General features: G+C 40.6%; 2 protein-coding genes and 1 pseudogene across 2 annotated transcripts in view; all 3 read right to left on the bottom strand.

The window, feature by feature from the left end:
* The window catches only part of LOC117656013 (prostatic acid phosphatase-like), a 38330-nt gene extending 27754 nt beyond the window's left edge, over positions 1-10576 (bottom strand). The window contains exons 1-3 of the mRNA XM_087892519.1: positions 10493-10576; positions 3269-3373; positions 1335-1467 (exon numbers count right to left, since the gene is read on the bottom strand). Of these exons, the coding sequence (XP_087748645.1) occupies positions 1335-1467; positions 3269-3373; positions 10493-10531 (277 nt within the window). The 5' untranslated portion in view covers positions 10532-10576. The remainder of the gene's footprint in view (positions 1-1334; positions 1468-3268; positions 3374-10492) is intronic.
* A 61918-nt stretch (positions 10577-72494) lies between these two features.
* LOC148114259 (uncharacterized) lies at positions 72495-73549 on the bottom strand (annotated as a pseudogene).
* Positions 73550-93051: 19502 nt separating this feature from the next.
* Positions 93052-211635, bottom strand: LOC117656005 (prostatic acid phosphatase-like). The gene is given in 12 exon segments (XM_087893678.1): positions 93052-93210; positions 101713-101823; positions 102769-102848; positions 113046-113060; positions 113063-113177; positions 124288-124392; positions 127860-127958; positions 167436-167588; positions 173258-173344; positions 202913-203008; positions 210695-210883; positions 211291-211635. Coding segments are annotated over 12 exon segments (1554 nt in total).
* Between the last annotated feature and the right edge of the window lie 15379 nt (positions 211636-227014).

Raw genomic sequence — 227014 nt, forward strand, 5'->3', positions numbered from 1 at the left:
GTTTCTGGCGTTCTTGTAGTCTTCGGAGTTTGTTGGTGTGTGTGTCTGTCTTGAGGGTGGTCTGTGTTTCGGCTCTCCAGATGGAAAGTTGTTTGGATTTGTCCCAAAGTGCGGGGTGGATCTTGTTGCTGAGTTTGAGGTGATATTGACTTTAAAAAGACCAGAACTATCGCCAAAACTGAACACTTGAACAACAGAATAATCAGAGAAGCCATCGAGATAAAAAACGCCCACACAGCATGAACAAACGAGACGATACCTCCCGCCTACCAGCCATTTGGAAACCCGCCCTTATTGACAAACGAGTCCCTAACATGACGAATGACACCAGACCCACACTCACGAGTGCCACACCTGATGTCACCATCACACATTCACGCAGAAAGCAGACTCAAACCCACACTGATAATGAGCCACGACCAAGGACCAGAAGCCAGACAGCAGCTGCATCATTAGCCACTTTAAACCCCTCCAATCCATACATGAAGCAGACTGACACCCACCATGAAGAGCTCGCATGGCCACAAACACGAAGCCAAACAACAACAACGCAGCTCACCAGCTCAAATCCCCCTGCAACTCAGACTAAGCTGAGCACAACCAAGCCCCCACCCAAACAGAACACACTCCCAGCCAATCAGAGCACAGCCAAGCCCCTAACCAATCAGAACACACCTCCACCCAATCAGAACACAGCCAAGTTCCCACCCAATCAGCTCACACCCCCACTAGCAGTTAAAAGGAAGAGACAGCTGCGATCTCACATTGCTCCTGGAAGCACGAAGCTGAGAACACCAGCCTGAAGATGACGAATGAGACTTCGTCGAAACGTCGCCAAGACACTTCCAATTTTACGTGGGAGAAGACCCGAATAACCAAAGACCTACACACACACACACACACACACACACACACACACACACACACACATATATATATATATATATATAAAGTTTGATTTATATATTCTCCAGAGACTCAGGACGGCTTACAATGCGTTAAGCAATAGCCTTCATACTTTTGTATATTTATACAAAGTCAGCTTATTGCCCCCCCCCCACATATATATATATATTTAAAAGGCAGCACAGAATAAGTTAATCATTAGTTTGTTGAGCCAAACATTAAGAGCTACATAGGGTCAATATTTACACAATATTTACAATAAGTGAAAGTTGATCTCTGAAATCTATTGACATTTGAAAAACAATTATGCACAATAATTTTTTGTATATGTTCATATGTCAAGGACTACTACTATGACATATATTTATATTTTCATAAATCTGAAAATCAGGCCAAATAAATAAATCTACAATTAAAAGAATACTTGCCTCCTTGTAGTTTTGATTTCTCATTTTTTAATGGTCCCCCAAAAGCTGCATTTATCAAATATTCTAGCAGTGATTTCACCTGTTGCATAGTCCTTTTATCAGCCCATTTTGGTAAAGAATGTTTGTGTATTTCCTACAGTAATAAGGAAAGACAAAAAACATCAAGCCATGCTTAGTAATAATCCTATGTCTTCTATTATTTTGCATACAGACAGACTTTCCTGAGTAGAAAAAGCCTCACTGCCATTATTAATATTACAGGCAGCAAAAGTGAACTAAAAATCTTTTAATAAGGCTTTTTGAACATACGTACATGTTTTCCCCTGAGTGAAATGAAAGAATCTGTTTGTTTTTCAGGAATAGAAATTTCCTGCCTGCATTTCGTTTTTGTGAAATAGAGATTTTATTTATTTTTTATTTTATTTTATTTCGAATTTATATACCGCACCTTCTCTCGAGGGACTCAGGGCGGTGTACAGCCAGATAAAAACATACAATACAAACATTAAAAAACAATTAAAAGGATATATATTAATTTGGCCCCAATTTAAGATAACAAACCAATTAAAAAATTAAAAATGTGTTAAAAAATATGTTAAGCCAGAGATGTGTTTCTAATGTATGGGAATAGCTTTACTTGTGTGTGTAAATAATTTAAGAAGTAGGAAGTAGTTTTCTTACCTTTATCCATTTTGTTAGATAAAAATGAGACTCTGAATCTACTGATCCATTCCCATATAATAGTCTCAACTTCTCACAAATTGCACAAAGATCCATTTCCCCCTAGTTTAAATAGCTAAAATTTCCAGGAATGAGGCAAGTAAGATCTGATGAGATTTTGTGACACTTGAAAAAAATATTGTGATGAGACTTCCAATACTTTCTAAGATTCAGCAATTATCTTTGGATAATTTTTGGAATATTTTCGCAAGAAAGTGGTAGGCATTTATGGGGTTCTGCAGGGATTACACAAAGTCAAATACCTTTTTTCTAATTAACAGTTTCATTGTGGGGACTACATAATTTGTTCTGTCTTAATAAGATAAAACTATGGCTTGGCTTAGAGAGTCAGATTCATGTGCCTGACTTAGTGACTACCTAGATTTCCAAAACAGACATTTTATGGGAACTTAGTTATCCAGGTATGCCAACAAAAAAGATAGGCAGGAAATCTTTGCCATACTATTTACTAACATAATCTGATATCTTTTGTATTCATTTTTTCAAAATAGATTGAATGTATAATGCAACTGAAATAATAAAGATTACAATGGGTAAACAAATTGAGATGAGAATGTTGTATTTTAAATATCCTGATTTCAGATGTGTTGAATGATTTTATATCTGGAAACAAATTGCGGTCAGTCAGAGATGACCAGAATTTGGCCAGATGGAATTCAATTATATTTAAGGAAACACACATTTGTTTTGCCTTTATTTCATTCACAGTGCAGTTAGCCAATTACTTGATCACTCAATTTCTTATTACAGATTGTATGGAGTTTTGAATCATGAATCACAGCCCACAGATGCTGGAGAAAGCACTGCTGTCAGGGTTCTGATGGATGCCCTAATTAAATTTTAAGCCTTGAGCCAAGCTTCAAAAGAAATCCAGTTATTTATTAGGAGCTTCATGTCGGCAGATACCCAAATGAAGCCAACTCTGACCCCAAATAATTTACAGCCCCAATCATGATCCTGTTTCCCCCCTCCCCCCAGGGTGTGTTATCAATCACATTCATCAATGGAGACCACTTCCCTCTGGCCACTGTCGGTAACCCTGGGAGACAGCCTTGAGAAAGATATGTCTGGAATGTGCTCCTGTCTGTGGCTGCCGTGTTGCTTCATCAGTTTCCCATCCCCCTTGCCTATGGCAACTTGAGAGCAGGCCAGGGATGCTTTGCGAGTTGACAACTACAATGTTTTAAAAGTACCTGAACTTTTAAAGTATCGTATGCTTTCCAGAGTAACAGATTTTGAAAATCCAGCAATTTTTGCTTGTCATATCCCAGGTTGTATGCAAGTCTTCGTATCAGTGCCTGAAAGATGAAACTACAATATTCAGTCATCTATACATATAACCATATACTCATGGGACAAGTTATCTTTGTAGCTTGGCTGATATTTATTTTGCTGTTTTTTAAAAAACTGGGATTGTACACAAGATCCTGTGAAGGGACTCTTGGAATCTAGGAAATAGAGTTGACCAAAATATGACAAATGAAGAATGGATGGACATATCATCCTAGTTTCTTAGGCAATGCCTCAGGCCTAAAAGGGAAGAAGGAATGGCCTAGAACAGGAGTGTCAAACTCACGTCATCACGGCAGTGTCATATGATGTATCAGGACTTTTTTCCCCTTCACTAAACTGGCTGTGGGCATGGCCAGCACGTGACACATCCAGCCCGTGGGCCAGGAGTTTGACAGCCCTGGCCTAGAAGTACAGGAGAAAGAACTACAAGACAATAGTCAGTTAAAAGAGAGCGGAGTTCAAGGCAAAAATGTAAGCTGAGAAAACATCTCAGAAAAAATCCTTCCTAATTCTCATGAAGATAAAGGGAGGAAGGAAGAAATGCATTCAGACTTGCAAGATTCTGTTAACTGTATCTTTGCAATAAAAGTAGCTTTGCCCTACATGACTTTGCTTTCCTAGGCTAACTGACCTTGAAGAGCTGAAGGTTTATAATCTGTGAGAAAAAAAGTTTACAAAGATCCCACCTGAAAATATTCCCTGTTAACTGAGGACTGCACCTTTCTTATTTAAATTTCTAATATTTTGTAATAAATTATCCTAGCATTATGGTTAAACCAGGGCTGTCAAACTTATGGCCCGTGGGCTGGATGCATCACACGCTGGCCATGCCCACGCCCAGTTTGGCAAAGGGGATAAAAGTCACAATACATCATGTGACGCTGCCATGACACCGCAAGTTTGACACCCCTGGCTTAAACCATGCCCTGTCACTATCATGCCAAAATGGGCCAGCAATAGTTTTCTGATCACAGAAACAATAAGATCATCTGTTTATAGTCATCAACTACTGATTGTAAAAAACCTCCAGGCACATTAAGTACATCACTTTCTTTTTCATAAAGTATTAACAGAAGAAAATATCTGTAGTTTGGTTTTGAACTGTAGTCCCCTCTGATGTTGATTGTTTCCTTATTCAACTAGGTAACATCATCAGTGCTAGTGAATGTGGGTTTTGTTCCCTCTTTATAGCAGTAGCTTGCCTTACCAATGTTGATGAAAATGTGGTTTTTCTCCTTGGTAGCTTCTTACTATCCAATAAATAAATGAATTCATCCACAAAAAATTAATTAAAAATGAATATATCATCCAACAACAAACAAGTAAATTATCCAACAAAATGGATATCTGCAACTTTATTAAAATGTGCTCGACCATTCCATCTATTATAGCAGGGTGTCAAACTGGCAATCTGCGGGCCAGATGTGTCACATGCAAGCCATGCCCACCCCAGTTCTGCGAATGGGAAAAACATAACAAAAAGTCATATGATGCCGCAAGTTTCACACCCATGTATTATAGTATAACTAACAGAAACTATGAAAAGAATAATATTGTCATATATCAGAAGCATCTCTGAAGCAACCAAAAATGTTTACAACCACATGGTATTGCCATAGCACATAAACCAATCAAAGCCCTCCAAAACATCCTGAAAAATCCAAAAGACCAATAGATATAGAAGAAAACAGAAAACATAGTGTAAGGATTGTAACAGTCACTAGATAGGCAGAAGATTCTTAAAGCATATTCAGGAACAACAACTAACAACCAGAAGGTACAATGAAAGCTCCTTAATCTCACAACTGATTAACAACTCAATAATAGTTTAAACCAGGGGTCCCCAACCTTTTGGACCTCAGGGACCACTAAGTTCATAATTTTAAATTTCGTGGACCACTAATACGAATCCAGCACACCGCTTGCTGAAGCACCTGGACTCCCAGTGACGGGATGGGGTCCTTCAGGCACTCTCCTTCCTCTCTCTCTCTCTCTCTCTCTCCCCACTCTTTCTCTCTCATTCTCTCTTTTTCTCTCTCCCCCCTCTCTCTTTCTCTCTCTCCCATTCTTTCTCTCTCATTCTCTCTTTCTCTCTCATTCCCCTTCTCTTTCTCTTTCTCTCTCTCTCCCACTCTTTCTCTCTCCCCCTCTTTCTCTCTCTCTCTCCGCCATTCTCTCTCTCATTCTCTCTTTCTCTCTCCCCCCTCTCTCATTCTCTCTCTCCCCGTCTCTCTTTCTCTTTCTCTCTCCCCCTCTCTCATTCTCTCTCTCTCCCACTCTTTCTCTCTCATTCTTTCACTCTCCCCCTCTTTCTCTCTCTCTCTCCCCCACTCTCATTCTCTCATTCTCTCTCCCCCACTTTCGGTCTCTCCCCCCACTTTCTCTCTCTTTCTCTCCCCCCTCTTTCTCTCTCTCTCTCCCTTCTGATTCTGATTCTCTCTCTGATTCTCTTTCATTTTGTCTCTCTCTCTCTCATTCTCTCTTTGATTCTCCCTCTTTCATTCTCTGTCTCTTTCTCTGTCTCTCTCTCTCTCTCTCTCACTCTCTCTCTGATTCTCTCTCTCTCTTTCTTTCTCTCTCTCTCTCGTTCTCCCTCTCATTCTCTCTCTTTCATTCTGTCTTTCTCTCTCTTTCATTCTTTGTCTCTTTCTCTCTCTGTCTCATTCTGATTCTCTCTCTCTCTCTCTCTCGTTCTCTCTTTGATTCCTTGTCTCTTTCTCTCTCTTTCTCATTCTGATTCTCTCTCTCTCTCTCTCTCTCTCTCTCTCATCTCATGAGCCAGCCAGTGTCTTGGGGCTGAGAGGAAGTCAAGCATCTCCCTGAGAGACCGAGGTGTGCAGAGCACCAACAAGGGCCAGAAGAAGTGTGGGAGCGAAGCGCTACTTGAACTTGCGTGGCATGAGCATTCGCCTTTGTATATTTGCACCAGCCGGTGGTGCAAGGCAGCCCTCATTTTCTGCCACTTGGGGCTCGGAGTGGTAAATGGTGACTGGTCCGGGGAGCAGCTGGATTTTGCTCTCCATTGCGGATGCCAGATCGGCCCCCTGCAAGCTCTCGTCTCTCGAGGAGTGCTCCCTGAAGCGGCGCTGGAAACTTTGGTCAGGCTCCTCGAGAGAAAAGAGCTTGCAGGGGGCCGATCTGGTGTCTGCAATGGAGAGCAAAATCCAGCTTCTTCTCTTACTGTAAGTGCGGCATCAGGATTCCACCTTGGTATATTTGCGGCGCAAGGCAGCCCTTGTTTCCTGCCGCATGGGACTTGGAACGGTAAACAGCGTCTGGTTCGGGGAGCAGCCGAACCAGCTCTAGTCTCTCGAGGAGCCTAACCAAAGTTTCCAGCACCGCTTCAGGGAGTGCTCCTTGAGAAACGAAAGCTTGCAGGGGGCCGATCTGGCATCCGCAATGGAGAGCAAAATCCGGCTCCTCCCCAGACCAGTCACCATTTACCACTCCGAGTCCCAAGCAGCAGGAAATGAGGGCTGCCTTGCGCGCAAATATACCAAGGCGGAATCCTGATGCCCACTTACAGTGGAAAGAAGAAGCCGGATTTTGCTCTCCATTGCAGATATCAGATCGGCCCCCTGCAAGCTCTCATCTCTCGAGGAGCCCGACCAAAGTTTCCAGCACCGCTTCAGGGAGCGCTCCTTGAGAGACGAGCCTTGTGCCACTGGCTGGTGCAAATATACCGAGGTGGAATACTGTTGCCATGCAAATGAAAGTAGTGCTTCATTCCCGCAGCTTCCAGCCATCACAAATGCCTCTTCTTCCTGCTTTTGCCGCCCCCTCCCCCACCACCATAACAGTACTATTCATTCTGGACGGCGAGGGCTGTGCTTCTTTTTCCATATTGCATCACCTGCAAAAATACAAAAATTTCTCTGTGGACCACCAAAATTTTCTCACGGACCACCAGTGGTCTATGGACCACCGGTTGGTGACCAGTGGTTTAAACTCAGAAACTGAGCATCCAAGAACAAACTAATCCAAAACTGCTAGAAAATTCCTGGAAGCTTGGCATTCAGACAAATCAGCCATCAATAGATACATAGAGATAAACCATCTTTATACATAATTTAAAAGATATCACAAAAAAGCTAAGAGAGAAACAAAAAGACCTGAACATATTTCCCCAGCAGCTAACACCCAGATAAGTAAAGTTTAACACCAGACAAGCAATCAACCAGAAAATAACACCAATCAAAGAATTCATGCAGATAAATAAATCAGCAAACAGAAAAAAAATATCCTATTTACAAGCTACTAGGAAGAAAACCACACTCCCATAAACACTGGTGTATAAACTAGGAGCTCATAACACACATTCATCACACTCACTAGCACTTATGATGTTACCTAGTCAGGTAATGAAATGTCTGCAGCAAATAACCAAGTTCAAAAAGCTATAAGAACTCTACTGTTTTACCCTTATGTTGCCTTGAGTGTTGCAATACATTTGAATAGAGCTCTTTATTTCCATACAGGCTAATTCCAGAAATTCATTGGTACTTCAAAGAGGAAAGATGCCCAGTGAGTCAATAGTGGGCCTGATCATTAATATCTTCTAGAGTGTTCTCATAATCACAGTGTTGGAATAGATCTATCTTATTTCAGTTAAGTTCAGGGGTGTGTACCATTTCATCATTTCTCCAGTTCAAGGAACCCTTGTACCTCATTTGAGTGGAGAAAAGATTAAATAGTACATGGCCAGTCTTTTTGTTTTGTAAAAAGAAAAAGTAATTGCAAAAAAATCTGCTGGGTTTACAAACAGCAACATCCCTTAATCTAGGCAAACTAATAGCCATTTTCCTAAATCAACCCTATGAAAGAAAGCAGGTGTAAAGTGGTGCAAGAGAGGAATTTTAATTTTAAAATTCTTGTCCTTCCATATATGTGCATTTTGAGCTTTTACTATGTCTATATACATTTAATTTAATTTAATTTTGGATATCTATATTTGTGTTTATGCATAATACACATACACACATATTTATAAAACTCTGCCTCATCCAGTAGGATCTGCATACAGAAAGAAAAACAATTGTCAATTTCATTCTGTACAGATAGGTGGGTGGATACAACAAAAGAGAACTGTCGAATTGGGAGGATGCAATAGACTGCATTTCAGGTTGAATTTTGCAGCTTCTAACAAAATGAAATTTAGTTTTTCATGAATTGGTTGAAGAATTAAATATTTGAAATACATAAAAAGAAGAAAAAAGTCCCTCAGCTTTCATACTTTTAGACAGCAAAGAAGTGAGGTAAAATCAGTGGCATTGTGAATGGAGATCTTAATTCTTCCAATTTTTTTCTTGTAAACAATTCAATATTTTAAAAGTTAAATGAAGGTGGTAAATAGTGAATAGACTTGTGAATAAAGAAAGTTGTTCTCTGAATAAACAAAGTTGTACTGGGAGCTTCTTTGAGCATAAAAAGAATCTAATGGAAATATGTTAATTATCTCCTTGCTTGAACTGCTGTATCCTCCTTTGACTCTGTCTTCCCTTCATGGAAACTTTACCACCCTATTACCAGTAAATGAAAGAGCAGTAATGGATTTATCTAGATAAAAATCAACAGAAAGTCCTTCAGGCAGGAAATGTTTTAGCCATTTCCCCAACTTTCAAAATAGTTCTTTTCCCACACAATTGATATTAGTTGATTTCATTTGCCAGGTGTGACATAAGTCTCGATTATATATATACAAGATCATATTTGTGTTTCCAGGCAAGCAAAAGAACTACATGGGTTAAATGGCAGCCATTTTGACTCTGTGCCCAAAGGCAGCCAATGGGGAGCTTGACTTTGCCCAGTTGAAACTACAATTTTGTTTTCCTTTTGTGTCACTCTATTTACTTATTTGGGGGGAGCTTATACTTCTAGGCCTAAAGGAAAAATCTTCAAACAACAATAGCAGTAACACAAATTTAAGTTTACATTTTTGACAATATAAATGCCTTTCAAGGTAACAGAAGAAACATGGTTATTTTTTTATTTATTTCTGTTTCTTACCATATATTTTTTCAACTTGTTCTTGGATTTTATTTCTTGTTTGAACTGTTGTAGTAATCCATTAAAACTTGGGCATTTAAAATTAGGATATATTAACAACTATAACAAAAAATGAAAAAAAAATCATGATTAAATAACTAGAATGGCCTCTTCATATAATCATTTACATGTTCATAGTCCATCTAGCTAACCTAACTGAAATTTGTACTATTAGTAAAGGCACAGGATCTGCTTTTCACATTATATATTATGTGGAGTTGTAAAGGTGTCTGCATTGTGTGTAATTCATACTGTTTCAGAGTTCTGCCAGAAGATATATTCTGACTCTTGGCATTAAAAAAAATAATAATCCAAATTTTAAAAAAATCAACTATTTTACTCCCATTTGTAGACCAGAATGTTTTAGAATTTACCTCCTCTTTGGGAATTATTGTATGAAATCACTGAACTCTTGGCTAAGTGTTTGAATTCCTGTTTTTTGGGGGGATTAGTTTTAATATCTGTGTTCAAGGCAGCTAAGTATTTACATGGATAAAATAGACTCACATGTTTTGTTAACTGAGAAATGCTTATGCTCTAGGGAATCTTGTTCAAGCATGTTCAGTACCTTATTTATTGGGGAGTCAGCTGGGCCTCTCGTAATATATTTATTTTAGACTTAGTAGTTAAGTTTAAAAGTAATCCTGTTGCCCTAAATTTTTGATCAGAATATTACTGCCTGCTGCAATGTATGCATATGTGTATGTGACTGCATGCATATACAGTCACATATCACATATAAATGATATGTGAACATAATGAATTGCTAGCTGGCAGACTTAATCTTAACCTTGGCAAAAACCAATTCAGCTATCTGAAGTCACTGAACTACTGCAAAATGAAATGCACACAATTTTTCTTAATGTGTTTATTATGCAAATGTATATAGTTGCCCATCTTGCAATCAAGTCTGGATGGTGAATGAGATAAAATTACATATAAAAATAAATATTTTTTAAAATGATAAAAACAATAGAGATACCAGAATAATAACTCTTTAATAAATGCAGACTAAATGCAGACTGAGCTCTGTTAACATCCCAAAACCAGAATAAGACAATTCACTGCAGCTAACTCACCCCATGGCTTGTCATGGCTGTCTTGTCACAACTCACCATGAAACAACTCACTGCAGGACAATTAAATAACTCAAGAGAGGGACAAGTGAATTGCATTCAGCCTCAAGGACTTCTAAATTGAGAAGGCTCAAATTTAAAGCAAGACAAAGCCCCTGAATTCACTTGTCCTTCTCTTGAGTTATCCCACATTGAGTTGTCTCATGACAAATAGTCCTGTAGCAAATTGGCTGTAGTGAGTTGTCCCATAGTGACAGCTGCAGCAAGATGTGTGGTGCGAGTCAGGTGAATTGTCCTCCAAACCCTTAGGAAAAAGACAGGTTTTAAAACCTTCCAAAAACTCAACAGGATTAAGGTAGTACAAATCTCCAGAGGAAGCTGTTCCATGAGCAATTCCATAATTGCCTCCTCTGGTAAGAGACAAAGCTACCTTTCCTTCCAGCATTCTAATTTTCTATATATAGGAATATTCAAGGATTTTTACCTTTCTTGCAATCTGAAATGGCATCAACTCACAGGTATTGGAACTCACATTTTCAGCCATCATATCCTACTCTGCATCACAGGGTACAAGGTACCAATAAAAATAGAGTGTTAAAATATAACATGCTTCCTTGCCTTTTCCTCTGAAAGGGGCACAGTATGAACTGGAATAGGTTGCCAGTGAATGTCTGGGTTCCACGCTTCTTTGGCTGTAGGAGGAAAGAGACCAGCCAGGACTCCTTCAGCAGTCATTATGGTTCGATCATAATCTGTACTTTGAACATAAATCTAGAAAAAAAAAAAATAGAGTTGCCTAACCTGATCTTCTTTGTAACTTCCACATCATGTGAACCTTGCTTTTAAAAATTATGTTTGCATTTGCTTATCTCCTTGTTTAATATGATTCATGGCCCGCCATCATATGTGGACATGTATATTGCTAGTGTGAATAATATCAATTCCAGTAAAAAGACTGTGTAATAAATTTTGAATGAAGAAATGTTTGCCTTTGCCTTTTTCCTCATCAAAAAAGGTAGGTGCAAACAATGGGAAATTTAGGGAAAAAGAGGAGAGTTCAAGATTTTAAAACACAAAAGAAAAAAAGCTCTATTTAACTAGGGAATTGTAATAATTGAGATACTATTAATTGTATATTTCTGAAAGCAGAAATGGTTAAGTTGTGGTTTGGAGGAATATATGGGGGAAATTATTTGGTTTATTATTATTGGTAAATATAATTAATTGATTTGTAAGAAATTGGATTGCATGGAAATAATTGGAATATTCATGTTCATATTGATTAATATACAAAAAAGGTAGTTATATAACTAATTGATTTATATTAAAATGTTGAATTTATATTAAACAACTAATATTACATAATTAACCAATGTGAGGATGGATATAAAAATAGATGACAATGGGAAGGGGTATAATATAGAATAGAAGGGAAAAATTGAATTTGATTAAGATTACAGATGAGGATGAAGGGTAATATTGGTTTTTTACAAAAATAGATGAGGAATAAATATGGCAAAAAGGAAATATAGAAATTGTAAATTTAATTGAAATGACTAAACACTGTTTAAATTTGTGAACCAGCCAAATACTCTGTTCAAAGAAAATACATTGTATGTTTGTATGTGTGTTTCTAATTATTGCTATTTATTCATATTTGTTCTCTTTTATTCTTTAAAGTTTAACAATTCATTCTTTATCTTAATATCTTTATATTTGTTTGGGGTTGGCTTTCTTCCCTTTCATCTTTTTTATTGTACAGCAATCTTTCTCCTCAAACCTACCACCTCTCTCTTTTCTTTCCTTCTTACTTTTTCTTCCTCCCCCTCTTCTTCTCCTCCCTACTTCCTCTTTCCTTTCTCCTTCTCCTTCTCCTCCTCTCTTCCTCCCTCCCTCCTACTCTAATTTCCCTTTCCTTCCTTCATCCCTCTCTATGCATATGGACTACTCAGAGGGCTGAAAAAGTTATTTCTGACTGGTCCTCACACTTTTGACCAGTCCTCGAACTTACGACTGTCCTCACATTTTATGTTTTTGCCCTATCTTGTCACCATGGTGAAGAGAAGCAGTTGTGAAATGAGTGACATGGTTGTTAAGAATGCTACAATGGGCATAAATGATGACCAGTCATAAGTGCGAAGACCGGTCAAAAGTGCGAGGACCTGTCAGAAATCACTTTTTTCAGCCCTCTGGGTAGTCCTTTTGTGCATATGGACTACTCAGAGGGCTGAAAAAGTTATTTTTGAGTGGTCCTCGCACTTTTGACTAGTTCTCGAATTTACGCCTGTCCTCACATTTTACGTTTTTGCCCTATCTTGTCACCATGGTGAAGAGAAGCAGTTGTGAAATGAGTGACATGGTTGTTAAGAAAGCTGCATGGGCATAAATGTGAGGATGGTCATAAGTGTGAGGACCGGTCAAAAGTGCGAGGCCCAGTCAGAAATGACTTTTTTCAGCCCTCTGAGTAGTCCCTATGCACATAGCCATGCCCACCCGGTCACATGACGAGCTAGCCACGCCTACACAGTCACGTGACCAGCTAGCCATGCCCATCCAGTCACATGATTGCCAAGCCACACCCCAACTAAGCCACGCCCACAGAACCTGTTGTTAAAAAAATTGAATCCCACCACTGCATGGTTGATAACCTCAAATGAAAGCTCAAACATCTGATTCCCATACATTCTTTGTTACAAACAATGAAAAAAAACAAGCAATTGGGAGAGTGATGAAAATGCATCTCCATCTCCATCTCTTTCTCTCTCTCTCCCTCCCTCTCTTTCTATGCCAGGAAATTTCAAGAAAATTTTCTAATGTTTCTTGAAATAAAATGGAGAGATGGGGAGAAAGATACAGAGCAAGGGTAAGAAAAGGAATGACTGTAGATGGTTCATTGAGCTTCTTTCTTCTTTTTTGTCATCAGAATAACTACCATTGGAATAGGAAAGGAGTGACAAGAAATAAGAAACAACCTCGTCACAGGAAAAATGTCTGCATCTCTTGGGAATTACAATTTCAGACATATATAGAACTGTTAGACTGATGTTGAACATTCCATCTATCAAATGCAGCCTATTTCAGCTTTGTATATGGTAAGCTAACTGACCTTCAGTTCATTCCAAATAAAGTGTTATTACTGGATATATAAGAAATAAAGAAGTTTATTTCCCAGTCTTACCTCTTTTGGATTGTATGAAGGACTTAAGAAGTTGTTATATCTATCTTTTAACCACTTCCCAAGGTTATATGCCTGTTGTATTCCAGTCTGTGTTAGGAATAATATAATATGCAGTTAAATATCTTGAAACAGTCAATAAACTTTTTGACCTGCCACTAAATTAAAACATCCATTAAATCCTAAAAAAGTTATGCTGTGCATTTTGGATGAGATATTTCTCTAAGTCAATAAATGTTGAATATTTGAGCATAGCCTTGGACAAAGGAAGCTATGGAAAATGAAATTAAAATATATAATACTGCACTTGGGTTAATGAATATGTTTTAAGAATATCTATCAAACCTTAGTCAGTTGTCCATATCCCCGTGGCCAGGCATCATCTTTGACTGTATTTTTGGGAAAATTTGAAAGAGGAGATCTGTCACCATGCCGATAAAGCTGGTAAAAGTGTTTGAAGACAATATTAATTGTTAGAGGAACTTGAATTTGATACAAAGTATGTTATTATAATTAAATACCAGATCTTGCAATGAAATTTCCGAATCAGGAAAGTAATATGGATGACACATTGAAAATGAATAACAAAATGGTTTCCTCCAGTTAGGTAAGATCAAATTTCAAAATCTCCTTTATTATTGTTTGATTAGATTTGGATAGTTACATTCATTTGCTTGATTCATTGTAATTCATTTGCATAAAATGTTATGGCAACCAACAAATTGGTGGTTCTCCAGCGCGCTGCCTGGAGAATCCAAATAATGGGTAGGTTCCTCAGCTTCATTGCTGGACTGGGTGACTGTTTCTTTAAGAAACATCCTTGGCCACTCCTCCTTTGCCTGGCTAAGCCCCAGTTCATTCACTCAGTCAAGTGAGAGCCTGGGTTTTTCCTTGGCTCTAGCAATTTGGCTGATGAACTATTTCAATATTTGGATTTTCCATCTATTATTATTCTGAGAAGTTCTTCTGAGCGGTGTGGAATTATTGTGACAGCTGACGGCCCTGTTGTTACTGCGGCGGGTGAGTTAGCCTGGGGCTCCATCCAGGGGACTCCTCTCCGCTCTTTTTCCTATGTAACAGATTCCTCGGAGCTCTACCTTAGGGCAACTCCGAGTGATTGGCCTGCCGCCGGGCGCTGCGTGGGGGTCTGGATAGCCGGATTCCCCCCCTTTGCCTCCCACACCGCTCCAACGCTTTCAGTGGCGGCCGGGGGTCCCTACATCGCTTCCGCAAACCCCCCTAATTGAATCCTTAAATTACAAACCGCTGGGAGTTTAAAATGAGCAAGCCGATCCTTTATTGTCTGTCGGCAACGCTAAAATGGCGGCTAAAGCGGAGCCGAGCGCGCCTTTGCCGTTTGATTGACAGCCTCCCTCTATGGCTTTTGCTCTCAACCATTATGGCATTGGCGGCAAAATTCAAGCCACGCGCCATTTTAAACTGCCTCAGTGAGCTCCTTAGGCTCCTGGCGATTTCGGCTGTTGGTAGTTTTGCAAGCTGCGCGCCCTTTTGTGAGTGACCTAGCAGCTTCCCTCAACGGCTTTCTTCGGCGTGTTTTGGAGCTGTGGCATTTGAGGGCTATGTTCAGCCTAGCGCCCGCTTTGCCCTTCCTGCAGTTTCCCGCCATTATTGTTGCTAGGTGGGATGGTTCTGCCTCAGAGGGTGTTAACAATGTTTGGTCTTGAAAGCTGAGGTCATAGCAACCAGTAGCCAATCCTGGCCACCCTGCGTTCATTTGGGTCTGAACTCCATGCTTCCTTTTTACGAGTGACAGCTTTGTTTCACCTAGGCAACCCTTGGCCCCTTTGTAGCCAATAGGCTTTTGGTGTTATGACACCTTATTGCCTTGATTAATGGTTTTCTGGAGTTTGGTTTTTTCCTTGTCATTTGATTATCATTCCTGGCTGTAAAAAAAAAAAAAAAAAAAAGAGAGAGAGAGAGAGGGGGGGGCAAATTAAATATTCTGTTAATGACAATGACAAAAAAAAAAGAAAGAAAAAAAGAAAAACAAATTAATTAATTTTTCGCGTTTCTGACTTGTTTTCAGCTACTTACCTTTTCTGTGTCTTCGTTATGGCGGATTCGGACATGTCTTCTGAAATTGAGCAGGCCTACAGTCCTCCTGAGCCCAGGAAGAAAGCTAAAACCTCCTCCAAGGGCCCTAAAAATCGTGAGGTCAGGGCTAGGTCTGCTAGTCCTCATCCTTCTAAACGCTCCTCCGCTACTGACAGAGCTGAGGAGAGGAAGCGTAAGGCCTTTGAAAGGCAATATCTTCTTGCCCAACAAAGGGCTCAACCTTCTCATCGCCAGCTTTCTCCAGACAGGTCACTCCCTGTGCCTCAAGCTCCATCTGGGTCGGCGCAAAGCTCTTCTGATGTTCAGCATTTGAGAGCTGCGGCTTTCCCGTCTGTGGTCCCAGGACCCAGTGCACCTGCCACCCAACCTCCGGGAAAGGCACCTTCAGAGGCTACTTATACGCCAACGGCAGCCAGTCTTCGTCCATCTGAAGGCTTCCAGCCTGCTCTTTCTCGGGACATCGAGGATCTCGTGTCTCAGACGGTATCTCACATCCTGTCTTCTGATCCTCACCAAGTGCCTCACGCCCCGGCTCTGGCGCATCCTCCCTTGGCTCATGTGTGTGATGATCCGCGACTTGCCTATTCTTATCGTCCGGAACCCCTCCTCATGGAGGACTCTCCTTGGGAGGAAGAGGAGCTCGAGGAAGGGGGATTATCTGAGGATGACGACCTAGTTCCGGAAAGGCCTGCTTTTACGGGACTTTTCCGACCTTCCATGTTCAAGTCCTTGCTCCACAAGGCCAAAGTTACAACTAACATGGGGATTGCTCCGTCTCAATCATCTCCGACCTCGGATGCTAATCCCCATGGTGACTTATTTCTCCTGCAGAAACCGGACCAGGATTTTATCCCATGTCCGGAATTATTCACTGATGTGGTTCAAAGGTCCTGGTCTCAGCCGGCCTATATCTCGGCTCCCACCGGTCTTGACAAGCGCTTGTATTGCTCTGATCCTTCCTTCCAGGACCTGATCCAATTACCTGCTGTGGACCCCCCTGTGGCCCACCTTACATCTTCCTCGGTGATATCTAACGACGTCCTTGATGGACTCAAGGCCGAGGACAGGAAGTCTGAGCTGTCTCTCCGCAAGACACACCAAGCCGCCGCTTGGGCCATCAGGTCTTCTACTGCGACTTCCTTTTTTGCCCGCGCATCACTAATCTGGATGCGCCAATTGCAGGAGCGGCTCCCACCTGAGGACAGCAGGCTGCACCACGACATTAATAAAATCATTGCAGCCACTGAGTACTGTGCGGACTCATCCTTAAATGCAGCAAAATTTTCGTCCCGGGCCCTTGTCTCCAATGTCACCACCCGGCGTCTTCTTTGGCTCCGCCACTGGAAGGCGGATCTCAAATCAAAGTGGAAGCTGGCATCTGCTCGCTACAAAGGTTCCCTCCTCTTTGGAGACGCTTTAGACCCTATACTTGTGGAGGATAAGGATAAGCGTAAAATCATGCCATCCTCCTATAGACGCCACGATAGGCGGTTTGCCCCTTATGGCCAGCGCCAGCCATTTCGGACTGATTCTGGGCCCAGGGGGTCCTACTTTTCCAGACAACAATACTCCTATGGAGGAGATCAGGCCTTTGATCGGCCTGCCTACCGTGATCGAGGCAGAGGCCAACCCTCCTCCAGACGCCAGTACCGCGGAGCATCTAACCGATCTTTCCGGAGGGGCAAGTGACTATTCCGCAGAGCTACCTATCGGAGGTCGTCTTCTCCATTTTTTGCCCCAATGGATCTCTTCCACAACGGACGCTTGGGTCCTTCAGACTGTGCGCTTCGGTCTCACCTTAGACTTCCTCTCCAGCCCTCCGAGCCGCTTCCTGCGGTGCCCTCTTCCGAGCAATCCGGCAAAGAGGGCGTTAATGGACGCAGAGGTTCAACACCTACTCGACATCTGTGCTATCGAACCAGTGCCGGTAGAACAACGGGGCTCCAGGTTCTACTCGCGCCTATTTCTCGTCCCCAAGTCCTCCGGGGACTGGAGAGGGATCTTGGACCTGAAGGCATTGAACAGGTTCGTCAAATACCACCATTTCAAGATGCACTCGCTCAAATCGATCCTGCAGGGCATCCGACGAGGCGACTTTATGACATCAATCGATCTCAAAGAGGCCTATTTGCATGTCCCGATCCGTCCTTGTCATCGACAATTTCTTCGTTTTGCCTACACCAACAAGCACTTCCAGTATCGAGCCATGCCGTTCGGCCTCTCGTCCGCCCCTCGGACCTTCATGAAGCTGCTGGCGACTTTAGCAGCTTCTCTGAGACAAGTCCCCATCAGGATTATGTGCTATCTGGACGACATCATCATCCTTTCTGCCTCTCGTTATCAGGCTGTCTTCGATCTGAGGGTCGTTTCTCGTGTCCTGCGACAGCACGGGTTCTCCCTGAACCTCAACAAAAGTCACCTCTCACCTACCACTCACATCCTCCACTTGGGTGCTCTCATAGACTCCATCAGCTGCTGGGTTTTCCTATCCCCCGACAGGATTCACAGCATTCAGTCATTAGTGACCAGGGTTCTTTCTCTCAGGTCCGTTCCCCTGATCGCCTTGTCCCAACTACTCGGCAAACTAATTTCATGCATCTCCATTGTCCCGTGGGCTCACCTTCACACTCACCCTCTCCAATGGTTCCTCCTGCCCTATCAGAGATCCCACCGGGCCTGTTCGAACATCACCGTTGTCCTACCAGCTACAGTACAGCTGTCTCTGAGGTGGTGGATCTCCCAGTCCATACGGAAGGGCTCCTTCTTCCTGGAATCCAGTCGCTTAACCCTGATGCGAGTCAATTTGGCTGGGATGCGGATGTGAGTCAATTTGGCTGGGGCGCCCATCTGCAGTCGTCAGTTGTCCAGGGCCGCTGGTCCTTTCGGGATTTATGGCACGACATAAATTGGCTGGAATTACGAGCAGTCCACCTCGCTCTCCGTCATTTCAGAACATCTGTGAGAGGGCATCATGTTCTAGTCCTAACGGACAATACCACAACGAAAGCCCACATCAACAGAGAGGGGGGAACTCATTCCAGACAGCTGATGGAGGAGGCGACGAGGATGCTCCTTTGGGCAGAGAAGAACGTCCTCTCCCTAACAGCCGAACACATATCCGGGGTCGAGAACATCACGGCAGATTGGCTCAGCCAGACTCCAATAGATCAGGCGGAGTGGCGTCTAGCTCCGGCTCTGTTCGGGGAGCTATCGAAGCGGTTCGGCCTTCCAACGGTCGACTTGTTTGCAACCCAGCTGAACACCCATCTTCCCCGATTCTTCTCCCGGTTCCCCTGTCCAGGAGCAGAAGGATGCAACGCTCTTCGGAGCAGGTGGCCACAAGGCCTTCTCTACGCATTTCCACCTCTGCCTCTCATCCCTCGAGTGATTCGCAAGCTGTTGGAGGAGAAAGCGGATCTCATCCTCGTCGCCCCCAATTGGCCGCGTCGCTCTTGGTACGCGGACCTTCGGAACCTCTCGGTGGAACGTCCTTGGCACATTCCCAACGACCGGATATCTCTCAGCCAGGGGGTCGTACTGCATCCAGATCCTCAATGGTTACAGTTGACCGTCTGGCATTTGAGAGGATCAGATTGAGGAAGGACAACATCCTGGCCAGCGTGATCCACACTATGCAGTCTGCCAGGCGTGCATCCACTAACCGTATATACGATGCCACCTGGCGTGCCTTTTGCACTTGGTGTTCCAAGTCTCATCAGGACCCTACTACTGCTTCTCCTTCTGACGTGCTTGTTTTTCTACAGGACGGTTTGGACCGTGGCCTTGCTCCTAACACCCTGAGGCGACAAGTGGCCGCCCTTAGCATGGTTCTGTCATCTGGGAACGATAGACCTTTGACCCAGAATTCCAGTATACGGACATTTTTACGGGGCGCATCCAATCTCCGTCCTCCTACTGTTCATAGATACCCAACTTGGGACTTGCCACTGGTTCTATCAACCCTCATGTCACCTCCATTTGAGCCTCTGGCTTCTATATCTCTACGATATCTAACTCTTAAGGTTGCTTTCTTAGTGGTGATTACTTCGGCGAGACGAGTTGGCGGCGCTTTTGGTACGGCCTGACCTTTGCGTGTTCCATCCCAACAAGGTGGTTCTTCGTACAGATCCTTCCTTCCTGCCAAAGATAAATTCTCTGTACCACCGTGCCCAGGAGTTAATTCTGCCTGACTTTTGTCCGGCTCCTAGCCATCATCTTGAACAACAATGGCATACCTTGGACGTTAAACGAGCTCTCCGCCGCTACATCAAGCGGACTGCGTCCTTCCGTAAATCCGAAGCCTTGTTCCTGTCCTTCAATCCTTCTACCTTAGGCATGAAGGTTTCCTCATCCACGATAGGCCGTTGGATCAAGGCCTGCATCGTCACGGCATATCGCACCAGATGGACTCCTCTGCCAGGGAGGATACTTCCACACTCTACACGTAGCGCAGCCACCTCAGCGGCTTGGGCTACCCAGGCTTCCATCCTTGACGTCTGTAGGGCTGCCACATGGACTACTTTGACTCCCTTTGTTAGACATTACAAAATTGACTCCTTTGCCTCGGCTGAAGCTTCTTTTGGACGTCGAGTACTGCAGTCTGTCCTGGCTGTTCCTTCCCGGGGTGACGCAGCCTCCCACCCTTCTTCTAACTAGCTTGGGTATATCCCATTATTTGGATTCTCCAGGCAGTGCGCTGGAGAACAAACGTTGTCTTACCTGAACGTTCCTTCTCTGCGCGCTGATGGAGAATCCAACCCATCCCATGGCTGCTTCCTGCCAGGACCGCCTTGTTTTCTGTCTCCTTTTGTTGTTTCAGGACTACCATCCTCTATTGACTTCGCGAATGAACTGGGGCTTAGCCAGGCAAAGGAGGAGTGGCCAAGGATGTTTCTTAAAGAAACAGTCACCCAGTCCAGCAATGAAGCTGAGGAACCTACCCATTATTTGGATTCTCCATCAGCGCGCAGAGAAGGAACGTTCAGGTAAGACAACGTTCGATCTCTATGTGACAGTAAAAAACACCAATATAATATTTTTAGCTCAAGGTTGAACTATTGGGTCCTTGGTGCAAGCCACTAGCATATAAAGTACTGATGGTGTTATCTAGTTGGGTAATGAAACAACCGTAAGAAAACAACCAAGCTCAGAGGGCACCAAGGACCCCATAGTCAAAAGCCCCCAACAATCACTGATCCACACAGTCATTTTTTTAAAATGAGAAGTCTTATATGGTTACTAAGATTTCAGGGAAGTCTTAGATTTGGTGGTAGCACAGCATTTTGCCCATGTTTTGAATGTAATTCCTCCTTCCCCCCAAAAAAATAACTTTAGGAACTGGCACTTGGTACAGCATCCATGCAGGCATTGGAAAAAATATTCAGATGCTGTGATGTGTCTATATCTTCAAAGAACAGAATAGTGCAAACAATAGTATTTTTTGTGATACACTATGTGAGCAAAAGTTCGAGTTTGAAGAAGGAGAATAAAAAGAATATTGATAACTTGAATTTTGGTATTTGAGATGACAAATAGTGTGAACATCCAAGAAAACACACAAATGGTTCATGAACAATTCAATCTGAGTTTTCCCTTGCGATATAAATGACCAGGATCGAGTTATTTTACTATGCAAAGACCTAAGTTTCTGCAAAATTTTCATTAATTTTGAGACATATGGAAAGAAAAAGAGAATGACTAGTATCAACACTGGACTCTGTTCAAGTGATGATGAGTTAGGGACATGCCATCATGGAAAAAAATTCTGTCTATGTAATCACTAAAAGTTAACTTAATTGCACAATCAATCGATTATCAATCAATCAAGATTTCCACAGGACTACAGTTCATGTGCCTGCCTACCTGCCATTGAAAATGTGCTTAGTTCCAAAAGGCTGTGACTGGCCTTATCTTCATATATTCAAATGATGGAAAGAAGATAATCTTCTTAACTAGCCTTTCCTGATCTTTAGATATGTTGGATAATATCTTTCAACATTCACAGCAATAGACAATCTTGGAAAAGATTGTTGGAGATATGGATGCTATTACTGTTGTCAATTTTATATATTGAAATCAGATCAAAATTCTAGAATTCAGTGATGTTCTTTAGATTGAGGGGCTAGGATATGAAATTCAGACTTCAGATTAAAAAAAATTGGTTTTCTTTTGTTTTTGGATATTTTTTCTCAGTCTCTGCAGCCTTTTTAAAAATATCATTTATCTGGCTATTGGTTCCTGAATTTGATATACATGAAACGTAACTGTCCAATATATCATTACAGGGCAATCAAAATTTAAATGTGGGATCTAGAAAGAAAAGCATAACTAAATTGCAAAGGACACACAGTCAGCAAGGAGAAGGAACCTTGTACTTACAATTACATTAAATTTCATTTGCCTTCCTGTTGCACAGTGGAAAAGCAGACCAAAGAAGAGGCTAAGGGAGAAGCCCAAACTATGGAAAATGAACACTAGATTCATCATGCATGTGTATGATAGTAGCACAAAAAAGCTTTTGGGAAAAACAGTTGATAAGGAAATCCTGTGCTTTTTAAAGAGCAAAAAAAGGGGTGGAGACTCAATGGATATTTCATCTTGAAAACCTTTTTTTCCCTTGTATTTTTCTTTTCTCATTAAGATGTAGAGATTTTCTTCTAAATCTGTGCATACAAGGAAAAGATGAAAAATACAATGAGATAGTGTGGCGTACTTCTGAAATACCTGTCATTGGGTGTCTAGATCTTTTAAATCTGTGCATTCAGTAGGAAACAGGCACAAATAGGGAGCTTCTTGCATTACCCTACCATATGTCTCACTAAATCATAGTGCACTGAAAAAATGGCTCAGTTCATATAAAGTCTACAATTAAATCAAACAGACCCATTATGGATTAGAGGAATATGAGAAATCTACAGGCATTTGATGGTAATCTCTTCCTCACATTTCAACTGCATGAATCCAACCCAATGTGCCATATAGCCAGATCAGTGCCTCTACCTCAGCCCAACAAGTATGACATTAAGTTTATTTTATAGGTTATATATATTAACCATAATTAATATTGGAAAACTTCATGCATGGCAGCAAAAAAAAAAAAAAAGGGGGGGGTCTTTTATAATTTTTATGATTTGGATATAGATTTTAAGAGGCCAGAAGCTTCTGGATTTACTCCAAATCATTCCCCCTACCAACCTATTGGCTCTCCAGGGAGCTTACCTCAATGTGAAATGAATTTACCTACAGAGTATAGAATCCCACTGTACATTTCATACTGAAATCTAATTTGGCAATAGTCTTCTGATTTCCCCCCCTCATTTAGCTATGTATGAAGAAAAGGCAAATCCAATATGGCAGAATGGCTTCATTTTTGAGGCTGCCTCTAATTTGTGACCATATTTTTCCTAGAACTTTTTACTCAGTAGGATAAATAATAAATTATTTATCATATTGTCGTATGCCTCACTTAAAAAAGGTGTACTCAGTAAACTTTCAATGGGATTAAATCTATGTGATTGCATAATGGCACATAATCAGTGCAAGGACTTCCATTTGGCTGGATTTATTTAGAACATTAAAGCAGTTGTGAGCCAGCCTATGCTCAGTATTTATTTTTTATTTTTTATTTTATTTAATTTATATACCGCCCTAATCCCGAAGGACTCAGGGCGGTGAACAGGCACAAGATAAAAGTACATCATACAAAAGTTAAAAACCATTTAAAAGTATATTAAATAATTTTGGCCCAAAAAACAAATTTAAAAACACCCAATTTGTATAAAACTTAAAAGCAAATTAAAAGGGAGAGTCAAGCCAGACCAGCCTGCTGGAATAAAAATGTTTTGAGGGCGCGGCGGAACGTGCGTAAATCTGGGATCCTCCGTATCTCCGGGGGGAGCTCATTCCAGATGGCAGGTGCCCCCACAGAGAAGGCTCTCCCCCTCGGGGCCGTCAGTCGACACTGTTTGGCCGACGGCACCCTGAGGAGCCCCTCTCTATGGGAGTGTACTGGTCGGTGAGAGGCTACTGGTGGCAGAAGGCGGTCTCGTAAGTACCCTGGTCCTAAGCCATGGAGCGCTCTAAAGGTGGTGACCAAAACCTTGAAGCGCACCTGGAAGACCACCGGGAGCCAGTGCAGCTCACGCAGGAGGGGGGTCACATGAGAGTGCCACGTCGCTCCCATAACCACCCGTACGGCTGCATTCTGGACCAGCTGGAGCCTCCGGCTGATCCAGTGCATGAGACTACCACTTTTTTACAGCAATAATCCATGGATCCTATCCAGTGACTTAAATGCACATGTGACTGGGCTCAGTTTCAACTCTACTTCTACCCCGCCTCCCAGATTGCACACATTTACAAGAGATAAGGTTGGAATCATCATAGCAGGCAACAAAAATGGTCTTCTAGGCACATCTTTGGCTTTTATGGAACAAAGTCTCTATTTCCCAGCCCCAATCTTCCTCCCTAAAAGAGTTGGAATTATGAACCTCCTTCAAGTGTAGCAGTATGGTTGGACATCCCATTAGTATCCCACAGTTAATACACAAGCTTCTGCATATTGCTGCCTGATGCTTCTAAACATAATAACACGCACTAGGTCAATCGGGGGATGAAAAATCATTCTTTCTCTATAGGTTACTTTATTTTATTATACTTTACTTAGCTGATTCTTAAATATTAACCATTGCTCATAATATACTATACTTTACACTGATAAAATCCAATCAGCTTTGTGTAGTTTACAGGAATGTGCATATTTATTTATAGCTTCATTTATAGTGAAGGGATTCCATGTGAGTCAGTGGAAGCAAAAAATGAGAGGAATTTGGAGCCCCTGAAAGACAAAATAATTTAATGATGATTTCAACGTTTAGTTTCATAGCTATGTCTACTTCATTAATAGGGTTCTGTAGGAGATAAAGACTGCAAACATTATTTTGGGAAGTGAGAATCCACAACATTCTTAATATAAATTTATAGGTATTCCTCAATTTATAACTGTTCATTTAACAGTGGCTCAAAGTTACAACAGCTTCAGGAAAAGTATTTATAAGATTTATATAGGCATCCATTTCACACAAGTGACTCTGGCTCACAAAATTAAAATAAACAATCCCAGCAAACATAAGAGATAAACTGTTAATTCCACCTACCATGAACAGTAGCCTAGTTCATATAATGCCCTGACTCAAATGCCTGGGAAACAACCAGATTGTCAGTATTTTGCAAAAGTCTCAGAGAGTTGGCAAGGCCATGTGGTCATGGGAACATCCCAATTTCCCTATTACCTCTAATATTAAGAAAGGTCTTACATAAGTATAATGTATCAAGAAAATATTGATGAATAAAGAGAATGTGCTATTTTTTAATACTGTTCTAAATCTGAACTTCTGTGAATGAAAAAATTATATTTGATTATAAAACTTATTATTCAGGCAAGCTTATATTTGAAAATTGTCCTAAATTAAAATGGACTCTTGGACACAATGATTCTATATTTTTACTTGTAAATTACAGGATTATAGGTAAATAAGTACTAAATTGCAACAGAGAATTATAAATAACATGAAGTTTAAGAATAGCAAGTAATGGTCCAGAATAACAATAAAAATAATTGACTTGCAACATGATCACTGAGAGAAAACAAGAAGACAAAATGTTCCATTATCTTAATAGAACAAATATGTTCTATGCATGGAAAATAAAACATTGTTGGGGAAATTAGTTGCATAGTACTGAAATAACAATCACAAAATCTAAATTACATATAATCTTATCTGAATACCAAACAGTCTGTTCACAAAGTTAATAAGAGATTGGATATGTTATTGTAAACGTTACAATATGTTCTCATTTGTGTGCACATAAACTCATAAGGAAACTGAGGAGAAAGATGGAAACTGACAAAGAATATGGATATAATGATTTGGAAGCCATGGTTTTATACTAATGGTTTGCTTAGGCCAGTTTTCTGGGCTGACAGCAAATTGAACTCTAAAGCAAATATGAAAATATTAAGGGTATATTAAGTGATCTTCTTTTGATGTAAGATTGGACAATTGTCAGGCATTTGGGGACATGTATCTGCATAGCCACCTACCCACTCTGTCCCACCATCTGTCTTTGCTTGCTCTCGGCTGTGATGGGGCAGGTAGTCACACGTTGCGCCCAGTGGGCCGGATTGCATGCCTTCCCCTGTGCTTCTGCCTCCACTGTTTCTGGTACCTCCGCCATGAGATGAGATGAGGCAGATAGCGGGGCAGGTGCTGCACCATGGTCCCTGTGCACTCGGGCCCCACCATCCAACTTCGTCTTCTAGCTCTGTCGCACATGCAGGACGAGCCTCCCACCTGCTGCCCCACCCACAACGGCCCCAATGAACGGGAAGAGCGGGGAGCCTCCATCCCCAAGAGGCAGCCAGGACTCCCCTCCCTGTTCCACCCCTCTAACTCCGCCTGCTGCTTGGAGGGCTGACCTGACAGTTGCAGCGCTGAGACAATCTGTGCTGCATGGGCTGCGCAGCCCTAAAATGTGCCAGCCAAGAGGCTGGCGGGCTGTGGCTATTGCCAGACACTGACCGCCCCCATGTCCTCGCACCTCCTGTGCTAGCTATTCCCCCCAAGGGTTGATGATCTTAACTGGGGCTTATTTTGGGGGGTAGGGCTTTATTATGAGCATCCTGAAAAAGCATGCTAGGGCTTATTTTCTGATTTGGACTTATTTTCGAGGAAACATAATAGGCTTAAACGAAGTACAGAAGGCAGGTTATATCAAAGTCATAAACAAATGTTAAACCATTTGTGTAAGGCCCTTAAAGCTCACCAAAATTAGGCCATCAAAGCCCATCAGGATTTTGTTTTTTATCCATAGAAATGAATGTCATCAATGATCATTTAGATGGAGTTTAAATGTATTTCTGTCATCCACCCATCCATCATCTATCCAATTTATAAGGCCATCCATCTCACAAAACTATAACTCTGGGAAGCGTGCAATACAGTAATAAATATATTTTTATTTTTTAAAAAATTACAATCCAGAAAAATTTAAAATTGTAATGGAAGGCTAAGAGAGGATAAACAGAGTCAACACAATGGAACCACCTCAATTCTTTATTCTTTCTTTACGTTCCCCCATGCCAATGACATAACCAGGTTTTGAGAGACATCCAGAATGTTCTTAATTGTTAGGGATTGGTTCTCTTCCCATTTCTTTGAATGTGCATATGACCTTTATAAGAAAGTCAAGAAATATGCAATAAGACTTGGATCTTCTGTGCAGATAAGATGGCTAATCTTTGAGAGATATTCAAAATTCTTCACTCTTTCTTACATACAATATTCTGTAGATACAATATTGATGCCTTATGCATTACCAGTCATTTGAAAAACAGGTAGTCTTTGTTCAATGACCAATCTACAATTCAAACTTACGATGGTACTGAATCGTGGGACTCACAATTAAAGTTATGGCTATTGTGGCTGTTGCAGCATCCCCACAGTTATGTAATCATGATTTGGCTACTTGGCAAATGGCTTGCAATTACAATGGTCAGAGTGTCTTGCAGTCACGTGATTGCTATTTGCAACCTTCATTGCCCTGCTTTTGACAAGCAAAGTCAGTGGGGAAGAGGGCAGGAGGTTACAAATGGTGATCAGGTGATAGCGGAATATTGTGACTGTAGGATTTGCCTAACAAACACAACTCAAACTGTCACAACTATCAACTCAACTCAAACATGCACTGCCATTGTAAGTCAGTGCAGTCACATGACATTGCACTTTATGACTTAGCAATGGAATTGCCAGTCCCAATTACCATCTTCAAGTGAGGACTATCTATAAAACATAATCTTTGCCTTTGTTATACTAGGTGATATTAATGTTGTGAGCATTTTACTTTCATTAAACTATCTAAAAACCAAAATCAAAACAAATAAAGAAATAACCCCAAGAAATAAGAACAGAAAGATAAAAATGTTTAAACTAAGCCTGGAAATTAAGAAATCAAAAATCTCTTTCTTTTTCTCTCTCCTCCTTTCTATTTAAAGGTGATAGCAACATAGATATTAGACTATTGAAATTAAATAATGTCTTCTATTTTTTGTATTATTCAGTTTCTAAAAATTAATTAAACCTAGATTATGAAGATTAAATGACTCTTCCAAGAGATTGTGAGTATAGTGACCACTTACAGAATGGCACGAAGTGGCCTCTGTAGGAAGCCTGCAGATTGCATTGACTGGGTATGTCTGTTTGGCAGCTGTTGAAAAATGATAACATAAAGGGGGCAGGAAGCAATCCCAAGGCCTATGGAACCTAGCAGGGCAGAAAGCAGGCCCAAGGACTCTGGGACCTGGCAGGGTGGGAAGCAGGTTCAAAGCCTCTGGGCCCAGATCAGTTTTGTACACATTGGTAGGCCAAGGTGCTGGCTGAGATAAGGAGAAAGATAGGCAGATCAGCACTGTTCAGCATCCCTGCAATGGATCGTGAGGGCAGATTGCCAATTGCTTGAATTTTCATCATGTGATTGTGGGGGTGCTGCAGCAACCATAACTTTGAGTACAGGTTGGATATCCCTTCATTTAGCACCATAATTTTGTATTGTCACTGAGCAAATGGTCATAATAGTCCATATAGCCATGATTTCTCTTCTTGATTGTACTCTAATCTAGTAACTTAAAAAGTGCTTCATCATCTTTTTCATCAGATACAGGACTCAAACTTTGGGCAGATGCAATTCAATTATATCTAAAGAAACACACCTTTGTTTTGCTTTTATTTCACTAATGGTGCAGTCAACCAATGACTTGGTCGCTCAAGTTCTTACTACAAGTTGTATGGGTTTTGAATCATGAGTCACAGCCCACAAATGCTGGACATAGCACTATAATGTCTTAAAAGTACCTGAACTTTTAAAGAATTATATACATTCCAGAGTAACAGATTTTTAAAGTCCAGCAGTTTTTGCAAGAAATATCCCAGGAAATCTGCAAGTTTTTGCAGTAGTGGCTGAAAGGTAAAACTATAATACTCAGTAATCTGTATATACAAATATATGCTGAGGGACAAGTCATCTTTGTGTCTTGGTTAACATTTATTTTGCCTTTTTAAAAACTGGTATTCTGCACAAGATTCTGTAAAGGGAGTTTTGGAATCTGGGAGAATTGACCAAAGGATGGCAAATGTGGAATATATTGACATTTCAACCTTATCTCTTATGCAAAGCCTCAGACCATTTAAAGATGAAGATGTTACCTAGTTTGGTAACTAAACATCAGGGAGCCAAGCAGCAAGCTTGGAGGACAAACCTCTGCCTAAAACAAAACTGCCTTTACATCAGTGGTCGGATTCTGCCGGTTCTAGGGGGTTCGGCCGAACCCTTTGTTAAATTGCTGGCTCACCCTGCCCCTTGCCCCGCCCCTCCGCACTACTATTTATTGCCAATAAAATGGGGCGAGCGAGCCAGCAATTTAACAAACAGTTCGGTGTTTTTTTGTAATTTATTGGCCCCGCAGCACACCGAACCGTTTGTTAAATTGCTGGCTCGCCTGCCCCTTGCCCTGCCCCGCCTCCCACCCGCGCGGCGCCAGCCTACCCTAGCCAGGGGTAGGCAATTGTGGCTCTTTTACAACCTGTGGACTTCAAGCTGTCTCAGGAATTCTGGAAGTTGAAGTCCACAGGTTGTAAAAGAGCCACAATTGCCCACCCCTTCCCTAGCCTGAGTTCCGCTGCCTGGGATCCACGTGGGCTGCCACGTGGTTCCCCACCGGCTCCGGACGCAAGAGAGCAGGATGGAGAAAGCAGCTTGCCGGAGAACACGTGAACGGCTCCATGTGGTCTGCAAGTCAGTGGCTGCTGCTTCTGTCTCCTGCTGCTGCTTGCCTGGGAGAGAAAAACTTCCAGAGCATTAAACAAAGGTAAAAGGGAAGCAGGGGGAGGGGGGGGGAGAGAAGGACAGAAAGAGGCTTTAATTTGCTTTGCATCGGAAGCTGGAGGCTTTTTGTTTTCATTCACTCCGTGTTCCTTCTTTATGCAAAAAAAAAAAAAAAGCCCGATCTGATCTGGAGCCGAATGTCATTAGAAGCAATGCTGTCAACTTGGAGCATTTCATTTCAATCTTCCAAATGGGCAATGAATTGAACCTCCTCCCCTAAAACAGATGCAATGTGGGTTGTTTGTTCGTTTGTTTTAGCAACGTGGATTGTTTTCCTAGGGCAGGGGTCTCCAACCTTGGCAACTTTAAGATTTGTGGACTTCAACTCCCAGAGTTCCTCAGCCAGCTTTGCTTTGCTTTGCTGGCTGAGGATTTCTGGGAGTTGAAGTCCACAAGTCTAAAAGTTGCCAAGATTGGGGATCTCTGCCCTAGACCATTTTAGGAGCAAAGTAGTGGGTTTTGCTGGCATTTAAGGAGGAAAGGAAAGGAGGGAGGAAGAGAGAGAGAGAAAAGAGAGAAAAAGAAAGGAAGGAAGGAAGGAGGGAAGAAAGGAAGGAAGGGAGAGAGAGAGAAAGAAAGAAGAGAAAGGCAGGAAGGAAGGACCACAAACCATGGCACTAGACGTGGTTTCAGAAGATGCTTTGAAACAGGATAGCAATCTAGGGCTGGAAGGGACCTTGGAGGCCATCTAGTCCAACCCCCTGCTCCAGCAGGAAACCTTATATCATCTAGATTGTTTTGGTGCCTCCAACAGAGAGGAAAATTGCCAGAAAGGAAAAGGAGTTTACTAGGACAAGGCTGCCATGCGGAGGAAGGCAGAGATAGTCCTTGACTTATGAACACAATTGAGCACAAAATTTTCGTTGCTAAACAAGAGCGTTGTTAAGTGAGTTTCACCACATTTTACTCAATCCATGACCTCTCCTGGCTCTAACAGTCATGTGCAAGCTAGATAGGGAAGAATATCTGAAGGTGTGTGTAATGTTCTAAATGTATAGAAGTTATAGTTAAATGTGTGGCAGAAAGTGGATTCTGGGTGTGTTTTTCCAAATGTAGTAAGTGAGGTTGAATGTGTATAGTTTTAAAAGAGCTCTCTGTGTATACATACACATACAGTATATATAGTAGGTAATGTATCCTTTTGTGTGCCTATATACACTCTCTACTGTAATATATATGTACACATATGGCATATGTACATAGGATTAAATAGTATATTTTGGATGTTCAGTAGTAGTAAATAAATAGACAGGGAAATTGTATCTCGTTGAGGCCTTTGAGGTGAGGAGAGGCCATGCACCCTAACCCTAACCCTTGACGTGAGTGATGTCAAGTTGGCCACGCCCACCCATGACCATCAAACCACGCCCACCAAACAAGCCACGCCCACAGAACCGGTAGTAAATGGACTACTAGAGGGCTGAAAAAGTTATTTTTGACCGGTCCTCGCACTTTTGACCAGTCCTTGAACTTACAATTGTCCTCACATTTTACGTTTTGCGCCCTATCTTGTCACCGTGGTGAAGAGAAGTAGTGGTGAAATGACTGACATGGTTGTTAAGAATGCTGCACGGGCATAAATGTGAGGATGGTCATAAGTGTGAGGACCGGTCAAAAGTGCGAGGACCAGTCAGAAATGACTTTTTTCAGCCCTCTGAGTAGTCCCTGTGCACATAGCCACGCCCACCCGGTCACATGACCAGCTAGCCACGCCTACACAGTCACATGACCAGCTAGCGATGCCTACACAGTCACATGACCAGCTAGCCATGCCCACCCAGTCACATGATTGCCAAGCCACACCCCCAACTAAGCCATGCCCACAGAACCTGTTGTTAAAAAAATTGAATCCCACCACTGCTTTACATATATGTATGTATGTGTTTACAGATGTCATACTTATATACATACATACATACATACATACATACATACAAACATACAAACATACAAACATACATACATACAACAGTGTAGAGCAGTGGTGAAATGTAAAATTTGTTACTACCGGTTTTGTGGGCGCGGCTTGGTGGTGGTGGGGGTAATGTGACTGGGTGGTGCGGCCAACTTTTTTTTTTTTTTACTTTTAAAAGCAATTTTTCTACAACCTCGGTTGTAAAAAAATGCTTTTAAAAGGCTCTGATGATCCCAGCTGAGCCGCGTGATCATCAGAGGCTTTTTTTTTTACTTTTAAAAGCATTTTTTCCACCAAAGAAAAAATGCTTTTAAAAGTTAAAAAAAAGCCTCTGATGATCATGTGGCTCAGCTGGGCATGAGGGGGGGCAGGGATTTTTGCTACTGGTTCTCCAAACCACCTGCCGCCATCGCTACCGGATTGGGTGACCCGGTCCGAACCGGGAGCATTTCACCCCTGGTGTAGGGTCTCTTGCTTGAACAGGGGATTGGACTAGAAAACCTCCAAGATCCCTTCCAACTCTCTTATTTTGTTATATTCTGTTTTGTGGCACAAGGCTTCAGGTTTTTAAAAAAATTTTGTGCTACACTGCTACTTTATTGTATTTAACCATAGTTTACATACCATAATGGTTAGCTATACATATTACACTAAGCCAAAACTATAAAGAACCATGCTAATGTCTTTTGGTCAAACCAAACACAGAACAGGACCATTAGATATGGTAGATATGGGCGCAACAGTTAAAGGCTAGCTGATTCCTTAACACTGATTCCTGGAAAGAATTGTTGAATTCATTCCTTGCTCATTTGACCATTGTGTGTCTAGGTTGCTGGAATACATAATTCTAGATTTTTTTTGCTTCAGCGGCACTATTCTAATATTTTAAAACAGTATTTTAGATATGCAAAGCTATGTAATCTATTATGGCCTATAGAACATTTCTGTTCTTCTTCCCACAAGCAACTATCCCTAAAAGAGTTTTAAAGCAGATGACAATTTTATTTTAATGAGAGAATGGAGCTAACAAGTTCAGGTATTGCTACTGAGGGGCAATACAGTAGCTATTGCATTTGGTGGAGCTTAATTTCTTGAATACAGGTATATTTGTGTACATATAGAAAAAAAATAGAAAAAGGAGAGGCAATTTTACTTTGTGTTTGATCACCAGAATTGTGAGTTTTTTATGCTGATCTTTAGAATTTTTGGCTTGGCTCCTTGGCTCTTTATTGAGACTTTTATGCAAGTATCTGGTGTAGGATCTTCTGCTTGGGCGGGTCGGGGCGGGGCGGGGTTGGGTTGGGTTGGGTTAGACTACTTGACCTACAAGGTCCCTTCCAACTTTGTTAATCTGTTAATCTTTCTAACTTTAATATTTGTCCATGGCATATGATGTTTTACACATACATCCAGACATATTGGAATAGATTACTGAAACATGCACATTTACTGTGCTTATTGTTTTATCTTTCTCCATTGTGGGTTGAGACAGCCGCCAGGATGGGTTGTACTCATCTGTTCAGATTGATAGACTGAGTCTGTCATAGCTGTTAAATCCCGCCCTTGTTGCTGGGGGCTTCCATTTTTGACTCAGTCTGTCAGTCTGGATAGGCCTGTGGGACTGTTTCTCTGGCTATTCTTGTCATCTTTCTCCAGTTTGACTTACTGGTTTTGACTTACTTGTTTTGACCTGGACTGTTCTTGGATATACGATCTCTGGATTTCTCTTGGTACAGTAAGGACTTTGGACCCTCAGTAGCAGGCTTTGGCTAGCTATCTGAGGGAATTTTCCCTCAGCCCCTATCAGGCCTCTCCTGACTAACCCAGTTGACTGATTGATCGTCCTGGTGTGTTGTGGAGCTTTGCGCTCCCATTCTAGGGTGCTCTCCCTTGCTAACAGTGGAGTTTCGCACTCCCGAAGGAATATTTACATGTGTGGAGCTTCGTGTTCCCCAGAAAGACTGTCCAGTGGCCATTTTGAATCGTGAACGGCCGTGCCCAGCTCTTGTCAACTTGCCTTTGCTCCAGCGACTCAGAGATTACTAATAGTTGCAGTGTTTCAGCCGGTGTTCTTCAAGGTTCCCCCTTGGCTTGCGGTGGTCAGGCTTCGACGCTTCGTGCCCAGCCTTGTCCTTTGGGTGGGGGCTGGGGCTTTAGCGGAGTTTCACACTCCCTCTGCCAGCGCGATTCGCACCAACAACTTTTGGCTGCCAAACCCCTTCTTCCGGACCGGCTCGCTAATTTCAGCCTGGGAGCCTCGTGTTCCACTTGATCGGCTCCAGTTTGCTCAGACGTTGTGTGGAGCTTCGCGCTCCCGTTTTCTGTCTCCTCGGAGCCGGCCGCCATTTTGTTACTGCCGTGCCACTCTCACACAGTGTGGGCTCCATTCCGGGCCTCCAGGCTTAGGTCTGTGCCTGTTTGCGGTCATAACTGGGGATATCCCTCGAAGGAGTTCTGTCTCCTGAGGCTTTGATTTCTGTGGTGACATTGTTCATCTGAATTGGCAAAGCAAAGCTGCTCTTGTCCCTTTCAGGGTCTCTAGACGGCCATTTTGTTGGCAGTAACTATGTTCTTTGACCACATTGCTTTATAATACCTTCCTTATTAGTCACCATGCCAAAGGCCTTGCATAAATCTAAGCATGGCCGGAAGGTCAGACTTTCTGAAAACCCCAGTTAAGGGGATTCTCCGTCCAGAACGGATCGGGATTCTGGTCCCTCAACCAGGCCCTCTGATGGCAAAGATTTGTGGCCGCACCATAAGTCCGCTAAACATTCTACTCCCTCCCGTGCTGAGATACGCTGGGACAAGGTGCTTAAAAAGATCTGGCATTCATCTTCAACTGCCAAGGACGCCGGTGGTTCGTCCTTGAGAGATTCCGTTATGGCTGCTTTTGCAGTGCACTCTGATCAGGTCTCCCTTCAGGATTGCTCTGTGACCATTCAACCTGACAATTTGTGGGGGACTGCCGCTGCACTGGGCCCTAGTGTATCTACGGAGATCTTTCCTGCACCCGCTCCACCACCTGCTCCCTCTGACACTACCGCAGTCTTGCCCCCTCCGGTACTTGGTCAAGGTGATGTCCAGTCTCCCAATTTTTTGTCTCCGGAACATATCCAACAGCTTATCGCTACAGCTGTTCAACAGTCATTGGCTGCTCAATTCCTGCCTCCTGGCAGGGTGACTTCCATGAGGTCTTGTGTTTCCGCCTCCCAGGCTGAGGCTGGTCAAGAGGACTCTCTCTCTATTGAGGCGCCTGACTCTCCGGTCTCCTCCACTGGGAGTCATGCATCCTCTCCTGCCAAGCTAGACACTAGGGAGTCTGATTTGTCAGAGGATGAGGACCTTCCCCTGGACCAACCCGTTTTCATGGGGCTATTTCCTCAGGCTTTGTTTAAGTCCTTGTTATTCAAGGCAGTCAATATGGCTCAGCTGGGCTCCACTACTTCTACTACGGCTCCTCCTTCTTCTTCTCAAGGAGTTCTAAATCTTCTCTTTGAAGAACCTCCCAAACCTGTCGACTCCATCTCTACACCGCCACTGTTTCTGGATGTGATAAGAAAGCAGTGGGCTTCGCCTGAGTCAGCCCCAACTCTGACGACAACGGACAGAAAATTTTTTAATGTGGCATCCGACCTCGCATTGGTTCTCCAGGTGCCTACCATGGATGCACCAGTGGCAGCTTTACTACCTAATGCAGCCATTCCCGGAGTTCTGGATGAAGGGCTGAGTCCTGAGGAACGTAGGTCAGACCAGGTCCTACAATGGGTGCACCAAGAGATGGCATGGGCTATCCACTTGGCCTCTACCGCTTTGTTTTTCAACCGAACAATGCTTTCATGGTTGCGCCAGTTGCAAGAGAACCTGGTTTCAGAGGACGTCAGAGTGAAACAGGATTTAAACAAGATCATCGTGGCCATCCAATTCTCGGCTGATGCTACGCTTAACGCCACCCATTTTACTGCCAAGTCCCTAGCTTCAACTGTCACGGCCCGTCATTTGGTCTGGCTTCGCCACTGGCAGGCAGATGCCAGGCAAAAGTGGCGTTTGGCGTTGGTTCCCCATCACTGGGGCTAAGTTGTTTGGAGAACTACTGGATTCTTTCCTCATAGAGACCAAAGATAAGAGGAAGGTCCTGTCTGTGGTTTATCGCAGAGGAAAATCCCAGTTCCTGCCTTATCCCTCTCATTCCCAATTCTGAGGTTATGATGGGGGTGGCACTTCCCTTTCTACTGCTAGGTTGCATGGGAGCTTCAATTCCAGGCAACGGGGTGCTCAGGACAGGGCTGCTAGAGGTAGACCATTTGTGAACAAACGACCCTTTCATGGGAGAGGGGGTCATTTGCTCCAATGCTGTCGCTAACTGCATTCTGGATCCTCCCATTGGTGGCAGATTGGCCCTCTTCGCCAACCTTTGGGAGAGAACCACTTCTGATAGATGGGTCCAGGCCACCATAAGATGGGGATTGGCCATTGAATTCCTTTCCCCTCCTCCAATGTTTTTTGTACGCTGTCCGCTCTCTCATAACACCGAGAGAAGAACCCTGATGGATTAGGCGGTTCAGCATCTTCTCTCGATCAGGGCTATCCAAAAGGTGCCCGACGATCAAAAGGGTAGCGGATTTTATTCCCATGTGTTTCTTGCACCAAAGTCATCGTGGGTGGGTGGGTGGAGACCGATTCTGGACCTTAAACGTTTGAACCGCTATGTGGTATATCGCAGGTTCAATATGCAGTCTTTGCATTCCATTCTCGACGGTGTTAGGAGGGGCGACTTCCTCTCTTCTATAGACCTCACTGAGGCCTATCTCCATATTCCCATCCTTCCCTCCCACAGAAGGTTCCTTAGGTTCTGCTATGGGGGGTCCCATTACCAGTATAGGGCTTTGCCCTTTGGCCTCTCCTCCGCCCCTCGGACCTTTACCAGGGTTTGGCAGCTTTAGCTGCATCCCTCAGGGCTAGATCCATTTGTCTCCAGTGTTATCTGGACGATATTTTGATTTTGTCCTCTACTCCCCAGCAAGCATCTACTGATGTCCAGTCTACCCTTCAGGTCCTTGCCTCCCATGGCTTTTCCATTAATATTGAGAAAAATCAGCTGGCTCCAACCACCCGTCTGCTCCATTTGGGAGCACTAATTGACACAGTGGCGGGAAGGGTCTATCTGTCGCAGGAGTGCCAGGATAGTTTGAGGGCTCTGGTTTCCAGAGTTGAGGGGAGTAGGATGGTGTTGCCCTTTTACTTTCACAACTCCTGGGGAAAATGATTTCTGCCATCTTGATTGTTCCCTGGGCACAATTACATTCTAGAGACCTACAATAGTTTCTTTTGCCATTGCAGAAGGCGGGCGGAGGCACATCATCTCTAAAGGTTCCTGTTCCCAAGGAGGTGCTTAGATTCCTCAGATGGTGGCGATCTTCGGCCATCACCAAAGGTTGCTTGTTTTTCAAACCCCAGAGAGTGGTTTGAAAGATGCCAGCCTTCATGGCCGGGGGGCTCATTGTCAGGGACAGACAGCACAGGGCAGGTGGAATGACAGCGAAACCCACCGGCCGATCAATTGGCTGGAGTTGCGAGCAGTTTTTCTGGCCCTCCGGTCCTTTCAATATCTCATTTCCGGCTCCCAGTTCTCGTCCTCATGGACAATGTTACGGTGAAGGCTCACATCAATCGCCTGAGGGGCATGAGGTCCAAGTCCCTGATGTCGGAGGCCAAGAGATTGGGTCTTTGGGTGGAACGTCATCTTGGCTTATTGAAGGCAGAGCAGATCTCCGTAGTGGCCAATGTGCAGGTGGATTGGTTAAGTTGCCAACACTTGGACCACGCAGAGTGGCACCTGCATCCACAGATTTTCAGGGAGCTGGCAGCTCGTTTTGGCACTCCGGAGGTTGACCTGTTTGCACCGCAACAGAACGCCCAACGTCCCCGTTTCTTCACATGGGTTCCATTGCCTCAAGCAGAGGCCACTGATGCTCTCCGATCCCCGTGGCCATCGGGACTACTTACGCGTTTCTGCCGATCTCCCTCCTATCGAGAGTGATACGCAAGTTGTTGCAGGAATGAGCGGAGATTGTTCTTCTGGCCCCTCATTGGCCGCGGAGGCCTTGGTTTGCGGACCTCGTTTCGCTGTCAGTGGCTCCAGCTTGGTAGATTCCCCAAGGGGTGGACACCCTGACTCCAGCTTGGTAGATTCCCCAAGGGGTGGACTCACCCTGACATCCGGACCTTCAGTGGCTCCATCTGACCGCTTGGCAGCTGAGCAGTGCACCCTGGGGTGGGGGGGCAACATTCCGGCTGACGTGATCTGAACCATTCAGGCTTCGTGGAGACCTTCTACGGACTGCATTTATTCAGTCACCTGGCCGGTCTTTTGTGCATGGTGTGATCCGAACGGGGTTCTGGCCCTTCAGGCTTCTATTGTACATGTCCTGGTTTTTCTCCAGGAGGGCCTCTCCAAGGGTCTTTCCCCCAACACACTGCGGAGGCAGGTTGCGGCGATCTCATCGATACTCACTTGTGGATCTTTGACATCTTTGGCTCAACACCCCTCTCTACATGGGGTTCCCCTTGAGGAGCACCCGGAGGCTCCAACTGGTGCAGAATGCGGCCACGCGGGGGATTATGAGAGCGATGGGACGCTCCCATGTGACACCCCTCCTGAGCGAGCTGCATTGGCTTCTGGTGGTCTTCCGGGTGCGCTTCAAGGTGTTGGTTACCACCTTTAAAGCGCTCCATGGCATTGAGCCTGGCTACTTACGGGACCGCCTTCTGCTGCTGATAGCCTCCCACAGGCCAGTTCGCTCCCACAGAGAGGGACTCCTCAGGGTGCCATCAGCCAGGCAATGTCGGCTGACAACCCCCAGGGGGAGGGCCTTCTCTGTGGCAGCACCTGCCCTTTGGAACGACTTGCCCCCGGAGATACGTAGGATACCAGATCTCTGTGCTTTTCGCCGTGCCCTCAAAACTTTTTTATTTCATCAAGCTGGGCTGGCGTAACCCCCCCCCCTTAGATATTTTTAATTGTAAATGGATTTTAGTTGGGAGGTTTTAAATTTTGGGCCAAAATTTGTTTAATTCTTTTAAAATTTTAAATTTTGTATTGGGATGTTTTTTATTCTTGGCTGTGCACCGCCCTGAGTCCAGTAGGAGAAGGGTGGTATAAAAATTTAATAAAATTAATAAAATTAAATAAATAAATTTGGTGGTTTCTGTGGGGCGCTACTAATTTAAGCCCTCCTGTATTGCATAGGTACCCAACTTGGGATCTCTCGATTGTTCTCAATTCCCTTACGGGACCTCTGTACAAGCCTTTGCAGACGATCAGCCTCCACCTGTTATCATGCAAGGTTGCCTTTCTGGTGGCCATTACTTCGGCTCACTGGATCTCTGAGATTGCTGCGCTTTCTACTCATAGTGACCTCTGCGTGTCCCATGCTGATCGAGTGATTCTCTGTCTGGATCCTACCTTTGTTCCCAACCTTTGTTCCACGACCTTCCACCGCATGCAGGAACTCGTCCTTCCTAACTTCTGTCCTCGTCCTGCTCATCCTCTGGAACGGCGGTGGCATACTTTGGACATCCGGAGGGCGCTCTGTGTGTATATTAAGAGGACTGCTGACTTCCGCAGGTCGTAATCTTTGTTTGTGTCATTTCTGCCGGTATCCTTGGGTTGCAAGTTGTTGTACCATTGGACGTTGGATCTGACAGACAATCGCTTCGGCGTATGAATTGCGTTCTTTGCCCAAACCTCCTTGCTTGACTGCTCATTCAACCCGCAGTGTGGCGCCGTTGGCAGTTTGGGCCACGCAAGCCTTTTGCTTGAAATTTGTAGGGCGGCAACGTGGACTTCACCGTCCTGCTTCATTCAGTACTACAAGCTGGACAAGTTCGCCTCGGCAGATGCTGCTTTTGGATGTAGGGTGTTGCAACGGGTTTTTCCTGGGGAGGGTTCTTCGGACCAGTCTGGTCCCCTCCATGTTTAGGGACAGAGAACTTAGGTATGTCCCATCCTGGCTGCTGTCTCCACCCACAATGGAAAAGGGGCGTTGGTCCTACCTGAGACGCACCTTCTCATTGGGTGGAGACAGCAGCCAGACCCTCCCTTTGCCAGTCTGGTCCTTTCTCACTAACTTTGTCTTGGTTTCTCAAACGCCAGGTCTGTTTCTTTGTCTTCGCCAAAAGCTGGAAGCCTCCAGCAACAAGGGCGGGACTTACCAGCTATGATAGACTCACTCCATCAATCTGAACAGATGAATACAACCCATCCTGGCTGCTGTTTCCACCCAACGAGAAGGTGCGTCTCAGGTAGGACCAACGCCCCTTCTATACATAAATCCATGCAAGCAAAACAATTAAAGAATGTTGGAGTACTTTATATTGATAGGCTGATCAATTTTAACATTTACAGATGCATGTACTTAATTAGAAATATTTGTTACAGGTGTTATGTCTACCTTATATGCAGCTTTACATTCCTCTAGTTTTCCTCCTTTATCATTCCTGTAGTTGTTTCCTATATCTCATTGCTACTGTAGAATTCAGCTCTATTGTTCCTGTGATGCATTTCCTATTCCTGTTGTATTTTACACTCTCTAACATGATGGCTTCTGCACAATAATGGCTTGTGTAGCATTTTTATTACTCCACATGAAACAATATTCTGCAGACTGCAGACACATGCAGACTGTGAAAATACTTTTGAAAACCCACAACATTCTTGAAATAATTCTATCACCCTTAAGACAATTTATAACAACCAAAATAAAATGGATATGTGAAATATTATAATCATGGTGATAACCTTGGGACTCAACTTACATTAAGACAAATCTTACATTAGGATCACATCTATAGGAAGTATTTAGAATACAATAATCATTCATTTAAAAGCACATTGATCTCTTAGAATACTATTCTGAATCTGGAGTGTCATTGTTGAAAACAAGCATTTCAGAAGACATCTGAACTTCCAAGCAAGTATATTTATATATATGAGAAAGCTGGTGTCTTGTAATGCTCTCCCTAGTCCTTCTCTCGCTAGATTAAACACATCCTGTTCCTGTAACCGTTCATATGTTTCATCCTCCAGAGTCCAGACCCCAAATCTTTGTTGCTCTTCTTTGCACTCTTTCCAGCCTCAACATTTTTTTTGTAATGTAATGTAATGTAATGTAATGTAATGTAATGTAATGTAATGTAATGTAATGTAATGTAACCCTAGAACTGGAACCCTAGTATTCCAAGTGTGGCCTCACCAAAGCAGTATATAAAAGTACTAAACTTGACATCATCTTGATACTATTGATACAGCCTAGGACTACATTGGTTTTTTGGGGCATGGAGTTGGATAAAAAAACCCTCCAAGGTTCCTTCCAACTCTGTTATTCTGTATTCCATAATGGGTAGTTGATACAAATATCTAACTTGGTACGTGTAAGATATATGCTTATAATAGGACTACAATATTTGGACTATAAAAACCAGGATAACCACTAGAGGCCAGCAAAAAAGATTTTAAAAAACAAAGTAGTCCACAGAAAAGTTAAGAATGTGCAAAGTAACTAATAGTTTAGAACACTTATAAACAATATTAATCTACAGCATAATCAGGATTAAAGGACAATAGTATATCTGTGCACCTTAAATCAGTATTGCCTGGAGATTGCCTAAACAAGTTCTGAAGTTTTCTTGGCAAGATTTTCAAATGTGGTTTGCCATTGCCTCCTTCCTAGGGCTGAGAGTGAATGACTGGTCTAAGGTTATTCAGTTGGTTTCATCTTTAAGGCAGAACTAAAATTCACAGTCACCTGATTTCTAGCCTGGTACTTTAACCATTATATTCTCTTGTAGAACAAAAATATTATTATCTTAATACATCTAGTAGACTAAATTTATTGAAAATTGAATATTCTGGCAATTACTTATACATTATTGCAACAACAGTTAGAAACATCATAAAATCAGTTACATAGAGTTTTTGCTGAATATTGAACAGTACCTTCATGAAGTTACTGTATGTTACCATTGGAATTACTATATCTTCTCAATTCTGTGCACATAAACTCATAAGGAAATTGTGGATAAAAAGGAAACTAGTTAATATGGAGTATATTATGTTACTTGACTTGAAAGATAAGGTTTCACATTAAGCAATAATTTGTTTAAGCTCCAGATCACTATGTTTACATTCACATTAAGCTTAACAGGGCAATGTTAATGGGCATAAGGCAATCATCAGTAGTTGAGATGTATACGATGAGCAGATTGGCTGCTCTTTGAAGTATGCACGTACAAGGTTATTGTAAAGAAAAACTCAGTTAGCTCAGACATATAGTCTAGTATCCTATTTCTCACCATGGTTAATGTTATAAGATTGCAAAACCAAAGTAGTGATATGTTCTATCCATTACTTGCCTGCTTCATGTACAACATTTCAACCTCATTGTAGAAGGCCAATTTTCATTCATTCCCAAATATAAGAATTTTTTTATAAAGTTTCATTTGGGGCTCTGCACCTAAAGGAAAAAGGTTGAGCTTGTATTCATAAATTCTGTAGGATCTATTTTCCAAGATAAATTGCTAAGTAAATTGCTAAGAGAAATTGTTATAAGCCTTATTGCAATCATGCTTCTTTTATAATCCTGCTTATCCCATTTAAACAAAAATAAAAGCCTGTAATTTTCCCTAACAGGAAAGAGTGAGCCACCATTTCCATTGCTTTTCATAATCTCATGTTAGTCAATAAATGAAATCTCAGTGTTCATCACTGCATTTGTACAACATCCTGAGCCCAAAGTAACAAACTACATTTTAGCCTACATGCTGTCAGCCAGTTCCTGATGTTAATTTATGCTTCTTTTATGTTTTGTATCACAGAAGCTTAGGGGGAAAAAAAGATTGAATAAACCATAATTAAGTAAAATTATGGATTAGTATATCTCAGTGGAATACCTTGAAGTTATGGTAACATAATTTTAACATAATTTTCTGTGCAGTTTCTGTCTCAGCGTTTCCAGGACTGGATGAGTAAGAATGGAATTCTTCATCAGACTTCGGCCCCTTACACACCGGCTCATAATGGGGTCGTAGAAAGAAGACAAGGGCTACTGCAAACCATGATGCGTTGTCTCCTAGAAGACGCCAACCTTGGTAAGTTATACTGGGGTGAAGCTATCAAGTATGCAAATTACATTGTCAACCGTACTTGGAGCAGTGTAATGAATCAGACTCCTTTCTTCATGTTGTATGGCTACAAGCCCGATCTTAAAAACATCCATATTTTTGGTTCATATGCTATGGTGAACATTCCCTTAGCTCAAAGAAGAAAAGGAAGTCCAGCAGCAAAGAGACTGAGATTTATGGGTATTGATGATAATTCAAAATGGAGCAAATTTATTGACTCTAAACATGTAATTGTGATTTCCCAATCTGCTAATTTTGAGGAAGATATTGACTGGTCCAGGATTCATTCCAATGATCCTGGAGTTTATTTTCCTAGAGATGATACTGCTGATGCCACGCAGATTGATGATCAAGATTCCACTGGTTCTTCTCAACCCGATGTTCCATCTTCGCAAGCCGCGGATGCTGATGCTAGCGACGAATGTGAGGACGAGGATGAAGCAGAAGAAGACTGGACAGTTGTCCCGAGACGTTCCAAGAGGGCCAGAAAAGGGATCCCTCCACAACGATATTCTTGGCAACTGACAAAAGCACCCTTGCCTTTGATTTGCAATGTTACACTTCCACCTGATAATTTCACACAAATCAAGCAGCTTCCTGATTCAGAGCAAGAAAAATGGTATGATGCAATGCAGGTTGAAATGGACAGTCTAAAGAAACTTAAAGTATTTACACCTGCAAAATCTCCAGCAAACAAAAAGGTCATTGGCACTCGATGGGTCTACAGAATCAAAAAGAAGCCAAAAGGTGAATCATTGTACAAGGCCAGACTTGTAGCTCAGGGTTTCGCTCAACGTTATCCTGAGGACCACACAAATACCTACTCACCGACAGTCCGAACTGAAAGTGTAAAAATTGCTTTAGCAACTGCAACTATCCTTGGTTTAGAAGTTTTCCAGTTCGATGTTGACACAGCTTATCTACATCTAGATGAAGAGATCTACGTGAAAAGTCCTCCAGGATTCCGACAGCAAGAAGGGGATACCTGGTTTCTAAACAAAAGTCTTTATGGTCTGAAACAATCTGGTTTAATGTGGTATTTATGTCTTACTGACAAACTAAATTCAATGGGCTTTATTAAGTCCGAAACTGATGAGTGCGTGTTCACAAAAAGATCTAACAATGCATATGAAATAGTTCTTGTTTATGTTGATGATATCGTTTATATTGGTCCAAATAAGCAAATGAGTGAAATTTTTGCCAAAGCTTTGCAGAGATACTTCACATTGAAATCATTGGGTCATATTAGCACTTATTTAGGTGTTCAGATTGAAAAAACACAAAAGGGGTTTAGTCTTTCACAAGAAGATAAAATTGAACAAGTTTTGCATCATTGCAACATGAAAGATGCTAACACAACAAAGACACCCATGCAAACAGATTTTCACAACTTGACACAAGAAGCAAGTCCTGAGTTCGAGGATCAAACACTTTATCGTTCAGTTATTGGGTCACTGTTATATATTAGTAGTTGGACCAGACCCGACATTGCACTTAGTGTTAATCTCTTATCTCGACACGTAGGTAAGGCAAAACAGTTTCATTGGACATGCATTAAGAAATTATTGAGATACTTAAAATACACTAAACACATGAAGTTATTGTTAGAACCAACACATGCTGATTATGCAGAATTATGTTGTTATGCAGATTCTGATTGGGCAAGTGATAAGAAATCACGTAAAAGTACGTGATGATGTTTTTAAATGGATGTCCTGTTTATTGGCAAGTACGTAAACAGAATTTTGTTTCTTGTTCATCTACTGAAGCTGAATATGCTTGTGTTTCAGATGCATGTAATTCTCTAACTTGGTTTGATGCTTTAGTCACAGATATCTGGACACACCCGATCCGACCGATCACAGTGATGGAAGACAATGAATCGGTGGTTTATATTTCTGAATCACATTTTACAGGTTCTAGGTCCAGACACATTGACATTCGTTATCAAAACATAAAACATTTAGTGAAAAAAGGTTTTGTTGAAATGCAATATGTATATACACATGATCAAATTGCTGATATGCTCAACAAACCACTTCCAGCAGCTCAACACGAGTATCTGCGTAAGAAGATGTGCCTTATTTGATGATGTACTGATATTCGCTCAACTGGCAAAAGAAGGGGAATGTCACTGCGTTCTTTTATTTACCAGCTGAGCTCATTATTTCTGGACTATCAGACTTTCCGTAGCTTGCCAAGAATTGTTATCAGTAAGCAAAACTGCGCATGTCCACCCCACATTCCTTCACACTCTTTTCTTTGTTCTCTTGCCAGAAAGGTCCGGCTGAGAAAATAGCCGGCACAAACTTTTGCAAAAATGTAACAATTACTTTTCTTAGTTAGTGAGATGTTTTATTTTCTTTATAACAAATAAATGAGTTTTCTTAGAAGATATTTTCTTCGGAGTTTGTTTTCTTAAAGTGTACTTGCAAAGAAAAAGGTCTCGATCCATCTCCTCTAATCAGGGTGATTACCAAGGCTGAGCCGGAGGGTTAAAAATCATACAGTGAGTGCCTTCTCTGCGAAGTAGCAATCCAATCTCACTGACCCAGGCCTTATAATTCTGTCCTGACATCTTTAATTTGGACTCACCAGCCAATGGAGCAACAGAAGATGCCTGTTGAGGAATGTGCATTTGAGGTGCTGGCTGTGGAAGTAAAGGCACTTGTTGCGCTGGAGGTGGACCAGGAGCTGGCCCTGGTTGTACAGCTGGAGGCATGTGTGCATGCATTTGTGGCTGCTGTGGCTGTTGCACTGGAATCTGCTGTGTTCCAGCTGCCATTTGTGCTTGAGCTGCAATATTGGCATGACCTGCTGGAGATGCAGTCATTTGCCTTTGCTGCATTAAGCTTTGTTGTGTTCTTTCTAAAAGGACACCAGCAGCACCAGGGGGTGCTTGAGTTTGGGCCTGTGGAGACACTTGTGGGATTGCAGCCTGAATCTCTGAGTGAGTTAGAGACAGGTTTGCCAGGGTCTGTTGTAATAATTCAAAATGCTCATGTAGACTACGTTGCCTTTCAGCTTTCTCTAGTAAATTACTTTCGCCAGCAGATGGTGCTGCACCTTTAGTTTCGGGCAGCTCTGCATATGTGGCATTGTATGTAATTTGATGAGAGAGAACACCATGTGACAAATGTGACGTGGGCACAGCTTTCTGTTCTGATTGGCCTGACACAAAATCCACCAGGGGGAGTGTCTTTGGCTCCGAAGAAGAAGGCAATAAGATATGCATAATTATTCATCTTTATAATGCTCCCTGAGTCATTGTTTCTCAACCATGACAACTTCAAAATTCCCCAACCAAGTTTCAAAAACATTGCAATAAAACCTTGAAAAATTTTAACTTTTTCCCATCACCTTTTTCTAAAGCAGGAAAAAAATTCATTTGTGAAATACAAACAAAACTCCTCAACCCCCACACCAATAAATAAATATCTTGGCCACTGGGAACAAAACTAACTTGGCAAGTTTGACAGGATGGAATTTAATGGCCAAATCTAACTCTAAACTTGTGCCTTATTTAAGCAAACTGGAACAGGAAGATGAATCAATCATGATTTATTAAGAATGTTCTGATAAAAAAGAATCCTCTTATTTAAAGAGGGAACCTAAGCATCAACTTGCATTTTCTTTTATAGTTAACACTTCAAAGGAAAATACAAAAGAAAAAAATTGATTGGATAAAATGAAAACTTCCTGCCTCTTTGTATAGAAAATCAGTTACATGAAATTAAACGTGTTACATATTTACACACCATAATATTAAGCATGTTCATTTAAATGGGCTTCCAGAGTCTTGTGGAGATAGATTTTAGGATGTTAATGAAAAAAAACCCCATAACTTACTTAGAATTCACAAAGAGACCATTCAGATGTTAGTTAACACTGAAAGGATTCAGGAGATGAGGTAAAGGCATCCTGTTATCCAAACACTCCTATTATCGCCTGGAGAGCATTTTGGGAATGTTGCAATATATTAAGCAATCTGCCTTAACCAATTACTGAGGTAGAAAGGTTTCTTTTTTTTTTTTTTTCTTTTTCTTTTTTTTATAAATTTTTATTATAGTCCAACATACACAGACAAACACAAACATTTAAACAAACTATACATAAACTAACTATACAATGAAATCAAGTCCTAAGACTTGAGCTTTGAAGTGGAGATACTTCGGTAATTATATATCAATATATCTGTACATATTATACTTCATCATATATCAATATTTATATAACGATATTTCATTTTGTTTCTGTATTTAGATATAATTGGATGGTATTTCCTTAATTCGTGTCCTTTTTTTCTAACCAGTTATACCATTTTTGCCAAATTAGGTAATAGTCTGAGTCTTCTTTTCCCTGAATTTCTTTGGTCAGTTTATCCATTTCCGCACATTCCATTGTTTTTTGTATTACTTTTTCCTCTGTTGGCGTATTTTCCAATTTCCACATCTGTGCAAAAGCGATTCTGGCAGCGGTTAGGATGTGTATAATTAGGTATTGTGTCTCTTTTTTATAATCTTTTGTGAGTATTCCTAATAAGTATGTTTCCGGTCTAAGGGGTACCTTTTGGGTGGTGATTTCTTCTAATTGACTTTGAATTGTTTTCCAAAATTTTTTAACTTTTGGACATGACCACCACATGTGGTAGTAAGTCCCCTTCTGTGTTTTACATTTCCAGCAATTTTGATTGGTGTTGGGGAACATCTTTGCCAGCCGTGCAGGGGGGAGATGCCATCTGTAAAACATCTTATATGTATTTTCCTTGTAGGGCACGGACATTGTCAGTTTAGTATTGACTTTCCACATTTTTTCCCATTTTTCTAGATTAATATTATATCCAAAATTTTTAGCCCAAATAATCATATTTTCCTTCACCACTTCTTCTTCTAGTTTGTATTTAAGCAAATAATTGTATATTTTAGTTATTAATTTGTCATCTGATTGCATTATAATTTTGTCTAATTCATTTCTTTCTTTTTGGATTCCAAATTTTTTCATATCACTTTTATATCTTGATTTTATCTGTAAATACGTCCACCAATCAATGTCCGTGCCCTGTTGTCTCAATTCCTCTGTTGTTTTTATATCTCCCTCTGTATTCAGCAATTCGTCGTAGGTCTTCATTTTATTCATATCCATTGTGTTCGGGTAGATTTGTGCTTCCATGGTTGATATCCATCTTGGAATTTTATCGTAATGTTTCCTTCTTATTTCAATCCAAATTTTTGCCAGTGCTCCTCTAATGTAGTGTCTCCTAAAGTGTTCATGCTGTCTGGGCTTTTCCTCCCATAGGAATGCGTGCCAACCTTTGAACAGATCGAATCCTTCTAGGGCTAATATTCGTTTATCTTTGAGTGTCATCCAATCCTTGATCCAGGTTAGGGCTGTTGCAATGTAATAGGTTTGCCAATCTGGTAATCCCAGGCCGCCTCTTTCTTTGGTATCTTGCAGGTGTTTCAATTTAATCCTGGCTCTCTTCCCCTGCCATATATATTTGGATATCATTTTATCGAGGTCTTTAAAATATGTTTTCCCCGGATTTATCGGTATTGTTCTGAATAAATATAACATTTTTGGTAGAATAGTCATTTTAATTGAAGCAATTTTGCCTAATAATGATAGTTTTAATTTACTCCATGCCTCTAAGTCCTTCTGTATCTGTTTAACCAATTTGATGTAGTTATCTTCTTTTAATGATGATACTTTATTGGTGAGCCAAATTCCTAAATATTTTATTTTAGTTGTTGTTTGTATTCCTAATGCCTCTTCCAGCTCTTCCTCCTGGGGCTTTGTCAAATTTTTAGTTAGTAATTTAGTTTTTTGTCTATTAATTTTCAAACCTGCTACATCACCATATTGTTCTATCTTCCTTAATAAATTCAGTCCTGATTGTTTCGGTTGCTCTAATATAAATACTACGTCATCCGCGAATGCTTGTAGTTTATATTCCTGGTTTTTTGTTCTTAATCCTTTTATTTCATTGTCATTCCTAATTTCGTTCAATAGGGGCTCCAGCGCTAGTATATATAGTATAGGAGAGAGGGGACATCCTTGTCTCACTCCTTTGGATATTTTAAATTGGTCTGTTGTCTCTCCATTTATCCATATTTTTGCAATTTGATCTGAGTATATTGTTTTAATCATATTAAGAAATTTCTCGCCAGTTCCCATTTTTTCTAGTTGCAATATTAAAAACCCCCAGTTAAGGTTGTCGAAGGCTTTCTGTGCGTCGAGGAAGAGTAAGGCCATCTTTTCATCTGATTTTTGCTCATAGTATTCCAGTATATTAATTATTGTTCTTGTGTTCTTGTTGATTTGCCTATTTGGAATAAAACCATTTTGGTCTGGATGGATATAATTCACAATAATTCTCTTCATTCTCTGAGCCATGATCGATGTAAATAATTTATAGTCTGCGTTTAGAAGTGATATGGGTCTGTAGTTTTTGGTTTGAGTTAGGTCTGAGTCTTCTTTAGGTATCAGTGTAATAATTGTCTCTACCCATGATTTGGGAATTTTAGCTTCTAAAATCGCTTCGTTCAGGACTTGTAATAGAATGTCATCCATTGACTGATTCTCGATTTTGTAGAATTCTGCCGGGATACCATCTGGGCCTGGTGTTTTATTGTTGTTCTGCTTCTTCTTCGCTTCAATTAATTCTAACATCGATATTGGTCTGTTCAAGAGTTCTCTTTGAGTTTCTTTTATTTCTTGGATATTGGCTTTGTTTATATATTCTTTTACTTTCTCCAATTGGATTTCTTCCTGCGTATATAGTTCCTGATAGAAATTTCTTACAATTCGCTTTTTTGCCTCATTCATATGCTGTAGTTGCCCTTGTTCGTCTTGTAGTTGGTGTATTAGTCTTTTCTCCTTTTCTTTCTTTAGTTTATATGCCAACCAACGTCCTGTTTTATTAGCGAATTCAAATTGGTTTTGCTTTGCTATTCTAATCTTCCTAGCTATTTCTGTTGTTGTTATTAAGTTTATTTCATGTTTGATATGGTTTATTTTTTCCTTAATCTCTTTCCCATCTGGTCTGTTCTGTAATTCTAGTTCTTGTTTTCCGAGCTCAGTCATTAGGTTATTCCTTCTTTGCTGTTTCTCTCTGTTTTTCTTCACCTTGAATGAAATTGTTAATCCTCTTATATATGCTTTTGTGGCATCCCATAGAATTTGTAATGATGTATGTTCCTTTTTGTTTATTTGAAAAAATATCTCCATCTCTTTCTTTATCATCTCTATGTATTCTTTATCTTTGGTAATTTCTCTATCCATCATCCATCTTCCTCTCTTTAGCCGGCCTTTCCAGACTATTGTTATAGGACTGTGGTCTGCCCATATGTTCGGTGTGATTTCAATTTCTTTTATGCTTTCTCTTAGTTCTGCCGTCATCCAGGCCATGTCTAGTCTGGACCAAGACTGATGGGGATTTGAATAATATGTATACTGTTTTTTGGTTTTATTCAATTCTCTCCAGGCATCTTTCAGTTGTAACTCTTGAGTCATGTCCTTAAAAGTGTCCGGTAGTGTCTTTTTCTTAGATTTGTTTTTTTTGTTACTTTGGTAGTCATAGTCCATATCTACAATTGCATTATAGTCCCCTATTATACATATGTGTTCGTAGTCTAATTCTTTAATTTTATCGTGTAGCCTTTTGAAGTATTCTTTTTGGTTCCCATTTGGAGCGTATATTGATACTAGTAGCATGTTTCGGGCCTCTGTCTTAATATTGACCATTAATATCCTACCATCTCCGTCTGTGTAAATTTGTTTTGCCTGAATATGATTTTTAATGTATATTGCAATGCCTCTTTTTTTTTGGTCTGATAGTGAGGTAAATAATGATCCAAGTTTTCTGTTTTCTAATAATTGTTTGTGTTGTTTTTTAATATGTACTTCTTGTAAAATGATAATGTCTGTATCTAATTTTTGAAGTTTTTTAAAGGTGTGTGTTCTTTTGGTTGGTAGATTAAGGCCATTTATGTTAATTGAAATTAATTTCAACTCTTGTCCCATTTCCTTTAGTTTTTCTTTGTTAGTTTGAGTTTACTTGTGTTTCTTGTTACCATTTGTGTTTTCCCCCTAGCCCCTTCTCTTTCAATCCTCTCTTTTTCCCTAGACTCCTTTTCTTCCTTTCCTTGTTTTGTTTCCCCCGTAGGGTGTTCCTGGTTTGTATTATCTGGGTCACACCTAGTTTCCTGTTCTTCTTCTATTATGAAATGCGTGTCAAAAAATTCTTGTGCCTTCTCTATCGTGTCGATTTTATATTTTTTGTCATCCCAGGATATTAGAATTCCCTCTGGCACCAGCCAGCGGAACATTATTTTATGTTGGTTCAATAGGGTTGTCAAGAAATTGTAGTTTTTCCTATATTCTCTTATTCTTCTTGGAACTTGTTTTAAAGTTATTATTTCTTTTCCTTTGTAGCATGGTTTCTCCTCTCTCATTAGTGTATAAATCTCTTCTTTTACAGTTTTACGTGCGAATCTGACATGTATTTCTCCAGGTAGTTTGTGCCTACGGGCATAATTCGTATGCACTCTATAAATTTCGTCAATTTCCCTACTAATATCGTTTTTTTCCTTTTGGGTAGCCTCAACTAATATATCTGTCATCAGGTCTCTTAGATCTTCTCCCTTTGTTTCTGCAATATTTTGAAACCGTAAAAAGAAAGATGCCTTTTCTAATTCTAAATGGGTAATTGATTCTTCAAGTTCTCTGTTTACCTCCATTTGATTTTGTTCGATGTTATCCATCTTCTTCTCCGATTGGACCATTTTGGCTTCCATATTTTGAATTCGTTCTTCGTTTTTAACTATGTTTTGTTGTATTCTTTCAATCTTATCATCCATTTTTTTTATATTGTCGTTTATTTGTCCTACTTCTAATTTCAATTCCTCATGATTCTTTTTTGTTTCTTCGTGGTTATTCGCTATTGTTTCTTGGGTCTTGTTCATCCCCTCCTGTATCATTGCCAATATAGACTGTATATTCTGTATGTTGTGTGTAGTAGCAGCTTTATCTTTGTCTGTAGTTAGCATCGTGTCTATGGTTTTTTGTTGTGCAGGTGAAGATTGTATGGGTGCTGGTTTTTTCCCTTGTTTAGTTATTGTTATTGAGGATGTTGCCATCGTTTTTTGTATTATTTTTTCCCAAATTTTCATACACTGATTGGGGGTATTTGAAATATCGTTATATAGAAGTCAAATTGATTAATTCAGTGGGGTTAAGGGGAAATACAGTGTTTTAGCAATTCATTTTCCTGTTCTTATTCCTAAACAGTATAATATAATCAATATTTAAATGCCAAGTTATATTAATACTAAATCACATTAATGATCATACTTATTCCAATACTTAAATTCACTTTGAGCCTAAACAATTCATATATACCTTTATGTAATAAACTTATATAGTCTAAGATTCCCTATAAATCATATAAGATATTCTATTAGGTTCTATATGTATTTAAGTTATATCACAGTTGCCAATATGTAGTACTTATATTAATTATCACAATTATTATTCCTTGTTATTCCTTAATATTATCTATAACAGTCTCTTTACAATGTCTATGTTAATATCTAAATTTCCAATCAATACACAATATAATTCCCTTAATCAATATATTACTATAGAATCTATTATCTTATTTCAATGAGGTGGGAAACCATAGGACAATAAAGAAGGGAAAAAGGAAAAAAAAAGAAAAAAAAATTAATCTTAAGTCAATTTGATATATATTATATTAACTTCAAAATTGGTATTAGTATTATTTAGGCAAAGTTAATTAAACTGTAGTTGGATTTTGTAATATAAATAAAATAACTATATTTGATAATTGGATGTTAAAAGTTCTCCATTAAATCACTTTCAAACCAATTGGAATTACTTCCTTCTCCTTCTTCCTTCGTTCTTCAGTTCGCCTTCAGTTCGCCCAGCTTTCACAGTTCTGTTGCAACAACTTCCGTTGAAACAGTAAAATATTTGTTCCGATTTGTAGCAAGTTATATCTCCTCCGCCGACCGCATCAATGTGTCCAATGTCTTATTACAAGTCCTTTATTTGTGGTTTGGATTTGTTATTACTGCTGGATACAAAGTAAAAACTCCTTCTCCAAGTCCTCGGTCCTCAGTCCACCTTTCACTCCGTTCAGCTGATTCCCTTTTGCCCGCAACAGTCTTAAAGAGTCTTAATTCTTAAGTTTCACTTTCTACTATCACTTTCTCAAATAATTTTTATTCTTTGTGAAATCAAAACACGTTATTTATAAAATTATAATCCACCGCTGCTTGTAATCCTTTCCTTCCGTCTCTCGTCCTTTCGCCAGTCAAATCTGCGCTGTCACTGTGAGTGTTAGTTTCCGCTCCGATCACTGTCTCTCGCCGCTTGCCTGGCGATCTTACCGCCGCTTTTAGGAGTCCTCTTTTCGCCGATGTTTTAAGTCCTTAAATCTTTATAAATATACCTTCACTTTTCAGATAGTTTAGTCCAATTACCGATGTTTCTCTCTGCGATCTTCGCTTCCACACTTATCGGTTGACAGCGCTCCGGCCAGCCAAAATGGCTGGTTTTTTCCCGGTTGGAATTAGGGGGTTTTTCTCTGAACCTTCGGGATGATTGCTGTCACTCCGAGGTCCTAGGGAATCCTCCTTTTTCTATCGACCTCTCCGTGGTCGATAGTGCCAAAAACGGCTTCCAATCAAGAAATTTGGAACTTCGGGGACGGAGCCTCGTTCCCCTCGTTCCTTACACGCTGACGTCACCGCCGGAAGTCTCGAGGTAGAAAGGTTTCTTTGTAAATCAAAGTTAAAAAGTTTTTAAGTTTTTAATCTTTGTGAGCTTCTTTCAGATTTAAGTTTATCTTTATCCTCTCAAGTTTATCCTTTATTTTTTTCAAGAAAATATAGTCACCATAAATACATATCTCCCCAATAAATATCAGAGTTACGAAGGATGGAATAGTGGTGTCTTTGGTATTTCTACCCTATTTATGCCCAGAATGGCCAAGTCCATCTCACCAAGGCCAGACTGCTGTGGGATAAAACTGCCATGCCCAACTCACCATAGACAATTCCATGTGGGATAACTCAACACAATAAATGTTACTGCCACTATTTCTTCAACATTATTTCCATTTTTGTCAATAGAAATAATGTCAAAGAAACAGTGGCAGATAACATTTATCATGTTGATAACATGATCGTGTTGAGTTGTCCCATGATGAGTTGGCCACAGTGAAATGGCCATGGTGAATTGGCTGTAGTGGGATGGTCATGATAAGATGGCCATGATGTGTTGGCTATGGCAAGTTGTCTTAGACCCATTTAATGCCTCATGATTTACACCATCTTTACTGCAAGGAGGGAAGCTTAAAAACAAAATAATGTTTTACAGCAGCCCCATTTTTCTAGATTTTTTTAGGCTATTCTCTCTTTGTTAGGGCACCAGAGACAATTAATGTTAGCCTATCATTAAACTATGGAAAACCCAGCAAGATAAGTTGTTCAACAACAATCCTGTATATCAGAGCTAATTGTGTTTTGGTCTTGGTCTGGAATTGACAAGTGTTTAGGATACAGATAAGAGTGACTATGTACCATCAAGTCGTTGTTGACTCTTAATGACCAAATACCTTTTCTCAATAAACACATACTAACCCTTAATTTTGACTTATCAAACATTTTTATTTCTTTAACCTCGTTTATAAACTACTGAATCAACAGAAGGCTATTGTTATTTCATCAGCAATACAATTAAAGTTTAATACTTGGCTTGTTGCTTGTTCTACTAATCATCCAAGAGGAAGCAAGTGATGAAATGCTAAGAGGCAAACTTTGTTTTTTATATACTTATGTGTGATGTTGCCATGCAAGTACAAAAGGACAGAGCTTGCATCATATCTACATATATTTCAGCATTTTGGCATTATTATATTTATAACATATGCCAATGCCAGTGCTTGTTTTTGTTTGAATATTCCTGCCAATTATTTTTCTCTGTAATCTTTTAATGACGTATAATGGGATATACTGCCAAAGTAATTATGTTGAGTTACTTTCTTATTTATAATTTTATTCATAATCATGAGATTGCAATGCATACAATCAGGAGTGAGCTGCTGGGGGTTCACAGGGGCTCAGGAGAACCTCTAACTAAGATTCTGCGCAGTTCGGAGAACCCTCAAATCCCACTTCTGGCTGGCCCCACCTACTCCATCCCTCCCAGGAGTCCCCACATGGACTGTTTTGGAAGCAGGTTAAGTGCAGGGCACCTGTGGAGACTCTGGGAGGGCAAAAAAAGGGCCTACCGGACGTTCGGGCCCATTTCCAGCCTCCAGAGGCCTCTAGAGGCTGGGGAGGCCATTTTCGCCCTCCCAGAGGCTCGAGGAAAGCCTCCAGAGCATAGGGAGGGCAAAAATGCCCCTCCCCACCATTGTGCAGGAGGCTGACTAGGCCACACCCGCCATGGCCATGCCCATCCAGCAACCAGGCAGAGAACTCATTGCTAAAATTTTTGAAGCCCCACCCCTGCATACAATGTATGGTAGCAAAAACTAAGACACATATCATTTTGAAGACTAACATATTTATTATAATAAATAAATCTTCATAGCTATACTCTGGGTGATTTGGGATGGAAACTAAATGTAGGAGATTTATATGGTAGATATTGGCTCTTCACAAAACTATTTACATACCAATACTTCAAGATGGCTCACAGAAGAGCTTTATAAAGCAGCAATATAGATAAGCGAAAGCTGCATTTATACAACACACTGAAATATTAATTGGTAACCATGAACATTAAAAAAATGTATTGAAGTATTTTAAGAAAACAAATCTGTTGAATTAATTGCAAAGTAAACCTTAAAACAATTACAGAAAATGCCTACAGTGCCATCACTACAGTGATGATTACAAGTAGAGCAAAACTGATTACATCAACCTTTTTGCATATTACCAAACAATTCTGTTCATTGATTTATATTACAAACTGCATCTATGTATATTAAACAATGCTTTTCAGCTAATTTTCCACAAGTATGCTTTAACTAAAGAAATGATGAGTTTGTTTTAATCTCTTGAGTTTATCTTAGGTACAGAACCGAACATTTCAAACATTTTTTTTTGCTGTTAAAGTTTTAAACACAAAATAGCATAACTACAACATGTTGCTTTTCTTTATTAACTGGCTTCCATCCAGACAGGCATTTCTGTGCTTTTTTGGCTTGTGTTCTTGGTACTGAAGAGGTGCCCTTGGAGTAAGATTGCAGCAGGTCTTAGATAATATGAAAACTTGAACTGTCATCAAAGCCTCCAGTTCTGCTTGCTTGACAACTTGGAAACTGTTATGTATTGATACTTTTCAGCGGGAGTTTCAAACCTGCCTAAGTTTCTGATTGGCTGACAGTCCCTCCAGGATTGTATATAAGGAGGGCTGCAGCCTCTGAGTTTTTGCTGAAGTCTCACTATATATTAAAGAGCTGTTGTCACTTGCTTGCTTGTGCCTCTCGTTATTCCCGAACCACTTCATTGGCGACGAGGGTGGGATAGAGGCCACAAGAAGCGAACCAGTGAGACCACGAGCTTCAGCTAGGCGACGAGGCGAACCACAGGAGGCATACCGAACATGGCTGCCTACGTTCTGCCCAAGCCTTTCGATCCGACCCGCGAAAAATGGGTCTCGTACCTAACAAGGTTCGAATGCTCGCTCGAAGCCAGCGACATGCAAGGGCTCTCCGCTAATTGGAAGAGGGCCCTCTTCCTAAGCCACTGCGGGCCGGATGTGTTCGAAATGGCGGAATCACTGTGTGAGCCAACGCCAGTCCAGACCGTTTCCTGGGACACCCTGATGGCAACTCTCCGGGCTCACTACGCTCCCGTGCCCTCCAAGTTCGTGCAACGATACCATCTTAGACAGCGCGTACAACGAGAGGGAGAACCGGTCAGCACTTACATGGCCAGCCTGCGTAAAACCGCAACAAGAGCCTTGGTACTACAGTGGTTTAAAGCACCCTGTTATTAACACAGCTGCCTGCAATTTACTGCTGGTTCGAATCTCTCCAAGGCTCAAGGTTTACTCAGCCTTCCATCCTTTCTAAGGTAGGTTAAATGAGGACCCAGTTTGTGGGGGCAATAAGCTGACTTTGTATAAATATACAAAAGGATGAAGGGTATTGCTTAACGCACTGTAAGCCGCCCTGAGTCTCCGGAGAAGGGCGGCATATAAATCAAATTAAAAATAAATAAATAAACACATTGCGACTATAGAGACTTGGACGATGCGCTGCTTGAGCAGCTAATCTGTGGCGTTCGAGATATTAGACTGCAAAGGCGACTACTCGCTAAGCCTGATCTAACGCTTGCAGGAGCCCTAGACGAGGCCAGGGCTCATGAAGCTTCTACAAAAGCCGCAGAAACGTTGCAGCGTCCACTGACCAGCAAAGACAGTCCCAAGTCCACACCAGTGCACAGGGAAGACGCCGGATCCAGCTCGGAGTCTGAGTCCGATGAGGACGTCTTCCAAACAGAGCACCACAGAAAAGATGCAGGCAGCCCTCGGCGCAACTGCCCCAGCTGTGAGGGGCATCATGATAGACTGTCCTGCAAATACAGAGAGGCTATTTGCAGGCGTTGCGAGAAAAAAGGGCACTTGGCGCGAGTCTGTAGAGCCATTCTGCCCAGAAAACACCAACCACGTGAGCGCCGCAGCCAACTAGAACCAACGCGCAAGAAGCATCCAATGAGAGAAGGCGGCGCGAAGAAGCGGCACGAATTTGAACCGCGAGATGGCCGCAGCATACACATCGACCAGGCCAGCACGGCGATCGAGGACAAAGTCAGCACGGTGGTCGAAATCAACGGCAAGCTATGCTCAATGGAGATTGACACTGGATCAGCTCTCTCCATAATGTCGTGGGCGACCCTGAAGACCCTCCTGCCGTCGTTCCGGAAGGACCAGCTATCCAAGCAAAGACTGCGCATCCTAGACTACTAGGTGAACCGGGTCCCCCTTGAAGGTGTGGGCACGTTCCGAGTCACCTACGGAGACTTCAAAAAAGACCTGCCGCTGACCATCGTCACCAAGCAGCTGCCTAGCCTTCTGGGTATGGGGTGGTTCCGAGCCCTTGGCATGGGCTTCACCGGCGTCCACCGAATGTCCGAGCCGTCACTGAAGGACAGCCTCCTGAACGAGTTCTAAGACGTCTTCAGGGACACGTTGGGCAAGTATGTGGGGACCCCTATTTCCCTAAACCTAGACCCCAACGTAGCCCAAATAAGACTTAAAGCCAGACGGGTGCCTTTCGCATTGAAACCAAAGATCGATGCGGAACTGGACAAATTAATCAAACAAGGGGTGCTGGTCCCCGTTGACCATGCGAAATGGGAGACCCCCATAGTGACCCCAGTTAAATCTGACAGCTCAATCAGAATTTGCGCCGACTACAAGTGCACGATCAACAAGGCTTTGCAGCCGAGCACCTATCCAGTGCCGATCGTGCATCATCTACTACACTCTCTGGGGCCCGGCAAAATTTTTGCCAAATTAGACCTAGCTCAGGCCTACCAACAATTACCAGTTGACGATGCCACGGCAGAGGCACAGACAATTGTAACTCATAGGGGTGCATTCAAATGCACCAGGCTCCAGTTTGGGGTGAGCGTCGCACCCGGCCTATTTCAAAGCACCATGGAGCACCTCTTGCAAGGGCTCCCGGGGGTGGTGCCCTATTTTGACAACGTTCTAATCAGCGCTCAGGATGAACGTCAACTGGGGGACAGAGTGAGGAACGTCCTTTCCAGATTTAGGGAAGCGGGACTTAAATTAAAGAAAAATAAGTGCATGATCGCTGTCCCCTCAGTTGAATTTTTGGGGTACAGGGTGGATGGCACAGGCATCCACCCCACAGAAAGCAAAGTGAGAGCTATCAAAAACGCACCAGCCCCCAAAACCAAAGCGGAGCTCCAAGCCTTCCTTGGACTGCTCAATTTCTATTCAATGTTTTTGAAGGATAAGGCAACAGTCGCAGATCCCCTACACAAACTCTTAGGAAAAAATGTACCTTGGGTTTGGGGAAAAGCACAAGCAGCCGCTTTTGAGGCTGTAAAGAGACTTCTATCCGAAGACAGTTTCCTAATCCAATACAACGCAGCGCTTCCGCTTGTATTGGTTTGTGATGCCTCCCCTGTAGGAGTTGGTGCCGTCCTAGGCCATAGACTACCAAACGGCCTAGAGGCGCCCATTGCGTTATACTCTCACACCCTGTCAAGCGCAGAGCAGAACTATAGTCAGTTGGACAGAGAGGCTCTGGCTGCAATTGCGGGGGTTAAAAAGTTCCATGAATACCTCTATGGCCATCAATTCGAACTTGTGACTGACCACCGGCCCCTGCTGGGACTTTTGGCCGGTGACAAACCCACCCCCGCTGCCCTGTCCTCACGGTTGACCAGGTGGGCCATTTTCCTATCGGCCTATTCATACCAGCTTGTCCATCGACCCGGACGGACCTTGGGCCACGCGGATGCCCTCAGCTGCTGCCCCCTCCCCGATTTGCTGGTCAACCCCACGCCGGAGACCCCCGTTCTGCTGATTGACGCTATGACTCTGGGACCTATTTCCTCTTGCGAGGTGGCAAAAGCCTCTGCTAGGGACCCTGTAATTCGTACTGTAATGGGTTGGGTGGCCGGTCAAGGCGGTCGGTGGGGAGTACCAGGGTTATGTTAACAAACGTAACGAATTGTTTATGCAAGGGGGTTGTTTGTTGTGGGGTGATAGGGTGGTAATACCAACAAAACTGAGAACGAGGGTTTTGGAGTTACTGCACGAGGGGCACCCAGGGATTGTCCGAATGAAAAGTTTAGCCCGCAGTTACGTTTGGTGGCCCAAAATGGACCAAGTCATATCCGAGTGGGTGGGGAAGTGCAGACCCTGTCAGGAGTCTCGGCCCGATCCCCCGATAGCGCCCATCCGAGAGTGGGAGAAACCAAAAGGGCCATGGGGGAGGATCCATATTGACTTTGCCGGCCCCTTCCACGGGCAAACATTTTTAATCGTAGTCGATGCCTTTTCGAAATGGCTCGAAATAATACTAATGCCCTCAACCACAGCCGAGGCAGTCATCAAAGTCCTTCGCAAACTATTTGCCACCCATGGCCTACCGGATACTCTGGTATCTGACAACGGGCCTCAATTCACAGCGACCCTGTTTGAGGGCTACCTGGCCGGACTGGGCATCCGCCATGCCCTATCGGCCCCGTTCCATCTGGCTTCTAATGGCTTGGCTGAACGTTTTGTAAGAACAGCCAAAGAAGCTTTGTCCAGGCTAGATAACGGGGACTGGCAGGCCAGGATAGACCAATTTCTAGCTGTCCAGCATGCCACACCATGTACGGCCACAGGAAGAAGCCCAGCCGAACTCCTCATGGGCAGGAAGCTTCGGTGCGTGTTAGACAGGCTTCACCCCAATTACACACATGAGAATTTCAAGGGAGAGACCACCGGACTAAGACAATTCCAGGTGGGGTCCCTGGTGTTCGCTCGCAATTATGCCAGCGGATCTCTATGGGTTGCAGGAACCATAGTGGGCATAACGGGCCCAAAATCATACATGGTAGACGTAGGGGTAGACAGGCTCTGGAAACGCCACATAGACCAACTTAGAAAAAGAATAGTCGGTGAAGCAAACATCAATTTAGACATCTCCGAACCTAACTACAACAACTTTCCCAAAACAGCTAACTCAAGCCCGGGTTCGAGAGAATACTTAGCTGACGAGCCCTGGTTCCAGCGCTGCCCCAGCGAGTCGCCACTCCCAACTGGGGATAACCATGCCCCGGACAAAATCCAGGAGGTTCCATTGGCGGAGCCGGGAGAGACAGAAAGTCCCTCTGACCAGCTCAATGCCCCACCAAACACTGAACTGCGCAGGTCAACTAGAACGAGAACTCGGCCAGGGCACCTGCGAGATTTTGTGTGTACGTATGTAAATATTTGAACGTTAGTGCCTTCTGGGAAGGGAGGGGTGTTATGTATTGATACTTTTCAGCGGGAGTTTCAAACCTGCCTAAGTTTCTGATTGGCTGACAGTCCCTCCAGGATTGTATATAAGGAGGGCTGCAGCCTCTGAGTTTTTGCTGAAGTCTCACTATATATTAAAGAGCTGTTGTCACTTGCTCGCTTGTGCCTCTCGTTATTCCCGAACCACTTCAGAAACTTTAACTGGAGACTTCAGCTTTCCTTACTCTCCCCAAAAGCTGATGCCATGTGTGCTTGCATTCTTGCATGGGTTTATCCTCTGTCCTATGCTCAGGGATTGCATTCTTTGGAAATTCAAGCCTCGTGGTCTTAACGGCAGCTTTTACATCTTGCATCTTCTCTGTTGACACCACTGGATTATTAGCAGGTTCGGGAAATTTTCCTATTGGAATAATTAAGAGTCAATTTAGAATATCAAAACAATTTATACATCCATTAATGGATTATATAATCTAAAAATTAACAAAATGTTGCTGAAAGTTATGTAACTTTGAAAGGATCTTGCAATTCTATAATGCAATGTATGGTATGTCCATTCATTATTCCCCAGTCAAGGAAAGCATAAAGTGGGCAGGCAGATGGGTAGGTGTGGGATAGCTCCAGATTTGATAAACTCTAAAATGCTATTCCAGACCTACTGTAAACTACAATAAAACCTATTTGCTTGGAAATAAATTGCATGAGCACACAAATTTGTCCTCCTGCTACCAAGAATCCATGAAAAAATAGTTGTCAGAGTTCTGACTGACAAACCCAACCAAGCAAGCACTTTTGAAATGATCCAATCTTTTTATGCACAACTTTATTTTTTTTTTAAAAAAAGTTTTTTTATTTTTTAGACAAACAAACATTTAATACATCAGTTTTCTCTTCCCTGTGACATCTCGGTGTTATCTTCCAAAGTTCTTTCTTCTTCTATATAGTTGTCATTACTTCTATCTTGATCCTTATCCAGTCCACAATATTAATTCATCACTAACATAATATTCAACTCATCACATATTTTTACATACTTATATAATTAATCATTTATATCTCTTCTCCAGCCAATAATAAAAATTATTCCATATTTTAAAATATTCTGAATCTTCTCTATCTTTAATCATCAAAGTTAATCTATTCATTTCTGCACAATCTAAGATTTTTTTTATTAAATAATAATAATAATAATAATATTTTCTTCTTCCAAAGGCATTTTCTCCACTTTCCAATTTTGTGCATAGACAATTGTTGTAGCTGTTATTACATATATTATCAAATAAACTTTTTCCTTGCTAATTTTTTCAGGTAGGATACCCAGTAGGAACAGCTCTGGTTTAAATTTGATATGTTGATGTATCATTTCCTCCAACCAAGTCTTAAATTTAATCCAATAGTTTTTAGCTTCTGGACCTGTCCACCACATATGATAATATGATCCTGGTAGTTGATGACACTTCCAACATTTAGCTGATTTTTCTTTAAACATTTTTGCTAATTTCTCAGGTGGCATATGCCATCTATAAAACATTTTATATTGATTTTCCTTATATGCAATGGACATCGTTAATTTATAATTCCTTTCCCATAGTTGTTGCCATTTTTCCAAATCAATTGAATGTCCAAAGTTTCTTCCCCAATCATTGTTTCCTTTACTTGCTCCTCCTCTAATTCAATACTATGCAAAAAAATATAATTTTTTAAATTGAATTATCATCTGTTCCCATGAGTATCCTTTTTTTTAAATTTTTTATTAAGTTACATAATGTTACAATTCAACTGATATCGGTTAAGCAGTGTTCATACATATATACAGATTACATACATGGTGTCTCTTAAATTACTTATTCCTTTTAGTAGTTGCACCCTCCCTTATTCCTTCTTTTATTTTATCTTCCATCCACTTATACCACCTTTCCCACACCGTATAGTACTCCGAATTTTCATCATCCTCTAACTCATATGTTAATTTACTCATCTCAGCGCATTCAAATACTTTTCTGATTATATGCTCTTCCGGAGGTAAGCCCTTTTCTTTCCAATATTGTGCCTATATTAATCTGGCAGCTGTAATAATATGTATAATTAGGTACCTCTTTTTTTCCCCCCATATGTCCTTTTTAGTATTCCCAGGAGAAATGTTTCAGGTGCTAAATCAATGTTTTCCTCAATTATTTCTTGTATCCATTTTTAATTTTTTTTCTAATATTTCATCGCTTCGGGGCATGTCCACCACATGTGGAAGAAGGTACCCTGATGGTGGCCACATTTCCAACAATTTGGATTTGTATTTGGGTAAATTTTTGCTAATCTTGTAGGGGCTAAGTGCCACCTGTATAACATTTTGTATTGATTTTCTTTGTATGCTACTGCTCTCGTCAATTTGTAGTTCGTGTTCCAAATTATTTCCCAATCATTCAAATTTATACTATGCCCGATGTTTTTTGCCCACACAATCATTTGATCTTTAATCACCTCCTCTGCCCTATCGTATTCTAATAAGTAATTATATAATTTGGCCAATTTTTTTTCTCCATTCCTATCAATATCTTATCAAATCCGTTTGATCCCATCTCTATACCGAATTCCTCCTTCTCTTTTTTTTTATCGGGACTTAATTTGTAGGTATGGCCACCAGTCAATATTAATGTATCATTGTATCTCAATGATCTCAATGTATCATTGGATTTAAGATTTCTGCCGCTATCTAGAATATCCTTATATCTAAACTTTTTTTCGATTCCTAGCTTTTTGGGGTATATCATGGCTTCCATTGTGGAAAGCCACTTCGGGACTTTCATATATTGCTTTTGCCTAATCTCTGTCCAAGTTTGTATTTATTTTATTTATTTTATTTTATCATATTTGTATACCGCCCTACTCCCGAAGGACTCAGGGCGGTGAACAGCCAAAATAAAATGCAAAGACATACAAAAGTTAAAAAACTATTAAAAACAGATTAAATAATTTAGGCTCAAAGAACAAATTAAGACATCCAATTTATCTAAAAAACATTTAAAACCCAATTTAAAAGCCAATTTAAAAGGGAGAGTTAGGCCAGACCAGCCTGTTGGAATAAAAACGTTTTTAGGGCGCGGCGGAAGATGCATAAGTCTTGGATCCTCCATATCTCCGGGGGGAGCTCGTTCCAGATGGCAGGTGCCCCCACAGAGAAGGCTCTCCCCCTGGGGGCCGCCAGTCGACATTGTTTGGCCGACGGCACCCTGAGGAGCCCCTCTCTATGGGAGCGAACTGGTCGGTGAGAGACTACTGGTGGCAGAAGGCGGTCTCGTAAGTACCCTGGTCCTAAACCATGGAGCGCTCTAAAGGTGGTAACCAGAACCTTGAAGCGCACCCGGAAGATCACTGGGAGCCAGTGCAGCTCGCACAGGAGGGGGGTCACATGGGAGCACCACATCGCTCCCGTCACCACCCGCGTGGCCGCATTCTGGACCAGTTGGAGCCTCCAGGTGCTCCTCAAGGGGAGCCCCATGTAGAGAGCATTACAATAATCCAGGTGTGAGGTGACAAGGGCGTGAGTGACCGTGCGTAATGAGTCCCGATCCAGAAAGGGACGCAACTGGCGAATCAGGCGAACCTGATAAAAAGTCCTCCTGGCCACGGCCGCCATATGCTCTTCTAAAGACAGCCGTGAGTCCAGGAGGACACCCAAGTTGCGAACCCCATCTGTGGGGGCCAACGACTCGCCCCCAATAGTCAGAGATGGCGCCAACTGACTATATCGGGACGTCGGAAACCACAGTCACTCGGTCTTGGATGGGTTGAGCCTGAGTCTGTTCCTCCCCATCCAGATCCGTACGGCCTCCAGGTACCGGGACATCACCTCGAGGGCATCATTGGGGTGGTCTGGGGTGGAGATGTACAGCTGGGTGTATTAATGTGTCCCTTATTTTGTGTCTATGAAAATATGTTTTTTCCCCCCTATCTTTATCCATAAATACGCGTGCCACTCTCTCTGCAGGTCGTGCCCTTCCAAAGTTAAAATCCTTTTGTTTTCTAGGGTGACCCATTCCCTTATCCATACTAAATTAGCTGCCTTATAATATATTTCCCAAGCTGGGAGTCCGAAACCCCCCCTACTCCTTTTATCCTGTAATGTTCTAAATGAAATCCTAGGTTTCCCCCCCCCAAACAAATTTCCTAATAGATTTATTCAATTCTGAGAAAAAAAATGTATCCAAATTAACCGGTGCAGTTTGAAACAAATATAGCAACTTGGGCAGGATATTCATCTTTATTGAAGCTATCCTGCCTAACAGTGACAATTGCAGTTTCCCCCATCTTTCCAAATCCTGTTTCATTTTTTTAATCAGGGGCACATAATTATCCTCTTTTAAAGCTGAGCATCTTGGTGTTATCCAGACTCCTAGGTATTTTATTTTTTTAACAATTTGCAAACCCAATGCTTTTTCTATTTCTTTCTTTTGCACTTCTGTCACATTTTTGGCCAACACTTTACTTTTGGTTTTATTTAATTTGAATCCAGACACTTCTCCGTATCTACCTAGTTCTTCCAGAATTTTTTGTCCTGTTTCTAGTGGTTCCTCCATAATCATGACTACATCGTCCGCAAATGCCTGTGTTTTATATACCTCTCTCCTAATCTTCTATCCCTTTATTTCATCATTATTCCTAATTCTTCTTAACAAAATTTCTAAAGCCAATATAAACAGTAATGGCGACAAAGGGCATCCTTGTCTTACCCCCTTCCTAATCTGAAATGTTTTGGTCATATCCCTATTTACTAATATATTCGCCCTTTGTTTGTCATAGATTGTTTTTATCATTCTCTCAAAATTTTCTCCGAATTCCATTTTCTTAATTTGTTTGACCATAAATTCCCAATTTAAATTGCAAACGCTTTCTGGGCATCTAAAAAGACTAGTGCCATCTGTTTATCCGAGTGCGCTTCGTAATATTCTAAGGTGTCAATCACTATTCTTATATTATTTCTTATTTGCCTTCCAGGGAGAAATCCATTTTGATCCGTATGTATCAAAGTATTTAATATTTTCTTTGTCCTTTCTGCCATTATGCTCATAAAAAATTTGTAATCTGAATTTAAAAGGGAAATTGGCCTATAATTTTGTATTTGTTTTGGATTGGTATCTTCTTTTGGCAGTAGTGTGATGTACGCTTCCCTCCACGAATCTGGAATTTTAGAGCCCATCAGCGCCTCATTACAAATTTCCAATAATTTCGGTAACAATATTTCCTCTAAAGTTTTATACAGTTCTCCTGGGAAACCATCCGGACCTGGTGATTTATTATTTTTAAGTTTTGACGTTGCTGTTTTTAATTCCTCTATTGTAACCTCTCTGTTCAACATTTCCCTCTCTTCCTCTCCTATCAATGGGAGTTCTTCGTTTGCCAGGTATTGTTCGATTTTCTCTCTTGGAACTTCTTCCTCTTTATATAGTACTGTGTAGTATTCCGTGCAATTTTGAGCTTATCCTCTTCTTTATTTAATACACTTCCCTTCGAGTCTTCCAATTGATAGATGATCCCTTTTTCATTCTCCTTCTTTAGTTTATAAGACAGCCATCTGCCCGGTTTATTAGCATTTCCAAAGTAGTATTGTTTTGATCGTTTTATTTTGTATGCCAATTCTTCCTGATCTAAAATATTCAGTTTGTGTTTAACATCATCCAGCTTTCTTTTGCCGTCTTGTCTGCCGAGTTTTGCTGCAATTTTCTTTCTGCCGCCCCTAGTTTCTCTAGATATTCCTTCTGTGCCTTCCTTTTTTCTTTGTTTTTATGTGCACTATATGATATTGCCAACCCTCTTAAATATGCCTTCATCGTGTCCCATATAGTTACTCGGGGTGTTTCTTGATTTTCATTTTCCTTAAAAAAATAATTTTAATTCTCCCTTGACTTTTTCTATATATTCTTTGTCCCTCAAAAGTTGCATATTTAGCCTTCATCTCTTCCGTTTCTTCCTCTGCGAATTTTTCCACCTTATTTCTAAAGGATTATGGTCCGCCCATGTATTTGGTGTTATTTCTGCAGATTCTATTTCCATTCCGAGATTTCTACTAACCCATATCATATCGATTCTTGACCACGATTTTTTGGGATTTGAATAAAAGGTATATTGTTTATTATTCGGGTGTAAAGTCCGCCAAATATCTACTAAATTCAATTCATCCATTAAATCAAAAAATGTTCTTGGTAGTTTGTCCCCCCCACCTTTTTTTTAATCTTTACCGCTCTTATGGTCCTTATCAGAATCTACTATCCCATTGAAATCTCCTATTATACAGATGTTACTGTATTCCATTCTACTTATTTGCTCATGGAGTTTTCTAAAATATTCTCCCTGCTTTTTGTTTGGGACGTATATAGCTACCAATAATGTTGGAGAGTTCCCTCTCTTTATCTCAATCATTAATGTTCTCTCCTTGGTATCATTATATTTTAACTCCATTACAATCCCCCCTTTTTTTTATTGAAAAGTTTTAGAGAATTTTACAAATATTTTCCTATCCCCCCTCCCCCCTCCCTCCCCAACCCTCCCCCCCCAACTTCCCAGAGCAAAATACAGGTTATAAAATTCAACAAACATATACTAACATAAGCTAACCATCTATAGACTCCTATCTTCTTTTTGTGTTTTAACTCCCCTTTTACTTGACTAAATATAAGTACTTTTCTAAAATCTCTATTTTCATTCATAAACTATTTGAAACTTTTAGTATTTGTTTTGAATACAGTCAATCCATCTTCTCCATTCCAAAATATATCTTTCATTTGAATGGTCCTTCAAATATGCTGAAATTTTGGCCATCTCTGCTAAGTTTATTACTTTTAGTGTCCATTCTTCAATCGTAGGTAAATCTTCCTTCTTCCAATACTGCGCCACCAAAAGTCTTGCTGCAGTTATTAAATTTAAAATCAAATTATTCTCTAACCGTACAATCTGTAATTATACCCAACAAAAACAGCTGTGGGGTAAACTTTATCTTCTTTTTACGAATGTTTTGCATAATCCACCATATTTTTATCCAAAATGCTTTGATTTTTTTACATGTCCACCATATATGATAATACGTGGCATCATCACACTCACATCTCCAACACTTAGATTGTAAACTTGGGTACATACGAGCTAACTTTAGGATCTAGATGCCATCTACATTTTATAAAAATTTTCTCTCAGATTTTGAGCTTGCGTAAATTTTACATTTCTAACCCATATTTTTTCCCACATTTCCATCATTATTGGTTCCTCAATATTTTGTGCCCATTTTATCATACAATCTTTAACTAACTCCATTTCTGAATCTTTTTCTATCAATGTATTGTACAACCTTTTTATATGTATTTGACTCTGGTCTCTGATTTGTTTTACCAAGTTTTTTATTGAAAAAGTTTTTCAAATACAATTTTTCCCCCCCTTTCCCCCCTCCCTAACCCCCCCTCCCCCTCCCCTCCCCCTGTGGCTTCTTCAAGGTACAACCCAAATTCATAACAGATTATATAATACCTTACCATCCCCTTGCTCCATCCCCCATATGCTGACCCTTTCTTTCTAATAATATTATTATATCCCCCTTATACTATACATTTCGAAATAACATTCTACTATAACATTATATAATAACTCCTAATTTAGCATAGTAATATTATTATATCCCCCAATTTAACAATTTCTACTCATGATCTAGTCTTTTACTCCTCCCCCATACATATATCTCTTAAATCGAATCTTTTTTTGTATATTAATATGACATTTCAAAGCAACCTTCCACTATAAAACTATATAATAAATCCTAATTTAACATTTATTCAACTCATAGTCTGCCCATTTCCTCCACCCCCATAGATATATCTCTTAACTCAAATCTTTTACATATATTCATATCTAAACATAATATCCCTTTTCTTCAACTAAACAATCAATAAGCTAACCTATCTCCACCCACTTTCCTACAGAAGTACCATACATAATAGTTCTTGATATCTTTATTCTTCTGCCCACACCACTAAGAAGTATTCCCTTATATAAATAAAATCCTCAAATGACTTTAAGCTTGTAATCCATATAATATCTTCTGTAGTGTCTTTCAGCTGGATTGTTAACTCCATCACCCATATTAGGGTAACATCACATCCTAATTCCAACAGTATGTTCGGTATCTTCAATTACCATCTGCCCCCATCAACAATAGATGTCTTGATATATAAAAAACAACCACCCGAGTGACTTTATATTTGTATTCCATATAGTGTCTATAGTAGTGTCTTTCATCTAAATTATTAATTCCAACCACCGTAATAGGGTAACAACCAGATCTTCTGCGTGCCCCAATCCCATAACTCTCTTGCCTTGTAGCTCAACATAAACGTAATACATTTATCAAAGAATCCAAAATAGATAATTCCAATCCATTCAGTTTAAGGCCCTTTTCATATCCCAAAAGTAGAGCACTGCAGAGGTCTGTCACTCTCCTCAGGATAATATAAATCAATACTTTGCCTCAGCTATCTTTTCATATATTCAATCATCTCTTAGATAACTGGCATTGCACTGTTGTTTAGTTTAAAAGTTTTGTTTTTGTAAGACCTGCTTCTTCTTTTCTTGACTTTTTGTGGTTAGATCTCCATCCTGATTTCCTTTCTATAAATTGTGTATCAATTATTTGATTTTCATGCTGATCTATAACTTGATCTTGTTGGTTTTGCTTTTGTGGCTTAAGTCTCCATTCTGGTTTCTTTTCTTTGAGTTGTATGTCAACTGATTGATTTCTATGCTGGTCTGTAACTTGATGAATCATCACATTAGAATCCAAAGCCACCTCTCTTGTATTTATAAATAGTCTAGCTGTAACCTCTGAAGGAGAATCCAGAAGCTGCTCATCTACAGAGTCCTCTGTAATTTGTTGTTTTTCCATTACTTCCATCTCTTTCTGCTTATCCTGAATTTCTATCTCTTGTTGATTTTTCTTTTCTTTATTCCACTCATGTATTATACATGAAGATGTTGAACCCATTTTAAGAACCTTATAGTAAAATTCTTCCGCTTTTTCAACAGAATTTAGTTGGTATCTTTCTCCTTGATATCTCAATATTATGCCAACTGGGACATCCCACCTGAATGAGATGTTTTGTTTGTTTAGCTCAGTCACCAAAAATCCGAATTTCTTTCTATTTTTTAATATCTTGGGCGGCAACTCTTTATATATCCAGATCTTTCTTCCATACAATTGTAGAGTGGAATTAAAAGATTTTTGCACAATATCATTTCTTATTTCTTTATCTGTAAAATAAATCACCACATCTCTAGGCAATTGCCTTTGCTTTGCAATCCAAGAATTTACTCTATAGGCCTTGTCGATCTTACAAGATACCTCCTCTGGATGAATCTTTAAAATCCCAGCCAGAATTTCAGCAGATATTTTTCTTAAATCATCTCTATTATTTTCCTGTAATCCTCTCATTCTAACCGCAAATTCTGTGAGCCTGTATTGCATCATTGTAACTTCTTTTTCAATCCCTTGTTTTATATTTTCTGCATTGTAAGTCTCATGATCAGCTTCCTTTTTAAACTTTACTTCAGAGCTATTGTCTTGAATATTTATCAAATCATTTTCCATTCTTTGTATTTTATTGTTCAAATTATAAATCTTATCATCAACTTCCTCCATTTTAGACTCTAATAACTTGATATTGTATCCATCTTTATAACTATTTCTGAAAAAGCATTAGTCACTGTTACAATCTTTCTTTGTAAGTTATCATACTTTAATTGTATGAATTCTTTAATTTCCTGCTTAAATTTTTCAAAATTCTGGTTCACAATCTCGTCATGTCTTGCCATTTCCTTCAAAACAAATTCTTTTAAATTAAAACCATTCTTCTGAGTCTGTAAACTCGAAACTTGTTCACATAATTGTAAATGGGGGAACCCCCCCCCCGCTGCTTGTTTGTCTGGCTTTGTTAATTTTAACGCCATCCTGCTACACAGACAAACTCTTTTTGAAGAAAGAGGACTTCTCTCCAACAAGATCAATATCAGATCTCCAAGAAAAAAAAGAAACTTAGAATAGAAATTTTTTCTTTTCTCTATTCTAGCCAGCACTGTTTGCTCTGCTACTTTGTAACTTGTTACGGAAGGACTTTCACTTTCGGCTACTTCTCAAGCCTCAGCGGTCGCCATTTTAAGCTTTTTTTCCCCTTCACTTAGAAACGCTTATAAAATCATTAAAAATACTTGCAATTTAGGGCCCCAAGTCCAGATCTCATCCTCTTTAATTAAGCAATCTGTTGTTTTCATTGAAAGGTTTGATCTCGTCGCCTGGCTCTGCAAGAGGCAGAGGTCTCCCGAAGCCCGGAGCAGCGGCGAGAGAAATAGGGAGCCTCATCCTGCTTCGTCCCCAAGAGTAAAAGAAAAACTCTGGGGACTTCGCAGAGGGCTCTACCTGCCCTCGCCTGCTCTATCTCACATTTCCTTATGGAAATGGAGTTTTTTGAGCCGCCTTTCAGATGTAAAGGCGGCTCTTTACGAGCGACGGGGCTGGCGGTCTCAAAGGACTGTCTGATGGTGACGGAAGTCAAACTGGAAGCCCTGTTTTACCAAGTTTTCATCCGTTTGCATGATACCAATTTTCTGATCCTCTTTCCATCTAGTTTGTAACTGTCCATACTGAAACCAAGTTTAAATTATCTTCTTTTAATACATTCAAAGATTTTAACTGTAATGTACTTCTTTCCATATTAAGAAGCTCTATATATGTAATCACATCTTGTTTTTGTTCTACATTTATATTCTCTATCGCATGTCTGGGTACTGCCCATATAGTTATCTTATCATTGATTCTTGGACATATCTTAGTCTTCTTCACCTTAGAAAGAAAATAATTAGCAATCAATATAAAATCAATCCTAGAAAATGATGCCTATCAGAGAAGAATGTAAAGACTTGTTCTTCAGCATTCCGTTCTCGCCAGATATCTCTCAGTTCCATATCATCCATCATATCAAAAAAGGATTTAGGCAATCTAGCATGCGTTTGGATGTTTTACAAAGACCCCTTTTTATCTTTTTGGGTATCCAGTACTCCATTCCAGTCACCCAGTAATATACACGATTTATAATCCCATTGTATTAATTTGGTATGTAAAAGCTTATAAAAATTTTCTTGTTGTTGATTAGATGCATATACTCCAATTAAAAGTATTTTCCCCTTCTATTAAAAGTTCAATTGCTATGAATCTTCCTTGGGCATCTGCTTCAATTAATTTAGCCATTAAGTCTTTCTTTAAATATATAACCATATCATTTTTCTTCTCTGGAGCAGATGCAACAAAGTGTGTTCCCAATCTTGCATTTAACAAGTTTTTTTGGTCTTCTGTTCTGATATGTGTTTCTTGCAGACAGATTACTTCATTTTTAAACTGTTTCAAATAATGAAATATTTTCTTTCTCTTTTGCGGTGAATTTAAACCATTAACATTCCACGTTAAAAATCTAGTTGCCATTCTTGGCACCTTGAAGCTTTTGGAGTGCCAACTGAAAATCCTCTGAATTTTCATCTTCGGCCTTGCTCCTCCCACTGCTTCTGTTTTTGTAGTTTCTTGGATTATCATCTGGGTTGCTGTGTCTTTAATTCTTGTTCTTTACATTTGGTTGCCGCTCGAGTCTGTCTTTGACCCTTTGATTCTTCTATTTTTTTCAAATGATTCCAGAGCTTGAACAATGCCCGAAGGTTGCAGTAAATCTTCTTGGGTAATCGAGGCCCCTCCTTGAACCTGTGCCTGCATTCCTTCCTTTCCCCCTCTTTCTTGCCATCTCTGTTTCTTTTCTTCTCCCGGCTTCTGAAGACGGTGGGCATCCAGCCTTTAGTACATTGGTGTAAAAATCTCTTGCCTTCCAAACTGTATTGAGACGATATCTTTCTCCTGAATAATTCACCACTAATCCAGCTGGAACTTCCCATCTGTACTGTATTTGGCGATTTCTAAGTTCATTGACCAAAAAGGCATAATCCTTTCTAGCTCTCAACATTTTGGGGGTATTTCTTTCAGTACTAAAACCTCCTGTCCTACCACTTGGAGTTTATTTTTGTAAGAAACTTGTAAGATTTCATTTCGTGTCCTCCTTGTAGTAAAATAAATTACAATGTCTCTTGGTAATTGTCTCTGTCTGGCAACCCATGAATTAACATGGTAAATTTTATCTATTTGCCATTCAGACTCTACCTTTGAATCTCCAGTTATTTGTGCAAAAGCTTCTGCAAAAATCTTTCTCAAATTCTCTTGTTTGTTTTCTCTCAAACCTCTTACTCTCAGGGCAAACTCCATTGCTCTATATTGTTTCATTGTAACTTCTGCATCTGTGTTTTCCATCTTAGTTTGAACCTCGCCCATTTTATTCTCCAAATTCAAATTGAACTGATTAATTTCTTCCACCCTTTCCTCCAACGATTCGATATATCCTGCCAGACCATGAAGCGCCAAAACAATGTCTTCTCTTATTTCTTTATTTCGAATTTGAATTACCTCCTTAATTTCAGCCATCTCCTCAGACACATCTTTGATTTTTTCCTCAAAAACAGAGGTAATTTTTTCTTCCGAAACCAAAGCTTGCCTCTTTAAAGCCTCGTGAAGGGCTTCAAGTGTCAGTATTTGAGGATCCAGTGGGGCTGACAAAGTCTGCAATTTAGATGGTTGAGCCGGTGATCCCCCAGCACTTTTAGAAAGACCAGTTTTTATTTGTTTTGAAGCCATTTTCTAGTTTTAAAATTGCACTTTTTTCAACAGCCAAATTGATAAGTCCAATAAATTCGATTAATTCCACTTTTCTGTAAGTATTATGGTTTGTTAAAAGTCACTACTGTGTTTTTTGGTCTTGAAATCTTAGTTCTTTTAAGGTAAAATCCCTTAATTTTAAACGGGGCTGTCAACGTTGATAAACACTTTCCTCTTAACTTTCACTTTCCACACCCCTTTAGAGTTCCGGCACCATTTCCTTTCCTCTGTGTTTTACAAAATAGCCTCAGAAGGAAGAAGTATAGATACAGAGTTAAAGTTCAGTACTTACAATTCCTGTAACTCCTGTCTTTGCTCTGCCTGCTTTTGAATTCACTGTTAATTGTTGATTGCAGGGGTGGTTGCGGCGTCTTGTTCTGCTTAAAAGTAGAAGAGTCCCGGATCTGGAGCTCTGTCAGGCTTCTAGGAAGCTCTCACCCTCCAAGCTCCAGAATTATTCCTGGGGCTTTTGGGAAGCTCTACCTTTGCCCGGCTGCTCACCTCCCCCTCTTCTCCCGAGGGGAAAGATTCCAAACCGCTAGACAGCAGATTTACGCTGTCTTGGCAGTTTTACAAGATCACGAGGCTGACGATCCCAAAGGAATGTCTTCCAACGCCTGCAGTGCCACCGGAAGTCCCCTTTTTTAACGTATATTACTACTCCCCTCTTTTTCCCCCCCGCTAGTGAGGTAAAGGTTTTTCCCAAATTTCTTATATTCTAAATATTTTCCATCTTTTTTTCTTATATGAACTTCCTGGAGGCATATTATGTCAGTATTCTGCTTAACTAATTTTGTGAGTATTTGTTTTCTCTTTCTGCTATTATTTAATCCATTAACATTAATTGATGTTAGTTTCCAGTCCTCCATTTCTAATTTTCTTGCTTGACTTTAGTTTCTGTTTGCTCGTGTAGTTCTTTGAGGTCTTGGTTTCTTCCCTTTTGTCTCTTTGCTTTCCTTTTCTTCTATCTCCTTCTTCTCCGGGGTTCCTTCTTTTGAGTTCCGTTGATAGAGGGTTTCCTCTTCTGGTGCTGGTGCTTCTATTTCTTCCTTGCTGCTTTGTTCCTCCTCCGTTCCTCTCAATTGGTCAAGGAAGTCTTGTGCGGCAAATTAAGCTATCTATTTTAATTTTCTTCCCCTGTCAGGTAATTAACATACCTTCCGGCAGTATCCATTTAAACAAGATGTTCCTTTTATTTAATTGTATAGCTAAAAATCGATAGTCCCTTCTCACTTCCCTCACTCTCCTGGGGACCTGTTTCAAAATTATCACCTCTTTCCCTCTATATGTTACCAGTTCTTCTCTCGCCATATTGTACAATATATCCTTCACTTTTTTCCTCGCGAATCTGACATGGACTTCCCTGGGTAGCCTATTCCTTCTGGCATAATTGGTCTGCACTCTATAGACTTTGTCTAATTCTTTAATTGCATCCTGCTTATCTTGTTGTAATATTTCTGCGATCAATTCAGCCATCACTTGTCCCAGGTCTTCCTCTTTATCTTCTACTATGTTTTGAAAACGTAAGTAAAAAGATGCTCTATCCATCTCTAACTGAATTATCGAGTCTTCTAGCTCTCTATTTTGCACCATCAATTTCTGATCCACTGAGTCCAAATTCTTCTCATTTTGTTCCATCCTAGTTTCCACCTTTTTTATCCTTTGTTCATTATTATGTATTGATTCTTGTATCTCATTCATCTTATGATCTAAGGCTTGGATATCCGTCTTTAACTCTTCGTGGTTGTTAGACATCTTTTCTTGCATCTTCAGCATAGTATCTTGGATTAGTGTCAGGGTCGATTGCATGGCTTGCATAGTCGGTATCACCACAGATTTTTCTGTTTTAGACAGCCCTTCTGTCGATCTCTGTGTTGCTGGTGAAGTCATAGTTATCGTAGGGTTAGAGGTAGTCTTCTTTCCTGTTTTTAATACCGTTGATGAAAGACTTGTCATTTCTCCCAAGACCTTTTTTTGGTCTCTTACTATTCTTTCAATATTCCTCCAAATTATCATTCACTGACTATCTCTTCTCTTTATCCAATGTTGTCTTATTTCTTATGTTACAGAAAATGCTCGGTTTTTTTAATATCCTTCAGATATTAAGTAGCTAAACTTATCAATCTATATCAGTAAATCATTCAATCCATCAATATCTATAACTAAAAATACTTAATTTATAATAATAATAATAAATTTATAATTAATTTATAATTAATTTGGTTATATTCACAAGCAATTAAGTACAATGATTATCAAGTTATTATTGATAAATTAACGTTCTATATCACAGTTATGATATGTAACTTATCTTAAGTAGACAACTTGTTTCGTAATACTAACACCAAGCAGGAAATTAATGAAAAAGGTGTCACAAATTTAAATTAAAACTATATGTATTATATGAATTTATAAATGTATATAAATGTATCTAAGTTATATAGAGATCTAGAGATATATAAATGTATATAGAAATATGTAAGAAAAATAAATATAAATATATAAAGAGGTAAATATATTAAGATATGGAGATGTCAAGATATAATTAAATTACTATATGGGTCAAAAGTTCTTCTCCTGTTGTTAATTCGTGGAAGTCATTACTGTCCAATCACCAATGACTTCAGACTCCTACTATTTCCAATGCCAGCTGATCTAAGTAAGAGTTCCTTCCTCAGTTAATCTCTGCAGCCACTCTTCAGCTATCGCACCATCAGTTCCTAATGATGGCTGCACTTCCTGTTTCTCCCCCCTCGATTACTGCCAAATCTCCATCCATCTAATTTTCCATCCAATCTGTGGCTGTGAACAACAGAAGTTCTCCCATTTTATTCTTTTATTGAATAGCCCAAAGGCCTTTTCAAAAAAAAAAAGATAAAAAGATAAAACAAACAGTTACAGAAATAACAGTCTAAAAATATATGAGTGTTACATATGCCTCCTTCCATGAATCTGGCATTTTTGCCTTTATTAATAAATTATTAAATATGTTCAACATTATATTACTAATAATCTCTTGTAATGTTTTATATAACTCCACTGGTAAACCGTCTGGTCCTGGTGCTTTCCAACTTTTTTGTTTTTTTATTGCTTCTGTTACTTCCATCATTGTTATTCTTTCTTTTAACAATACTTTGTATTGTTCTGATATTTTAGTCAAATCTGATTTTTCCAAATAGTTTAGTATCTCTTCCTCCGGAATTTTCTCTTGAGAGTGGAGTTGCTCATAGTATTTTTGAGTTATTTTCTTTTTCTCTTCAATTCTATATTGTAGTTTCCCTTCTCCATCTTGTAAACATTTTATTATTTTCTTCTCCCTCTCTTTTCTTAACTCATATGCTATCTTCCAGGTTTGTTTGCATTTTTTTTAAAGAATATGTTTGGTTGTTCTCAATATATTTGCTAATGCTTCTTGTTCATTCAAATTTATTTCATGTTTTTTCAATTCCATCAATTTCTTAATTTTTTTATTTAAGGTATCTTTCTTAAATTCTTTTCCCAATTTTTTATAGTCCTCTTCTAAACTTCCTTGTTTCTGCCACTTCTTTTTGTTCTTTTTTGCCAAGTACGTTATTGCTAGGCCTCTGATATATGCTTTCATTGTATCCCATAAATTTTGAAGTGATATATCCTCTTTCTTGCTTATTTTAAAAAATACTTCCAATTCTTTTTCTGCAAAGTCCTGAAACTCTTTTTCATTTAAAATTGCTGCATTCAAAGTCCACCTTGTCTTTTTCTTTTGCCCTTTCCATATTATTGTAATTGGGCTGTGATCAGCCCATATATTAGAACCAATATTTACTTCTTGCACATCTCTGTAAGTCCCATTGACACCCATATCACATCTATCCTTGACCATGATATATGTCTATTTGAATAGAAAGTGTATTGTCTCTCTTTCAAGTGTTTTTATCTCCAGATATCTTGAATACTTAATTCTTCTATCATTGTAAAAAACGATTTTGGCAGTGTACTTCTAGGCTTTTTATTTACCTTCATTGTTTTATAGTCCAAGCCTGCATCTATTATCGCATTGAAATCTCCCATTATACATATATTTTCATAGTCCAATTATGTAATTTTCTTGTGTAGTTTCAGATAAAATTCTTCTTGTTTTTCATTCCGTGCATATAGTGCTATCAAAAGTATTTGTTTAAAGTTCATTTTTATTTCCACCATCAAAATCCTGCCTTCCTCGTCTTCAAAAATTAACTTGGGTTCTAATTTTCTTTAATGTACAATACCACACCTCTTTTACTTTGATGTGTAAATAAGAGTCCTAATTTTGGATATTGTAACAATTTTAAATGTTGTTTTCTAATATGGACTTCTTGTAAACATATAATGTCCATCTTCAAAGTATTTAATTTAGCCAATGTTCTATTTCTTTTTATGGCCGCATTCAATGCATTTACATTTAAGGAAATTACTCTAATTTCTTCTTCCGTTTTTTACTTATTACTAGTTTTAAATTTCATCGCTCTTGTCTCTCTTTGTTCCATTGGTTCTTTGGCTCTGGCTCCCTCTCTTAACGCTCTTTCCTCTTTTGCTTTTTCATCTTTCTCTTCCTCTCTCTCTTTTGCCCCATCTACAGCTCCCAAATCTTCCTCCAAATGCACAACTTTATTGAGTACATCATTTCGGCATAGATTGAAAGCAATCAGTTTAGCACTCCCCATATCTAGTTTAGGAAGAAAGTGGTAGAGGCACAGCCACTTGCTGGGGACTAGCAGTCCCGATGGTGGCCACTGGACTTGGCCCCAGAAATGATGGGGGTGATGAGGCTGGCAAAGCCACCACTTCAGCAAGTGGCTTCATCCTCCATCCCAATCAATCAATCAATCAATCAATCACTTTATTGTCATTGTACGTGTATATACAGTATACCCATAAAACAAAATTCACTTAACACCCAAAGACCAGGTCCAACACACATAACAATCCCCAAACACACTCCCACCCACCACAATTCTCCACCCCTAAACCACCCAAACATCCACACAACAGACCAAGTAATACTATCCAACAGCTCACTGATGGTGGCCCTTTAGTTCATTGTTGAATGCAATTATAGTTCTGGGATAAAAACTATTCAGAAAACATGTGGTCTGAGTTTTAATTGTTCTGTATCTTCTGCCAGAAGGCAACAGTCTAAAAAGATTGTAAGCAGGATGGGAAGAGTCTCTGAGAATGTTATGCAACTTTCTCAAATAGCGAGATTCGAAGATGTCGTCCAGGGCTGGTAGCTGGAGTCTGATGATATTCTGGGAAGTTTTAATGATTCTCTGTAGAGCTTTTTTGTCTGCTACAGAGCTGCTCCCATACCATGCAAGAATGCCGTATGTCAGGACACTCTCAATGGTGCTGCGATAGTAGGACAGAAGTAGATGCTGAGATAGATTTATCTTCCTGAGCATTCTCAGGAAGTACAGCCTCTTCTGTGCCTTCTTCACAAGCATGTTAGCATTCATAGTCCATGAGAGGTCCTCCAAGATATAAATGCCTAGAAATTTAAAACTACCCACCCTCTCCACCTCCTCACCATTTATGTACAATGATAGATGTACATCTCTCTTCCTCCTGAAGTCAATTATAAGTTCTTTAGTTTTTGTGGTGTTAAGTGTGAGATTATTTTCATTGCACCACAATGTCAGCCCTTGTACTTCCTTCCTGTAAGCAGACTCATTGTTCTTATTAATGAGCCCCATCATTGTTGTGTCATCTGCAAATTTAATAATTGCATTGGTGTTATACAATGGGTGCAGTCATGTGTGTACAAGGAATAAAGGAAAGGGCTTAGCCCACAACCCTGGGGGGCTCCTGTGCTTAGTATCAGAGTAGAGGAATGGTGAGATCCCATCCTTACTGACTGTGGCCTACCTGTCAGAAAATCCCTTATCCACAAACAAATCCTCTGATTTATACCCAAATTGGACATTTTAAAAAACAACCTGTTGGGTAAAATGGTGTTAAAGGCAGAGCTATAATCCACAAATAACAGCCTTGCATATGTCCCCTGTTGTTCCAAGTGACTCAATACAGTATGGACAACAAGAGACATAGCATTGTCAGTTGATCTATTACCCCTATATGCAAATTGGTATGGGTCCAAAGTAGAGGGAAGACTAGCCTTAATATAATTCAACACCAGCCTCTCAAAACATTTCATGACAACAGATGTTAAAGCTACTGGTCTATAATCATTAAGAGATACCATTACTGTCTGCTTAGGGACTGGCACTATAATAGATGTCTTCAGGCAGGTAGGGATAGAGCACTGCGACAGGGATAGATTGAAAATATCTGTGAACACTCCAGCTAGCTCTGCAGTACAGTCCCTGACAACTCATCCCAGAATTCCATCAGGCCCAGCTGCCTTCTGTCCATGCACTTCAGACTGAGGAACTTCTCCCTCAGCTGCTCCACTGAGGAGCTGTGGTAGGCTGTCAGGTATCTCCACCTGATTCCTCCCATCCCGCTCTCCACCTCAATACTTGAGTGAACGACATTCTAGGGGAAATCAAGGGAAACTCAGCTTCAGCTGTCTTCGGTGCCCTCCTCTACCAGAATTCTTCCTCTGCCTGATAGAGTTCCCCAGTTGCCATGGCCTTGTCCTCCACTGCCTGTCACTTGACTTTCTCTGCTCAGGCTTTCAGGTGGGTCACCGTCACCTGGGTTCTGAAATCTGCCTGGGCCACCCCCGGGACTTTCTTTGCTGTTGGTTCCCTTTTGTGCTCCATCTCCATGATCTTCCTGGAGTCTTCCTCCGGAGCTCTTCCAGACAGCTTGCTGGGGCTCAGGACCCCAAAATTTTGGTTTGTTAGTTGGATTTTGGTACAGCTGGTTTAATGTCAGGGTTCTGACTGACAAATCCAGCCAAGCAAGCACTGTTGAGACAATCCAATCTCTATGTAAAACTTTATTGAGTACATCATTTTGGCACAGATTTTTTTTAATTCAAGTTTTTATTTTTAAAAAATTTATACGTATCATTGTGTGAATGGCATGATGTTTGAGTATCATACATGTCAATACATATAAACATATTCCTAATTATTACATTCCATTTTCCTTATTCCATATTATTTACTCCTACCTTTTACACAGTTTTAATTTCCATATAAATATTAACTAGTATGCAATAATATCTAAACTGATGTGCTTTAGCATCCGTATTATCTTCCATTATTATTTCAATAGTATAACCCTAAAAAAAAATACAAAAATTGCCCGTCTGTTTCTTTTCTGCTGTACACCATATTTCACCCATTTTTACAACAATCCCTCTCCTTTCCTCTTCTTTCTCCTCCCTCTCTTCTTTTTTTAAAATAAATTTTATTAGTTAAAAAGTACAAACAAACATAAATACAATGATACAACATACAAAACAAACGAACATCAATCAAGTCTTACGACTTGCTCTTAAAGTTGTTACATCGGTAAACTATTTTTCCCATATTTATCTATATATCTATATATTTACATATTTACATGTGAAGCATTAATATATGCTCCATCTTTAAATGATTACATTCCTTAATTGATACTCAAAATTTTGTCTCAAAAATTGACCTTATTCTTTAGTGTCCCTATGAATGTATTTCTAATTTTTTCTCCAACCAGTTATACCATTTTTGCCATGCTAAGTAGTACTCTGTGTCATCTTCCTCTTGTAGCTCTTTTGTAAGTTTATCCATTTCTGCGCAATCTGTGATTTTAGTAATTATTTTGTTTTCTGTCAGTATGTATTCATGTTTCCAGTTTTGGGTGAAGAGTATGCGGGCTGCAGTTAGGATGTGGATAATTAAGTATTTTATCTCTTTCTCATACTGTGTTGTGATTATTCTGAGTAGAAAGGTTTCCGGCTTCATTTCCAACTTCTGATTTGTAATTTCTTCTATCATTTTTCTTATTTCCTGCCAATATTGTTTCGCCTTTCGGCATGACCACCATAGATGGTAATATGTTCCTTTATGTGAGTTACATTTCCAGCAAATTGGAGAGGTGTTTGGAAACATTTTTGCTAGGCGCGCCGGTGGGAGGTGCCATCTATAGAACATTTTGAACAGATTTTCCTTGTAGGGTATAGACATTATCAGTTTATAATTTACAGTCCATATTTTTTCCCATTTGTCCAATTCGATACTATACCCAAAATTTTTTGCCCAAGTTATCATGTTTTCTTTGACCACTTCTTCCTCTAATTTATATTTTAATAAGTAATTATATATTTTGGTTATCATTTTCTCGTCTGTTCCTTGTAAAATTTTATCCAATTCATTTGGTTCATTTTGAAATCTGAATTGTACCCGATCTGTTTTATACTGTGACTCTATTTGTAAATATGGCCACCAGTCTATGTCTATACCCTGTTCTTTCAATTCTTGTCTCGATTGTAATTCTTCTCTATTGTTCAATAGATCTTTGTAATTTCTCATTTTCTCTGTGTCCATAGTGTTAGGATAGATCAACGCCTCCATAGTCGATAATCATCTCGGAATTTTATTATAATGTATTTTTCTGATCTCTTGCCATGTTCTATCTAATGATCCTCTAATAATGTGTTGTTGGAAATATCTGTGATGTTTATCTCTTCCCTCCCACAAAAATGCGTGCCAGCCTCATTGTAGGTTGAATCCCTCTAGAAGTAGTGTTCTCTTATTTTTTTTTATTCGATTTTAATTGGTTTTAAATTTTATAAATCTATGTGTTTTAATATGGCTGTACACCGCCCTGAGTCCTTCGGAAGAAGGGCGGTATAGAAATCTAATAAACTTGAAACTTGAAACTTATTTTTCAGATCTATCCAGGCTCTTACCCAATTTAATGATGCCGCCTTATAGTACAGTTCCCAGTCCGGTTACCCTAATCCTCCTTTCTCCCGGGTGTCTTGCAAGTATTTTATTTTAATTCTGGCCTTCTTCCCCTGCCAAATATACTTTGCTATCATTTTATCATTTATCAAAGTCTTTGAAAAAATCCTTTCCTGGCCAAATCGGAGTTACTTGGAAGAGGTATAGCAGTCTGGGTAGTATATTCATTTTAATGGATGCAATTTTCCCTAAGAATGACAATTGTAGTTTGCTCCATATTTCCAAATCTCTTTTAATCTGTTTTGTTAATTTAGTGTAGTTATCCTCTCTAATTGATGTTGCTTTATTGGTGAGCCAAATTCCCAAATACTTTATTTTCTTTACTATTTGTATTCCTAATTTATCTTCTAATTCTTTCTCCTGTGCCTTTGTCAAGTTCTTCATTAATGCTTTTGTTTTTTGTTTATTGATTTTGAGACTGGCCTCTTTTCCATATTCCTCTATTTTCCCTAACAGTTTAGTTCCTGTTGTTTCTGGTTGTTCCATGATAAACACCACATTATCAGCGAAGGCTTGCAATTTATACTCTTCTTTTTTTTATTCTCAGACCTTTTATTTCTTTGTCTTTCCTAATTTCATTTAATAAGATTTCAAGGGATATTATCAACAATAATGGGGATAGAGGGCATCCTTGCCTCACTCCCTTTGATATCTCAAATTTTTCTGTCATATCCCCGTTGATCATAATTTTGGCCATTTGGGAGGAGTATATTTTCCTAATCATGCTTAAAAATTTATCGCCAAATTCCATCACCTCCAATTGTAGTATAAGAAAATTCCAATTTAAGTTATCGAATGCCTTCTGCGCGTCCAGGAAAATTAGAGCTTTTCTCATAGTATTCAAGGACGTTAATGATTGTTTTCATATTATTTTTGATCTGTCTTCTCGGAACAAAACCATTTTGGTCTGAGTAGATGTATTTATCAATAATTGTTTTCAGTTTCTGCGTAATGACCAGCATGAACAGTTTGTAATCCACATTTAACAGTGATATTGGCCTGTAGTTTTGGATTTGTGTGGGATCAGTGTCTTCTTTTGGGATAAGTGTAATTATGGTTTCAGCCCAGGAATTGGGAATTTTTGCTTCTAAGAGTGCATCGTTGAAAACTTGGAGTAGAAACTCGTCCATTGGATGCTGACACTTTTTATAGAATTCTGTTGGTATGCCATCTGGTCTGGGAGTTTTATTGTTTTTTTGTTTTTTCCTTGCTTCCAGCAATTCACTCATAGTAATTGGTCTATTTAATACCTCTTTGTGAGTCTCCTCCAATTTATTTTACGTAAACTCGATATTTATCCAGTTTATGTAAATATTCCTTGATCTCCTCTTCCATGATTTCTTCTTGCTTGTAAAGATTCTGAAAGAAATTTTTTGCTATACGTTTTTTGTCTTGATTTATGTGGTATATTTCCCCTACCTCATCTTGCAGTTGATATATGTTCCTCTTCTCTTTTTCCTTTTTCAATTTATACACTAACCAGCGACCTGTTTTATTTGCATGCTCAAAGTGTTTTTGTTTTGCCAATTTGATTTTCTGTGCAATTTCTGTTTGTGTAATTAAATAAATCTTATGTTTGACAAGTTTTAACTTTCCTTTAATTATTTTATTATGGGGTTGTTGCTGCAATTCTAATTCATGTGTTCTGAGTTCTGTTAATAGGTTGTTTCTTGTCTGTTGTTTATCTTTGTTTTTCTTTGCTGTATTCGAGATGGTAAGGCCTCTTATATAGGCTTTGACTGTATCCCAGAGATTATGGAGTGTTATCTGTTCTTTGGTATTTATCTGAAAAAACATATTCATTTCTTTCTCGATCATCTGTGCGTGTTTCTTGTCTTTAATCATTCCAGTGTCCATCATCCACCTTTTTTGTTTCTGATATTCTTTCCATACTATTGTTATTGGGCTGTGGTCTGCCCAGGTATTTGGTGATATTTCTATGACTTTTATTTCTTTCCTAAATTCTGAGGTCGTCCAGGCCATATCTATTCTGGACCATGATTGGTGTGGGCCAGAATAGAATGTATATTGTTTTGCTTGTTTATTTGCCTCTCTCCAAACATCATGTAATTGTAATTCGTCTGCCATGTCTTTGAATGTATCTGGTAATGTTTTTTTCCTGGTTTTGTTCTTTTTATTGCTCTGATAATCTTTTTTGGTATCCATGATTGCATTGAAATCTCTTATGATACAGATATTCTCATATTCCAGATCCTTAGTTATGTTATGTATTTTTTTTAAAAAAACTTACTTTGATTTCCATTGGGTGCATATATCGATATTAATAACATTTTTTTTTATTCTGTTTGTATTTCTATCATCAAAATCCATCTATCTGTGTCTGTATATACTTGCTTTGTTTTTAAATGTTTCTTAACTCCTCTCTTTTCTGATCCGCTAATGATGTGTATAGTGTTCCTAATCTAATCTTAGTGTTTCCTAATCTTTGGTTTTCTAATAGTTTTTGATGTTGTTTCTTAATATGGACTTCTTGTAAAATTATGACATCCATCTCCAATTTATATAATTTTGTGAATATGTGTGTTCTTTTGGTTGGTGAATTTAGTCCGTTTATGTTAATTGAGGTCATCTTTAGTTCTTGTTCCATTATTGTTTTCTATCTGTTTGTTGTTCTTAGTCTTCTTGTGTTTCTTGTAATTACTTGTGTCTTTTCCCTCACTCCCTCTCTTTCAATTCTATTTCTCTCTCCAATCTTCTTTTTTCTTCTTGATCTCTTTCTTCTTTTTCTATCCGGTGTTCCTCTTGGCTCTTAGTTTTTAATTCTTCTCTGCTTTCCTGTTCCTCTTCCAACACAAAATGCTGATCAAAAAAGTCTTGTGCTTTTTCTAAACTGTCAATCTTGTATTTTTTTCCTGCCAGGAAATCAGTAACCCTTCTGGTATTAGCCAGCGGAACAATATTTTATATTTTTTCAATTGTGTTGTTAAGAAATTATTTATTTATTATTTATTTATTTATAAGTCAAATTTCTATACTGCCCTACTCCCGAAGGACTCAGGGTGGTGAACAGCCAAGATAAAATACAGATAATACAAATATTAAAAAATCCCTTAAAATTATTAAATATTTTGGTCGAAACACAGATTAAAACACCCAATTTATAAAATCACGAATTAAAAATTTAGAAGAGGAGAGTTAGCCCAGGCCAGCCTGCTGAAATAAAAAAGTTTTGAGAGCACGACGAAACATGCGCAGGTCCGGGATCCTCCGTATCTCTGGGGGGAGCTTGTTCCAGATGATAGGTGCCCCCACAGAGAAGGCTCTCCCCCTGGGGGCCGCCAGTCGACACTGTTTGGCCGACGGCACCCTGAGAAGCCCCTCTCTATGGGAGCATACTGGTTGGTGAGAGGCTATTGGTAGCAGAAGGCGGTCTCGTAAATATCCCGGTCCGATGCCATGGAGCACTCTAAAGATGGTAACCAAAACCTTGAAGCGCATCCGGAAGACCAGCGGGAGCCAGTGCAGCTCGCACAGGAGGGGGGTCACATGGGAGCGCCACGTCGCTCCCATAACCACCCGCGCAGCCGCATTCTGGACCAGCTGGAGCCTCCGGGTGCTCCTCAAGGGGAGCCCCATGTAGAGAGCATTGCAGTAGTCCAGGCAGGAAGTAACGAGAGCATGAGTGACCGTATTTAACGAGTCCCGATCCAGAAAGGGACGCAACTGGCGAATTAGGTGGACCTGATAAAAAGTCCCTCTGGCCACAGCCGTCATGTGCTCTTCCAAAGACAGCCGTGAGTCCAGGAGGACACCCAAGTTGCGAACCCTCTCCATGGGGGCCAATGACTTGCCCCCAATAGTCAGTGATGGCACCAGCTGACTATATTGGGATGTCGGAAACCACAGCCACTCGGTCTTGGATGGGTTGAGCCTGAGTCTGTTTCTCCCCATCCAGATCCGCACGGCCTCCAGGCACCGGGACATCACTTCAAGGGCATCATTGGGGTGGTCCGGGGTGGAGATGTACAGCTGAGTGTCGTCAGCATATTGATGGTACTTCACCCCGAAACCACGGATGATCTCACCCAGCGGCTTCACATAAATGTTGAACAGGAGGGGCGAGAGGACCGACCCTTGTGGCACCCCACATACAAGGGGCCTCGGGGTCGACCTCTGCCCCCTTGTCAACACGGACTGCGACTGGTCAGAGAGAAAGGAGGAGAAACACCGTAGGACAGTGCCCCCCACCCCAACTCCTCTAGCCGGTGCAGCATGATACCATGGTCGATGGTATCAAAAGCCGCTGAGAGGTCTAATAGGACTAGGACCAACCCAGAGGAACAACCCCTGTCCCGAGCCCTCCAGAGATCATTAACTAACACGACCAATGCCGTTTCCATGCTGTACCCAGGTCTGAAGCCCGACTGGAATGGATCCAGATACGACGATTCATCCAGGTACTGGGGGAGCTGTCGCGCTACCACACTCTCAACAACCTTCACAACCAAGCGAAGGTTGGAGACTGGATGATAATTTGCCAACACTGCCGGGTCCAGGGAAGGTTTCTTGAGGAGAGGCCTTACTGCCACCTCTTTCAAGGTGGCAGGGAAGACACCCTCACTCAAAGAAGCATTTATAATCCCCTGGAGCCAGCCTCGTGTAACCTCCCGAGAGGCCAGCACCAACCAGGAGGGACATGGGTCCAGTAAGCATGTGGCTGCGCTCAGTATAATTTCTCCTTTGGTCTCTTATCCTTCTTGGGATTTGTTTGAGAGTCATAATCTCCTTTCCTTTGTATACTATTGTCCCTTCTCTCATCTTCCTATAGATATCTTCTTTTATGGATTTTTTTGGTGAATGTAATATGTATCTCCTTAGGCAACTTGTGTCTTTGTGCATAGTTGGTGTGGACTCTTTGATTTCATCTATGTCTCTTCGGATGTCTTCCTTATCCCTCTGGGTCGCTTCTGCTAGTATCTCTGTCATCAGTTCTCCTAGGTCTTCATCTTTTTGTTCCTCTACATTCTGGAATCTAAGGAAAAAAGATGCCTTTTCCATTTCTAAGTATGTTAATGAGTCTTCCAAATCCTTGTTGATTGACACTTGATTTTGCTCCATCTTTTCCATTCTCTTGTCCATTTGTTCTATTTTCTCCTCCACTTTTTGGATCCTTTGCTCGTTTTCCGCAATGTTCTGCTGTATTTTTCCAATCTTCTTATCCATTTTCTTAATGTTATCTTTTATTTCTCCCACATCTATCTTCAATTCTTCATGATGTTTCCTTGTTTCTTCATGGTTGTTAGCTATGGACTCTTGCATTTTGTTCATTCCCTCTTGAATCATTGCTAGTACGGAATGGATATTTTGCATATTAAGGGTGGAGATTGCCTTTTCTTTTTCTGCCCCTGACATGGTGTCAACTGGCCTTTGCTGCGCCGGAGAAGCTGAGAGTGTCATCTGGTTTGAGGGTATCTTCTTGCTTGTCTTAGTGATTGTTGATGAACCTGTAGTTGCCATTTGTACTTTTTGTATTATCTGTTCCCAAAGTTTCATATACTGGTTTGCTATTTAGATCTTTATGTTTCTGTCTATATTAATGTTCAAATTATAGCATCTAACAATCCCAGAATAATGCCCAAGTGGGGTAATATTTACTATTTACTATGTTGCTATTTCTCTATCACACAATCAAAATCTCTCTATATACTATTTCCGTATACTTATTCACAGTTTTAAATATCCTGCTTTACCCTTTTGCAATATTCTTAAATAAGGGAAGGGAAAAGTGGGGTGGGAGATGAGAGAAAAGTTTAAGATTTCAGCAATTCATTAATTCAAGAATAATTTTTCAGCAATTCCTTAATAACAACTATTTCTTTTCCTTTATAGTTAATTACTATACTATTAAGTTACTATTAGCTAATGTCAATTACTCTCAATTACTATACACAATGTATTTTCTTCGATATATGTAATCAATCTAATTTAACTAGAATATAAGTCAAAGTGTGTAAGATAATAAAACTCTAAATAGTAAGATAGATCACTGCATAAACACAAAAGATGGACTAACAAATATATATAGCAATCTAAACAATATGTATGTCACTTTTTACTTAATATTTAGTAATTAATAATTAATTAATAATTAATAATCAAGTTTAAGTAGTTGGATTTTACTTCATTAAATGTTGTTCTTTCTCCTTCTATAGTATCTTCTTCTTTCAGTCTTGCATCATTCCAATTCTTCTCTCTATTAATTGTATCCAATGTCCTTTAAGTTAAATATCCAAATGTCCAACACTCAAAATGTCCAATTCCAAGTGTCCAAGTATGATCCAAGTGTCCAGTAAAAAGACCTTAGTAGAATTAATTCAGCTCCACCACTCGTTAATTTCTAGACAGGAAGGTCTTGTATATCAGTCTGCTATTCACTCTGCTTCTCTGGTATCCGCTGCCAGTCTATCGCCTCATCACAATCTCCACTTATAACAAGATCTGTCTATCTCCTCTTCCTCTCTCCTCTGGATATTGTCCTTTTCTACAAAATAATTTATTTTAATACTCAGATTTCCTCCAGATTCACCTTCTACTTGCTCATGTTATAGATTCCAATGTCCGCCATTCATTTGACTTTCCGCTGTCAAAATCACCTCTCGCCCCACGTTGTTTCTTCCAATCTTCTCTGGTCTCTCTCACCTCGCTTAGAGTTCTAATTCCGAACACTTTCCTCTCCAAGATCAATTTGTTTTATATTTTATTTTGTAATCCACAACTCCTTAATGGTATTTCTCTTGGAGTACACCGCCTGTCACTTTCTGTGCTGTCACTGTCAGTTTAACTTTTTCTGCTCCATTCACTTTTCCATCGCCGCTTATCGCCACTTGCTTGGAGTCTCACTTTCACCCGTTCTTGTTTGCACTTTATAACAGTATCTTCTTCTATTCTCGTTTTTCTTCCTTCTGTTTCCTACTGATGTCTTCTTTAATTTGATCTTCGCTTCCCACTAATCAGCTGTCAACGTTTCAGGCCAGCCAAAATGGCTGGCTTTTTTTCAATCAGAATTAAGAGGTTTCCTCTGAACCTTCGGAAGGATTGCTGTCCTCACCGAGGTCCTTGGGGTTTCCTCTTTTTTCTATTGACCCCTCCGAGGTCAATAGTGCCTGGATCAGCTTCCTAATCGAAAATATTGGAACTTTGAGAACGGAGCACCGTTCTCTTGTTCCTGGCATGATGACGTCACCTCTGGAAGTCTCTCTCCTCCCTCTCTTCTTGACTCCCCTCTCCTTCTCTCTACTTCCCTCCTTCCTTCTCCTCTCCTTCCCTCTCCTTCCTTTTCTCCTTCTCTCCTTCTCCTGTTCCCTCTCTATTTCCCCTCTCTCTTATTCTCCACTTCAATCTCCTTCCCTTTCTACTCTTCTCCTCCCCTCCCCTCTCTCCTTTCCCCTCTCTACCCTTACTCTTTCTCCCCTCCTCTCCTATTCCTTTCCCTTCCACTCCATCTCCCTCTTTCTTTTTGTTGTTGCATATAATATTCCCAATACCTATAGAATATGGTATATTCTCCAATTAATATATCTTTCAATTATAACCATACAGCTTCTTTAAATTGCATTCAAAAATCAAAGAAATAGACTTAATCACTTAAAAATATATTGTTAATAATAATCATCATAATTATACTGTCATCATAATATTAATTAATCTTCATTTAATGATTTTATACACATCATCATTCTAATCACATATATATGTACAACTGCAATATTATTCTTTTAATACTAACTTCACTTCATTAATCAAACAGCACACCATCTAAGTATCAGTTTCTTACATCCTCACATTTCAAGCTTACCACTATTTTCATTCTTTGTGTCTATTTTTCATATTTCTTTTCCTAACTTATTTGACTTTGTGATACATTGCTTTACACCCTTCCATTCTAAACTTCCACTAATATTCCCCCCCACCCCACATTCATATTATTATATTCAAGGACATGATACTATGTTTTATCATTCATATTCCCATTCTCTAACTCTTCCTTTCTATATATTTTAAGTTTTATTTAATACACATAAATATATCTACTTTCACCTACACAATAGTCATATTTTATACACTTTTAATAATACCATCAATCAACCATATCATTCTAATATTAATACAATTATTACCATATAATCATGACATATCTATAACTCTTTTTCCTCCCCTTAACCATTATCTCTTATCCACATCCTTTCCTTTAATCCTACCTTTTTAAAAACTTGTCTCCCCTGTTTTCCTGTTAAGTCTTTCATTCCATCTACTTCGAGGCTTATATTCTGAATCCATAATTTAATTTTTCCTCCTTGCCCTGTCTTTCCCCACTGCCCTATCTTTCCCCACTGTTTAATTTGAGAGCTTTCTGTTCTAAATCCTATCATTTTCCCCCAAGCCTCTTCTTGTTCCTCCCATTTTTAAAAAATATTTTAAAGTGTTTACCCCTGTTATCAATTCTTACGAATTTTAAGAATGTCTCCTCCTTGTTATCTTCTGTTTGCTGGTTTCTCAGTTCTGATTCTCTTTCTATTCCAGTTGATAATTCCATTTATTTCTTCTTGTCCTGATCTTTGCTCTTCATCTCTTGTATACAATTTTCCAGACTTCTATCTATACAATCCAATATTTCCACCATGTCTTTGTGCAGTTCCGGGACAAGATCCTTAATGTTTTTGTTATTTTGAGTCATTAACTCCATTTCATTTAGGTCTCCTCGATCATCCGTTCAGAAACCAGATCTCCAAATCAAGTTTAAATGTCTCATCAAAATACAGTCAGATCAGTTAATTACTTCAGGGATCCTCCACTCCTCAAATCGTTTTTGTATATTCAATAGTATTTAGGGGTCCAGACACCAATTCTTTTTTTAAAAAAATATTCTAGTCTCCAATGGTTAAAAAGTAAATATGCACCGTTCAACAGTTATTTCCCTCCATTTCAATATTTGTTCCCAGTCACAAAAATTTACTATCATCAGCAGATGGCGATCTTTACTTCACTCTGCTTCCTTTCTGCTTTTATTGTGACTCTGCTGCAGTTCAACTTTTATTTTGACACACCTAGTTTATTTTTCTTGCTTAATTTATCTTATAGCTCTGTTATTTGAAGAAAAGGTAGGTTTATAGTTCCAGCAGCTTAATATGCCTTCTTAATATCATGCCTTTTATTTTGGGGATTCCATTTCCCACTCAATTTTTTTTAAAAAAAGTTTCTTAAACAGTTCTTTAAGTTTCCAATATGCTTTTTTTTCATAATAGCTGCACACCACTGTAGCAAATTGTTCTAAAAAGTGTTCTCTTTAAGTTTTTTTGGGGGGTCCGACTTTAGCTGTAAATCTTTTCTTACCCAGACAACAGACCATTCAGCATTTCTCTACTCCTGCACAAACTTATGGTTCTGATGTTCCCCGGCTTCATGGCAGCCATTTTGACTGCCTCTGCTCCTAGTCTTCAGATGAGGGGGTTTTCCAAGTCAGGGAGGGGAGATGCGGCTCCCCTCGACCTGGGTGACCTTTCCCTCACCACCCCTCCAAGGTGGCTATGGCTTCTAGTGAAGTCCCTGACAGGGAGAGCTCGGAATGGACCCACAGAGGTTGTGGATCTCACACCAAAAGTGCCAGAAGTTCAACCAGAAGCCATTTTGGCACAGATTGAAAGCAAAACCAGCTCTACTTAATTCCCGCAGTTTTCGCATAGTTAAAGAATAATCTCTTCCCTCCCCCCCCCTCATTGGTTCAGGTCACATTGTCCAATTAGAAGTCTAGGTATTGTTGTGGAAACCTGTTCAAGTCCTTGCCAAGATTAGATGACCTTGGTTCCCATGGGATAGTTTCTTGTCACCTGGAACTGGCATTTGAAACCTAGTCTTCCCTCCCCTGTGGTTCTGTGGCAAGTTGAGAAGTGAAAATGGCTGCAACAGCATTCTCACACTTTGAACTTGAAAAGAGTGCCAAATAGTTCATTTGCCTTCTTGACTAGCTGCTACACACATTACTTTATTCTAATTGTAAAAACATCTTGATATATAGTAATAATGGTAGTACAAATGTGCATTGGAAAGCCATATTCTGTTTTGTTTTGTTTTTTAATGAACCTGAGATGAATCAGGAAATCTTGTAGGGTGAATGCACCAAATGCTGGTGCTGAATATCCTTCAGCCAGCTAGAACATACAAACTACACAGAAGGCTGATCAAATAGAATCATGTTTTGCTTTGCATAGTTTTGTTTTCAGGGTGATAGAATAGTATAACTAAAGAAAACTAGTACATATTGTTTTATTGCTTTCATATACACAGCTGTCTTTTCATATCCATTGTGCTGTTATCACTGTTATTTTATAATTCACTTACCTTTTTTTTTTGTTTCTGTTGTTATGGTTTTTTCTCCAAGCAATCATAGATATAATTAATGTCAGAAAAAGTTCAACATAATCAAACACAGCTAATCATGCATGGCTGTAAAACAATCTTGGGTGTCAATTCACTTAGAGAGAATCTGATTATCTTACAATATATATTAACTGGAAAAAATGGAGCAAGATGTGCTATAGGAGCTATTTTTTTTCTAGAGCAGTACCATAATACAATAAAATGTCAGCAATACTAACACATATGATAGACTTCAGTTGAGAGGACAAAAGTAGGATTCACCTTGGAGACTTCTGGTTGGTGACCCGTGGCGACATGGCGTTGAATGAGTAACTGCTGCTCCTCAATATCATTAGTCACCGTGTTTTGGGGATCCCCTCGGGGGTGTGGAGCCTGGAGAGCCCCACGGACGAGAGAGCGAGCCGGGTGAGCGTGAAAGTGGAATGCAAAACACTGATCGCAAGACCGGGCGGCTCTGTCTACCCAACACGTGTGAGTCGGCCAAATTAATGGCCGAAGCGAAGTTGCGGTAACCAGCAATCAGATTGGAAGCAAGGGAGATCAGATGCGGCAGTGCTGACAGATACACACCCTTCCCACGTATGTGAAAGTGGACATCAGGAAGAGGGGTCGGTGGAGTCGGGCGGAAAAGACTCACGGAGGGAAAAAGCGGCGATTGAAAGTTTGTGAGCAGTTTGACAGAGAGAGAGCCTGACAAGCCGGCATCGAAAAAAGAAAAGAGCTGATGTGTTGAAAGCGAGTGCGCAAAGAGAGGATTGATGAGAAGATACAAGAACAGTGAAAGTATTCCTTTCCTTTTTGTTGTTTATAAAAGTAGATTCATCGGAGGCTGAAACTAGGTGGATCGAGCTTGACTATTACAAGGAACAGGAAGTTCAGCCATTAGAGAGACTTGTCTGAGGAACAAACTGAATAGCTGGAATGTCAGACTTGTGGACAGTCTAGCAGCAAGGAATACGATAGAGTGCTGAACCTTGATGAATGGACTTAAGCCTGTAGAAGAATAGAGGCTGAGCAATAAAGAACAGTTTACATCCCCAAAAGGAGGGAAAAATAATAACAATAATAACAACAATGTTGGAATTTTCTGATAATTCTTTCTTCAATATCCTGATAGTCTAAATATAATTATTAGTAAGAATTGTTAATCTCCCTACAAATTAATTTTTCTGGATTAGATATATATAGTATATATTCTTAGGTTACATCATTTTAAATTTTTTAGATTCATTCACCTGTCTATAATTGTATTTATAGTCAAATATTTATAATTGTATGAATTCCTATTTACAGTATTTATAGCATTTATAGTACTTATAGTATTTACAGTATTTAAAGTATTTATAGTATTTAGTTAAATTAATTGATATATATTTTAGATATTTTATAAATTAAATTATTAATTATCTAATTACTAATTGTTAAGCTAATCAAATACATATTAATTATACCTTGAGTATAAGGTATTGTTGGGAAGAGATACAGATTTCTAAATTGATACTGATTGTCAAATAGAATTTTCTTTCATTTAAAGACCTAGAAGACAAAATTAGACATAGATAAAAAAAAAAATTAAGGGAAAAATTAAGGAAAGAAAACAGAGTCGCCAGCTGGCGAATGAGAATTTGGAGAAATATCGAAAGAATAATTAGAGAGCAAAAAATAATTTTGAAAGAAATGACAAGCATGTCATCAACAGTGGTGAAAACCAGAAAAAAGACTCCCTCTAACCCCACTATAACAATGACCTCTCCGGCTACACAGAAATCAATAGAAGGATTGGCGAAAACGGAAAAATCTACAGCCATATCGACAATGCAAACTCTGCAAGCATCATTAACTTTGATTCAAGAAACCATGATGGCAATGCAGGAAAAAATGTCCAGTAACCATGTCAAATTAAAATCAGATATACATGCATTAGACCAGAAAATGAATGAAATCCAAACCTCAATATTTAATAATGAACAACAAATTCAAAAAGCCGAAATAAGAATTGACCAAACCGAAAAGAAATTAGATACTGTGGACCAAGCATTGACAAGCCAAAATAGAGAGTTAGAGGATTAGATAATCCAATTAGAGATGGACCGGGCATCATTCTACTTGTGTTTCCAAAATATTGTTGAGGATAAAGAGGAAGACCTGGGCGAGAAGATGGCGGAGCTGATAGCAGACGCACTCCAACAAGATAAACGAGATAATTAGAGAGTTGGATGACATATACAGAGTCCAGACAAATTATGCAAGGAGGAACAAGCTCCCTAGGGAAGTGCATGTCCTTTTTGCAAGAAAAAAGGTAAAAGATATTCTATACAACATGACAAGAGAGGCACAGATAACATATAGAGGAAAAGAAGTAATAATCTTAAAACAGATACCAAGAAGAGTACGGGAGGTGAGAAAGGAGTATTGATTTTTAGCTGTACAGTTGAACAAAAGAAATATATTATTCAGGTGGCTCTTACCAGAAGGGATGTTAATTACTTGGCAAGGGAGAAAAATAAAAATAGAAAGCCTGAGTATAGCACAAGACTTCCTTGACCAGTTGAGAGGTGTGGAGGAAGAGCAGGGTAGCAAAGAGGAATTAGAGACAACAGCAGTGGAGGAGGAGGCCTTACACCAACAGAACACAAAGGAAGCAACTGCGGAGGAGAAGAAGACAGAAGAAGAAGCCAAAGGGAAAAAAGCAAGACCAGTAAGAGCCGTACGAACAAACAAAAACTAATAACCAGACAAGGAAACAGGGATGAATGATTTGAAATTAATATCTGTAAATGTCAATGGCTTAAACGACTACAAAAAGAGGAAACTAATATTAACAAAACTAGGTAAACAAAATGTCGACATAATGTGTCTACAAGAGGTGCACATAAAAAAAGAAGAGAGTAAATGTTTAGTATATAAAAAATTTGGCCAAACATTCGTTTCGCTGGCAGAGAAAAAGAAGAGGGGGGTGGCAATCTATGTAAAGGAAGGAATTGAAGCAGAGCAAAAGTTTAAAGATACAAAGGGCAGAATTCTTATGATTGAAATTAAGAGAGGGAACGCCAAAATATTATTAGTGGTTATATATGTTCCAAATAAAAAACAGGGAGAATTTTTCAAGAAACTTCATGAACAATTAGTAAAAATGGAATACAATGAAATCTGTATAATAGGGGATTTTAATGGTATTGTGGATTTGGAGAAGGATTACAAAAGTAATAAAGCAAAAAACAAAAACAAAAACAAAAGGACAAATCTACCGAGAGCCTTTTTTGATTTAGCTGATGAATTGGACCTAATTGATATTTGGCGTACCCTACATCCAAACGATAGGCAATACACATTTTATTCAAATGCACAAAAGTCGTGGTCCAGAATAGACATGGCATGGGTTAGCAGGAAACTTGGATTAGAAATTGGAATGGCTGAAATTAACCTGAATAACTGGGCAGACCACAACCCCTTAGAAATTAGATGGAAATGTGTAAAGAGAAAGTATCAACAGAGATGGAGGTTTAATACCAAATTATTGGGTGACAGAGAATGCATACAAAAACTTAAAGAAGAAGTAAATTCCTTTTTCAAGGAAAATGAAAACCATGGAACACCCCGTGCAATAGTATGGGACACAATGAAGGCTTACTTGAGAGGAGTTGTGATCTCATACAGCGTACGATAAGAGAAAATAAAAATAAGGAGAAAAGGAGGACCCTGGAAGACTATTTAAATCATTTAGGAGAAGCAGAAAGAAAACTTCAAGACAATCCGGGTGATGAAACAGTCAAAGAAAACTGGATGATGTGGTGACACAAATTGAATATCATTGAGCAAGAGGAGCTAGCGCAAAAAATGAAAAGAACGAAACAATACCTCTTTGAGAATACCAATAAATCGGGCAGGTGGTTGGCCTATAAATTAAAAAAGGAAAATGAAAAGGGGACAATTAGAAGATTCTAAGGGTAAGCTATTGACCAAAGAAGAAGAAATATTGGAAAGAGCTAGGGAATATTATGAGACTTTATATAGAGAAGAGGAGATCCCAGAAGGCAAAATAGAGCAATATTTGATAAATGCAGAGCTCCCACAAAAAACAGAAGAAGAGAGAGAAATGCTTAACAGAAAGATCACAATCGAAGAATTAAAAACAGCCCTCTCCAAACTGAAAAACAATAAAGTGCCAGGTCCCGATGGATTCCCAGGGGAAATATACAAAAAACTAGAAGAAATATTGCAACCAAAATTAGTAGAAATCTTCAACGATGCATTGATAGGCTATAAAATCCCAGAGTCGTGGAAGGAAGCGCATGTTACACTTGTGCCGAAAGAAGGTGCCGACCTAAAACAAATTCAGAATTACAGACCAATTTCTCTCCTAAACAGTGACTATAAGTTATTTATGGGCATAATGGCAGAAAGAATGAAAAAGATACTAAATAATTGGATACATAAGGATCAAAACGGATTCCTTCCGGGGAGGCAAATCAGAGACAATCTGAGAATTGTGCTGGACACCCTAGAGTACTATGAAGAACACCCCGAAAAACAGATGGCCTTAATCTTTGTTGACACCCAAAAGGCATTCGACAATTTAAATTGGAAATTTATGACCAAACAAATTGAGATAATGAAATTCGGAACAAATTTTGAAATGATGATAAAATCTATCTATGATAATCAAAAGGCGAGTATCCTGGTAAACGGAGATAGGACAAAAACATTCCAGATTAGCAAGGGGGTAAGGCAAGGCTGCCCCCTGTCACCACTATTGTTTATTTTGGCCCTAGAAGTTTTGTTATGGAAAATTAGAATTAACGAGGAAATAAAAGGTCTAAAGATTAGGAAGGAGATCTACAAGACGCAAGCATTTGCAGATGATGTAGCCTTAATTCTTGAGGACCCTATAGAATCAGGACCAAAAGTGCTAGAGGAATTGGGTATATATGGCGAGGTGGCAGGCTTCACATTGAATAAAACTAAAACTAAAGTACTGACCAAGAATGCAACCGAGAGTCAGAAAAATGAGATAGAAGTGTTAGGATTACAGGCTGTCAAAAAAAATTAAATACCTAGGAATTTGGATTACATCAAGATGCTCGACCTTAAAAGAGGACAATTATATCCCCCTAATTAGAAAAATGAAACAAGATCTCGATAGATGGAAGAAAATAAGATTGTCACTTTTGGGCAAGATAGCCACGATTAAGATGAACATTCTCCCCAAAATATTATTCTTATTTCAAAATATACCGGTGAACTTAGATAAAAAGTTTTTTTCAGAATTAGATAAAATCATCAGAGAATTTATATGGGAGAGGAAGAAGCCAAGGTTTTCCATTAAAATTTTAAGGGGCAAAAGAGATATAGGAGGATTTGGGCTCCCCAATTGGGAAACATACTACAGGGCAGCTAAGCTAGTTTGGATAAGAGATTGGACCACCCTGGAAAATGAGAGGATCTTAACCCTAAAAGGCCACGATTTACAAAAAGGGTGGCATGCCCACATTTGGGACGTAGAGAAGAAAAGGAAAACATATTTTCATAGACACAAAATTAGAGATTCACTGATACAAACATGGACCCCGATTAGGCAAAGATATTATAAAAAAGTCCCAAGATGGCTCTCCACGATGGAGGCCCTGATCTACCCCAATAGGTGGGGAATGGAGAAAATGGGCAGGTATAAAGATATCTTAGATGAAGGAGGGAATCTCAAATCGGATGATACCTTGAGAGAGCAAGGAATAATTTTAGATTGGTGGACCTACTCACAAATAAAATCCAGATACCAGAAAGACAAAGAACAATATGGCTTAGAATTTGGACTTAATGGGTTGGATAAAGTCCTGATGGGAACAGGCAAAAAGATTTTGGCTAAATTGTATAATTATTTACTAGATGATGATAAGGCTAAGGATATAACAAAGAATCAAATAAACGCATGAGAGAAAAATATTGGACAAGATATAAATTTTAGTGAATGGGAGGAGGCATGGAATAAGAACCTTAAATTGACCAGAGCAGCGACATACAAGGAAAACCACTACAAGATGCTCCATAGATGGTATCTAGCCCTGGCTAGGTTAGCAAAGATATATCCCAATATACACCCCAATTGTTGGAAATGTGGTCATGGTCAAGGCACCTTCTTTCACATGTGGTGGACATGCCCAGAAGCGAAAGAATATTGAAGTAAGATCAGAAGATGGTTACATGAAATAATTGGGGAAGATATTGAATTAACACCAGAAATATTTCTCCTGGGAATAGTAAAGAAGCCATACGGAAAGGAAAAGATCCACTTAATGATCCATATAATCACAGCCGCCAGATTGCGTGTGCACAGTATTGGAAGGAGAAAACCCAACCACCAGAAGAGCTTATAATTAGGAAAATACTGGAGTGCGCAGAGATGACTAAATTAACCCATGAACTAAATGATGATGAGAAGTCAGATTATTATATTGAGTGAGTGGTATAAGTGGATGCATGACAAAATGAAAGAAAGAGTAAAAGGTGTGTTGAACAAAGGTAAAAAGTAATTTGAAATATCACCAGAAATATTTTTTGTATATAGTTAAAAACTGCACATTTGATGTTAATTGAAAATGTCAATATACTTATGTTTTTTTAAAAACTCAATAAAGTTTTTTTCAAAAAAAAAAAAAAAGTAGGATTCACCTTGGTTTTCCAATTTAACTACTGTACAAAAAGGTATAAGGCAGCCATGTAAATAGTATTTTGTTTTGGTGATCCTGACTGTTTAGTCTGTAGCTATACCCTCCACTGAAGAGATGATGAAAGAATCCAACATGATTGAGAAATTTAGCAAATTTTGTCATCCAAACCTTTGTTTATGATCTTGGTGAGAAGACCAAAGCTACTTGTCTTGAGCGATCCCACAAAGAACAAGAAACTGCTTCTTTGAGACCTTTTAGAACTTGAAGAAAACATTTAAATCCATAACTACTAGTCAATAGTCTGACAATCTGACTCCAGTGGGAAAGCTGCTTATGTCAATCACTGATGGGAAGGAGGCAGCTCATAAGACAAATTTAATGTTATAGGATATGAAAATGCATATGAATTTTCTTTGGATGTAGGATGTGCTTTTAATAACATTCTAAAAGTCACATTTGGTTTCCAATTGTAGGTCAAAATATATAATATTTTACAGTCACTTCTGTTTGCAGCATCTTACATGGTTTGCTAAGATTAAACTGCAAAATAACAATTTTTAATAATATAATAGTAATAATATTACCTTCATCAATGTCTATCTTCTCACATTCTTTTTCCCAGTTGTCTACCAAGATGGGGAAAACCAGTTTTGCAAACTGTTGTAGTGGACATGCACATGAGCAGCCAGGCAATGTGACAGGATAAGGTTCTTTTGAAGTGTCATTTTGAAAATACATTTCAATAGTGTGAACTCTGATTTACAGAAGCAAGGGGGAAAAAGGGGGGGGGGATATCACATGCTGAAGGATCTTTTTCAAAAATGCAATACAGATCTAGAAATTCATTCTAGAAATGAGAAATATCATTCATATGGAACCACAGTTTGTCTACCTGATTCTTAAACTTTCTGATTTGGAGAGGAGTACCATTTCGCGACACTGTTCTGAACTGCTCCAGAAAAGAACTGCCCCGGAAAACTACTACTTTAGCATAGAAAGATTAACTCATGGATATTTGAAGATTAAGTTCTAGTTTTCTCTTGTTTTTCTGTTTGAAGGAAAGCCATAGGAAGCTGCAGGATATAGAAAAGTATTCTATATCCCTTTGGCATGATGACATAATAGAGAACACCCTGGAAGGAAAGAGCAGAGATAAATCTCACCTGTTCACCTATTAATAAATTGATGTTTGTGACATACTCTATTTTGTGAATACGGAAGTTTCTCCTCTTTAGTATAGTATTTAATAGAGCACTCAAAATTCAAAATGTGGCCATCAATACAAAACATTTTCCTACTCGATGAAATTGAATGGATGCTGTTATTTGATAACAAAAGTAAATTGATTGTTAAGGATAAAGCTGCCAGATCAATTGCAAAACTCTACATCACCATGATGTAGAAGCAGAAAACTTCTTTTTTATTTTTGCAGCTCAGGTCTGTCAGTCCTAGCTGAAGATCACAGTATGTATAGAAAGAAGGTAGCTAAGGATCTCCTGGTGAATTTCTGAGTGAGCTGCAGGATTTTGATTTCTTTTTCTTTAACAGAAGCAATTACTACAAAGCCATTGCACCTGCATTAGGTTGTGAAAAAATAAAGTTTGGGACAGGAAGTGGGATTTTTGTGTGTGTGTGTGTGTGCGTGTGTGTGAAGATCTGTGTGTGTGTGCGTGTGTGTGTGAAGATCTGTGAACTTGATACTGATCACCCAATCTGGGAATGAATATGTATTCACAAATAACCTGTTTCTAATATTGTTGGGACGTGGTGGCTCAGTGGCTAAGATGCTGAGCTTGTCAGTCGAAAGGTCAGCAGTTCAGTGGTTTGAATCCCTAGTGCTGCATAATGGGGTGAACTCTCGTTACTTGTCCCAGCTTCTGCCAACCTAGCAGTTTGAAAGCACATAAGAAATGCAAGTAGAAAAATAGGGATCACCTTTGGTGGGAAGGTAACAGTGTGCACCTTTGGCATTTAGTCATGCCGGCCACATGACCATGGAGAGGTCTTCAGACAGCATTGGCTCTTTGGCTTTGAAATGGAGAGGAGCACCGCCCCCTAGAGTAGGAACGACTAGCACATATGTGTGAGGGGAACCTTTACCTTACTAATGTTGTTATATATTTGCCCACCAAGGTATTTTTGTGGAGATCCAGGAGCTAGGAAAAAAATTAATTGATTTCATAAGTATGCCCTTCCCTGTGTTAAATACTTGCCCATTTTCTTCTTCATATTGTTCAAAAATCTGGCAAGAGGCATAAGGTGGTAGTTTATAATTGTATATATTGAGTGCCATCTGCAGAGCACCAAGAGTAGTGTCATGCTGTAAAGTGAGGGAGAAAGGTATTTGTTAATATTATTGTGAATAGAATATTGCTAATTACAGTTCATTTATAGTGATATGCATATGTCTAATATTGTTAATCTGAGTCTACCTCTTCAACTATTTTTTTCTGTAGTAAATAACAAATGTTCTCTTTGCTCCAATTGCACACAGATCTATGCATTAATTACAGGTTATATTATGCATTTTCCAAGAAGGACTCCTGCATCTTTAAAACAAGGCGAGGGAATTGTCACCTGATGTACCATCTTAATATTTTCCGGGACATTGAAAGGATGCTGGCAGGAATAGGTAGGTCAGAAGGGGAGGGAGGAGGGAGGAGGGAGGGAGATTGATTAAAGTAATTCATAATGGAGGTGAAAGCAGGTGGTTTTGGTAGTCGTGGGAGAAATCTAGAAGAGGGAACATCAGCTGAAACCCAGAAGAAGGCAAAAGACTGTAATATTGCCAGAAAAAATGAGCATAAGTGAAACATTGAGACAAATTTAAGAATCAGATAATGAAGCTCCCAGATTGGAAAACATTGCTCTAATAATTAGAGAAGAAAAGATTGAAAAAAATTTGGAGGTACTGATGTAGCTAGAATAAGCCATAATGACATCTGATAACTGATAGTGCCAGTCTTAAAAAAAAAAACTTAAATTGGGAGTAAATTGTCTGGGAATAAAATTTATTGATATGATTGCTAAGAGTTGATGGTGACTTGTTGGAATATAATTAACCAGTCAGACTACCAATCAATTGTATTATTCTATCATAATTCTCTATCATCAAAATTAAGAGACCAGAAGGCACTACAAAATTACTTTATTAAAGACTGTGATTCTCCACAGATTTCAACTATTCAATTTAGTTAAGTTTCAGCAGCATAATTGTTTGCATTCTATAGTTGGCTGGATGGCTGCTGGCTGAATTTAAAGATACTGCAGAATAGACTATCATCTTTCTTTTCTGATGAAATCGAGCTTCTGAGAACTTTTGTAGAATATCTTTTACAAGCAGACCTTAACAAAAGAGTAAATGAGTGTTATTAATAATGGTGAAAAAGCAAGTAAGATTATAGTCTCCAATGAACTCAAATGGAATGTACTTTAAATATTCCTAATATTTAGGTAGTAATGCAGATAGAATTGAGATCCTGAATAAAAAAAGAATCTATTAAAGAAACTAATGAATGATAATATGTGTGCTATTTCTAGCAATTAAACCAAAATTAAGCTTAAATATGCAGGTTAATGTTAAGCAGATGTCCTATTTTCTTATACAGTAGCTATTTAATAATTTAAATAGTTATGTATTATTATTCTGCTAGATTCATCTAGTCCTTTATTCCTTTAGGGAAGTGAAACAATTCTTTTCTCTACATCAAGGGTTCCCAACCTTTTCTATACCCCACAGCCAGAGGTGGGATTCTATCAGTTAGCACCTATTCGCTAGAACTGGTAGTTAATTTTCTAAGCAGTTCAGAGAACTGGTTGTTAGAATAAATCTTTTGGGTTTTTTTCCACTTTACAGGGCTAATCCTGTAAGGAAGGCATTCTGGTGTTGTTTCTAGCCTAATCTTTATTGCCCTGCCTCTCCGTTAACCCTTATTACATTCTTGGCAGTAGACCTAGATTTACTATCACCTGAGCTTCTCCAAAGTTTTTTTTTTCTTTGCTGGTACTTTACTAGGGCTTGACTTTCTTAAAGGGAAAGGGTTGTTTCAAGCTTTTTACACTGCTGTTTGGAGGAAATACTCCCCTGTTGAAGTTCTTCCAGCCGGGATACAACGATCAGCGCTTTGAAGAAATAATTGAATAACGAAGCACAGCTGCTGGAAAGAAGCTTTTAATGACAGGCTTCTTGGCTAGTTAGAAAGTCTGACATTCAAACGTGAATTTATATACCCTTTCTGAGTTTTGGTCTAAAATTGGTTTTTGATGACATTTAATTCTGTGCTTGGTGACGTTTAATCCTGTGTTTATTGATGGGATAATTTTCCCTATTCAGCTTTGTTTGGCAGGGAAAAGATTAATCTCTGTTCCTGAAAAGAAGCAGCTTCAGAAATCTGGCTAGTTCCTGTGTCTATTTGTTCTGGTAATTGGTTTAACAAGCAACAGTTACTGTGTTTGCTTCTTTGCTTCATTCTAGCATTAATTGCTTTCTTTATAGTTAGGCTTATCTCAAGCGTTTACACTTGAGCTTGCCTGGGGTGTGAGCTCTGGCAATGAGCTTGTGTTTTAGTTTTAAAAGGATTGTTGTGATTTAATTATTTGTATTGTTTGAATTGTTTTCTGCCTCATGGTTTCTTTTTCTATCTGGGGAGAGGGTCTTCTTTCACTGCTTTAGTGGTTCTTGGCACTGTCCTTTTGGGGTGTACTTCCAAGAGGCAGGATGCAAGCTTGGCACTGATTTTTTTACTGCCTTTCTGGGGGGCATGTGATCTTTCCTAAAATCTGGATTATTTCCTTAGGATAGCCTATGAGGTGAGTGAGACCAGCTATGCAAATGGATCTAAGGATTGTTTCTCCTTGGTTTGCTCTTTCTGGAGAGGTTAAATGACCTCTCTGCTAAAGGGTTTCACTTTATGAGCAATAGTTGGCTATTGAAAGTTATCATTGCATTTTAACTATTTTAATTCCTCAAGGTGCTCTGGCACCTTGCCTGATTTGTAACTCCGGCTTGCAGGTATTTCTAATCTAATGATTGGTATTTAGGGCAGCTTTTTGCAAGCAAAGAAGCTTTTTGTATTTTTGTACAGGTAATCCTTGACTTACAACATTTACTGACCATTCAAAGTTACAATGACACTAAAAAAAGTGACTTATGACTGTTTTTCACACTTATGACCATTGCAGCATCCCCATAGTCACAAGAGGCCAGGGAAGGTGAAGCGCCCCTTGACATGAGTGACATTGAGTTGGCCATGCCCACCTAATCACATACCCACCCAGCCAAGCCCACCAAGTCACACCCACAGAACTGGTAGTAAAAAAATTTGAATCCCACCACTGCCTGCACCCCTAGAATGCTTCTGATATATTGTCACACCCCTTACAAAAGTAAATAATTATATGGATATAATTATGCATATAATCTATAATTTTGAAACTTCTAAACCCAAGTTTTTGCATCTCCTGGAATGGTTGGGAACCCCTGCTCTACATTCTTTTTCATAGCAATGAAAAAACCATTATAAGATTATTTTCAATTGACAATCATGAGAAAATTCTCTATGACCCAAGACTTCCAATTCCATTATTGACATTATCCACATTTCCTATGCTCATACAATTTCCTGAGAGATCATTGTATTAGTTAGTATGTAGACTCCATGTCACCCATATATAGACTGTCCATGTTGTACCTGTCTATTTAAACTTGGTTAATTTATGTCTTTTAAAAACATTCTAGATTGCTAAGATTTTAGTATACAATATATTTAAACTTTGGAATAATAGCGATTTAGATAAAAATATTATTTATCATAAAAATAATATTGTTCAGTTCCTGGTTACTACATGGCCAATTATTCAATTATTTTCCTGAGCAATAATAAGGTAATAGTTTGCCGATACTGGCTTCTGCGAATTAGGTACTTATAAACACATTCATTATAAATGTAATGATAAAAGCATCAATAATGTAACTTGTGAAGACAAAACTAAAAATACAATCAAAGTGAAGATTTTAACACTGCAACTTTAATGGAAAAGATTTAGTCATGCCTATTGTATTATGGAATAAAATGGAAACTCTAAATGCAGGTATGAGACAGCCAATATGTGGTGAAATATACCAGAATAACTATATATGTATGCCAGTGAAGTTCAACAAAAATTTATCTAGAATAATGACACTTCTCCACTGGTGTAGCTATCATTGGAAATGATAGCTACAAAATTTTAGGAAAGATTTGGTGGAATAGAAAAGAAAATGATTAATTTCAAATCTTATAAAGTCTCATCCTTTAAACTAAAAAACCATTGCTTTCTGGCCCATCTTATTGTAGATGATGTGGTATATATTAACATCCTTCAAGTCTACTTAGATATATTCAGTGATGGGATTCAAATAATTTAACAACCGGTTCTCTGTCCTAATGATTTCTTCCAACAACCAGTTCAGAAAGTTAACAACCGGTTCTCCCGAAATGGTGCGAACTGGCTGAATTCCACCACTGGATATACTTTAATGCAAGGGTCCTTCATATACATTTGTAGAGGGGGCTGTATGCTGGAGTCAAAGGGGGCACTGCCTACATACAAAATTGCAGTATTTCCCTTCTGCAATCTATGTTCTTCTGAATTTTGAAGATGATAGGAAACCTGCATTCTAATGCTTCTAATAAATTTTTACTAAATGGCCATGCAGGACTTTTGTTATGTGATCTCCACTGGTTACCAGTGAACTTCTGGGTGCTTCTGGAATCTTCAGCAAATTCAAGTGCTGATGATCTCCTAGAACAGCGGTTCTCAACCTGGAGGTCGCGACCCCTTTGGGAGTCGAACAGCCATTTCACAGGGGTCGCCAAAGCCCTGTCTCCCCCCCCCACGTCTTCACTCACCCTAACCCTCTGCCTCTGTTGGATTGCTGGTTGCCGTTCGCTTACCCCGCCCACTCCCAATCTATTGCTGTCTCCGGAGTCCCAGCTGATGGCTAGAGGGAAAAAAAACTTTAAATTCTTCTTCAAAGAGCCGCCCTACTCTCAGCTGTTTTGCGGAGGGCTCTGTTGCTAGCTAGCTGCAAAGAGGTAAATTCCTGGAGCAGATATTTTTCTCCCTAGCTATGCTGAAAAAACGAAACTGAAAGTAAGCAGGCTGCAACGTGACAAAATGAGGCAGAGAGATTTCTTTTTCTTTTTCCTCACCAAAAAAGGTAGGTTCAAAACTGCAAACAATGGGAAATTTAGGGCAAAAGAGGAGGTTCAAGATTTTAACACACAAAAGAAAAAAAGCTCTATTTAACTAGGGAATTGTAATAATTGAGATACTATTAATTGTATATTGTGCTGAAAGCAGAAATGGTTAAGTTGTGGTTTGGAGGAATATATGGGGGAAATTATTTGGTTTATTATTATTGGTAAATATAATTAATTGATTTGTAAGAAATTGGATTGCATGGAAATAATTGGAATATTCATGTTCATATTGATTAATATACAAAAAAGATAGTTATATAACTAATTGATTTATATTAAAATGTTGAATTTGTATTAAACAACTGTATTACATAATTATATAATTAACCAATGTGAGGATGGATATAAAACTAGATGACAATGTGAAGGGGTATAATATAGAATAGAAGGGAAAAATTGAATTTGATTAAGATTAGAGATGAGGATGAAGGGTAATATTGGTTTTTTAAAAAAATAGATGAGGAATAAATATGGTAAAAAGGAAATAAAGAAATTGTAAATTTAATTGAAATGACTAAACACTGTGTTGGAAGAAATATCCTTCTGGGTTCTGCTCCAAGTGGGGAAAAGGACACTGGAAACATGGAGACTGCTTGGAAAGATGGTTTAATGGTGGACAGGATCACATGGCTTGAGTTCCTGAACAGAAAAGGGGCAGATACAGTAAATCCTCGGGTTTTTATGCTCTCTCTGACTTTGCATTTCTTGGGGCCTCGAAAGAGTATCCTGATTGATTGTCAGACTCCCAGGGGGTGGGGATCTTAGCTAGCCTTGCTGGCTGATGGTCACATGTGCTTCCCAGGTCACATGCTTCCCAGGTCACGTGTGGTGAGTTTGGGCTAGATGGGGCCCATTGTGTTAGTTTCTGTTGCTATTGTGTTGCAAATGTCCTTTGACAAAGGATTGACTTTCTGCCTCTGGCTCATTAATAAAGGGTGGTGGGCAGGAAGGTGGGAGCTGCTTTGTCTATAAAATATGCTTCTCCATTTCTCATCCAGGGAAATATAATATACTGCCTTTTTAATATTTCATTCTTCTAGGAAAGGGGTGGGTGCTAACCTCCTACAACTGTTTAAATTTGTGAACCGGCCAAATACTCTGTTCAAAGAAAATACGTTGTATGTTTGTATGTGTGTTTCTAATTATTGCTATTTATTGCTATTTGTTCTCTTTTATTCTTTAAAGTTTAACAATTCATTCTTTATCTTAATATCTTTATATTTGTTTGGGGTTGGCTTTCTTCCCTTTCATCTTTTTTATTGTACAGCAATCTTTCTCCTCAAACCTACCACCCCTCTCTTTTCTTTTCTTTCCTTCTTACTTTCTCTTCCCCCCCTCTTCTTCTTCTCCCTACTTCCTCTTCCTTTCTCCTTCTCCTCCTCTCTTCCTCCCTCTCTTACCCTCACTCCTACTCTAATTTCCCTTCCCTTCCTTCATCCCTCTCTATTGCTGTATCCTTTTATGCATATGGACTACTCAGAGGGCTGAAAAAGTTATTTTTGACTGGTCCTCACACTTTTGACCAGTCTTATGAACTTACGACTGTCCTCACAATTTACGTTTTTGCCCTATCTTGTCACCATGGTGAAGAGAAGCAGTTGTGAAATGAGTGACACGGTTGTTAAGAATGCTACAATGGGCATAAATGATGACCAGTCATAACTGCGAAGACCGGTCAAAAGTGCGAGGACTGTCAGAAATGACTTTTTTCAGCCCTCTGAGTAGTCCCTATACACATAGCCATGGCCACCCGGTCACATGACCAGCTAGCCATGCCCATCCAGTCACATGACCTCCAAGCCACACCCACAAAATAAGCACACGCCCACAGAACCAGTAGTAAAAAAAATTAGAACCCACCCCTGGTTGGGGGGTCACCACAACATGAGGCACTGTATTAAAGGGTCGCGGCATTAGGAAGGTTGAGAACCACTGTCCTAGAAAGTCTTTTATGGCACAGCACTTGGCTATCTGTCAATCTAGCTGTTTTCTTCTTTTATGTTTACTTTTTTTTTTGGTATTACAACACTTGGAGCCAGTGTTAAACTGAGAGGAAGGAAGGAAGGAAGGAAGGAAGGAAGGAAGGAAGGAAGGAAGGAGGAAAGAATGCAGGCAGGCAGGCAATTACAAAGGTGGCTTACTTTTTTTTCACATTTTTTTATTTTGTTGCAATTGATAGCAAATAATATGGTTAGGAAAGCAGATTTTTAAAAAACAAGAACAGCAATCCTATTTGTCCCACTGGTCTTATACTGTATTTGTTTGATACACTGTTTTCAATATTAATTAATCTTTTGCAATATTAATTGATTTACAGTACTTATATAGCTTCCTAGTTCATATTAGGATTTCAAGGAGGTTACAACAATCTGTAAAAAAAATAGTTAAAAGTATATTTCCCTCAGGCACCAGGCCAGTCATCCCGCAGCTCAACCCCTATCCTAGTCCAATACTTGAGGAAAAAGTCGAAGTCTTCATGGCCTTCTGGTTGGTTAAAAGGACAGGGATCCCTTGGAACTCAGGTGGTAATCCATTCCAAAGGACTGGGGTGGCCACCATGAAAACATGCCTCTGAGTCCTTAAATGGCAACATTTAAGTGAGGAGAACAGAGGGCACCTTCCTATCTAACCAAATAGGACAGGCAGATGACTTTAGGGAGTCTGGCAAGTAACTTGATTCTGTGCTGTGTAGGACTTTAAAGGAAATAATCAACACCTTGAATTTCACCCAGAATGCAACTGGAAGCCAGTGCAGCTTATATTGCAGTAATGTGACTTGGATGACTGTGGGTCAGTCAGTCAAACAGTGCATGCTATTGCATTCTAGATCTATTGCAGCTTCCAAATGGCTTTCAAGGGCAGCCTCTTGTAGATGGAATGGGACTTTTCAGCTCAAACCCTTGGTCCTTCCTGTGTCTCCTCCAGGGTTTCTCCTCTGCGTTATTAGCCACAAGCTTCCCCCATCCTTTCGCCCTGTACATAGGCCATGGCCCCTCCATCCCAGTCCCTTCGCTGTGGCCCATTTGACGAAATATGGTTCACCCTGGGCTTTTGGTCACATGGGACAGTTCACAGCCAGCCAATCGGTGCAGGGGCTCGGGGGCTTTGGGAGTGGTGTTGCTTGGGGGGAGATGCTGCAGGAAGGGAAGGGGTGGAAGAGCGGGGGTGGGGTAAGCACAGCTGCAGCACAGCTACAGTTCAGAGGGAGGCTCAGGAGAGCCACCAACCCCCCCCCTTTGGCCAAAGTGCCTGAGACAAGGGCTGGTTCTCATCTCTTTGTCACAAAAGACAGGGGGAGGGGGGCTGTAGAGGACAAGGATCCATCAGGTGGGGTTCTGCCCCCCCCCGCCCCAGCCATTAGCCCCTCGCCTGTCAGGTCGGAGCCTCCTGAGGCGACTGAGAGCAGCGCAGGGGGGAGGGGGATTGTAGAGGATGAGGGATCCATCTATTGTGACCCAGACCCAAGTAAGTAGTAGGAAAATCAGTCAGTGAAAAAACACACAAACTTTATTCGAACAGCTGAGAATTACTTCATTCCCAGGGTCGTTTAACTAAATTAAAGCAAATTCCTCCCAACACAAATTCCTCAGTCCTATCGCAAACCTTGTCCAATTAGGCAAACTGCCAAAGGCCTTTCTTGGCAAATGGTCAGAAGTCACAGATACAAAAATAAATACAAGACGTAGACGAAGAAGAAGACAAAGCTACCAATGTTGTTTTCCAGCAAAGCCCAAACGCCGTTGCTGGTCTGTTTTAAGCTTTATGGGAGAGGCCAATCATCTCTTGGCCCTACTCCGGAGTTGTCCTCTTTGCTTGAGCTGCTCTTGCCTTCTGGCAGCTCTTCTCATGCATGCATTAGGAACAGGCTCCTCCTATTCCTCTGCCTCACTCCTATCAATCTCTGGAGGCTCTGGAGTCCGTACCTCACTTCCTGATAGCCCTGGCCCCATCTCTGCCTCTGATGCCGAGCCCTCATCTGGGCCTTCCTCAGCCTCCAGGACTGACCCATGTCCTTCCTCAGCCTCATTGCCATCTAACTCCGCTGCCAGCTCCGCAGGCTGCTGTGGACCACAACACCATCAGTTGGGGTTCCCAGGGCCTCTCCCTGTGGGGCTGGAAGGGGGCAAAGGTATTTCAAGAGCAGCACAGCATCCCAGAGGCCCCCCTTGGGCCACAGGTTTTTATTTGGCATTAAGGGTGAATCAGGTCACTTAATCTTATTAACTAACCAGAGTTAAAATGCACTGAGGTTAAATCTAAGTTGTCAAGACCTAAGCAAAGTTTTCCATAATTGAAAAGCTGTTTATTACTGAAAGGATAAAGCAAGCACCTGCTTTTTGCAGCATGAGAAAAGAGGTAGGAGGAAGAATAAGCTACTTAAAATTAACCATTTTTTTCTTAATATTTGTATTTAATCAAATATGAAATATTCTATTGTCTGAACAAAATTCTCCTCTGAGGGATGGGACAAGGGGAAGTGCTTAACATATATATCATAATGCCATCACACAAATGATGTAATTTATATACTTGCATTAGAAGTCAAAATATAACATGGAATTATATTATTATTTGCACTTTTGTAACTTGTGTTGTCATGATGTTCATATTATTGTTATATCATAATGGCTTATAACAGATATATTTGAACCACATGCCTATAGTTGGAAACCTTTTTATCTGTTCAGCTAGTTCCAAGAGATATTTGGAAAATATATGTTGTGTTGGCACCTTCGAAACTTCAAGAAATTTGGTTTACAATTCTATCAATTAAAATCCTTCTTTGATGATTACCCTCTATCGATTAAACCATCAGCTGTTGATTAGGGGATCAAAACTAATTAGAACATCAACCCAAGTGTTTTATGCAGTGGTGAAATCCATTTTTTTTACTACTGGTTCTGTGGGTGTGGCATGGTGTGGCAGGGGAAGGATCCTGCAAAATCTCCATTCCCTCCCCACTCTTGGGGGAAGGATCCTGCAGAATCTCCATTCCCACTCTACTCTGGGGCCAGCCAGAGGTGACATTTGCTGGTTCTCAGAACCTGCTGGATTTCACCCCTGCTTTACAGGCATATTTGAACCCTTTAATACTGGTTTTCTCAACCTCAGCTACTTTAAGATGTGTGGACTCCAACTCCCAGAGTTTCCCAGTCCCTGGGGAATTCTGGGAGTTGAAGTCCCCACATCTTAAAAGTGGACAAGGTTGAGAAATACTGCCTTGGAAAAAGAATCCAAGTTGCAAAAGGGATGTTTTCTTCTGCCTCGATTTTTCCCAAAGATTGCACTGCATATCTGGAAGGGAGTTTGGGAAGAGCATATAAGAGAACTGGAGCAAACGGGACATTTGGGGGAAAATTCTCACTTGACAAGGAAAGCCAACTGGAGATGATCAAGTCCTGCAGAAATGGCTACATGGAGGGTAACACTCACTGAAACAGATCCTCGACGCCAGAGCTGCAGGAGGCTGCTGAGAAGTGGCTTCATTATGGCATTTCCCAAAGAAAGAGCAACAACAGAAGTTTGGGGCTTTCAGGCTTCTACCATAAGTTCGGATTGGAAGAAACCGCGCCTTCCAATCCGTCCCCTTTTCTAACCTTAGAGTGTGGGGGGGGGGATCACCAGGGGCAAATCAATTGCACCAGAAAGGGGAAAGTTGTAGGCTTGTAACCAATGGAAGGAAAAGACCAGAGGGAGAGTTATATGCAATGGATAGAAATCGAAGCAAGCCTCTCACTTTTCCAGTTTCGCTTGATTGTTCTCTTGTAAGTGATAGTAAGATTTCAGAAAGTGGCTTTCAGATCAATAGCCATGCTGCTGTTTTCCCATCTAGAACACATTTTCCAAAAGCAGTTTATGAGTGTGGTGCATTTCTTTTTTTCCCTTTCTTTTGCCTTTTAAAAGCATTTTTAACTACCGGTTCCAGAGAATCGGTAGTAAAAAAATGGTAAAAAAGTTAAAAAAAAAAAGTTATAACGATTGCGTGTCACTCAGCTGATCGTCGGAACCTTTTAAAAAAACTTTTTAAACCATTTTTAACTACCGGTTCCGGAGAACCAGTAGTAAAACAATAAAAATACATTACTTAAAAAACACATAACTTCCTGGTTAAAACCAGGAAGTAACAACAACCGAGTAGATGGGCGGAGCCTCACACTGCCATCGTTACCAGTTCTCCGAACCACCTGCCACCATCGCTATTGGATCGCCCGATCCAGTCCGAACTGGGAGCATTTCACCCCTGGTTTTGTGATTCATTTCAGCAAGAATACATGATATAAAAATATATATTTGTTACCTCCTTGAAGCCGTGCTTTTCTTCTCTCTTGTAAATACCAAACAATGATGATAAGGACAATTCAGTAAGCTCTGTCAACTTTGTCATTACTTCTTCAGTTGCCCATTCAGGTACTGTATAATTGTGAATAGACTGCAATTTTAAAAAGTATGATATTAAATTCTTTGTCTGTTAGACGTTTGGATGTTTGGTTTGGTTCCCTTCACCTCAGTCTTCGGTAGTTGTTTAAACATGTATCAAACATGGATAGGTTTGCACATTACGCACGGCTATGATTTATTAAATCATGTTTGAACAAATGACAAATGGCTTGGCATGCATAATAGCATGTTAAGTTATAGACTATAGTTTAAAACCAGAACTGCTGGTTATTGCACTGTTATACTTTGTCCAAACAAAGCAAACCACACTTTAGTGTAATGTGTTTACTACATCAGGATCAGGTTCAATCTCATATTTAGAAGGAACCTCGGTAGTTGTTGATTTACAACAGTTCTTTTAATGACCCTTAGAACGGTATTGAAAAAACTGAATTATGTGTATTTTTAACATGACTATTGCAGCATCCCCATAGTCAAGGGATCAAAATTGGCAACTGATTTATACTTATGACAGTTACAGTGTCACCAGTCTTCTGACAAGCAAAGTCAATGGGAAAGCTAGATTCACTTACAACTATGATACTAATTTAATACCTGCAGTGATTCACTTGACAACTGTGACAAGAAAGATCATAAAAGGGGGCAATGCTCACTTAACAACTGTTTCGCTTAACAACATAAATTTTGGACACAGTTGGGTTGTAACTTGAAGACTATCTGTATTCTGGAGTCTAAAACAAAACAGGATGTTTCTGCAAGTAGTATATGTCACTGTAATTACAGCTAAAATCTGAAATGCTCTAGTTAGTCAAAAAACCTGGTTTCCACAGATCACATTGTCACCTAATCATTTTCCTGAATCGTTGCTCCGACAATCCATGCATGGGTATTTCACTTCTACTTGTTAGAGACTGAGTGCAAATATTTTTCCTCCATTGCCTTGACCACCGCCCCCCCCGGCCCCTGTTCTTCAGTCTTTTCACTCAGTCTAGTTGTTGAGACTTGAGTTGCCTTCTCTGATACAGAGACTTTACTTTTTCACCAAATTTATTTTATTTTCCCCTTTTTTCTGGTTTTCTGAGTACTATTGGACTTTGTCTTGTTTACTAATTGAGCTGCGCACCGTGGGACTTTGTAGAGGTTTGCCTCTCATCCTTAGCTGCTGGCGGCTGGTTTGGTGTTCCTGGGGCTCCAGGTTGGTGATGGCCGCCCTCGGGTTGTTTTTTCTTGGCAGCTTGTCGGAGTGCTGCCTGGCTGGATGCCTTTGACATTTGGATTGCCACTGGTGGTAGAGCTAGTTCCCAGCTTGCCAGCATAACCGCCTCCACCCCCGCAGCTCCTTTGACATCAAGGCGGCATTGGAGTCACTGCCCAAGACTGGAGCATACTCCACAACTGGAAAGAAGGCTTTGCGGCATTTGGAGGGCTTGTTTTTGCCTTTGCGCCATTTTTAGCTGGCTGGCAGGTTGCGGCGGCGCTGAGGGGAGATCTACAGCATGGGCCACCATTTTGATTGTTTTGGCCACAGCAGCGCTGACAGGAAGTTTCCCACTCACGGCCGCCATATTGTGCCTTTCGGCCACAGAGGCAAATTTTGGGGTTTGCTGCCTCACGTCTTATTTCTACCTGCCTTGACTCTGGGACTTTGAATTGATAGCCGAGCCAGTGAGCGAAGCGGTAGTTTTTTGGGGATGCTGTGACTCCTCTCACACCATTATTTGCTGCCTTGTGTGCCTGGACTGGGATCGCCTCACCGTTTCTACTGCCATCGATCGTGGGAGCATCTCCAGCATTCAAGGAAAGGTTTGCCAGTTGCGCTAAATGGGGATCAGTAGTCTTCCTCACTATTAAGGCCTTGGGCTTGGAAGAGGGTGTAAGAATTACATCATCAGTTCCCTTGGCTTACTGTAGAGCCTTTACCTTCCTGAATTGTCACCTTAGTTCCAAGGGTGGCTAGGGGTATTGACTATGGCTGATTCTGCTCTGTCTTCCGACATGGAGCATGAGGGTAGTCTAACTAGAATGGAAGCGACTACATCTAAGGCTTCTGCTTCCAAGCATCCTGGTTCCAGACACTCAAAAACAGGTTCCAGAAGCAAGTCACATACACGGCGGGCCTCTTTATCTGCGCCTCTAAAAAGAGCGACTGTGGTTGATGCCAATAGACGGCATAAAGCATTGGAACAACAATTTGACAAAGCCCAACGTGAGCACAGGCTGTTAGTCAATATGATGGGTATTTACAAGACCGCCTTCTGCCACCAATAGCCTCCCACCGGCCAGTACGCTCGCACACAGTGGGCCTCCTCAGGGTGCCATCCGCCAGACAGTGTCGGCTGGCGACCCCCAGGGGGAGAGCCTTCTCTGTGGCGGCGCCCACCCTCTGGAACAACCTTCCCCCAGAGATACGTACAATAACAGACCTCCGGATTTTTCGTCGGGTCCTGAAAACTTATTTATTTCAACTAGCTGGGCTGGCTTGATCCCACAGTTTTGAGTTAAATTTTAATTGATTTTAAATTGGGTTGTTTTAAATTACGGCCAAAAAAATATTTAATCATTTTAAACTGCTTTTAAATTTTGTATGTTCTGTTTTTATTTCGGCTGTTCACCGCCCTGAGTCCTATTGGAGAAGGGCAGTATATAAATGGAAATAAATAAATAAATAAATAAATAAATGATGACTCTGCCACCATTATTAGCTTACCTGAGCATGAAATATCTCCTCCATTGGCATCGGGAGGGGTCGGAGAGATGAGAGCCACACCCACTGGGGTGGATCTACCTGACCATGTCAGGCCACTTTTTGGGGTTTCCAATGCAGGACCCGAGTTTCTCCCTCCGTGCAGACGCTGGGGGATCCTTTCCCTTCGGTAATTAGCTGTAGAGCCCCGGAGGCGACATTTACCCCAACTGCAGCTGGTCTCCATGCTGGGGAGGGACAATGTGCTGGTCCAGCTCTGGACCTCCAAAATATGGTTTCTGAGGCTATTCCTGCATCTTTGCGGCTAGAATTCAACATGCTACACACGTGGCCCCGACCAGCACCGCTGTTAAACCACAGGTGCCAGCGGCAGCATCTAGCATTTCTGGATCACCTTCAGCACAGGAATCCATTCATAGTGAGGGCTCTTTACAGGACAAGGACTATTTCGGAGAATTAGACCTTTCTGAAGATGAAGGGATGGCACCGGACATGCCAGCTTTTCCAGGTCTGTTTTGGCTGTCACTCAGCAAATCTCTCCTACATAAGGTGAAAGTGACAACTAATATGGATATAGTGACGACCTCAGTTTCCCAGGCCCCGGATACTTTCGGTCCTCATGAAAATTTATTCAGAAATGGAAGCTCATGGCGGCTCCATATAAGGGGGCTTCTCTCTTCGGTGCGGAGTTGGATCCAATATTGATTGAGGGACGGGATAAGAAGAAGGTTCTCCCTTCGTCTTACAAGAGACCAGATCACGGTACACACCTTATTCACCGAAGCAGCCCTTTTGATCTGACTCCAATGATCTGACTTCCAATGATCATCTTTCCAGGGATCCTCCCAATATTCGGACAGATCAGCATTTCAAAACCGTGCTCGACATCGGCCACAATCCAAGAGACCTTTTCGTGGTGGGGGCTCCTGTCCCTTCCACTGTGGCAAGTGACTCTCTGCCTACCGTCCCCATAGGGGTTGATTCCAGCATTTTTATCATCTATGGGAGGCCTCCATGACCGACGCCTGGATTCTACGCACCGTCCGCTTCATTCTCACTCTGGAGTTCTACTCCAGTCCTCCAAACTGTTATATTCAGTGTCTGGTACTATTTCATCCCATAAAGAAACAACTCATGGATCTCGAGATTCAACATCTTCTGGACATTGAAGCAATCGAACCGGTACCAAAGGACCATCCTCTTCCTGGTGCCCAAAAGTTCAGGTGGCTGGAGGGGGATATTGAATCTAAAGCAGCTGAATCTTTATGTTTTATACAGGCTCTTCAAAATGCACTCCCTCAGCTCCATCTTGGGGTGCATACGAGAGGGAGACCTGCTACAGTCCATAGACCTCAAGGAAGCATATCTACATGTGCCAATTCATCCGATGCACCGGCGATGCATATGCCAACCATCACTATCAGTACCGAGCCATGCCTTTTGGCCTTTCATCGGCCCCGCGAACGTTCACCAAACTGTTGGCACCAAACAGCCTCGATCCACATGGTTTCAGTACGCATGGTGGCCTACCTGGACCACATTTTTGTCTTCTCCGGTACAGGCAATCCGAGACAGTGCAATAGTGATTCACATGCTTCAGAGTCATGGATTCACACTCAACACGGAAAAGAGTCTTCTACAGCCATTTACCCAAATACTCCATTCAGGGGGCAGTGATCGACTTGATCCAGGGCCAGGTTTATCTGTCGGCCGTTTGCCAAGTCAGTATCAAGAACTTGGTAGTGCAAATATTGTCACAACAGACTCTTCCAATAATTCTTCTATCCCAATTGTTAGGAAAGATGATTTCCTGTCTTGCAATCGTATGCTGGGCACGGCGACACACCCGTCCACTTCAGTGGTTTCTTCTGCTGTTTCAACGACAGGGATGCAGCAACTCCACGAGCAAGGTAGTGGTTCCGCCTCGCATTCGTCTCTCCCTCCACTGGTGGATGTCGGCGGCTCTTCAAGCCGGGTGCATGTTCCATGAACCAGAATGAATCCCGTTAACATCGGACACCAGCCTTATGGTTGGGGGGCTCATCTACATTCTCAATTGGCTCAGGGCCAATGGACCCAAGCGGAAAGAACAAGCGGTATAAATTGGCTGGAGTGCGGGCAGTTCGCCTTGCTCTTTGTCATTTTCGGGATGAGGTCTCAGATTGCCATGTGCTCATTCTGACCAACAACATGGCCACGAAGGCCCATATAAATCGACAAGGCGGCACACATTCCAAGTCACTGATGGACGAGGTGGAACATCTGATGTGCTGGGCCGAGAGGAACACTCTCTCGTTGAGAGTGGAGCATATCTCCGGTGAGTCCAACCTTCGAGCGGACTGGCTCAGCAGGGCCCGCATAGATCCCTCGGAATGGAAACTCCACCCTCAGCTCTTTTTGGAGATGACATGCAAGTTCGGCATGCCCCTAGTCGACCTCTTCACCACTCCCAAAAATTCACAGCTTCCGAGGTTTTTCTCACAGTTTCCAACCATCAGCGCGGAGGGTTACAATGCTCTCTGCTGTCCTTGGCCTCGAGGACTGCTTTATGCGTTCCCTTTAATTCTGCTAATTCCAAGGGTCCTACAGAAGCTGCTACTCGAATGGGCGGGAGCCACCGCATTGGCCTCGCAGGGCCTGGTTCGCCAACTTGGTAGGTCTGTCTGAATCACGTCCTTGGAGAATTCCTCAGGACTGGATTTCGCTCAGCCAGGGGATCGTTCTCCACCCGGAGCCAGAGTGGCTCCAGTTGACCTTCTGGCACTTGAGAGGATCCTCCTGAGGAAGGACAACATCTCCGGAAAAGTGATCACCACCATTCAGGAGTCCAGGTGTGCCTCGACGGTATGGATTTACAATGCTTTGTGGAAGGCCTTCTGTCTGTGGTACTCTGCCCGTTACGTTGATCCCACATCAGCAACAGTGCTGGATGTTCTTGAGTTCTTGCAGGCGGTAGGATAAAGGACTAGCACCAACTACTCTCCATTGCCAAGTTGCAGCCTATGACTCTCCCCGATCTCTTTCTCACAATCCTTGGATTCATTCCTTTCTTCAAGGGGCTACCAACCTGCGACCACTTATTGTGCATCGCTATCCAATGTGGGATCTCCCCTTGATGGCTTCCCCATTTGAGCCACTCAGCTCCATCAGTCTCCGCTTCTTGTCCTTCAAGGTTGCCTTTCTCCTGGCTGTGACATCCGCAAGAAGGATTTCTGAACTGGCTGCTCTCTCCATTAGGAAAGATCTCTGCATTTTTCACTCCAACCATGTTGTCCTTCATCTGGATCTGGCCTTTGTTCCCAAAGTTAATTCCCACTTTCATCAGGCCCAAGAGCTCTTTCTCCCGGATTTCTGTCCGGACCCTCGCCACAAACTGGAAAGACGATGGCATACTTTAGATGTATGCAAGGTCCTCAGACATTATATTAGGCAGACGGCTTTGTTTAGACAGACGGAAGCCTTGTTCGTCTCTTTTCATCCTGCTTCTATGGGTCAAAAAGTTTCTTCAGCTACCGTGGGCAGGTGGATCAAGGCTTGTATTTCCAAAGCCTATGAACTAAAGGGCAGCCCCTTGAGTCTTAGCTCATTCTACTCGCAGTGCTGCCATCTCTGCCGCTTGGGCTACCCAGGCATCTATAGATGATATTTGTAGGGCGGCCACTTGGTCGTCATTAACCTCCTTTTTTAGACACTACAGGTTAGATGCTTATGCCTCGGCTGAGGCGTCATTTGGTAGGAGGGTTTTGCAATCCGTAATATCCACCCATGGCCAGGGGTTTGGTCAGGCCCCTGCCCAGGGTCTTTAAGTTTGGGTATATCCCATGTGTGGATTGTCGGAGCAGCGATTCAGGAAAACAGACATTGGCTTATCTGAACGTCCCTTTTCTGATCGCTGCGATGACAATCCAACCCACCCGTTGGCCTTCCTGTGTCCTGACCGGGTTGGGATTTTCTTTCTGATTTTTCTTCTGCAGGGTTCCTGCGGGCTGTGCCTTCGTACCGGGCCTACCATGGGAGGTGTTCCTTGTTGATATCTTCTGCCTGCTACGCCTTTGTGAAAAGACTGAAGGACAGGAGCCAGGGGGCGTGGTCAAGGCAATGGAGGAAAAGTCTTTGCACTCAGTCTCTAACAAATAAAAGTGAAATACCCATGCGTGGATTGTCAGAGCAGCGATTCAGGAAAATGATCAGGTTTCCACAATGTGATCTGTGGAAACCAGTTTTTTTGACTAACTAGAGCATTTCAGATTTTAGCTGTAATTACAGTGAGATATACTACTTGCAGAAACATCCTGTTTTGTTTTAGAATACAGAATACAGATAGTCTTCAAGTTACAACCACAACTGTGCCCAAAATTTATGTTGTTAAGTGAAACAGTTGTTAAGTGAGAGAAATAAGGATTATTCCTGTAAAAAGTATAACCTGAGCTATGCCATTTTAAGTGCCTTTTTGCACCTTGTATAACCTGATTATATAATTTAGCTAAAGGAACATAATAAGATTTAAGAAGATGAGAAAAGGAACTGTGTAATTCCTGTATATGTTCTTAAAAGCTGATGTATGTTCGTAAAATCTGCTTGTTTTGCAGGATATATTCTTCTGGGTCACTGTTCCCTTGTTAATAAGGGGAAGTACGCATATAATGATATCACAAGCATAAGCAATATTTTTGTGTGGGGTATTTTTTACTAGAAAGATGGGGAGTTTCCAGGGGGCAAAACATGTGCTAAATATGTTATATAAGATCTGAAACTGGGCTCTAGGGACTTACTTACATCCTGTTGTATTAGATCTATGTATCCTGAAATTTGTATATAAGATCCGTAAGTAGAAGGCTTAATTGCTTTCTCTTCCTATGAGAGAAAGACACTTTGCAAAGTTATAATAAACTCCTGTCTTGGTCTGTTCATAGTCTCTGTTTTTATTCCTAAAAAGGTACACGCTGGTTTCCTGAATACCACATTAAGTGAGCATTGCCCCCTTTTATGACCTTTCTTGTCACAGTTGTCAAGTGAATCACTGCAGGTATTAAATTAGTATCATAGTTGTAAGTGAATCTAGCTTTCCCATTGACTTTGCTTGTCAGAAGATTGGTGACACTGTAACTGTCATAAGTATAAATCAGTTGCTGATTTTGATCCCTTGACTATGGGGATGCTGCAATAGTCATGATAAAAATATTGTCGTCGCAGCGATCAGAAAAGGGACGTTCAGGTAAGCCAATGTCTGTTTTTTAAATTTCTCTTGCCTCCTGTAGCTTTGGAGTTGGTTTTCAATTTTTGACAGAATGCCAGCAGCCCCCTAATAGGAAATTTAGACTTTATTTCCTTACTCAATAACTTCACTCACTAAACAAACTGTAGCTGTTAGATTAGAATAGTACATGAAATCAATAAAACAAGGATTGTACATAGAACAATATCAGACCTCTGAAAAGTATAAGCATGCATATGTACTCAGTACTTGGTTTGGGCCCTTTTTGCATCAATTACTGCCTCAATGCGGTGTGGCATGGATGCTATCAGCCTGTGGCACTGCTGAGGTGTTATGGAAGACCAGGATGCTTCAATAGTGGCCTTCAGCTCTTCTGCATTGTTTGGTCTCATGTCTCTCATCTTTCTCTTGGCAATGCCCCATAGATTCTCTATGGGGTTCAGGTCAGGCGAGTTTGCTGGCTAATCAAGCACAGTAATCCCATGGTCATTGAACCAGGTTTTGGTACTTTTGGCAGTGTGGGCAGGTGCCAAGTCCTGCTGGAAAATGAAGTCAGCATCCCCATAAAGCTCATCTGCGGAAGGAAGCATGAAGTGCTCCAAAATCTCCTGGTAGACGGCTGTGTTGACTCTGGACTTAATGAAACACAGTGGACCAACACCAGCAGATGACATGGCTCCCCAAATCAACACAGACTGTGGAAACTTCACACTGGATTTCAAGCATCTTGCAATGTGTGCCCCTCCATTCTTCCTCCGGACTCTGGGTCCTTGGTTTCCAAATTAGATGCAAAAGTTGCTCTCATCAGAAAAGAAGACTTTGGACCACTGAGCAACAGACCAGTTCTTATTTTCTTTAGCCCAGGTAAGACGTTTCTGACATTGTTTGTTTTTCAGGAGTGGCTTGACAAGAGGAATACGACATTTGAAGCCCATGTCCAGGATCCGTCTGTGTGTGTTGGCTCTTGATGCACTGACTCCAGCCTCAGTCCCCAACTTGTGAAAGTCCCCAACACTTTTGAATGGCCTTTTCCTGACAATCCACTCCAGGCTGCCGTCATCCTTGCTGTTTGTGCATCTTTTTCTTCCACACTTTTCCCTTCCACATAACTTTCTATTAATGTGCTTTGATACAGCACTTTGGGAACATCCAACTTCTTTTGCAATTACCTTTTGAGGCTTTCCCTCCTTATGGAGGGATTCAATGATGGTTTTCTGCACAACTGTCAGGTCACAGTCTTTCCCATGATTGTGATTCCTACTGAACCAGACTGAGAGGTCATTTAAAGGCTCAGGAACCCTTTGCAGGTGTTATGGCTTAATTAGCTGATTAGAGTGGGACACTTTGAGCTTAGAATATTGAACCTTTTCACAATATTCTAATTTTCTGAGATTGTGAATTTGGGGTTTTTATGAGCTGTAAGCCATAATCATCAAAATTATGACAAATCAAGGCTTGAACTATCTCGCTTTGCGTATAATGCTTTGAGTCCTCAGTACCTGGAGGAAACGTCTTATCTAGATCCGTTCCAGTCTGGTTTCAGGCCCAGGCACAGCACGGAAATGGCATTGGTCACGTTGGTTGATGATCTCTGGAGGGCTCGGGACAGGGGTTGCGCCTCTGTTCTGGCCCGGTTAGACCTCTCAGTGGCTTTTGATACCATCGACCATGGTATCATGCTGCACTGGTTGGAAGAGTTGGGGATGGGGGGGCACCATGTTACGGTGGTTCTCCTCCTTTCTCTCAGACCGGTCGCAGTTCATGTTGGCAGGGGGGCAGAGGTCGACCTCGAGGCCTCTTATATGTGGAGTGCCTCAGGGGTCGGTCCTCTCGCCCCTCCTGTTCAACATTTATGTGAAGCCGCTGGGTGAGATCATCCGTGGCTTTGGGGCGAAGTACCACCAGTACGCTGATGACACCCAGCTGTACATCTCCACCCCAGGCCACCCCAACGATGCCCTTGAAGCGATGTCCTGGTGCCTGGAGGCTGTGCGGATCTGGATGGGGAGAAACAGGATCAAGCTCAACCCTTCCAAGACTGAGTGGCTGTGGTCCCGGCATCCCGATATAGTCAGTTGACTCCATCACTGACTATTGGGGGCGAGTCTTTGGCCCCCTTGGAGAGGGCTCGCAATCTGGGAGTCCTCCTGGATACGCAGCTGTCCTTGGAGGAACATCTGACGGCTGTTGCCAGGGGGACTTTTTGTCAGGTTCGCCTGATCCGCCAGTTGCGACCCTTTCTTGATCGGGATTCCCTGTGTACAATCACTCATGCCCTCATCACCTCTCGCCTGGACTACTGCAACACTCTCTACATGGGGCTCCCCTTGAAGGGCACCCGGAGGCTCCAACTGGTCCAGAATGCGGCCGCGCGGGTAGTCACGGGAGCTGCATGGCGCTCCCATATAACACCACTCCTGTGTGAGCTGCACTGGCTCCCAGTGGTCTTCCGGGTGTGCTTCAAGGTGTTGGTTATCACCTTTAAAGCGCTCCATGGCATAGGACCTAGTTATCTTCGAGACCGCCTGCTGCTACCGACGGCCTCCCATCGACCTGTGCGCTCCCACAGAGAGGGCCTCCTCGGGGTGCCATCAGCCAAACAATGTAGACTGGTAACCCCCAGGGGGAGGGCCTTCTCTGTGGGGGCACCTACCCTCTGGAATCAGCTGCCCCCAGAGATAAGGAGAATCTAAAACCTCGGTGCCTTCCGCTGTGCCTTTAAAACCTTCTTTTTCCAGCAAGCCGGGCTGGCCTAATTTTTTTAAGTGTTTTTAATTGTTTTGTCTATCGTTTTTAATTAATGGGGCCAAATTTATATATATCTTTTTAATTGTATTTTAATATTTGTACTTGATGTTTTTACTTGGCTGTTCACCACCCTGAGTCTTCAGGGAGAAGGGCGGTATACAAATTCAAAATAAAATAAATAAAAAATAAATAAAATAATGAGTCTATTTCATATATTAGTTTCACCTTTTAAGTTGCATTACTGAAATAAATGAACTTTTGCATGATATTCTAATTTTTCGAGTTTCACCTGTAATTGTTAAGCTCTTATACTTCATCAGCATATTCTATGATTTCCTAATCCACAGTGCTTGATCTTACTACTGTTTCCTATATACATTTAAATCTTACTTAATAATTTAAAATAAATTTAGTTCTATCTTTTGAGACAGTACAAATAAGTAACTGCAATATTAATTTATTTTAAAAACATACGTCACAAAATAGTGTATCTTGTACATGCCAGATTTTAAAATTCATGGGATACTTGAGAACAGAAGCATTATATCCTGAATAATAAGCTACTGTTTTGATGAATTCCTGAAAAGAGTTAAGAATAGCATCCTTAAAAGGCAAAGCAGCACACCAAGATACATGCTCAGTTGTGATATGATGTACAGGACTACAACAGTATTGTATACAAGTATGTTCAAATCAGATTATAGTTCTTAGAACTAAATAATCTACAGAACTAAATAATCTTCATGTGAATAATCTAATCACATGAAATTGAGTTGATCTTCAACTCCCATAATACTCAACCAAAAGCAAATCAAATCTGGAATTATGCGACTGCAGGGCTAAGATATCTGGACGGTATTAGGTTGAAAAAACCTGCTGTTGACCAGCATTATTGCCTATGTTATATGTTAAAAGTTGAGATATGAATAATCATTGCTCTTCCGGTCCTCTTTTCTAAGTGAAGTTTAAAGCATTGTTTAAGAATGTAACTGGTTCTGAATCTAGCAACTGTAATTTTCTGTTTCAGACAAATAGAGAGCAGTGCTTCACAACTGACACTTTTGAATTTGGGCATGAAAGCAAAGATTGGTATAGCATGTATACATTTCAATAAAAATACTTCCTGTTAATCATTTTTAGTGTCCTATTGAAGTATTTCATTCAAAATTAATGAAAATATCTATCTAATGATAATACCTTTTTGGCCAATCGAATAGTTGGATGCAGTAAGTTTGTTTTATACTTTAGTCTGAAAATATAGTACATTCGGGAGATGCAGTGTTTCAGATCCAATGACAAAAGGTACTTTGGAGTAAGCATTGGCATTATCTTGACTCAATGCTTATTTTCCTGGAAATATTATGCAACTATCAGACAACCCTAAGAAAACACACACAAAGTGTCAACAGTGTGCATCCTTGCTTAATAGTACATTTTCAGCTTCTTGGGACCCAAAATGCTGGTCATCCTTCAGTAGGTCAATGTCAGGAAGTGATTATTTCTCTCTCTTAAACTTCAAGTCTCTTTCCTGATGGAGTAATAGAATACAGGGTTACAATGGGGCATTTTTCCATGTGCACATATGTGTGCATGCATACTATTGAACTAGTACAATCATTATTGGTCCTCTTCTATACAGTAAATAAATTTCAAACAGCTCAGGCATATAGAGCTTCTATTGAAATGCAGGCAGAGAAGTGTCTTGTGTTGCTCTGACAATTAAGACAGGAATTTATCCACAGATGGCATTAGAAGAGACAGGCCTCTCTCAGTACAGCTATTCCCCACATCAATAGTCATTATCAGTACTAAAGACTACTTTTTGTTTGCTTACTATAAACACCGAGACTTTTTTATTTGATCCTACCAGGTATGAGAATGATGAGTCACTCTGGTTGGGAATAAAATATAGAAAAGGTGTTACTTAAGCATCTTTCCTCAACCCAATGCCTTCCCAATGCCATCCAACAATAGTGCCCAGGAGGTATGGCAAACATATTTGATAGATGCCTTATTGGAAAAGGTTAAGCAAACTAACTTCCATTGTCACATTCTTTTTTTAATTGTAAATAATACACCAACAAGTACCATGTTTCCCCAAAAATACGACCTTCCCGAAAATACGACCTACCTAAAATCAAGCCCTAGCTTGATTTCCTCACCTGCGCCCAATATAAGCCGTTCCCCCAAAATAAGCCTAGTTAAGCCCACACTCACTATCTGGTTGTACAAAGTGGGGCATGCATAAAAGTCAAATTAGGGGGTGGGGGGGATGGAGCTGCCTCAGGTGCCCCATACCTGCTTAGCTTAGGACTGCTGCAGCCAGGTCTCCCACAGCCTGATACCTGTTGCGCTACTGGCTAATTTCTTCTATGGCTGCTCACAGTTGGACACCATGTGGTGCATTGCCTCAGTGCTGCCACTTATGTGGCATTTTGTGCCAATGCCGCCGCTCATGGAAGGATGCCACGAGACTCATCATCCCGGTGCCACCATGTGGCATGTCATGCTGGTGCCTCTGTGTGGCACATCGCACTGGTGCTGCTGCTTGCAACATGATGCCACGAGGCTTGTCGCGCCAGTGCCAATGCGTGGCTCATCATGCTGGTGCTGATGCTTGTGGCATGAGGCTGTGAGGCTGTGAGCCTCATTGCGCTGGTGTTGCTGCTCAGGGCAGGAGCTATGTGGCATTATTATTATTATTATTTATTAGATTTCTATACCGCCCTACTCCCGAAGGACTCAGGGCGGTGCACAGCCAAACAATAAAAACACATACAATACAAAATTTAAAAAATAGAATAAAATCAAATTAAATAATTTTGGCCCCGACAAATTTAAAACCCCAAACTTTTAAAACCAATTTAAAATTGAATATATAAATACTAAAAAATATTTAAAATTTTAAAAATCTTTTATAAAAGAGGGGGAAAATTAGGCCAGGCCGGCCTGGTGAAATAGTAAGGTCTTTAAGGCGCGGCGGAAGGTGCGCAGATCCGGGATCCTCCGTATCTCTGGGGGGAGCTCGTTCCAGATAGTAGGTGCCCCCACAGAGAAGGCTCTCCCCCTGGGGGCCGCCAGTCGGCATTGTTTGGCTGACGGCACCCGGAGGAGCCCCTCTCTATGGGAGCGTACCGGCCGGTGGGAGGCTATTGGTGGTAGTAGGCGGACCCGCAAGTACCCGGGTCCTAAGCCATGGAGCGCTTTAAAGGTGGTAACCAAAACCTTGAAGCGCACCCGGAAGACCACCGGGAGCCAGTGCAGCTCGCGCAGGAGAGGTGTTACATGGGAACGCCATGTCGCTCCCATTACCACCCGCGCGGCCGCACTCTGCGCCAGTTGGAGCCTCCGGGTGCTCCTCAAGGGGAGCCCCATGTAGAGAGCATTGCAATAGTCCAGGCGGGAGGTGACAAGGGCATGAGTGACCGTGCGTAAAGAGTCCCGATCCAGAAAGGGACGCAACTGGCAAATCAGGCGAACCTGATGAAAAATCCTCCCGGTCACGGCCGTCAAGTGCTCTTCTAAAGACAGCCGTGAGTCCAGGAGGACGCCCAAGTTGCGAGCCCTCTCCGTGGGGGCCAATGATTCGCCCCCAATAGTCAGTGATGGCGTCAACTGACTATATCGGGACGTCGGAAACCACAGCCACTCAGTCTTGGATGGGTTGAGCCTGAGCCTGTTCCTCCCCATCCAGATCCGTACGGCCTCCCCCAACATAAGCATGTTGTACTGATGCCAATGCTCACGCATGCAGTGGCACAATGCCCATGCAGCCTCTTGCTGCAAGCAGTGGCATCGATGTGACAAGCCATGCGGCATCTGGCTGCAAGCAGCTGCAGAAGAAGTTGGGCAGAAGTGTGACGGATATCAGGACATGGGAGGCCTGGCTGCAGTGGTCCTAAGGTAAACGGATAAGACATCCCCCCAAAATAAGACTTGGTGCTTCTTTTGGGACCCAAAAGAAAATAAGACCGGGTCTTATTTTCGTGGAAACATGGTAGTATTTTAAGACAACCTCATCGTTATAACTCTCTACTTTTTGTTACCTCATATGGTCTAATTTTTTCCTGGAATTCATTTGATGCTATGGTTTTCTTCAAAAGCTCTATGTAGCGTGGACATTGAAAAATTGGATAGCGTAATTTCTGAAATAAAAAAATGAGACTGTAGTATGCTGTTACTAATTTTTTGTTCATGTTTAAGATTTTTCTTGATAATTCTTTGCACTGGGTTTGGACACAGTATTAAACCTTGCTTCTTTACCAATGCTTTTTTGAAAATTCCATAATCACCCTGATTCACATATAAAATATCATAAACTGAGGATTTGCCTCACGATGGTGGTGTCATGATACTGCAAACATCTAAATGGGATTATTGGGATTCCCACAAATTATTATTGATGAATGGCTGTATGTCCACTCACCTTCACAAAATTTCAGCCATTAAAAAACAAATGGTATGTTATCCATACCAGTGGTGGGTTGCCCCCGGTTCGCATTGGTTCTATAGAACCGGTAGTAAAACTGGCAGGAGCCTCCGCCCACCGATCCCGACATCCTCAAAACGCTTCTGTGTGGCCCTGCTGCGAACCAGTAGTAAAGGTAAGTAGAACCCACCCTTGATCCATACCATTTTGCATGCTACATTTGGAAAAATAGATACCTCTTCCGAAACCCAATAAACTGCAAGCCAAAATGTCTAATGTTCCCACATCATAGTAAACCTCAACTTTTACTAAGGGATTCATAATTATTATAGGTGGGAAGGTCATAGTTTTTGGTAGTCACAGGATCTCAGTTTCAGAACTCCTATTTTAAGCCAAGGTCAAATTATACTGTATGGCTTCCTGTGATATTGAATCAAGGAATTTTGAAGAAAAGTGGGAGCTAGGGCTGGAAAAAGAAGCAAAGTCACTAGCAGTATTTCATTTTGCATCTAAAATCATCAACGTTCTATCAAAGCTACACATGGTCCTCCTGTAATGCTAACAATTGGAACAGGCAACTCATTTGTTAAATGAAACCGGAATTGTCCTTATGATCATACTTCAGTTTTGCTTTGCTTTACAGATCTGCAAAGGTCATAAATGTGAGGATTAGCTGTAAAGTTACTTTTTCATCATCTCCATAACTGTGAATGGTTCAGTGGTGGGCTGCTGCCTGTTCAGATCGGTTTGGGTGAACCGGTAGTTGCAACTTGCAGGTGGGCCTGCCCACCCACCCTGGTGCTATGCCATCCTATTTAGCCACATTTTTTTAAAACCACGCACATGCGTGCAAGCCGTATGCACTCACATTTTCAGTGTTGGGCAAACCAGTTGTTAATTTATGTACCATCCACCTCTGGAATGGTTACTAAAGAGTCAATCCACCAAATGACTATTATAATCAGTATAATAGTCCAGTTTCTAGTGCATGGAAATATAACTGTAGATAGATTAAATGGATTGTACTGCATTGCTGGCTATATTACGTAAAAATATCAAGATATAGTTCAAACAAGAACAGAACATGATTAGACAATTATAATTTTCTGAATTGCTTTTAATCAACAACTAAAATGTTCAGTAACAAGAATGTGGGAAAGGAACTTATTTTTTTATAGTATTTTGCAGAAATTGTAGAACAACATACTAACCCATGAGCAGAATAGACTATGTATGTTCCTGCACCCCTCTAATCTCATAAATGTTACTAAAGTATGAAACTGCTTGAGGAACAAAGAAATTAGAGGCCTCTGTTGGACCAAAACTGGATTTAACCAGAATTTACTGGCATGGTAATTGACTTAGAGACAAATAGTTGTTAGAGGTAAATTGTAAATAAGGGATAGGGAAAATGTATTCATTTTAGGTGCCTCAGATAGATTATGAATGCCTAATTTTTCAGCCAATGAGGAAAAGGTGGAAGGTAAACCTGTGATGGTGATAGGGAATATAAAGAAAGTATATTAATGACTTAAGATATGTCCACTGTACTTACGTGTACGTGATACACCCTCCTTGAAAAGTAGTAAATAAAATTACCATTGATTTCTTTTATAAGTTTTGGCTTGCAATCATGTTAAACTAGACCACAAACCCCATAAGAAGACTACAGTTGGACTTCCGGTGGTGACATCATCACGGAGCGGGAGAGGGAGCTCCGTACCCAAAATCCCAAAAATTCTCCACCAGGAGCTCTTTATGGGCAATTCCAATCCTGTAGAGATCAGAAAACTAAAGAGGAAGTTCTGAAGACTCCGGACAAAAGGCAATCAATCAGGTGGATAGGAGCAAACCTCTTATATCCCGTGGAGGAGGAGTCGGCCTTTAAGGCAGATCAAGAGTGATGGCGCCTGGCCTTGTCTTCGGCGACGGCGGCGCTCTTTGAAGCTCCGCCAGCCCCGCTGCCTGTAGAGCCGCTTCGAGACGAAGAAGCGGCTCGAAAACTTCTAAATCCACAGGATTGAAGAAGGAGAGATCGCAGGGCACAGGTTGAGCCCCTGTAACCCCCCAGGGAAGTTTCTGGGGAGAGAACAGGCGTGGCTCCCTCCCAACCTGCTGGAACTCCGGGCGACGTGGGACGATTCTGCTTTTGCAGAACAAGCCGGCTGCAGGAAACTTAAAGCGAAAGAACCAGCTTTAATAAACAGCGAAACTACCTGAATCCTGAAATTTGGAAACGCAAGTATTAGCACTTTGTTGACTTTTCAATCTGAGAAAATGCGAATGAGTGAAAGTGCTTTGAAAAAACATGGCGCCTAGCTTCAGAGTTAACGAGCCAGCGAGTGTGGATTGGTGAAGTTATTTTGTTTTGCTACAAAGTTTCCAAGTTGCTACTAAGCTGCCTTGCTTGTTATAAGAGAAATAACTGGGAAATTTTTTCCCTTTTCAATATTGGACTTTGCTTTATTTTAACCCTTGTTTGATCAAATCTGGGGGACTTTTTTAGAAGTCTTTGTGCTGGAGGGAAAGGAAAAGGAACCTCCCTCTTTAGAAAAACTAGATCACGAGCCAGGATGGCTTCAAAGAAGCAGGAAGGGAAGGCATTAGGGGGGGGGGATCCCCCACACACAAACATCAAACGCAACTTCCCCCTGCTCAACAGCTACAAACTCAGAAAAAAGAATTTGATGTGGGAGATTTAAAAGAATTTATTTCTAAAACTCTGGATGACAAATTTCAAAAATGTCAACAGGAGATAGATGATAAACTTCAAAAATCACATCAGGAATTTATGCAGGAAATTAATGAAGTTAAAGACATGGTGAAACAGAATCAAAATAAGGTGACCAAAAAAATATCAGAAGTGGCGTCTGGCCTGGCAGAATTTATTGGGAAAGTTGATTTTAAAGTTGAAGAATTCAAATCAGAAGTTAATGTTAAGATGAAAGACAATGATTATAAAATTGATGAAGTTGACAATAAAATGCAGAGAATTGAAGATGAGATTGTTATGATACAATTCCGGGCGATGGAATTTGCCATACGGCTTCGGGGAATTCGAGAGGAGGAGAGACAGGATTTGAGACAGGTTTGCTCTGAAGCCTTGGCTAAGATTTTACAAGCTAATCCGGATTTGGTATTTCATAAAATAGATAAAATTTACAGAGTGAACTCTTGGGTGGCCAGACAAAGACAATTGCCTAGAGATGTGGTCATATACTTTACTGAGAGAGAAATTAGAAATGATATCCTGCAAAAATCTTTTCACACTTCTGTACAAGTGGGGGGCTCACGACTTGAAATTTTTAAAGAATTACCTCCTAAAATGCTGAAAGCTAGAAAAGAATTTGGTTTTCTTGTTAAGGAATTGAGAAATTTACAGATACCCTTCCGGTGGGACGCACCAGCTGGGATAATTTTTAGATATAAGGGAGAAGGATATCGGTTGAATACCGTGGAGAAGGCACAACACTTTTACAGTACTATTCTTAAGGAAAGAACACCATCTCCACGTACATCTACAGTTTTGGAGATTAAGGAGAGTGAAGAGAGGCAATTGAAAGAACAGTCTAAGCAGGAATTAGAAAACGTGCAAGGTGCAGAAGGAGGTTTTCTGAGTGAGCCCTTGTTGGATTCTTCTCCAATTTTGGATTTGATTCAGTTGACAGAAGTTAAAGATCAACGTATAACTAGAGCCCAATCCAAGCTACTTAAACAAAAGCAACAACAACAACAGGAAAGACAAGACAAGAAGGCAGTTAAGAGTACCGTACAAGAGAGTGGAGCTATGGGAGGAGCGAGATCGAAGCTCTCGGATGAACTTCAAATATTTTGCTCTGTGCTCCAGAAAGAGGCTGATGACCTTTAAGTGTCTATCTTGGAATGTCAATGGGTTGAATTCAGCACAGAAAAGGAAGAAATTATTTACATATTTGAAACAATTTAATAATGATATAATATGTTTACAAGAAACGCATATCACAACTCAAGATCAAAAATATTTGATAAACTCAAAACTAGGAGCACATTATATATCTTCAACTTCGCAGAAAAAGAATGGTGTGGTTATTTATGTAAATAAAAAATTAACAGCGAAAGTTATAGAAGCAGATCAAGATGGTAGGTTTGTAGCAATTGAATTGCTCACAGCAAATGGTCAAATTCTTTTGATTGGAATTTATGCTCCCAACCAACAACAGGATTATTTTTATAAGATGTTACATACTAAAATATTGCAATGGGACTATAGATCTATTTTAATTATGGGAGACTGGAATGGAGTAATTGATTCTAAACTAGATAAAAAGAGCTTGGCAAAGTCTAGAATTAGACTACCACAGACTTTTTTTGATATGAAAGAAGATATGGAATTAAAAGATGTTTGGAGAATACATAATCCAAATGAATTGGACTACACTTTTTTTTCGGATAGACATAGATCTTTTTCTAGGATTGATTTTATCCTGTTGTCAAATGATCTACTTGTTAAGACAAAAAGAACAAAGATTTGTCCAAGAACTCTGACTGACCATAGCCCTGTATGGATAGAAATTGAGATGGATAAGGTTGAGAGACGTTCTTGGAGATTAAATGAGAACTTGTTTAGATATGAAAAAAATACAATAGAACTTAAAAAGCATTTGAAAGAATTTTTTGAAATAAATTTGAATAAAGGTACCCCAATTGAAATTGTTTGGGATGCAAGTAAAGCTTATATGAGAGGGGTACTCATCTACATGAATTCTAAACATAGACTGTTCCGACAAAAGAAAAGATTTGAGTTGGAAATGGAAATAAAGAATAAAGAACAGTTACTTATTAAAAACCCAACAGATGAAAGAATACGAAGTGCTATAAAACTTTTGAAAGACCAATTTCAAATGCTTATGGCGGAACAAGTTGCAACAAGTTTACAATACGCGAAGCATAATACATTTTGCAACGCTAACAAACCGGGCAGATGGTTGGCTTACACATTGAGGAAAAAACAAAGTATACGGACTATTGATAGTATTGATATTGGAGGGAAAGAAATCTTTCAACAAAAACTAATTAAAGAAGCTTTTGTGGATTATTATACTAAACTATATGCCAAAGAAGAGGTGCAGAATGGACTTATAGAAAAATATTTAAAGGATAAGAGAGTTACAAAAATTACTGATCAACAAAAGGAAAGAATGAATTATCCTATAACAGAGGAGGAGATAACAGCAGCAATTAAACAGCTAAAAACAGCCAAAGCTCCTGGCACGGATGGTTTGACCGCAGTGTATTACAAAACTTTACAAGCTGAAATGGTGGGACAACTTAGAGATTTATTTTGCAATATTCAACAAGGGGGCAAAATACCCCCATCTTGGACAACTGCTTATATATCTTTGATACCAAAAGAACAAGTTGGTCCTAAAAAACCAGAGAACTATAGACCAATATCTCTTTTGAACACAGACTATAAAATTTATGCGAAGGTATTAGCCAACAGGTTGATGCCAGTAATCCAAAAGGTGATTCATGCGGACCAAGCGGGATTTATTGAGGGCAGATATATGAAGGACAATGTAAGGCAAGTAATAGACTTATTGGAATATCTTGACAAGAATAAACAGATTTCTGCAGTGCTGGTTTTTTTGGATGCGGAGAAGGCCTTTGATAGAGTGGATTGGAATTTTCTACTAAAGACTTTAAAAAAGATGGGCTTTGGGGACCAATTTATACAGGCGATCTCAGCAATTTATCAAGAGCAAAAAGCACAGATTATTATTAATGGAAGTTTGACGACAGAGTTTAAAATTGAAAAAGGAACAAGACAGGGATGTCCGTTGTCCCCACTTTTATTTATTTTAACATTGGAAGTCTTGCTAAATACAATACGGGACTCAAAAATTTTGAAAGGCATAATGATAAGGCAAGAGGATTATAGAATAAAGGCATTTGCAGATGATCTGGTGGTTACCCTATCACAACCAATGGAATCAACAATCCTGATGAACGACATTATACAAGACTATGGTAGAGTTTCAGGTTTTAGAGTGAATTCAAAAAAGACTAAAATGATAGTCAAAAATATGACACAAGATCGTAAACATGAGCTTGAAAGGAGGGCAGGTTTTGAAATTGTACCTAAGGTAAAATATCTTGGAGTTCAGGTTGCAGAATCAAACATGAAATTGTTTCAAAATAACTATGAGGTGTTGTGGCGAGAGGTTCAGAAAGACATGGAGACTTGGAAAAAGCTGCAACTGTCTTTACTTGGAAGAATAGCAGCAGTTAAGATGAACATTTTGCCAAGATTTCTGTTTTTGTTTCAAATGATTCCGGTGCTTAAAAGTGATAAACAACTGAAATTTTGGCAAACTGGACTTAATAAGTTTGTCTGGAACGACAAAAAGCCGAGAGTGAAATTGAAAATTATGCAAGATGTTCCAGAAAGAGGAGGCCTTAAACTTCCAAACCTACAGTTATATTATGATGCAGCAGCTTTAACTTTAACAAGTGATTGGTTTGGAAGTAAAAAGGCTGGAATATTGAATGCAGAAAGTTTTGATCTTGAATTTGGATGGCATGCTTACCTATTTTATGATGACAAAGTTGATAAAGTATTTAAAAGTCATATACTTAGAGACTCTTTGATGAGAGTTTGGAAGAAGCACCGACTCAAATGGGATTATAAAATACCGCTATGGCTGGATCTTGGTCATACCTTGTGGAATACAAATATAATGTCACTCGGGGGGGTTTTATACAAAGAGGTTCTTTTTACAGATGCGGGTAGATGGCAGCTGAAGACCTTGCAGACACTGTTGGACGAAGGGATTAATTTAACTTGGTTACAATATAATCAATTACAATTGAGATGGAAAGAGGACCAAAAAACTGGTATTATGTTGCATGAGGAAGAATTGGTTAGACATATAAGAGAGAAAGGTCCAATGCATATTAAAAGGCTTTATAATGTTTTGCTAGAAAGGGATTCAGAAACGGAATTAGTTAAAGATTGTATGATTAAGTGGGCACAAAATTTTGAAGAACCAGTGATGTTGGAAACATGGGAAAAAATTTGGGTTCAGAATGTTAAATTTACACAGTCGCAGAATCTGAGGGAAAATTTTTATAAAATGTTTTATAGATGGCATTTAGATCCTAAAAAGCTGTCATGTATGTACCCTAATGTTCAGCCAAAATGTTGGAGATGTGAATGTTTGGATGCTACGTATTATCATGTTTGGTGGACCTGTAGGAAAGTTAAGGCTTTTTGGATAAAAATATGGTGGGTCATGCAGAATGTTTTGAAGAAAAAAATTCAATTTTCTCCACAATTGTTTTTATTGGGTATAGTTAAGGGTTTTACACGGGGTGAAATAAAATTAATATTGTATATGATAACAGCAGCAAGATTGTTGATAGGTAAATATTGGAAGAATGAAGCTTTGCCTACTATCGAGGAATGGACTTTGAAGATGGCCAGTTTTGCAGAGATGGCGAAGATTTCAGCATATTTAAAAGATTGTTCACAAGAGACTTATGAATGGGAATGGAAAAGGTGGATAGAATATGTTCAGAACAAATACCAAACTAGAAAGTACCAAATAGCTTTTATTTGAAAACAATGTATTAGAAATATCTTAATGTAAAGAGATAAAGAGGGAAAATAATATAGGGGGAGGGATGGGTTCAGGTATATATATCAGTATTATTAGTTATGAGTATATAATAGGGAAGTCTAGGGGGGAGGGTTAGGGAGGGTTAGGGAGGATGGGAAGTTTGGGGAGGGAGGTGGGGGGGTGAAAAAAGGGGTGAAAATGTAATTGTAAAACTTTTGCAATAAAAAAAAAAAAAGAGTGATGGCGCCTGCACAATAAGGAAGCAGAAAGTTGAAAAAGACAGTTTTGTTTGGTGGATGAGGAAACCCCAGAAGGAGGAGAGGAAAAGTTTTGTGAATTGGAGGCATGGAAGGAGTGAGACATTAAGGAGAAGGGCAAAGCATGTCTGGAAAGTGGAGACTAAAATGGAGTAGAGTGCAAAATGAAGAGACAGATTGGAAAGAGGTCAGTGTGAAACAAGGAAGAGCCCAAAAAGTGGCTTTATTAAAATGAGAGGAATAATATTAACTGTGATAGGACCCCCAGGATGGAGAGAAGTGGAGAGTGGAGAAGAGGGAGTGGAACAAACAAGGACAGTCAGTTGGAGATTGATAACTTTAAGGGATTTGCAACTTTGAAAAAGTGTAACTGTGAGCTGTGACTTTAACTATAACTGTAAAAACTGGAATATTGAAGATTTAGAGACACAGAAAGAAGAAAAAAGAGAGGTTAGTGGGTAGATTAGAGGGCTGAACTAAAGGATTGAATGAGACTGATGTAACATTGCCTCATATACCCACAACCAGAGACTAAGTGATAAAAAGAAACAGCTTGGAGAAGGAAACAAGAAATAAAAATATGTATAATTGTGGAAGTAAGAAAAGGCAAAATTAATATATTTGAATATTAATAACTGAGAGAGTTAATTGTAATAGACTGCAATCAATTAAAGTTATTTATAAACTTATATAAGGATAAATATTGATTAAGATTTAGTGAGATAGGAAATGTATATTGAATATTAATAACTATATTACATATTATATAATCTTAGAATAAGTTCATATATAGAAATTACAAATTGTCACTGTGTTTGCTAAGTAAACCTTTATAGAATAAAATTTTCTGGAGAGTATGGATAGAATAAATAAGAAATATAGAAGAATGTGTATATATAAATATTTTGATAATACTTGTTGTATGATACCGTGGAAGAATTTTACTCAAGTGTTAAAAATGTCAAACATGGCAACTATAACTAAAACAGGGAAAAAAACAGCCACAAATCTTCCACCTATAGCTGCATCACCATCAAATCAGAGAACGATAGAAAATATGCTGGGGAAAGAAAAAGAAAAATCAGAATTGACAGTGAATAGTCAGAGTATGCAGAGTATGCTGCAAATGATACAAGAAACATTAATGAAAACACAAGAGAAAATTGCTGACAATCATGAAGAGACAAAAATACCATAAAGAAATTAAAAATGAAATTGGAGAAGTGAAAGATGATATCAAAAATATTAATGATAAAATAGGGAATATCCAACAAGCAATGAAGGAAAATGAACAAAGAGTTAAAAAAATGGAAACAAAAATGGATCAAGTTGACAATGATGGAGCAGAAGTCTCTGCAGCTAAATAGGGAGCTGACAGAGTCAATTGCATTTTTGGAAATGGAGAAAGCTTCATATTTTTTACAGGTCCAAAATATTGTGGAAGAAAAAGATGAAGATTTGGGAGAAAAGATGGCGGAGATTTTGGTGGAGGTATTGCAAAGAGATAAGGCAGAACTAAGAAGACAGATAGATGAAATTTACTGTGTGCACACAAATTATGCACGAAGACATTGGCTAGTGAGGGAGATACATATAAGATTTACCAAACAAATAGTGAGAGATGAAATATACAAAAAGTCAAGAGAAGAATCGATAATATATAAGGGCAAGGAAATTATAATTCTGAAGCAGATACTACATAGGATACAGAACCAATGACAGCAATATCAATTCTTGACAAATCAATTAACAAGATATAAAGTTATGTTTAGATGGTTGATATCAGATAGCATACTTACTGTATAATGTGGCAAGAAAAAAAATACAAGGTGGACACAGTGGAGAAAGCGCAAAAATTTTATAAACATCATTTTACATAGAAAGAAGAACAAGAAAGTAGGGAAGAATTGGAGAGTAAAAGTCAAGATGAAGATCAAATAGCGGAAATAGAACGAGAAAGAGAAATAAGAAAGACACAAGAAAAAGAACGAGAAAAAAAAGAGGGCGTGTAAGGAAGAGTATGAAGGGAGACAAGAAACACACAAAAAACAACTCCAATAAGAAATGGAAGAGGCAACTAAACTCTTCTCTGTAAATATAAACAGCTTAAATTCACCATGAAAAAGAACACAAACATTTACAAAACTGCGAAAGCTTGAAGCAGATGTGATATGTCTATAGGAAGTGCACATTAAAAAGGGGTACCAAAAGGTGTTAGAGAACCCAAAGTTAGGGATACTATATACATCATTAATACAAAAAAAGAAAAGAGGAATCACTATATATGTAAAAGAAAGAATAAAATCAAAATTAAGAGCCTTGGTGGCGCAGCAGACTAAAGCACTGTTAAGTAACACCAGCTGCCTGCAATTACTCCAAGTTCAAATCTCTCCAGGCTCAAGGTTGACTCAGCCTTCCATCCTTTCGAGGTAGATAAAATGAGGACCTGGTTTGTGGAGGCAATAAGCTGACTTTGTATAAAAAAGAACACCGCTTAGTTGGGGGGCTGAAAGCCCTAATAAGCAGTATATACAAAAGTATGAAGGCATATTGCTTAACGCATTGTAAGCCGCCCTGAGTCTCCGGAAAAGGGCGGCATATAAATCGAACCAATAAATAAATAAATAAATAAATAAAATTAATTTATTTGGACGAAGAGGGTAGAATTCTAATGGTAGAACTAGAAGTTGAACAAAAACAAACTTTACTTACAGTAATATATGTGCCTAACAAAAACCAACACTAATTTTTTAAAAAGGTACATAATAAAATAATAGAATTAGAATACGATAATATTTGCCTAATTGGGGACTATAACGCAAAAGCAGTGTTGCATTTGTTCCCCGGAGGCTGAAGATGAGTGAGATGAGTGAAAGGAAAACATCCACGGATAGCAGAATCAACAGCAACTTTATTAAGCATCAGACATTGTTTATATAGTTTCTCAGTTTCTCAGTTCTCATCTACTATACGTGTTATTTCATTGTTGGTTAACAAATCTCCAAGGTACAGTAATTGGTTAGTAATTACATCATTGGTTTTCATAAGAATATGCATGTATTCACACACAATGACAGAATCAAATGTTATACATTGAAAGCAGCAAATATTACAGGTTATACTTTGTTTCACCCTGTGTCCTTGTACATGCTAGAAATACTGCTCAAAGATGAGAATTGCTAAAGTTTGCAATTACGTGTAACCGCAGTTCCAAAAACCATACAGATGAGCCTTGTAATAACCCTACAAAGTGGATGTTAAAAAAGATTATAGAAGTAACAAGAAAAATAAAAAGAAGAAAGATACATTATCAAAAGCATTTTTTGATATGGCAATAGAATTAAAACTTCGAGATGTATGGAGAGAAACACATAGCGTAGACAGCCAATACACATTTTATTCGCACCCGCATCAATCCTGGTCCAGGATCGATATGGCCTGGATGACAGCAGAAATTCGAACAGGATTAGAAGAAGTAGGGATAGGAGTCAATGATTGGGCAGATCATAATCCAATAATTATAAAATGGAAAGGACAAAAATGGTTTAAGAGATGGACAATGAATCAAAGTATATGTAGAGACAAAGAATATAGACAGATGCTAGAAAAAGAGCTGACACTATTTTTTACTGTAAATAAAAAAGAGGATACTTCAATACAAAACCTATGGCACACTGTAAAAGCATATATCTGTGGATTGACGATAGCTTATAAAGTGAGGAAAAAGAAGGAAAGGAAATGTCAGCAAGGAAAATTACAAGAAGAACTTAAAAAGGCAGAACGTAAATTACAGGTAGACCCTCAGAATAATAAATTAAAAGAGGAATGGAATATTATAAAACATAAAATCAATTTGATAACTCAAAAGGAAATAGCCCGGAAAATAAAGATGTCAAAACAAAATTATTTCGAACATGCGAACAAAACTGGTAGATGGTTGGCTTATAAATTAAAAAATGAAAAGGATAAAAGAATGATATATCAATTACAAGATGAGAATGGGACAATGCAATATAGAAGGGAAGAAAAAAAAAGAAAATTATCCAAAAAATTTTCTCAAATCTATTTTGTCAGGAGGATATAATAGAAGAAAAAGTCAAACAATATATAGAGGGAACAAATTTGAATAAAATCACAGAAAAGCAAAAAGAAATATTAAATAGACTGATAATTGTGACAGAACTTGAAATGACATTGAAAAAACAAGAAAACAACAAAACACCTGGCCCAGATGGGCTCCCTGTGGAGATATATAAAAACACCCAAGAAACACTAGGATGGATAATGTTGGAGATATTCAGTGATGCTCTGGAGGAGGCAAAAATACCGATAACATGGACAGAAACAATTATCACTCTTATTCCTAAAGAAGACACAGATCACCAATAAATTCAAAATTATAGACCGATCTCACTATTAAACACAGATTACAAAATATTTGCATCAATAGTAGCCGAGGGAATCAAAAAAATTTTGAACAAATATATTAATCCGGACCAAAATGGATTTCTGACAGGCCGACAAATTAAAAACAACATGAGAACTATAATAAATACTCTAGAATTCTATGAAACACACCCTGAAAAACAAGCTTCACTGGTTTTCTTTGATGCCCAAAAGGCATTTGATAATTTGAATTGGAAATTTATAATAAGGCAATTGAAATTTATGGAATTTGAGACAAAATTTGAAAAGATGATTGAAAAAATTTATACCAAACGGCAAGGGTAATTATGAATGAGGACAATACAGAACAATTTGATATAACAAAAGGAGTGAGACAAGGGTCCCACTCTCTCCACTTCCATTTATTTTAACCCTAGAAATGCTTTTGATGAAAATTAGGGAAGATCAAGAAATAAAAGGTCTAAAAATAAATAAAGAAGAATATAAGGCCCAGGCTTTTGCTGATGATTTGATGTTTATATTGGAGGAACCATTAGAATTGGGACCAAAACTGATACAAAAATTAGAAGAAGTTGGTGAAGTAGCGGGACTCAAGATTAATAAAAATAAATCTAAATTAATAACCCAAAATCTTACAAAGAAACAAGAAAAAGAATTGGAAGGTAGTATAAAAGTCCCGTTTTGTGAAGTGGGGTTGTGGGGTGCAGATGGGTTTGCTGACTGAGTACCTGGCTCCCTGCCACATAGCAGCGACCCTGCCCGAGTTACTTGACGTTATTGCCAGGGTGGCAGTTGACACCCCCAGACTTATTGTCATGGGGGATTTCAACCTGCCATCCGCTGGCGAGGCATCAGAGGTGGCTTGGGAGTTCATGGCTTCCATGGCGGCCATGGACCTGACCCAGTTAGTTCAAGGCCCCACTCACACAGGGGGACATTCTCTGGATTTGATTTTCGTCTCTGGTCAGTGGTTGAATGATCTTGGTAGAGGAGACTTAGACATTAAACCCTTGTCATGGACAGATCATTTGCTCCTTCACTTGGACTTTCCAGCCACTTCCCCCCGCCGCAGGGAGACGGAACCGACCAGGTGGTTCCGTCCCAGGTGCCTGATGGACCCTGAAAGGTTCCTGATGGAGCTTGGGCCGTTTCCTGAGACTCTGGCACACGACTCGACTGAAGAGCTGGTGGCCGTCTGGGATAGTGCAGCCGCCGGAGCTTTGGACCGCGTCATGCCTTTGCGGCCTCTGACCCGATGCCGATCTCAATTGGCACCTTGGTTCTCTGAGGAGCTGAGAGAGATGAAGCATCGGAAAAGATGCCTAGAGAGCATCTGGAGGACTAGTCAATCCGATTCTGACCGAACACTGGTGAGGTCTTATATCAAGACATACCTAGTGGCAATAAAAGCGGCAAAATTTAATTACTTTTCCGCTCTTATCGCATCTGCACACAACCACCCAGCTGCTCTGTTCAGGGTGACTCACTCCCTTCTTTGGGAGGGGGGGAGTGTGGGAAGATCCCTTGCAGGGTTGAGCTGAGGATTTTGTGCAATTCCTGCATGATAAAGTTGCTCACATTTGGGAAGGCTTGGCCTCTGACTGGGTGAGTCCAGGGGAGGAGACGGGGGTAGGCCTTGAGCATATTATCTGGGAAGAGTTTGATCCTGTGGCTCCCGAGGACGTGGACAGGATTCTGGGTAGGATTAGTGCTGCCACATGTTTATTGGACCCGTGTCCCTCCTGGTTGGTACTGGCCTCCCGGGAGGTTACACAAGGCTGGCTCCAGGGGATTATAAATGCTTCTTTGAGTGAGGGTACCTTTCCTGTCACCTTGAAAGAGGCGGTGGTGAGGCCCCTCCTCAAGAAGCCATCCCTGGACCCGGCTATATTAGCTAACTACTGTCCGGTCTCCAACCTTCGCTTTGTGGCGAAGGTTGTTGAGAGTGTGGTGGCACAACAACTTCCCCGGTACCTGGATGAAGCTATCTATCTGGACCCATACCACTTGGGCTGCAGGCAGGGGTACAGCATGGAAATGGCATTGGTCGCATTGGTGGATGATCTCTGGAGGGCTCAGGACAGGGGTTGTTCCTCTGTCCTGGTCCTATTAGATCTCTCAGCGGCTTTTGATACCACTGACCATGGTATCATGCTGCAGCGGTTGAGGGGGTTAGGAATAGGAGGCACCATGTTACGGTGGTTCTCCTCCTTCCTCTCCACCGTTCACAGTTTCTGTTGGCAGTGGGGCAGAGGTCGACCTCGAGGCGCCTCACGTGGGGGGTGCCGCAAGGGTCGGTCCTCTCGCCCCTTCTGTTCAACATTTATGTGAAGCCGCTGGATGAGATCATCCATGGTTTTGGGATGAGAGTCCATCAGTACGCTGATGACACTCAGTTGTACATCTCTGTTCTGTCCCCGTCTCACACACGCACACCAGCAGTCGACCAAGAGTTAAAATAAACCAGCAGACAAGAATTTCCTTTGATAACAGAATTGGCAGTAACCCAGTGGTTGCTTGCCAACAGTTTTTTACTTACAAAGGGAGGTTTATCTCCTCCGACCGAAAACATCAAAGTTCACAAAAGCCAAAGAAGTCAAGTCCAGTCCAAAAAATTAGTCCGAGCAGAGCATATAACAAAGTTCCAGAAATGCAGAATGACTTGCTAGCTTTCAGTTTTGTCCGTCACAAAGCCTGAATGGCCACCACACCCCCTTTTATCCCCTGTGGGGTGTGGTCCAGTGACTCAGCTTAATCTCTGGCACGCCTCCTTCTCTGCTGCATGCGCTTGTCTTTCTGACGCTGTCGGGGATCCAGCCAAGACGTATCTCCGTCGCTGTCTAACTGCGGCTGCTCAGAAATGCCTGGCTCCTGGCCTATCTCTTCTCCTTTGGAAGACACCTGAGGCATTGCCAGAGACGAGGGTCCTGGAGAGGGAGGCCTTGCCAACTCCTCTCCTTCACTTTCAGAGTCTTCTCCCTCCGATAAGATGGGCTCAGGGGTTGGAGTCACAACACATCTCCACCCCAGACCACCCCAATGATGCCCTTGATGAGATGTTCCGCTGCCTGGAGGCCGTACGGGTCTGGATGGGGAGAAATAGGCTCAGATTCAACTCTTCCAAGACTGAGTGGCTGTGGCTTCCGGCGTCCCGATATAGTCAGCTGGTGCCATCGCTGACTATTGGGGGTGAATCTTTACCCCCCACAGAGAGGGCTCGCAATCTAGGTGTCCTCCTGGATGCATGGCTGTCTTTAGAAGAACATATGACAGCCATGGCCAGGGGGGCTTTTTATCAGGTTTGCCTGATCCGCCAGTTGCGGCCCTTTTTGGACCGTGACGCCTTACACATGGTCACTCACGCCCTTGTCACCTCCCAGCTGGACTACTGTAATGCTCTCTACATGGGGCTCCCCTTGAAGAGCACTCAGAGGCTCCAACTGGTCCAGAATGCGGCCGTGCAGGTGGTTATGGACGCAGCTCGTTGCGCCCACATGTCACCTCTCCTACGCGAGCTGCACTGGTTCCCAGTGGTCTTCCGGGTGCGATTCAAGGTGTTGGTTACCACCTTTAAAGCACTCCATGGCTTAGGACCTGGATACCTTCGAGACCAACTTCTGCCACCAGTAGCCTCCCACCAGTCAATTCGCTCCCACAGAGAGGGACTCCTCAGAGTGCCATCGGCCAAGTTATGTTGGCTGGCAACACCCAGGGAAAGGGCCTTCTCTATGGGAGCTCCTGCCCTGTGGAACGAACTGCTCCCGGAAATACGCAAGATCTCCGATCTCCATGTGTTTCGCTGTGCCCTTAAGACCCTGCTGTTCCGCCAGGCAGAGCTATCTATGTAAATGATTTTAAATTGGGTGTTTTAAATTTTGGGTTTGAAATTCAGGCCGAAATTGTTTAATACTTTTAACTATTTTAAAACTGTTGTTTGTATTTTGTGTTTTTAATTGGCTGTACACTGCCCCAGGTCCTTCGGGAGAAGGGCGGTATATAAATTAAATTATAAATATATATATATAAATAAATAAATAAATAAATAAACAAACAAATAAACAAATAAATAAATAAAAATACAAACAACCAAGAAGATAAAATATTTAGGGATTTGGCTTACAGCTAAATGTTCCTCAATCAAGGAAGACAATTACGATAAAATTCTACAGCAAATTAAAAAAGACTTAGAAAACTGGAAAAACTTACAGATCTCATTATTGGGGAGGATCGCTACAATCAAAATAAACATATTGCCAAAAATACTATTTTTATTCCAGGTTATCCCAATAAAATTAGAGAATTTTTTTTGAAACCTTAAATAAAATAGTTACTAAATTCATATGGCAGGGGAAAAGACCAAGAATTAAATTCAAACTTTTACAAGACACAAAAGATAAAGGGGGATTAGCACATCCAGAATGGGAATTATATTACCAAGCTTCTATCCTAACCTGGTTAAAAGAGTGGATAGAATTAAGTAATAAAAGAATCTTAGCAATAGAGGGACACGACTTACAAGTAGGATGGCATGCATTCCTTTGGGATGAAAAACACAAACACATAGCTATTTCAGAAGACACTTATTAAGGAATGCATTGCTACAAATCTGGCTAAAAATAAAAAAACAGTATTATAGAAAAGTACCAATCTGGATTTCACCAATGGAAGCATTAAAGCACCCAAATTTAATTGAGATGGATAAGATAATAGGATATAGGGATGTGATAAAAGAACAAGGAAATTTGAAATTGAAACAGAAATTGGAGCAGGATTTAAATAGGGAAATTGATTGGTGGACATATATACAAATTCAGTCTAAACATAAAGAAGATACAAAATTATATGAAGTACAAAATGAGCAACATGAACTAGACAAAATTATACAAGGGGCAGAGGAGAAATTAATTAATAGGATATATAATTTTTTATTGTGGTACAAGATGGAAGATGAGGTAGTTAAAGAAACAATGATTAAACGGGCAAATTTTTAAAATTATAATATAGAAATGGAGAGATGGGAAAAAATGTGGCAAATAAATACAAAATTAACTATGTCTGCGGCATTCAAAGAGAACCAGTTGAAAATGTTTTACAGATGGTACCTCCCGCCGGCAAGGCTTGCTAAGATGTTACTGAACAGCTCACCAATATGTTGGAAATGCAACAAGATTTATGGAACATATTGGACTTCCGGTTTGGTGTCACGGTGATGCAGTCGGGGAAATAGCGGGGCTCTGATGAGCCCCGCAAAAACCGTGACTGGCAAACCGCCACTGACAAGTCTGTGGACCGATCCTGTCCTGAAGGGACAGGGGAAAGAGAGGGACCCCTTGGGCGGCCGAGAGGAACAGGCAAGTTCCTCAGAGGCTGGAGGCAACCCTCTGAGTCAGCGGCGGGGGACGGCAGCCATGGTGGCTGCCATGAAGTCGCGACAAATCGGGACAAGAAATGCACAGGAGGAAGGAAGAAAGGACGATGTGCTTCGGAGCTGGGTGAGTGACACCAACCCAGGCGAAAAACAATGTGTGAATAAGGATATTTACAAATAAGACCCCCAGCCTTACCTAGCGGCTGAAGATCTTGGGGGCTGAGGGGCTTGAAGATTTTGCAAAATAAGGAAAGGAGCTAAGAAATTTACTTTAGCACTGATTGATAGGAATGAATTGCTTATTATCCAAATAGAGCTGGATATTCAAACTTTCTTGTTAAAACTGAAATGGATTTGACTTTTGGAAAAGAGAAAAGTGATAATTAAGGATTTGGCATCTTTAAAAGCCAGACAAAGAGATTAAATGGACAGCTACATAAATGTTTCAAAATGGCAATTGAAGCTGTGACTAAGTGAAAGTGTTGATTGCGGAAACTTGTTTTTTTCCTGAAAAGAACCTATTTGACTTGTTACATATTGTGGATTACTTTGAAAAGAACTATGGTTTTTTGAACTTTGGAGATTCCTATTCTGTCTTCTAATGGCTTTACAAAGAAAGTAGAAACACAATGGAATTAATAAACTTTTAACTAACTGGCGCAGCAACAAAAGGTCTGGCACAGGAACGGAAGTGGAGAAGCTGATGGATTTTACTGGAAACAGACTTTACAATAGAATTAAAAAGGATATGCAGGGTTTTAAGAGTGGAAGTATTGACTTTGAATTGAAATGCTTATGGACAGATAAGGAAATGAAGAAGCAAAATAGATAAATCAGATAGCAATATTTGAATGCTTAATTGTTTAAATGGTTCAAAGTTTAAGTGACCTTTAAATAAAAACAAGAAGTGCTTATGGTATAATAAAGATAGAAAATAAAAAATAAAAGATAATTAAAATAGAAGTGGGAAGTTAAAAGTGATATCTTCATAAAAGCATAATTTGATGTAATATGTTTTAGTTTTAATTTGATAACAAAGTGGTGGATGATAATTATGATCAATTGTTAATGATTATAGATGATATAATAAGGTACACAGATGGAAGTAATAACTGAGATTGAATTTAACACATGTTGGAAATGATTAATATTAAGAAATAGATGGAAGAGTATAGCTGGAAACAGTGGATTAATAGACAACATATTGAAAAAGAAAATTTTAAAATAATTTAGCAGAATAGTAGTTGGAGTTATGGAGAACATGCTGAAAACTCAGCCAAAATAATGTAACGCTGGAAATCAGCCAAATAATAGGTAGTTATGGAGGAGAATGCTGGAAATCAGCCCAAATAAAGCATGCTGGAAATCAGCCAAAACAATGGAAAATGCTGGAAATCAGCCAAATAATAGTTGAAGTTATGGAGGAGAATATGCTGAAAACTCAGCTAAAATAAGTAATGCTGGAAATCAGCCAAATAATAGGTGGGGTTATGGAGGAGAATGCTGGAAATCAGCCAAAATAAGAGAAAATGCTGGAAATCAGCCAAATAATAGTTGGAGTTATGGAGGAGAATATGCTGAAAACTCAGCCAAAATGTGTTATGCTGGAAATCAGCCAAACAAAAGGTGGAGTGATGGAGGAGAATGCTGAAATTAGCTAAAATAAACTATGCTGAAAATTAGCAAAATAATAATTGGGGGTATAGAGGAGAATACATTGAAGAATAATTATTAATAAGGGATGAAAAAGAAAATGTTGGGCGATAATTAAAATGAAATGAAAAACGTTGAGATGTCTGTGTAAAAGTTTAAGATTAAAAGATTGGATGAATTGGGTCTAGAAAACGAGAAAAATAGAAAGAAATTTTGATGAATAAATTGAAATAAAAATTGAGTTGTATAAATTTGGAAATTAAGATTCATGGTGATAAAATTGTAAGGTAAATATATAGATTAACAGATTAGACTGTTTTTGTGTTTAATGTTGATGTTAAAAGGAGCAATGGAGAAAAATTTAGATAGAGCGGTATTGAATTTTGATTTATAATTGAATTTATAATTGAATATAAAAATGAGCTTTGCTTTAGTAGGAAATTAAGATGTATAATGAGATAACAGAAAGACTTAAATTAAGATGTTGGAATTTATATTAAAAATATCTGTCTTCATTTGTTAAACTAGTATACCTATGTGTGACCGGACCAAGACTTCGTTCTTGGGGGGGGGGGGAATTATGTTTATGTTTGAAAAAAATATATTTTTTTTTACAAAAAAAAAAAAAAGATTTATGGAACATATTATCATCTTTGGTGAACTTGTCCAGCTGCAAAATAATTTTGGGCTAAAATTAAGAAATGGCTGGAAAAAATAACAGATCAACCTATTGATGGGAAACCAGAGACATTTTTATTAGGAATATTCACTAGAAAATATACTAAAGAAATAAAATACTGGGACTTCCGGTGGCACCTTAGGTGTTGAAGACACTCCTTTGTGAGCGCCAGCCCCGTGATCGTGTAAAGCCGCTAGAACAGCGCAAATCAGCTGTCTAGTGGCTTGGAAACTTTCTCCCCAGGAAAAGGGGAGGAAGAGAGCAGACGGGTGTAGGTAGAGCTCCCCAAGAAGCCCCAGGAACAATTCTGGGGCTTGAAGGGCGAGAGCTCCCTGGAAGCCTGACAGAGCTCCGGATCTGGGACGTTTCTGCTTTAAGCAGAACAAGACGCCGCGACTACACCTGCAAATAACGCTTTGAATAAAACATTGGATTTGGAAGCAGGCTGAGCAAAGCCAGGAGAGATCAGATTTGCAAGTACTAAACTTTAACTCTAAATGTGTATTACTTCCTTCTGAGTTATTAAGGGAAGAAAGTGAAACCAATATGGCGATTGAGCTCTAATGGGGTGTGAAAGTGAAAGTTAAAAGGAAAGTTTCGTTTAGTGCTGGCAGCCCCTGTTTAAAACTAGAGATCTTTGCTTTGAAAGAAAGAAGATTAAAGGTTAAAAAGACTAGAGTAGTGTTTTTTTTAAAAATGATTGATATTATTTAAGGACTGGAAATTTTTGGATCTGGTGGATTTGTTGTTCTGGTTGCTGAATAAATTCAAATTGAAAACTAAAAATGGCTTCAAAACAAATAAAGACCGTTGCCTCTAAAAGCGCTGGGAGCTCATCAGCTCAAACGTCCAAATTGCAATCTCTCTCTGTTCCAACGGAACCACCAATATTAACACTTGAAATGTTGCAGGAAGCCCTTAAAACACAAGCCTCTGTTACAGAGAAAAAAATTACTTCTGTGTTTGAGGATAAAATTTGAGATGTCGCTGATGAGATGGCTGAAATTAAAGAGTTTATTCAAATTTGAAATCAGGAAATTGGAGAAGATATTGTCATGGCAGTCCAAGGTCTGGCAAGCCATATTGAATCATTAGATGAAAAAGTGGAAGAAATTAAGCAGTCTAATGTGAATTTGGAAAATAAAATGGGAGAGGTTCAGAATAAGATGGAAAGAGCAGAGGCTGATGTAACAATGATACAATATAGAGATATGGAATTTGCTTTGAAAATAAGAGGTCTGAAGGAAAATAAGCAAGAGAATTTGAGAGAGATTTTTGCAGAAGCATTTGCACAGATAATAGGAGAACAAAAAGCAAATTTTGAATGGCAAATTGATAAAATTTATCGTGTTAATTCATGGGTTGCCAGACAGAAACATTTACTAAGAGACATTGTAGTCTATTTTACTATAAGGAGGATACATAATGAAATTTTACAAGTCACTTTTAAAAACAAACTTCAAGTGGAGGGGCAGGAGGTTTTAATACTGAAAGAAATCCCCCCCAAAATGTTGAGAGCCAGAAGGGATTATGCCTTTCTGGTGGAAGAACTCAGAAACCGTCAGATGCAGTACAGATGGGAGGTTCCAGCTGGACTAGTGGTGAACTATTCAGGAGAAAGATATTGTCTTAATTTAGTGTGGAAGGCAAGAGATTTTTACACCAATGTACTAAAGGCTGGATGCCCACAGTCCCCAGAAGCTAAAAGGAAGATGCAAGCAGAGGGGGCAAGAAAGGGGAAAAGGAAGAATCGCTGGCACAGGCCCAAAGGGGAGCTTTGATTATTCAAGAAGATTTAATACAACTTTCGACTACTGCTCAAGCTTTGGAGGTCTCCGAAAAAATAGAAGAACCTAAGGATCAAAGACAGACCCGAGCGGCAGCCAAGCGTCAAGAAGAATTAAGAGTGCAGCAACTCCAGATGACAACTCAAGAAACTACAAAAGCAGAAGCAGTGGGAGGAGCAAGGCTAAAAAGCAAAATGCATGGAGATTTCCAGCAGATGCTCCAGAAGCTTCGGGGTGCCAAAAATGGCAACTAGATTTCTGACTTGGAATGTTAATGGCTTAAATTTACCACAAAAGAGGAGAAAAATATTTCATTATCTGAAACAGTTTTAAAATGAAGTAATCTGTCTACAAGAGACTCATATTAGAATGAAAGATCAAAAATATTTAATAAATGCAAGGTTAGGTACACATTTTGTTGCATCTGCTCCAGAGAAGAAGAATGGTATAGTTATATACCTAAAAAAAGACTTAATTGCTAAACTAATTGAAGCAGATGATCAAGGAAGATTCATAGCAATTGAACTTTTAATAAAAGGGGAAAAAAAATACTTGCAATTGGAGTATATGCACCGAACCAACAACAGGAAAAATTTTACAAGCTTTTACATTCCAAGTTACTACAATGGGATTATAAATCATGCATTTTATTGGGTGATTGGAATGGAGTTTTGGACACTAAAAAAGATAAGAAGGGGCTTTTGCAAAATATCTCAACGTGTGCCAGATTGCCAAAGTCGTTTTTTTGAAATGATGGATGATATGGGGTTGAGAGATATCTGGCGAGAAAGGAACTCTGAAGAAAAAGATTTTACTTTTTTTTCTAATAGACATCAATCTTTTTCTAGGATTGATTTCATATTAATTACTAATCATCTCTTTTCTAGGGTGAAGAAGACGAAGATCTGTCCAAGAGTTTTAACGGATCATAGTCCAGTTTGGATGGAATTAGAGTATGGAAAGGGATTTAAGAGGTCTTGGAGGTTAAATGAAAATCTGTTTAGATATGAGGAAAATATAAAAGAATGTAAAAAATTTATGAAAGAATTTTTCATTATGAATATGCATAAGGGTACATCTATGGAAATGGTTTGGAACGCAAGTAAAGCATATATGAGAGGTATTTTGATATATTTGAATAATAAACATAGACATAAACAGGAAAAAAAAAAGGAAGGACCTAGAAGAGGAAATTAAAAAAAAAAGAACAAGCTTTGATATTGAACCCAGCAGACAAGAAAATAAAAGAGGCAATTAATTTATTGCGCGGGCAATTTAATATGTTAATGGCAGATCAGGTTGCAACTAACTTGCAATATGCTAAACACAATACTTTTTGCAATGCTAACAAACCAGGAGATGGTTAGCATATCTGTTAAGGAAAAAACAAAAGTCACGGATTATAGAGAAAATAGAATATAAAGGTAAAGAGGTTTATCAGCAAAATATGATTAAAAAGCATTTTTAGAATTTTATACGAGGTTGTATGCCAGTGATAAAATTCAAAGTATAGATATAGATAGATATTTACAGAAAGAGAATATTTCTATAATTACAAAAGAGCAAAGGGAGGGTTTAAATCAACCGATAACTTCTGAAGAAATTATGTTTGCAATTAAGCAGTTGAAAGTGGGTAAAGTGGGTAAAGTTAGAAATAGTGGGACCACTTAAGGAATTATTTACTAATATACAATCTGGAGGAGATATACCCCCATCCTGGAGGACAGCTTTTATTTCTCTGATTCCAAAGGAGGATCAAGACCACACCCAGCCAAAAAATTAGAGGCCTATATCACTTTTAAATACAGATTATAAGATTTTTGCTAAAATACTAGCAAATAGGTTAATGACAGTCATGCAACAAATGATTCATAATGATCAAAGTATTTAGGGGTTTATATTACGACATCAAATGCGAAATTATTTAAGCATAATTATGATCCGTTGTGGCAAAAAATACAGGGATGGAAAATTGGAAAAAATTACAATTATCTTTGCTGGGAAGAATAGCAGCAGTAAAAATGAATGTTTTGCCTAAGTTTTTATTTCTTTTTCAAATGATACCAATACTTAAAAAAGATGAAAATCTGAAGATTTGGCAGAAGGGTATTAATAATTTTGTTTGGGCAGGAAAGAGACCGAGAATAAAGCAAAAAAATAATGCAGGATATACGTGAAAGAGAAGGTCTCAAAATGCCCAATTTAAGATTATATTATGAGGCAGCTGCCTATCAGCAATGAGTGACTGGATGAATTCAACAGAAGAAAGAATATTGAATATTGAGGGATATGATTTGGTTTATGGTTGGCATGCTTATTATTATATGATAAGAAAGTGGATAGGACTTTTAAAGGTTACATATTAAGGAATGCTTTATTGCGTGTCTGGAAAAAGTATCAGTATAAATTAAACGATAAGTTACCAATGTGGGCAATACCCAGACACGCGATAGAGAACATAAGTGTAGAGCAAAAACAAGATGTGACTACTTATAAAGAGCTTCTTAATAAGGAAAGAGGAATACTACAATTAAAATCTTTGAATCAACTAAGAGAAGAAAAGATAATTCAAACATGGTTTCAGTATGGACAGCTGCAAGCTAGATGAAGAGAAGATCAGAAAACTGGTATTTTGCAGAATGAGAAGAACTTGGTAAAACAAATTAGAGACCAAAGTCAAATGCATATAAAAAGGTTGTATAATGCATTGGTAGAAATAGATTCAGAAACGGAGCTAGTTAAGGACTGTATGATAAAATGGGCACAAAATATTGAAGAACCAATAATGATGGAAACGTGGGAAAAAATATGGGTTAGAAATGTAAAGTTTACGCAAGCTCAAAACTTAAGAGAGAATTTTTATAAAATGTTTTATAGATGGCATCTAGATCCTAAAAAGCTAGCCTGTATGTATCCAAGTTTGCAACCTAAGTGTTGGAGATGTGAATGTGATGATGCCACTTATTATCATATATGGTGGACATGTAAAAAAATTAAGGCATTTTGGGTAAAAATATGGTGGATTATCCAAAATATTCTCAAGAAGAAGATAAAATTTACTCCACAGTTTTTTCTGTTGGGTATAATTACAGACTGTACGGTTATAGAGACTAAATTGATTTTGAATTTAATAACAGCAGCCAGACTTTTGGTGGCGCAGTACTGGAAGTACTTGAAGAATGGACATTAAAAGTAGTGAATTTAGCAGAGATGGCAAAAATTTCAGCATACTTGAAGGACCATTCAAATGCAAGATATATATCGGAATGGAAAAGATGGATTGACTATATTCAAAACAAATATCGGACTAAAAATTTCAAATAGCTTATGAATGAAACAAAAAATTTTTTTTTCTTTTTGAATTATGTTTTGTTAGTTGAAAGAGGAGTTAAAGAGCAAGAGGGAGTTTGGAGTCTATAGAAAGGTAGCATATTTTAGTTTATGTTTGTTAAATGTTATACCCTGTATTTACTCTGGGAAGTCTGGGGTGGGGGGTGGAGGGAGGGGGGTTGGGTGGAGAAGGGGGAAGGAGGAATGGGGGGTGGGTGGAGGAGGGATGGGTGGAGGAGGGATGGGAAAAATTGTTGTAATATTTGATAAAACTTTTAAATAAAAAAAAGAAATAAAATACTTAATTTTACATATTATAACGGCCGCACGAATATCCTATGCACAAAATTGGAAAAAAAACACACCAACAGAGGAAGAATTGATAAAAAAATTTTTTTAGAGTGTGCCGACATGGACAAATTAACAAAAGAATTTAAAGAAAAGGAAGATACGGAATACAATATAATATGGAACAAATGGTACAACTGGCTGGAGATCAGAAATAGTGAACAATAAAGACGAAGAAATTATAAATGTAAAATGTTTATAGGACAATGTATAAAATGTATAAAATTAATATCATAATTGTTAGGAATTATAGTGTAAATAAGAGAAAAAGGGACAAGAAGGAAATGAATAGTATAAGGGAAATTGGAGAAAAATGTAAATATTAGAAGATTACCGTTATGAAACAGCTGTAAAAGGAGAACATATACTAAAAAAAAAGAAGACTACAGTCTTAAGAACAAAAAACAAATAAAAATTCTACACATCAATGATTTTGGAGTGCTTTAGGACATAGCCTAATTTTCCCTTCTATAGTTCATACCCAGATTTAAAATTTAAAATTCCAGTTCTAGGGTCAAAACATACTGTAATAAATATAAAAATGCCTATTGAATGATAAATATATTTAGAAATGAATACATTGATATTTCAAATATTTATTAATGTTTTTCCTTTATTAAAATGCATAAAATTAAATCTTCAATGCATATTTAAAATTTTTGATATAATGCATGAATGGGACAGAATATATTTATGAATGAAGACATGCTAAATTGAACATGGATCAAAAATGGATGGATCTGTCCATCCTTAGAAATAGCAAATAGAGTAAAAATAATTCAGCCCAAGAGCTGGTTATTTTACATTTAGATATTTAGCAGATCAAATAATATGATTGGGCCGATAAGGGAATTCCTATGCTACTGGTAGTAGTCAACCCTTCCTTATGCCTTGGTATAAGGAGCTTGAAATCCAACTCCTACTGTTAAAAGTGCAATAATGAAACCAATACAATGCAGACTGTAGATAACCTGGAAAGAGGGCCTGTTACTGTCTACTGTATGACAACGTTGAATTTATTATAAACCTCATCTGTTTGAAGAGATAAGTGTGTCAAATTGAAAATGTCTGCCTGATAGAAAAAGTGCCTAAAAACCAGGAAGAACAGTTTATATTACTGACACTAATGGTGGTTTTCAGCCGGTTCGCGCTGGTTTGCGCCGGTTTGCACCGGTTCGCACCGGTTCGCACGAACCAGTAGCAGAAATTTGGCCTGGGTCACCAAACTGGTAGCAACCATTGGCTGGCCATGCCCCTGAACAAGACACCCAGTCGCTGCTTGCTCACCCCGCCCACCTAGTCGCCGCCCGCTCACTTGCCCTGCCCACCCACCCCACCCAGTCGCTCCTCATTTCCCGGGCAGCTTGCCTGCTTAAGCTGCCTTCCCATGTGGTGCCTGCCCTGGCCTCCAACTGAACTGCCTCCTCCTGCCTACAGGTAAGTCGCACTAGGCCCCCCCTCCATGGAGCTTGTGGCTCTATTCCAGGCCATGCTGCCTGCAGCCTAGTTTGCTCTGGGCCCCCCACCATCCCCACCAGGCTAGTGACCTTGCCTCCCTCCCACAGTTGGTGGCAGAGGGGAAGGCATGCCAGCACCCACGAGGAACCAAGGCTTGGAGCAGTTTTGGAGCTTGTTAAGGAGGACTGCTCCTCTGCCCCAGTCATGCATTTTCAATCCCGGGCTATTGCAATAGCTTTTCACTCCAAGCAGCCCGGGCTTGAAAATGCATGGCTGGGATGGAGGAGTGGTCCTCCTTAACAAGCTCCAAAACTGCTCCAAGCCTCGGTTCCTCGCATGTGCTGAAAGTACCGGCCTTCAATCTGGCTGTTTCTCTGTACCTGGCTTTCCGGATGGGTCCTCAAAGTGCTATACTGTGAAAGATACTCCCCCAGCAAGAGAACAGTGGAGAGAAGAAGCAGCTGCTGATCACATGGAGCATTGTTCTCCAGTGACTTGTTTTCTCTCCACCGCTCTCTTGCTGGGAGAGCGAGAGACTCTTTCGCAGCACAGTGCTTTGGGTCCTGTAAGTGTAAGTCCATCTGGAAATCCCAGCAGAGAGAAACAGGTTGAATCCTGTTTCTCTCTGGCACAGTGCTTTCTGGACTTACCAGAATCCAAAGCTCAGTGCTGCAAAAGACTCTCTCCCCCAGCAAGAGAGCGGGGGAGAGAAAACAGATTGCTAGAGAATATGTGGAGGGCTCCATCACATGCTCTCCAGGTCAGTGGCTGCTGCTTCTCTCCCCTGTTGCTCTTGCCTGGGAGAAAGAGTCTTGCAGCACTGCACTTTGGGAGTCGGACACCTGTAAGTCTCACCCGGAAAGCCTGTGCTTTCCCAGGGCCCTGAGGGTCACCCTCCCACCCACCGTCACCTGGAGCTCCCCTTTTGCCCACTGCTGCCACTTGCTGCTGCCTGGAACTCCCCTTTTGCCCACTGTCCCCCTGCCCACCGCTGCCTGGAGCTCCCATTTTTGCTGCTGCCACCAGCCACTGCCACCTGGAGTTCCCCTTTTGGCCACTGCCACCATTGTCTGGAGCTCCCCTTTCAGCCACCACCACCTGCCACTGCCTGGAGCTCCCCTTTTGGCTGCTGCCCACCCCCCCTGGAGCTCCCCTTTCAGTCGCTGCTGCCACTTGCCACCACCTGGAACTCCTCTTTTGGCCACCACCATTCCCTATTGTAACCTGGAGCTTCTCTTTCAGCTGCTGCTGCCACCACCCCACCTGCTGCCTGGAGCTTCCCTTTCAGTTGCCGCCCCCCACTCACTGCCCCCTGGAGCTCCCCTTTCACTTGTTGCTGGTGCCCACAACCACCAGGTGCTTTCTCTCAGGCCTCCCGCCATGCATGTCTTGGATGGGTCTCACTCTCCTAGACTTTGAAGGAGGAAGGCAAGTGGGAGAGAGAGAGAGATAGAAGAGAGAGAGAGAAAAGAAAGAAAAAGAAAGAGACAAAGAAAGAAAAGAGAAAGAAAGAGAAAGAGAGAAAGAGGAAGGGAGAGAGAGAGAGAGACAAGAAAGAAAAAAGAAAGAAAGAAAGAGGAAGGAAGGGAGAGAGAGAAAAGAGAGAGAGAAAGAGAAAAAGAAAGAGACAAAGAAAAAGAGAAAAGAAAGAGAGACAAAGAAAGAAAAAGAGAGAAAGAAAGAGAAAGAAAGAGGAAGGGAGAGAGGGAGAGACAAAGAAAAAAGAAAGAAAGGAAGGAAGGGAGAGAGAGAGAGAAAAGAGAGAGAAAGAGAAAAAAAGAGACAAAGAAAGAAAGAGAGAAAAGAGAGACAAAGAAAAAGAGAGAAAGAAAGAGGAAGAAAGAGGAAGGGAGAGAGGGAGAGACAACAAAGAAAGAAAGAAAGAAAGAAAGAAAGAAGAAGGAATGGAGAGAGAGATGAAAGAAAGAAAGAGAAAGAAAGAAGAAAGGGAGGGAGGGTGGGAGGGAGAGAGAGAGAGGGAGAGAGAGAGAGGGAGGGAGGGAGGGAGAGATAGATAGATAGATAGATAGATAGAGAGAGAGAGAGAGAGAGAGAGAGAGAGAGAGAGAGAGAGAAGGAAGGAAGGAAGGACCACAAACCCTGGCACTAGACATGGCTTCAGAAGATGCTTTGAAACAGGTCTTCCGCTGGCACCGCCGGCGCTGCTGCAGCTCCTTTGTGAGCTCCTACTCCTGGGATCTGTAAAACCGCCAAAACAGCATAAATCAGCTGTTTTGGCGGCTGGAACTTCCCCCTCAGACAAAGAGGGGGAGGTGAGTGCTCAAGTGTATAGGGTAGAGCCCCCCAAAACCTCCAGGATTAATCCTGGAGGTGCAGAGTGTGAGGGCTCCCCAAACGCCTGGAAAGCAGCTTCAGACTCAGGATTCTGTCTTTGACGGATTAAGGCGTCACGACCATCCCTGCGAAACAAATGATTTCAAGGATTGATTTTTACGCAGGCAGAACAAAACAGGAGAGCTTCTCGCAAGTATTTTTCTTCCTTTAATTCTGATGAATAATGAGTCCTTTCAGATTCGAGTGAAAGTTTTAAAGAGATCCAAAATGGCGCTGATTGAGAACGGAAGCTTAAGAAGAAAGTGATTGTTAAAGCTTGTTTGCGCTTGTTAAGGTAATTATAGCTGTCAGTACTTTGAAGCTTTGCTGAATGAAGTCTGCAGCATAAGAAAAGATGGCAGAGGCAAAGATTTTTTAAGAGAACGGAGGTTTCTCAGCACATAATTCAGCAAGTGTATAAATACTAACAGTGGATTTTTTGGAAGCATGGCAAAAATCATTTATGGAAAGACTGGATGAGATCTTTGAGAAGTTTATTACTCAAATTGATAACAAAGTTGCAATGTTGAAAGAGGAGAAAGAACAAAAAGCGCCTGAGGAACATGGAAAGAATGTTTTCCAAACTATGAATAAACTAATGGGCTTAAGGAGGTTAATCTGGAGATATGGAGAGAGATCTATCCAGAGGTTCTGATGCAGATGAGAGGAAAAGTGCTGGGAGAAGCTTGGATTTTCAAGATATCAAGAAGGATTAGAAATGGAACATTACAATTTCTTTATAAAAATGGACTTTTAATGTTAATTAAAGAGGTGTGTTGCTTAAAAGGAATTACTTTGCGAGCTGCACAGGATTGGAAGATAAAATTACAGTTGAATACACAAAAGCTTGTAAAAATAAAAGATGGTGGAATAAAGCAGAAGAAGAAGGCTCGGAAAAAAACCAGGGGGAAATGGAAGTGGAAGAATTTTATTCCTCTTTGTTAGGCAGGATAACATGGTGAATGATTGTATTGGTATTCAAGATTTTTATTAAGGATATGATTTGTTTGGTTTTGAAAATTGTTTTTTTTTTACTTATGACTGGGTGTTTCAACTGTTATAAAAACGGATTTTTATGGTTTAAAGTTGATCTTAGGTTAAAAAAGAAATTTTCTTTTGGATGTTAAATTTAAGGTTATATACATTAATGTTATTCTGTGGAGATGATTGTATTGGTATTCAAGACATGATTAATTTTTATTAAGGATATGATTTGTTTGGTTTTGAAATTTTTTTTATTTATGACTGGATGTTTCAACTGTTATATAAACGTGAACAAGGAAATGATCTCTATGGTTATGATTGGATGGATTATATCTAAAAATTACTTTAAGTAATGGATTAAATGAGAAACTTTCTTTTGGATGTTAAATTTAAGATTATAGATTTTTCAATATAATTTCAAGGGCTTTAAATTGTTTGTTTATTGTTGAATTAATTGGGATTAACTACCTTTAAGCAAGAAAAGTTATATTTTGTTTTGAACAAGGAGAGTTAAAGTACAAGTGATAGATAAATCTATAGATAGTTAGTTTGTGGGGTCTTTTATTAAGGTTTGTTAAATGTTTTTACCCTGCATTTGTTCTGGGAAGTCCGGGGAGGCGGGTGGGGGTTGGGATGGGAGGGGGGAAGGGAGGGGGGAATATATATATATATATATTTGTTTTCTCAGGTTTTCGCGGGTGTTTGTATGTAGGTCTTTGGTTATTCGGGTCTTCTCCCACGTAAAATTGGAAGTGTCTTGGCGACGTTTCGACGAAGTCTCATTCGTCATCTTCAGGCTGATGTTCTCGGCTTCGTGCTTCCAGGAGCAATGTGAGATCGCAGCTGTCTCTTCCTTTTAACTGCTAGTGGAGGTGTGAGCTGATTGGGTGGGAACTTGGCTGTGTTCTGATTGGGTGGAGGTGTGTTCTGATTGGTTAGGGGCTTGGCTGTGCTCTGATTGGCTGGGGTTGTGTTCTGTTTGGGTGGGGGCTTGGTTGTGCTCAGCTTAGTCTGAGTTGCAGGGGGATTTGAGCTGGTGAGCTGCGTTGTTGTTGTTTGGCTTCGTGTTTGTGGCCGTGCGAGCTCTTCATGGTGGGTGTCAGTCTGCTTCATGTATGGATTGGAGGGGTTTAAAGTGGCTAATGATGCAGCTGCGGTCTGGCTTCTGGTCCTTGGTCGTGGCTCATTATCAGTGTGGGTTTGAGTCTGCTTTCTGCATGGATGTGTGGTGGTGACATCAGGTGTGGCACTCGTGAGTGTGGGTCTGGTGTCATTCGTCGTGTTAGGGACTCGTTTGTCAATAAGGGCGGGTTTCCAAATGGCTGGTAGGCGGGAGGTATCATCTCGTTTGTTCATGCTGTGTGGGCGTTTTTCTATCTCGATGGCTTCTCTGATTATTCTGTTGTTAAAGTGTTCAGTTTTGGTGATAGTTCTGGTCTTTTTAAAGTCAATATAATGTCCTGTGGCTTTAAGGTGTTGGACCAGGGAAGAAGTTGGTTCCTCTTTTCTGACTGAGTTCTTGTGTTCTTCTATGCGTGCACTTATTCGTCTGTTGGTTTGTCCGATGTATGTGGTGGGGCAGGCGGTGCATGGGATTTCATATACTCCTTGATTTTCTAACTCAATTTTGTCTTTGGGGTTCCTTAGGATGGTGGATATTTTTCGGTTTGTGCAGAATGCTGTCTTGATGTTATGTTTGTGGAGGATTTTGCTTATTCTGTCTGTGGTGCCTTTTATGTATGGGAGGAGGGCCTTGCCGTTTTCTTGTTCTCTGTCTTGGATTTTAGTGGGGGTTTCTTTTTGGATTAGGTTGGTGATCTTATTTCTTTGGAATCCATTGGATGTGAGTACGTTAGTGAGGGTGTGTAGTTCGGTTTTTAGGTGTTGTTCGTCAGCTAAGCGTTTTGTTCTGGAAATGAGTGTCTTGGCTACAGAGTTGATCTGGGCAGGGTGGTGGTGTGAGAGTGCGTGCAGATAGCGGTTTGTGTGTGTTTTCTTCTGGTATATAGTGTGTCCTAGGGAGCCATTGGATTTTCTGTAGACTAAGACATCCAGGAAGGGAAGTTGGTTGTTCACTTCTGTTTCCATGGTGAACTGTATTTTGGGGTGTAGGCTGTTGAGGTGTGTGAGGAAGTTGTCCAGTTTTTCTTTCCCATGTGGCCAGATTATGAAGGTGTCGTCCACATATCTGAGCCAGAGTTTGGGTTTGTGATCGGATTTTTCTAGGGCTTGGGTTTCAAAGTATTCCATATAAAGGTTGGCAATGACAGGTGAGAGGGGTGATCCCATGGGTGCTCCTTCTGTTTGTTTGTATTTCTGTCCATTATAGATGAAGTATGTGTTGGATAGGCAGTGGTTGGTCAGATCTAAGATGTGCTTGGGGGGGTTATATAGCCAAATTTCTCGCCAAACAACTACAGCCCTATGCAGAATCCATCACCTCATACGTAAAAAACTCATTCCAGTTCATAGACATCATAAAGCAACAAAACTTACAGCCCAGTGACCTACTCGTGAGCTTTGATGTCATATCCCTCTTCACCCAAGTACCAATCAAAGAAGCCTTGACAGTTATCCAAAACAAATATAACCCCCCCAAGCACATCTTAGATCTGACCAACCACTGCCTATCCAACACATACTTCATCTATAATGGACAGAAATACAAACAAACAGAAGGAGCACCCATGGGATCACCCCTCTCATATATATATATCATATATATATGATTGATTGATTTTTTGTTTAAGATGTATGTTGACTATGAAATAAAAGTTTTTTTTTTAAAAAAAAAGAAGATGCTTTGAAACAGCACAGCAATCTAGGGCTGGAAGGGACCTTTGTTCTTGTTATTTGTTGCAAAGTCGGGTCCGATCCATCGTGAATCCATGGACATCATGATCCTCCAGGCCTTCCTGTCCTCTTTCATCCTCTGGAGTCCATTTAAGCTCACGCCTACTGCTTCAGTGACTCCATCCAGCCACCTCGTTCTCTGTCGTCCCCTTCTTCTTTTGCCCTCAATCTTTCCCAGCATTAGGCACTTCTCCAGTGCGTCCTTCCTTCTCATTAGGTGGCTAACATATTTGAGTTTCATCTTCAGGACCTGGCCTTCTAAAGAGCAGTCAGGGTTGATCTCCTCTAGGACTGACTGGTTTGATCGCCTTGCAGTCCAAGGAACTCGCAGGAGTCTTCTCCAGCACCATAGTTCAAGGCCTCAATTCTTTGGCGCTCAGCCTTTCTTACGGTCCAACTTTCTCAGCCATACATTGCAACTGGGAAAACCATAGCCTTGACTATACATACTTTTGTTGGCAGGGTGATGTCTCTGCTTTTTAGTAATCTATCTAGATTTGCCATAGCTTTCTTCCCCAGGAGCAAGCGTCTTTTAATTTCTTGGCTGCAGTCCCCATCTGCAGTGATCTTGGAGCCCAGGAAAATAAAATCTGTCACTACCTCCATTTCTTCCCCATCTATTTGCCAGGAATTGACAGGGTCGGATGCCATGATCTTAGTTTTCTTAATGTTGAGTTTCAAGCCAACTTTTGCACTCTCCTTCTTCACTGCATTAAGAAGCTCTTTAGTTCCTCTTTGCTTTCTGTCATTAGAGTGGTATCATCTGCATATCTGAGGTTGTTGATATTTTTCCTGGCAATTTTAATTCCAACTTTTGATTCATCTAGCCTCGCCTTTCTCATGATGTGCTCTGCATATAAGTTAAATAGTCAGGGCAACAGTATAGAGCCTTGCTGGATTCCTTTTCCAATTTTGAATCAATCAGTGGTTCCATGTCCAGTTCTCACTGTTGCTTCTTGACCCGCATATAGATTTCTCAAGAGACAAATAAGATGGTCTGGTACTCCCATCTCTTTAAGAACTTCCCACAATTTGTTGTGATCCACACAATCAAAGGCTTTAGTATAGTCAATGAAGCAGAAGTAAATGTTTTTCTGGGACTCCTTAGCTTTCTCCATGATCCAGGATAGGTTGGCAATTTGATCTCTAGTTCCTCTTCGAAATCCTACCTGAACTTCTGGTAGTTCTTGATCCACATATTTCTGGAGCCTATCTTGTAGGATTTTGAGCATAACTTTACTAGCATGTGAAATGAGTGTAATGATACGATAGTTTGAACATTCTTTGGCATTGCCTTTCTTTGGAATTGGAATGTAAACTGACCTTTTCCAATCCTGTGGCCACTGTTGAGTTTTCCAAATTTGCTGGCAAATTGAGTGTAACACTTTTACTGCATCATCTTTTAAGATTTTGAATAGCTCAGTTGGAATACTGTCACCTCCACTAGCTTTGTTGTTGCTCAGATTCCCTAAGGCCCATTTGACTTCACATTCTAGAATGTCTGGCTCAAGGTCAGTGACCACCCCATCTTGGTTATCAGGGACCAAGTTTGTTCTTGAATAGTTCTTCTGTGTAATTTTGCCACTTCTTCTTAATCTCTTCTGCCTCTGTTAGGTCCCTGCCATTTTGGTCCATTATCATGCCCATCTTTGCATGAAACATTCCCTTCATAACTCCAATTTTCTTGAAGAGATCTCTGGTCCTCCCTATTCTATTGTTTTCTTCTATTTCTTTGCACTGTTCTTTTAAGAAGTTGTTCTTATCTCTTCTAGCTATTCTCTGGAATTCTGCATTCAATTGGGTGTATCTTTCTCTTTCTCTCTTGCCTTTCTCTTCCCTTGTTTCCTCAGTTATTTGCAAAGCTTCCTCAGACAGCCATTTTGCTTTCTTGTGTTTCTTTTTCTTTGGGATGGTTTTAGTTGCTACCTCTTGTACAATGTTGCGAACCTCCATCCATAGTTCTTCAGGCACTCTGTCTATCAGATCTAATTCCTTAAATCTATTTGTCACCTCTACTGTATATTCATCAGGGATATGATTTAGTTCATACCTGAGTGGCCTAGTGCTTTTCCCTACTTTCTTCAATTTAAGCCTAAATTTTGCAACGAGAAGCTCATGATCTGAGCCACAGCCAGCTCCTGGTCTTGTTTTTACTGACTGTAGAGAGCTTCTCCATTTTTGGCTGCAGAGCACATAGTCAATCTGATTTCTGTGTTGACCGTCTGGTGATGTCCATGTGTAGAGTTGTCTCTTGAGTTGTTGGAAAAGAGTGTTTGCTATGACCATTGTATTCTCTTGACTAAATTCTATCAGCCTGTGCCCTGCTTCATTTTGTACTCCAAGGCCAAACTTGCCTGTTATTCCAGTTATTTTTTGGCTTCCTACTTTAGCATTCCAATCCCCCATGATGATAAGGACATCATTTTTTGGTGTTAATTCTATAAGGTGCTGTAGGGCTTCATAGAACTGGTCAATTTCATCCACTTCAGCACCAGTGGTTGGGGCATAGATTTGGACTACTGTGATATTGAATGGTTTGCCTTGGATTCAAACTGAGATCATTCTGTCATTTTGGGGATTGTATCCCGGTATTGCTTTTCCTATTCTTTTATTGACTATGAAGGCTACTCCATTTCTTCTGAGAGATTCTTGCCACAGTAGTATACCTGATGGTCATCTGAATTAAATTCACCCATTCCTGTCCATTTTAATTTGCTGATTCCTAAGATGCCGATATTCAGTCTTGTCATCTCTTGTTTGACCATGTTCAGCTTGCATTGATTCATGGATATTACATTCCAGGTTCCTATGGAGAAAAGATCTTTGCAGCATCGGACTTTCCTTTCACCACCAGATGCATCCACAGCTCAGCGTCCTTTCGGCTTTGGCCCAGTCTCTTCATTTTTTTCTGGCACTACTAGTACTAGCCCTCTCCTCTTCCCCAGTAGCAATTTGGACACCTTCCGACCTGCGGGGCTCATCTTCCGGTGTCATATCTTTTTTCCTTTTGGTACTGTCCATAGGGTTTTCATGGCAAAGATACTGGAGTGGGTTGCCATTTCCTTCTTCAGTGGATCACGTTTTGTTAGAGCTCTCTGCTATGACCTGTCCGTTTTGCATGGCATAGCTAATAGCTTCATTGAGCTATGCAAGCTCCTTCGCCATGACAAGGCAGTAATCCATGAAGGGGGGAAGGGACCTTGGAGGCCATCTAGTCCAACCCCCTGCTCCAGCAGGAAACCTTATATTGTCTGGATTATTTTGGTGCCTCTAACAGAGAGGAAAATTGCCAGAAAGGAGAAGGAGTTTACTAGGACAAGGCTGCCATGCAGAGGAAGACAGAGATAATTCTTGACTTATGACCACAATTGAGCCCAAAATTTTGGTTGCTAAGCAAGAGCGTTGTTAAGTGAGTTTCACCACATTTTACTCAATCCATGACCTCTTCTGGCTCTAACAGTCATGTGTAAGCTAGGGAAGAATATTTAAAGTTGTGTGTAATGTTCTAATGTACAGAAGTTAAGGTTAAATGTGTGGCAGAAAGTGGACTCTGCGTGTGTTTTTCCAAATGAGGTTGAATGTGTATAATTTTAGAAGAGCTGTGTGTGTGTGTGTGTGTGTGTGTGTGTGTACATACACAAACAATATATATAGTAGATAATGTATTTTTTGTGTGCCTATATGCACTCTATACTATGTAATATGTACGTACACATATGGCATACATACATAGGATTAAATAGTATATTTTGGATGTTCGGTAGTAATAAATAAATAGACAGGGAAATTGTATCTTGTTGAGGCCTTTGAGGCAAAGAGAGGCCAGGCACCCTAACCCTAACCCTAACCCTTGACGTGAGTGATGGCAAGGTTGGTCATGCCCACCCAGTCACATGACCAACCAGCTATGCCCACTTAGCCACATGATCGAACACGGGTGAGGTCTCATATTAAGACCTACCTAGTGGCGATAAAAGCGGCGAAATCTAGCTATTTTGCCGCTCTTATCGCGTCATCAGATAATCACCCAGCCGCCCTGTTTAGGGTGACCTGCTCCCTCCTCCATCTGGAAGCGCGGGATGACCCCTTGTAGGGTTGAGCTGAGGATTTTGTGCAGTATCTGTATGACAAAATCTCTCAGATTCGGGAAGGGCTGGCCTCTGACTGGGTATGTCCAGACGGGATGACTAAGGCAGGTCTTGAGAGCGTTATCTGGAAGGAGTTCGATCCTGTGGCTCCCGAGGACATGGACAGGATCCTGGGATGGCTGAACGCGACCACATGTTTATTGGACCCGTGTCCCTCCTGGTTGGTACTGGCTTCCCGGGAGGTTACACGAGGCTGGCTCCAGAAGATTGTTAATGCTTCTCTGAGTGAGGGGGTCCTGCCGGCCGCTTTGAAAGAAGCGGTGGTGAGGCCCCTCCTCAAGAGGCCCTCTCTGGATCCGGCTGTTTTGGCTAACTATCGTCCAGTCTCCAACCTTCGCTTCGTTGCGAAGGTTGTTGAGAGTGTGGTGGCGCAGCAGCTTCCCCGGTACCTGGATGAAGCTGTCTATCTAGACCCGCTCCAGTCCGGCTTCTGGCCTGGGCACAGCACAGAAACGGCATTGGTCACGTTGGTGGATGATCTCTGGAGGGCTCGGGATAGGGGTTGCTCCTCTATCCTGGTCCTGTTAGATCTCTCAGTGGCTTTTGATACCATCGACAATGTTGCACCGGTTGGAGGGGTTGGGGGTGGGGGGCACCGTTCTGCGGTGGTTTTCCTCCTACCTCTCTGACCGGTTGCAATCTGTGTTGACAGGGGGGCAGCGGTCGACCCCGAGGCACCTTGCTTGTGGGGTGCCACAAGGGTCGGTCCTCTCGCCCCTTCTGTTCAACATTTATGTAAAGTCGCTGGGTGAGATCATCCATGGCTTCGGGGTGGAGTTCCATCAGTACGCTGATGACACCCAGCTGTACATCTCCACCCCAGGCCACCCCAACAATGCCCTTGAAGTGATGTCCCAGTGCCTGGAGGCCGTGTGGGCCTGGATGGGGAGAAACAGGCTCTGACTCAACCCTTCCAAGACCGAGTGGCTGTGGCTTCCGGCATCCCGATATAGCCAGCTGGTGCCATCGCTGGCTATTGGGGGTGAATCCCTCGCCCCCATGGAAAGGGCTCGCAACTTGGGCGTCCTCCTGGATGCACGGCTGTCGTTAGAAGACCATTTGACGGCCGTGGCCAGGGGGGCTTTTTATCAGGTTCACCTGATATGCCAGTTGCTCCCCTTTCTAGATCGGGACTCCCTACACATGGTCACTCAGGCACTCGTCACCTCCCGCCTGGACTACTGCAACACTCTCTACATGGGGCTCCCCCTGGGGTGCACCCGGAGGCTCCAGCTGGTCCAGAATGCGGCCGCCCGGGGGATTTTGGGAGCGACAGGGCGCTCCCATGTGACACCTCTCCTGCGCGAGCTGCACTGGCTCCCAATGGTCTTCCGGGTGCACTTCAAGGTGTTGGTGACCACCTTTAAAGCGCTCCATGGCTTAGGGCCAGGGTATCTACGAGACCGCCTTCTGCCACCAATAGCCTCCCACCGGCCAGTACGCTCGCACACAGTGGGCCTCCTCAGGGTGCCATCTGCCAGACAGTGTCAGCTCAGGGGGAGAGCCTTCTCTGTGGCGGCGCCCGCCCTCTGGAACAACCTCCCCCCAGAGATACGTATAATATCAGACCTCCGGATTTTTCGTTGGGCCCTGAAAACTTATTTATTTCAACTAGCCGGGCTGGCTTGATCCCACAGTTTTGGGTTAAATTTTAACTGATTTTAAATTGGGTTTGTTTTAAATTGCGGCCAAATATATTTAATTATTTTAAACTGTTTTTAAATTTTGTATGTTTTGTTTTTATTCTGGCTGTTCACTGCCCTGAGTCCTATTGGAGAAGGGCGGTATACAAATTGAAACAAACAAACAAATAAATAAATAAATGATCACCCAGCTACGTCCACACAGTCACATGACCACCAAGCCATGCCCACCTGGTCACATGACCACCCAGTCACATGACCACCAAGCCATGCCCACCAAGCAAGCCACGCCCACAGAACCGGTAATAAATTTTTTTGAATCCCATCACTGACTGACACTCACTGGATTGCTTGCCTTTGGGATGACATGTACTGGGATTGGTTGCCACAGGAGTTCAGGATTCCAGATTTGATCACCAATAGGAGGAAACAGACCAGCAAGATTTGCTTGGGCACTCATTATGGTTCGATCAATTTCAGTGCTTTGGATTAAGATCTAAGAGAAATAAAAGGCAACTTTGTTACAGCAACTTAATATATTTTTTCCTAAATTTTGCATGCCCAAGTAGAGAAAAGATTTAAGCCTGAGTGTGATGGAGAACATCCTGTGGAAACAGAGATGTGGTAGAGAGACAACAATGTTTTCTTGTAGCTAGTGTATTTCTTTAGCTTTAAAGGTGCACTTGGAATTGCATACTGGTTTATTTCCTCTGCTGAGTGTACTTGTTTATATGTATGATGACTACACATTTTGCAAATAGTTATGCCCTTTTTTGCAGCATTTTATGGAAATTTACATGGAGAGAACTTAACAGTTCAAATATGTACCAAAACAGGAAAAAAAAATCTGATTTAAGCTATCTGTTCTTTTTTTTTAAAAAAATTATTTTTTAAATAAAATAATAATAATAATAATAATAATAATAATTATTATTATTATTATTATTATTATTATTATTTCTATAACTTTCAACATCTAATCTTTACATCTAGCTATTACTTTTAGTATATTATATAAAAATATGTATAATGATATTCCCCCTTGATCTTGTTTCTCTATTCTAGCTCTCAATAAAGCTAATCTTATATTAAACAGCATTCCCTTTCTAACCATAATCTCTTGCTCGCTTTAGTATTTCAATTTTTATTTGTTTTTTGACTTGCCTCCCAAACTCCTCCCTTGGGTCTTTGTCTCTGTCTACATCTTTCCTATTTAACCCAAATATTTTTTCCATCTCTACTATCTTTTGCTGCTGCACCTCTGGAGGATCTGCCCAAGCCCCTGTCTTCTCTTCAAAAATATCTTCCTTTTTATCCAATCCATTTTTTTTGATCTCTTAATATATATTGTCCCTCATTTTATTCATATGTCTTTACTGTCTTCTCCTTCTTCTTTTCTTGTTTTATTTGTTGATTTTTCTGTTCTGTTTCTTCCTCCGGTATTTCTATTATCTCCTCTATTTCCTGTGTTTTATGCTCTTTATTCATTGTCCCTTGTTGAACATTTTCTGACTTCCCCACAATGTCATGCAATAAGTCTTTTATCTCCCTGTGGTTATTTATCAACATATCATAAGTACTTTGGAGCACCAACACCATTTCTTTTTGAAATCCACTCATCTCTCCCTGATGCAACATCTTGTCTTATTTTGACAGGTCCAAATATTGCTCAATAGCCTGTCTGTAGTCTGTCACCACCCCAAAGTCTCAATTGTCTATGATCTCAGAAAGCCAGCTTAGAAACCACTTGCTCAATTTAGCATTGCTGCTCAGGGGAATGCAATAGTTATAGTTATTTGTGTCCCACAATTAGTCAATTCTTTCCATTTGGGTAATCCAGGAAGATTTCCAAATGTCTCCTTAAGTCCACTCTATAAGTTCAGTCATAGATCTTGGCATTTAAAAGTAGCTTTCTTTAGATATCTTCCATAATCTCACAGTTAAACCTCCAATAACCATGAAGTAGACAGATATAGAACAGTAGCTAGCACAGCAGTCCTCCAGGTGTTATTTATTTCCACACCCCCTTTGTCTTATCAGTACTTCCCAAGGTTGTAGAAGTTTAGAATATACTCCATTCAACAGTAGATGGTGCCTTCACCTTAAATTTCAACATTGCACAAAATTTGGCAAATATTTATTTCAGTTTTTTGCAAATAGTCAATATTCAGACAAATAATTCCAGCATTTTAAAATGCCTTACCAAAATATTGCCAATAAAGTTTAAAAATCCAATCTTTCTATCTTTTATTTATTTATTTATTATTTGTATTTCTATGCTGCCCAACTCTCCGAGGACTCTGGGCGGCTTACAACAAAGACAGTATAAATAATATACATAAAAGAAACATAAAATATACATTAAAAAACCCCATACACACCGCTCATGGCCAGATCTCACAAGATCGCAGTGGCGAGATCAGCAGCCCCAAGCCTGCTGGAAAAGCCAGGTTTTCACCATTTTCTGGAAGGCCAGTAGGGTGGGAGTGGTCTGGGCCTCAGGAGGTAGCTGATTCCAGAGAGCCGGGACAGCCACAGAGAAGGCCCTCCCCCGCGGACCCGCCAGCCGACATTGTTTAGCTGACAGGACCCAGAGGAGGCCAACTCTGTGGGATCTTACCGGTCATTGGGAGCTATGCAGTAGAAGACAGTCTCGAAGACAGCCTGGCGCTAAGCCATATAAGGCTTTAAAGGTAATAACCAACACCTTGAATTGTGACCAGAGACCAATAGGAAGCCAGTGCAGCTCACGGAGGATTGATGTAATGTAGGAGTACCTAGGTGCACCCACGACTGCTCGAGCAGCTGCATTCTGGACCAACTGTAGTCTCCAAATACTTTTCAGGGGTAGCCCCATGTTGCAATAATCCAACCATGAGATGACAAGGGCATGAGTGACTGAAAAGAGCCTCCTGATCCAGGTAGGGTTGCAATTGGTGTACAAGGTGAACCTGTACAAAGGTCTCCTTAGCCACAGCTGCCAGGTGTTGTTCTAATCTCAGCTGTGGTCAAGGAGGACACCCAAATTGCGAACCCGTTCTGAGGAGGACAGCTTCTCCCCCCCCCAGGGCTAAGGATGGACAAATGACATGGTCCTTGGGAGGCAATACCCACAGCCACTCGGTCTTGTCTGGGTTAAGTCTGAGCCTGTTGACTGCCATCCAGATTCTCACAGCCTCCAGGCACTGAACATCACATCCACTGCTTCACTGAAATGATGCAGGGTGGAGATATATAGCTGGGTATCATCGTCATACTGCTGATATCCCACCCAGTATCATTGGATGATCTCCCCCAGCGGTTTCATGTAGATGTTGAATAGAAGGGGAGAGAGTACCAAGCCCTGAGGCACCCCACAAACGAGGAGCCTAGGGGTCGACTTCTGTCCTCCTATTAACACTGACTGTGACCGACCAGAGAGATAGGAGGAGAACCACCGTAAAACGGTGCCTCCCACTCCCAACTCCCTTAGTCAGCCTAGTAGGATACCATGGTCGATAGTGTCAAAAGCTGCTGAGAGGTCAAGTAGCACCAGGATAGAGGAATGACCCCCATCACGGGCTCGCCAGAGATCGTCCATCAGAGCGACCAAAGCAGTTCCCGTGCTGTAGCCAGGTCTGAAGCCAGATTGAAAAGGGTCCAGATAATCCGTTTCATCCAATGTCCATAGGAGCTGAAGTGCCACCACTTTCTCTACAACCTTCTCCACAAAGGGTAAGTTGGAGACTGGATGAAAGTTCTTTAATTCTGCTGGGTCCAAGGAAGGCTTCTTGAGGAGGGGCCTTACGACCGCTTCCTTTAATGGTTGCGGAAAAGACCCTTCCCTTAAGGAAGCGTTAACTAAAGTCAGGAGCCAGCCTCATGTCACCTCCCTGTTGGCCGAAACCAGCCAGGAGGGGCACGGGTCCAACAAACAAGTGGAGGAACTCATCGCACCCACACCCTTGTCCACTTCCTCAGGAGTCACAGGCTCAAACTCATCCCACACAATACGACTAAGACCTGCCCTGGTCATCTCGGTCGGAATTGCCCAATCAGAGTCCAGGTCCATCCGAATCTGAGCGACTTTATCCGACAGAAACTGCACAACTTCCTCAGCTCTACTCTGTAAGAGCTCCTCCACTCCCCATACATTAAGGAGAGAGCGAGTCACCCTAAATAGTGCGTCTGGGCGAGAATCAGCGGATGCAATAAGTGCGGAAAAATGCGAACATTTTGCTGACCATATCGCCACTAAATAAATCCTAATAAAGGCTCTTAAGAGTGTTCGGTCAGATTCAGATTTACTGGTCCTCCAGCGCCGCTCTAGATGTCTCTTCTGGCACTTCATCTCCCGGAGCTTCTTGGTAAACCAGGGAGCTTTCCTGGATCCACTGCTCTTGAGAGGTTGCAAAGGCATAATCCGGTCCAGTGCCCCAGAGCTGCCTTATTCCAGGCAACAATCAGGGACTCTGCCGGGCTGTGGACAAGGGAGTCAGGTATCTCCCCAAGCTCCCTGCAGGGTCCATTAGGCATCTGGGGCAGAACCACTTAATCAGCTCTGCCTCCCTGTGATAGGGGAGTGGCGTCTAAAGTCCAACCTCAGCAGGAAATGATCTGACCACGACAAAGGAGAAACATCTATATCCCTTAATTCCAGATCACGTCTCCACTGCCCCGAGAGAAACATCAAGTCGAGCATGTGTCCCCCCCTATGGGTTGGACCCTGAACTACTTGGGTCAGGTCCATGGTTGTCATGGAAGCCATGAACTCCTGAGCCACATCTGAGGGTTCACCAAATGACGGCAGATTAAAGTCCCCTAGCACCATGAGTCTGGGGAACTCCACGCCAACCCAGCTACTGCCTCTAGTAGCCCAGGTAGAGATGTTGTAACGTAGCTGGGAGGCAGGTACGTCAACAACAGACCCAATTGAATCCTTAAGTCCAACCTCAAGAGGAGGGACTCACATCCGACAATCTCCGGGGCACGGATTCTGCAAGGGCAAAGACTCTTACGGACAATAACTGCCATTCCTCCATCCCTTCCCTGGAGTCATGGCTGATGCAGTATCTGAAACCTGTCTGGGCACATCTCTGAGAGGGGAACACCCCCCTCCTGGCCCAGCCAGGTCTCAGTTATGCATGCCAGGTCAGCCCTCTCCTTCAGGATTAAATCCCGAACGAGGGGGGCTTTATTAACAGCAGACCTGGCATTAAATAGCAGCAACCTGAGGCCAGGGCCCTGATTTCCCAAGTTACCAGATATATGAGATGAGCCTTGTGAACCAAAACCAGAACCAGATTTTGCGCTCTCCCTTTAGTTCCTTTTCTTTTGGGTCTGTAATTTTTCTCTCTGTAATTATTTGCCGCTTTGGCAAGCATTTCAAAAAGTCTCTTTTCCAGGGTTTATTTTCTTTGGGGTTAGGTTCTAGGTAAAAAAAGAATCATCTCACCCAGTTCCAATCACTGTTCATTTGCACTGCTCCAGCACATTCTTTGTTTCTTCGGCTGCTCCAGCTTCATAGCAGCCATAATGACTGCCTTTCCTTTTCGTCGTTGAAATCCCTGGGTCCATCTGGAGATCTGCCACTCTCTGCGACCTGCAGGGTACCCCTCCTTTCTTCGTCACTCTACAGGGTGACTTTAGGGAGCCCTCCAATGAGGATGATTCAGCACTAGTGCGCAGAGCCCCGCTCCTTGCATCCTATCTTGCAGTGACGTCAAACTGGAATTTCTAAGCTATCTATTCTTGAAGCTTCCATGAGAGATGAAGTGAGTTGAGATATCCATTAAAATGTCTGAATATTAATGTGATATTTCTTAAAGTTTTGAATGAGGACTAGAGAAACTCTACTCTCAACCATAGAAGCTTATGAATGACTTTGGGCCTGTCAGCCCAACATTTCCTGATACATTGCTGTTGAGAGGAAAATTGACATCTTAACCTCTCCTAGAGACAGAAATCTGGCAAATAGATTAATTGAAAAAATATACAGAAAATTACATTTATTCATCTGCAATTTCTGTAAATTGCTGGCTCCCAGATACTATGTCTGTAGATATGCTAAAAGTAATATAGGAAACATGTATAATTTATCTTTAGGCATCAAAATTCTGACTCCTTGATGTTTTGAGCAATATATGACTAGAATTAGATAAAACTTTTTTATGCGCTTGTTCTCACCTCCTCTCTTTTGTAACTGTCACTCAGAAAATCTGAATATCTCTTCTTTATGTATTGTCCAAGCTCATACTGCTGCTGCATTCCAATCTATAGAAAAACAATATAGCCATGAGTTACTTAAAAAGGAAAATGCATTCTAAGTTTGCATGAACTAAGTAATAGCCATATCTTAAGCTTTTACAGGTAATTGTTGACATATGACTACAACTGAGCCCCAAATTTCTTTTGCTAAGCAAGAGTTAAGTGAGTTTTGATTTTACGACAATTCTTGCCACATTGATTAAGTGAATTACTGCAGTTGTTAAGTTAAATGTGAAAAGGTTATAAGTCACTTTTTAAATGCGATTGTAACTTCAAACAGTCATTAAATAAACTGTTGTAATTTATAAAGCTCCTTACTCAGCCTTATAATATTGATACAACAGCTTACCAAGATAGGAATATGCTGTCCTGACTCTTATTGCATCTCTGGATAATTCATTAAAGTTGTTACTACTTTGGATTTTTTACCAGCTGATAAAAAGTCAATGGCATGTATTACTATCTTTATTTAAAAGTACCTCCTCCAGGAATCTGCCAATGACTAGTTAAAGCTAGTCTGGTCGCATAGTCATACTTTCCCCAAAGTGATGTATTTTGATTTTACTTTGGACCACAGTATTCCAAACAAAAAGTCTTCTATTCTATGGAAGTGGGTTCTTTATATGTCCTCTTTAACACATAATAGCTGATTTGGAACTGGTCCTATTTTGATTGATTATGTCCCATCAAATTATTTTTGACTCCTAGCAATTGCAAAGATAGATTTTCTCTATTGAAACCTACTCTTAGTCTGTTATTTCAAGTCTCCTAATGTGGTACTCATTCCCATTGTAACTGAGTCCATCCACCTTGCTGTGGGCCTTTTCCTTTACCTTTCCCAGCTTTACAATCTTTTCCAGAGAGATTGGTCTTTGCTAATGTGTCTGGAATAGGTTAACTTGAGGCTGGCCATTTGTGCCTAGAGTGAGAATTCTGGGCTGATTTGCTCAATGATCCATCTGTTTGTTTTTTTAGCTGTCCCAGGTATGCTCATGAGTCTCATGAGTCATTGGCAGCCAATTGCCAATTAACACACCAATCATCCTATAGGAAGGCACCACATAAACACAACTTACAGAAAAGCCCAAAGCACGTATTCCAGTAGAAAAATTCCCTGAAGATGGGCTCCAGCAAAAGCTCTGGTCCCAGTGACCGACCCAAATTTGATTAGGAATCTCTTTTTCCATTAGGATTTTTGTTTTTCTTGGTTTTTGCTTGTTGGCAATGTATACCGTTTGTTTTGTCATCCACTTTATTTCTTCTTTTTGGTAGTCTCTTTTCACATTTATCCTTAACAACTTCTTTAAATTCATTCTATAATTCCACTAGTTCTCTATCAATAAAGTTCAAGACTTTAAAGTGATTCTTTATAAAAAATATAATTTATTGAAGACATTTTAAGAAGATAAAAACAATACAAATATTAGAATACATTTTACCTTCTGTCTCTCAGGTTACATCATAATTTCCTTCTTTCCATAAGTTACCCTTTCTAATCTTCAAGCTCATAAATCATAAATTAAATTTTCTATTTTTTTTCAGCAAGTAGTCCTTAGATTGGGTTTCCAGTCACTGATAAATGTATTGTTGATTTTTCTCTATTCAAACGAGCTAATATTGTTTCATTTCTGCTAGAGACTAACATCTCTGCTAGTTCTTTCATCTTCAAACCACTGTGGATATTTCCAAGCCTTTCCAATGTTAGCACATATAATTGTTTTTCATCAGTAATTATATATAAAAATAATCTTCCATGACTCTTTTCTAACTGACTGTCCATTAATTTCAGCAAGAAAACCTCTGTTTGATCTTTAAAAATCTTTGGGTCATTATATATATTTGAATTTAAAATAAAATAAAATAATAAATAAATAATTCATTTCTAACTTTTTTACCAACTCCACTATGTATGTTGAATAACCCATCATGTTATCCATATTTCCAAAACAAATAGTTTATTTCCAATGTATAGCTATGCTTACTTATAACATGCATATTTATAACATTTTCTATTGATGCCTTCTTCTCCTTCTCCTTCTTATCCTCTTCCTCTTCCTCCTCCTTTTTCTTCTTCTACTTCTCTTCTGCACTCCCCCTCCTCCTCCTCAAGTGGTCCATAATCAGCACCTACTATATTTTTGATTTCAAAATGCTGGCCCTGAGGATAAAGATAAGTGGCCTCAACAACTCTCAGAGAAGTGAAAACTGACCTTCAGAGTGCTAATGACCAGGTGACTGTAAAGAATATAAATCTTCTATTCCCCACTATTCAGTCAGAACTGAAGAAGCTTCTTCAGAAGAAGCAAACATTTTCAAGGAGAAAAAATAAAGTCCACTTGCCTTTTGTAAAGCACTGTTACGTATGAACGTAATTCAAATAGCCATAGCCGCCGCGGATTGGCCGAAAGCTGTGGTGGGAAATTAGAAGAACTGTCGGTGGTTAGTAAGTAAACAATAGGAAGGTATAAGGAGGCGAGTTGCAGCGACCGCGTGTTGAGTCTGATTTGGATATGTAGTGAATAAACACGTGATCCAGATGTTCCGAGTCCGAGTCGTGCATCCACTGGTGAATCTAACACTGGTGATGAAGGTGGGATCGCACTGAGAAGCTCGGACATCTGAACGCATAGGGGAGTAAGACTATCAACATCACCCGATACGATGGCTACGAACCCCTCACAAGCACCGGTGGTGTTCGACCCCAAGACGGAAGAATGGCACATGTACATGTGCTGCTTCCGAATGTATTTGGAAGCAAACAACTACCAGGATCTCCCCGACAATTGGAAGCGAGCGCTCTTCTTAACATACTGTGGACCGAAAGTCTTCAAGATGGCCCAGACCCTCGTGGCACCGGCAGACATAGAATCCATCATGTGGACGACCCTGCAGAGCATGCTCAGCGACCACTACGCGCCCACCGCGACGCCCATGGTCAGTCAAAATGAGTTCTATCGCAGGTGCCAGAGGGAGGGAGAGACGATTAATGAATTCGTGGCAAACCTGAGGGAGATCGCAGCGAAGTGCGAGTTCATCAATCCCGAGGAGATGATGAAGGACCGTATAATACCGGGGATGAGAGATCTAAATCTGCAGAAAAAGCTGCTGGTGAAAAGGGGTGCTACGTTCAAAGACGCACTGGAGGCAGCCCGAGCTGCGGAATCTTCAGAAAGCTCTGCCGCGGACATTTGCAGAAGCAGCGGAGTCCACTTCATGCATTGAGAGGGAGGAGACACATTGGAAGAGACCGAGAGCGAAGACGATGGGGAGAGGGGGAATTCCGTACACCACGTTCATAAAGACCAAAGGGTAAGCCCCAGGGAGTGGGAGCGGGAGAGCCCTCAATGCGCGGGATGTATGGGTTCCCACAACTGGGCAGACTGCAGATTTAAAGAGACCATATGCAGGCATTGCCAGAGAAAAGGGCACATCGCAGAGACCTGCAGGGCCACGCAACCCACGCCCGCCCTCCCCAGGCAACGAGGAGAAGCCCACAGACAAGGGAAACCCAGGGACCGCCGCAGGGATGACAGACTTCTGAACCGGCAAAACATCAACCAGATGACCGTCGGCCACTCAGACACGTGCAAAGGGAGGAAGTTCCATACCTCAGTCAACATCGAGGGAGAAGACTGCACCATGGAGCTGGACACCGGGTTGTTCTTCACCATCATGTTGTGGGCAACGCTTCAGCGCCTCAACCCAAGATACTCCATGAAAAGGCTGCAACCACAACCCATCAGGCTGAACGACTTCCAGGGGAACGCGATTAAAGTCATGGGCAGAGCTGAGGTCAGAGTCTGGTTCAAGAAATTCAACGTCCGTCTCAAGCTCACAGTGGTGGAGAAGGACAGACCAACCTTATTAGGGGTGGAATGGTTTCAACCCCTCGAATTGGACATCGTGGGTCTCCACCAGATCAGCAGCAGAGAGCACATGGACGTACTCCAGGAGTTCCCCGAGGTGTTCGATGGCAGCCTAGGTAATTATAAGGGGAAGCCCATATCATTCAACTTGGACCCCAGGGTGGTTCCCATTAGGCTCAAGTATCGCTGAGTCCCATTCGCACTAAGGCCCAAAGTCGATGAACAATTAGATAAGCTAATCGCCCAGGGAATACTCGAGCCAGTAGATCATGCTATGTGGGAGACCCCCATCGTCACCCCAATGAAACCGGATGGGTCTATTAGGATATGTGCCGACTATAAATGCACATTAAATAGGGCCCTGCAGCAAAGCGCATATCCAGTTCCAGTGGTGCAACACCTCCTGCACTCAATGGGAAAGGGCAGAGTCTTTGCCAAATTAGACCTGGCCCAGGCATACCAACAGCTGCCTGTAGACACGGCCACGGCAGAAGCCCAGACCATCGTCACCCATAGAGGCACTTTCAAATGCAACCGATTGCTATTTGGGGTAAGCGTGGCCCCGGGCCTGTTCCAAAGCATCATGGAACGTGTCACGAGTGTTTCCAGGATTGCTGTGGCTATCTGCCTACTCACAAACAGTATGGTTTTAATCAAGCCATCTGCTGTTGGCAATTACCTGCAAGCCTTCCCCGCCTAGTTAATTGCAGGTTAACTCCCTATATAAGCAAGGACCTTTTGCTTGCTACTTGGGCCTAGTCTAATCTAGGCCTAAATGCACAGCTCCTGCAGGAAGCTTGTTGCAACGCCGCAGATGGGAGAAGAATGCAGATAAGGACTCCAGACGCCGCTACAGAGAGACTCCCACGGATGCTTGCCTTTTGCTGTTTTGTAGCACGCAAGCTATCATCGGGACTGCTGTTGCTGGACCTTCTTCCTCCCACAAGCTTCAAGCAATGTTTGCTTTTTGAACTGTTTTTACTTCAGGTGACTTTCAGCTGTGAAGCTCGTGCTGCTCCCATTATGATTGCCTTGATGATGTATCGACGCCGAAGCTGCTTACCTTCATGCTAGCTTTATTCTTTTGTGAACTGCTTTGGTATTGTGGAGAGGGATCTAGGGAGATAGCCTTGCTTCACATACCCAGATAAGACTTTGTTTTTAATGTGTTTTCTTAAAGACATAGTGCTTTTTAAATGTTTTAAAGTAAATTATATTTTTACACAAGACGCCTCTGTCAGAATCATTTCAGTCTCAGTGTGTTTACTCATGAGCTGGTTCACGGTCCGGGGTACCCCTCAACCCCATTTCGTCACAGTTGGTAGCAGAGGATGGTTTAACGAACTTACGCTCATGTGGTAACGCGCTAGACTGGAATGTCTGCAGTTGAATAGATGTTGACTAGGGCAGCAGCAGCAGCACAAAGTATGAAGTCACAAACTGGACTGTCTGGGGCTCAGGCCAAAAATGTTTTGGCTGAAAAACCCCAAACTCTAATTGACTTAGAGAATAGTGGAGCTATAAGTTTTGCAGCAGAGGCCTCAACTTCTGAAGGGCCTAAGATAGTGAATAAACCATCATCACCAAAAGTAGTAGAGACTGGAAGAACGCCACTTCAGGTCTTGAAAACAAATACAGAGGTGGATGATGAGTTTAGGAAGGCAATCCTTCAGTTTTTAGGTTTGCCCACAGTAAGTCAGAACCCGACTGCTGATTCTAGTGAATTATTAAAGAATTCAGCCGTGAAAGGAAAGAAGATCGAAGTCCTACAAAACACCGGATCGGTAAGAGACTTTCAATCTTTTCCTAAAACCCCCACCTCAGACCATAAGTGGGTAATGGGGGATAACAGACTGCCTGATTCAAATGTTCCTGCTTCTTTGTTAAACCAGCATGGCCAAGTTGACATTGCGCCACCTGCTGTTGAAGCCATCATAGATCAGGCTATAAAGACTTTAGCTCCCTTGATGACATCAGTGACTTCTGCTAAAAATTTAAGAGACTCTCATGTTGAGCGTAAGGTTGCAAGTGTGATAGAGACTTTGGCAACCATTTTAGGCGATGGTTTGCAGGCACCATCAGCTCAACAAATAGGAGCTGCGCATCCCAAAGCCCCCCTGATGTCTGCGACTAATTCAGCGCACGCCACGAGTGGGATATATCCATCCGTGACGACATCGACATCCAGGACGGTTCCGGAGGCTACCTCAACTGAAGATAGGAATTTGGGAGCGCGTCCAAAAATTCCTAGAGATGTGCACCAGAGAGGACCCTCGAGTTTTTGTGATCAAGCCAGGATGAGTTTTGCATCCGCACAACGTGAAGTTTTAATCCCTCCCATTGGGGAGGAACGATCGTCAGAATGCCAGATGGAAGACACTGTGCTGTGTGCTTCCATTCCAATGCCTTATTGCCCGTTCCAGGACGGACCACATTTTGAACATCAATTAATGTCTATTTCCATGTTTAATAATGTACAGGTCCTTCCTCCTAATTTTAAAAGTTTAAGTGTGGGTGGAGGAAATTTTAAGGAATGGGTTAAAAGTATTCAAGTAATTTTAATGAAAGAAAATGTTTTATCGTTGCTGTTAAAACCCCCACCTAGACCATGGTCCTTAGAAGTTGATATTTTACACCATAAGGCCTTTTGTATTTTATTGATGTCCATTAACCCTGCACTATATCCCAGTATACCTAGTAACCTGACCGTAACAGAAGTTTGGGTGAAACTACATAAGCTATTTTGTTCAAAAAGCTCCCATGTTACAAACAGAGTTTATAGGGAGTTCTATTCCGCAAAATTGAAGGCGGGAGTAGATATTAATGAACACTTATGTGAGTTAAACAGGTTAAGGCAGGAATTGATGTTGAGGGGGGAAACAGTGTCTGAACAAACCCTCATTACTGTTATACTCAATTCCCTTGACCCTAGCTGGGATAATTTTATATCGCAACTGGATAATGTTAGTTGTAACAACTTATCTTTAGAAGTGTTATCTGGCAGACTGATTGCTGAAGATAACTTGCGAAAATGCAGGGCGGCTTTTCACAAAAAGGAAAAACCTTCAAGAAGGCCCGATAGTTCAGATAGAGCATATACTATCGGAGAATGCTTCAATTGTGGTTCAAGAGAACATTATAGAAGGGATTGCCCACAAAATGTGAATGCTAGGGCATGTTCAAAGGCACCTTCTGATAATAAATGTAAAAGGAGGCCATTGCCTCCTGGTAGAAAGCCAAGTATAGATGTTCCTAACCACAGAAGGGGTAAAAAGCCAAATGGAGGCAACAAAGGGAACAATCCCAGGTTTAATGATAGCTCTGTAGGTATAGTGGAAACTACTGAGTCAGAGCTTACAAGGGAACAGCGAGAACAACTATGGTTGATGGACAGTGGAGCCAGTAACCATGTTGTCAGTGACCGAAGGTTGTTTGCTAATATGAGAAGGCATCAATCCATGGTCAAAGTTGCAAACGGTAAAAAGGTGAATGTTGTTGGCATTGGAGATGTTTATATCCCTGGGATAGGGGAGATTCACGGAGCATTGTATGTACCAGAGATAGATCATAATCTGCTAAGCCTGATGAGGATATGCGAGAACCCTAGAGTGGAGATTCTGTTCTCAAGAGAAACAGCTGTGATCAAAAACAACAAATGTGTGATTGGGGAGGTTTTGAAGATAGGTGGCTTGCCTTATTATTCCCCCAATACGAATGCTGAGTCCTGCAGTGATAGCAATTATGCTATCTCATTTGGTAGTAACAATGAATCACAGTTAGAACTAGGTGATGAGGATCAAGACTTTCACCAGAGGAAGCCTTGTAAAGACAAATGTAAAGTTAATAAAAAGTTTTTAAATTTTAACTTAGAGTCAGATAGTAGGAAACCTGAAAATGCTAATGCAATTGCTACAGGTGAGCCGTTGCACAATGAACGCGCTCACTTGATGCATCGTAGATTAGGTCACGTGAGTTTTCCTGTAGTAAAGAAGGTAACCGAACACTCAAGGGGAACCAAGATCAATGATTGTAACACATTCCTAGACTGTTCAATTTGTAGGAGTGCAAAGTTGAAGGTGAAATCTGTGCCCAAGAAGTCTCAGAGGTACTCTGAACACCCGTTTCAGCTCGTCCACATGGATTTGGTGGGTCCATTTGCACCTTCCGTGGGTAAGAGACGGTACTTTCTTACCATAGTAGATGACCATAGCAGATTTGGATTCGTTTTTCCCCTAATGTCCAAGAGTGAAACGTTGACTAAGTTTAAGAAATTTTGTAACTTAGTCCAGAACCAGCACAAGATCAGAGTTAAGAAGATCTTGACTGACAGAGGAACTGAATTTAATTCGAATCAGTTCTCCAGCTGGTTAAGGAGTAAGGGTATAGTCCACTTACGCACCGCGCCTTACTCTGCGTTTCAAAATGGCGTCGCATAACGACGCAATGGTGTGTTACAAACTATGATGCGGTGCGCCCTAGAGGATTCCGGATTAAACTTCGCGTATTGGGTAGAAGCAGTTAGATACGCGAATTACACCCTGAACCGTGTGTGGTCTAGCGTGGTGCAGAAGACCCCATACAAGGTGCTATACGGCCATAAGCCTAGCTTGGCACACCTCCATGTTTTCGGGGTGATGGCCGATGTTCATGTCCCGAAGGAGCTCAGGAGAAAGGGAGACCCAATCTCTGTTAAACTGAGATTTGTTGGTTATGAGCAGGGCTCCAAGGCATTTAGGTTTGCCTACCCTAACGGGAAATTAATGATATCAAGGTCTGCCACTTTTCACGAAGGGGCCAACTGGAGTAAGATCCATGCCAATGAGATTCTTACTCGGAACCCTTCCCGTAGTCGTCATAGGCAATCGGAGGATGTATCGGAAAACCTACCCGAGGATAGGGATACATCTGGTTCTGGGAAGCGTGCATCCCAGGCACCCTTGAAAGGGGTATTGAAGCGCAAGATGGGGGTAGCCAGGAAGGATAGGCGCCCAGCTTCTGAGACGCATAGTGATAGTCACAAGGTAGATGACTCATCGGACGACTCTGATGTAAGTGACTCCCCTAAAGGCAGACCAGTTAGGGTTACCAGGGGCAATAAGCCTAAGAGGTACGACGACTTTGTTACCTCAGTCGACCAGGTTTTGGCCACCCCTCAGGGATATGAGGATGTGTTGGCCTTACCTGACCATGAACGACAGAAGTGGCTGGCCGCCATGGATACAGAATTAGACAGCCTGAGAAGACTCAATGTATTCATGCCAACAAGATTGCCCAAGGACAAGAGGGTGATCGGCACCAGGTGGCTTTTCAAGCAAAAGCCCATTGAAGGTGGGGGCTTTATCTATAAGGCGAGACTAGTGGCGCAGGGATTTTCGCAGAGATTCCCTGACGATTATGAGGACACCTTCTCGCCCACGGTGCGCCCTGAGAGCGTGAGAACAGCTCTCACCATCGCTACCATGCGAGGCGAACATGTATATCAGTTCGATATTCAGACCGCGTACCTGCACGCCCAGTTAGACAAAGAGCTGTACGTGAGGATTCCTCAGGGAGTAAGCCATCGGGAAGACAATGTGTGGTTGTTGAACAAGAGCCTATATGGCTTAAAACAATCTGGTAAGCGATGGTACGAGTGTCTCACAAAAAGCCTGAGAGAGATGGGCTTTTTACCATCGTCGGCTGACGAGTGTGTTTTTGTCAAGGAAGATCAGGGCATTAGGGAAACAGTACTGTTGTACGTTGATGACATACTATATGTTTGTAGATCAGAGAACAGGCTTAAGAAGTTCTCTGAGGACCTAAGTAAGAGTTTCGCCCTAAAACCATTAGGTCACATTAGCAAATTTTTAGGGGTGCAATTCGTAAAAACCGAGAAGGGGTTTCGGCTCTCTCAGGAAGATAAGATTCAGGAATTGCTTAAAAAGTGTAGCATGGTAGAGGCGAAGCCATGCGATACCCCTATGGCAACAGACTTCCTTAAGAATATGTACACTGAGAGCACGGAGTTTGAGGATAAGACCCTTTACAAGTCCGTGATTGGGTCGTTGTTGTACATTGCAAATTGGACTAGACCGGACATCAGTCTAAGTGTAAATGTGTTATCTAGACATTCTGAACATCCCACACAGTACCATTGGAGCGGAATCAAACGACTCCTGAGATATTTAAAAGGTACTGTGAACTATTCATTGTTATTGGAACCAGAAGCAACTAGAGAATTAAGATTGAGTTGTTTTTCGGATGCCGATTGGGCAGGGGATGTTAGATCTAGAAAAAGTACCTCGGGGTACATTGTATACCTAAATAGTAGCCCCGTGTATTGGTACTCTGGGAAGCAGAAGTTAATTGCAACTTCCACAGCGGAAGCTGAGTATGTAAGTTTGTCCAAAGCTTCCAAAAACCTAGTTTGGTTTGACGATCTTCTGGTAAGCTTATGGAGGCAGCCCATGCAACCTATAAAAGTCTATGAGGATAACATGGCTGCCATTAACATATCGGAAGCCGATGCTGTAGGCCAGAGATCGCGCCATATTGATATACAAAACAAACATGTGAGGCAATTGGTGAAAACAGGTTTCATTAAGACTGTGTATTGTGAAACCAAGGAACAGGTAGCGGACGTGTTTACCAAACCGCTGCCCCGTGACCAACACCTCTATCTTCTGGGAAAAATGTCGATGGCTATGTGAATGTACTTACCATTGATGTATATATGTACCCAATGTAGAATGTATGTTTGTTAACCAGCCAAATAGCCGCAGAGAAGGGGATTGTCACGAGTGTTTCCAGGATTGCTGTGGCTATCTGCCTACTCACAAACAGTATGGTTTTAATCAAGCCATCTGCTGTTGGCAATTACCTGCAAGCCTTCCCCACCCTAGTTAATTGCAGGTTAACTCCCTATATAAGCAAGGACCTTTTGCTTGCTACTTGGGCCTAGTCTAATCTAGGCCTAAATGCACAGCTCCTGCAGGAAGCTTGTTGCAACGCCGCAGATGGGAGAAGAATGCAGATAAGGACTCCAGACGCCGCTACAGAGAGACTCCCACGGATGCTTGCCTTTTGCTGTTTTGTAGCACGCAAGCTATCATCGGGACTGCTGTTGCTGGACCTTCTTCCTCCCACAAGCTTCAAGCAATGTTTGCTTTTTGAACTGTTTTTACTTCAGGTGACTTTCAGCTGTGAAGCTCGTGCTGCTCCCATTATGATTGCCTTGATGATGTATCGACGCCGAAGCTGCTTACCTTCATGCTAGCTTTATTCTTTTGTGAACTGCTTTGGTATTGTGGAGAGGGATCTAGGGAGATAGCCTTGCTTCACATACCCAGATAAGACTTTGTTTTTAATGTGTTTTCTTAAAGACATAGTGCTTTTTAAATGTTTTAAAGTAAATTATATTTTTACACAAGACGCCTCTGTCAGAATCATTTCAGTCTCAGTGTGTTTACTCATGAGCTGGTTCACGGTCCGGGGTACCCCTCAACCCCATTTCGTCACAGAACGCCTATTACAGGGCATCCTGGGAGTCGTTCCATACTTTGACGATGTACTGATCTCAGGGGAAAATATGGAGCAACTCATGGAAAGAGTAAGGGAAACCTTACGAAGATTCCAGGAAAAAGGGCTTAAACTAAAAAGGGGGAAATGCAAAATCAGGGTGACCCAGGTCGAGTTCTTGGGATATCGCATAGATGCCAAGGGCATACACCCCACAGACAGCAAGGTCAAGGCAATTAAGGAGGCCCCCCAACCTAAGAATAAAGCAAAATTGCAAGTGTTCCTGGGATTATTGAACTTCTATGGCATTTTCTTGAAGCAGAAGGCAACCGTCGTGGAACCATTGCATAGACTGCTGGGAAAGACTGTGACGTGGACGTGGGGGAGACGAGAGGACAAAGCATTCCAGGCAGTGAAACAACTATTATCATCAGAAAGCGTCCTCATTCAATACACAGAAACCTTACCGGTGCTGCTAACGTGCGACACATCACCCTATGGCATAGGAGTGGTCCTCAGCCATCAACTCCCCAATGGACAAGAAGCCCCTGTAGCCTTCTATTCAAAAACATTATCCACAGTGGAAAGAAATTATAGTCAATTAGATAAGGAAGCGCTCGCCGTGGTAGCAGGGATGAAGTGTTTCCACAAATACCTCTATGGCCGGAGGTTTGAAATTATAACTGACCACAAACCGCTGCTGGGGCTATTGGCGGGAGACAAGCAAACCCCCAATTTCATAGCACCCAGGATGACTCGATGGGCCATATTCCTGACCGGATACGACTACAAGCTGACCCATTGGCCCGGACTCAGCATCGGCAACGCAGATGGCCTCAGCAGATGCCCCACGCCAGAGCCAGTAGAAGACCCCGTGCCCGAAACCGCAGTACTCCTGATCGACGTAGATCCCGACAGCCCTACGACATCGCAAGCAGTGGCCAAGCAGACAAAGAAGGACACGATACTAGCGAAAGTAATGGCTTGGGTATTAAGGGGATGGCCACAGGGTCCATTGGGGGAGGAATTTCGGGCGTTTGAAAACAAAAAAATGGAACTTGCAGAGTTAAAAGGGTGTTTACTGTGGGGAGAAAGGGTCATCATTCCGGAAAGACTAACGCGGAGAGTCATGGAGACTTTACATGAGGGTCATCCGGGGATTGTCCGGATGAAGGCTTTAGCAAGGAGCTATATTTGGTGGCCGCAGATCGACAAGGACATAGCAGAATGGGTGTCCACATGTGTACCCTGCCAGGAGAACAGACCAGCGCCCCCCTGGACGCCACCTATGGAGTGGGAAGCCCCAAGAGGACCGTGGTCGCGAATCCACATAGACTTTGCGGGACCGATGGGGGGGTCAGATGTTCCTTATTGTTGTTGATGCATATTCGAAGTGGTTAGAAGTTGTATTAATGCCATTGATAACCACAGCGGGTACGATTAGGGCATTGAGGAGATTATTCACCACACATGGCCTGCCGGATGTCCTGATATCGGACAACGGTCCACAGTTAACGGCATGGGAGATGGAGGTATTCTTAGCAGGGCAGGGGATATGACACGTGCTGGTGGCACCATATTGTCCGGTGGGGAATGGAATGGTGGAAAGCATGGTGAGAGTAACCAAGGAGACTCTCACCAGGATGGGGCCAGGAAACTGGCAAGAGAAAATAGATCAATTCCTCCTGGCACAACACATAACTCCCAGCTCCGTGATACTTAGAAGCCCCGCCAAATTGTTGATGGGTAGGAAGCTGCGGTCGCAGCTCGACCGCTTACACCTGGAATACCTAGTTGAGGCACCCTGAGGGCCACCCAAAATAGGGAGAGAGTTTAAGGTGGGGGACCTAGTTTTCATGCATAATTATACAGGTCAGCCCACTTGGGTGAAGGCACGAGTCACCGCAGTCATGGGACCTAAATCATATCGGGTAGAATTAGCAGATGGGACAATATGGAGAAGGCACATTGACCAGTTGAGAGCACAGAAGGAAGAGTCACACTTAAGGAACCAGGAGGGGAGGGGAGCTGATGAGACCACCAACTCGACAGACCAGGAAATAGGAATCCAGCTCCGAGACACACTCACAGCAGGACCGAACGAAACGAGCGGGGACATGAAACAAGGGCTACCCATACACGGTAACTGGGGAGTAGAGGGAGAAGCAGAACAGATACCTGAATCGGGGGAAGACCCACGGAGAACCCAAGAGAGCGAGAGCGGGGTGGAAACGACATCAGGGCTGGCCACACAGGCTGAAATCCCAGGTACGAATGAACTGTGCAGGTCTGCAAGGATCCCCAGATGCCCCGCATACTTAGAGGACTACGTCACGTACACAAAGCAAGCCAAGCATGGAAATCTCAGCTAGGAGGAGAGGGGTGTTACGTACAAATGTAATTCAAATAGCCATAGCCGCCGCGGATTGGCCGAAAGCCGCGGCGGGAAATTAGAACTGTCAGTGGTTAGAAGGTAAACAATAGGAAGGTATAAGAAGGTGAGTTGCAGCGACCGCGTGTTGAGTCTGATTTAGATATGTAGTGAATAAACACGTGATCCAGATGTTCCGAGTCCAAGTCGTGCATCCACTGACGAATCTAACAAGCACCTTTGAGACAACTATGACCTAGATAATTGAAATTTTTTGCATGTTGGTTGCATGCATAGAGAGGAGGTGGCAAAAAAGTTTCAGCAGTCAAATGCCCTAATAACACTGTGTCCAACCATACTGATAAAATCTCAGGCTATATCAAAGATGAATTAATTCAAAGACTGAAAAATTGTAAATTGGATGAAAGTGCAGATGTTGCTGGACTTGCAATATTGCTTGTTATTCATTAGAAGAATTCATTGCAGAATATTTCTTTCTATATGCATCTTTGGGGAACTGGGAAATTGTTTTTTTAAATCATCAATTTACATGCATAAACATGATCTTGATTGGGATAAGTGTATTGATGTATGCAGCAATGGGGTTTCAGCAATGGTGGGAAAATGGAAAGGATGATACCAAGAATAAAATTGTAGTGCCAAATTGTACAGTAGTCATTGCATCTTGCACTGGCATGCCCAGTGGTGGGCTGCTGCCACTGTTTCGAGTGAACTGGTAGTTCCGACGATCAGCTGGCCCCATCCACCTGCCCCTGCCCTATCCTGCCCTATCCTGTCTTATATTTCCTTCTTTCTGGCTCAGCTAATTCACATGGCACATCTGATTTCTGCACCGCCATTGTTCTACTTACTGGGGCTGCCTTAGAAGGTAAGCAGCTGAGCTCCAAATTGCTGTATTTTGAATGCTGCATGCAAGCGTGTTAGGCACATGCAAAGCACCTGCTCACAGAACCGGTTGGTAAACCGGTTGCAGCCCACCACTGGGCATGCCTTTGTGGTGAAGAACATTCCATCTGATTTAGAGGACATTTTTAATGAGGCTGCAAAAATTGTAAAATTGTGTAAAGTCCCACTCACTCCAGTCAAGACGTTTTGCAAATTGGTCAACACCAATTGCTTCTAAATCACAAAAAAGTTAAATGACTTTCAAGAGGCAACATTCTGACCAGACTTTTGACCTATACAACAAGCTTCCAATTTTCTTCATAACAGTATGCCTAGCATACATGCTGAATTTTTACGCAACGAGAAGTGGCTCATGCAATGTACTTCACTTGCCAACATATTTGGAAAACTTAATGAAGTTACAAAATCTTTGCAGTGGAAAGAGACAATCATATTCAGAGTGAGATACTTAATTCTTGGATTGAATATGTGAATGAGAAAAACTTTGAATGCTTTCCTCTCCTGATCCAGTTTCTGAGAAAAGAACAAGTTGAAAATCAAAGCTAATTGTTAACATCCAGCCTGATTATCCAAATAAAAGTCTAGGATCATTTTAGTTCTGAAAAGCTTACTGAATACATAGCGTACGTAGGGCGGGGCTGGCATCGCAACGAGACGGCGGGAAGTTTTCGGGGCTCCGGAACTACCGCTGATATCTCCACCATGGGATGATCCAAATTGGATCTCACTGTCCTGTTGAGACAGTGATAGAGGAGGGCACATTCTGTTGATCCCAGGGATATCGCAAAGTCCCTGGTTGATCCAGGAGAAGCTCTTTTTTCCAGCGCTGAAGAGGCAGCCATTAAGCTGCTGAAGTTGGGACAGCCCCGAATGGAAGAGAATGAGTGAAAGTGTTACGATCTGGTGAGAGTTTTTTCTAATTTGATTTTAAAAACACCCTGAAGAGCAAATGCAACTAGGATTTAATATAGAAGTAACTCAGTGGCGGAATTGAGCCTGAATTTAAGTTAATTTTCCTAAAATATAAACTATTCCTATATGTGGATATCAGTGGAAAGTTTTACTTAAACTTGACTGGACTGGACTGGAAAGGAGGCTTACTGTTTTATCTGCTTAAATATTAAATTTTTGATGTTGACTGAGATTATTAATTTTGGAATTAGATTTGTCATTTTTGTTTTTGGCAGACTTTTATTTTTTAATATTCTTTCTGCTATATTGCTAATTGAAAGGAGAAGTGAAAGTGGAAGAAATAAGAGACATTGCCATCTAGTGGATTGAAACATTGTACTTTCCTTTTGTTTTTTTTTAACTGAGGGGAAAAGGAAAAAAAGTAGCAACTGTGTTATTTTCCAAGGTCAATTGGCTAACTTACAGATAAAATTTAAAAAGGATATCAAAGAGTGTCTACAAGTCTGTTTATACAGGTGTCTTGCTGAGAAAAGCATTGTTGAAAGGCGATTAAAACTGGAAAGAAGAAAATAACAGCGGCTCTGGAAAAGAGAGCTGTTAGATTAAGTGTGCACAAGAAAGAGATTCTGAATGTTACACAGTTGTGGACTTTTATATAAGATGGAAATTCTTTCTCTCTCTAGCTCTACCTTTCCACTTCACTAATATTTTTATTTTTAAAACATTGGAACAGATATATACATATATTTTTCTCCCTTTTTTTCCTTTTTCTTTTATTCTTTTATTCCTTCACAATAAGTGTTTACTTAATTGGATTAAGGCACATAAGAGACTGAAGATTTTTTTTAATCTTTTTAATTTACTGATTGGAGATTGCTATTTGAATTTGTTTTTGGCTACTTTACACAATTGGATTAAGACATACAAGAGTCTGAAGAAACTTCTCCTTTTTCTCCTTTGGTCCTTTTTCTTTTCTTTTTTCTTTTTCTTTTTTACTTGCTGATTGGAGATTCTTACCTGAATTTGTTTTTGGCTATCTCAGATGATTGAATTATGGCACACAAGAGCCTGAAGAGTGTTGGTTTTTTTGGGGGGTACTTTTTTTTTCTTTGCCCTGCTTCTTTTTCCTTTTTTCCCTTTTTTGGTCTCTTTTCTGTTTTTTCCTTTTTCTTTTTATCCTTTTGTAATCTCCTGCCATCTACAAAATGGATTAGGGTTGTGAAGAACCTGAAGATACATTACCTTACTGTGTCGAGTTGGATTACTTATAGAAATGAGCAAAAAAGCAGCAGTTATTAGTTCTGCTGGATCGACCCCCTCTTCATCACCAGCGGGAGGACAACCATCAATACAGACAATGATTCAGCAGGAAAAAGAGAAAGAACATGAGAAAGAAAAAGATGCGACAATGCAGATGATTTTGCAAGGAATACAAGATATAAAATTCAAAATAGAGAAAACAGATGAAAAAGTGGAGAATATACAACAGATGATGAAGAAATTTGAAGACAGATATGAAAAAATTGAAGAAAAAGAGGAACAAAGAGATAAAAAAAATCAGAGATATGGATAATAGATTAGAAGAAGTTGAACGTGATAGAAGCGGCTTAGGATAGGAGATGGATACATCAGAATTTTACTTAAGATTCCAAAATGTGGAGGAAGAAAAAGGAGAAAATTTGGTGGAAAAAATGATAGAAATTCTTGCAGGAGCTCTAGAAATTTCTAAAGAAAAAATGTTTGATGGCGTTGACGAAATATACCGAGCATATACTAGATATGCAATGAGAAATAAACTTCCAAGAGAAGTCCACATAAGATTTACCAAAAAATCAAGCAAAACACAAATATTGCAGATAGCAAAAGAGAAGGCATTGCAATACAAGGGCAAGGAAATTATGGTGCTGAAGCAAATACCGAAAAGAGTAAGAGAGCTGAGAAGAGAGTATCAATTTTTGACAAAAATATTGCTCCAGAAAGGAGTGAACTACAGATGGCTGATACCAGAAGGATTGGTGTTTACATGGCAAACGCAAAGATTTAAAATAGATTCAATTGACAAAGCTAAAGCATTCCTTGTGGAATATATAAGAGAAAAAGATGTTGAGCCAAGAAGGGAAGAGACATTGCTCCAACTAGAAGAAGAGGATCTCCTGATGATGGGAAAGGAGGAGAGCGCATTAGAAGGCGCAGTAAGAGGTGCTATAGAATACAAAGAACAACGTGAATTGAGACCTAATAGATCAACAAAACCAACACATAAAGTATAAACATGGAGGAGAAAAAATTAATTACAATAAATATAAGTGGACTTAATATAGCAACTAAAAGAAGAAAAATATTTCACAAATTGGAGAAATTGAAAATGGATATAATCTGTTTACAAGAAGTGCATATTAAAAAGCAGCATGAATTACTTTTGGTACAGCCCAAACTAGGGAAATCATTTGCTTCACTGCCACAATCTAAGAAAAGAGGAGTGGTTTTGTACATCAAAGATACAATATTAGTGGAAAAAATTTATGAAGATGGAGAAGGACGAATTCTGATGGTGGAAATGACAGACAATAACAGGAAAGTATTGCTAACAGCGATATATGCTCCTAGTGACAATCAAGAAAACTTTTATAGAAAATTACATTTGAAATTAATAGAGCGGGACTACGACCACATCTGTATGATGGGAGACTTCAATGGAATAGTAGATGAGAAAATGGACTATAATACACAAAAGACAATAAAACAAAGTAGGAAAACTTTGCCGAAATCTTTTTTTAAGATGATAGAGGAAATAAATTTAAAAGATATATGGAGAGAAAGACATGCAAAAAATAGACAATATACTTTTTATTCCAATAGACATTTATCATGGTCCAGAATAGATATGATATGGTTGACAATGGACTTGACCTCGAACATAGAAGAAATAGCCATAGAGGCTAATACTTGGGCAGATCATAATCCAATGATGATGAGATGGAAAGGACAAAGGAGAAGGTCCAGATGGACTTTAAACACTACAATATTAAAAGAAAAGGATTTCCTACAGAATATGGAGAAAGAATTAGCTTAAAAAAAAAAAAGAAAATAGAAAAGAGGATACATCACTACAGAATCGATGGGATACCATGAAAGCTTATGCCAGAGGCCTGATTATTGACTATACAAAGAAAAGAAATATTAAGAAAAGGCAACATATAAAATTCTAGAGGATGATTATAAGATATTGGAAAAAGAACTGCAGAAGTTCCCACACAAAAAAAAAGACATTAAAATGAAAATGGACACGATTAAACATAAAATGGGATTATTAGAGAAAGAAGAGCTAGCACAAAAAAATCAGGAACGCTAAACAGAAATATTTTGAAGACACTAATAAACCAGGCAGATGGCTAGCATACAAATTGAAAAAAGAAAGAAACTCAAGGAAAATAACACAGTTAATAGATAGTTAGATTTGGAAATGAGGAGAAGAAGAACATTGTACAAGACTATTATAAAAAACTATATGAAAAAGAAAAGATAGAAGAGGAAAATATTAAACAATATTTACATAAGGCAAATTTACCTCAGATTCCAAAAGATGTTGAGATGATGTTAGAAGGGAATATAACAATGATGGAGTTGACAGAAGCAATTAAAAAACAAAAAAGTGGGGAAGCACCAGGTCCAGATGGATTACCGGCGGAATATTATAAGACTTTGCAGGAATCACTGAGTCTCCCATTACTAGAAATTATGAATGAAGTAATGTTACAGAAGGAAATACCCAACTCATGGTTAGAAGCATATATTACACTTATTCCAAAAGAAGATACCGACCTACAACAAGTCAAAAACTATAGGCCAATATCCTTGCTAAACTCAGACTATAAAATCTTCGCTACAATACTAGCAGGAAGACTTAAAAGATATTTAAATAATTTTATACACCCGGACCAAAATGGATTTCTACTAAAAAGGCAGATTAGAGATAATTTGAGAATAATTTTGGATACATTGGAATATTATGATGCGCACCCAGAAAAGCAAATGGCTTTGATGTTTTTAGATGCACAGAAAGCCTTTGATAATGTGAACTGGCAATTTATGATACTACAATTGAAACAGATGGGCTTTGGAGAGAAATTTGTCCAAGGTATAGAAGCTATGTATTATAAACAAACAGCAAAAATAATGATGAATGGAGAGATGACAGAATCTATTGAAATACAAAAAGGAACAGACAAAGATGTCCATTGTCACCATTGTGGTTTGTGTTAACATTAGAAGTATTAAACAGAAATATTAGAGAAGAAAAAGGAATAAAAGGAATGAAAATTCAAAATCAAGAATATAAATTGCAAGCATTTGCTGATGACCTGGTGTTTATCTTGGAAGAACCACTTCAATCTGTAAACAAATTGATAGACAAAATAGGAGACTTTGGGAAAGTGGCTGGTTTGAAAATAAATAAAGACAAAACGAAGATGTTGACAAAAAATATGTTAAAAAAACAGAAAGAAGAATTGGCGGAAGTATCAAGGATGCAGGTCACGAATAAGGTTAAATATCTGGGAATACATTTGACAGCAAGATGTGGTACTCTTAAGGAGAATAATTATGATAAGCTTAAACAACAGATAGTGACAGACCTAACAAAATGGGAGAATTTGCAGCTATCATTGATAGGGAGAATATCAACTATTAAAATGAATATACTGCCCAGACTTTTATACTTGTTTCAGACAATTCCAATTAAGTTGGGGAAAAAATATTTTGAAGATTTAAATAAAATGGTGTTAAAATATATATGGCAGGGCAAAAAGGCAAGGATAAAACTAAAATTGATGCAAGATGTTAGATCAAGAGGAGGTTTTGGTTTGCCGGATTGGGAATTGTATTATCAATCTTGTAACTTGATGTGGATTAAAGAATGGATAACACTAAGGAATATTAGATTGCTGACCTTAGAAGGACATGATTTACTGTTGGGTTGGCACGCTTTTATGTGGTATAAAAGTACAAAAGTACAGGGTTATTTCAGAAGACATATGATACGAGAATCTTTGTTATTAAACTGGGAGAAGATCAAACAATGATACTATTTAAAAATTCCAGTCTGGTTATCACCTATTGAAGCAGTCTCACACGCAATAACATTTAGGAAGGAACAAATTGTTAGATATGGTGAATTATTAAATGAAAGGGGTGAACTTAAGTCGAAGCAAGAATTAGAAGAACAAGAGCTTGAAATGGATTGGTTTTCATATATGCAAATACAGTCTAGATATGATGAAGATTCTAAAATGGAGGGTTTTTATAGTAACTTGACAAACTTAGATAAAATCTTAACAGTTTCTGATGACCATGTAATTAAAAAATTGTACGGTCATTTATTAGAAGTAAAATTGGCAGAAGAACAAGTTAAAGAAATATTGATTGCATGGGGGAAAAATGTGGGTCATGGGATTGACCTAGAGAAATAAGAAAAATTATGGTCGCAGAATTATAAAATGACAATGTCAACAGCATATAAGGAAAATTTGTATAAGATGTTTTACAGGTGGCATTTACCCCTGGCGAGAATAGCCAGAATGTACAAGAATAAATCGGAGAAATGTTGGAAGTGTCATCAGACTCTGGGCTCATATTATCATATGTGGTGGACATGTGCAGAAGCTAAAAGATATTGGACTAAAATCCACAAATGGTTGGAAAAAATGACAAAGAAACATATTGACTTTAAACCAGAGATATTTTTATTGGGGATTTTACCAGAAATATACAATAGAGAAATGAGATATTTAATTGTGAATGTTTTAACTGCGGCTAGAATTGTATTTGCTAGAAATTGAAAAGGTGAGAAGATATCCACGGATGACGATGTTATCAAGAAAATTTTGGAGTGTGCTGAAATGAGTAAATTGACATTTGAAATTAGGGAACAAGAAGATAAACAATATTATTTGATATGGGATTTATTTTATCAATGGTTAGACAAGAAAGAATGGAAATGAAATATGAAATATGAAATGGATAAGATAATAAAACATATAAAGGGTTTTTTTTCCCTCTTATAGAGGACAATTTACTGTTAAATAATTGGTAAATGAGAATAATAATAGAGGACTTCCGCTGGCTCCGCGAGCTTTGAAAGACGTTCTTTTGAGAGCGTCTGCTCCCTGGCTCCGTTAAAGCCCCAGAACAGCCGACAAACGCTGTCTGGAGGCTTGAAATTCTCCCCCCGGGCAAAGGGGAGAGAGAAGAGCAGGCAGGTGGAGGTAGAACCCCCCCGAACTCCCTAGGAAAAATCCTGGGGCGCGAAGGGTGTGAGTTCCCTAAAAGCCTGCCAAGCCGCTCCAGACCAGGGACGTCTCTGCTAATTAGCTAATTAGCGGAATTAGAAGCCGCGACCAATCTTGCTGAATGGAAATGAGGGAATTAACATCTTGAACTAACAGCAGGCGGAACGAGCAAGGAGAAATCAGACTGCAAGTATTTTTTACCTAACTCCAATGCCTAGAGCCTCCTTCGGAAGTAATCACTTAGTACTTTGCAACAATATGGCGATTGAAGCTTGAAAGGGCGGGGGAAATGGAAAGTTACAGGAAAAGTTTCGTTTTGCTGGCAGCCCTTCACTTGGGGGGGAAAAAAAAGAGCTTTTGTGCTGACAGAAGGAGGATTTTAAACATTAATTAACATTGGGAAATCTTTTGAGGAACTCTTCTTTTTGACTCTGAGTAAATATAAAGACTAATTTCAAACTGGAAATGGCCTCAAAGTCTGTAAAAACTGTTCCTACTAAAGGAACTGGGAGTGCTGGTAGCTCCCCAGCTCATATTCCTAGATTACAAGTTTCTGCTCCCCCAGCGGATCCACAGACTTTAACGTTGGAAATGTTGCAACAAGCTCTCCAAATCACACAAAATAAAATTGTTGATGTGATTGATGAAAAAATTAAGGAAACTAATGAAAAAATTAAGGAAACTAATGAAAAGATACAGGCTGTGTCAGATGAGATTGCAATTCGCAATCAGGGGATTAGGGATGATATATTAATGGCATTTAAGTGTCTGGCAGGCAATATTGAGATGGTGGATGACAGAGTTGAGGAAATTAAACAATCTTCTGAAATTTTGGATAGCAAAATAGGAGAAGCTCAAAACAGAATTCAAAGGGCTGAAGACGATGTAATAATGGTACAATACAGAGATATGGAATTTGCTTTAAGATTTAGAGGGGTGAAGGAAAATAAACAAGAGAATTTGAGAGAAATGATGTCTGAGGCATTGGCACCGCTGGTGGGGGAGTCCAAAAATGATCTGGGCTGGCAGATGGACAAGCTGTACCGTGTTAACTCCTGGATTGCTAGACAGAAACATCTACCAAGAGACATTGTGATATATTTTACTACAAGGAGAGTACGCAACGAAATTTTACAGGCTACTTTTAAAAACAAGCTTCGGGTGGAAGGCCAGGAAGTAATGACAATGAAAGAAATCCCCCCTAAGATCTTGAGAGCTAGAAGGGAGTATGCCTTTCTGGTGGATGAACTGAGAAAACGTCAGATACAGTACAGATGGGAGGTGCCAACTGGACTAGTGGTGACTTATTCAGGAGAGAGATATCGGCTTAACACAATTTGGAAAGCAAGAGATTTTCATACTAATGTATTAAAGGCTGGCACACCCAAATCAACTAAATCACCAGAAGGCAAAAGAAAGAAAGAAGTAATGGAAGCTGAGACAGAAGAGCTCCTGACAGTAGTTCAGGGGGGAGCTTTGGCTGATCAAGAAGAAATACAAATTCAAATGGCTACTCAAGAGTTGGCGCTGATTGATTTCTCGCAGTTACCAAAGGATCAAAGACAGACCAGATCGGTGACAGCTAGACTCAAGGAAGAATTAAGACAGCAACAATCCCAGATGGCAACTCAAGAAATGATTCAAGATACTACTAGAACAGGAGCAGTGGGGGGAGCAAGACCTAAAACTCAAATGAGATCAGAGCATCAGGACTTGCTTCAGAGGCTCCAAAGGCCCAGAGATGGGAACTAGATTTTTGACTTGGAACGTTAATGGCTTGAATTCTCCACAGAAAAGAAGAAAAATATTTCACTATCTTAAGCAATTTAAGAATGAAGTAATTTGTTTACAAGAGACTCATATAAGAATACAAGATCAAAAGTATCTGATTAATGCAAGACTTGGTACATCTTACGTAGCAGCAGCACCAGAAAAGAAAAATGGTATAGTTATATATTTGAAAAGAGACTTAGTTGCTAAATTAATTGAAGCAGACGATCAAGGCAGATTTTTAGCGATAGAACTTTTAGTAAACGGAGAAAAAATACTTGTAATCGGAGTTTATGCCCCGAATCAACAACAAGAAAACTTTTATAATTTACTACATTCAAAATTGACACACTGGGCATATAAAACTTGTATCCTGTTAGGCGACTGGAATGGTGTTTTGGATGTTAAAAAAGACAAGATGGGACCTAAACAAAATGTGTCAACAAGAGCAAAATTGCCCAAAGCGTTTTGGGAAATGATGGATGACTGGGAGTTGAGCGATATCTGGCGTGAAAGAAACCTGGAAGAAAAAGATTTTACTTTTTTTTCAGATAGACATCAATCCTTTTCAAGGATTGATTTTATATTAATTACTAGCGATCTTTTATCCAGGGTGAAAAATACGAAGATTTGCTCAAGAACATTGACAGACCATAGTCCAGTTTGGCTGGAATTGGAGTATGAGAAAGGGCCTAGGAGGTCCTGGAGGTTAAATGATAATTTGTTTAGGTATGAAGAAAATGTAAAAGAGTGTAAAAAATTTATGAAAGAATTTTTTGTTATGAATATGCAAAAGGGCACATCGATGGAAATGGTATGGGATGCAAGTAAGGCATATATGCGAGGAATTTTGATATATTTGAATAATAAATATAGAAAGAAACAGGGGACAAAAAGAAAAGAATTAGAAGATGAGATTAGTAAACAGGAACGGGCTTTAGTAGCTAATCCAACAGATAAGAAAATTAAAGAGGCAATCAATTTATTGAAAGGTCAATTTAATATGTTAATAGCAGATCAAGTGGCAACTAATTTAAGATATGCAAAACATAATACTTTTTACAATGCCAACAAACCAGGCAGGTGGTTAGCATATTTGTTAAGGAAAAAGCAAAAATCAAGGACAATAGAGAGAATAAAATATAAGGGTAAAGAGGTTTATGAGCAACAATTGATTAAAAAATCTTTTTTAGAGTTTTATTCGAGGCTGTATACTGGTGACAAAATTAAAGATATAGATATAGATAGATATTTGCAGAAAGAGAATATTTATACAATTTCAAATGAGCAGAGGGATAGTTTAAATCAATCGATAACTTCTGAGGAAATTGCGTTAGCAATTAAGCAGTTGAAAGTGTGTAAAGCTCCTGGGACGGACGGTTTGACGGCTATTTACTATAAAACCCTACAGGAGGAAATGATAGAACCGCTGAAAGAATTATTTAACAATATACAACAGGGAGGAGAGGTACCTCCAACTTGGAAGACAGCATTTATTTCGTTGATCCCAAAAGAAGGGCATGACGATACAGATCCTAAAAATTACAGGCCAATTTCATTATTAAATACAGACTATAAGATATTTGCAAAAATTTTGGAAATAGATTAATGACAGTCATGCAGCAAATGATTCACCATGATCAAACTGGTTTTATAAATGGTAGACAAATGAAGGGTAATGTAAGGCAAATTGTTAACTTATTAGAGTATTTGGGAAGGAACAACCAGGTCCCCGCAGTGCTTGTGTTCTTGGATGCTGAGAAAGCCTTTGATAGATTGAATTGGCAATTTTTACTTAAACTAATAGAAAGGATGCAATTTGGAGAACAATTTGTACAATCTATTAAGGCAATATATCAAAAACAAACAGCGCAAATAATAGTTAATGGTGGTTTAACAGATGTTTTTAATATAGAAAAAGGAACAAGGCAAGGCTGTCCCTTGTCCCCGTTATTGTTCATTTTGACGCTGGAAATTTTATTAAACAAGATACGCGAGATGAATACAATTAAGGGAATTAAAATTAGACAGCATGAATACAAGGTACGAGCATTTGCGGATGACCTGGTTGTTACCTTAACCCAACCGGTACAATCGATTACAGCCTTGATGGATATAACCTGCTTATACGGACAAGTATCTGGTTTTAAAATAAATGCAGCTAAAACAAAAATAATAGCTAAAAATATGGTTAGGAGCCAAAAAGAAGAGATAGAAAGGTTAACAGGATTTGAAGTAGTTAAGAAGGTTAAATATCTGGGGGTCTATATTATGACCGCAAATACGAAATTATATCAGTATAACTATGAACCATTATGGCACAAAATACAGAAAGAGATGGACAACTGGAAAAAACTACAACTGTCTTTGTTGGGAAGGATAGCTGCTGTAAAAATGAATATTTTACCAAAATTTCTATTTCTTTTTCAAATGATACCAATACTTAAAAAAGATGAGAATTTGAAGGAATGGCAGAAGGGCATAAATAAGTTTGTGTGGGCAGGGAAGAAACCACGAGTCAAACAAAAGATATTGCAAGATACTAGAGAAAGAGGTGGTCTTAAGATGCCCAATTTAAGATTGTATTATGAAGCTGCTGCCCTCTCAGCAATCACAGATTGGATAAACTTAACGGAGGAAAAGATATTGAATATTGAAGGATATGGTTTGGTTTATGGCTGGCATGCTTACTTAGTGTATGATAAGAAAGTAGATAAGACTTTTAAAAGTCATATATTAAGAAATGCTCTATTGCGTGTCTGGAAAAAGTATAAATATAAACTAAATGATAGGTTACCAATATGGACAGTACCCAGACACGCGATAGAGAACATAAATTTAGAGCAAAAGCAAGATAAGATTACATATAAGGAACTCCTTTATAAGGAAGGAGTCAGACTACAGTTAAAATCCATGGAACAATTAAAAGAAGAAGGGACTATTAAGACTTGGTTTCAATATGGACAGCTGCTGGCTAGATGGAGAGAAGATCAAAAAATTGGTATTTTGCAGCAGGATGAGAATTTGATAAAGCAAATAAGAGATGAAGGTCAAATGCACATAAAAAGGTTGTACAATGCATTATTGGAAATAGATTCAGAAACAGACTTAGTCAAGGGTTGTATGATAAAATGGGCACAAAATGTAGGTGAACCAATAATGATGGAAACATGGGAAAAGATATGGGTTAGAAATGTAAGATTTACACAAGCACAAAATTTAAGGGAGAATTTTTACAAAATGTTTTATAGATGGCATTTAGACCCAAAAAAACTAGCTTGTATGTATCCAAATTTACAACCCAAGTGTTGGCGATGTGAGTGTGAAGATGCTACATATTTTCATATATGGTGGACATGTAAAAAGATTAAGGCTTTTTGGATAAAAATATGGTGGATTATTCAAAATATTTTGAAGAAAAAAATTAAATTTACACCACAGTTTTTTCTGTTGGGAATAGTTACGGATTGTACTGTAATAGAGACTAAGCTGGTTTTGAACTTAATAATAGCTGCCAGATTACTGGTGGCACAGTACTGGAAGAAGGAAGATCCACCTACTATTGAGGAATGGACATTAAAAGTTGTGCATTTGGCGGAAATGGCAAAAATTTCATCATACCTTAAAGACCATTCAAATGAGAGATATATATCGGAATGGAGAAAATGGATTGATTACATACAGAAGAAGTATCCGAATAAGAAGATTCATATAGCTTATGAATGAAATAATATTAAGTAGTTTATGTTTGTTTTTTTTTTGAGTTATAAGGAGTTAAGGACCTAGGGAGAATATGAAATGTAATAATTTGTTAGCACATTTTAGTTCTTGGTTTGTGAATGCTATACCCTGTGCTCGTTCTGGGAAGTCTAGGGAGGGGGGTGGGGGAGGGAGGGGAAGGGAGAGTGGGAAGGGGAGGGGGGGTTGAGGGGGGAAGGGTGGGGGGTGAAAATGTTTGTATTTTTCATAAAACTTTTCAATAAAAAAAAAAGAGAGAATAATAATGTAATAAATTGTTAAATAAGAAAATGTGGGATAGAGGATTAAGCACAAAAGATTCGTAACCGATCAATACACTTTCTGTAATTGTAATGGATGATAATTATTTTATGTTTTAACTTTTGTTTAAAAATAAAAAAAATCCCCCCCCCAAAAAAAGAATGGTGAGGTAAAACTAACTCTGAATTTCTAAGGCACCAGTTCACAATATTAAACAATGAATTTCCCAGGCTTCCATGTAGACCATGTAAACGAATTATCTTTGTTATGGGAACCATCTGTCTTCTTCCTCACAACTGTTGATATGACCTTGAAAAGTTTCCAGTGTCTTGCAAGCTCCCATGGAACTGCAGAAGTTTCATTTCTCCAAATTAACCCATTCGTAGTCAACATCCCCCTCCCTTATTCTAATGACAAGTTGAAATGAAGACGCACGTAGCTGCCCATGTTTCACTCCTGACACGAATGTGCACAAAAACATTTATGAGCATTTAATGAATCTCATGAAATCCCTATTGGAATACTTCCCAGACACTAACTGAAACATTGAGTGGGAAAAAAAAATCCATTCGTCAACCAAAATAAAGTCCACATCTTGCTTATGCCAGAGTATGAAGATCTTATTGAAATTCAGTGCTTTAAAAACAAATTTTGAATTTTTACCACTGAATGACTTTTGGATGGGACTGATAAACATATACCCATTAGTAGCCAAAAAGCTATCTGAGCTCTGCTTCCCTTCCCTTCCCATTCACCTATTGATGTGAATCAGAGTTTTCAGCTTATGCTTATACCAAAAATAAATTTAGGCATAAATTGTATGTCACCCCATATTTACATATTTAGCTGTTAGACATAAAGCCCAATTTCAAAACTATTTTAAATAGTTAAATAAAAAATGAAGCTGTTTCATTCATCAAACTGGATGTAAATCCAATGTTTTCTTGGACAAAAATAAATGTCTTTGGTTATAGCCAATGTTTTCTTGTACCAAAATAGAGGTTTGCAGTTATATTTAAAATGCTTTCTCTTTATTTCCAGACCTACTGCATTATGCAAAACACTCAAGAATTAGGAGTAGATGAAAGAAGGAAAAACATTGTGGTTTACAATGCTTACTAAAGCTCAGGAATAGAGTTAGGAATTCCATTGGGGAGGGGGATTGTCTTCTAAGGTGTTCCATGATTGAAAAAGTTTGTGAAATGCTGATCTAGCCATGTCTTAAAACATCGTTCATATTTGGAAAGATGTTCAATTCCTCAGTGACATGTTGAGTATCATCTGACCTGTGGGGCTCATTATTTGGCACTATATCATCAATCATTTTGTATTTTATCCATGTAGTTTCTTGGTAAAAATACAGGAATGATTTAGCATTGCCTTCTTCTGCACAGTATGAATTAGCCACAGTGATCATCTGCCTCTGACATCTTCCTATATCACTCTGCTAAAATAGATGTCTGCTGATTTTAGCCGGGCAGGTGGCATGACAGAAAGATGGATGGCCAGAGAACAGATAGATGAGTGGACAGATACATTTTTATGGAATTCGGCTGTATTGTCCAGGCCCAGAATATTAATTCTTCTCTCTTGGTTCTTTAAAAAGGTTAGATTTCTCTATTAGTCTCAGAATTTATGAATTTGGGGCTAATTCTTTATACCATTTTATTCATTCATCTGAGATCAAAATTTGAAAATACGAATTTATGTTCTAAAAAAACTGTTTGAATTCTGTCCTAGTTCTTTTTCACTTTGAACAAACTGTAACAGAACAATAAATGCTGAGGAGGGATTCTAAGAGTTGGCATCAAATGTATCTTAAATGTACAGTGCTCGAGAAGGTTATGTAACTGTTATATGTCAATCAATAAAAGTTAATTATAAATCACATACCTTTATTATATGTATTGTTTATTGTCTTTACTATTATAGAAAACCAACAAACCTTAGTCAATTGCCCGAATCCCTGTGGCCATTCACTTTCACTGTGTAAGCCATTGGGATAGTTTTCAATAGGACTTCTATCTCCATGTCGATAAATCTAGGAAGAAAGATTATAAGACTATATCACTTAATATATTTTTTCCATTATAAGTCTTTTGATATATTTTTAATTCTCTCTCTCTCACACAAACACACACAATCACACCGGGGCGGGGTGGGGGGAGAGAAAGAGAAAAAGAGAGAAAGGGAGGAGGGAGAGATTAACCCTACTAAGTGTTGGAAAAAATTCCAGAAGCCATGCTCTGCAAACTTTCCTCACCTTCTGTTAGATTAATATAATATGTTATATTACGTTATATTATAAGCATAAACATCAGCCAGCATTGCTGGACCAACTGGCAAAGGAAAGCTCAAGACTGTATTGGTTGGAAACGTGCAGAAGATCCACTTCATCCTGCAGTGGACAGACAGTGGCTAGGATGATGATAATGATGATGAATATAAATAAAAGAATATGAAGAAGCATTTAAACAAGCATGTTGTGGAATGGTGAGACCAAATAACATTCCTAGGTTAGTCAGAGCCAGTTTATTGCACAATAGGTTCAGAGCCAGTTTTATACATGAAGCTTTGAACAAAATGAGAACTTTGTTACAATGGTTTTATACACTTCTAAAACAAAGGATTCTGTTAACTCAGCAGTTTTATCATTGCAGACATTCGTTACATCAAATGACATTTTTCTAATTACTAAGTTTGTTACATTATCTTTGCCAAACAGTCATAATTCTTCTTGTAAATCACCGAAGCATAGATTCAAATTATCTCTTGTTGATATTTCATGTGGTCATCCTTGGTCTCTTTAACCTTCAAACTGTATATCACCAAATGTCTCTATCTCTGACAACTGAGGGGCCCCTCTTATAGAATTTTTCTACTTCAAAGGAATTTGTCTGCCTTTGTACTATTTCTACTGGATACATTTGCTTCTCTCAAACAAGCACATTTTCTTTCTTACAATACTATGAATAAAGAGGACCCTTCAGTGATCATCTAGCTGGACCGGCATTACCTACATTAAGCATGCATATGAAACTTATTATTTTGATTAAATATCACTCATAAGTAACTTTAATATAATATATACATAAGAAAAAAGTAGCCAAATGCCTGAAAAATATTAAAATAATGTTATAATCCTTCAGTTTGAAATCTATAACCTATATATCTTTCTTTACAGTTGGATTTTTAATTGCTTAGATATTAAAATACTTTTAACTATCTTATATTCTAGATCCTAGGCTATATTATTACTGAAACATTTCTATTATTATGATTGGTCATACAGTCAGCTGGAAGTTTAAACTGGATTTGACATTTTTCAAATCAAATCAAACCTTTATTGTCAAAGGACAACATGTGTACAATGAGATTGTATGAGCCTCCCTTGGTGCAGCCCCCCCCCAAAAAAACACAGAAACATCCCAATAATTCAAAATAAACTCAAATAAAAGAAAAGAAAATCCCTAAACCCAAATAAGTAACAATTAACACACATTCCCATATACATATATGTATATAACATTTATTAGATTCAATGATGGAAGAGACGGACACAGCTTCTTTAGTGACAACAGCTCTTTATTAGTAGACCAGTGTAACCCAACAATCTGCTTGTCTGGCAGTGTCCTCTTTTATAGAGGGCTGCCAGACATCTTAATCAATGAGCTTCAAGTATTTTCCCACTGTTTTGGAGAACCTGAGTGAAGCCTTTGACTCACTCCTTATATGGTCATATCACTTCCTATGATACATAACACCCCTCCCCTCCCAGAATACAATTACTTAAGTCAATATATATACATATTTATAGACGTAATCACACAGGTAAGTGGGGCTGGTGTGAGCCCTAGTAGACATGCACAGTTCAGTTTGTTCCTGGGGGTTGACTTGAGTGGGTGGATTAGTTGCAGTCTCTGGACCCGCAAATGGAACCTCCTGGAACACATCGCTAGGCGTGGTAGGAGTTGGAAGGCCCAACCCCTCGGGAAGTCTGCGCTGGAGTCTTGGTTCCACAGGTGGGCAATCAAGCTGTACAATTGGGTTTGAGTTAGTGTTAGACATTGGATTTAACAGTTTAGAACAGTCAGGGTCTGACTGCTTGTCAGTTTGAGTTTGGTCTGGTGTACAAAGCAGAGAGTTTGAAATCCGGCCTCGGAGTTGGTCCCCAAGCCGACACCACAATCTCCCGTCCTCTAGCTCAACTTTGTAGGAGCGAGGACCAGATAGTTCCACAACTGTGCCAGGAATCCAGAGACCATCCCTGGCATAATTATGGGCATAGACCTTGTCCCCTATTCCAAACTTCCTAATTTTCCCAGTGGAGTCAGGGGGAGTGTCAGCAATATAATTCAGATGCATTCAGTCCAACTGTGATCGGATTCTCCATCCCATGAGGAGCTCCGAGGGGCTTCTATTCATGGCAGCACAGTGAGAGGGCAGTTTTTGGACCTGAGCCCCGGGTGCTGTGCTGTCTGCATTGGTTCATCGCTGCCATCTCACCACAAGAGGGGGTCGACTGGTTGATCGGACCACTGTGAGAGGGTGGTTGGGTCTATCCCCCCCCCTTGGACTGTGGTCAACCTGGAACCTGACTTCGTCCTCTGTTGTGAGGGGACAGTGGACCTGGTCTTGTTGAAAATGCTTTTGAGACTCCCATTCCATGTCTCTCCCCTGGACCTTCTATATGGAACCCTAGGATATGGTTGCTCCCATCCTCTGTGGTCAAGATGTATTCCGCAGTGGAGCTTCTTGGTCTGTGAGACTCCCCCCTCTCGCAGGCTTGGCCCTCCACTCTATCGAGGGCCTACCTCGATGACGGGCTTTGGAACCCCGAGAGGTGGCATGCCGCAAAGAGGGAGTTGTGGGGTTTTTAAAAATTGTCTTTTTGTAATCTTTTAAGGGGTTTAGGGCAGGGGTGGGGAGGGAGGGGCATAGGTCAGGCTTGTTACAGGGGCATGGAACGGAAGGCGGGGAGCGGGGTGTGGAGGAGCTCAGTGCTGATAGGGTGGAGGGTGATTCTATCAGGACCGTGGTTGGGAGGGGCAGATATGGCGGGAGTAGGGGCCACATCAGGTGGTGGCGGCACGCACCCGCTATCTCCAAGCGGTGGCATGCCTCGGCCCCAATGACTCTTCTCGTCTCCCCGGCTGTCCAGAGTTTCAGAGCCCAGGCCTTAGACTGATGCTGTGCAACGCCAGGTCCATGGTTAATAAGGCCCCCCTCATTTGTGAGCTAATACAGGAGGGGGGTGCGGACCTGGCAGGTATTACAGAGACCTGGCTGGGCCAAGAGGGGGGGGTCCCCCTCGTAGAGATGTGCCCACCAGGTTTCCACGCATTCCATCAGCCAAGGGCCCAGGGCAGGGGTGGGGGGGTGGCGGTCGTTATAAAGGAAGGTCTTGATCCAAGGGAGGCCACTGTACTTCAGATAGCCGGATGTGAGTCTCTTCTGGTGAAGTGGGGCCATGGGATGCAGGTGGGCCTGCTGATCACGTACCTGGCTCTCTGCCACGTGACAGCGGCCCTGCCCGAGCTTCTCAACGTTATTGCCGGGGTGGCGGTTGATACCCCCAGACTTTTGGTCATGGGGGATTTCAACCTGCCGTCTACCGGTGAGGTGTCTGGGATGGCTTGGGAGTTTATGGCTTCCATGACAGCCATGGACCTGACACAATTAATTCATGACCCCACTCACACGGGAGGACACACTCTGGACTTGGTTTTTATCTCTGGTCAGTGGCTGAGTGGTCTGGATATAGGGGATATAGTTACTGAACCCCTGTCATGGTCGGACCATTCTCTCCTGAGGCTGGACTTTTTGACCGCTGCACCCCACTGCAGGGAGGCGGAACCGACCAGGTGGTTCCGGCCCAGGCGCCTGATGGATCCTGATAGGTTCCAGAGGGAGCTTGGGCCAGTTCCTGAAACTCTGGCTCATGACTCGGCTGAAGATCTGGTGGCTGCCTGGGATAGGATGGCCGCCGGTGCTCTGGACTGAGTCGTGCCTTTGTGGCCTCTGACTCAACGCCGAACCTGCCTGGCCCCTTGGTTTTCCGAGGAGCTGAGGGAGATGAAACGCCGGAAAAGACGCCTAGAGAGTGGTTGGAGGGCTAGTCGCTCCGAATCTGACCGAACACTAGTTAGGTCTCATATTAAGACCTATCTAGTGGCGATAAAAGCGGCAAAGCATAACCACTTTTCCGCTCTTATTGCATCGGCAGATAACTGCCCAGCCACCTTGTTTAGGGCGACTCGCTCCCTCCTACATCAGGGAGCGCGGGAAGACCCCTTGCAAAGGCAGGCTGAGGATTTTGCACAGTATCTGCACGATAAAATCGCTCAGATTCGGGAAGGCTTGGACTCTGACTGGGTAGATCCTGGCGGGGTGACTGAGGCTGGTCTTGAGAATGTTACCTGGGATGAGTTCGACCCTGTGACTCCTGAGGACATGGACAGAATCCTGGGGAGGTTAAATGCAACCACATGTTTATTGGACCCGTGCCCCTCCTGGCTGGTACTGGCCACCCGGGAGGGAACATGAGACTGGATCCAGAGGATTATAAATGCTTCTCTGAGAGAGGGTTTCTTGCCTCCCGCCTTGAAAGAGGTGGTGGTGAGGCCCCTCCTCAAGAAGCCTTCTGTGGACCCGGCCATTTTGGCAAACTATCGTCCGGTCTCCAACCTTCGCTTTGTTGCGAAGGTTGTGGAGAGTATGGTTGCGCGACAGCTCCCACAGTACCTGGATGAAACCGTCTATCTAGATCCATGCCAGTCCGGCTTCAGGCCTGGGTACAGCATGGAGACGGCATTGGTCGCATTGGTGGATGATCTCTGGAGGGCTCGGGACAGGGGTTGTTCCTCTGTTCTGGTCCTGTTAGACCTCTCAGCGGCTTTTGATACCATCGACCATGGTATCATGCTGTGCCGGCTGGAGGGATTGGGGGTGGGAGGCACCGTGTTGCGGTGGTTCTCCTCCTATCTCTCTGACCGGTTGCAGTCTGTGTTGGCAGGGGTGCCGCAAGGGTCGGTCCTCTCGCTGCTTCTGTTCAACATTTATGTGAAGCCGCTGGGTGAGATCATCCGTGGTTTTGGGGTGCGATGCCATCTGTATGCTGATGACACTCAGCTGTACATCTCCACCCCAGACCACCCCAATGATGCCCTCGAAGTGATGTCCCAGTGTCTGGAGGCCGTGCGGGTCTGGATGGGGAGGAACAGGCTTTGACTCAACCCTTCCAAGACCGAGTGGCTGTGGATGCTGGCGTCCCGGTATAGCCAGCTGATGCCATTGCTGGCTATTGGGGGCGAGTCACTGACCCCCACAGAGGGGGCTCGCAACTTGGGCGTCCTCCTGGACACACGGCTGTCTTTAGTTTAGTTTAGTTTATTTGATTTGTATACCGCCCTACTCCCGAAGGACTCAGGGTGGTGAACAGCCAACAACAAAATACATAAATATACAAAATTTTAAAACCCGATAAAATCAGATTAAATTATTTGGCCCAGACAAATTAAAATACCCCAATAATTTAAAAACAGATTAAAATTTACGTATTTAAAAAGGGAAGAGATCAGGCCAAGCCCGCTTGATGGAATAAAAAGGTCTTCACAGCACGGCGGAAGGAGCGCAGATCCGGGATCCTCCGTATCTCCGGGGGGAGCTCATTCCAGATGGTAGGTGCCCCCACAGAGAAGGCTCTCCCCCTAGGGGCCACCAGTCGACACTGTTTGGCTGACGGCACCCGGAGGAGTCCCTCTCTATGAGAGCGTACTGGCCGGTGGGAGGCTATTGGTGGTAGTAGGCGGTCCCGTAAATAACCAGGCCCTAAGCCATGGAGCGCTTTAAAGGTGGTAACCAAAACCTTGAAGCGCACCCGGAAGACCACCGGGAGCCAGTGCAGCTCGCGCAGGAGAGGTGTTACATGGGAGCGCCATGTCGCTCCCATTACCACCCGCGCGGCCACACTCTGCGCCAGTTGGAGCCTCCGGGTGCTCCTCAAGGGGAGCCCCATGTAGAGAGCATTACAATAGTCCAGGCGGGAGGTGACGAGGGCATGAGTGACCGTGCGTAACGAGTCCCGATCCAGAAAGGGATGCAACTGGCGAATCAGGCGGACCTGATAAAAAATCCTCCCGGTCACGGCCGTCAAGTGCTCTTCTAAAGACAGCCGTGAATCCAGGAGGATGCCCAAGTTGCGAGCCCTCTCCGTGGGGGCCCAATAGTCAGTGATGGCGTTAACTGGCTATATCGGGACGTCGGAAACCACAGCCACTCGGTCTTGGATGGGTTGAGCCTGAGCCTGTTCCTCCCCATCCAGATCCGTACGGCCTCCAGGCACGGGGACATCACTTCCAGGGCATCGTTGGGGTGATCCGGGGTGGAGATGTACAGCTGGGTGTCATCAGCGTACTGATGGTACTCTACCCCGAAACCACGGATGATCTCGCCCAGCGGCTTCACATAAATGTTGAACAGGAGAGGTGAGAGGACCGACCCTTGCGGCACCCCACATATGAGGGGCCTCGGGGTCGACCTCTGTCCCCCTGTCAACACAGACTGCGACCAGTCAGAGAGAAAGGAGGAGAACCACCGCAACACAGTGCCTCCCACCCCTAACTCTTCCAACCGGTGCAGCATGATACCATGGTCGATGGTATCAAAAGCCGCTGAGATATCTAACAGGACCAGGACAGAGGAGCACCCCCTGTCCCGAGCCCTCCAGAGATCATCAACCAACACGACCAATGCCGTTTCCGTGCTGTACCCGGGCTTGAAGCCTGACTGGAACGGATCCAGATACGTTAGAAGAGCATATGATGGCCGTGGTCAGGGGGGCTTTTTATCAGGTTCACCTGATACGCCAGTTGCGCCCCTTTCTGGATCGGGACTCCTTGTGCACAGTCACTCATGCCTTGGTTACGTCACGCCTGGACTACTGCAACGCTCTCTACATGGGGTTCCCCCTGAGGAACACCCGGAGGCTCCAGCTGGTGCAGAATGCGGCTGCGCGGGTGATTATGGGAGCGACATGGCGCTCCCACGTAACACCTCTCCTGCGCGAGCTGCATTGGCTCCTGGTGGTCTTCCAGGTGCGCTTTAAGGTGCTGGTTCTCATCTTTAAAGCGCTCCGTGGCTTAGGGCCAGGGTATTTGCGAGACTGCCTGCTGCTACCGATAACCTCCCATTGGCCAATACGCTCTCACAGAGAGGGCCTCCTCAGGGTGCCGTCGGTCAGGCAATGTCGGCTGGCGGCCCCCAAGGGGAGAGCCTTCTCTGTGGGGGCACACGCCCTGTGGAATGAGCTGCCTCCTGGAATACGATTGATCCCGGACCTCCGGACGTTCCGTAAAGCTCTGAAGACGTTTTTATTCCATCAAGCCTGCTTAGCCTAAATGGTTTTTAATTGGGATTTTAAATTTTATGGATTTGGGGGTTTTAAATTGGGAAGCTAGTGATTTAATTCTTTTTAATTATCTTAACTTTTGTATTTGTATGTTTTTTAATTTTGGCTGTTCACCGCCCTGAGTCCCTTCTGGGAGAAGGGCGGTATACAAATTAAATTAATAAATAAATAACTAAAATAAATTACTATGGGGGTCTCCCAACAGGCATGATCTACCGGCTCAAGGATTCCCTGGCCAATCAATTTATCCAATTCCTTATCAATTTTAGGTCTAGTTGCAAGGGGAACCCTACGGGGCTTAATTCAAATCGGTGCCACCTTGGGATCTAGGCTGAAAGAGATAGGTGTTCCTTTGTACTTGCCTAGGCTGCTGCCGAATACATCCTTGAACTCCTTCATGAGGTCTTTGGCACCATCATCTGCAATGGCGTTGATACCGGTCACTCTCATGCCCAGGGCCTCGAACCAGTCCAAGCTGAGCAGGCTTGTCAAAGGACCGGAAAACCCCTGAAATAAGATTTGGAATATTCCACTGCCCACAATGGGGATGTAGTTTCCTTGGTAGTCTTTAAGTTGTAATCGTTGTGGCCTCAAGTCTTTCTTCCTTATGCCCAGAATAATGTTCATCATGGTGTTCCACACAACAATGGTTAGGGACGATCCGGTGTCAATTTCCATCTCACACTCTGTCCCCTCAATCAATACTGTCACATGGATCTTTTTGGCCGACGAGCTGGTCTGTCGTATATTTGTCTGATATGCCTCTCTGTCAGCAGCTGGAGATTTCTCCCTGCGGTTCTGTTTCCACGGTCTCGGTTTCCTCTTTTCGGATGTTGCAGAGGCCACCGGTTGTTGTTTAGCTCTGAATGCAGATGGCATATTAGCACGGCAGACCCGAGCCAGATGTCCCTTACGGTCACACCTCTGGCACACAGCGTCCTTGTATCTGCATGTTGCTCTGGAATATGGCCCTGTGCACTCTGCACACAAGGGTTGTCTCCATTCTGTATCGGGGTAGGCTCTTTTCTCTTGTCATCTTGTAGCCAGTAGATGTCATTTTCGTCTTCCGATGACTTGATCATCTCGGTGCTCTCTTGATGCACTGTGGCGGTTTGGCACGAAGTCGGCACGTTTCCTGCTCTTTGCAGGGCAGCGGTTGATTTCTGCAAGTTCTCTGCCGCTCTGGCCTTGTCTAAGGCCGTCTGTAAAGTGAGGGCCAGCTTGGCTAACAACCACCATTGTAGGCTAGCATCCTTCATCCCACCTATGAGTTGCTCTAACAGCACATCATCCAGTTCTCAGAACTCACAGTATGTGGCAGCTTTTCTAAGTGCCGCTACATACTGGTTCACGGACTTGCCTTCTTCCTGCATTCTGCGGTGAAATTCACTCTGCCGTACAAACTTCAACTGCACTGGGGCATAATGCACCCATAGTGTGTTCTGTAGTGTGGCCCACAGTACCGCTTGAACCGTGACTGGTTTGACGAGTGCCTTGGCCGTATCGAACACGTCCATACCGCAATAACTGAGGAACAGTGCTCGTTTGCGGTTATTGGACAGTCCCAGGAAATTGTTCACTTCCATGAAGCATTCAAAATGATTCATATAGGAGTCCCAATTGTTGGTGGCTGGGTTGAACGGAGCCGGTGGGGCATACGTGGTCATCATGCTGGCAGACGGTGATTCTGCAGAACAGCGAGCGATGCCAGTTGTTCCCTACTCCGCTGGGTTTCTGGTCTATGAGTCCCTATTCTTCCGATCCCACCTTCATCACGTTAGATTCGATGATGGAAGAGACGGACACAGCTTCTTTAGTGACAACAGCTCTTTATTAGTAGACCAGTGCAACCCAACAACCTGCTTGTCTGGCAGTGTCCTCTTTTATAGAGGGCTGCCAGACAGCTTAACCAATGAGCTTCAAATATTTTCCTGCCATTTTGGAGGACCTGAGTGAAGCCCATGACTCATCCCTTATATGGTCATATCACTTCCTATGATACATAACATTATACTATATTACACCGGTATGAACATGTTGCACGTTGCACTGGCCCTGCAAGTCTATCATATTAAAACTAATTGTGGTGTTATGTAGCATTCAGAAGTCTGACGGCTCAGGTCTATCTTGTCTATCTTCCCAAGGACCTGGGATAAGCAGATATTGTTTGATGGTATTAAAGGTATGGTCACAGGATGTAAGCTCTTCCAAATAAAGTTTGGTTTGCCTTGACTAACAAACTATTGGCCAATTGCAAAATGCATATTTATTTATTTATTTATTTATTTATTTATTTATTTATTTATTTATTTATATTTATTTAAAAGCTATATAAGTAGTGGTTTTATACCAATAAAAATGCATTAATCTTTAAAGTAGAAATGTAACAACAAATAAGAGGAAACAGAAAAAATGCAATTTGTAGAAATGAAATTGTGTACATTGTTATTTATATGTATATATGTAAATAAATCAATATTAGACTTGTATGTATAAAGGATAAATTGAAATAAGGGAGAAAAATGGATAAGTAAGAAATGTTTAACTGTTGGAAAGAAACTATTGTTTAAAGAGTCTTTTTTGTTTTTTTAAAAAATGTATTAATCTGCATTTAATAATATCCAATAGTTAGTCACTTTTTGCTGAAGCATTTTGAAAAAGACAACAAAGATAAGCTATATCCTACTGCTAAAATTAATTTAAATATAAGGTTGTCTTCAGCTAACATAATAGATATTAAACCTGGGTAAAAAATATAGTATTTGCATTCATATTTTATGTTATGTCAAAATTAATAACCATATTACCACTTTAAAACATAACCTTGTTCATACACCATGCTAATGCAATGATTATGGTCCCATAAAATACTGAACTACAAAGTATTGAACCCCATTTTTTAAAATCTACAGTGTTGTGCAAAACATGTTAATGTTTTAATGTTTTTCTGGAGAAGTATTCACTACATAATAAACAACTTTGTATTGTTTATTAATTCAATTGTATTGAAGATTATAATAACTAATACAAAGCAAAAATATATAAAACAATAGAGAAATTGCAGAAAAATAAAATAAAAATAGAAAAGAAAGAGAAAGATATACTAATGATTATAAACCACACTTCATATGTAAAAAGACTATATAAAGAAGTAATATCCCACCTACATTATGACAAGTATAAACAACTTTAGTAACTTAGTACTGCTTCTTAAAATACAAAATTGCTCTCTTTTACTCAAATTCCATCTCTTATTTATAAACAAATTAATAAAGCCTAATCATTTCAGTCCTAATGTCAGCAAATGTTTATTAAGGGTTACCATGTCTGGATAAAAATCTATATTAATTAATAGATTTTATTTTATTCTTTTATCAGACCATTTAATACTACAATCGCAATTGTAAATTACAATATGCAATTGCAATCAGCTGGATGCTGGCCAGCATTATAAAAATCAGTAATTTTTTTCTGATTTTTTTTTATAATTCCTACATAGAAACTACTCCCTGACACTAGCTTGACTACTTAATCAATTTTTTGATAGATATTTGGTTAATTTAATTTCATTAACCATTAATCAAGAACAAGGAACCAATTCATTCCATGTCTTAGATTTTTGCCCTTGTTTCTACTTGTTCAAGACCAAGATCCACTGGTTTGGACTTATCCTTGGACTATTGCTTACAACAAATATTACTATTATCACCTTTCCACCCATAGTCCTACTAATAGTGCTATCTGGTAAATTGCAGCTGTTCTCTCCTTTAATTTGTGTTAACATCTCAGTAAGCAAGTTGGTACATATATGCTTAATTAAAGATGCAAGGAGGTTGGCTATTATCACAAATAGCTTTTTAAGTTTGTATGTCACATCTTCTGCCAACTGTACCATCCTGCCTTTCCTGTATTACCAAAGTATGTGCTCATATAATCGTGGTAATAAAATTTCTCAATAAGAATTATTGTGTTTTTTGCATTCAGTATTATCCAATGTAATGTTAAGATGGATGTTGTTATGTTTAAGGCAATAGAATATTTAATTGATTGTTTTAAGATGAAGATAAATAGCCTTTGTTAACTTTCAGTCCCACCATTCTACTACCATGTGAGCTTCTAAAGTCACTGATAGGTAGAACAATTTAAAAATGGTTGAAATAGTTATATCATTTTAGCTGGTCAGTCATTATGTATTTAGATTTATCTTCAGATAAGGATAAGAAAGCTTTCAGGAAATCTTACAACAGAAACTTGGGATCCCCTTTTGTTATATTTCTCTGATTAGATAATTATTAGATCTTTAATATACAGAAAGTGTTAATATAAAGATAATATATGTATGTTTGCCTATAGGTGTTTATTAGCTTTTTAATGTCTATATAGTGTTGTAATTTTAAATGATGCTGAACAACACTAACTGATGTTCTGGCACTAGAAGAATGAGTTATAAATTTCTAGGTTAAAAGAAAAAGTAGCCAGAAAGGAATTAGACTGCAGTTTTGTAGGCATACTTTTGATTAAGTCTCATAACATTTCATGGCAAGTCAAACTATTAATTCGCATACATACATGATTACAGCTATGGAAGAGTAACAAAATTCTTTTGCATACAAACTACTTGTTCTAGCACTGTTATTGAAAGCCTGGGACCCCAAGTTTCATCTTTGGGGCCCCAAACTTCATCTTTAAATGCACTCATTTTAAAGAAACCTGTTTTTCAGCACAGTACACAAGCTGTTCTAAGATGAACAATATTATTTGTACACATGCTATTTTAATGATGATAAGAAATATTAACCGGTCATTGTACTGCTGTTTTGAATTTCCTGTATAATAAAAAAATGAAAATAGAACATTGGTCTTGCTCAGGGCTCTTCCTGGTCCCTTTGCTTCTGATCAGAAATAAAGTGACAAATTTCCACTTTCCTTAACCCTGCTTATTGATTGGCCTTCATGTCAGTAAATGAACTACAAATTGACGATTGGCCATCATTATGAGCCTGTCCCTATTTTTAAGCAGAGTAAAAGTTTGCAAGAATACACCAATTTATTTATAATACGTAGCATGTGAATGCAATGCTTTTTGCCTATTAGTCTTGATATTTTTCATTTTGGTATGTTTATAATTATTTTCCTAGGCCAGGATATACAAGTAATCCTCGACGTATGACCACATTTGGGCCCAAATTTTTTGTTAAATGAGACATTTGTTACATGAGTTTTGCCCATTTTACAATATTTCTTGACATACTTGTTAAGTGAATTACTGCAATTCATAAGTTGGCTATCTGTTTGTTAAGTGAAACTGGCTTCCCCAATAACTTTGCTTGTGAGAAGGTCACAAAAGGTGATCACATGGGACAGAGCAAAGGTCATAAATATGAACCAGTTGCCAAGCATTTCAGTTTTGATCACATGATCATGGGGAAGCTGCAAAGGTCATAACTGTGAAAAATGGTCATAGATCACATTTTTCAGTGCCGTTGTAACTTTGAAGGTCGAGGACTACCTGTATATGATTACCCCCTCATTCTCATCTATTGATGACATTCCATAAAACTGAGGTTTGTCACACCACCAGTTTTTTTGCTAATAATTTCCAACAACTTACAGTCCAATTTACAATTTCTCCATATTTTTTCATCATATACAGTATAGATCAGATTGATGTTTCAGTTTGATGTTAGCTATATGCCACAGAAAGCATCTCAAATCATTATTGCATACTGAAAATCACCCTCTCGGTACTTGTTATTTTTGTTGCAAACTGGCCAAATTCCCCCAGAGCATTTATAGCTGGATTAAATAACAGCTGTTTCCGTTGTTTTCCTTTCTAGACCTTTTTCTCTACAAACAATCCATGCATTTGTGAAATTCTCTGTTTGCAAAACTTTACTTCCAACAGGTTGCTAGTGAGTATTTGCAAAGTCTTTTTAAAAAACTGTTAATAAATCAGTTGAGAAGCCTCGATAATTTTCTGCCCACCAAGAGTCAAATTTGGGTCTGCAGATGGCATTCCAACAGTTACTAAAAACATTGCATGGCAGCAAATATTGGGACCATAATGAACTACAGCTGTAGAATTAAATTCAAGGGCATTCATCATACCTTGCTTAGATGACAATATGATCTACTAGGTAGGAAATATGACAAACAAAAATATGACAAACAGACCATTAAATTGCATTTGAAAACCAGGGCAACTTACACAGCAATGGTAATCATGGGGCACCCAAAACTGCATTATGGATCAATTGTAGCTTTTGGATAGTCTTCATGGGTGTTGCAGCTAATCCACAATGGAAGTGAACTAAGGCATTAGGGAGTGTGAACAAGCCTGATCTGTGAGGGACAATTCACAATCACTCTGAAGTAATCAACTTCATTGTCATGCTGCTCCAATGTGAGCCATGCTTCTGATTTCAGATTTGGAGAAATCTCTTATGAACTGCATACAGAATTAGAATAAGAAATTTGTGATTTTTTCAGCTGACCTTATTGTGCTTTCACAAATGCCAGAGCAGAATAGAGATTATTGTGCATTACCATCCTTCTGCTTAGGATGATGAGCATGCTGAAGATGCAGCACCTACCTTTGAAGCATCAAAGCAGCAGACATTAGTGCTATTACTTCTTATTGCTTCTTCCTCACCTTCAGATACTCTTTTTGTTCTCATGGACACATAGCTGAGTAATGAAGTACAGGTAGTTCTTGAGCCCAAAATTTCTGCTGCTAAGTGAGACAGTTGTTAAATGAATTTTGCCCCATTTTACAACCTTTCTTGCCATAGTTGTCAAAGGAATCACTGCAGTTATTAAGGTAATAACACAATTGTTAAATGAATCTGGTTTACCCTTTGACTTTGCTTGTCAGAAGGTTCCAAAAAGTGATCACGTGAACTTGGGACACTGCAACCATCATAATGAGTCAGTTGCCAAGGGTCTAAATTTTGATTATGTGACCATGGAGATGCTACAATGGCTGTAAATGTGAAAAATGGTCATTTTTCAGTGCCGTTGTAATTTTGAATGATCACTAAATGAGCTGTTGTAAATCAAGAACTTCCTGTACTTGTAAGGTCCTATTTAGTGCAACAGATCATCACTACTGTCTCCAAATATCCATCTGTGGCTAATAGAAGTGGGTGTGTGGGTGTAATGTGTAAATATGTGAGTAAATAATAAAAGCAGCTACTTCATCCAGTTACTTTTCAGTATTATACAGAAATATAATTATACAGAAATATTGATTATACACAAAAAAGTAGAAAACAGAATTTCTCATATTATTAGTCTCTTATATTGCTTGACAAGCCACTGGAAACTTGGTAGATATCTTTTCTGTTACTGTGCACTTACGTATGTGCCAAATGCAACATCTTTTCTTATCTGACATATCTTATTTAATGGCATCATTGATTTCCTACTTAACAAATATATTCTTTTGGGGATGTTGTTTACATTTCATGACTAGCCATTTTCACTACCTATGAGCTTCTTACACTTGAAAGCCATAAAACATTTAACTCTTTGTAGGCTGAGGCTGACCCTTATTGTACTTCTAGGGATTATGGACAGCTCTTCAATGAAGATGGAAAAATCCCATGATATAGGAGAAAATCTTTTAAGGTAACATACTATAGGACACTGGATTTCATCATATCTGCTTGAATATTACACAAAACAGCCACAATGATAAAACACAAGCCTGAACAAACTGCACCTGTTTCATAACCTTACAAAGGAAGAAAAATTGTACTGTACACATCTTGATATGTCCAGGATCACAGATTACTCATGCCAGGCTCATTTTAAATTAAACCATGTATATTTATAAACTCATTCCCTTTCCCATACTTACTAAAATCACAAATTTCAACTCCCGTCCTAATGTCAATTGGAGAAGAGAAACAATGAAGGCCAGCAGAACAAAGTGCAGATTCTTGGAGCTTCTTGCTAGACTTGTTTCTTCCATTCTGCTAGCAGATATGTAAATGCTTTGTCACCAGAACACATACTTTTTAAGGAATATTAAAGGGTGGATACCTAGCAGATAATTAAAAGAGGAAGTGACAATTACATATATTGATCTATTTCTTAATTTAGGATTTTTTTTTAGCAACTTTAGCTCTAGAAAATGAAAGATATGTGATTGGTGAAATCAGATTTCTTTTCAAAACAAATTCAACTTCTATATAATACAGAGAGATGAACGTACTTACACATTGCAATACATAATGTAGTTAATTTGATTTAGCATGTTTGTAAAATATGAGGTTTAGTATGTAAGTCTTTTCATCAGTAATTAAACTTAAGACAATGTATGAACCAGGTTCTCCATTGACAGTCTATTAGGACTTTGTGAAAGTTTAAGAGGGCTTTACTTTGATGATTATTTCAGCAAAATTTTAAAAAAAACACATGAAGTATTCCTTTTGAGAAGATCAGGAACCTTACACAACCTTCTCAAAAGTTGTCAAACTTCCCAAAGGACTTTTTGTATATGCATGGAAGTCATTTTACTTAAGGTGAAGTGATTGAGTAAATTACTTCCATTTTGGCCCTCACAACGCTGAGACATTAACTCTAGATCAAATGTGCCCATTGCCCATTGTAATACTATCAACCATTCTAATTCATAGTAACATAAATTAAAGCGGTAATATCTCTGGAATGAAATTCTTTGGAACTAAATTGGCTAAGGCAACACACATATCTACTGTATAACATTTAATGTTAATAATGTTTTAATAATTAAAAATAATAATAGTGAAATGCAAAACAAATCACAACATTGACATACAGGAAAAAAAGCAAATAGTAATTATACAGTGAAGAATGAAAACTTCTATGAAAATAAACTAAGCATGACAAAAAACCCAATTAACAGAAAAAAGTTTCACACAATTATGGATAATAATTTAAAGCTAATTTCATTCAGAAGTTTGCCATAAATCTGGATCATATAGTATATAGTACATTATCCTGATTCTCATAACATGGATTTTTTTTTATATAAAATCTTGGATCCATTCCTTAAAGTAAAGAAAGTAAGTTTTTCTCCAGTTGTATAAATATATCATCTTTTCCAAGTACCAGAACCAGTAGTGCTTTTCATGATATGACAAATTCTATTTTTAGATATATGTTTTGACATCACATTGAGATCCTTAATTAGAAGATTTCCTCCCAAAATTGGACTGACATATGCAATGCTTTGAAATCAAAACAAGGTTATAATTGCACAAGAATTTACTTTCCTCAGGAAATTTAATTGTTGATTTCCATTCAAGTGCTACATCTGTCAAAGAATCTAAAATAGCAGGTACATCGCAGACTGCTACAGCATCCAAACCATTACTGTTTAATTAATACATTTCAATTGTAAATATTTCCAAGATATTATGAATGTAATATTCAACACATACTGTACCATCTTAAAATCTTTAAAACATTAGAAATTAACCAATTTAAAGGATGGATTTCTTGTTTAACCCAAGGATTTCAATAAAACATCTTTCCTGCTATTTTTAAATGTGCGTTATTCTACAATTTCTGTTTTTCATGAGATTTGGGTTCAATATTGTTTATCGAATAATAAACAAATGTGCTTGTCAGCATGAAATGTGCTTGCAAAGCATGAAAAGAAGATCCTGGGATAGTATAGTTGGAGTTTAAAAGAAGAAGTCAAAGAACTACATTCATGCTCCCTAAATATTCCTAAAGAGTAGAAAAATCATAAGATGTTTTTAAAAAATTGTTAAAATATGTGAAATCATTGCGAATAAACTACAAGATGCAGCATGTAGGTAAAAATATATTATAATCATGGAAGTTCTAGTTATGTATTAGGCACAAAGCCAGTCGTTTTCTAGGAAGGAGGCAACATTAAACCATTTCTAAAAACTTGCCCAGAAAACTACAGTGTCTTGTCCAGGCAGTCCCTGGGAATCAGATACAATTGAAAGGAAGAATAGAAAGAGAAAGAGAGAATTAAAAGACTGGTAACCATCCAGAGTTATCAAAATGAACTAGAAGGCTCAGCAATGTTCCAGATATACTTGATACTTCTTTTTTTCAGGTCAAAGAACTGTTTTAGTAAGTCAGCAACTGATGTTGCATTTAAACTCTGAAGCGTATTTTTGGAATAAAAACTGAATGGTTGTATAGCTACTGGATGAAACCTCTTAGGGCTACTTAATAGAAAGAAACCAGGAAATATAAGCCCTTTTGGGTTGGCCTTCTTTAATTACTTGAAACTAATAGACCTGGGTTTACTTTGTCAGTAATTATTTTGCTGGTAATTAGATTGTGAGCTGTGAGGAACCTAGAATGTTGCTTTCAACTAATTCTGCTTTCCCCCCCAAAAAAATTAATATACAATAATTTTTCTATCATGGTGTAACATCACCAAAATATCCATATATATATATATATATCAATAATCAGAGAGTAAAATTAGAAAATATTTGCAAATTCTTATATACAAATTTACATTTCCCATACTTATAAATTACCATAATTATACCATCGTCTATAATTGTAATCCAACATTATCCTTTGTCTCTCTCCCATCATTTCTGGATCCAATCATACCACATATTCCAACTACCATAAAAGTCTGAATCTCTTTTACCCTTGATCAGTTTTGTAAGTCTATCGGACTCCGCACATTCCATGATTTTATATATTATTTTTGAGTCGTTGGTAAGTCCTCATTCTTCCATTCTTGTGCGAATGCCAGTCTCCCTGCAGTGATTATGTGCAGCATCAAATACCATTTAGTCATTCCAATATTTACGGGTCTAACCCCCAATAAGAAGGTTTCCGGTTTCAGTTCCACTCTACAGTGTATAATTTCAAGCAACCATCGTCGTATTTTCATCCAATATTTAGCTGCTGGGGCATATCCACCATTGGTGGAAGTAAGTTCCATTGCTATGCCCACATTTCCAGCACTGTGAAGATGTCCCGGGGAACATTTTAGCTAATCTTGCTGGAGGTAGGTGCCATCAATAAACCATCTTGTAAATATTCTCTTTATAAGAGGATGCCATAGTTAATTTTAAGTTTTTAAACCAAATCTCCTCCCAGTTTTGAAAATCCAATGAGTAACCCATATTTTGCCCCCAGGCAATCATGGAGTCTTTAACGACATCCTCCCCCACTTTCAATGATAATAGATAAGAATAGCATTTCGATAAAACTTTCCTGTCATTACCTAATAAGATTTTATCCAATTCTTGTTTTCCATAATATATCCCTTCACTCTCCTTATCTTTCTTCCACCTTGAGTGTATTTCGGTGTAGGCCCACCAGTCTATGTTACACCCCTCTGACCTCAGTTGTTACCGTGTCTTCAATCTGCCCTGAATATCCAAAATACCTTCATAGGTCAAGACCTTCTCTCCTTTATATAACTTCGGGTATACCAGGGCCTCATGAGTCAAGATCCAACATAGTATCTTCGAATACAACTTTCTCCTAAGTCTTTCCCAGGTATCCCCTAGGATCTTACGTAAATAATGATTCCGAAAATACCTCAGTCAGGCTGACTGTCCTGGCCATAAAAAGTGGTGCCAACCATGTTGAAGGCCATGGCCTTCTACCGCCAATAGCCGCCTCATTTTCAGGGCGATCCAATCCTTTACCCATATCAGAATGGCTGCCTGATGGTAAAGCTCTCAATTTGGAAGTCCAAATCCCCATCTAAGTCTAGGTTCCTGCATCATCCTGAGCTTAATCCTTAATTTTTTATTTTGCCAAATAAATTTAGAAATAACTCTGTTCAAGGTGTTAAAGAATTCCCTATCCAGACTTACCGGGACAGTTTGGAACAAAAACAGCCATTTGGGGAGAATGTACATTTTGATGGCAGCTATCCTTCCCATAAGTGATAGCTTTAAATTTTTCCACCTCTCCAGATCTCTAACTGTCTGATTATAAAGGGGAACATAATTATCCTCCTTTACCGAAGAACACCTTGCGGTCAACCAAATTCCCAAATATTTTATTTTATTAGTTATCTGCATGCCCAGGAGTCCTTCCAACTGACATCTCTGCCTCTCTGTCATGTTTTTAGCTAATATTTTCATTTTTTCCTTGTTAATTAATAATCCTGCTACTCTCCCAAAATCCCTCAATACCTGTAATAGCTTTGGTCCTAATTCTGATGGCTCCTCCAGTATGAAGACTAGATCATCCGCGTATACCTGAACTTTCACCTCCTCATGCCTAACTCTTATTCCTCTTATTTCCGTGTTTCTCCTAACCTCCCTAAGCAATGGTTCTAGTGTTAGCACAAATAATAGCGGGGAGAGTGGACATCCCTGCCATGTACCCCTACCAATCCAAATCTTCTCTGTTTCCTCTCCATTGATTAATACTTTTGCTGTCTATTCATGGTAGATTGCATGCAATGCTCCCATGAACCTCTCCCCGAAATCCATATATTTCAACTGGGAAATCATGAAGTCCCAGCTCACTCTGTCAAACGCCTTTTGGGTGTTGACAAAAATCATGGATAATTGTTTGTCCGGACAATTTTCATAATACTCTAAAACATTCATCACCATTCTTATATTATCACGTAGCTGTCGGTTGGGCAGGAATCCATTCTGATCTGAGTGTATAAATTGGTTAAGGAATCATCCAAGTCTCGTGGCCAGAAGTGCTGTAAATATTTTATAGTCCAAATTAAGCAATGAAATTAGTCTGTAATTTTTAATAAGTGTCAAATCAGTGCCAATAGATATATAGGCCTCTGACCAAGATGTTGGTATCTAGGAATCTTTCATCATCCTGCTAAATAATTCCACCATGTGCTTACCCAGCACCTCAAAACCATCTTGTACAATTCTATAGGTAGTCCATCCATCCCTGGTGTCTTCCCATTCGCTTGTTTTCCCATAATCAATTCTACCTCACCCTCGGTAATTTCTGCATTAAAGAATTGTTTAATTGTCCCAGTGATTTTTGGCAAATCTGTGTTCTCTAAATATGTCCAAATATCTTGCTCCCTTTCTTCACCCCTTTTATACAGCTGAGTAAAAAATTCTTGCACCACCCTTCTCTTACCTTCCATGTTAACATGCAACCTTCCAGCCTGATCTTTTAGCCCCTCTATTCTTCGATTTTCTCTCTCCTTTCTTAGACGGTAGGCTAACCACCTCCCTGGCTTGTTGGCGTTCTCCAAATGATTTTGCTTTGCCCATTTTATTTTATTGGCTAGCTCTTCCTGATCCAACAGCCTAATTTGATGTTGCCAAAAATTCCTCTCTTCTATACAATTTCCAGTTTCCTGACCCCTTTGCATTGCCTCTTCGGCTTTTTGTAAGCTGTTCAGGAAGGCTTCCCTCTGCTTTCTTTGGGCCTTATGTTTGCCAGCCAAATATTTAATCGCCAATCCCCTCATCACTGCTTTGGCTGTGTCCCAAGTATTATATATTGAGGTGTCTTCCTTTTTATTTTCATTAAAAAAAAGCCGCATCTCTTTCTTGAACATATTTATAAATTCTTCCTTTTTCAAAATCCCTACATTCATTCTCCATCTATTCCTTCTTTGGCCCAATATTTTCCAGGTCAACATTAAAGGGTTATGGTCAGCCCATTCATTAATGCCAATTTCTACCTCTGAGGTTATCTCATTCAAGTCAGGTGACATCCAGATCATAACTAATTCTGCTTTTAAACGAGAATTTGACTCATTTTTTTTGTACTGCACAAATCCAGATGATCACAAGATACAGGAAAGTAAGACAGAAAAATGTAATATTGGACAAGAGACACTTTGCAGACTATGTTAGATTGTAAAATCAAACATGGGGAACATACAGCAATGACAAAATTTAAGAGTATGTATCCAGAACAGAGGTTTGATTAAATTTAAGGAAGAATGGCTTTCCTATATCATACAACAAACTCAGATACTTAAGAGTATGGATTTTAATAGAGAAACATTTAATGTAAAAGTAGAATGGACGTTGACTTACCTGAACATCCCTTCTATGCGCGCTGCTCGTCTGAGCTCCAGTTTGTTCACGAAGGCGTAGAGTAACCAGTGTAGAGAAAGAGGCCACCCGGCTCAAGAGACCGCAGCCGAAGGGTGGGTTGGATTCTCCAGCAGCGTGCATAGAAGGGATGTTCAGGTATGTCAATGTCCGTTCTCCAGCATGCTGCTTGGAGAATCCAAAGCATGGGATATACCCAAGCTAGAGAGATGACAGGAGGGCGGCTGCGTGGTCCCGGGTGGTAGAAGAGGAATGAACCGACTGCAGCACACGCTGTCCAAAGGATGCTGAGGCAAATGAGTCAATCTTGTAATGTCGGATAAACGGTGTCAAGAAAGTCCAGGTTGCAGCCCTGCAGATATCCGCAATGGAAGCCTGGGTGGCCCAGGCAGTGGTAATAGCTGCACTCCTCATCGAATGAGGCAAAATTCTCCCCGGCAAGGGGCTCTTCTGAAGTGTATAGGCTGTTGCAATGCACACCTTAAGCCAGCGTCGGATGGTGGAAACCTTCTTGCCCAACGTTGAGGGATGGAAGGAGAGGAATAAGGCCTCCGATTTGCGGAAGTGTCATGCCATTGCTGTTCCAGATGATTTGGGTCCGGGCAAAAATCTGGTAGAACTAGTTCCTGGGCCTGATGATAATAGGAGTTTACCTTGGGCAGAAAGGAGGGATCCATCCGCAGGACCACCCTGTTCGAATGGAAGATGCAAAGATCTTTCCGCACTGAAAGCGCTGCAAGCTCTGAAATCCTTCTGGCTGAAGTGATTGCCACTAGGAAGGCGACCTTGAGGGTGAAAAATTTAAGACTAATGTTCCCAAGGGGCTCAAATGGGGGTGGCATGAGTGCCTTCAGTATGAAGGAAAGGTCCCATGTTGGGTACTGATCGATGACAGCCGGTTGGAGGTTGGGTGCCTCTCTCAAAAAATTCCGAGGATGTTGAGTTAATGGGTGATCCTTGCCATCAGACAAGACAGTGTGCAAGGCTGCCACTTGCTGTTTAAGAGTGTTAGGCGCTAGACCTTTGTCCAAACTGTCTTGCAAATATTCTAGTACCTCTGAGATGGACGCCGAAGTCGGGTCGAGATGCATCATCGAACACCAGGATCAGAACGACTGCCAGGTGGTGTTTTAAATGAGGTTCATAGATGCATGTCTGGAAACCTGTATAGTGTGTATTACGCGCCCTGAGAGATTGTCCTTCCTCAGGAGGTTCCTCTCAAGTGCCAGATGGTCAACTGGAGCCACTGAGGCTCTGGATACAGAATGACCCCCTGGCTGAGAGTGATCCGGTCCCTGGGAATCTGCCAGGGGTGGTCCACAGACAGGTTCACAAGATCCGCATACCAAGGATGACGCGGCCAATGCGGGGCAACCAGGAGTAGTTCCGCCTTTTCTGCCAACATCTTGTGAATCACTCTTGGGATGAGTGGGAGAGGAGGGAATGCGTAGAGTAAGCCTGGAGGCCAAGCGCAGCGAAGAGTGTCGCAGCCTTCGGCTCCTGGACACGGGAACCAGGCGAAGAACTGTGGCAGCTGGGCATTCAAGGGATGTGCAAAGAGGTCCACAATTGGGTGACTGAACCTCGGCAACAACTCCTGGAAGAGTGAAGGATGAAGACGCCATTCTGCCTGATCTATTTAATTTTTCATTTTTTCATTTTATTAAATTTGTATACCGCCCTACTCCCGAAGGACTCAGGGCGGTGAACAGGCACAAAATAAAACACATGAATACAAAAGTTAAAAAACATAATTAAAACCAAATTAAATAATTTTTGCCCGAGACAATTAAAATCCCCAATGATTTAAAACGAATTAAAATTTCAATTTAAAATTTAAAAGAAGGGGAGAAAATTAGGCCAGGCCGGCCTGCTGGAATAGGAGTGTCTTAAAAGCACGGCGGAAAGTGTGCAGATCCGGGATCCTCCGTATCTCCGGGGGGAGCTCGTTCCAGATAGTAGGTGCCCCCACAGAGAAGGCCCTCCCCCTAGGGGCCGCCAGTCGACATTGTTTGGCTGACGGCACCTGGAGGAACCCCTCTCTATGAGAGCGTACCGGCCGGTGGGAGGCTGTTTGTGGTAGTAGGTGGTCCCGTAAGTAGCAAGGTCCTAAGCCATGGAGTGCTCTAAAGGTGGTAACCAAAACCTTGAAGCGCACCTGGAAGACCACCGGGAGCCAGTGCAGCTCGCGCAGGAGAGGTGTCACACGGGAGCGCCATGTTGCTCCCATAATCGTGCAGCCGCACTCTGCGCCAGTTGGAGCCTCTGGGTGCTCCTCAAGGGGAGCCCCATGTAGAGAGCGTTACAATAGTCCAGGCGGGAGGTGACGAGGGCATGAGTGACTGTGTGTAGGGAGTCCCGATCCAGAAAGGGATGCAACTGGTGAATCAGGCGAACCTGATGAAAGATCCTCCCGGTCACGGCCGTCAAGTGCTCTTCTAAAGACAGCCGTGAATCCAGGAGGACGCCCAAGTTGCGAGCCCTCTCCGTGGGGGCCAGCGATTCGCCCCCAATAGTCAGCGATGGCATCAACTGACTATATCGGGACGTCGGAAACCACAGCCACTCGGTCTTGGATGGGTTGAGCCTGAGCCTGTTCCTCCCCATCCAGATCTTCATGGCCTCCAGA

The sequence above is a fragment of the Pantherophis guttatus genome, chromosome 4, assembly GCF_059756535.1.
Source record: "Pantherophis guttatus breed Tessera chromosome 4, ASM5975653v1, whole genome shotgun sequence".
Lineage (NCBI taxonomy): Eukaryota > Metazoa > Chordata > Lepidosauria > Squamata > Colubridae > Pantherophis > Pantherophis guttatus.